This window comes from Haematobia irritans, chromosome 1 (assembly GCF_050003625.1).
Source record: "Haematobia irritans isolate KBUSLIRL chromosome 1, ASM5000362v1, whole genome shotgun sequence".
Lineage (NCBI taxonomy): Eukaryota > Metazoa > Arthropoda > Insecta > Diptera > Muscidae > Haematobia > Haematobia irritans.
The window spans coordinates 172741637-173005826 of NC_134397.1; the positions used below are offsets into that span (position 1 = coordinate 172741637).

The following is a 264190-nucleotide window of genomic DNA, read 5'->3' on the forward strand; positions in this document are numbered from 1 at the left end:
TTTGACAAAATATTCTATAGAAATAAAATTTTGACAAAATTTTCTATAAAAAAATGTAGGACAAAATTTTCTATAAAAATAAAATTTTGACAAAACTTTCTATAGAAATAAAATTTTGACAAAACTTTCTATAGAAAAATTTTGACAAAATTTTCTATAGAAATAAAATTTTGACAAAATTTTCTATAGAAATAAAATTTTGACAAAATTTTCTATAGAAATAAAATTTTGACAAAATTTCCTATAGAAATAAAATTTTGACAAAATTTTCTATAGAAATAAAATTTTGACAAAATATTCTATAGAAATAAAATTTTGAAAAAAGTTTCTATAGAAATAAAATTTTGACAAAATTTTCTATAGAAATAAAATTTTTACAAAATTTTCTATAAAAATAAAATTTTGACAAATTTTCTATAGAAATAAAATTTTGACAAAATTTTCTATAGAAATAAAATTTTGAAAAAAGTTTCTATAGAAATAAAATTTTGACAAAATTTTCTATAGAAATAAAATTTTGACAAAATTTTCTATAGAAATAAAATTGTGACAAAATTTTCTATAGAAATAAAATTTTGACAAAATTTTCTATAGAAATAAAAATTTTTCAAAATTTTTTTTATAGAAATAACATTTTGACAAAATTTTCTATAGAAATAACATTTGTTTAGGGAAATTCCTATTTTTGTATAGATTCATATTGTTTTGTTAACGGCTTTTACTGCAGTGTTAGTAGATTTGGCATCACCATTAACCGTTTCAGTGTATATTTACCAAACAGATGGCGCCAATATGAACGGTGTGCGAAGATAATCGTGTACACAATCTAACCAACTGGAAAATATTTTGGACATAGATGGCACTGAAGTAGAAATTTGCACTAGCACCATCTATGAGATGCGAGTTGTAAATGAAAACTCTGAAACGGTTAATGGCCAGTGATGCCTAAGCTAAGCTGCAGAAAATGTTGGGAATTATTACAAAATTGAATCTTAAGCTTGCTTACATACATTTTTAAGTAAATGAAACAGGGTAGCTGGCAAGGAGTGTTACCAATTTAAACGGTCGTATATTCTTTTGTGTGACAATATTATTTATGATTCATTTCAAATTATAAAAACCAAAGTAATCAACATTTAATTTAATCATTCCCATTGAAACGATAGAACATGCTACCGGGGTAGTTTTTAATCAATCAAAAAACGAAATATTAATAAGAAAGTATACTCTCTTAAAATTACAAATATCTAAAGAAAGAAAATATTAATAAATATTAATAATGTTTAAATTCAACGTTGATTTCGTTGAATTTAAACATTAATTCGCCGAACCATTTCAGGTGTTATTACAGTTTCTTCTGGGTGATAATCATGTCCGGATATTTATATCTCGTACAGACTAAGAATAATCAAAACATACACAGAAAAAAATATTGTCTTGAAGCCAAAGATTTAAATGCGAACTTGCATTATGCTTAAAATAAAAGACGCATTTCTCTAATATAAAGTTTTTGTTGACTTTTTGCATATTGACTACAAAGCTAAAAAGAATTCAAAAATAGGACACGTATTTCACCTAAAAACCTTTCTTACTTTAAGCATAGCACATTTTATACTTGAAGTCGAGTTTGAATTTGGCAATTTCAGTTGTCGTTAACAAGTTTTTAAAGAACTCTGATAGAACATGAAGAAAAACAGAAAAATCTAATAAATAAAAATTTGCTTCCTTGAACAAAGTATTAAAACACCAAATGTAGAAGAGAATTGTGTCTTAAATGTATCCTTATTGCAATACTCCAAAATCATAAGTCTAAAGACAAAATCTTTGGAACTGCACCCAGAGAAGGAATATGATCACCTCAAACATGTTTTAAGAGCAAAATGTTATTTTAGGGTGGTGATCATGTAACGTGGTTTTCGCAACCATGTTATTTTCTCGGAAATCATGTATCTGATTTCGGCAAGCAGGTTATATTTGACGAGAAAATAACATTTTAGTGACAAACATGTTACATGGTCACCATACAAAAATAACATTTTGCTCTTGAAACATGTTTGTGGTGATCATATTCCTTGTCTGCGTGTGGGCAAACATTTTTTCAGTGCAAAAACAGCTATTTTTGTACTTCAGTCCTTTCAAATCTGTAGCTATTTGATTGCGTGGATTTCGTTGGATAAAAGCTTTATTTATTATTATAGTTTTTTTCTGCGTGACCATCATATCCGGACATTTTGTTTGGTAGGGTGTGACTCATACATACTAGGAATAACCAAACATATAATAGGATAGTTGTAATAATTGCTTTATCCCCTTGGCTCTCACCAATTATTTGATTAAATTTCCCTTCTAAAATTAATTATTCCTTTTCAATAACAATTTTTGGTTGTTATATTTCCTTTTCATTCAAAGTTATTAAAAGGAACATTGTCACCCAAACATGCATTCACATGAATTTCATTAATTATTAAATGTATTAAAATACCGTCAAAAAACTTTGAAAAAAGTTTAAAACGAAGTTTTATTGGTCAGGGTGTATGAGTTCTGGAACACAGACAGTAAAACCAATATTAAATCGTAAGAATGTCATCAGTTGCGTTGAAAATTCCGGTGAAAGCAGTTCTATAGTTTCGAAAAACCAAATTAATTAAGTTCAAAGAAACCTATTTTTACATTTTGAGAAAATAAAACAATTTATATGGCTACTTGTGATAAATTTCTTACTTTCAACAATGATCTTACTATGCCAGCACTGGGTATAGGTACATGGATGGTATGTTACTTGGAATTTGTTTAGTATATAAAAATATATGTGTTTTTTTTGGTTTTAATATAACTGCAAGACGTTTGTTTGCTATATGATTGTATATGCCAATAAGGCATAGCATTGTAACTATTACGCGAGATGATCTTTATTTTTATGAATAAAAAACTAAAGAAATTTATGTATTATCAAATAGTTTTCTAAAATTTGTTTGTTTAGATTTTACAAAGAAGAAAATAAATATTTTTATTTTTGATATATATTTTTTTTGGTATAAATATGTCAATTATATAGAAAGTTTTCTATAGCAAGTTTTTTTTCGAAATTTTATTTCTATTGAAAATTTTTTTCGAAATTTTATTTCTATTGAAAATTTTTTTCGAAATTTTATTTCAATGGAAAATTTCGTCAAAATTTTATTTCTATAGAAAATTTTGTCAAAATTTTATTTCTATCGAAAATTTTATCAAATTTTTATTTCTATAGAAAATTTTGTCAAAATTTTATTTCTATTGAAAATTTTTTCGAAATTTTATTTCTATAGAAAAAATTTTCAAAATTTTACTTCTACAGAAAATTTTGTCAAAATTTTATTTCTATAGAAAATTTTGTCAAAATTTTATTTCTATAGAAAATTTTGTCAAAATTTTTTCGAAATTTTATTTCTATAGAAAATTTTGTCAACATTTTTTCGAAATTTTATTTCAATGGAAAATTTTGTCAAAATTTTTTTTCTATAGAAAATTTTATCAAATTTTTATTTCTATAGAAAATTTTGTCAAAATTTTATTTCTATTGAAAATTTTTTCGAAATTTTATTTCTATAGAAAAAATTTTCAAAATTTTACTTCTACAGAAAATTTTGTCAAAATTTTATTTCTATAGAAAATTTTGTCAAAATTTTATTTCTATAGAAAATTTTGTCAAAATTTTATTTCTATAGAAAATTTTGTTAAAATTTTTTCGAAATTTTATTTCTATAGAAAATTTTTTCAAAAATTTTTCGAAATTTTATTTCAATGGAAAATTTTGTCAACATTTTATTTCTATAGAAAATTTTATCAAATTTTTATTTCTATAGAAAATTTTGTCAAAATTTTATTTCTATTGAAAATTTTTTCGAAATTTTATTTTTATAGAAAAAATTGCCAAAATTTTACTTCTACAGAAAATTTTGTCAAAATTTTATTTCTAACGAAAATTTTGTCAAAATTTTATTTCCATAGAAAATTTTGTAAAAAATTTATTTCTATAGAAAATTTTGTCAAAATTTTATTTCTATAGAAAATTTTGTCAAAATTTTATTTCTATAGAAAATTTTGTCCAAATTTTATTTCTATAGAATTTTTTTTTTTTAATTTTATTTGTATAGAAAAAAATTCTATAGAAAAGTTTGTCAAAATTTTATTTCTTAGAAATTTTTTTCAAAATTTTATTTGTACAGAAAATTTTGTCAAAATTTTATTTTTATAGAAAATTTTTTTTGTATAGAAAATTTTGTCAAAATTTTTTCGAAATTTTATTTCAATGGAAAATTTTGTCAAAATTTTATTTCTATAGAAAATTTTATCAAATTTTTATTTCTATAGAAAATTTTGTCAAAATTTTATTTCTATTGAAAATTTTTTCGAAATTTTATTTTTATAGAAAAAATTGTCAAAATTTTACTTCTACAGAAAATTTTGTCAAAATTTTATTTCTATAGAAAATTTTGTCCAAATTTTATTTCTATAGAAAATTTTGTCCAAATTTTATTTCTATAGAAAATTTTTTTTTAAATTTTATTTGTATAGAAAAAAATTCTATAGAAAAGTTTGTCAAAATTTTATTTCTTAGAAAATTTTTTCAAAATTTTATTTGTACAGAAAATTTTGTCAAAATTTTATTTTTATAGAAAATTTTGTCAAAAGTTTATTGCTATAGAAAATTTTCTCAAAATTTTATTTGTATAGAAAATTTTTTCAAAATTTGATTTCTATAGAAAATGTTGTCAAAATTTTATTTCTATAGAAAATTTCGTCACAATTTTATTTCTATAGAAAATTTTGTCAAAATTATATTTCTATAGAAATTTTTTTTTTTAAATTTTATTTGTATAGAAAAAAATTCTATAGAAAAGTTTGTCAAAATTTTATTTCTTAGAAAATTTTTTCAAAATTTTATTTGTACAGACAATTTTGTCAAAATTTTATTTTTATAGAAAATTTTGTCAAAATTTTATTTCTATAGAAAAGTTTGTCAAAATTTTATTTCTATAGAAAATTTTTTCAAAATTTGATTTCTATAGAAAATGTTGTCAAAATTTTATTTCTATAGAAAATTTCGTCACAATTTTATTTCTATAGAAAATTTTGTCAAAATTATATTTCTATAGAACATTTTGTCAAAATTTTGTCAAAGTTGTAGTTTTTTTTCAATATTGGATTTCTATAGAAAATTTTGTCAACATTTTATTTCTATAGAAAATTTTGTCAAAATTGTATTTTTATAGAAGTTTTTTTTTAATTGTATTTCAATTGAAAATTTTGTCAAAATGTTATTTCTATAGAAAATTTTGTCAAATTTTTATTTCTATACAAAATTTTGTCAAATTTTTATTCCTGTAGAAAATTTGTCAAATTTTTATTTCTATAGAAAATTTTTTCGAAATTTTATTTCTGTAGAAAATTTTGTCAAAATTTTATTTCTATAGAAAATTTTGTTAAAATTTTATTTACATAGAAATCTTGTCAAATTTTTATTTCTATAGAAAATTTTGTCAAATTGTTATTTCTATAGAAAATTTTGTCAACTTTTTATTTCTATAGAAAATTTCGTCAAAATTTTATTTCTATAGAAAATTTTCTCAAAATTTTATTTATATAGAAAATTTTCTCAAAATTTTATTTCTATAGAAAATTTTGTCAAAATTATATTTCTATAGAACATTTTGTCAAAATTTTGTCAAAGTTGTAGTTTTTTTCAGTATTGTATTTCTATAGAAAATTTTGTCAACATTTTATTTCTATAGAAAATTTTGTCAAAATTGTATTTTTATAGAAGTTTTTTTTTTAATTGTATTTCTATTGAAAATTTTGTCAAAATGTTATTTCTATAGAAAATTTTGTCAAATTTTTATTTCTATACAAAATTTTGTCAAATTTTTATTTCTATAGAAAATTTTGCCAAATTTTTATTTTTATAGAAAATTTTGTCAAAATTTTATTTCTATGGAAAATTTTTTGAAAATTTTATTTCTATAGAATTTTTTTTCCAAATTTTATTTGTATAGAAAATTTGGTCGAATTTTTATGTCTATAAAAAAATTTTGTCAAAATTTTATTTCTATAGAAAATTTTGTGAAAATGTTATTTCTATAGAAAATTTGGTCAAAATTTTATTTCTTTGTGTTTTGTTATTGTTGTTTTTGTTTCCTTTAATCATTGTTGTTGTTTTTTGGTTTTAAGCTGAAATCAAAAACAACAACAAAAATTTTATTTCTACGGAAAATTTTGTCAAAATTTTATTTCTATAGTAAATTTTCTCAAAATTTTATTTCTATAGACAATTTTGTCAAATTTTTATTTCTATAGAAAATTTGGTGAAATTTTTATGTCTACAGAACATTTTTTCAAAGTTTTATTTGTATAGAAAATTTTGTTAAAATTTTATTTGAATAAAACATTTTGTCAAAATTTTATTTCTATACAAATTTTTTTCAAAATTTAATTTGTATAGAAAATTTTGTCAAAATTTTATTTCTATAGAAAAGTTTGTCAAAATTTTATTTCTATAGAAAAATTTGTCAAATTTTTATTTCTTTGGAATTTTGTCAAAATTTTATTTCTTTAGGAAATTTTGTCAAAATTGCAAGTAGAGGATGCTGATGAGGAATGTGGTAATTCCGAAACGTGCGTCCATTCCACCATCTTGCAGTCTATAGGGCTTTGCCCAAATAAATTTGACAAACATTCTTTTCCTCTGTTGGTTAAGCTACTCTTGTAGTTTAGTCAACACAATGGTTTTAAATCTGAGATCAAAACAACAAATAAAATTTTATTTCTATAGAAAATTTTGTCAAAAATTTTTTCTATTGAAATTTTTTTCGAAATTTTATTTCTATAGAAAATTTTGTCAAAATTTTATGTCTATAGAAAATTTTGTCAAAATTTTATTTCTATAGAAAATTTTGTCAAAATTTTATTTCTATAGAAAATTTTGTCAAAATTTTATTTCTATAGAAAATTTTTTCAAAATGTTATTTCTATAGAAAATTTTGTCAAAATTTTATTTCTATAGAAAATTTTGTCAAAATTTTATTTCTATAGAAAATTTTGTCATAATTTTATTTTTATAGAAAATTTTATTTCTATAGAATTTTTTTTTTAAATTTTATTTGTATAGAAAATTTTGTCAAAATTTTATTTGTATAGAAAATTTTGTCAAAATTTTATTTCTATAGAAAATTTTGTCAAAATTTTATTTCTATAGAAAATTTTGTCAAAATTTTATTTCTATAGAAAATTTTGTCAAAATTTTTGTCAAAATTTCATTTCTATAGAAAATTTTGTGAAAATTTTATTTCGATAGAAAATTTTGTCAAAATTTTATTTCTATAGAAAATTTTGTCAAAATTTTATTTCTATAGAAAATTTTGTCAAAATTTTTGTCAAAATTTCATTTCTATAGAAAATTTTGTCAAAATTTTATTTCTGTAGAAAGTTATGTCAAAATTTTATTTCTATAGAAAAATTTGTGAAAATTTTATTTCTATAAAAATTTTTGTCAAATTTTTATTTCTATAGAAAATTTTGTCAAAATTTTATTTCTATAGAAAATTTTATCAAATTTTTATATCTATAGAAAATTTTGTCAACATTTTATTTCTATAGAAAATTTTGTCAAAATTTTATTTCTATAGAAAATTATGTCAAAATTTTATCAAATTTTTATATCTATAGAAAATTTTGTCAACATTTTATTTCTATAGAAATTTTATTTGTATAGAAAATTTTGTCAAAATTCTATTTCTATAGAAAATTTTATCAAATTTTTATTTCTATAGAAAATTTTGTCAAAATTTTATTTCTATTGAAAATTTTGTCAAAATTTTATGTCTATAGAAAATTTTGTCAAAATTGTATTTCTAAAGAAAATTTTGTCAAAATTTTATTTCTAAAGAAAATTTTGTCAAAATTTTATTTCTATAGAATTTTTTTTTTCAAAATTTTTTTTGTATAGAGAATTGTGTCAAAATGTTATTTCTAAGGAAATTTTGTCAAAATTTTATTTCTATAGAAAATTTTGTCAAAATTGTATTTCTATAGATAATTTTGTCAAAATTGAATTTCTATAGAAAATGTTATATTTAGAAGTCAATTTTCGATCATAAATACAAGGCGACCGAACTCCCATTTTCATATCTCCAGCATTCGGAAGACGATCACCATTCTCTTGGTGGTTTGGTTCGAAATATTGATGTTATTGCATCTTGCAAGCTGATTTGAAAAAATTAAAAATTTTTTTAACTTTTAAATTATTACCGATTTTCTACAGCAGGGCCTTTTTTCAAAAAAACTTGTCAAAACGTATTGGGGATTTTTGTGAGTAATTTAAATTTAAATTAAGGCTTTTTGGGGGCAAGAGCCAGAAAAATAGTGGCAAAACGGACATCACTTTAACTAAAAGTACCTATTACGCATGGACACTTCTAGTTTTATTCGCTGAATCGACACGATTACATTCTTCTGTTGAACCAACAAGATTGTTCCAAAACAATTTGCAGACTGCTTAAGTTAACATTTTCCAGGTCCGCCAGTAATCAAAAGCTGTATGCTTTAGTCCGTGTTTTGATAATGTTCTCATATAGTCCGATTTCGCGAACTGAATCCTTGGGCATCAAAACGCCGCAAGTTTTATCCGATTGTCCTGAATTTGTAAATCTAGAAGTATATAGAACTATAAAGAGATATATCAAATTAGTTTTAACAGGTTGGCTGATAAATCCCCGGTCTGACACATAGATGGCGTCAAAATTTGACGTCTGTAAGTCAATTAGTTTGTGAGATAGAGCGTCTTTTGTGAAGCAACGTTTGTTATTATGAAAAAAATGGAAAAAAGGAATTTCGTGTTTTGATAAAATACTGTTTTCTGAAGGGAAAAAATACGGTAGAAGCAAAAACTTGGCTTGATAATGAGTTTCCGGACTCTGCCCCAGGGAAATCAACAATAATTGATTGGTATGCAAAATTCAAGCGTGGTGAAATGAGCACGTAGGACGGTGGACGCTCGAAAGAGGCGTCCATCGTCCTACGTGCTCATTTCACCACGCTTGACGAAAACATCAAAAAAATCCACAAAATGATTTTGGATGACCGTAAAATGAAGTTGATCGAGATAGCAGAGGCCTTAAAGATATCAAAGGAACGTGTTGGTCATATCATTCATCAATATTTGGATATGCGGAAGCTCTGTGCAAAATGGGTGCAGCGCGAGCTCACATTTGGCCAAAAACAACAACGTGTTGAGCACGTAGGACGGTGAACGCAGTGGACGCTCGAAAGAGGTGGTTACCGACGAAAACATCAAAAAAATCCACAAAATGATTTGAATGACTGTAAAATGAAGTTGATCGAGATAGCAGAGGCCTTAAAGATATCAAAGGAACGTGTTGGTCATATCATTCATCAATATTTGGATATGCGGAAGCTCTGTGCAAAATGGGTGCCGCGCGAGCTCACATTTGACCAAAAACAACAACGTGTTGATGATTCTGAGCAGTGTTTGCAGCTGTAACTCGTAATACACCCGAGTTTTTCCGTCGATATGTGACAATGGATGAAACATGGTTCCATCACTACACTCCTGAGTCCAATCGACAGTCGGCTGAGTGGACAGCGACCGGTGAACCGTCTCCGAACCGTCTCCGAACCGTGGAAAGACTCAAAAGTCCGCTGGCAAAGTAATGGCCTCTGTTTTTTGGGATGCGTATGGAATAATTTTAATCGATTATCTTGAGAAGGGAAAAACCATCAACAGTGACTATTATATGGCGTTATTGGAGCGTTTGAAGGTCGAAATCGCGGCAAAACGGCCCCATATGAAGAAGAAAAAAGTGTTGTTCCACCAAGACAACGCACCGTGCCACAAGTCATTGAGAACGATGGCAAAAATTCATGAATTGGGCTTCGAATTGCTTCCCCACCCACCGTATTCTCCAGATCTGGCCCCCAGCGACTTTTTCTTGTTGTCAGACCTCAAAAGGATGCTCGCAGGGGAAAAATTTGGCTGCAATGAAGAGGTGATTGCCGAAACTGAGGCCTATTTTGAGGCAAAACCGAAGGAGTACTACCAAAATGGTATCAAAAAATTGGAAGGTCAATATAATCGTTGTATCGCTCTTGAAGGGAACTATGTTGAATAATAAAAACGAATTTTGACAAAAAAAAATGTGTTTTTCTTTGTTAGACCGGGGACTTATTAGCCAACCTGTTATATCGTTAAGATCGGTCTCTCGACTTCTTGAGGGTATAGAGGCTGATCTTCCAAATTGTACATAACTAAAAGCAAAATTTCCCGATTTTACTTCTCGATGTCATTCGAGTAATGCGGGTAAAAATCTATAGAACTATATTTCAAATCATATAATAGGCTTTCCTTCGTCAGATTTCCTTGGACGCTTAGCTAAGATTCCTCCAAAACTCGTCCAAAAATACTTTCTGTAAATCCAGAATCTGATGTTGGCTCCATATGGATAAACTTTAAATTTAACTTCGAGAAGAGTACCATTTGAACTAATTTTCTTGGTGGAGTTTCTGCCATAAAATCCACCTGAAATTCTATGCGTGCATCTTCAAATAACCCGCTCCGACAAAGATTTTTCAAAGGAAGCTATTATATTTGATTCATTGTGGTGGGTATAAACATTTTGGCCCGGCCGAATTTTAGGCCGTGTATACTTGTAGTTTCTCTATTTTATTCTGTTCGCGTTGTAAGCCACTTCTTATAGTGAATAGTACAAGCACCTTTATCGTTATTAACCACACAGAAAAAAAAGTGTCTCGTAAATTTAAGAAGATTTTTACAATAATTTATTACTAGAATTTTCCAGAATTTTAGTTCATTTTTCGTATCTTCAACGAAAATTAACTACTCGAAAGGAAATTTTACAAATTCTAAGTAGTAATCGTTTAGTTCATGGCCTACAAAATACGATGGAAATTTCCTTAAAAAATTTATTAACTGGTAGTTAAAAATTCGTTTGTCATGCTATAAAACTACTTGTGAAATGTAAAGTATTTTCTAAATAATAAGTGCAAATTACCATAAGATTTTTTTGTACGAGAAAATATTTTTTTACGAAAAATGAACTTGAAAGTGGATAGCAATTTCTTACTGACAATTCCTATGGTTAATAATTGTTGGTAAAAAATTTCCCAATGAAATATTTTTAGTTCATATGTAATTAAATTTATAGACATTTTCGTCAAAAATGGGTAGATATCATTTCATGAAGTTTTTGCTAATTTTAAGTTAAACGTTTCATCGTTCTTATACTGATATGCATTTAAGAGTATTGTTTTTAGAGTAAATTGTGGACAGATGCGATGAACTAATGCATAGTACAGAGATCTTTCTCGTCAAAGTGGAATATGTTTAATGTAAAGATGATGTTACTTGAATTTTTTTGAGAGTGAGAGCATGCAATGCAATAATGAGAAATGGTAGCGAGTGATGGGGATGTTGTGTATATCTGAGCGTGGGGTTGTTTTTGTTCTTTCAGTGGTTTGTGTGTATGTTTATTATTGGCGAATGGTTTATTTGTCTGGATGAGGTGTTGTTTTCAATGAAGGCACATGTGTTTTTGTTGTTGTAGGAATGTTTTGGTTTTGCTTGGTTTTGTTTGGCATGCTTCAGTTGTATAGTTGGCGTTGGCGTGGGCTGTTGCATCTTTTTAGCAAGTATGTAACAAGGGAATATAAAGGTATGGAATATTTTGGTTTTTTTAGACATATATTGGTGTTTGTTTATTAAAACTTTGAAATGAAAGTTGTTAATATTTTAGCGATGAGATGTACGATGGCGAAGTGATGATCGGTAGCTTAGAAAAAAGTTATTAAGAATGTTCAATATTTAGGAAAAAATGCTGAAATGGAAAGTATATTGAAATTGTTTTATCTAATTTAATTTTTATTATTCAATGTAAAAAATAAATATTCAATTTCAGAGTAACTCCAGATGAATTTGGAAAATTGTTTGTTACACCTCAGCGTATAGTTTTATGATAAATAGGTAAGAGTTCTTTTTCAATGTGGTTTTCTTTTATAAAATAATATTCTTTATGTATATTATTATTTGCTAATTATTATTATTATTTTTTTTAACAAGTTTCATGTTTTTCTTTGTTGTAAAAAAATATTTAAGTTAAGAGCAACCCCAGATGGATTCGGGCAAATTTTTATATTTCTCCTCAGCGTATAACTTAATAGAGAAGTGGTAAGTTTTTTTTTTTTTTTAAATTGGCTTTCTTCTCACTAGAATATTTACGTTTTAATGACATTTTTATTGGTTTTTAATACCTTATTTTAGTATTACTTTAATCAAATATTTTTGGAAAATTTTTGTTACACCTCAGCACATAGTTTAATCATAAATTGGTAAGTATTCTTTTTAAAATGTGGTTTTCTTTTAAAAAGGATATTTTTTATTTATATCATTATTTGCTAATTATTATTATTATTATTTTTTTTTTTTTTTTAAACTAGTTTAATGTTTTTCTTTGTTGTAAAAAAAATATTTAATTTCAGAGCAACCCCAAGATGGATTCGGGCATATTTTTATATTCTTCCTCAGCGTATAATTTAATAGAGAAGTGGTAAGTTTTCTTTTAAAATTTGGCTTTCTTTTCACTAGAATATTTAAATTTTTATGACCTTTTAATTATCAAAATTACATGTTTTTAATACCTTATTTTAGTATTACAATAATCAAATATTTTTGGAAACAAATTTAATATTTTTATTGTAAAAAACAAATATTTAATTTCAGAATAACAATTTGGAAACATTTTTATGAATTGGTAAGCTTTATTAAACATTCTTTTAACCAGAATATTTAGTTTTTTTATGCATATTATTTCTTTAATTAGATTTTTTGGAAACCAATTTAATGTTTTCTATTTAATGTAAAAAATAAATATTTAATTTCAGAGTATCCCCAAATGAACTTTATCGAACTTTTTAACCTCAGCATACAATTTAATAGAGAATTGGTAAGTTTTATATTAAAACTTTGGCTTTCTTTTGACAAGAATATTTATTGTATTATGTCCTTCACATCGATAACAACAAAGTTTTATGAGTTAATATATTACTTAATTCATTATTTCTCTAATTGTTTCAGGTACAAACTTTATAAGGTACGTTTATCTAAGAAAAGTTGAATTCCTTACACCGTTTAATAAAATGCCCCCAAATATGGTAAGTTACAAGCTAATTCAAAGAGATTAAAAATTATATTTTATTACATGTTAATTTTTAACAATTTTCATTATTCCTTCCATTTTTTTCAGCAAGATATGTGAATATACTAACGATGAATAAAAAACTAAGGAAAAGTCAAAATTTCCAAATAGCGAGTTAAAATAAACTACTTTCTTCTTCCACGTGGTCATAATTTTTATTCACAAAAACATTGTATTAAGAACTCTCATCATAAGTTTTTATAATAAAGTACTTTTGCTTAAAGAAAGTTGAATTTTAATGTATGAAAATTTTCATAATAGTAAAACGGGTTGTTGTTCCTTTAATTATTTAATTTCTCTGTACTGTGGAATGATTCATTTAAAAATAGTTTAGTGGTCGACATTTTAAAGAGACTGTTAACCACATTTTATTATCGGGTTTCCCAAAAAATAAGCAGGTAAACCAAAATAATACTGACTTTTTAACTTGGAAGGGGTATATAAATCTTATGGTGTTGTAAAAATGAACTGAAATACAATGTTATAGATTAACTAAAATTTAAGAGAATTATAAACTAGACAAGTTGAAAAAAATCTTAAGGGCTAAATCATGGTCAATATTACTACAGTTTAGTTCATTTTGCAATGGAAAAGGGTTCACTGTTTTTTCAGTGCATATACGGCAACAATTTTAATCTATATAATAGTTTTCATCGTCTGCAATTAAGTTATTAAAATTTAAAACATCATCACTTATGAATAATAATATCGGCACGAATACAAATTAAGTACCAATAATAATAGGGAGTAATTTAATAATCGATGTAATGCATTTCGTCGTTTATTTTATTTATTTGTTTATTAATATTTATAGGCTCCCGATGAAGAAATTGAATTGGCTTTGAATACTGCTCTTGAGGCAGGATATCGTCATATTGACACAGCTCCTATTTATATGAATGAAAAGGCAATAGGACGAGTATTAAAAGAATGGTTAGATTCGGGACGTGTACAACGTGAAGAGCTATTCATCACTACCAAACTCCCACCACCAGGTAATTTATTCTTAATTGATAACTCGGTCATGTCAACAATACAAAAAACAAACAAAAAATCACGAGCATTTTTCCAATTAAAGTCTTAATTGAGTTTTACAAAATATTCAATTAAACATTTAATTTATTCAACAATTTGTTTTTGATTGAGACAAAAATTAATACTATCAATTAATTTTTTAATTGGACTAAATAATTTTTTAATACTACCGTTTCTGTGATTGAAGACATTTCAATTAAAAACTTCATTAATTTTTCATTTGATTGAATCAGAAAAAAATTTTGTGTGTATATAATTGCAGCAAATATTCCCGATTATGTTGAACCAACAATACGCAATTCATTGGCCGACTTGCAATTGGACTATGTCGATTTATATTTGATCCATGTTCCATTTGGTGTCCAACTGGAGAATGGTGATTTTAAACGTGAGGAGAATGGTTTAATTGCGATTGATCCGACTACAGATCATTTGGCTATTTGGAAGGTGAGTGACAAAAATAGACAAACAAGTTACATGTTCCCCATCCAAAAATATAATGATTAAAACATATTAGAGGTAATCATATTCCTTTTCTGGGTGCGGTTTTCAATACAACAGATATCATATGTTAAATATTGCTTTCATGTTTAGATTGGCAGAAGTACCAGTGTGAAATTGACACTTTGTGTCAGCTACCCTGTCATGGCGGACTGTAGAATATAATACATCCTATTGTACCCTAGAACTCTCCAAAACAAACAAAGTAATTACAATATTCCTTTTTTTAGAAAATGGAGCTAGTTTATGACTTAGGATTGGCCAAATCAATCGGAATTTCCAATTTTACGGCAAAGCAAATCAAGAGAATACTAAAGAACTGTAAAATTCGGCCAGCCAATTTACAGGTAAATAGACCCATCATGGTTATATATTTTTTTAAATAAATAAGATTAAAATGAAACGTTATACGCCTTCAATTTTAGATTGAACATCATGTCTATCTTCAACAACCCGATTTGGTGAATTTCTGTAAAGGAGAAGGCATTACTGTCACTGCTTATTCTCCCCTTGGTTCCAAGGGTATATCGGGTCTTAATAAAATGGCCGGTATTGAACGAGAATTACCAGATTTAATGGATATAGCCGAGGTGAAAGATATTGCAGAAGCCCATGGTAAAACACCAGCTCAAATTCTACTACGATGGATTATTGACTGCGGATTGTCGGCAATTCCGAAGAGTACCAATGCCGAGCGTATCAAAGAGAATTTTGATATTTTCGATTTTGAACTCAGCAATGAAGAGATTGATAAATTGAAAGCATTGGATGCTGATATCCGTGTATGCGATTTTAAATTTTTCCCAGGGTAAGAATGATTAAAATGAAAATTTTGAAACCTGATTTTATATACACGATTGTTTCTTTACAGAGTTGACAGACATCCAGAATTCCCATTTTAAGGAGAGCTTTGAAATGTTTAAGATTTTTCGGAATTACATATTTGCACTAAGCTTTTTTGATGTATGCAAACTGTTCACAAACTACTGGTAGAAGTAGTAGTAGAAAAAATGAAGTTATATCGCCTCTTAATGAGTAATTTTAAAACTACATGCTGTAGATGTTACATTTAGTTATAAATAAAAAATATTTGACCAGTTTCAAAGATATTGTCTTAAGAATTATGAGTTTGATGTTGATTCCGAGCTAAAGATGCGGAGAACTTAACCCTTTCACTACCGAAATAAACCTCATGTTATACACTTTTTTATTCTTACTTGTATTAACAGCACGTAAAAATGTAATTTTGAGCACTTACCTCAATTAGTTCCAGAGCTATACTCGTATAAGTTTGTTCTGAGAACTTGATTCTTGAATTGTGACCAAATGACCTTACGAAAATATGCGCTATTTGACCTATTAGTTCTATCGAAGTGCACTCAAAAAAAGTAAACTCTCTATTTCACTAAACCCAATTTAACTTTATTTTAGTTCATAGAATTATTAAGTTTGGAGAAAGTTTCCTTTACTCTAATGTTTTTTTGAGTACGATAGTTAAATTAACTAAAAAACAGGAAAAAAACAAGTAAGGAAAGTCTAAAGTCGGGCGGGACCGACTATATTATACCCTGCACCACTTTGTAGATCTAAATTTTCCATACCATATCACATCCGTTGGGTGCTATATATAAAGGTTTGTCCCAAATACATACATTTAAATATCACTCGATCTGGACAGAATTTGATAGACTTCTACAAAATCTATAGCTTCAAAATTTAAGTCGGCTAATGCACTAGGTTGGAACACAATGTTAGTAAAAAAAAGGGAAACATTTAAATCTGAAGCAACTTTAAGGAAACTTCGCAAAAGTTTATTTATGATTTATCACTCGATATATATGTATTAGAAGTTTAGGAAAACTAGAGCCATTTTTACAACTTTTCGACTAAGCAGTGGCGATTTTACAAGGAAAATGTTGGTATTTTGGCCATTTTTGTCGAAATCAGAAAAACATATATATGGGAGCTTTTTTTAAATCTCAACCGATTTCAACCAAATTTGGCACGCATAGCACCAATGCTAATTCTACTCCCTGTGCAAAATGTTAACTAAATCGGAGTTAAAAATTCGCCTCTGTGGTCATACGAGTGTAAATCGGGCGAAAGCTATATATGGGATATATATTTAAATCTGAACCGATTTCAACCAAATTTGGCACGCATAACAACAATGTTAATTCTACTCCCTGTGCAAAATTTCAACTAAATCGGAGCAAAAAATTGGCCTCTGTGGTCATATGAGTGTAAATCGGGCGAAAGCTATATATGGGAGCTATATCTAAATCTGAACCGATTTCAATCAAATTTTGCACACTTAACTGCACTGCTAATTGTACTCCTAGTGCAAAATTTCAAACAAATTGGGCCAAAACTCTGGCTTCTAGGACCATATTAGTCCATATCGGGCGAAAGATATATATGGGAGCTATATCTAAATCTGAATCGATTTCAACCAAATTTGGCACGCATAGCTACAATACTAAATCTACTCCCTGTGCAAAATTTTAACCAAATTGGGCCAAAACTCTGGCTTTTAGGGCCATATTAGTCCATATCGGGCGAAAGATATATATGGGAGCTATATCTAAATCTGAGCAAATCGGTATAAAACTCTGGCTGCTGGGTCCATATTAGTGCATATCGGGCGAAAGATATATATGGGAGCTATATCTAAATCTGAACCGATTTCTTCCAAAATCAATAGGGTTCTATTCTGACCCAAATTAGGAACATGTGCCAAATTTGAAGGCGATTGGACTTAAATTACGACCTAGACTTTGATCACAAAAATGTGTTCACAGACAGACGGACATGGTTATATCGACTCAGGGACCCACCCTGAGCATTATTGCCAAAGACACCATGTGTCTATCTCGTCTACTTCTGGGTGTTACAAACATCTGCACTAACTTATAATACCCTGTTCCACAGTGTGGCGCAGGGTATAAAAATCAATTGATACTATTAATTTTTGTTTCAATTAAAAAATTTGTTGAATCAATTAAATTTTTAATTGAATATCTTTTAAAACTCCATTAAGACTTTAATTGGAAAAATTTTCATGAAAATTGTGGGAATTTTCAATTATCAGGTAATATTCGGTAACGCTGTCCTTTTGTGAAAAAATTGTTTATGATTTGTTTTTTGTTTTGGGGAGTATTTAGAGACTCTTATTGGAGAGTCTTATTGGGGTGTCTTTGGAGACTTTTATTGGAGAGACCGTAGAAAGTCTTTGGAGACTCTTATTGGGGAGTCTTTCGAGACACTTATTAAGAAGTCTTTGGAGACTCTTATTGGGGAGTCTTTCGAGACACTTATTAAGAAGTCTTTGGAGACTCTTCGTGGGGTGTCTTTAGAGACTCCTATTGGAGAGTCTTAGGAGACTCTTATTGGGGAGTCTTAAAAGATTCTTAGTGGGGAGTCCTTACAGACACTTCTTGGGGAGTCTTTAGAGAGTCTTTGGAGACTCTTATTGGGGAGACACTTCTTAAGGAGTCTATATAGACACTTATTGGGGTGTCTTTAGAGACTCCTATTGGAGAGTCTTAGGAGAGTCTTATTGAGGAGTCTTAAAAGACTCTTAGTGGGGAGTCCTTACAGACACTTCTTGGGGAGTCTTTAGAGAGTCTTTGGAGACTCTTATTGGGGAGACACTTCTTAAGGAGTCTATATAGACACTTATTGGGGAGTCTTTGGAGACTCTGGAGAGGCATTAGAGACACTTCTTGGGGAGTCTTTGGAGACTCTTAGTGGGGGTCTTTAGGGACACTTCTTAAGATGTCTACAGAGACACTTCTCAAGGAGTCTTTAGAGACTCTTATTGGGGAGTCTTTGGAGACTCTTGTTGGGGAGCCTTTAAAGACTCTTCTTAAGGAGTCTTTAGAGACACTTCTTAAGGAGTCTTTAGAGGGACTTTGTGAGGAGTCTTTGGAGACTCTTATTGGGGAGTCTTTGGAGACACTTATTGGGGAGTCTTTGGAGACACTTCTTGGGGAGCCTTTAGAGTATCTTACTGGGGAGTATTTAGCGACTCTTATTGGAGAGTCTTATAGGGGAGACTGTTTAGACTCTTATTGGGGAGTCTTTAGAGACTCTTATTGGAGTGTCTTTAGAGATACTTGTTGGGGAGTCTTTGGAGACTCTTGTTGGGGTGTCTTTAAAGACCCACATTGGAGACTCTTATGGGGGAGTCTTTGTAGACTCTTAGTGGGGGTCTTTAAAGACACTTCTTAAGGTGTCTACAGCGACACTTCTTAAGGAGTCTTTAGAGACCCCTTTTGGGGAGCCTTTGTAGACTCTTAGTGGGGGTCTTTAGAGAATCTTATTGGGGAGTCTTTAGAGACATTTCTTGCGGAGGCTTTATAGACTCTTATTGGAGAGTCTTTAGAGGCACTTCGTGAGGAGTCTTTGGAACTCTTATTGGGGAGTCTAAGAGATACTTCTTGGGGAGTCTTTAGAGACTCTATTTGGGGAGTCTGTTTAAATAAAATGTAGAAATAAAATTTTGATTTTCTATAAAAATAAAATTTTTACAAAGTTTGCTATAAGTTTTTTCAAAGTATTTTGTTCCAAATGAGTACATTTTATTTAAATTGTGTCCGTCTAGAGCTTCATATAGTGCTAAAGATATTTTATTCCAATTTTCTTCCGAAATATGAAATTTTATTAAAGAACAGAAATATTATTTTAACGTTTTCTTTTTCAATTTAACAAAAATAAGCAACTTATTTGTATCATGTTACAATTACACTTAACTGCAGTACTAATTGTACTGCTAGTGCAAAATTTCAAACAAATTGGGCCAAAACTCTGGCTTCTAGGACCATATTAGTCCATATCGGGCGAAAGATATATATGGGAGCTATATCTAAATCTGAATCGATTTCAACCAAATTTGGCACGCATAGCTACAATGCTAAATCTACTCCCTGTGCAAAATTTTAACAAAATTGGGCCAAAACTCCTGCTTTTAGGACCATATTAGTCCATATCGGGCGAAAGATATATATATATATATATATATATATATATATATATATATATATATATATATATATATATATATATATATATATATATATATATATATATATATATATATATATATATATATATATATATATATATATATATATATATATATATATATATATATATATATATATATATATATATATATATATATATATATATATATATATATATATATATATATATATATATATATATATATATATATATATATATATATATATATATATATATATATATATATATATATATATATGGGACCTATATCTAAATCTGAACCGATTTCAATCAAATTTTGCACACTTGACTATACTACTAATTGTACTCCTAGTGCAAAATTTGAACCAAATTCGGCCAAAAATCTGGCTTCTGGGGCCATATAAGTCCATATCGGGGGAAAGAAATATATGGGAGCTATATCTAAATCTGAACCGATTTCAATCAAATTTTGCACACTTGACTATACACTGAAAAAACAGTGAACCCTTTTCCATTGCAAAATGAACTAAACTGTAGTAATATTGACCATGATTTAGCCCTTAAGATTTTTTTCAACTTGTCTAGTTTATAATTTTCTTAAATTTTAGTTCATCTATCACATTGTAGTTTAGTTCATTTTTACAACACCATAAGATTTATATACCCCTACCAAGTTAAAAAGTCAGTATTATTTTGGTTTACTTGCTTATTTTGTGAGAAACCCGATAATAAAAATTGGTTAACAGTCTCTTTAAAATTTCGACGACTAAACTATTTTTAAATCAATCATTCCACAGTACAGAGAAATTAAATAATTAAAGGAACAACAAACCGTTTTACTATTATGAAAATTTTCATACATTAAAATTAAACTTTCTTTAAGCAAAAGTACTTTATTATAAAAACTTTTGATGAAAGTTCTTAATACAATGTTTTTTGTGAATAAAAATTATGACCACGTGGAACAGAGAGTAGTTCATTTGAACTCGCTGTTTGGACATTTTGACTTATCCTTGTTTTATTCATCGTAGGTAATTTTTTCACATATTTTGCTGGGAAAAATGGAAACAATAATGAAAATTGTTAAAAATTAACACCATGTAATGAAATATAATTTTTAATTCTTCATTTTAGCTTGTAACTTACCATATTTGGGGGCATTTTTTCAAATGGTGTAAGGAATTCAACATTTCTTTGGAAAACGTATCTCATAAAATTTGTATCTGTAACAATTAGAGAAATAATGAAGTATTCTAAATAACTCATAAAACTGTGTTGTTATCGATGTGAAGAATATAATAAAATAAATATTCTAGTTGAAAGAAATCCAAAGTTTTAATATAATACTTACCAATTTTCTATTAAATTGTACGCTGAGGGGAAATATAAAAAGTTGTCCAAATTTATTTGGGTTACTCTGAAATTAAATATTTATTTTTTACATTAAATAAAAAAAATAAGTTTTCAAAAAATCTAATGAAAAAAATTATAATAAGCATAAAAAACCAAATATTCTTGATAACCCTAGATAGTCATCATTCGTCAAAATGACGACACGTGATTTCATTTTCGATTTAAAATGCATTTTAGTTTATTGGGAAATGGTAAATTTAAGTTATACTAATTCTTAAAACTAAATTGAATAAGAAAATAAAACTAAATTGAATAAGAAAATAAATTCAAGTTTGGTTCACATTTTCGCTCACGATGAAAATTATAGCGTCTTGAAATGAGCCGTAGTCAAAATGACGAAGGATGACGTTAATGTACAAAAAATAAGGATGACTGTCCAGGGTTAAAAGAAAGTCAAAGATTCCTTACCAATTCACTATTAAATTACAAGCAAAGGAGTACTAAAAATTTTTCCAAATTTTTAAGGGGTTATTCTGAAAATAAATATTTGTTTTTTACATTAAAAATATTACATTGGTTTAAAAAAAATGATTAAAGAAATACTAAAATAAGGTATTAAAAACCTGTAATTTTGATGATAAAAAGGTCATAAAAACGTAAATATTCTAGTCGAAAAAAGGCAATTTTTAAAAGAAAACTTACCAATTCTCTATTTTTTAAATTTGTTCGAATCCATCTGGAGTTGCTCTGAAATTAAATATTGTTTTTACAACAAAGAAAACCATTAAACTGATTTCCAAAAAAATTAATTAACAAATAATAATATACATAAAAAATATTCTTTTTAAAAGAAAGTCATATTAAACAAATACTTACCAATTTATGAATAAACTATACGCTGAGATATAACAAAAATTTTCCAAATTCATCTGGAATTGAATATTATTTTTTTACATAGAATAATAAAAATTTCAAAAATCCAAAATATTCCACGTCTTTATATTCCCTTGTTGCATACCAGCTAAAAAGATGCAACAGCCCACGCCAACGCCAACTATACAAATGAAGCATGCCAAACAAAACCAAGCAAAGCCAAAACATTCCTACAACAACAAACACACATGTGCCTTTATTGAAAACAACACCTCATCCAGCCAAATAAACCATCCGCGAACACACACACACAAACCACTAAATGGACAAAAATAAAAACAACCCCACACTCATGTATACACAACAAAACTCAAGTAACATCATCTTTACATTAATCACATTCCACTATGCCGATAAAGATCTCTGTACTATGCATTAGTTCATAGCATCTGCTGACAATTTACTCTAAGAATAATATTCGTAAAGGCACACCAGTTTATGAACGATGAAACGTTTAACTTAAAATTTGCAAAATTTTCATGAAATGTTATCTACCATTTTTGACGAAAATGTCTATAAATTTAATTACATGTGAACTAAAAATATTTCATTGGGTAATTTTTTACCAACAATTATTAACTATAGGAATTATCAGTAAGAAATTCCTATCCACTTTCAAGTTAATTTTTCGTAAAAAAATATTTTCTCATACAAAAAAATCTTATAGTAAATTGCACTTATTATTTAGAAAATACTTTACATTTCACAAGTAGTTTTATAGCATGACAAACGAATTTTTAGCTACCAGTTAAGAAATTTTTTAAGGAAATTTCCATCGTATTTTGTAGGCCATGAACTAAACGATTGCTACTTGGAATTTGTAAAATTTCCTTTCGAGTAGTTAATTTTCGTTGAAGATACGAAAAATTAACTAAAATTCTGGAAAATTCTTGTAATAAATTATTGTAAAAATCTTCTTAAATTTACGAGACACTTTTTTTTCTGTGTACGACTAAGTGTTATGTTTGTACAAAATTTCAAGCAAATCGGTATAAAACTCTGCCTGCTGGGTCCATATTAGTGCATATCGGGCGAAAGATATATGGGAGCTATATCTAAATCTGAACCGATTTCTTCCAAAATCAATAGGGTTCTATCTGACCCAAATTAGGAACATGTGCCAAATTTGAAGGCGATTGGATTTAAATTGCGACCTAGACTTTGATCACAAAAATGTGTTCACAGACAGACGGACGGACGGACAGACGGACATGGTTATATCGACTCAGGGACCCACCCTGAGCATTATTGCCAAAGACACCATGTTTCTATCTCGTCTCCTTCTAGGTGTTACAAAAATATGCACTAACTTATAATACCCTGTTCCACAGTGTGGCGCAGGGTATAAATACGGGAAACATTTAAATCTGTAGCAATTTTAAGGAAACTTCGCAAAAGTTTATTTATGATTTATCGCTCGATATATATGTATTAGAAGTTTAGGAAAATTAGAGTCATTTTTACAACTTTTCGACTAAGCAGTGGCGATTTAACAAGGAAAATGTTGGTATTTTGACCATTTTTGTCGAAATCAGAAAAACATATATATGGGAGCTATATCTAAATCTGAACCGATTTCAACCAAATTTGGCACGCATAGCTACAATGTTAATTCTACTCCCTGTGCAAAATTTCAACTAAATCGGAGCAAAAAATTGGCCTCTGTGGTCATATGAGTGTAAATCGGGCGAAAGCTATATATGGGAGCTATATCTAAATCTAAACCGATTTCAACCAAATTTGGCACACATGACTATATTACTAATTGTACTCCTAGTGTAAAATTTCAACCAAATTGGGCCAAAACTCTGGTTTCTGGGGCCATATAAGTCCATATCGGGCGAAAAATATATATGGAAGCTATATCTAAATCTGAACCGATTTCAATCAAATTTGGCACACATAACTACACTACCAATTGTACTCCTTGTGCAAAATTTCAAGCTAATCGGGATAAAACTCTGGCTTCTGTGTCCATATAAGTGCATATCGGGCGAAAAATATATATGAGAGGTATATCTAAATCTGAATCGATTTCAACCAAATTTGGCATGCATAGTTATAATGCTAAATCTACTCCCTGTGCAAAATTTCAACCAAATTCGGCCATAAATCTGGCTTCTGGGGCCATATAAGTCCATATCGAGCGAAAGATATATATGGAAGCTATATCTAAATCTGAACCGATTTCAATAAAATTTTGCACATTTGACTATACGACTAAGTATTATGTTTGTACAAAATTTCAAGCAAATCGGTATAAAACTCTGGCTGCTGGGTCCATATTGGACTTAAATTGCGACCTAGACTTTGATCACAAAAATGTGTTCACAGACAGACGGACGGACGGACGGACAGACGGACATGGTTATATCGACTCAGGGACCCACCCTGAGCTTTATAATATTAATTATTTTTAATAAATTTTCTTCAATTTGACAAAAAGTATTAACTTATTTGTAACATGTTGCAATTAGAAAACTATTTTAGTTACAATTTTCTAAAATAAACCTACATTTTCTTCCACGGTGGGTTCACTTTTTTTTGGGTGCGGACAGATATGGACCAATTTTTGCATGGTTGTTAGAGACCATATACTAAATCCGTGCCAAATTTCAACCGGATTGAATGAAATTTGCTCCTCCAAGAGGCTCCGGAGGACAAATTTGGGGATCGGTTTATATGGGGGCTATATATAATTATGGACAAATTTTTACATGGTTATTAGAGACTATATACTTACACCACGTATCACATTTCAAACGGATCGGACAAATTTTTGCATGATTGTTAGAGACCATATACTAACACCATGTACCAAATTTCAGCCAGATCGGATGAAATTTGCTTCTCTTAGAAGACCCGCAAGCCAAATCTGGGGGTCCGTTTATATGGGGGCTATACGTAAAAATGGACCGATGTGAACCAATTTTTGCTTGGTTGTTGGAGACCATATACTAACACCATGGACCAAACTTCAGCCGGATCGGATGAACTTTGCTTCTCTTAGAGGATCCGCAAGCTAAATCAGGGGATCGGTTTATATGGGGGCTATACGTAAAAGTGGACCGATATCGCCCATTTGCAATACCATCAGACCAACATCAATAACAACTACTTGTGCCAAGTTTCAAGTCGATAGCTTGTGTCGTTCGGAAGTTAGTGTGATTTCAACAGACAGAAGGACATGCTTAAAACGACTCAGAATATCACCACGACCCAGAATATATACACTTTGTGGGGTCTTAGAGCAATATTTCGATATGTTACAAACTGAATGACAAAGTTAATATTTTTTTCAGAATACATAAAAACTTAATCAATTTATTCTTAAATGATAGTTTAAATGAAAATGCTTCATAGCTTAATATATTTAAGTTTGCAGAATATTTTTTAAACAAGAAGTCGACATGACGTTTGGAGAATGATTTCAAGAAATATTTTTCGTTATCTTGTGGCAACTTGTTATTACATCATGTCCAATCTTTATGGTTAATTATTTTACTATAAAAATATTCAAATGAACCATTTATACGAAAAACTAATTTTCAAAAAAAAAAATCCCACAAAATTCCTAAATGTCACAATAAAATGTGGCGATTCCAAATTATCCCACAATGTCGAGGAATCAGCACAGTCTGGCAGTTCTGCGTACAATTTCTTCTCATCTTTAGAGAAATTGAGAGAATAAAAAGAGAAATGTAAAGACCGGTAAGTTTCAATCACTAAACATTAAAAAATAAAAACTATTCCTCAATCTGTGGGATGCCTTCAGTTTAATTCGAAATTCGGTTGATAGCGATTGTGTGGAGCACACACACCGGTAAAATCAAAATAAAGGTCTTGGAATTTCTTTTAAAGCGCATTTAGTTAATTTAAAATAAATATTTGTTTGAACCAAGAAACAAATAAAGAAAAACAAATCAAACAATGGTCTGTGATAAATATTTAACGTTCAATAATGGCTTAAAGATGCCAGCCCTTGGTATTGGTACTTGGCAAGTAAGTATTTTCACATTGAATTGCTACAATCATCTTGTTTGAAAAAAATACGTCTTTAAATTATGATGACCTATTTTTGGGCCAATCTAAAAATATTGTCATCAAATAAGACAAAGTGAAAATTCATCGAAAGTCTTAAGAAAAGTATTTAAAATATATGTTTTTACTGAGATATGAGATATTTAAAAAGGTTTCATTTTACAAACCGCTAAACCACGCTAATATATTTATTACTATACTATGGTATAGAGTATTGTGCTACCACAATTATGTAGGTAGGGATGTCGTCTGAGATGGATATAGGATTTTCAAAAATCTTAATGCATTGAAAAAAAAAACAGTGAAACCACCCGGAAAAATTTTGCTGAATTTTAGAAAAGTTTAATTCTTTTTAGAAAATTTTAAATAAACAGTATTACAAACACTGACATCACGCCGATATCACAAAAATTTGGAAAATATAATCGAACATTTCTAGCTCGAGATATGATTTGTTTAGTGAAAAAAGACCGAAAACTAAAAATAACAGATTATCTCAAAAACAAAATTTTAACCTTAATTTTCGAATTCAGCAGATCAAAATACATAAAAAAGTCACCTCTCATGTAAACTATTTTGAGAATTTTGTATGATTGGTTTTATGTTTATTGGAATTAAGAAAATGTTTTTACTATAAAACATCTGTTATAATTTGGATTTTTTTTTTTTGAGTGTAGTCTTACAATTTTTGCCCACAATAGTACAACTCACTTATTTTATACCCTCCATCATAGGGTGGGGGTATATTAACTTTGTCATTCCGTTTGTAACACATCGAAATATTGCTCTAAGACCCCATAAAGTATATATATTCTCGTGGTGAAATTCTGAGTCGATCTAAGCATGTCCGTCCGTCCGTCTGTTGACATCACGCTAACTTCCGAACGAAACAAGCTATCGACTTGAAACTTGGCACAAGTAGTTGTTATGGATGTAGGTCGGATGGTATTGAAAATGGGCCATATCGGTCCACTTTTACGTATAGCCCCCATATAAAGGGACCCTCAGATTTGGCTTGTGGAGCCTCTAAGAGAAGCATATTTCATCCGATCCGGCTGAAATTTGGTACATGGTGTTGGTATATGGTCTCTAACAATCATGCAAAAATTGGTCCACATCGGTCCATAATTATATATGACGCCCATATAAACCGATCCCCAGATTTGGGTTGCGGAGCCTCACAGAGAAGCAAATTTCATCCGATCCTCCTGAAATTTGGTACATGATATTGGTATATGGTCTCTAACAACCATGCAAAAATTGGTCCACATCGGTTCATAATTATATATAGCCCCCATATAAACCGATCCCCAGATTTGGCTTGCGAAGTCTCCAAGAGAAGCAAATTTCATCCAATCCGGTTGTAATTTGGAACATGGTGTTAGTATATGATCCTTAACAACCGTGCCAGAATTGGTCCATATCGGTCCATAATTATATATAGCCCCCATATAAAACATTCTCCAGATTTGACCTCCGGAGCCTCTTGGAGGAGCAAAATTCATCCGATCGGTTCAAATTAGGCACGTGGTGTTAGTATATGGTCGCTAACAACCATACCAAAATTGGTCCAATCACACAAAAATTGGTCCATATCGGTTCATAATCATGGTTGCCACTAGAGCCAAAAATAATTTACCAAAATTTTATTTCTATAGAAAATTTTGTCAAAATTTTATTTCTATAGAAAATTTTGTCAAAATTTTATTTCTAGAGAAAATTGTGTTAAAATTTTATTCGGTTCATAATAAAATTTTCATCATTGTCAAAATTTTATTTCTATAGAAAATTTTGTCAAAATTTTACTTCTATAGAAAATTTTGTTCAAATTTTATTCGGTTCATAATCATGATTGCCACTCGAGCCAAAAATAATCTACCAAGATTTTATTTCTATAGAAAATTTAGTCAAAAGTTTATTTCTATAGAAAATTTTGTTAAAATTTTATTTCTGTAGAAATTTTTGTCAAAATTGTCTTTCTATAGAAAATTTTGTCAAAAGTTTTATTTCTATAGAAAATTTTGTGAAAATTTTATTTCTATAGAAAATTTTGTTAAAATTTTATTTCTGTAGAAAATTTTGTCAAAATTTTATGTCTACTTTGTCAAACTGAATTATATACGTATTATATTTTTTGATTTAATATATACCACGTATGGACTTACATACAATTTAGAAGATGGTGTTAGGAGGTTTTAAGATACCTTGCCATCGGCAAGCGTTACCGCAACTTAAGTAATTCGATTGTGGATGGCAGTGTTTAGATGAAGTTTCTACGCAATCCATGATGGAGGGTACATAAGCTTCGGCCTGGCCGAACTTACGGCCGTATATACTTGTTAAATTTAAATTCTCAAAAATGTGTATATGTTATCTGAAGGGCTAACTTAATTTTATTTATTGTTTTTATTGATTTATTGTTTGTATCGATCATTTTTTCGATACGGAAATGAATTCTCTCCCAATGACATTTCTAATTTCAACAGATAATGATTTGCTTGAAAAGTTCATTCAACCAAATAACTGCATCATAAATGGAAATTCATTGAGAAATTCATCGATTCTTATCAGTACCTTCCTTTCAAACTGGTTGTTTCCCCCTCCATATTTCCCTGCTTACCTCAAGCTTGTTTTGTGAACAGAAAAGGTGTCATATCTATAGACTTTCTTCCAATAAGGGCTATTGAAATTAACACGAAAAGTTACTGGGTCAATCAGCCATAACGAAGTTCCAATAACCGGTTTAAATACCTATGAGATTTTATTTTCATTGACTACAGCATTGACTATAGCACTTTCGCAGACCATAAAGCTAATATAATTGTTTATTTTTTTCCTTAATTGGGTTTATTTGGGTAGAAAAAAATTACTGTGTTAAAATCACAGTGATCCTCAAAATATAAGTACTTCTGTTTATTAAACACAAAGAAACCTACCCATTACAAATAAAGAAAGAACGTATTAGAAATGTATTTACTCCTTTAATCAATTTAATTTATTTTTAACAATTTTACTCGTTCTTAATAAGGGTCAAACGCTCCAGGGGATGAGGAAATTTGTTCATATATTTTCTAGATTTTGTTGTATTATCTGGTAAAAAAATGTAAATTATTATGAATTGAATTTGGTACACGCAAAACAAAATAATTCTTTCCTCCCAAACGAAATTAAATTATAAATAGAAATAAAATTTAGACAAAATTGCCTAAAGAAGTAACAAAATTTTCTATATGAAAATTTTGACAGAATTTTCTATAGAATTAAAAATTTTGACAAAATTTCCGATAGAAGTAAAAATGTCGACAACATTTTCTATAGAAGTTAAATTAAAAAAAAAAAAATTCTTTATAAATAAATTTTGGTAGATTTGTAGAAATCTTTAAGTCTATTAAGAGATACTTCTATTTTCAATAGAAATAAAATTTGGAGAAAATTTTCTATAGAAACAAAAATTTTATGTAGAAACAAAATTTCGTGAAAATTTTCTATAGAAATACAATTTTGAGAAAATTTTTTATAGAAATAAAATTTTGGCAAAATTTTCTGTAGAAATAAAATTTAGACAAAATTTTCTATAGAAGTAAAAATTTTGACAAAATTTTCTAAGAAGTAAAAATTTTGATAAAATTTCCGTTTATATGTAAAAATGACATAAAATTTTGAAAAAAAATCTTTAAAAATAAAATTTGGTCAAAATTTTCTTTAAAAGTAAAATTTTGATAAAAATTTTTATGGATATAAAATTTTGAGAAAATTTTCTATAAAAGTATACATTTTGTCAAAATTTTATAGAAATACAATTTTGACAAAAATTTCTTTAGAGATAAAATTTTGATAAAATTGTCTATAGAAGTAAGAATTTTGACAAAATTTTCTACACAAGTAAAAATTTTGACAAAATTTCCAATGTAAAAATTTTGACAAAATTTTCGATAGAAGTTAAATTTTGCAAGAAAAAAATATCTTTAAAAATAAAATATGGTCAAAATTTTCTATAAATTAAATATCTTTAAAAACTTTAATTATCGTGTTAGATCATACTATCCAAATCCATTGTGAGTAAATTCTCCCTTATTGTAGAAGTAGAAAAATTCCTTTGTTGGTGCAAGCTATTTTGACAAAATTTCCGACAGAAGTAAAAATGTCGACAACATTTTCTATAGAAGTTAAATTTTGCAAAAAAAAAATTTATAAAAAAATTGGTAGATTTGTAGAATTCTTTAAGTCTATTACATTTTGCGAAATTAAATTAAGAGATATTTCTATTTTAAATAGAAATAAAATTTGGAGAAAATTTTCTATAGAAGCAAAAATTTTGTGTAGAAACAAAATTTTGAGAAAATTTTCTATAGAAATACAATTTTGAGAAAATTTCTATAGAAATAAAATTTTCTGTAGAAATAAAATTTAGACAACATTTTCTATAGAAGTAAAAAATTTCTCAAAAATTTTTAAGAAGTAAAAATTTTGATAAAAATGTAAAAATTTTGACAAAATTTCCGATAGAAGTTAAATTTTGAAAAAAATATAAATAAAATGTATTGTGTATATATTTTCTTTTCTATTTGTATACGCAGAAAAATTTTCCCGATGAAGTCTTTCAATGAAAAGACGAAATATTGAATAAATACAAATTAATCATCCAGACCTCGAGCTCGTTTTTATCAACAATTATCAATTGAAAAAAAATATCTTTAAAAATAAGATATGGTCACAATTTTCTATAAATTCAATATCTTTAAAAATTTAATTTTCGTGTTAGATCATACTATCCAAATCCATTGTGAGTAAGTTATCCCTTATTGTAGAAGTAGAAAATTTCCCTTGTTAGTGCAAGCTAAAATCGTTATAACATTTAAAATTCGACACATATGCATTTCAAGAAATATTTATATACGCAAAAAATTGTCGCTAATAGGAGAAATTACAAATACTGAAATAAACTTTTAAAATAAAATAGTAAAACATTTCTTTGGAAGAAACAAACAATCCAAACTAAAAAGAAAAATCTGATCAAAAACTTCAAAATAAAGATTTTTAAATTTGGTAGATTTTTTGTAAAATTTTCCTCAAATGTTGGTCGATTATTTTTGGCACGAGTGGCAACCGTGTTTGGAATAAGGACAAAGACAATCTAGAAGAAGTTTTGTGATAACAAAACACAACTACCAGAGGTCTCTGTAAACATAATATCATGAAATGCTCTCAAATGTACTGCCGTTTGCGTCGGAAAATATCAATAACATTTAAGATTTTAATAAATTTCTGAATTAAAAAGCACAAAACAAAACGATGATAAAAAATTAACATGGAAATTATATGTATGATAAACCGAATATTTGTTGCGGCTTTTTGACAATATTGCCTTGGAAAAAATTGACACATAAAGCAAATTTCTCTCATAGCCCCTTCCTACAGGATGTGAAAACTATTTAGTAAATATTGCACTGAAAAAAATATTGTCGTGAGGCCAAATATTTCTTGTCCTTAAAATACGTTTTGCTTAGCATATAAAACACATTTCTCTGATATAAAGTTTTGTTTCCTTGACCAATAGTCGAAAAACTTTTCAATGAAGTCGTTTGTATTTATACGACTTAAAAATTGGAATCTTTTCATGAAATAAACTTTTGTTGGACTAAGGTCAACTTGACTTTAGCAACTTTGAAATATTCTTTAAAATTAATGAAAGCATCTTTAAATTCGTTGACTTTTTCAATCTTGACTACAACCATCAAAACAGTCTCACAATATTTGTTAATACCGAATATATAAAGAAAATCATGATGAATGTTTGACTATCACGTGAACGCCGTTCACGATTATATAAGGCGTTTTTAAATTGATTTGAAATTTAAATAATTTTTTTGTCATCTTTACAGGCACCTGAAAATGAAGTTGAAGAAGCTTTAAATCTAGCTCTCGAAGCAGGATATCGTCATATCGATGCAGCACCTGTATACATGAATGAGAAGGCCATAGGGCGAGTTCTCAAGCAGTGGTTAGATTCTGGGCGTATTAAACGTGAAGATTTGTTCATAACGACAAAATTACCGCCACCAGGTAAATTTGATTAAATTAATTGGATTCATAAAGTATGTATGCAAAAATTTTCATGTGAAAAAACGTTAGCTATTCATGCCCGTCGTATTGTCTAAAATGTCGTTTCGGATGAAATATTTCATATTTAAAAGAAGACAGATTTTTCCAATTTTTACATCCTCATATCGCACGAACCACATAATATCCTAAACAAATCCACGTTCATGGGGTATTATTAAAAAACCTACACACAGAGCAGGAATATGATCACCCCAAACATGTTTCAAGATCATAATGCTGATGGGGAACATGCAGCAGGACATTCATCATGGACATCGACCATTTGACCTTTTGTCAAAATAATCTAAGCCGAATTTCGTCAAAAGATTTTTTTTGGAAATAGTATATTCCTCTCCAACTAAGAAGTACCTACATTTTATATAGAAATAACATTTTGACAAAATTTTCTAAATAAATTATTGAGAAAAATTTCTATAGAATTAAAATTTTGACAAACTAAATAAAATAAATATTTTTTTTAGAAATAAAATTTTGACAAAATTTTCTATAGAAATAAAATTTTGACAACATTTACTATAGAAATAAAATTTTTACAAAATCTCCTATAGAAATAAAATTTTGACAAAGTTTTCTGTAGAAATAAAATTTTGACAAAAATTTCTATAGAAATAAAATTTTGACAAAATTTTCTATAGAAATAAAATTTTGACAAAATTTTCTATAGAAATAAAATTTTGACAAAATTTTCTACAGAAATAAAATTTTGACAAAATTTGCTATAGAAATAAAATTTTGACAAAATTTGCTATAGAAATAAAATTTTGACAAAATTTTCTATAGAAATAAAATTTTGACAAAATTTGCTATAGAAATAAAATTTTGACAAAATTTTCTATAGAAATAAAATTTTGACAAAACTTTCTATAGAAATAAAATTTGACAAAATTTTCTATAGAAATAAAATTTTGACAAATTTTTTTATAGAAATAAAATTTTGACAAAATTTTCTATAGAAATAAAATTTTGACAAAATTTTCTATAGAAATAATATTTTGACAAAATTTTCTATAGAAATAAAATTTTGACAAAATTTGCTATAGAAATAATATTTTGACAAAATTTCTTATAGAAATAAAATGTTGACAAAATTTTCTATAGAAATAAAATTTTGACAAAATTTTCAATAGAAATAAAATTTTGACAAAATTTTCAATAGAAATAAAATTTTGACAAAATTTTCTATAGAAATAAAATTTTGACAAAATTTTCTATGGAAATAAAATTTTGACAAAATTTGCTATAGAAATAATATTTTGACAAAATTTCTTATAGAAATAAAATGTTGACAAAATTTTCTATAGAAATAAAATTTTGACAAAATTTTCTATAGAAATAAAATTTTAACTAAATTTTCTACCACCAAGTACCTACATTTTATATAGAAATAACATTTTGACAAAATTTTCTAAATAAATTATAATAAAAAATAAAAATTTCTATAGAATTAAAATTTTGACAAACTAAATAAAATAAATATTTTTTTTAGAAATAAAATTTTGACAAAATTTTCTATAGAAATAAAATTTTGACAACATTTACTATAGAAATAAAATTTTTACAAAATCTCCTATAGAAATAAAATTTTGACAAAGTTTTCTGTAGAAATAAAATTTTGACAAAAATTTCTATAGAAATAAAATTTTGACAAAATTTTCTATAGAAATAAAATTTTGACAAAATTTTCTATAGAAATAAAATTTTGACAAAATTTTCTATAGAAATAAAATTTTGACAAAATTTGCTATAGAAATAAAATTTTGACAAAATTTTCTATAGAAATAACATTTTGACAAAATTTGCTATAGAAATAAAATTTTGACAAAATTTTCTATAGAAATAAAATTTTGACAAAACTTTCTATAGAAATAAACTTTGACAAAATTTTCTATAGAAATAAAATTTTGACAAATTTTTTTATAGAAATAAAATGTTGACAAAATTTTCTATAGAAATAAAATTTTGACAAAATTTTCTATAGAAATAAAATTTTGACAAAATTTTCTATAGAAATAATATTTTGACAAAATTTTCTATAGAAATAAAATTTTGACAAAATTTGCTATAGAAATAATATTTTGACAAAATTTCTTATAGAAATAAAATGTTGACAAAATTTTCTATAGAAATAAAATTTTGACAAAATTTTCAATAGAAATAAAATTTTGACAAAATTTTCTATACAAATAAAATTTTGACAAAATTTTCTATAGAAATAAAATTATGACAAAATTTTCTATAGAAATAAAATTTTGACAAAATTTTCTATGGAAATAAAATTTTGACAAAATTTGCTATAGAAATAATATTTTGACAAAATTTCTTATAGAAATAAAATGTTGACAAAATTTTCTATAGAAATAAAATTTTGACGAAATTTTCTATAGAAATAAAATTTTAACTAAATTTTCTATAGAAATAAAATTTTGACAAAATTTTCGATAGAAATAAATTTTTAACAAAACTTTCTATAGAAATAAAATTTTAACTAAATTTTCTATAGAAAGAACATTTTGAAAAAAATTTTCTATAGAAATAAAATTTTTGACAACATTTTCTATAGAAATAAAATTTTGACAAAATGTTCTATAAAAATAAAATTTGGACAAAATTTTCTATAGAAATAAAATTTTGACAACATTTTCTATAAAAATAAAATTTTGACCAAATTTTCTATAAAAATAAAATTTTAACGAAATTTTCAATAGAAATAAAATTTTGACAAAATTTTCTATAGAAATAAAATTTTGACAAAATTTTCTATTGAAATAAAATTTTGACAAAATTTTCTATAGAAATAAAATTTTGAGAAAATTTTCTACAGGAAAAAAATCTTGACAAAATTTTCTATAGAAATGAAATTTTGACAACATTTTCTATAACTTTTGACAAAATTTTCTCCAGAAATGAAATTTTGACAAAATTTTCTATAGAAATAAAATTTTGACAAAATTTTCTTTAGAAATAATATGTTGACAAAATTTTTTATAGAAATAAAATTTTGACAACATTTTCTATAGAAATAAAATTTTGGCAAAACTTTCTATAGAAATAACATTTTGACAAAATGTTCTATAGAAATAAAATTTTGACAAAATGTTCTATAGAAATAAAATTTTGACAAAATGTTCTATAGAAATAAAATTTTAACAAAATTTTCTATAGAAATAAAATTTTGACAAAATTTTCTATAGAAATAAAATTTTGACAAAATTTTCTATAGAAATAAAATTTTGACAAAATGTTCCATAGAAATAAAATTTTGACAAAATTTTCTATTGCAATAAAATTTTGAAGAATGTTTTATAGAAATAAAATTTTGACAAAATTTACTATAGAAATATATCACAATGGACTGAATAGTCTAAGTGAGCCTGAATCTTAATCGGGCTGTCACTTTAACCTAACTATAGAAATTACAAAATTAAAATTTTGACAAAATTTTCTATAGAAATAAAATGTTGACAAAATTTTCTATAGAAATAAAATGTTGACAAAATTTTCTATAGAAATAAAATTTTGACAAAATTTTCTATAGAAATAAAATTTTGACAAAATTTTCTATGGAAATAAAATTTGTACAAAATTTTCTATAGAAATAAAATTTTGACAAAATTTTCTATAGAAATAAAATTTTGACAAAATTTACTATAGAAATACATCACAATGGACTGAATAGTCTAAGTGAGCCTGAATCTTAATCGGGCCTCCACTTTAACCTTTAACCTAACTATAGAAATAAAATTTTGACAAAATTTCCTATAGAAATAACATTTTGACAAAGTTTTCTATAGGAATAAAATTTTGACAAAGTTTTCTATAGAAATACATTTTTAACAAAATTTTCTATAGAAATAAAATTTTAACTAAATTTTCTATAGAAATAACATTTTGAAAAAAATTTTCTATAGAAATAAAATTTTGACAAAATTTTCTATAGAAATAAATTTAAAAAAAATATATATAAAAATAAAATTTGGACAAAATTTTCTATAGAAATAACATTTTGAAAAAAAATTTCTATAGAAATAAAATTTTGACAAAATTTTCTATAGAAATAAAATTTTGACCAAATTTTCTATTGAAATAAAATTTTGACCAAATTTTCTATTGAAATAAAATTTTGAAGAATGTTCTATAGAAATAAAATTTTGATAAAATTTTCTATAGAAATAAAATTTTGACAAAATTTTCTATAGAAATAAAATTTTGACAAAATGTTCTATAGAAATAAAATGTTGACAAAATTTTCTATAGAAATAAAATTTTGACAAAATTTCTTATAGAAATAAAATTTTGACAAAATTTTCTATAGAAATAAAATGTTGACAAAGTTTTCTATAGAAATAAAATTTTGACAAAATTTCCTATAGAAATAACCTTTTGACAAAGTTTTCTATAGAAATAAAATTTTGACAAAGTTTTCTATAGAAATAAATTTTTAACAAAATTTTCTATAGAAATAAAATTTTAACTAAATTTTCTATAGAAATAACATTTTGAAAAAAAAATTTCTATAGAAATAAAATTTTGACAAAGTTTTCTATAGAAATAAATTAAAAAAAATATATATAGAAATAAAATTTGGACAAAATTTTCTATAGAAATAACATTTTGAAAAAAAATTTCTATAGAAATAAAATTTTGACAAAATTTTCTATAGAAATAAAATTTTGACCAAATTTTCTATTGAAATAAAATTTTGAAGAATGTTCTATAGAAATAAAATTTTGATAAAATTTTCTATAGAAATAAAATTTTGACAAAATTTTCTATAGAAATAAACTTTTGACAAAATTTTTTATAGAAATAAAATGTTGACAAAATGTTCTATAGAAATAAAATTTTGACAAAATTTTCTATAGAAATAAAATTTTGACAAAATTTCTTATAGAAATAAAATTTTGACAAAATTTTCTATAGAAATAAAATTTTGACAAAATTTTCTATAGAAATAAAATTTTGACAAAATTTTCTATAGAAATAAAGTTTTGACAAAATTTTCTATAGAAATAAAATTTTGACAAAATTTACTATAGAAATAAAATTTTGACAAAATTTCTTATATAAATAAAATGTTGACAAAATTTTCTATAGAAATAAAATTTTGACAAAATTTTCTATTAAAAAAATCTGATAAAATTTTCTATAGAAATAAAATTTTGACAAAAGATTTTGAAAAAAAAAATAATCTATAGAAATAAAATGTTGTACAAATTTTCTGTATTAGTAACATTTTGACCAAATTTTCTATAGAAATAAAATATACACTTTTAGCCAAATTTCCTGTAGAATTAAAATGGTCTATAGAAATAACATTTTTGACACAATTTTCTATAGAAATAAAATTTTCAGAAAATTGTCTATAAAAATAACATTTTGTAAAAAGTTCTATAGAAATAAAATGTTGACAATATTTTCTATAAATTCAATATCTTAAAAATTTTTAATTTTCGTATTATTTCATACCATTGTAAGATCGTCCTTTTTGTAGAAATGGTAACCTTCTCTTGTTGGTGCAATCTAAAATCGTTAAAACATTTAAAACTCAACACTTTTACAATTCAAGGGATATTTATACACCCAAAAAATTGAACGCTAATAAGAGTGATAATTTGAAGAAAAAACCTTTTTTTCCACTAACCACAAAAATTTGATAAAACTTTTAAAATAAAATTGTTTAAAACCTAATAGATTGTGGTAAAAATTTCTTCAAATTTTGGTAGATATTGTTTTGGCACGAGTGGCAACCGTCAATGCCAACTCTGTCAGCTATATATCCTCTTTTTAACATAACCTGTATAATTTGCGGCGGACCACCAATATTTCTGTCAGGCCCATTTTCTTAATTATATACTGATAAAATATCGTTATATTACCAATAGAATCAAATCATCAATGTATATTATTTTCTTAATAAAAAATCATTTTATATTACAGCTAACATTCCAGAATGTGTAGAGCCGACTTTGAGGAATTCTTTAGCAGATTTGCAACTGGATTATGTCGACATGTTTTTAATACACGTTCCCTTCGGTGTTCATCTAGAAAATGGAGAATTTAAAAGGAACGAAAATGGTGAAATTGTTATCAATACTTCAACGGATCACATAGCAGTTTGGAAGGTAGCCTACCACATAGATGTATGAAATTTTCAAATAAAGACATTTGTTTTATTTTTTCCGTTTTTTTTTTTTGTAGAAAATGGAAGAAATTTGTGAAAAAGGCCTTACCAAATCCATTGGAGTATCTAACTTCAATCAGAGACAAGTTGAAAGACTTTTAAATAATTGTAAAATAAGACCGGCAAATTTACAGGTAATTGTGAAAGCATTTCCGCTCAAGTAACATATCCTCTTTACTGTACAAAAATCCGGAGAGTCTGGCCATTCGCCCTTTGCTATAAAAAAGAGGTCCCATGCCATTGAGCCAAACATAGAATCCGAGAACACTCATTAATAAGAGAGACGGCTACACAGAAAAAAAAAATCACGAAAATTTTTCCAATTAAAGTCTTAATTGAGTTTTAAAATGATATGACCAGCACGTTCCTTAGATAACTTTATGGCCTCTGCTATCTCGATCAACTTCATTTTACGGTCATTCAAAATCATTTTGTGGATTTTTTGATGTTTTCGTCGGTAACCACCTCTTTCGGGCGTCCACTGCGTTCACCGTCCTCCGTGCTCATTTCACCACGCTTGAATTTTGCATACCAATCAATTATTGTTGATTTCCCTGGGGGCAGAGTCTGGAAACTCATCAAGCCAAGTTTTTGCTTCCACCATATTTGTTCCCTTCAGAAAACAGTATTTTATCAAAACACGAAATTCCTTTTTTTCCATTTTTTCACAATAACAAAAGTTGCTTCACAAAAGACGCTCTATCTCACAAACTAATTGACTTACAGACATCAAATTTTGACACGAATCATTTGAAGGTTGGTACTATATAAAAATAATATGCATCTATGTCAGACCGGGGACTTATAAGCCAACCTGTTATCTTGGGAGTTTCCACCAAAATTAGGGGCTTTCACGTTGGAGGGGATTTTTAGGAGATAACATTTATTTGGGGGATTTTTAGGGGTAAAATATCTTACACCTTATGAAGTTAAACAATTCTCTATGAAAATCGAAAATATCTGCCATTCATGGTGGATGGAAAAAGATGCGGGAGATCAACCCAAGTTCATAACCATAGGCAAGAAACAAATTAAGAAATCGTATGGTTAACTTAACCCTTGGCGTTTCAACAAAAATCATTCATACAACAACAAAATCATTCATATAACGATATTTTCATTAATGTCATGAAACCTTTCCTAAAACAAAATATTGCAATATCGAAACATACGTAAGCTAACAGTATTGACATTTATATGAATTCTCTACCCAATACAGATCGAACATCATGTCTATTTGCAACAACGCCAATTGATTGACTTTTGTAAAAAAGAAGGAATTATTGTTACTGCTTATTCACCACTTGGTTCTAAGGGAATTTCAAATCTTAATAAATCGGCTGGTGTTGAGCGAGAATTACCCGATTTAATGGAGATTCCTGAGGTAAAAGAAATTGCCAAAGCCCATGGCAAAACTCCAGCACAAGTTTTGCTGCGTTGGATCATTGATAGTGGTTTGTCAGCTATACCGAAGAGTACCAATGCGGAACGCTTAAAACAAAATTTGAATATATTTGATTTTAAGCTATCCCCCGTGGAAATCGAACGTATGAATGCTTTGGATGCAAATATACGTGTATGTGATTTCAAATTTTTCCCAGGGTAAGAAAAAAATTTTCATTTTTATTTTATACCAAATACCATTATGATTTTTTCCTTCTTCCGCAGAGTTGAGAAGCACCCTGAATTTCCCTTTTAATTTGTTGTAGTTTGATCGAGTAGTAACATGTGTAATGTCTTTCATTCTTAATTAAGATAACTGGAATAAAAATATTATATATAATGTAAATGCCATTAAGATATAATTTAATAATTAATTGAATAAATCATCAATGTTTTCATATAGCACCGATTGTAATTTTTAAATCTAAATCTAGAGCCTCAATTTTGACCCAATTTATTAGAATTTTGAAATCTGGGGTTACTGCACGCAAAAAAATACTTTCCTATCAAACGAAATTTTAGACCAACGAACATCATTTGAAAATTTATTTTCGTGGTAAACAAGTTTGTTTTGAAGAATAGCATATTATTTGTTTTTGACAAACGTAATTTCTGGCTAATTTCATCTTCTCTATACACTGAAAAAAATATTGTCGTGAGGTCAAAGATTTCATGTCGCATTTCTCTAAAATAAAGTTATTTTCAAAAAGTCGATAAGCTTTTCAATGAAGTCGTATTGTCCTTATAACAGGTTGGCTGATAAGTCCCCGGTCTAACAAAGAAAAACACATTTTTTTGTCAAAATTCGTTTTTATTATTCAACATAGTTCTCTTCAAGAGCGATGCAACGATTATAACGACCTTCCAATTTTTTGATACCATTTTGGTAGTTTTCCTTCGGTTTTGCCTCAAAATAGGCCTCATTTTCAGCGATCACCTCTTCATTGCAGCCAAATTTTTCCCTGCGGGCATCCTTTTGAGGTCTGAGAACAAGAAAAATCGCTGGGGGCCAGATCTGGAGAATACGGTGGGTGGGGAAGCAATTCGAAGCCCAATTCATGAATTTTGCCATCGTTCTCAATGACTTGTGGAACGGTGCGTTATCTTGGTGGAACAATACTTTTTCTTCTTCATATGGGGCCGTTTTGTCGCGATTTCTACCTTCAAACGCTCCAATAACGCCGTACAATAGTCACTGTTGATGGGTTTTCCCTTCTCAAGATAATCGATAAAAATTATTCCATGCGCATCCCAAAAGACAGAGGCCATTACTTTGCCAGCGGACTTTTGAGTCTTTCCACGCTTCGGAGGCGGTTCACTGGTCGCAGTCCACTCAGCCGACTGTCGATTGGACTCAGGAGTGTAGTGATGGAGCCATTGTCACATATCGACGGAAAAGCTTGGGTGTATTACGAGTTAACAGCTGCAAACACCGCTCAGAATCATTAACACGTTATTGTTTTTGGTCAAATGTGAGCTCGCGCGGCACCCACTTTGCACAGAGCTTCCGCATATCCAAATATTGATGAATTATATGACCAACGCGTTCCTTTGATATCTTTAAGGCCCCTGCTATCTCGATAACTTCATTTTACGGTCATTCAAAATCATTTTGTGGATTTTTTGATGTTTTCGTCGGTAACCACCTCTCTCGGGCGTCCACTGCGTTCACCGTCCTCCGTGCTCATTTCACCACGCTTGAATTTTGCATACCAATCAATTATTGTTGATTTCCCTGGGGCAGAGTCCGGAAACTCATTATCAAGCCAAGTTTTTGCTTCCACCGTATTTTTTCCCTTCAGAAAACAGTATTTTATCAAAACACGAAATTCCTTTTTTCCATTTTTTTTTTTCACAATAACAAAAGACTCTCTATCTCACAAACTAATTGACTTACAGACGTCAAATTTTGACACGAATCATTTGAAGGTTGGTACTATATAAAAATAATATGCATTTAATACTAGCGACGCCATCTATGTGTCAGACCGGGGACTTATCAACCAACCTGTTAATTAAGTGATTTGACTTAAAAATGGGTATCTTAACATGAAAGAAAAAATTTATAGGCTAAGGTCAACTTGACTTTAATAATTCAGAAAAATTCTTTAAATTTAATGAAATTGTCTTTAAATTTATTGTCTTTTTGCATCTTGACTACAAAGCAAAAAAATCGTTCAAATATAGGACATGTTTTTCAAAACTTTATTTTAAAGAAGTTTTTTACTTCAAACATAGCATAATTTCTACTGGAAGTCGAGTCCTAATTTGGAAAATAAAGTTGCCGTTAACTCGTTTTTAAAGGACTTTGGTAGCATATGAAGAAAAAAAGCTGAGAAAGCGAAAAATTAAAATTTGCTTCCTAGAAGCAAGTGCACAAAACCTAAATTTAAAAGAGAATTGTGTCTTAAAAGTATCCTTACTTGTATTCTCCGCTTCTTTGGCTCGGAATCAATACCAAATTTTTTAAAGTAAAGACAAAATCTTTGGAACCGAGTATGCTTTTTTATCAGTGTATTCTCTCAAGTATACGATTTTCACAATTTATTTCTAAAGTGTACCTTTTGCCCGGACGGAGAGTCGAACCATGGACTTATACTAAATTGCGCTCACAAGCCATATATCCAAGCTAATCTATTTGTAGAACAGTGTCTAATGCACACCCCAAAAAAATTGGAATTTGTTCTAAAGGCACAAATTTAAAAGCACTTCCAAAAATGTCCTCCCAAAGATGTTCTTTATTTAAACTACGCAGGAAGTTGTTTTAATTCATTTTTTTATAACTCGCTTTTCTCATATTTTTAATGCGCAATTTTAACTTTTTTTGTTTCAAATTGATTAAAAACAGAGTAAGAATTAATAAAGTGGTGGAAATTTTGTCAAAAAATGCAAAATCTATTCTAGAAAAATTGCAAATTTTTGAAAATAATTGAGGTCAAATGTGTCAGAGGAGCGTTAGAATGCATTAAAAATCATAAAACATTATAAATTTTTTTTTTTTTGGCAAAATATCACAAAATTTCTTAATTCACATCCAAAACACTTAATTTGGATCACTCCTTAAAAAGTGATGAAAATTCAGTACAATGGCTGTTGAAATGATGGATATCTGGCCTATGACATGTTAAATTCGCCCATGTTAAATTCATCGCTTCTGCGCCAATTTTGCACACTTTTTTACTGGAACATTAGGTGCACTTAGAAAAACTTCGTTTAGAGAAAACAAACAAATTGCACACGTCTGATCATCAGTTTCATACAAACGATACAACTTTTGGATACGAGGGCTGCCTTTTATATTTCGGGATTAGAGAACAAAAACAAATATTGATCGTCGAAAATCGCTTTATTGTTATTCAAAATAATTCCCATTAAGATCTAATCACTTTTGCATGCGCTTGAAACAATGGTCGAAGCACTTTTGCCACTCTGAATGAGGTATCTTCAAAACATGTATTCTGAACACATCGACCGACCGCTTCCGCAGGTGTCGAAAAACGTTGACCATTTTATTTTTTACGTACGGGAATAAAAGGAAGTCATGAGATGCCAAGTCAAGACTATACGGTGTGTGACCGACCCATCAAATCGATGTTTTGAGTGCGCAAAATGCTGTTGTATGAGCCGACAAGTGAGAGCTCGCACGGCCATGCACTGAAAAAAATATTGTCGTGAGGTCAAAGATTTCATGTCTTTAAAATACGAATGCAAAATTTTGCTTAGCATAGAAGACGCATTTCTCTGATATAAACTTTTTTCCTTGTCCAAAAGTCGATAAACTTTTCAATGAAGTCGAATTGTCCTTATAATTAAGTGATTTTACTTAAAAATGGGTATCATAACATGAAAGAAAAAATGTTTGGGCTAAGGCAACTTGACTATAATAATTCAGAAAATTTCTTTAAATTTAATGAAATTGTCTTTAAATTTGTTGTCTTTTTGCATCTTGACTATAAAGCAAAAAAATCGTTCAAAAATAGGACATGCTTTTCAACAGTTTATTTTAAAGACGTTTTTTACTTGAAACATAGTATAATTTCTACTGGGAGTCGAGTCTGAATTTGGAAAATAAAGTTGTCGTTAACTCGTTTACTTTGATAGCATATGAAGAAATAAAGCTGAAAAAGCGAAAAATTAAAATTTGCTGCCTAGAAGCAAGTACACAAAACCAAAATTTAAAAGAGAATTGTGTCTTAAAAGTATCCTTACTTGTATTCTCCGCTTCTTTGGCTCGGAATCAATACCAACATTTTTAAAGCAAAGAAAAATCTTTGGAACTGGGCATGCTTTCTTTCAGTGTGGTGAAGAGTGATTCGCCGTTAGGTTAGGTTAGTTTAGGATAGGTTAGGTTATGTGGCAGTCCGATGTATCAGGCTCACTTAGACTATTCAGTCCATTGTGATACCACATTGGTGAACTTCTCTCTTATCACTGAGTGCTGCCCGATTCCATGTTAAGGTCAATGACAGGGGACCTCGTTTTTATAGCCGAGTCCGAACGGCGTTCCACATTGCAGTGAAACCACTTAGAGAGGCTTTGAAACCTTCAGAAATGTCACCAGCATTACTGAGGTGGGATAATCCACCGCTGAAAACTTTTTGGTGTTCGGTCGAAGCAGGAATCGAACCCACGACCTTGTGTATGCAAGGCGGGCGTGCTAACCATTGCACCACGGTGGCTCCTAGCGATTCGCCGTTGGTTTTCCCGATTTCTTGGGAAGACAACTGGCGAACAAATGGACGTCTAGCACTCAGAACTTACTGTTCTGTGTTGTTGTTTGCGCCATGTCCAATTTTTACGATTTAAAGATTGACAAAATTTTCTATAAAAATAAAATTTTAACAAAATTTTTTATAGAGATGAAATTTTGACAAAATTTTCTATAGAGATGAAATTTTGACTAAATTTTCTATAGAGATGAAATTTTGAGAAAATTTTCTATAAAAATAAAATTTAGACAAAATTTTCTGCAGAAATAAAATTTTGATAAAATTTTCTATAGAAATAAAATTTTGACAAAATTTTCTATAAAAATAAAATTAAAAAAAATTCTATAGAAATAAAATTTTGACTAAATTTTCTAAAGAAATAAAGTTTTGACAAAATTTTCTATAGAAATAAATTTTTTTTATTGTTGGTTTTTACTTCAATCATATTTGTTGTTTTGATCTCAGCTTTAAAACCATTGTGTTGACTAAATTTTTTTATTGTTGGTTTTTACTTCAATCATATTTGTTGTTTTGATCTCAGCTTTAAAACCATTGTGTTGACTAAACTACAAGAGTAGCTTAACCAACAGAAGAAAAGAATGTTTGTCAAATTTATTTGGACAAAGCCCTATAGACTGCAAGATGGTTGGATGGACGCACGTTTCGGAATTACCACATTCCTTATCAGCATCCTCTGCTGGTTAAGCTACTCTTGTAGTTTAGTCAACACAATGGTTTTAAAGCTGAGATCAAAACAACAAATAAAATTTTGACAAAGTTTTCTATAGAAATAAAATTTTCACAAAATTTTATATAGAAATAAAATTTTACCAAAATTTTCTGTAGAAATAAAATTTTAACAAAAGTTTCTATAAAACTAAAATTTTGACAAAATTTTCTATAAAAATAGAATTTTGACAAAATTTTCTATAAAAATGAAATTTTGACAAAATTTTCTATAGAAATAAAATATTGACAAAATTTCTATAGAAATAAAAGTTTGACCAAATTTTCTATAGAAATAACAAAATTTTCTATAGAAATAAAATTTTGACAAATTTTTCTATAGCAATAAAATTTTGACAAATTTGTCTATAGAAATAAAATTTTGATAAAATTTTCTATAGAAATAAAATTTTGACAAAATTTTCTATAGAAATAAAATTTTGCTAAACAAGACTTTTTGGTTTGGTAGTTTTTGGTAAAATGTTCTTCTAAATGTGGTAAATTATTTTTGACTCGAGTGGCAACCGTGTGCCCAATCCGAAAATATGAAAAGCAACCCTCGTAACAAAAACGCAGTTGCACCCATTTCAAAACGTTTTATTTATTTGCTTATGAAGACTCATAAATATGATAAACATCCAATTAGCAAAACGAAGTCGAATTCAGTATTAAATCAATTTTCTCGAAAATTGGTCTGAAAATTTTGCTTATTTTCCCTGTAGACTATAAATAAGTAAAATATTTTATATCAAAGTACTTTATTTATTTTATTTTATACAGACATTTACTAAAGGAAAAAATATACTAAATTTCTTTAAGGCAATATTGTGGTAGTTACAATTTTTAATTCCACTCGTGATCCTTGAGGTATCAAAAGTGGTTCGTTTAGAGCACTTTCATGTATACAACTATCGTGAGGAATAACGATAGAATCTGCATGGTCAATCGCATTTTTCGTCATATTATCGTCATTCGGCAAGGTAGATTGTGCTATCGATTTCAAATCATCGATCGGTTTTTCTACGTCATTGCTGATGATATCTTTCTCAATAATTTCCATTTCTTCTTCTGGCTTATTTTTCAGTCTTGTTTTCGATTCTTCTTTAGCCTTGAGTGTATTTTCTCCTTTCGACATTTCAGTCATTAAGCTTTTCGCCACACTTAATTCTTCTTTTAAGGGTTTGGAATTTTCATCGGATTTCCCAATATCTTCACATTTCTTGAGAGCTCCTTGAGTATCTTTGTGGCTGCTTAGTTTTTCATTTGATGGAGCGTCCACTGCCAATCGTACTGATTTTGTTGGACCATCCTTTTTCAAATTTTGATTATTACTTTGTATTTTCACAATAGCATCGACAACATCTTCCTGGCTGTTAATTTTAAAATGAGATATTATTATTATTAGTTAAGAACAATAGATTTTATTGTCTCTATACATAGAGATTCGTAGGTATACGGAGAATCCTTAAAAAGGGACGGTTTATGGAGACCTCGTTAACACTGGGAAAATATTTGACAACAATAAACCCCAAATTAAAAATTTTAACTATTAGTGCTTGCATTTCATGCCGCTGTTAGCGATTTTTTATAAAGAAAATCATTTCGAATATCCGTCTAGTAAAACGTTGATTTAGTGTAATCGTACTCTAAAAAAGATTTTAGACTTTTTTGCATTTTTTTCGAATAGATGATTTTTTAATATTTTGTCTTTTGGAAAAACATGGACTTTATAACATTACTTCGTTCCAAGATAATTTACCCCCTTAAATCAGTGCTGTATTCTTGTCAACAAAGTTATCCAAAACGTTGTTTTTTTTTTTAATAAGTACAAGTATGCTGTGAAACGTCTAAGAAGTGGACACAGACGGTCGCCTAGAAATCGTTCCACGAAAGTTGTCCACTTTTGAGAGGTGTTCATTTTTCAGAGTGTCTATGTTTGAGAGGTTTCAGTGTATACGGTTTATGTACCCTCTTTCGTACAGATCCCAACTTCTTAAAATTCTTCTTCTTAAAATGATTACCTTAATTAGAAGCTAGTTCATACATTATAATATTAACCTCTGACTAGGAAACGGTTGATTTGACAAGTCTAAAAACTATCTTCCATATTCCAGCGGACCTAATAACTGTTGGTATACATGTAACATGTTTGTTTCAGGGGTCGAACCTATGTCATAGAAGTGTTTCGAAGCACCACCATCGTATTTTTGGAGTATTTCTTTGGGATACAACGCTAAAAAATGACGGTCAAATATTTATGCAATATTGAGTGTATGTTGGTCTCACTAACGCCCAAGCTTGTCGCAATCTGAGGACTGGTCTGATGACGATCTTGCAAAACCAGTTGGTTTCCGGGACAACTGATTTTTGACGACCTTCTACCGTCTACTGAGACCGCATTGCATGAATACACAATTGTGGCATTTCTAGACATTGAAGCGGCATTCAATAACTTCCACCCGTGCTCGATATTAAATGGATTGACAATTCTGAATATTGATCAAGGAATACATAGGCTTTTAGACGAACTTCTAACGAAGAGACATATTGCAACCTCATTAGGACAAGCAAACATACAAAGGTATATGTGAACAGAGGCACTACCAAAGGAGGAATTCTATAACCTCTTCTATGGAATGTTGGTATAAACAACCTTCTAGTTTCTCTAGAAAAAGAAAAGATAAAAGCGTTTGCATACGCAGATGATGTGACTCTAGCAATCAGGAAAAATTCCCAACCACTGAGAGCCCTCCGGATGACTGAGAAGCGGACGAGAGAAAATGGTCTAGGGGTAAATCCTGCTAAGACAGAACCAGTCATGTACTGAAAAGAATGCAAAATTCTCACTGTTAAGTCCATCTCCTTAGGTGGTATTGAAATTCCCTTTGGTGAGTGTGCAAAATAACTTGGGAGTTATATTGGACAGGAAACTGAATTTTAAGCTGAATATTGAAGAAACGGTGCGAAAAGCCACGACACACTTGTACTCACGCAAAAAGTCAATAGGCAAAAAGTAAAAATTGTGCATTGGCTGTACACTGCTGTGGTTGGATCTATAATGCTGTATGGTATTGTGGTCTGGTAGCCGGCACTTTAGCATTCGACAAGCTTATATAAAGTTCGACGAATGGCGTGCATGTGTATGCCGGGCGCATTCAGTAAGACGGAGAAAGATTCCCTTAATGTCATGCTGCCCTTAGACATACTGACCAAACAGTCAGCTGCAATAACGGCTAGCGCGAGCTATCGAAGTGGTCGAAAAAACGCACGGTCACAGTTCGGTCCTCACGTGGGTTTCGGAGTATATTCTAAAGACTTGGTACTTAAAGTAGTAAAGTAGAGTATATTCTAAAGACTTGGTACTTAAAGTAGTGAACTATTAACAATAAAGGAGGATACAAATTGGCTGAGTAGTAATGTTCCAATATATGTTGACATTAATATATACTCTGTCAACCTGCAATAAACCCCTGTGTTCCTTAACTCGAAAATGGAAATCGACTGCCGCAAATCTCTCAACGAGATGGCTGCACAGTACAATATTCACCTAATATGGGTACCTTCCCACAGGAACATACCGGGGAACTGCGAAACGGATGAGCTACGGGGTATGTTATTACGCCTCCTGGCTACCTGTAAGCTCTTACTGCGTGAGAAGGCTGTTATGATAGCAAATGTTGCATGGGAGAATTGCAAGGGTTGTAACGACACCAAGAAAATATGGCCCCAGAATGGACTGAATATTCTAAGTGAGCCTAGAATAATAGGCTTCTATTATACCTAGGGTTGCCAGATTCAAATGGCCTACTGTCTGGATTTTTGGAAAAAGTTGGCTAAATTTACAGGAAAAGGCAAAATAGGTTTAATGCTGTTCTTATATATAATACATATCGCACCTATTAAACAAAAGGGTAGTAACTCTATTTTTTTATTTTTCAGTAGAGGCAATAAACTGTAGTAAAAAAGTATTAACTCTTAAGACAAGAAGAGACATAACGGCATTTTTAATGAAAGAATAGTAAAAAAATGGAAGAATTTTACAGTGTGTATCGTTTTTTTTTTTATGAAAAGTGAAAATTTCAAAATTTTGAGTTACTACGCTTTCTCTCTCTGGGTGTAATTGAGTGCTCAAAAATCTTCTTATTGAGAATGAAAAAGATAAATAACTAAACGTATAGTATTTTCTATTGAAATATTACTTCAAAAGTATATTTAGCTGGAAATATTATCGAATAGCATGTAACTGGACATGACATAGAAAATCTAGAAATTCCAGGCCATTCCAGTCCATCTGTGAATTTGGTATGGGGGAAAATATATATTAGTAACCTGAAGTGAAAACTCTCAAATTTGAACACTCTGAAAAGAGGACCCCTCTCAAAAGTGGACAATTTTTATAAGTCGTTTATCACATTATTACGATAAAATGAACTTTTCATATAAGGACACCCCCCAAAATGTGGTCAAAATTTAGGTGAAATGTGAAACCCATTTTTTTCTTTTTTAAAGCAAATAAGCATTAATAAGGCTATAGGGATTTCTCCATAATTAGTCATTAAGGTATATTAGACTCTTCCAAAAAAAAGCAGCGTATTTCTTATATGATTTCAAATTTAATCTTTAATTTTATTTCTCAATAAAACAAAATTAGAAAAAAACAAAACAACACTTTTTCAGTCATGCTTATTAAATATATTACCAAACAATCTCCAGGACGTTCTGCAAAAAAATTGATTTCTAGTAATTAACAAAAACATTCCACAAACCACTTGAACACATGTAAAAAAAGAGTAAACTGTTTCGTATCGTTTTAGCAATTGTGTTAGAACAAAAGCTTTAAAATGTAAAAAACAAGGAATTTTTATTTGCTTATTTCCTTAATACTATTAGTATTATTATTAATATATTGAAATTAACAAGCATTGTTTTGTTAACGAAAAAAATTGTAATTGTAAAAATATACCTATATGTAATAACAATACATTTCGTTTAATCAATTCTAATTTTCAATTTGCTTAATTAATTGATTATTTCGAGGTAGTGATGACACAAAAACTTTGGAATATATGTAATAACAAAAGAAGGAAACATATTTAGGGTAGGAGTAGAGTAACTAAATGGTTAAACAATTATATCATATATAAGAAACGGAAAATATATACTTCTATTGTTTTTTTTTTGTGGTTCATGCTAATATTGTTACATACAATATACAATGTACGTTGTAGGCGAATTAGTATTTGAATAGAAAAATGAGATAAAATCCAGTATACAGTACACACATAGAAAAATGTTTGCTAAAAACAGCAATCCATGTCTGCTGTTATATTTTTGGACATCAGGGTCTAGCGTACACCAAATTTTAATATTTTTAAGATCCAATTAATTTTTAATTGAAACTGCCTAAACCATAGAAATGACAATACCAATTACCCGCGTAATTGTTGAAATAAAATTTTGTCAAATTTGTCTATAGAAATAAAATTTTGACAAAATTTTCTATAGAAATAAAATTTTGACAAAATTTTCTATAGAAATAAAATTTTCACAAAATTTTCTATATAAGTAAAATTTTGACAAAATTTTCTATTGAAACAAAATGTTGACAAAATTTTCTATAGAAATAAAATTTTGACAATGTTTTCTATAGAAATAAAATTTTGACAAAATTTTCTATAGAAATAATATTTTGACAAAATTTTCTATAGAAATAAAATTTTTACAAAATTTTCTATAGAAATAAAATTTTGACAAAATTTTCTATAGAAATAAAATTTTGACAAAATTTTCTATATAAGTAAAATTTTGAGAAAATTTTCTAAAGAAATAAAATTTTGAGAAAATTTTCTATAGAAAAACAAAATTTTGAGAAAATTTTCTATAGAAATAAAATTTTGACAAAATTTCATTTCTATAGAAAAAAAAATTGACAAAATTTCATATTTATAGAAATTCAATTTTAACAAAATTTCATTCTATAGAAATACAACTTTGACAAAATTTTCTATAGAAGTAAAATTTTGACAAAATTTTCTATAGAAATAAAATTTTAATAAAATTTTCTATAGAAATAAAATTTTGACAAAATCTTTTTAGAAATAAAATTTTGAGAAAATTTTTTATAGAAATAAAATTTTGACAAATTTTTTGAGAAAATTTTTTATAGAAATAAAATTTTGACAAATTTTTTTATAGAAATAAAATTTTGACAAAATTTCTATAGAAATAAAATTTTGACAAAATTTTCTATAGAAATAAAATTTTGACAAAATTTTCTATAGAAATAAAATTTTGACAAAATTTTCTATAGAAATAAAATTTTGACAAAATTTTCTATAGAAATAAAATTTTGACAAAATTTCATTTCTATAGAAAAAAAAAATTGACAAAATTTCATATTTATAGAAATTCAATTTTAACAAAATTTCATATCTATAGAAATACAACTTTGACAAAAGTTTCTATAGAAGTAAAATTTTGACAAAATTTTCTATAGAAATAAAATTTTAATAAAATTTTCTATAGAAATAAAATTTTGACAAAATCTTTTTAGAAATAAAATTTTGAGAAAATTTTTTATAGAAATAAAATGTTGACAAATTTTTTGAGAAAATTTTTTATAGAAATAAATTTTGACAAATTTTTTTATAGAAATAAAATTTTGACAAAATTTCTATAGAAATAAAATTTGGAGAAAATTTTCTATAGAAATAAAATTTGGAGACAATTTTCTATAGAAATACAATTTTGACAAAATTTTCTATAGAAATAAAATTTTGACAAAATTTCACATCTATATAAATACAATTTTGACAAAATTTTCTATAGAAATGAAATTTTGAGAAAATTTTCTATAGAAATATAATTTGACAAAATTTTTTATAGAAATAAAATTTTGACAAAATTTTCTATAGAAATGAAATTTTGACAAAATTTTCTATAGAAATGAAATTTTGACAAAATTTTCTATAGAAATAAAATTTTGACAAAATTTTCTATAGAAGTAAAATTTTGACAAAATTTTCTAAAGAAATAAAATTTTAACAAAATTTTCTATAGAAATAAAATTTTGAGAAAATTTTCTATAGAAATAAAATTTTGACAAAATTTTCTATAGAAATAAAATTTTGAGAAATTTTTCTATAGAAAAAAATTTTTAACAAAATTATTTTTGGCACGAGTGGCAACCGTTTTTTTTAATTTGAAAAATTTGAAGCTTTTTTCAGCTTTAAAGGAATGTATATTTATTGATACAAATTTGCATCGGTCAATCCATTATAACAGAAAAAATGGCCGACATCATTCTCTCACCAATTTGAAATGTTTGGGTTTGGTATTTACCAAAAATACTAACTATTATCATAGCTACTATAAATACAGATTTTTAGCTTTTGTTTTTCAAGCTGTTGGACGGATTTAAAACAATAGTCATTTTTATAGCAAACTTGGTTTAATGACTAGATGTTCAGTTAAAGCAATGCAACTGCAAAATTTCCGAATACCGTGGAGACTGCTTTGTCGCACTCTCTCTGTATAAAAAGTCAAAAGTTTATATTGTATTTTAATTAAACGTATAACGAGCTATACACTTGTGGTGAATATATATATTTTCCCAAAAAGTACGATTAATATGCCAAGAAAAAATCAATCCGGAGCTCGAATAATTAGATTCTCATTGAGACCCTAAGATTATCGAAAATAACATGACACTATGCATATATATAATACATATTTTTTTCTACTCTTACTTATAGTGGATTTTATCTCTTAAGTAAAGTAATAAGAATTACCTATTGCTACTGTAATATGTTTTTTGTTTAATTAAATAAGTACTACAATTGTATTCGAGTATTTCTTTTTTTACAGAAAAAGTTAGAAAAGAACCAAAAATATAGTATTTAAGAAAATCGTTCGTTGGTGTAGTGAGTAGTAAATAGTGCAATTTATTAGTTTGTTAGAGTTGATTCAATATATAGTATAGAACAAGAAGGCATTATTGTGGAAGATTTTCTTTTTGTTATTTTTGCCGAAAAATTCCTATTTTTTTATTTTGTTATTATAATTATCTCTTTTGTTTTTTTTTTTTTTGGATTTAGTAAATGTAGTAGTCATAAAGGGAATGTCGACGTGCACTGAAAGGAAACAAAACATACTCAGAAAACAATAAAAGAGACTAAATAATAAAAACAATAAAAGCCAAACGAAATTATTAGAATAAGTGAACAATTAGAAACGACGAAATGGTACGCTTTTTAATATTAGTAAATATAACGTTAAACGAAAATGGAAGGCAGGGAATATTAAAATACTTTTCTGTTACATGGTATTAGTAGAGTATTTGTGGAGTTAAAAATATGCTGAAATACTTTTATGTTGTTAATTCACATAAAAAACGTTTTTTTTTTTCTTAAATATATCTCCCGCGTATTGTGTCAGCTTAATTGTGTATGTGAGTGTGTGGAGATTTTTATATTCTACTTAAATGTATGGTTTCGAATGGTTTTTTAAGATGCCAACATCTCTATGGAAGCAAACTCACGTGGTTCGAGTATCTTCATCAGAGCTACGTCTGAAAAGAATTGAGGTTTTATGATGATCAATACTAGTGTTAGGGAGTTTAATGTTTTGGGGTTCTGTAGATATTTTAATAAACTTTATGATAATATGCGAGTTTAGGGTATTTGTTTTTGTTACATGTTTTTGTAATAGAATTAATTTTACAATATTTTTTGTCATCATTATTATTATCCCTATGAAAAAATCCAATAACTTCTCGCGTAATTTAAGGCTGGTAAAAAAATGCAAACGAACTCCCAATATCGTGCAAATTTTGTTGAAATTACGTCGTTTAGATACCCATTAATATATCGGCCAATATGGGAGACATTTATTTCGAAAAAAAAACGAAACTATGTATGTGGTAAAAATAACACGAGATTTCAAATTCCAGGTCCACGGGACAAGCGTCGCTTAGATGCTCAAGATATTAAATCATAAAATGGGTATTAGAGCTTGACCGAAGCGCGTTGTTTTGCCGAAGTCGAAACCGATCTTCGGCAAAAACAATAATCAGCCGAAACCGAATATTTTCCTAAAATTTAAAGTTTGGAGAACAATAACATTTCAGTCCATGTGTTGATATTCCCATATGTTCCGATATTCGGAATCGCAAGAATTTTGTTTTCTTATAAAGGAAAAATTGAGATACTATCGGACTTAAATTCAATTTCTTCTTATCAAGGAGAACTATGTTGCCAAAATTTGAATTTGTACGTTTTAGGGTTAAGAAAATACCGCCAATCAAAAAAAAAATTGCCATTAGCGATTCCGAATATCGGAACTAGAGGTGTGCATGTGAGTAGGTTAGGCTAGGTTAGCCTAACCTACTAAAATTAGGTGGCAGCCCGATGTATCAGCTAGAGGTGTGCACGTGAGTAAAGTTTACTCACGCACACTCACGACTGAAAAATCATACTCACGCACGATATTTTTTGGTAGGACTCACGCTCACGCACGAAAACGTCGTGACTCACGAATAATTTTATGATTAATTTACCTTACCGAAGTGTCAATAAAATTGTAATTGAATTTAACTCTTAAGCGTTTTATGTTGGTGAGCAGGAATATGTTCGTGAGTGTAATTCGTTACTCACGCACACTCACGAAGATATTATTTTCGTGACTCACGCTCACGCACGACATTTTGGTTTGTTAATCACGCACACTCACGCTGTTGTCATGAGCGTGACTCACGAATCACGAAAATTTTCGTGAGTCACGACAATTTCGTGTCACGTGCACACCTCTAGTATCAGGCTCACTTAGACTATTCAGTCCATTGTGATTCCACATTGGTGAACGTGAGTAATAATTTGCTCAAGCTCACGCACATTCACGACGGAGAAATCTTATTCACGCACAATCACGCACGATATTTTTTGGTAGGACTCACGCTCAGGCACGTTCACGAAAAGAAAATTTGTACTCTCGCACGAAAATTTTTTAAATGTCGTGACTCACGAAAAATGTCTTGACTCACGAAAAACATCGTGACTCACGAATAATTCTATGAGTAATTTACCTATATATATATATATATATATATATATATATATATATATATATATATATATATATATATATATATATATATATATATATATATATATATATAAAATCGAGAGCGTTATAAAACTCTTAACACCTAGGATGTCACTAAAATTATAAATGAATTCAACTCGTAAGCATTTTATATTCGTAAGCGGGATTATTTTCGTGAGCGTGTTTTTCCGAAATTCGTTACTCACGCACACTCTCGACGATATTATTTTCGTGACTCACGCTCACACACGCCATTTGGTTGGTTAATCACGCACACTCACGCCGTTGTCGTCAGCGTGAGTCACGACAATTTCGAGTCACGTGCACACCTCTAATCGGAACATACCCTATTACAATGACAAAAAAGTTTTTTTTTGTACATTTTCTCCATGCAAACTCGATCTTATTTCGAAAAGAGACGACCTGCTACTCTCATCAATTGGCCGTGGCCACACTTGTTCGCGGAGCGCTTAAATATTTTTTTGACGCTGCTCTTAAATGTTGGATATGAGAACTCCTCAAATATTGAAATAAATGTTTTTTTACTCTTCTCAATTTTATCGGGCATAGAGTCATGTTTTTTTTTCATATGAAGGTTTTTGGGTTTTTCGTTTTATCTGTACTGGATGTTTTGACTGGAACAAATATTATTTGTTAATAATATTTCGATATTAAATATTTTTTTAAAAAGTTTTTTTTGTTTTTTAATTTTGGTTAATCGACAACTTGACTTCGTGGCTGATTAACGATTTTTGGCCGATTACAGAGCTAATTTTGCGATCGAGCTCTCGGTATACAGTGTTGTCATTATTGGGAATTTCTCCCTAAATTGTAGATTTTTTCCGTTAATGAGGACAAAAGATGTTACTTGGGGACTTGATGGGAAATTTACAGAAATTTGGGGATTTTTTGAAAATGAATTCAGTATTAACAAATCTTCTAAAAACAAGGGAATATAGTTTTTCCATAAAAAGTAGCCAAAAATTGAATGAGGATTTTTTTTTAAATCTCTTCACTAATACATCTTACAAATTCGGATCGATAAAAATATGTCATTATATAGATACTCAACAAGTAATATCAAGAGTTATACGGAGACTACCTTTAAAGATGGACCTATTGGAACTACTAGTAAGTGCTCACAAATGCACAAATCTATAGAAATTGGGGATTGTAACGTGAGCATCTGTCCCATACACCGTATTCGACTGAATTGGCCCGAGCGAATTTATTTTGCTTCAAAACTTCAAAAAACATCATTCGTTTGACAAAAACTTCAGTCGAATGAGAAGGTTATCGCAAGCCTCGATAAAATGTAGTTTTAAGGCGGACCTACATTGACTTAAAAGAAGGTCGTTTTAAAAAAAACAACATTTAGGTGCTGTTTCCTATCTCATAGCAAATCTTTCCTATGAAAATTAAGGTAAGTTAATAAGGGTCCCATCAAAAGTAGCCCCAAAACTTAAATGAAGTAGGAAGTACGACGTTGGTATTATGAAAATAAACCCCAACATTTCAAATGGAAATGAACGCCAAGATTGTATAAAAAAATCAACATTAAGGTTCTGTTTCCTATCTCATACGAAATCGTTTCTTCGGGCCGTATGAATGTGGGTCCCAACAAAATTAGGTCAAAAACTCTAAATGAAGTAGGACAATAAAAAATTATATGGAAAACAACGACACCAAATTTTTATGTTTTTCGGGAGTAACTTCAATTTATTTTTGAGGACCAAATTCAATTTATTTTAGGGGTCCAATGGCATTATGAAAGTATACCCCAAAATTTCAAATGAAAATGAACCCAAAGATTGTGTAGAAAAATCAACATTAAGGTTCTGTTTCCTATCTCATACGAAATATTTCCTTCGGGCCCTATAAATATGGATCCCATCAAAATAAGTCCCAAAATTTAAATGAAGTAGGACAATAAAAAATTATATGGAAAAGAACAACACTAAATTTGTATGTTTTTTGGGAGGCAACTTAAATTTATTTTTGGGATCCGATGGCATTATGAAAATAAACCCCAACATTTCAAATGGAAATGAACACCAAGATTGTGTAAAAAAATCAACATTAAGGTTCTGTTTCCTATCTCATACGAAATCGTTTCTTCGGGCCGTATGAATGTGGGTCCCAACAAAATTAGGCCAAAAACTCTAAATGAAGTAGGACAATAAAAAATTATATGGAAAACAACGACACCAAATTTTTATGTTTTTTCGGGAGTAACTTCTATTTATTTTTGAGGACCAAATTCAATTTATTTTAGGGGTCCAATGGCATTATGAAAGTATACCCCAAAATTTCAAATGAAAATGAACCCAAAGATTGTGTAGAAAAATCAACACTAAGGTTCTGATTCTTATCTCATACGAAATCTTTCCTTCGGGCCCTGCTAATATGTATTCCATAAAAATTAGCACCAAAACTTAAATGAAGTAGGACAATAAAAAATTATATGGAAAACGACACAAAATTTTTATGTTTTTTTTTTATTGGATAAACTTCATTTTATTTTTGGGGTCCGTTGGTATTATGAAAATAAAACCCAAAATTTCACATGAAAATGAACCCCAAGATTGTGTAGAAAAATCAACATTAAGTTTCTGATTCCTATCTCATACGAAATCTTTCCTTCGGTCCCTGTTAATATGGGTCCCATAAAAATTAGCCTCAAAACATAAATGAAGTAGGACAATAAAAAATTATATGGAAAACGACACAAAATTTTTGTTTTTTGGGATAAACTTCATTTTTTGGGGTCCGTTGGTATTATGAAAATAAACCCCAAAATTTCAAATGAAAATTAACCCCAAGATTGTCTAAAAAAATCAACATTAAGGTCCTGTTTTCTATCTTATACGAAATCTTTCCTACGGCCCTGTTAATATGGGTCCCATAAAAATTAGCCCCAAAACTTAAATGAAGTAGGACCATAAAAAATTATATGGAAAACAACGATACCACATTATTATGTATTTTGGGGAGCAACTTCAATTTATTTTTGGGGTCCGTTGGTATTATTAAAATAAACCCTAAAATTTCAAATGAAAATGAAACCCAATTACCTTCAAGTGGGTCCCATTTTTGCTTTCTGGGATTTGACAATAGTGACAATTAAACGCACTTTTGTTCTTCCGAATGGCATTGTATTTGTTAGATTTGTTTTCTTGTGTAGAAGGCCTTCGGACGGGGTGTAAAACATTTTCTTGTGAACAGAGTCCAAAGTGGGCTAAGATTCCCAAGAGTGTTTTTTTGTCTTAATACTACATATTTATTTCTTTGCATTGCATTTTCATGCTTCAGTTACATTTTGTTGGGAGAAAACCTCAAATTGATTCTAATTCGAGTGACTGGTATATGGTATTTCAATTTGTGCAGAGTTCTAAAATGCCTATTAAAATGACCATTTATTTAGTTTAGGGTCAAGATATTGGCTCCGATAAGCGAACCACTTTTACGGCCATTTTCATGTAGCTCCGTTAAATCGCAGTTAACAGGAAGTAAAATGGAAATAACTTCTCTCCGGTTAACTTTAACTGAAAAATGTTTAGCAGTTAAGTTCTTAATTGATATAGGCAAGATTACATATGTCCATGGTACGGTCTAAAAGTTCATTAGCTAACGTAACACTAACGGAGCTTCATGAAAATTGGGGTTAGTAGTCAAGTCCCTAACTGACTTATGGATGCATAGGAAAGAGGATATACGTAAACGTTGTTCGGTTGTAAAGTCCTTTAACGGATCTATACGAAGTTCGTTAACGGGTATATGTCTATCGGGTCTATATGAAAATTAAGGTCAATCAATATATGAACGGAATTTTTAAATAGTCGCTTTATTATAAGTAAGTGGATATTCCACAGGGCTTCTGTTTTAATGTTTACTAAATTATTTCGTTACTGAGTAAACATTTGTTGGGACCAAATAATCGAATGATGACAAAAAGAATTGTGTTATGAATTATATTTGATGAGTATACTTAATTAAAAAAAAATTAAAATTAAAATTAAATGTAAACCAACCTGATTTCGGAGTTAGAACGCATTGATACGGCAGCAACCTCAAATATACCTATGAAGAAGCACAACATCAATGGACCAAATATGGCACCTTGCCAACCTATCCAATACATGCCCCCGGCAATTGCTAGACCAGTCAAATAAGGATGACCGCCACTTAAATTTATATAAAAGCGTAAAAATTATAGCATTCATAGCTCAAACACTGTAAAAAGAAATTAAAACTCACCCTTTCATTTCAGCATATATGGCAGCCTCGAAATAGGGTGGGACAAAGAATTGCATTAGGAATAAAACAATTCCAGCATAAAGACGATCCTGGGCCAACCATAGTTCAAGTAAAGCTGGTAAAGAACACCAATAGGATCCTAAAAATGGTGCTGCCGACAATATGGCCGCCAATGCCGAAGGAAGAAAAACTATGCGTGCCCCAAACACTGTGTGTACCAACCAAGTAAACAAACCCGTAAATAATGAACATTTGAACATGGAAATTAGAACACCCGAAATAGAGTTTTCCAAAGCATCTGCTATTTTTGAACCAGATGAGGAAACGCCAATATATTTGGTAATCTGGAGAGGGGCATATTTAATTTGACTACTGGACAGCAAATAGAATAAGGCCGTGAAGAAAACAATCTTTGTTTGAAGGAATAAAATAGATAATCATAAGAAGATAATTTAAAAAAAAATTTCTTGTTACATCTACTACTCACCATATCCAAAATAAATTCAACGCAAGCTTGTCCTCCTGATAGTACCAATGACAATATTTCTCCAGTGAATGTCATTATCATAGAGAGATTAGTGCGTATTATATGCCACAGTGATTCGGCCACTTCCATTATAGTTTGTGTGTTGCTTTTGGCCCAGCCAATGATACCCTGTTTCGCCACTAAAACTAGCTCTTTAAAATGTCCTTTATTAAAAACACATTGCTTTTTGTTAGAAATGATGACATGCAGGGTTAAGAAGACATTTTGTACAAGTTTTTGATTTTTTTTTACAATTTGTATACACAGGGACTTTGTTTGAAAAACTAAAAAAAACTATAACCACCAGTAAACACACATTTTTTCTCTAAAGAAATGTTGAACTTTCCTGATTAATTCAATATTCTTGCTTTGGAAAATATACACTGATTATCTGGCTGTATTAAAAATGTTTTGTTTTATAGTCTTACTGGGTGTTAGTTTAAGATATATGTTTACTTAACTCACTTGAATATCACCATTACATTTTACCAAAATTTAAAAAAATTTTAAAAGTTTACAGAATAGCAACGAAAACTTCAAAGAATTTTGCTGCTGGTAGTGCTATAGGTCTGATTAAAATTTTATAAATAAAGAGCAATATAATGAATGATACCAAAAAAAGAGTGAAAGTGTAAATTTACCTAAGACATGAATACAATTAAATTTTTATCCTATCGAAATAGAAAAGCATTGTATAGGTGTACGTTATGGTGGTGCTCTCTAATTATGGGATCTATAAAACTTATGGATGTGAAACAAAAATATATTGTGTACATCATAAACTAGGTCTAGATTTTTTCAACCAAACCCAAAAAATAATAGCAAGTATGTAAATGAAAATGTGATTTTTTATCAAATCTCCTCGAAAATTATCACATTTCGTCCATCTGACAAATTTAGCAATCCGCATCAACAGATAAAAGAAAAGTTAATCACTTGTGACATCATAATGGTATTTATTTGAATATATTTTTATTGGTATAAGTGTGCAAGAATATGATGAAACGACTCCTTAATTTAAAATCTAAAATCTTTAGATTTTTACCCCATTTTTTCAAATGATTACGAGGTAAATCTGAAAATGTTACTTTCAGTTTCAAGCAATTTCCCTGATTAGTGCGACTTCTATACCCTCAAGAAGTGAAATCGGTCTATATGGAGGCCTTACCAAATGGACCGATAAAAGTTAAATCTGATGCAGGTTTTTGTGGGCCTAACATACCAGTATATTTACAACTCCAGGTAAGTCGGATAAACACTACGGTTCCTCGAAGCCCAAGGAGTTAAATCAGGAGATCGGTCATATGGGGGCTATGCCAAAAACATGGATCGATGTACACCATTTTCTGCATACCTATTTACGGTCCAAAACACCACTCGATTTCAAATTTCAGACAAATTGGATAAAAACTACGGTTTTCAGAATACCAAGAAGTAATATCGAGATATCTGTCTATATGGGGGCTTTACCAAAACATGGGCCGATACACACCATATTCGTCACACCTCTTATTGGTCCTAAAATACCTCTTGATTTCGAATTTCAGGCAAATCGAATAAAAACTATGGATTCTAAAAACCCAATAAGTAAAATCGGAAGATCGGTCTATATAGGGGGGGGGGGTGCTATACCAAAACATGGACCGATGCAAACCATTTTTTCCACACCTCTTTACGGTCCTAAAAAAACACTCTTTCAAATTTCAGACAAATTGGATAAAAAATCCAGAAGCTCAAGAAGTAATATCGGGATATCGGTCTATATAGGGGCTATACTAAAACATGGACCGATACACGCCATATTCGGCACACATATTTGTGGTCCTATAAAACCTTTAGATTTCTAATTTCAAGCAACTTGCCACAAACTATGATTTCTAGAAGCCCAAGAAGTTAAATTGCGAGATTGGTTTATATGGGGGCTATACCAAAACGTGGACCGATACACACCATATTCGGTACACCTCTTTATGGTCCTAAGATACCTACAGATTTTCAATTCCAGGCAAATCGAATAAAAACCACTGTTTCTATAAGCCCAAGACCCCAAATCGGGAGGTCATGAACCTGGACCGATATAGCCAATCTTCGAACTTGACAACGAATCTATGCCAAATTTCAGGACGATATCGCCATTATTGAATGCTGTAGCGCGATTACAACTGATAGAAAGACGGATGAACATGGTTATATCTTCTTAGAATTTCTCCCTTATCAAGAATATATATATACTTTATATCGGATATATAGTCGGAAATCGATATTTCGATGGGTTACAAACGGAATGCAAACTTATTACAACTCCCATCACCATTCTATGATGCTGGGTATAAAAACATTTAGTATATATGGGCGCATTGTACAAAGAAACAATTTCACGAAATTTTTTCCAATGAAAGTCTTAATTGAGTTTTAAAAATATTCAATTAAAAAATTAATTGGTTCAACATAATTTTTTTTAATTAAAACAAAAATCAATCAGAAAAATTAATAGTATCAATTAACTGGAACAATTAATTTTTTATTGATACTATCATTTCCGTGATTGAATACATTTCAATTAAAAAATTAATTGGATAAATTAAATTCGTGATTGAATTACAAAAAAATATCTGTGTGTATTACGAATTGTTTGAACTAATAAATAATTTAATTTATATGAAAAGACTTCAGACGGAGCACATCTAATACAAATTGGGAATTCTAGATGCTCATGAATACCGAATAATTTAGGGGCTATATTAAAAAAATATAAGAAAATCGAAATGTGACTCTTAAAGATAAACGGATTCCAAATATCTATCAACAAGGTATCCACATGTACAAAAAGTAAAATTAGGCAACATTAAAAAATGTTTCTCATTATTATCAAAAAAATACAATCTTCTATTAGTTTCTCAATATTTCGGTAAGTAAATATTTTTCCGGTTTGTTGTGGGCACTAGTGATTTTTTTGTTTTTCCTTGTTGATTCATTACGATCAAAAATGTTCAAATAAAATGTTGGTACTGCGGTACATAAAATACAACCCAATTTGGAACATATACAACACAAATTCAACTAAAATATCTCTCCTTGAGATATGCCCACAAATCCATTCTACTATCTCGATCTTAGATTCTATATGAATGATAATTTTGTGTTGAATTCGATGCTTGCATGATGTTGGGTAGTTGAAAATGTCAATTCGTATTTTGTGAATTGGTGTCGTCTATCTCCAGTCATGGTCACGGCTGCCACAGTTGGTAGAATTCTACCAATAATGGTCGATATTTTTACTGTTTGGTAGATTGGTAGAATTCTTGATATTCTTGTAGACTTTGCAAAATATTCACCTTCAAAAAATTTCTATAGAAATAAAATTTTGACAAAATTTTCTATAGAAATAAAATTTTGACAAAATTTTCTATAGAAATAAAATTTTGACAAAATTTTCTATAGAAATAAAATTTTGACAAAATTTTCTATAGAAATAAAATTTTGACAAAATTTTCTATAGAAATAAAATTTTGACAAAATTTTCTATAGAAATAAAATTTTGACAAAATTTTCTATAGAAATAAAATTTTGACAAAATTTTCTATAGAAATAAAATTTTGACAAAATTTTCTATAGAGATAACATTTTGACAAACTTTTCTATAGAAATAAAATTTTGACAAAATTTTCTAACAAATAACATTTTGAAAAAAATGTCTATACAAATAAAATTTTGACAAAATTTAGTATAGAAATAAGATTTTGACAAAATTTTTTATAAAAATAAAATTTTGACAAAATTTTCTGTACAAATAAAATTTTGAAAAAAATTTCTATAGAAATAAAATTTTGACAAAATTTTCTATAGAAATAAAATTTTGACAATATTCTCTATTATATTATGGATGTTTTTATTATATTCGACCTGTATATAGATTTTCCAATTGATAATTGTTGATAAAAAAGACCTCGAGCTCGTTTTTATCAACAATTATCAATTGAAAAATTCTCTATAGAAATAAAATTTTGTCAAAATTTTTATAGAAATAAAATTTTGTCAAAATTTTTATAGAAATAAAATTTTGTCAAAATTTTCTATAGAAATAAAAATTTTTATAGAAATAAAATTTTGAAAAAAATTTCTATAGAAATAAAATTTTGACAAAATTTTATATAGAAATAAAATTTTGACAAAATTCTCTATAGAAATAAAATTTTGTCAAAATTTTTATAGAAATAAAATTTTGTCAAAATTTTTATAGAAATAAAATTTTGTCAAAATTTTCTATAGAAATAAAAATTTTTATAGAAATAAAATTTTGTCAAAATTTTTATAGAAATAAAATTTTGTCAAAATTTTCTATAGAAATAAAATTTTGACAACATTTTCTATAGAAATAAAATTTTGACAAAATTTCTATAGAAATAAAATTTTGACAACATTTTCTATATCAATAAAACTTTGACAAAATATCTATAGAATAAAATTTTGACAAAATTTTTGTAGAAATAAAATTTTGACAAAAATTTCTACAGAAATAAAATTTTGACAAAATTTTCTATAGAAATAAAATGTTAACAAAATTTTCTATAGAAATACAATTTTGGCAAAATTTTCTACAGAAATAAAATTTTGACAAAATTTTCTATAGAAATAAAATTTTGACAAAATTTTCTATAGAAATAAAATGTTAACAAAATTTTCTATAGAAATAAAATTTTGACAAAATTTTCTACAGAAAAAAAATTGACAAAATTTTCTACAGATATAAAATTTTGACAAAATTTTCCACAGAAATAACATTTTAATAAAATTTTCTATAGAAATAAAATTTTCTACAGAAATAAAATTTTGACAAAATGTTCTATAGAAATAAAATGTTGGCAAAATGTTCTGTAGGAATAACATTTTGACAAAATTTTCTATAGAAATAAAAATTTAACAAAATATTCTATAGAAATAAAATTTTGACAAAATTTTCTATAGAAATAAAATTTTGACAAAATTTTCTATAGAAATAAAATTTTGATAAAATTTTCTACAGAAATAAAATTTTGACAAAATTTTCTTCAGAAATACAATTTTGACAAAATTTTCTACAGAAAAAAATTGACAAAATCTTCTACAGAAATAACACTTTGACAAAATTTTCCACAGTAATAAAATTTGAGAAAATTTTCTATAGAAATAAAACATTTCATTGAAATAAGATTTTGAGAACATTTTTCGATAGAATTTAACTTTGACAAAATTTTCAATAGAAATAAAAGTTTGACAAAATTTTCTATAGAAATAAAATTTTTAAAAAATTTTCTATGGAAATAAAATTTTGACAAAATTTTCTAGAGAACATTTTCTTGTTTGGTAGTTTTTTTTTTGTAGACTTTTCTCCAAATTTTTGTAAATTATTTTTGGCAAGAGTGACAACCGTGGCTAAGATAGGATTTCAAACTTCATTTAACAAAAATAAATAAATTTGGAGAAGTTAAGAAAGGTTACAGTTGTTCAAAAATATGTACAAATAATAAAGAAATTCGATATATTTTAATTTTTTCAAGTAAAAAGAATGAAATTTGTAAAATTTACATCCGGCTTCCGTTCTGAAAGAAAGGTCAGATTATGCTAAATATTGGTGGGAATCACTTTAGATTGAAGTAATCGAAAAAAAACGATCAGAACTGATCAACAGAAAGGGCTTCGTCTTCTATCAGGCAAAAACTGAGAGGGCTTTGCTGGGAAGCAGCCACTTTCGGACTAACATTTATTTCCGTCAATACAGAATTCCATTAATGAAAGTAGATCGGCTTTAAGAGAAATCTTCAAAGATCACCTAGTTTTTCACCGAGTAACCAGAAAAATTGCAAAAGTTTTTTTTAGGAATACGAAAAGACTTTTCCGAATACCCAATATAAGCTCCCCCTTTGTGAGTAATGCATGGGTAATGGTTATGGGTAAATAACAATGGCAATATACAAATAGCGTCAATGATTTAGGCTTTTTTTGTTCATATGTATAATAATTAGTAATTGTGTTCACAATGTGTTGAGTTTGTGTATGTGAGTGTATGTAACAAATAAAAAAATAATGAATTTACTTAATGAAATCAAAAGACAAACATTAAAACCAAAGCCCCAAAATTAAAATGAAAAATAAAAACATCGACTTACCAGGATTGTCAACAATTTCTCCAAATGTAGTTTTCAAAGCTTCCGTCGGTACACGCGGTCCATACGAATCTGATTTATTAAAATCTATCCAGTATTGTATTAAACGATCCCAAACATCTAATATTTGCTCTTTTAATTTAGTGGCGTGAACAGCGTCGGCATCTGCCAACCAATCATCAATATAGGTTTCAATTTTACGGCGACCATAATGATGAGCATTATCAAGAGCATCGTCTAATGTTGATTGTATATTGGCTGGTAGAATATCAATAAGTTCTGGCCTATCGGTAATGGTTTTGTTAATAAGATCTTTTCCCAAATAGGCCACTTCAATAGTCTCCGAATAGATGTTTACACAAAAGAACACACCAAGGAATACAATAAGCAAGATCATAAGAATTATCATTAGAATTGATGTAACCAAGTCCACTGATGATTTCAAGCCATTACGGACTATACCATTAATTTTATAATTCATTTCCAATAAACCAGGAAGGCATAAGGGTAACACAGCCGAGTGATGATCTATAGCCCATGACTAAAACAAAAAAATAGATTTTATTTTCATTTACAAAATTATCTACTTTAAAGAAAAAATACCTTAATACTGGTATAGATATCATTTAGTTTTGCCGTCACAAAATCTGTGAATCCTGTATATTTACCCAATTGATATAACAAATGCATAAACATGGGAATAACAGCCAATATAAACATCCAAACATTGCGATATAGAAATGTGGCCAAGCAAGCATAAAATAAATATTTAAAATACGTTCCACTTTGATGGGTATCTTCTCCATCTCCTTCGACGCCTTCTTTTTCATCGGCATGTTCATCATAAGCTTCCAAAGTTTCCATAGAATCCATTGTCTCACTGAATGACACATCTTCTATGTCTGAATGTAAGCTAGGTTTCTTACTTACGCAGCTCAAGGAATTGATAGCCTTTTCAAAATCGGTTTTATCCAAAAGTTTCTTTAGCTTATCGACCAATGAGCTGGACTCCTCGGTATTTTGCAAATGGTAAATAATGGAGGATCCAACATAAATCATTACGAGTAAAAATGCAGGTACTTGTAACGCGCCCAGAAAACTACAACCATAACTGACAATGGCTATCCACAAAGATTGACCGGCTATAACAAATCTATTACTATTCTCAGGTTTCCAAAAGAAGTAGACGGATGTTAAGTAAATTGCTATTATGGCCACCAACTGAAATAGGAAACATGATATGAATTTTTTCTCTTTTCTCCCTTTATACTGATTACTTACCATATATATATTTAAAAATCCAATCAGGGTAACAAATATTGAATGGGAAAATATTACCAAACGCCATACGGCACAGAGGAATCCTTTAGGAGCATATAAAACTAAGAGTTTTATACATGTTGCTATGCCCACTCCGGCTGTTATAACTTGCCAGTGTTCTTTCAGCCAATTCACGAAAAAGCTTCCACAACTCTCAGTGGCCTCTAAGGGAGCCAAACATAGCGATACGAAAACATTCGAGTCACGTTCTTCGAGTTTCTCAAACCATCTATTAAGCAATTGGGCAAGTTTTCTTTTGAACGGAAATAAAACGGCTCCCATGAGAAATGCCCATAATAATGGTCGAACAAATGGTCCCAATATAAAACATACGGCCACAAATGCTGCTATACCGGCAGCTATTAGAAAATTGTACATAGCCGCTTTAAAGCTTTCGTGATTTTGCGAACGAATTCGCATTATCCTATTGAGTACACTGTCGAAGGAACGATCCCTTCTAATGGAATCGGAGCGATGCATTGTTTAGTGAATTTAAATCAGCTAGGCCACGCTCTCACAAGAATTATCACAAATAGAGAGTATATACAGTTTTAGGAGTTCGAGTATTGGTGAATAACTGCAAATAATATTAAATTATTTATATCAAAAAAAATGGAAAATAAAATTTCAAAATAATGTGAGACATAAAAAATTGTCAATTAAATTTTTGTAGTGCCATTGGTAAAAAGTCAGGAAGATAAAAATAAAGCATTGTTATTAATCGTAATAACTAAATACTAAGCAACAATCGATCAGGGCAAAATAATGTACCTTGGGAATCGATTTAAACTTTGAATTAAAAAATTGATCCTTTTCTTTATCTCAAACCCATAAACAACAAGTGCAAAAGGCCAAAAGCATAGACATTCTTTACTTGATCGTAAATACTAAAATACTAGTGACAAACTGTCGACTTCCGACTTTTTGACTTTTATATTCACATTTTAAATATAGAACTTGAGGTTTATTTTATTTTTATCACTGGAGTGAAATTAATCCAATAGACCTAAAAAGATGTTAAAGCCTATACGATGGTTTAGGTCTTGATTAAAGTCGGATTTTCTCGCTTTAAAAAAAACTGGAACTTTTCCAATACTGGTGGACGGTGTTTTTTGAAACAAATAACTGACTTTCAAAATTACGTGTTTTTATGAAACCTGTTATTCATAAAAACACATACTTTTGAAAGTAAAATCTAAATTTATGGTAATGAAAAAATTAATTCCAGAATTTATAAAAATTGAACAATTTGATTTTTTTAATTCAATTGTACGTTGTACCTATTTGGAAGTGTTTCATTGCAATTTTACAATGAAAATAAAAAACCTAAACCAAAATGCGCCGTCTTTAGATGTTCGACACTTTAGGAATTTTTAGTATCGACCTTCCTCTCTAAAATGCTGCAGATTTTTTTTTCAAAATTTAATTTCTACAGAAAATTTTGTCAAAATTTTATTTCTCTGGAAAATTTTTTCAAAATTTTATTTCAATAGAAAATTTTGACTAAATTTTCTTTCTATAGAAAGTTGTGACAAAATTTTATTTCTATAGACAATTTTGTCAAAATTTTCTTTCTCTGGAAAATTTTGACAAAATTTCTTTCTCAGGAAAATTTTGTCAAAATTTTCTTTCTATAGATCAAAAACCTTTGTTGTTAGCACCTAACTTTTTTGTACATTTATTTACAAATTTTTTTATTTCTATAGTAAATTTTCTATAGAAAATTTTTTCAAAATTTTATTTCAATAGAAAATTTGGCTAAATTTTCTTTCTATAGAAAATTGTGACAAAATTTTATTTCTATAGAAAATTTTGTCAACATTTTGTTTCTCTGGAAAATTTTGACAAAATTTTCTTTCTATAGATCAAAAACATTTGTTGTTAGCACCTAACTTTTTTTGTATATTTATTTTCATAATTTATTATGATTGTAAATCTTGTAATAAATAAATAAATAATTTTCTTTCTATAGAAAATTTTTACAAAATTTTCTTTCTATAGAAAATTTTTTCAAAATATAATTTCTATAGAAAATTTTTTCAAAATTTAATTTCTATAGAAAATTTTGACAAAATTTTCTTTCTATAGAAAATTTTTTTAAATTTAATTTTTATAGAAAATTGTGCCAAAATTTTATTTCTATAGAAAATTTTGTCAAAATTTTATTTCTCTGGAAAATTGTGTCAAAATTTTCTTTCTATAGAAAATTTTTACAAAATTTGGTTTCTATAAGAAAATTTAGTCAAAATTTTATTTCTATCAGGCTATAAAATCTTGCATAGGTAAGCACTTGCACTTTTTAAAACTTCAAAAACTTTGGTTTAAGCCCATTTTTTCATGTATGTTACATTTTTCAGTTTTCTACCACTGAGGAGTGGTTTTCGATCAAGTGCGGTCATTTTTGATGCTGTTTTCGTTTTTTGTCCACTATTTGGAAAAGATGCAACATTACCAGTATCAAGGTAACGAGCAATGCTAGTTTTTCGTCAACTATCGTTGTGAGTTTCTGACAAGCGGGTTAGAAATGATAGTATTAAAATAAAATCGGCTTCGTTTTCGTCCGAATATTGCCCTTTTTGCCGAACATCATTTTAGGTTTGGGCCAAATGTATTCATTTCGATTGAGCTCGACTTCGATATAGCAGTGTTTATTGTCAATTAATGCGATTGGAAACTATTAAAGTCCTACTACACATTGACACAATTTAACGCCGAGAATATAGTGATCTCTTGCGACCAGTGTTATCTGGCGGAGTCCCATGATTTTGGCAAGGCAAGTGCAAATGTGGGGAGAGAAATACAGATGGGACTCAAGTCAACCATTAGTAGAATAAAATTTATAAATAGATGGCACTTGCTTCATCTACCAAAACTATTCTGATTTGCTATGGTAATCGGACCCCAAAACCAACGTTAATAAACGTGGTCACTGTTCACCACTGCGGTTACAGTGTTCTAGATAGAGAAAATCGATCATTCCTTTCCCGAGTATGCATGCCTATGCACAAGATAGTGATTTGCTTAGACCCCAATGACTGTGAAATTTTCTTAAGCTATGGGTTGCCTTTGAAAACTTCTCTACAGCTTATTCGTTACCAATATATGACGGCCAGTTTTTCGCTTTTTATACCCACCACCATAGAATGGTGACGGGGGTATAATAAGTTTGTCATTCCGTTTGTAACACATCGAAATATCGATTTCCGACTATATAAAGTATATATATTCTTGATCAGGGAGAAATTCTAAGACGATATAACTATGTTCGTCTGTCCGTATGTCTGTCTGTCTGCCTGTTGTAATCACGCTACAGTCTTCAATAATGAAGCAATCGTGCTGAAATTTTGTCTTTTGTCTGCAGGCAGGTCAAGTTCGAAGATGGGCTCTATCGGTCCAGGTTTTGATATAGTCCCCATATAAACCGACCTCCCGATTTGGGGTCATGGGCTTATAGAAATCATAGTTTTTATCCAATTTGCCTGAAATTTGAAATCTAGAGGTATTTTATGACCATAAAGAGGTGTGCCAAAAATGGTGAGTATCGGTCCATGTTTTGGTATAGCCTCCATATAGACCGATCTCCCGATTTTACTTCTTGGGCTTATAGAAACCGCAGTTCTTATTCAATTTACCTGAAATTGGAAATCTAGAGGTATTGTAGGACCACAAATACGTGTGCCAAAAATTGTGAGTATCGGTCCGTGGTTTGGTATGGTTCCCATATAAAACGACCTCCCGATTTGGGGTCTTGGGCTTATAGAAACCATAGTTTTTATCCAATTTGTCTGAAATTGGAGATCTAGAGGTATTTTATGACCATAAAGAGGTGTGCCAAAAATGGTGAGTATCGGTCCATGTTTTGGTATAGCCCCCATATAGACCGATTTCCCGATTTCACTTCTTGGGCTTTTAGAATTCGAAGTTTTTATCCTATTTGCCTGAAATTGGAAATCTAGAGGTATTTTCGGGTCATAAATAGGTGTGCCGAAAACGGTGAGAATCGGTCCATATTTTAGTATAGCCCTCATAAGAACGATCTCCCGATTTAACTCCTTGGGTTTCTAGAAACCGTAGTTTTTATCTGATTTGCCTGAAATTGTTAATATTCTTGTATTTTAGGATCACAAAAACGTATATCGGATTAAGTTTTTATCGGTCCATTTGGTAATGCCTCCATATAGACCGACTTCACTTCTTGAGGGTGTAGAAGGCGCACTGATCATGAAAATTGCTTGAAACTCAATGTAAAATTTCCAGATTTTTCTTCTACAGATTTAAGATTTCAAATCAAGACGTTATTTTATAATTTTCTTGCACACTTACAAGAGATGTTAATGATTCCTCTAAAACTCAAACAAAAATGTTTCTTATAAATCCAGTATCTGATATTGTCCTCATAGGTGAAATCTTTAAATTTATCTTCGGGAAGTGTCCTCAAGTCCTCCTGAAATTTCAAAGGAAACCCTAATATTTGGTTCATGGTGGTGGGTATTTAAGATTCGGCCCGGCCGAACTTAGTGCTGTATATACTTGTTTATTATATTGAATGATTCCCATAATGCTTTCCCAATCTGCTTTACACAGAATTAAATGAAGTTTATTCTCAAGAAAATGTCTCGACTATTTCAAATGACCAAAGTTTGATCTCCGTATTATGGCCATATCAATAATATGTGTATTTTGTGATATGGTCACAAATCAAACTCGAGTCTTTCAATCTTTCGTCATTTGAAATAGTCTACACATATTCTTGAGAATAAACTTAATTTAATTCTGTTGAGTTATCATAAGTAGATTCAACTATGTATTATTTTGCATACATAACTACAATTACCAACTGGTTTTTATCTAGAACGTCTCAATTTTTAAGAGGAAGAAAGGACTGAATTTACATTAAGCACTTTGTAGTAAACTTCGCTTTATAAACTTCGAAAGTGTATCTCAAATATTTTCAACATCACAGTTTAAGAAAATAAAATATCTTGGTTAACAGCTGTATGAATAAAAGTTAAATACAAATTGGTTTCTTGTGTCACGTATGATAGTTGCTGCCTCAGGAGCTAATATATATGACAAAATATTGCTAGAAAAATCAATGCTTCTGAACTTTACACCACACCCAAATTTTTCTAATAATAATGTGTTGTTGGAAACTCCATATCGGAACTCACCGCAATTTTTTAGCTCACGCCTTAAGAACATGAAGGGAACGTATCATATTTTTTTTGCCAACAGGTCATCCAATTGCTCATTAAAGAAAACCGATTTTAACTCTTTCTTCCAATGAAAATCTTTCTAATTTCTATAACCACTACCACACAAATAAGAATGATTCTTCAGAATGAATGTTTCGTCACACACAATTCTTTATATTTAGATACAAAATTTCTTTCTGTATTTTGGAATGTACACATGACGTCATTGAATGACGTCTCCTCCAGTTGATTTGGGGGTATATATTACTATTGGCACACAAACAAGAAATCCAGAAATGTATTCTGTGAAGATAATTTATTCCATATTTCCGATTTCTCAACAACCAATTATTGATATTTCGATTTGTTCACCAACAAACAATTATCAATGCAAAAAATTTAGAACAATACTAATTTGTTTGGAATTGCCATATGGACTGAGTTGAAGTTTGTTTACAAGAACGATGTTAGATATTTTTGTTTACTTCTACCACTTGACTTTCTCGCCGCAGTGTTGCCATCCACTCAGATAATAAACATTGGGCGTGTTTTCTTTTAGTACAGGTCACAACATTTGTAGGAGCTCTACACATAGACCAAGGAAGGCATAGACATCTCAACTGAATTCACAGTGCTGTAGTTTGTCTGCACACCGTAGAGGACTCTTTTTCATCTGCAATTGAGTTATTTTTTAATTTGGCTTTAATTTATTTTCTTTCCTTTGTTCTCTTGTTGAAACACCAAATATTGTAAAAGCTTATAAAATTCTATCCATCCAAATTGACTGATTTGTACGGTAATTCTCGTTATACTAAAAGAAATTGAGTCACTTGACTGCGCAAGCAATTGAGTGGAATGATTGCGCACTGCAAATAAACAAAACCATGGTGAATTGTCAAACTACGTCTTTATATTTAATTGGTCTAAGCTATACAGAACATCCAGCCGTTTTTCGATTCACAATAGTAATTTATTATGACTAATTTGGCGAACAAGATAAAAATATATCCCTGCCAGCATTTCAAAGTTCCATTTCATCCTCATCGCTACCACAGACTCGTAAGTGACACTGCAACAATCGCCATCGAGAAAAAAAAAAACTGGCTGATAGACGGTGCAACATGTAACTTGCCACTTGTAAATCAATATCATTCAATTATTAATGAACAAATTATGTTAAATGTGTTGTGATAGTGGTATAAATGTTATATTTATAAGAATTTATAAATGTGTAATCAAATTAATAACAGCTAAATAATCGTGTTTTACTTGACCACAATGATTCTTTTACATCTATCTTCAAATGCACTTTTTCTGATTGTTTGAGTGGGCACTTATTGGCGTCGTTCTAAGTTTATTAAAAAAATGCACTTAATAATTGCACTCATGATTTTTTGTGGTAACTTCTCAATAGTGACGGCGCTTTTACGATGAGTTTTGGATGTCGTATACGATTTTTTTCGACGTGGTAGGGATTCTCAGAAGCGCCGCCAAATTCAAAAAATGTTGGCAGGGATGTAGTAAATAATCATAAATATTCCCACAAGAACAATTTTTGCATTAAAATTGTGAAAGGTATATTATCGATCAAAAAATTATGTTAAATGTTGGCAACCCTATGGCTGAGTGAGCGCATTTTTATTTATCGGCTGGTCGCTTTTTTTGTATACTAAATATTTGCTTGCGCATCTAACTTTTTCTAATTTGATTGTTGAAAACATATAATTTGGAACGCTGGTCATCCGGGTTAATTGGAGTTTTAGTGGATTCTTGCTGCTTTTTGCTGTTAAGCTGTTGATATATATTGCCTTTCCCGTCTGCCGTTGCTGTTGTTGTTTTGGCTAACTGCACTAGGGTAATTGCCGTGTATTTGATACTGAACTGACTGCCGCCATATTATCTTTGCTGTTTTTACTTGTTATTCACTTGTAAGTTAACAACAATATGCCCGTGGCTAAAAAAGACCAGTGTGGCAAATGTCTTTCCAATTTAACCAAGACGTCTGGAGGGATTTTGTGCAAGGCATGCTTTGTTTGGTATCATGCTGCTTGTGTTAATGTTGCTGATGGTGATATTGCTGCATTGAGGGAACATAAATCTCTCTCATTTGTGTGCCCTGGTTGCCTGGAAAAACCTCCTGAAAGCGATTCCCAATCGGTGCGTTCTGAAATTTCGCTTGTAAATGCTAAGATGGATCTTATTATCCGCAAGACTGATGAGGAGCGTTTATCCACTAGGCAAATGATGACCGATTTGATGACTGAATTTAAACAAGAAATATCTTCCAGTTTTAAAGAGATCAAATCTGATGTTGAGAACTGTTTCAAACTTGTTGGAAATATTGAGACACAGACAAATAAGCGTATGTCTGCATTTGATGTTCATATTAATATTCTCCACAAAAGGCTTAATAGGCATGACATAATTGTCAGTGGTTTACCCAGTGGGATGGCTGACCTATTTGAAGTAGTCATTAGCCTTGGTGCTGTTTATGGTATTGCTGTAAATCGTCGTGAAATTGATGGAGTATATTATGTCAACAATGGAAAAGCTCTTATGGTCAAATTTACTTCTTTTGCGTTGCGAGATTCGATAGTTGAAGCTTATTACAAAACAATTAAGACAATGCCTCTCACTATCTCTAAAATTATACCTGGTTTGGCTGTGGATGGTTTGAATAGCAGAGTCTTTCTTAATGACCATTTTCCTCCTGCTGCTAATAAATTAAATGCGGTTTGCATGAAACTTCGGAGAGAGAAGAAAATCTCCAAATTTAGAATCAAGAATTCGGATATTCCTGTGGCTATTTTGAATCTTCCTGATGGCAAGGAGGTGAAGTATGATATCACTGGGTGTGAGAAGCTTCTTGCTGGAGATGATGTGTCATCTTGATTATGATGCATTGATAATTTTTTTATCTTTTTTCTTTTTTATCTTTTTCTCAATTAAATACCTACTTACATTTATATTTAGATGCTAATGTGATCTCATGTGCCTAGCCGATTTATATATTGTATGAATTATATATGGAGTTTTTGTTACATTTTTACCTAGTTATAGTTTTTTACATATCACTAAATTCTTGGTTTCCAAATCTAATACACTTTTATGTCTATGTCTACTCTTGACAATCTAGGCCCCATTGTTAGTGACAATAGCTTTATAAAGAATAGGTTGATGGTGTTTTCTGGTCAATTTGTGGTGGCTCATTGGAACTGTAGGAGTTTGGCTCCTAAAATGGACGAATTAAGGCAACTATTGAAAGAGAATATTTTTGATGTTTTTGCAGTCTCCGAATCATGGTTATCCGAGTCAATATCTGACAATGCAGTGTCTATTCCAGGTTACAGGATTGTTCGCAATGACCGTGGATCCAGGGGGGGTGGGGTATGTATTTATATATCAAGGAAACTTAATTTTAAGGTAGTTTACAGGTATACTGATGCTACGTCATGTGAGACCTTGTTTATTGAAATTCTTTTTAATGACACACGTTGTCTAGTAGGAGTTGTTTACTTACCTTGTGGTAATTTGGAGGCTTTTGAGAGCAACCACCGTGATATATTTTTGAATTATGCGAATGTGATTGTATGCGGGGATTTTAATTGCAACTTATTTGAGATTTCTAAGTCGGAACATTTAAGGTCAGTTGCTTTACGTTGTGGTTTATCTGTGCTACATAATTGTAGGCCTACACATTTTGATGTTAGGAGAAATTCTACATCTCTTCTTGACTACTATCTTGTGAGTTCATCCATGACAGTTGGTTGTTCCGACCAAGTTCAGTATCCTTCAATTTCTGACCATGCACTGGTATTTTTATCTTTTCATTTTAACATTGATCGGGTTGTGGAGTTTTTTGAATTTCCTGATTTTAATAGAGTTGATATGGATAGCTTAGCTACATATTTGGATAACTATGTATTTTCAAATTTTTTTGTTACAACTGACGTTAATGCCATGTGTGAAGAAATGTCTATATTGTTTAGAGATTTACTCACATATGTCCCTATGGTTAGGAGGAGAGTTGTATATAATACTGATTCGTGGATGAACTCACATGATGTTGTTTATGCTAGGTCTCTTAGAGACTTAGCATATTCTACATTCTGTGCCAGTCGGACCCCTCAGAATTGGGAGGTTTACCGAAGATTGCGAAATAGAGCTAAGGGCGTCATACGTAGCCAAAAGAGGAGGCATTTCGAAAGGGTCTTCAAGGGGTTGGATACAGCAGGAATGTGGAAGTTGCTGAAGGCCAGTGGTTGTGTTGCAGGTGACGATGGTGAATTTGAGGTTGACGTTGATGACTTGAATCAGTTTTTTGTTGGGGGCAGTGATGTTGTGGATTATGATCGCAGTGTCATTGATGACTTTGCTGACCGCGATCATGAATTTTCATTTCGCTGCATCACTGAATCTGAACTTCTTGAGGCTTTGTGTAAGGTTAAATCTAAATCTACAGGTGTAGATAATATTTCAATTCGCTTCATTAAGCTTATTTTTCCTTATATTTCTGGTATAATTTTGCACCTTTTTAATACGATTTTGACAACTTCAACCTTTCCTTCACCATGGAAGTTGGCTCGCGTTGTCCCGATTCCTAAAGTGCGTGTGGTTCGTGGGCCAGAGGATTATCGACCAATATCTATTTTACCAGCACTTTCTAAAGTAATGGAGCACATTCTTAAGTCACAGATATTGGAATGTGGTTCAGTGCAGATTTGTCGGGATCAGTATGCCTTCCGTAAGGGTTTTAGCACGTCTATGCTTCTTATTAGATTGACTGATGCGATCAGAGAGGAATTAAATGAAAATAGGCTATGCTCTCTTGTATCTATAGACCTTTCTAAAGCCTTTAATTCTATAGATTTTGTCACAATGGTTTCTAAGCTTCATGCGCAATTTAACTTTTCTAATGCGCTTTACAGACTATCAGTTATTCCGGACGACAGTGCTCGTGTCGAACATATCCCATATATTGTGCACATTATAATTTAAGTCCGACGGCATAATCGATACTGCTGCATGTTTATGGGATCGATAACACATTTACCGATTATTTAGTCATCGCCGACAAGTCGTATCGATCCGACACATTGTAAAATTCTTTACAAACACCGACATTCCGTCCGGAATAACTGATAGTCTGTAAAGCGCATAAATCTGCATGCAGACTTATTTTTTCTTATTTGTATGATCGCTTCCAATACGTTGCATTTAGGGGTCATGAGTCTTCTGTGCTTGGTTTAAACTCCGGAGTTCCACAGGGATCCGTGCTTGGGCCACTTTTATTTATCCTATATATTAACGACTTACATCAATGCGTTTTCTTGGATAGGTGCAAATCTTTTTTTTATGCTGATGATGTCTTTTTCCTTTTTAGTGGCAATCGCGGTGAAATTGGAATTTTGGAGCGGGAAATCAATGGGTGTCTCTCGGGGTTTAGCGGTTGGACTGTTAGTAACGGCCTTTCCGTTAACCCATCGAAGTCGAAGGTTATTTCGTTTGGATCATCTAATCACGATGACTATAATTTGAATGTATTTCTTGGCAATTATCGTATTGAGTTGGTTGAACGGTTGAGATGTTTGGGTTTGATTCTTGATTGTAAACTTACCTTTAGACCGCATATTGATTTGGTATGTTGTAGAGTTTGGAGTGCCTTGCGTAGGATTTACTCATCAAGAGTGATTCTACCTTTATTTGTCAGGAAATGTCTAGCTCACAGCCTTTTATTATCTCAAGTTATATACTGTTTAGAAGTTTATTCTGGCACTTGCCATGGTAATTTGTTGGTTTTGAATAGAATAGTTAATACTATTGCTCGTTTTGTCTTTAACGTTAATCGACGTGATCATATTTCTGATTATGTGAAGGAATTTTTGGGTTGCTCTTTTGAGAATTTTCTGAACATTCGTCTACTTCACATGTTTCATAAGATTATTAAAAGTGGTCAACCTTTAGCATTGTATGAGTGCTTTTCATTCAGTAGATCTACGAGAAATCCTCAATTACTCATTCCTCTTGTGAGGAATTCTGTTTACATGAGGTCTTTTGTTGTCAGGATTGCTCGGTGCTGGAATGTGTTGCCCTATTCTTTACGTATTTTCTCTCAATGTAATAATGTCTTTCGACTGAAACTTTATGAGTATTTTAATGCCTGATGTCTAAAAATCTTTCTTTTTTCGCTTGACTGACTATTTCATTGCTGTTCTTTAGTTTTTGTTGCTAACACGGGGTTATTTACTAGTTATTTGTAATTTTTTTGGACAACTTGAATTATTATTTCAGTGTATTAGATTTGGGAAACTGGTTGTGATGTGTATTTATTTAGTTGTAAGGATTTTAATTTTAAAGTTTTTTTCTGTAGCCTATGGTTATGATCTATTACTTTGTAATACACTATATGGGCCACTAGGCCTTTGTATTATATTGAATGAATAAATAAACAAAATAAATAAACAAATAAAATGTGATGTGATAGTCGTATAAATGTTATAATTATAAGAATTTATAAATGTTAAATAAAATTAATAAACATCTAAACAATCGTGTTTTACTTGACCACAATGATTCTTTTACAATATCTTAAAATTCACTTTTTCATATAGTTTGAAAGGGCTCTTATTGGCGTCGTTCTAAATTTATCTAAAGAGGAACCTAATAATTGCACTCATGCGATACTTTTTTTGTAGTAACTTGGCGTGGTACAACTTCTCAATAGTGGCGGTACTTTTGCGAGGAGTTTTGGATATCGTATACGACTTATTTCGACGTAATGGGTATTCTCAGAAGCGCCGTCAAATTCAAATAATTTTGACAGGGTATATTTTATTCAAACAATGTGAACGCTCCGTTTTGGTAATGAACACCCTACCTCATTTAAAATATCTATCACCTAAATGCTAAAATATGGCAACACTTAATGCAACTGTCATAAACTGTGCGCAGCGTTGTTGGCTTCACTTTTCAAAACATAAGAAACCGAAAATAAATAACAAAACAAAAACATGGGTAAGATTAAAAGTATATAATTTCAATAATGTTTTATTAATACTAAGTTGTTTTGTATTCAAGATGAAAAATTGCAACAAATTTTAAAAATTAAACCATTGCAAGATACTGTAATTGCATATCGTAATTCCACGGACGAATATCGAAAAATGTTGAAGAGGACGTGTAGAGCAGATTTGGAGAATCTTGTGAATATCGAAATGTCTGTCGAATCAGTGGAACCAGTAATGCCCAGCGATGATAAAATACCACCTTTACCGTCTGAAAGTTTAAGAAAACCAAAGGTAATTTTATAGTTCATATCTGTATCAAGGTTTATGCCTAAAATCTTTATGGTCATTTTAGGTATCATCGCTACTGAAAGAATGTAGGAAAGTCGAAGAAGGAATTCATTTGTTATAGCTATTTATTATTACTTAAGCATAATTTGATTAAGACATTTGTATATTACATTTAAGCAATCACATGTGGGTTTCAAAATCTGCAATTGAGAAAATACTGAAAACTATATCTCTTTCATTAATATTTTCTAAAGTTTTATATTACCTTGAATACTGGAATTATAGGAATTTTATGAAAAAGTTTCCCCTTAGTTCTAATAATTAGTAGGTAGCGGAAATCCAACTGAAATGGTTTTACATGTAGAATGAGTCAAACAATTTGGAAAACGAAGATCATTGCTTACATTCTCTATCACTTCATTAATACATATGTCATGGATATTTGACGAAGCAATAAACGTATTGCTCATTCCCAGTAACTTCTTTATTTGTAAATGTATTCCAAAGTCAAAGCAAAATAAAAATTTTTCTACGAAAATAAATATTTAAAAAGATTGGCACCGGCGTTGTGTATAGATAACTTACCCGATTCCACTATAGAAAAAAGGCGCCACAAGAGAGGTAGAAGCCAAAGCAACAGTATTGCCTCCATGTATAGTAAACGGAAAGAGTGACTCCAAACTATCCACAAATAACAAAGGCTTGTAGATAGGAAGAAAACACATTTTTGAAGTAACTTATTTTTTTGCTTTGAATAGGCCTTATTAACGAGCTTTATTTGCAAGGCGTCTGAGCCATAACTTTGTATTTCCAAATGTAAATCAGGCTCCTCGATGCCAGCATACAAATGTGTTACTGAATGGAACTCATAGATTGATATATTTGTTTTCGAATCCATAAATTTGTTTTCTTGTAATTGATTTGCGATTTGCAACAACGAATATCGGAACAAGGGGGACTAAAAATTTCAAATCAGCTGTTTTTCGAAGCCAGTAACAAATGTCAAACTATTGACTTGTATGCTTTGTCTTCAATGGGGCAAGATTTTGCTTTTGTTTTCTACTTCATTCAGTCTTGTGCGCGCTGTTGTTGTTTGCAGGAGTAACGAGTGAAGATGTGTTGTTTGTAAATGTTTTCTTAACTGTTTGGTAAATTGCATAATCGAATATAAATCCAAAGAAACAATAATTACTTTCAAAATAAATAACAATGAGTATCCCTAATTAAGGACTCCGCTATTTTCATAGAAAGTAAGTAGGTTTTACATATTTATAGCTATAGTACTAAATCTTCGATTTGAGCTCATTTTTTTCCAATAAATATGCTGTGTATAACTTTGTTTTTGTTATTCTTCTTTTTGTTGTCTTCTGAAAATGTAAATACGAAACTAGAGTTGCCATATTATTTTGTATTCAATTAAAGGAAGATGTCACTAAAGAAAAAGTAAATAATAGGTCTAAAAATATTTATACGTCGATACTAAGTTCGTTTCACTGGTAATTAGGGATGTCACCCGGGATAAATCCCGGGATTTTTTATTTTAAATCCCGGGATTTTTCGGGATCCCGAAAAACTAATTCCAATTTGTTAATTTGTGGCTTTTTAGCATTATTTGTTAAAAAATTGGAGTCTTCATTCATTGCAAACGGCCCTTAGATTTCATACCGGGCAAATTGAGTTAATAAAAATTTATGGTACACCCTGACTAAGAATTTATTATACCTTAAGTATACTGTAAAAAGCACAATTTCGTCAAAAATCGATGTAAACGATAAGGTGTTGAATTTGTGTCAACAGCAAAGTTCCGTTGATAATATGACCAAAACGCGATAGCGATATAAAATTATTTTTAATTTATTTTTTATTTTCTTAATGTTGTTGATTTGGACTACATGTTCGCCAAATATGATAGCAATTTGAAATTGCATTTTGATATACTCTTATGTTCTTTTGTTAATAAACTGTTACTTAACATATTACAGAATTCCGAAAATTTCGAAATCCCGAAAAAAATCCCGGAAATCCCGTGATTCTATATTTTGAAATTCCGAATGCCGGGATTTATAAAAATCGATCCCTAATGACAGCCCTACTGGTAATACTACGTTGAAGACTACGCAAGAAATCTCGCCATTTAGAACTAAAATCTCTTTATAAATCTTACGTGTTCAGACTGACAAAATATTGAGATTTCGTAGATTTATTTTTATTTTTTTATTGTTATTTTTTATTTATTTTTTTTATTATTTATTTAAAAGCTGTTTCTTGTTTACAAATTGAAAAAGTAAACAATTTAGCACCTGTCTTAAGCAGTTTTTTTTCAGCACATTAGAGGTGGTACAATTATCGATTTTCCACTATAAGTTTTTCCGGACGGAATGTCTGTGTTTGTATGGAATTTTATAGTGTGCACAGTCGATACGACAATTCGTCGATGACTAAATAATCGGTAAAATCGGATAAACTTATAGTCTGCAAGGCTCATAATGCGCCGTCCAGAAGTTTATTATTATATGGTGTCAATCAAATCCTAGGTGTTGGCCACAATGTAAGTTATGTCCGACGGCATAATCGATACTCCTGCTTGTTATTGTGATCGATAACACATTTATCGATTATTTGCTGTCATCGCCGACAATTCGTATCGATAAGATTGTTTAAAAACACAGACATTCCGTCGGGATAAACTTTTAGTCTGAATGGCGCATAAAAATCCATTCTTATTATGCTTTTATTTGGAATTTTTGGGGGTTTTAAGTAAAACTATGGTTCAATTAATTCTTGCTTCATGTTATAAGTTTATACGTACACCCATAGAAAAATTATTACCATACAGGCTCAAATCGATACGGTACGTTATTGATAGTTAGCCAGCCCCGTATGGTGCAATATCAATACCAAACGGTACAGGCGGTACGCAAAGCTTGAAAGTACCATACCGTATTAAGAAAGTACCAATATGGTATTAAACACAAAGCCTAAGCGGTATTAATATTTATACCGTAAATGTATAAACAGTGCGGTATTACCAAATAATACCAAAACGGTAATGGGTTTTAATACAAACACAGTATTAATTATGGCAATAAATATTTAGTTTAATAAAACACAAGTAAAAATCTTTGTTTCTTTAATTCATTTAATACATAACATACATGCAAAGTTTTTCTACCAATTCAGTTCCATGTCACACCTCAGGCACTGCATTCCACAAGTTGTTGTTGTTGTTGTTGTAACAGTTTATTGTGATCTCATCTTTTTCATGTTATACGCTTGGTACATCAGCTTGTTGGCAGATCAAGGAACTCTGCGACTAAGGTGGGGTGTGTCCAGAGTGATCTGGTGGTAAGTCGGGTTGGTTTGGCTGGGCAAGGGAAAAGATGACGCGTGTCGTGTGGCCCTTGGTTACAAATTGGACAAACGACAGCTACGCTGCTATCAATCACCGATAAGTAGGAATTGAGGCGGCTGCACTTGCCTGATCTTAATTGGGCCAAAACTACCCTAGTCTGCCGTGGGAGGTCTCTTTCCTCCGGTGCTATGGGAGGTGGTCGGACTCCAAGAACAGGATTAACCTTGTAGCTTCTCAGCGCTTCAGCTACAGTATCCTCATGAATCCTGTTCAAACCTGCCTGGTACGCTGCTTGATCTAGAGGCTCTCTTTCATAGTGCTGGATCTCGCGCTCTAGATTATGTATATCAACCCTTACGTTCCTGGGTGGTGGTTGTGTATCCATAAGATGGTGGTTTGGATGATACTGCTTTGACAACATGTAGTTGTGTCTTCGCACAGGGATGATCTTTGTCTCCACATATAGGTGATCCAGGGGTGTGCTGCGGAGACACCCAGTCGCAGTTCTAAGAGCAGCGTTCTGGCAGGTTTGTATGTTATTCCACTGCGTATCACTGGTCTGCAGTGTCCACATTCCACAAGTCGTCTGTTGTGGTATATGGATGGGTTTGGTATGTCACTTGCGCATCTAATCAAAGAACATTCGTATTAGTAAACATTAATATTGCTAACAATATTATACTTACTTATATTTCGCTATATTCACAGAATTAATTTTTTCTGTAGCCATGTTATTCCAAAATATAGTTCTTTACAACCCATATGAAAAAATAAACTACCAAGGTGACCAATTACAATTGGTCGCAACGGCTACATATCATATCTTACGGCGATGTGATTGTTAATACCATAATAATACCTGATATAAATGATTTGATACAATGTGGTATACAAATTAAAAGATAACGCGAATCAATTTGTTAATACCACACGGTAATGGCTACGTACCGCCATTTTTCTACCAGTGTACGATAATGCCCGTGTTCAACATTTCGAGACATATCCTAAATGTTGTTCAATAACACATTTATCGATATTTTGTTACTTTCTATAATTCATAGCAATCGTTATTTCGCACTTATAATGTTAGTTTCCGTTAGTGAAACATGAATATAGTTCCGGCCTTTCAATAAAAAATCAAATAATCGTGTGTACGCTCTTTAGTATCCTCAATGTTTTAGCACCGTTTAAGCATGTTCTAAATTTTCTGAGCGTTAACAACATTGTTTTAAATAGTACAAACATGATACAGAGTTGTATTTCCTCCGTCAATTTATTTGTATTTCCATAAACATAGCGAAAAATAAACAATAATTGATTTGATATCCATGCCAATAATTTAAAAAATTCTTTTATCAATCTACAAATTTATCTTGATCCCATGTTCTCATTACCATTAATAAACAGAATCTCTTGTTACCACCTAATTTCATGTATGTTGAACAACCCTGTTATTGCGAATATTCAAGATGGCGGCATCGGTACAATGACGAATATTTTGTGAATATTTGTCTTCATCGTTATAGGGCAGTCGGAATCGGTGTGTGTTCAATCAAACGTAGGATTTCAGATTTTCATTTAGAAAATTTCCCTATAAAAACCCCATTAAAAATTACAAAAATTGTATCAAAACACAGATTAAATAATGCGAAAACGTAAATCAAAGAAATTTTCTAAAAATTTCTCGTATAATAAGCTTTAATTTGTCATCGAAAAAAATACATGGTGCAGACATAGCAAGAAACCAAGCAAAAAAGGAAAAAAACTTACTGAGCAGAAAAGAATCAACATAAAGAGTAATTCAAAAAATATAGTGAACATCGAATCGGCTGTTGAGTAAATGAAGATTGTGTGCGAACGCGAGTGTGTTTATAGAAAAGGTGAAAAATAAGTGGTGCGACCAAAAAAAAAAAGTTTCTTGTTTAATTGTTTTAAACGAATTAAGGCAAATTACACACTGTTGGATATATGTATCCGGTCTTACAAGCCCATTTGCCAAAGAAAGTACGTATAGTAAACATTGAATGTTATAAAACAAATTTCATGTAATCTCATTTTGGAATCAAGAATTAACTATAAAAATTTACCTATTGGCCTTCGTTCATGATGTTCTAGTACCTAATCGGCATATATTTCGTTTTTTTTTTCTTTTACTTGGCTGGTTGATGTACGTATAGTAACAAATAAAAGTGTCGGAGTGTGGGGTAGTGTTTTTTTTGTATTCTTCGAATGAGATGAGTGTTCACTTTTTCCCCAGTACGCGGCGATTGAGTTATAATGTGTGTGTTTGGTTTTTTGGTAGTACATCGGATTGGTGGCGACGGGCAAGTACGTGAATGTTTAGAAAACCAAGCTACCGACATCAAAGTATGTCCCATCGTCATCTTTCCATGGGTGGACGACGACACTTGAATATGATGTGCCAAAATAACAACTCTGTTTTGGCCATTTAAGTGTTTGTGTGTGTGTATATGTGTAGTACTAGACGGCAACATAAAAGCAAAAAAATCTGGCATAAATTGTGTTTTGGTTTATTAGATTTTTGTGTAACTTATACACGCATTAAATAGTTTTGGATTTTCACGTACACATTTTCATCATCCCCACCCTCAAACCCCACATGCAATCAAACATGAAAAATTTCCTTAATCTTGTTTTTCCGTGTACCGTCGGGTTCGGTCAGTTTGTCGTTTCGCCGTGCCGCAAAAAGTGGTGAATTTTTGATTTGTTTTCCTTTTCGTCTCGTAAATATATTCCACCATCCATCCATCGACTATTGACGGCGATTTGTATTGCATTTTGTTTTGTCTTATCTACGCTTTCCACGCTTCTTCGTATTTGTGTGTGTATCCATTATTTTTAAACAATTTCTCTTTGATTTTCCCTTCGTCTTATCGCTCACTCGGTTCGCTGGTCGTTCGCCAAATTCTGTAGTTTATTGTTCACCATCACTAGACCACACCGTAATTGTGTGTACATTGGACGTGCTGTAGTATTTATTTTTACAAAAACATAAATATTTTGGTTAGCACATTTGCATAATCAAGAAAATACAAACTAACGAAAAATTTGCCCACCAGTCGTCATCAGACGCATTATTGAATGACGTTGCCGATTTGCATGCATTCTCTAATACCCTTGAGAGTGTACAACGATTTACAATGAAACGCCAAAAACGCGGTGGGTGATATCGGCGGCATCGTCGTCGTCGTCGGCAGTGATGTCAATGTGTGTATTTTTGTACTCTGTGTTTTGCGGGCATTCTTTTGATTCATAATATTTTTTGGGTCAATGGACCTTAAATGTTAACAAAAAGAGATTTAATTAATTTAAACGGAAGCAAAACAACGAATGACCGGTCATGTTTTGAAATTTGATATTGTTAAAATGTCTTGAAATGGGCTAGTGTCCCTAATTGTGTTAAGTGTTTCTTTGCCTCCCATTATTGATACAAAAATCTTGTGTATCTAACAGAAAAAAAGGAAGAAGACTGCAAAAAGGGTGCAATGAAAAATAAAAAAAAAAAAAAATAACTTTATCAGAAGAATTACTTGAGGGAAAAAATTATACGAAATAGATTTTACAAATAGAGTTTAAAATACGTTGTACCCACTTTATCCATCAATGTCCATATAATAATGACCAAAAAACTCTGATCTATGGAATAAGGCGGTACAGATAGAAAAACTAGGTTTTTCTTCTCTTCGCCTCCAATAAAATAATTACCGCAAGTATGCTCCGATTTTGAAAAAATCGCCTTGCCCATAGCCGTTCACGAATAGTGTCGACCATTAAAAAATACTTTAATAGAGATTATTCTTTCGGAGGTTAACTTTTTAATGGTGGCATGATTTCTGCGCTTAAATTTACTTTAGTACAAGTGGTTTGTTTGTCCAATTTTTGGCCAACGTGTAGGCTTTTCGATTCTAAACATAAAATGTAATACTTTTTTGTCGGAAAAAAATATTTTTGGAGTTACAGGCCCCTAAAGCTTTCATTGTCTTAAAAGTAATATATTTATAACATGGACCCGGAGAGGTTCTGGGTTTGCGTTAGCCCACTTTGGATTCTGTCCATAGGACAAAGTCTCAAACCCCGGCCGAAGGCCGTCCACCTTTCCACTTTGGTTTCGCCTTAGCTCACTTTAGACTCTGTTCATAGGAGAAAGTTTCAAATCCCGTCCGAAGGCCGGACCCTTTGGTTCGCGTTAGCCCACTTTGGACACGGCCGAAGGCCGTCCACCTATTCGCCAATTTTCAAAGGTCGATATCTCGAAAACTACGCTCTTCCGACAAAATTTTTACTAAATATTTTCTCTAAAATGTACTAAAGGGTGCAATCAAAAATACAAAAAAAATAAAAAATTTATCAGAAGAATTACTTCGAGAAAAAAAAAATAATTATACGAAATAGATTTTACAAATAGAGTTTAAAATACGTGGTACCCACTTTATCTATCAATGTCCATATAATAATGACCGAAAAAAATCTGATCTATGGAATAAGGCGGTACAGACAATAAAACAAGGTTTTCTTCTTCGCCTCCAAAAAAAATACTTGCGGTAAGCAAGTATGCTCCGATTTTGAAAAATTTGTCAAAAATTAAAAACAAACGCAATTTCATTCACTTGATGAAAAATTGCTGTTAGAATTAACAAAAAATAAAGGAAAAATAAAGATTTTCAGATGTCGATATCTCGAAAAGTAGGCTTTTCCGACAAAATTTTTACTTTACATTTTCGCTTTAAAGTCCCTTCTCAAAATTTTTGTTTGTTTTTATCAACTTTTGCCAAAGTAGATTAGTTCCGATTTCTGTTTTATACAAAGATACCCGTTGAACCAACATTCCTTATGAAAATATGTGAGTCCAAAAAATTTGGCTTGAGCGGCCAGAACAGATTTAGTTCACAGAATCTTTGTTAAAGGAAATGAAAAGTAAAAGCGACACATTTTTGAACTTACAGCCTGTTTCTGTATGTCGAACGAGCTCTATCGATCGACTGAAATGCACAGAAACAGGTGATTTTTGGTTATAAATTCAGCTGTTTGTCTCCATTTCAGTCGATCGATAGAGCTCGTTTGAGATACAGAAACATGCTGTTAGACAGAAATTAAAAGTATCTGCCAGGAATCGGACGATATTCTCTCCAATGTGCTTCAGTAGCTTCGTACAATACGAGTCGTAGCCGTAGCGTTCTTGTGGTGCTATGTTCAGATATAAAATAGGTCAGGAAGCTTTCCTTTGATACATACAGCTAGGATCATGGTTGTTGTTGTAGCCCTTTGGAGTTGGTATTTTCGAGTTTTTCGGGAAATAAGCATACTCCAAATGGGGGTTTGCAGTCCTTGGACAGAGTTGAAAACCCTGTGTCCGCCTCGGGCCGTAGACCCGACTGCAACGAGGGCGGCTAGGATCATGGTTGGAGGAGCTGATGTGATAATCCTTATGTTCATATTGTCTTCCCTCCGGCTTCATCGCAACCGAATGTCGTGGTACTATCAATATATTGCATATTTTGCTTGTAGAATTGGTGTGCTTCAGTAATTGGTCAGGAAGAATTGTTTTATTTATGCTGATATGTCTTCCCACAGGGTCATGGTATTCCCAATCTCACTAACACTGTATAATTTCCCTCCGCCTGCCCCTACATATATCTTTTCAGTAATCAACAAGTTTTCTTTGTCCAATTACTAGAGGACCGGTGTATGTCAAGGCTGGTTACGAACAGAGTCAATATATCCTGTTATGGGAATATAGAACAGTGCTTATGATGTCGGCACTCAACTCAAGGAAAGTGTATCAATAAAATGGAATTGCGTGGCACTCATTGATTTTTTGTATATTTTTCCTCTGGACATATAACTGTTGTCATGATGTCGATACGTAAAAAAAAACACCTTACGACGAACCTTATACCTCAAAGAAATTCGATCTTTATCATTAAAAAAGAATTGCGTGACGTGAATTGCTCATTGAATTTTTGCCCAATGAAATGCTGCAAAAGGCATAGCCTTAAACAAAGCAACTGCATCACTATATATAAAAATCTTGAAAAGAAATTAATCGATTTATGTGCAAAAGAATAATTCAGTAATTTCTATTTTTTTTTTAATTGCCAATATCTCAATCTATGGTTGATTATCTATGATGGGTGATAAAATAGTTCATTTCAAATTTATCTCTATAGCTTGGTACAAAAGCAATCTCTCCATATACTTTGAGGTTTGTTTCTGCAAATGTAGGTGCAAGTAATGTATTTTGTAACTATACATGTTTCCCATTGTTGTTGAATTTATTACAATACTTTAGTTTTACACCTTTTTTTTGGGAACATAGTCGTTGTTACTTTTACACCCGAATGACTAGTTAACAGAGATGTTTTCTTTGCCGAAAGCGAATTAAAGCATCTATAGCCAGAGAGTGTTTGTATATCCTGCTTGGAGGCAATTCGTTTGTTGTTGGGTGAAATGAAAAGGAAGATAAATAAACAATGACGATGTTCAAGCAAACCCCCCGACTTTACCTTGTTCATATACTACTAGTATTGTGGTTGTTGTGAAATTCATTCACACATTTAGTATGAAGCGATTCCGTATGAAATAACCATGGGAGTAGATAAATGTATTAGCCTGTTTATAGCTAGTGGGTCATTTTTACTTAAGATAATTTTGCGTATTTGAAGGTTAAAAAAATTTGTGTAAACAGAGAACTTAGGATAGTTTTAAACACATTTTGAGTCCTAAAGTAAACACGATTTACAAATTCGATCAGTGTGGACACATTGCTAATAGAAAAAATTATACTGTATCCGTGTTATTCGATACACTTGGCCCAGCCATGCTTCAACTTTGAGCACCGTCTTACAAATAAGTCTCGTCAAGATCTGCAAAATTGGCCTCCTATGGAGGTTTTGGAAATAAAAAGGTGTGAACTCTGCGTAGTGGATATGGATCCCACATGGCTCCTTGAAAACTGTTTTCATTGGTTTCAATTTTCAACACAGGCAAAACCCAAAATTGTTTAGTGATGCTAGAACTGCTCTATGTTACTCGAAAGATTATTGATTTTTTCAATTTCAGTTTTGATAAACTCCTCTTAGAAATAATGCTAAAAATTTCGAATAATGGAACAAACATCGATACAATTTAATAAGGAAACAATAAGATTCTTATGGAGAAATAAATCTTCCCAAGTTTGAAGAAAAGACCATTGTTCTTTCAAAAACCCAACAAGCAGTGTTACCTTTGTGCGGCTTTAGTCGCATTTTGCAACCTTTCTGACATCATGCGACTTTTTGTGCGACTGTTTTAAAATGTAAAATGTGCGACTTTAGTCGCGCGCATGTACAAAAGGGAAGTGCTTTAATTTGAATCAATTTTTATAAATGGGAATTCATCACCGCGCGCTTTACGTGGGAGCCTCCTTGGTCATGGATTCAACTCCAGTTTCGACCAAATAGCAAAATGTGTTTCAGCGGTGAATGCTGAGTGTTTCAAAGATTCTTTAAGCACATCAACGACGTAATATGAAACGTCGTTTGAACTCGGCTATAAAAAGGAGTCCACTTGTCATTGAGCTACCCATAGAAGCACTCATTAATGAGAGAGAAGAAAATCACGTATAGTATCGCAATAGACATCCATCCTACGATAACCTTAACTACACTGTATTCTGGTTTGTTCCACTAGACCCACTAAAATTTTGATAATTATCACAAATTTTTACTGAAAGTCGTTCGTTTACTCCAAAAAGCCAGCAAAAGAGAGCCAGGGAGAGATCAAATGTGACATTTGAGAAATAGCGAAGTTGCATGTTTTTGCTATAGATTTTTTTACAGAGTCAATTATAAGTGTAATATAAAAAATATATATCTTTATTATATTAATTCATTTAAAGGCTTCAAATTGGCTAATGGCAAATTGGTACTGGATGGCGTTCGCGTACATTTCTGCTAATTTTAGCAAAGAGAAAAAAATCCTTTTTACTCTCTTGAAAGTTTACGATTTACTGGATTTTTTATTACAATAAGTTGGTAAAACATCTTTTATGTTAAATGGACTGTTCCTTTATTGTTTTTGTGTTGTTTTACAGAACATTATGCGACTTTTTTGTACGACCTTTTTTTTTTGAATATGCGACTTTTTCAAAATTTCCAACGGTAACACTGCCAACAAGTCAAATTTGGAGTTTGGCTTCTCTCGTGAAATATAGCTTTTTGCCATCAATAAGGATACAGTTGCGCTTAATTTGATGAGAGTTGCGGAATGAATTGATTGGCTCAGAATTTCACGAAAGCAAATAAAATCTTTTACAATCTCTGGGGTTCAGAAAAATATGACAAAATTCGAATACATCCATCTTGCGCTTTGGGATATAATATCTCTCGAATCAGAATAAGGACAATTGTCTTCGGTGCTCAGGAAGAGTCGATGGACGACTTTGAATTCTATATCCTATGAGATGTATTAGGGTATTTAATTGTGATATTTCCTGATCAGGATAAGAAGATATGATTATCTCAGTCCTTGGATGAATTATGTGGTTTTAACTTAATTTTCTAGAGCAGACCGAAAACTCGCCTTTAATCAATTATAATATCAAATTACTGAATTTTTAGTACTAAAAAGTCTGTTAGGTCTAAAATATTACTAAAGACACGGACCGAATTATCTTTTATTGTTGGTTTCGATCGAACTCTTCCATATACTTTTTGAAACATTTTGATCGGCCCAGTCCTATTTTTTACCCGCCAAAGCACAACAAAATTTTTCCTAATATTAGTCACTTATAAATTCCAACTTTTCCTATTATTTACTACCAACGTCCAATTCTAACTATAACAATTCTAGATAATTATATTGCCTTTTGAAAATTTATACAAATAATCTTAAAATCTAAATCTACAGAACTCTTTTTTAAAATTTTGTTTTTTGTTTTATTTATTTTTTTGCCATCAAATATGAAAACGTGAATGAATCTTGGTTCTTGCAAGTTGAATTGCTCCTCTGTATCACCACCTGGCACTATGTGTACAACTACGTCACAATGCTGTCGCTTTCTTTTATTTATTTTCTGGAATTCTTTTGCTTTTTTGTACTTGAATCCCAAACAAACGGCATTCGTCGTACATACACATAAGCTGAAATTTTTATTTTGATGTAGAAGCATTTTGTTGTGGGGTTTCCCCCCTCCCCCCCCTTTTGTCGCCCACATCCCACCATTCGTTTTTCTATGTCATAGGTCTTTGCATTGTTTTTTATCCTCCATTCTTACTACTGAGTGGATTTATTTTTCTGTTTGTCGCACGAGAGATTTTCAAGAATTTTTGTTCCCAGTAAAATTGTATATTCTTATGGGTAACTATATAATTTTTGGAATCTTTGAAATAACCAAAAAGGTGACAATTTGGAATTTTAATACCCCATATAAACATTGGGGTTATCAAACAAGGATGAGGGTGGTGCTTTTAATATTTATTCTATAAAAAGATAAATTGGAGAGTTTTTATAGTATGTATATTATTTTTTAATTTGATGCATTTGCCTATACATATTTAGCAAGTTAAGATCTTGATTCTTGATATCGAAACGAAAACGTTTTAAAAATATGGAATTTGGCATACAAATTGGCAAATTTATTCTATTTGAATATGAGCAAAATATCTCAATGGCAAATATTGGAATTAAGACACAATTTGAAACCCCCACGCTCCTTAGTTTTACTTGAAATTGTTGATAAGCGTTTCATTTACCTTGAACTTTGCTTTTTGCGAATAGCTTTTACGAGATAATGACACAAGTTAACAAAGATTTCGATTTCGAAAAATTATAAAAAAATCGAAATAACATATTTTGGAAAAACAATTAAAAAAATCGATGCCTATTCTAAATAATATTAGTAACACTGAAAATAAAATTAAAAAAAAAACAAATTGGGTCAAAATCGACCAATCTACTTTTGCATAAGGCAGATCTTTTCTGTGGAATTGGTTGACAATTTTGTAAACGTGTGTAACTTAACATTGATTTTTTTCCTTCCACTAGTTTGTATTAATCCTATTAAACATTTAATCAATCTTATCACCTAAGAGTAGTATACTTTACTTGTAAAACTATATCGTTAACGCTAAAAATTGACGTGCATTTTTTAAGCTTCCATTACCTAAAAATTATCAGAACTTCAAGTGCCCAAGAAAAGAAAACTGATCAGCTTCTTTTATGCCATTGAGTTAGTTAGTTAGTGAATCGGTAGGCCAATGCTAAAACTATGAAATAACGTTTATCGAGGTTGGGTTATGTCCAGTTTATAGAGGTTATTCCAGCTTGCCTATCGATTAAGATGCTGATAATGCTTCTGAATATCGACCTCATCGGCAGGAGTTCTGCGAAGAAAAGTTACCGCTATAGCATTGATCGATGAATTCAAAATTATGTATTTTTATTTACCCTACGGGGAATGGATCAACCCCGGGATGGGTACGCGGGACTAGTACCTGGTGTGTATGGACCAGTCCCAGTTCTGTTCACAATGTATGGAAAGAACAGGCAATTTTTATAAATGGGAATTAATCGCCGTGCGCCTTACATGGATTCAATTCCAGTTTCGACCAAACAGCAAAATGTGTTTCAGCGGTGGGTGTTGAGTGTTTCAAAGCTACTCTAAGTACTTCACCACAATGCGCAACGCCCTTTGAACTCGGCTATAAAAAGGAGTTCACTTGTCATTGAGCTAATCAGAGAAGTACTCATTAATAAGACAGAAGTAAATCACGTATAGTATCATATTGGACACCTAACCTACACGGTGTTCTGGTTTGTACAGTCGTTGTTTTATTGCATACAATTTCAACAACTAGATACATTCTAGTACCAAATAATTTTTGATAATTATCACAAATTTTTACTGGATGTCATTAGTTTACTCCAATAGATTGTCAGAGAGAGAGAGAGAGAGAGAGAGAGAGAGAGAGAGAGAGAGAGATAAAATGTGACATTTGAGAAATAGAGAAGTTGCAATTTTTTTCTAGGAATTTTTTGTCAGTAAGAGTTTGTCATAAACAAATCATGCATGCAATTTATTTCACAGCAACAATTAGAAACGTAGTACAAAAATAAATATTTTTATTAATTTAATTGATTTAAAAGCTTTAAAATTGGCTGATGGTAAATTGGTACTGGATGGCGTTCGCGTACATTTCTGGTAATTTTAGAAAAGAGAAAAAATCCATTTACGTTTTACTGGTTTTTATGTTACAATAAGTTGGTAAAATATCTTTTTATGTTAAAGGGACCGTTCCTTTATTGTTTTTGTATTGTCTAATAGAACATTTTTATAATAAAAAGACCTCACAAATGCAAGCTACTTTTTTTTATCATTATGCGACTTTATTGTGCGACCTTTTTTGGAATATGCGACTTTTTCAAAATTTCCAACGGTAACACTGATTGTGAATTTGGGGGATTATCTAGCAATGAAATTGCCTTGGTGGTTGCGAAATAAGCATGGAAATTGAATATGGAAAACTGACTTAATAATCAATATTGTATTGTCAAAATATTTAGTTGTCAAAAGTATGCGCTAAAACCCAATATTGGCAAGCCACAAGTAGCTGGGCGATTCCAGTTCAATGAATGCTGCGTTTGTGTTTCTCAAACGCTTATATGTTATGTTGCTGGGATGTCACCCGAAAAGGACAATAGAATGCCGCAAATCTTTCAATGAGTTCAATATTCACATAATATTAGAGCCAGAATACATGAACATACAAGGAAACTGAAAACCAGATTAAAGAGCAAAACTACATAGAATTTTCACCAAAACTTTGTCGATTAACATTTTACTTGAAGTTTAATTTTTTTCCTACATAAAGAATTTATTAATTCATCCAATTTGTTAAATAAGATTCAAACATCATAACCATTTTAAATTCGATGAATTAAGTTTTAAATTTGGAATCAATTAATTGAATAAAATATTCTTTTTAATTTAATCAATTAAGTTTTTTAATTGGATCAATAAATTGTTAATTGATTTTTGCTTATTAATAACAGCTCTGTTCTTGAAGAAATTGAAATTGGATAAATTAATTTCATGATTGTAGACAAAAACATATTCTTCTGTGTATGGATGTCTTTTGGTATGCCTTCAGCAGCTTTAGGTTAGGTATAGTGACAGCCCAATATTTCAACCTCACTTAGACTATTTAGCCCATTGTGAAACCACAGTGGTTAACTTTTCTCTTATAACTGAATGCTGCCCGATTCTATAATCAATGACAAGGCAGAAGACTTCAGGCTCGAAATAGTTTGGCCATTAAATGTGGTTTTCCAATACAAATATACTGTATCAAAATAATATGTTCTGTTCTTCAAATTGTTACTAACTCCAATTCGGGAAGAATTGGAACAATATCTATAATTCCACATTGCAATTTCCCACAGTAGAGCGAACTTCCGATTTTATTTAATTTTTTGCACTATACAGTGAAAACCGGACAAGGAATTTGAAAATTGGCAAAACAAGAATCATTCACATTTTTGTATGTTTTGGCCAATAGGCTTAAAATAAGTTGTAGTATCACGTTTTTGTCTTTTCTTGTGTTTTTTTTTTTGTATTCTTCAGCTTCAATACTTGTTTGTTGTTTTACTACTACAACTTTTTCGTTTTCATCGTGTTGAGTTTTTTCTTTACATTCTCTTTTCTAACAACGCTGCTGCCGCGTTGTTATTTTTTGCTAGTAGATGGCGGATTGTGAATACATACGTATGTATGTATGTTGTTTGGTATGTGTGTTTGTATGTATGTATAATTGTAGTGCGAGGTGATTTGCGAAAAAGTGTTGCCAGTAGAATTATTGTATGAAAACAAAAAAAATAAAAAATAAAAAACACAAATACCAGAAGCCAGCCAGACGATTTTACGTCAGATGGTGAATGTCAGATATATCGGCGGCAGTAACGCGCATTCAACATTATGCCGTTAATGTGCACAGTGTTTTATAGGAATGTAATATGAGTACTCTCAACGATTAAAGTAGTTAGGTATTATTAGCTTCGTTCGCGAAATTTTCCAGAAAAAAATATGAAAGAATGTTGGAGCTGGTGAATCAAGACATTAGATTATAGATTACATAGATGACCCATTTCTCTCCCCGAAACTAATTGGCGTAAATCTACTTTAGGACAATTTTGGCTAAGCTATAGATTTATGGATATAGAGCACAACATGTAATGCATCATTTTTTGCCGGAGAGGCCTATTTTAGGAGTTAGGGCACGGTTGTCACAATTCGTTGGTAGAATTCTACCAAAAATGGCATATTTTTTATTGTTTGGTAGATTAGTAGAATTCTTGATGTTTTGATTTTGATAGATTTTGCAAAATATTCCCCTTCAACTAAGAGATACCTTACAAATTTTCAAAAGAAATAAAATTTTGATAAAAATTTCTGTAGAAATAAAAGTTTGAGAAAATTTTCTTTAGAAGTAAAATTTTGAGAAAATTTTGTATAGAAAAAAAATTGACAAACTTTTCTATAGAAAAAAAATTTTGAGAAAATTTTCTATACAAATAAAATTTAGACATTTTTTATAGAAATAACATTTTGAGATAATTTTCTATAGAAATAAAATTTTGACAAAATATTCTATAGAAATAAAATTTTGAGAATATTTTCTATAGAAATAAAATTTTGAGAAAATTTTCTATAGAAATAAAATTTTGACAACATTTTTTATAGAAATAAAATTTTGACAAAATTTTCAATAGAAATAAAATTTTCGCAAAATTTTCTATAGAAATATTATTTTGACAAATTTGTCTGTAGAAATAAAATTTAGACAAAATTTTCTATAGAAATAAAATTTTGACAAAATGTTCTATACAAATAAATCTTTGAGAGAATTTTTTATAAAAGTAAAATTTTGAAAAAAGTCTGTAGAAAAAAAATTTGGAAAGGTGTGAAAAACAAAATTTTAGAAATAAAATTTTGACAAAATTTTCTATAGAAATAAAATTTTGACAAAATTTTTTATAGAAATAAAATTTTGAGATAATTTTCTATAGAAATAAAATTTTGACAAAATATTCTATAGAAATAAAATTTTGAGAATATTTTCTATAGAAATAAAATTTTGAGAAAATTTTCTATAGAAATAAAATTTTGACAACATTTTTTATAGAAATAAAATTTTGACAAAATTTTCAATAGAAATAAAATTTTCACAAAATTTTCTATAGAAATATTATTTTGACAAAATTGTCTGTAGAAATAAAATTTAGACAAAATTTTCTATAGAAATAAAATTTTGACAAAATGTTCTATAGAAATAAATCTTTGAGAAAATTTTTTATAAAAGTAAAATTTTGAAAAAAGTCTGTAGAAATAAAATTTGGAAAGATTTGAAAAACAAAATTTTAGAAATAAAATTTTGACAAAATTTTCTATAGAAATAAAATTTTGACAAAATTTTTTATAGAAATAAAATTTTGACAAAATTTTCTATAGAAATAAAATTTTGAGAAAATTTTCTATAGAAATAAAATTTTGAGAAAATTTTCTATAGAAATAAAATTTTGACAAAATTTTCTATAGAAATAAAATTTTGACAAAATTTTCTATAGAAATAAAATTTTGACAAAATTTTCGATAGAAATAAAGTTTTGACAAAATTTTCTGTAGAAATAAAATTTTGACAACATTTACTATAGAAATAAAATTTTGACAACATTTTCTATAGAAATAAAATTTTGAGAAAATTTTCTTTGAAATAAAGTTTTGATAAAATTTTCTATAAAAGTAAAATTTGGAGAAAATTTTCTGTAGAAATAAATTTTTGACAAAATTTTCTATAGAAATAAAATTTTGAGAAAATTTTCTATGGAAATAAAGTTTTGAGAAAATGTAAAATTTGGAAAAAATTTTCTGTAGAAATAAAATTTGGAAAGTTTTGACAAAATTTTCTATAGAAATAGAATTTTGACGCAATTTTGACACTTTCTATAGAAATGAAATATTGAAAAAAAATTCTTTAGAAATAAAATTATGAAAAAAATTCTATAAAAGTAAAATTTGGAGAACATTTTCTTTAGAAATAAAATTTGGAGATAAATTTCTATAGAAAAAAATTGCAGTTTTGGTTGCTATTATTGCGCAAATATTAATATAATTTTGTTTAAATTTATTTATCTATTGGTAAACAATATTAATATAAAATTTTTTTAATTTATTTATCTATGGGTAAACATTTTCTGGTAATTTTTATTCGACAAAATAATGTAACAAATAATATAGTTTTTCCTGTCTTCCAAATGATTTTGAAAGTCTTCTCTATATTTTACAAAAGTCCTTATTTCAGAAAGGCGATAATCCTTATTACAAAAAATCGAAAAGAGAGGATATCCTGTGACTGCTATACATTTCGAAATTTGGAACAGTTTTGTTAACCACAAGGCTCTGTGCAGCCTGAATTATTTATTATAATAATAAAAAATAAAAAAAAAATTGAAAATTTTTTTATTTATACTAAGTTTATATCTAATGAAAAAAATATATGTTATTATTATAAAAATGACAAGCATTTCTGTACACTAAAGAAACCTGCCTTTAGGATGGAGTACAATCGGTTTAGAATTTCATTAATTTGTATTATATTTGAATATATAGAAAATGTATAAAGTGAGAAAAAATTAAACAACATTTGTTTTCATTTCAGGATTTGAACTAGTGACTCGGTGTGCAGACGGGTATGTTAACATGGAAATAGAATATAAATGTATTAACAACATTTTATTAGGATTAAGATTTAGCTCATGGTTAAAATAACATTTTTTTCTTTTAATGGTAAACTGATATCTGCCTTAGGGGAATTTCTTATTTCTTGAAATGCTAATATACCTTTCGAACCAATGTAACACTTACCAATAGACTGAAAATTGTAGAGCTTAAAAAAATGTCGCACACTTTCATATGTGTCACCCTGTGGAGTTAGAGGGCGATGGATAGAGACTTTGCTTTTTTTATTTTATTAAATACTGTAAAATTCATGCGGACAGAATAAACTCAATGTATACTCTTAAATCAGCTTTTATTACTGTCAATGTTTTTGTCGTCCGAAATTTCATTCTGAAGTTAGTCTTACGTCGTGCTATATTTGTATCTATGTATTATTTCATTTGTGGAATACTTATATATGTAGTGGTTTTGATTTTGTGATGCCAACATATAAAAGATTGGGGTGTGTGCATCAGAGATGGACATGTGTAATTTACGTAAACTTAATGGGTCGGCCGGTATAAAACCCCAAAAACATGGTTATTAGGAAATTGGAACAATGGACCGAAAAATGGTACAACAAAAATGATGCATTTAGACAGGCATATCAAAAAAAATGTCATTAAAGTTGGCCTCATCTTTGCCAATATGGTTAGATTTTTTTTTCTGAATAGGTTTTTAAATGAGGATATAAGTTATCTATTATATTTATACCCTGCGCCACACCGTGGAACAGGATATTATAAGTTAGTGCATATGTTTGGAACACCCAGAAGGAGACCAGATAGAAACATGGTGTCTTTGGCAATAATACTCAGGGTGGGTCCCTGAGTCGATCTAGCTGTGTCCGTCCGTCCGTCTGTCTGTGAACACATTTTTGTGATCAAAGTCTAAGTCGCAGTTTAAGTCCAATCGCCTTCAAATTTGGCACAAGTTCCTGTTTTCGGTCAGAGAAGAACCCTATTGATTTTGGAAGAAATCGGTTCAGATTTAGATATAGCTCCCATATATACCTTTCGCCCGATTAGCAATTATGTGGACACAGAAGCCAGAGTTTTACCCTGATTTGCTTGATTTGAATTTGACTGAAATCGATTCAGATATAGATATAGATATAGCTCCCATATATATCTTTGGCCCGATATGGAGTTATATGGCCCCAGAAGCCAGAGTTTTAGCCCAATTTGGTTGAAATTTTGCATCTGGAGTACAATTAGTAGTGAAGTCAAGTGTGCTGAATTTTATTGAAATCGGTTCAGATTTAGATATAGCTCCCATATATATCTTTCGCCCGATATGGACTTATATGGCCCCAGAAGCCAGAGTTTTAGGCCAATTTGGTTGAAATTTTGCACTAGGAGTACAATTAGTAGTGTAGTCAAGTGTGCTAAATTTTATTGAAATCGGTTCAGATTTAGATATAGCTCCTATAATATCTTTCGCCCCATTTTCCGTTATATGACCCCAGAGGTCAAAGTTGTAGTCCGATTTATGTGAAATTTTGCACGGGGAGTAGAATTAAAATACTAAGTATGTATGTCAAATTTGGTTGAAATCGGTTCAGATTTCTATATAGCTTCCATATATATGTTTTTCCGTTTTGGGCAAAAATGGCCAAAATACCCACATTATCCTTATAAAATCAGCACTGCTAAGTCGAAAAATTGTAAAAGTGACACAAATTTTCCTTTATTTCTAATACACATCTATCGACCGATAAATCATAAATACACTTTTGCGAGGTTGCCTCAAAATTGGTTCAAATTAAAATGTTTCCCATATTCTTTTTACTAACATAGTGTATCATCCCGGGGCATTAGCCGACTTAAATTTTAAGTCTATAGATTATAAATTTTGTTCAGATGGAGTCAGATTTAAATGTATGTGTCTGGGACAAAAACATTTATATATAGCACCCAACACATTTGACGGATTTGATATACTATCGAAAATGTGGATTTAGAAAGTAGTGCAGGGTATAATATAGTCGGCCCCGCCCGACTTTAGACTTTCCTTACTTGTTTTAAATTTACAAGAATTTTTCGGCTGGATTTTCCAACCTAATTTTTTCGAATAAAATTTTCAATTAGTTTTTTTAATTGGAATTGGATTATAATGTTAATTAGGGTAATTGATATTTTAATTAAAAATGTAAAAATTTTCAATCATTTTCTTAATTGACATGATCTTCAATAACATCTACTTTACCCAAAAAAAAATTGTTTACTGCTGAAAGTAGAACAATTTTTTTTTAGATTTTCCATCCCTGATGCAATAAATGATTATGTGTATACATTTTTTTAAATACGTTATACGTATCATTTCAAGTTTATTTCTTTTATTGCCAATTTATTATGTTTATTTTTCATTGTTTTTTTATTTACTTTATTCGTATTTATTGGACATTTCATATTTTGTTTTTATTTTAGTTTTCTTTGTTGTTGTTTTCTTCTTGGGATATTTGTATTATTAATTTCTGATGACTGTTGTGAATTGTATTTACTTTTCTTTCTCTTTTATTCCTCTCTAATACATTATCTCATTTTAACTCAACGCTAAAGAGTTGAAATACATTTCATACAAAACAGACCAACCAGTAAGCCTTTGACATTTAATGTTTGTTTTCTTTTTTAACTGGACAATAAATATTGCACAAATTTTTAATAGGTATCGTTACTATTTTAAGCTATTTTCATATATAGTGCAATCAATATATTGAGTAGAATGTGAATTCAATTAAAAATACTTTAATGTTTAATTTTTGTTGAACTTGTAGTATTTGGAGAATCATTATTTTTTAGTTACTCTCAAAGAATTATTAATACGAGCGTGATCCAATAAGTTCTGCTATAAAGAAAAATATAAAGGAAAAGTAGAGATTTACTTCTTTAAATAGCTCGAAAAATACATTTTTTCTAAAGCTCCCAAAGAAGGCCTTTTTCGTGGCCCATTTAACAAAGGTTTACGTTAGCTCGTGATCTTTTTATGTTTGAAACAAATTGGAGCATCCAGAGCTAGCAGTTCGTAAACCAATTTGAATGCAGCCTTGTTTGGATCGTTGTCATGGTGAAATACTACTCCTTGTGAATGCCAGAAATCAGAACATTCCGAAATATGGAAAGTCAATAAATACTTATTCATTTCATGTATGAAGGGTTCATAACATTCATATATTTATTTGCAAGAAAGTATAAAATTGTGAATTATATTCTATTGAGTGCTATCACACATTCAATTAACCATCAACATTGAAATGAAAAAGCAAAAACCGAAAACTTGAAATAGTTTTTATTTATTTAGTTTTATTTTATTTTACTTATTTTATATAGCTCGAAAAATACATTTTTTCTAAAGCTCCCAAAGAAGGCCTTTTTGTGGTCCATTTAACAAAGGTTTACGTTAGCTCGTGATCTTTATATGTTTGAAACAAATTGGAGCGTCCAGAGCTAGCAGTTCGTAAACCAATTTGAATGCAGCCTTGTTTGGATCGTTGTCATGGTGAAATACTACTTTTTTCTAATAAAATGCTGCCGATTATTATTTAACTAAAGATCAATTCCAATATTGCTGGATAGCACAAACCAGTGAACGTTATACCATTCTCCAGGTTTTTTATGGGGATCACACCTTGTGAATGCCAGAAATCAGAACATTCCGAAATATGGAAAGTCAATAAATACTTATTCATTTCATGTATGAAGGGTTCATAACATTCATATATTTATTTGCAAGAAAGTATAAAATTGTGAATTATATTCTATTGTGTGCTATCACACATTCAATTAACCATCAACATTGAAATGAAAAAGCAAAAACCGAAAACTTGAAATAGTTTTTATTTATTTAGTTTTATTTTATTTTACTTTGTTTTCCGTTTTGCTTAGTTGTTTTGTTTGTAAACACTTGGAGTTTTGGCAAAAGTTTCTCGTCTTATCACATTAGATATGAATACAGTAGTGTAAAAAAAAGTAAATTGACTGCACAAGCCCCCCATTTATACTAGACAACAAAATAGAGAAAAGAAAGAATAGCAGAGAATCGAAATGGGGAAGTGTTTATGTATGTTTAAATGTATGGAAGTATGTCTGTATATTTTCTGGCGAACTTGATTTCGTTATGACTTTAAACTACATTAAGAGAAAAAACGCTGAAATCATAACATAAGACGATTGCTCTCTTTTCAGCAGACAAATAATTCAACAAAAAAAAAAATTGTTTGTAGGTACAGCAGAAAAATCTACACGAAAAACATGGCTGCAATATGAGAAATCCCTTAGTTCTTGAGGCAGCACATTCCATATTCTAGAATATATACCTCCTCCTAACTCGTGGAGTAAATATTTGCACATTTCTTGTAGAACGTCCTTATATCCTTATAGGATGTCAAAAGGTTTCGATATACAATAAAACGAAAGTACAACCTAGGAAGCGTTCAACAAATGGAGAAATAGACTGCCTTCTAGAGTTCGACTGAAAAATCGGCCCGCCAATCGGCCAAAAATCGATAATCGGCCTTCGAAACTTTTTTTATGAATTTGTCTCAGTCAAAACACCCAGTATAAATAAAACGTAAAAACAAGTATATACAGCAGTAAGTTCGGCCGGACCGAATCTTAAGTACCCACCACCACTAATCAAATATAGTAGTTTCCTTTTAAAATTCTTCGTCGTAGCGACTAACTTGATAATATATAGAATTTCAGGGGATTTTATGACAAATATTATCCCAAGCACATCAGTTCAACCAGATCCAGAACCGAAGACACATTTAAAAAATTACCTGAAATTTTACATTCAGTTTCAAGCAATTTTCATGATCAGTGCGATCGGTATATCGGTATATAGGCGGTTCTAGAATCTAGACCCCAAATCGGAGGGCCGGTTTTTAAGGGGGCTATATCAAAACCTGTACCGGTGCACAATATATTCACCTCACCTATTTTTCAGGCAAATTGAATATAAACTATGGTTTCTAGAAGCCCAAGAAGTAAACTTGGGAAATCGGTCTATATGGGGGTTATACCAAACCATGGACCCATAAACATCATTTTCGGCCCACCTCTTTATGTGCCAAAAATACCTCTAGATTTTCAATTTCAGGCAAATTTGATAAAATCTACGGATTCTAGAATCTCAAGAAGTAATATCGGGAGATCGGTCTATATGGGGGCTATACGAAAACATGGGCCGATAATCACCATTTCCGGCACACTCTTTATGTTCCTAAAATACCTCTAGATTTCTAATTTCAGCAAATTGGATAACAACTAGAAACCCAAGACCCCAAATCGGGAGGTCGGTTTATATGGGGACTATATCAAAACTTGGACCGATATATAGCCCATCTTCGAACTTGACCTGCCTGCAGACAAAAGACGAGTTTGTGTTTTGAGTTTCAGCACGATAGCTTTATTTTGAAGACTGGAGCGTGATTACAACAGACAGACAGACAGACGGACATGGTTATATCGTCTTAGAATTTCTCCCTGATCAAGAATATATATACTTTATATAATCGGAAATCGATGTGTTACAAACGGAATGACAAACTTATTATACCCCCTTCACCATTCTATGGTGGTGGGTATAAAAATATAAAAAAAAACATTGTTAATAATATCAACCTACAGAATTTTGAATACTAAATAGTCTGGAAATATATCTCGAAGCATCGACAAAACTCTTCCAGATAATATATCAACATGATGGCGTAAAGAAAGATCAATAATAACTCCCAAGCATTTGTGGTAATCAACAAATCGGATACCATCATTGTCTAGGCAACATTTATCCCTTCGTTTTTAACGCATTAACAGTCTAAGACTTAGCAGAAAGATCAACACAAAAATCTGCCCAAACATGAATGAATGACATTTTCGAAAATTTCCCGTGAATATCTTCCACCAAAGAGTAAGAACACATCATCCGCAAACATAAATGTCCTACATATTCTTGATCCTATAGCCCGATTAAGGTAATTTACATATAGGATAAATAACTGAGGCCCTAAAATAGACCTTCTGAGGCACATCAGCAGAAAGAGATAATACACTAAGACTAGATAGGAGAAAATCATTTTGCATGATAATTTACGATTCTAGGTTTGGTCATGTTAAGTATAGTTGCCGTCCGTTATTTTAGATTCTCTTAGACTATCCTGTCCTTTGAAATACCACAAGCGCATTGAGAAGGGATCAACTTTCTAGCAAACGTAATCAAAGAGTAATGAAAATGTTCTTTTTTCGATATGGAAGTGGTGCAAAATGGGCTCAGAAGCGGCGGGCTTGTCATGGGGCAAAACCCGCTTCATTCATTTCGCATCAGTTCTTCAGATGTGATGCTATTTCAGTATTTTAGATTTCATTTTAAAATTTTGGAAATATTTCATTGCAAATTTCACAACGAATCGGTGCACTTTCCAAATATCTTTTTTCCATTATTTATCCTTACTGTGTTTCATACACAGTAAACTTCATAAATTTATTGCGAAAACCACGTAAAACAAAAAAAAAATCTCCTCAAAAGCAGGGCTGTGGAGTCGGAGTCTAATGATTTTGCTTGAATCGGAGTCGTAAAAATTTTGCTCGACTCGGAATCCGGCTAAACTAAACAAGTTTTTACGCAAATTAGTTTCTATTGCGTTTTTCATTCGATCAATGTACGGTATGGCTGTAAATGAAAAGCAACTTCCAATTATGAAGATCATTTCATGTTTCCAAGAATGTTAGACTAGCAGATGAGCTGAATCGATCCATTTTAATGCCCACCACCATAACAATTTATTTGAAATATTTCGAACAATCGATTTTGTTTTTTTTTTTTTTTTAAATTTTATTTTAAGACCATATACCTACATACATATGTCGAATATTGGCAGAAAATCAAACATTTATAGAAAATAGAATAGCAAATTTTGTCAAAATTTCATTCTTATAGAAAATTTTGTCAAAATTTTATCATCATTTTATATCTACAAAAATTTTTCTCAAAAATTTATGTTTATAGAAAATTTTATTTCTATAGAAAATGTGGTCAAAATTTTATTTCTATAAAAAATTTAGTCAAGATTTTATTTCTATAAAAAATTTAGTCAAAATTTTATTTCTATAGAAAATTTTGCAAAATTTTTTTACTATATAAAAATTTTTTCAAAATTTTATTTCTATAAAAATTTTCTCAAAATTTTATTTCTATAGCAAATTTTCTCAAAATAGTATTTCTTACTGATGCTCACTGAGACTCACAGCTAAGATGAAAACTTGTAAAAATGACTCGAATTTTCCTATACCTCGAATACATATTTATCGGCTGATGAATCAAAAATGCATTTTTGCGAAATCGCCTAAAAAATTATAAATATTTCCCATATTTATTCATATCCTGCGCCACACTGTGTCCAAGGCATTTGAGATGGTATCAATAATTTTGTTCCGCAATGTGTTGAAGGGTATAATACAATGAGCCCCGTCCGACTTTGAACTTTCTTTACTTGTCTATAAATACATATACTGAAGACTGTTGGTGTCTGCTCGTTTGTGATGGATATTTATATCATTAATTTATTTATTTAACATAGGATCAACACTGCCTTAAATTTGAAATATAGAGTTAAATTGGCATCAAATTTGAAATTAAGATATTTTTTGCATACATAAATAAATCGATAATTTAAATCGATCCATTTACGGTACCCCCACAATAGAATTACAAATTAGTGGTGTTGAAATGAGATTTAGTTATATTACCCGGAGTCGAGTCCGGAGTCGGAGTCGAGGCTGATGAAAAATGTTCGAGTCTGAGTCGAGCTAAATTGGCTCGACTCCACAGCCCTGCTCAAAAGAACTTCCTGTGAAGTGAAAATGAAGTGCATCTCTAGAATATCAGTTTTGGATCCATTTACGGTACCCCCACAATAGAACTACAAATTAGTGGTGTTAAAATGAGATTTACGGCCATTTTCATGTATCTCCGTTAGACTTTAACTCCCAGTTAACAGAAAGTAAAATCGAAATATCTTCTCTCCAGTTAACTTTAACTGAAAAATGTTTAGCAGTTAAGTTCCTAACTGGCATATGGAATATATTGACATGATGACAGACATGTCCATAGTACGGTTTAAAAGTTCGTTGGCTAACGTAGCACTAACGGAGCTTCCTGAAAATGGGGGTTAGTTATATTACCCGCAGTCGACTCCGGAGTCGAGGCTGATGAAAAATGTTGTAGTCGAAGTCGAGCTAATTTAGCTCGACTCCACAGTCCTGCTCAAAAGAACTTCTTGTGAAGTGAAAATGAAGTGCATCTCTAGAAGAGCAGTTTTGGATGTACTTGAAAAGAAATGACTTAGGAAGAACTTGCAAATTTTTGCTTGGTTTTTAAAGCCGAGTCCGAATGGCATTTATTATTACGGTGAAACCTCAGCAAGTTTTGAAATACTCAGTCATGTCACAAGCATTACTGAGAGGATAATGCTTGTGACCACAGCAGGCAAATTTTTTGGTATTCTACGGTCTAACTTGGTTTGAACCTACGGACATGTTAACCATTTCAACGTTTGAGGTTTTCTTGGCAAAATGGTACATGATCCCAGCGAAATGTGTATTGATTTTTAAAAGAATGTTTTTATTCGTTTAAAGTTCTTGTCAATCCTTATTAAACGCTTTTTGCCATGTCCATATTTTGCTTGTGTGTAATCCTAGTATTTAAGCCTATAAGTGATGGGGCCTTATCATTGAGATGAAAATAAAAAAATATTTGTTATCTGTACAAAGTCGAACATAAACGAATTGATTTTTCTAGTCTGAAGTGTCGCAAAACAAATTTTCCGTTTTTTTTTGGGGTAGGTTCGGGCCATGTTGGTGTGAATGACCCTATTATTTGTATTGTTAATTGATGTGCAAACAAACCATTGATTAATATTATTTCAATAAGATGACAAGTGGATAAACAGGTATAAAAACTTAATTTATTCAAACAATATGAGGCTCATTTTTATTTTTTATAATGATTGAAACACCCACCCACCCACCGTTGATAGGTTGTTGCTTTTGTTCTGTTTTTATTATTTTACTTATCAGCAGAATGAATTTTGTATAATGACTCAACTTCGTGGCATGTCTAAAGAGGCTAGAGTTAATAAAGTTTTTTTCTTTTTAATTTCCATGGGTATTTTGTATTGGCGATGTGGTTGGTTTGGGTATGAAAGCATGTGTCGCACTTTTCGTCGGTATATTCTCTAATTCAACCTTGCGGCGTTGATGCATTTATTGTGCGCTAAGATACGGCATTTGTATTTGGTTTTGTTTGCTATATGTATACATACATGTAGTATATGATATATGTATGACTGACTGACTGGCTGTGTGTTTTCTGTGTATATGAAGACTTTACAAAATTCATTCATGACAGCCGATGACTTTGTTGTTCGTTCGTATGTGGTTTCGTTTGTCTACTATGGTTTAAGATTTCTTGAACTTATACATGCAGTTTATTTACATAAATATTCGCGTGCAGTTTATTTTTCATAATGGTATTTCATTAATGTCTGGATATTGAAGTAATTCGAAACAAAAATCTCAGAAAATTAAAATAAACCTGATGAAATGTCATTGTTTTTAATTTAAAAAAAAAAATCAATTTATTTGAAGACCCATTGTAACATTAGATCAACCTTTAAATAAGTTGAAACTTGTAAATGTACTAAATAAATAATTAATAAAAAATATGTATTGTGTGAAGTTGTGAAATGGCAATCTGCTAAGAAAATAGTCCCCAAGTAGTATTAGCTATGCTTATATTACATTTACCAAAGCATGTTTTAGTGAAAAAGAAATAAAAATGTCACTTTGTTCGGCCTGGCCGAGATTCCTATGCCCTCCACCACGGCCAAAACTTAAACAACCCTCCGTACATTTTCTTAAAATCATAATTATTTTAAGAAAAGTAAGTTTTGAAGCATTTTTTTATTTATGTTAATTATATACATCTTTATTAATAAAAAACGCCAACATAAGTAATTCAAAATATAATAGAAAAGTTAAAATAAAAGTTAAAAAAAAACAAGTATATACGGCCAGGCCGAAGCTTATGTACCCTCCACCATGGATTGCGTATACACTTCTTCTAAACGTACCAAGAGGCCCCAAAACCAAATCTCGGGATCGGTTTATATGGGGGCTATATATGATTATGGACTAATATGGACCACTTTTGGCACTGTTGTTAAATATCGTATACTACCACCATGTACCAAATTTCAACCAGATCGGATGAATTTTGCTTCTCCAAAAGGCACCGGAGGCCAAATCTGGGGATCGGTTTATATGGGTGTTATATATAATTATGGACTGATATGAACCAATTCCTGCATGGTTGTTGGATACCATATACTAACATCGCGTACCAAATTTTAACCGAATCGGATGAATTTTACTCTTCCAAGGGGGCTCCGGAGGTAAAATCTGGTGGTCGGTTTATATGGGGGCTATATATAATTATGCACCGATGTGGACCAATTGGTGCATGGTTATTAGAGACCATATACCAAATTTCAGCCGGATCGGATGAAATTTGCTTCTCTTAGAGGCTCCGCAAGCCCAATCTGGGGGTCGGTTTATATGGGGGCTATATATAATTATGGACCGATGTGAACCAATTTTTGCATAGTTGTTAGAGACCATATACCAACACCATGTACCAAATTTCAGCCGGATCGGATGAAATTTGCTTCTCTTAGAGGCTCCGCAAGCCAAATCGGGGGATCGGTTTATATGGGGGCTATATATAATTATATACCGATATGGACCAATTTTTGCATGGTTGTTAGAGACCATATACTAACACCATGTACCAAATTTCAGCCGGATCGGATGAAAATTGTTTCTCTTAGAGGCTCTGCAAGCCAAATCGGGGGATCGGTTTATATGGGGGCTATATATAATTATGGACCGATGTGGACCAATTTTTGCATGGTTGTTAGAGACCATATACTAACACCATGTACCAAATTTCAGCCGGATCGGATGAAATTTGCTTCTCTTAGAGGCCTCGCAAGCCAAATTTGGGGGTCCGTTTATATGGGGGCTATACGTAAAAGTGGACCGATATGGCCCATTTGCAATACCATCCGACCTACATCAATAACAACTACTTGTGCCAAGTTTCAAGTCGATAGCTTGTTTCGTTCGGAAGTTAGCGTGATTTCAACAGACGGCCGGACGGACATGCTCAGATCGACTCAGAATTTCACCACGACCCAGAATATATATACTTTATGGGGTCTTAGAGCAATATTTCGATGTGTTACAAACGGAATGACAAAGTTAATATACCCCCCATCCTATGGTGGAGGGTATAAAAAAACATTTTAAGTCGTAAATACAAGCGGAATAAACTAGAGCATCCCCTAACATTGTGTTTGAAAATTTTACTACGCTACTGCGTTAGTTAACGGTACATTCCAAAAAAGTAGCACATGTTAAGCTGATGTGCTGAAAAGAAGAAAAACTTGGTAAAATTTTGCGAAAATTGTCATTGTTGTAAAGATTTCGTAGAGATAGGAGTAATGGGAGCCACCGTGGTGCAATGGTTAGCATGCCCGCCTTGCATACACAAGGTCGTGGGTTCGATTCCTGCTTCGACCGAACACCAAAAAGTTTTTCAGCTGTGAATTATCCCACCTCAGTAATGCTGGTGACATTTCTGAGGGTTTCAAAGCTTCTCTAAATGGTTTTACTGCAATGTGGAACGCCGTTCGCACTCGACTATAAAAAGGAGGTCCCTTGTCATTGAGCTTAACATGGAATCGGGCAGCACTCAGTGATAAGAGAGAAGTTCATCAATGTGGTATCACAATGGACTGAATAGTCTAAGTGAGCCTGGTACATCGAGCTGCCCCCTAACCTAACCTAACCTAGGAGTAATGGCGCGCAATAAGTACTCAAGCGAATTTAAAACTAGAATTCTTGATTGGAGAGCTGGTTTATCAAGACATCAACTTAGTGCAAAATATTCGATGAACAGAACAATAATTTCAAGGTTAATTAAAAAGTTTTTGCAGACTAGTCGCACATCTCCCACTCATTCTGGGGGAAGACCACGTGGAACTTCGCGACATGAGGACTCCTTAATTAAAAGGACAATCCAAAATGATCCCACAGCGTATTCTAGCCATATAAGAAACCGCTTAGATTTAAAAATTAGCGAAAGGACAATTCGCCGAAGGGCGGTAGAGGCCGGATTATTCAGTCGAAGACCAGCAAAAAAACCTTTTATATCCCCTAAACATAAAAAAGCCAGACTTGAATTCGCCAAAGTCCATCTCAACTGGAGTGTACAAAAATGGAGGACTGTGCTGTTTCCGACGAATCTAAGTTTAATTTAAAGGATTCTGACGGCGTATATGCAGACCAAATGGAAAACTGTGGAATATTACAAAGGCACAGTGAAACACGGAGGCGGCAACATAGTGGTCTGGGGTTGTTTCTCTGTACAAGGGATTGAACCAATTCATAAGATTGATGGATCGTTTCATATATCGTGATATATTAAAAGACATGATGTTGCCTTATGCTGAAGAAGAGATTACACCTAAATGGACCCGAAATATACATGAAAAGTGGTTAAGGAGTGGTTTCAGAACAATTTGATAGAAGTTCTCCCTTGGCCTGCACAATCCCCATATCTCAATCCAATCGAGAATTTGTGGGAGATCGTCAACTCAAAAATGAAGCGAGAAAATTACAAAACAAAATACGACTTATTTGAAGCTGTGAAAAAAGACTGAGAAGCAATATCTCCGGAAATAATTAATAACTTAATATCTTCGATGCCTAAAAGATGTGCGTGTGTCATCCAGAATAAATGATACGCTACCAAATATTGATTTCGATAGTTATATTTTGTGCCTTATAATGGGGGTGCTTTAGTTTTGTCCACTTAACAGGTTGGCTGATAAGTCCACGGTCTGACACATAGATGGCGTCGCTAGTATTAAATGCATATTATTATACCCTGCGCCACACTGTGGAACAGGGTATTATAAGTTAGTGCATATGTTTGCAACACTCAGAAGGAGACGAGGTAGACACATGATGTCTTTGGCAAAAATGCTCAGGGTGGGCTCCTGAGTCGATATAACCATGTCCGTCTGTTCGTGAACACATTTTTGTAATCAAAGTCTAGGTCGCAGTTTTAGTCCAATCGACTTCAAATTTGGTACAGGTATGTTTTGGCTCAGAATAGAACCCTATTGATTTTGGAAGAAATCGGTTCAGATTTAGATATAGCTGTCATATATATATTTCGCCCGATATGGACTTATATGGCCAAGAAGCCAGAGTTTTACCCTAATTTGCTTAAAATTTTGCACAAGAAGAACAATTAGTATTATAGTCAAGTGTGCCAAATTTGATTGAAATCGGCTTAGATTTAGATATAGCTCCCATATATATCTTTCGCCCGATATGGACTAATACGGTCCCAGAAGCCAGAGTTTTCCCCAATTTGGTTGAAATTTTGCTCTAGGATTACAATTAGTAGTGTAGTCAAGTGTGCCAAATTTTATTGAAATCGGTTCAGATTTAGATATAGCTCCCATATATTTCGTTCGTCCGATTTACACTCATATGACCACAGTGACCAATCTTTTACTCCGATTTAATTGAAATTGTGCACAGGGAGTAGAATTAGCATTGTAGCTATGCGTGCTAAATTTGGTTGAAATCGGTTCAGATTTAGATATATCTCCCATATATAGCTTTCGCCCGATTTACACTCATATGACCACAGAGGCCAATTTTTAACTTCGTTTTAGTTGAACTTTTGCACAGGGAGTAGAATTAGCATTGTAGCTATGCGTGCCAAATTTGGTTGAAATCGGTTATATATGTTTTTCTGATTTCGACAAAAATGGTCAAAATACCAACATTTTCCTTGTAAAATCGCAACTGCTTAGTCGAAAAGTTGTAAAAATGACTCTAATTTTCCTAAACTTCTAATACATATATATATCTTAATCTATATTTGAATCTGCTTTACTTTTTAAAAATATTTCTGTTATTTAAAAAGGAAATGTTCCTCCTTAATGAAACACATTTTTATAACGAAAACTATCAATTTTCTATATTTAAAAAGTCCTTAATATTTTTTGATATACATTTTTAAATAAGACGTTCTATTATTTGTTTTATTTTGTTTTATTAATAAAATTTCTTATCAATTTCTTTTCAGCTTGCTCCAAATACAGCCATCGGTCCAACACATCATATATCTTTCCAGAAATCTTTCAGTATCGCCACATTTCACTCCAAGAATAAATCATAAAAATGTTTTATTTAATATATATAAATGAGTAAACATCTCAAGAGAATTGAATTTTGAATTCAATATAAATATCTAAGTTAATTTGTAAAATATAAAGAAAAAAAAAATAACAACAACAACCAGAGGAAAAGGAACAAAGTTCTTGCAAGGAACTTTTATCCATTAGGTTTTCACAAGTGTATAAATTAAAGCTCTCTTTCCTTACATAAAGACTTTAAGGAAAAGAGTGACTGCAATTGAAAACAAACAAATAGTTTTTCTTGTTTTGTCGCTTGATATTTTGAGAAGAAGAAGAAGAAGAAGGAAAGACAACGAAGAAAATTTCAAGCAAATCTTGACACGTGTGCCACCTGTTGGAACGCTAGGACAAAACAACAAAAATCAAAACATATGACTTCCGGTTCCAAATATTATTAAGTTTAGCGAAACGCAAGCACAACTCTTGGAAAATTATTGAAATACTAATACCCAAGTAAAGGAAGGCCGACCAGAAGAAGAAGAGGAAAAAATTGTAATAAACAAAAATAGTTTAACTACATAATCATCAATATTATTAAAAATATTATAAACATATTTTACAATTAAAAGAAAGAAAAAATTTGTGTAAAATAATAACAATAACAACAACAACAGCAAAATGACTACCGATACCCGCCGACGAGTCAAATTGTATGCTTTAAATGCAGAACGTCAATGGGATGATCGTGGCACTGGTCATGTTTCATCAAACTATGTCGACAGACTGAAAGGTTGGTTACTATTTTGCTATCTCGAACCTAATATGTTGAGCACATTTTAAATATATTTTCCCAATTGAATGTATACTGATCCCATTGCAGGTATATCGTTGCTGGTTCGTGCTGAATCCGATGGTAGTTTACTTTTGGAAAGTAAAATACAACCCGATACCGCCTATCAAAAGCAACAGGACACTTTAATTGTTTGGTCTGAAGGCGATAATTTTGATTTAGCCCTAAGTTTTCAAGAGAAGGCCGGATGTGATGAAATATGGGAGAAAATATGTCAGGTAATTGTGGAATTTTATATACATAACATTGATTCGTACATGTTTTAATTTTTGAGATAAATGAGATCTGTGGAAGAAAAATCTTTTTTTGTGAATGGAATACAGCGAATTAGGGCTTTTCTGGGCGCTGAAGGAGCGGCGATTTAATAACATGTAGTCGATTTAAAAAATAAGGCTACAGTTAGCTTTAGGCCAACTCCTATACACCCAAAGAAAGAAAGAAAAAATGTATGCTGAAAAAGCGATTTGCTGAAATAGCAAATATGTCTGCCATTTTTTAAGCTCACTAAAACAAGTTTTTGAGGCTGAATCACACGTAAAAGTTAAACTAGGGACTATTGTAACACCATAAAAACAATATATTAAATAAATATATCTTGTGTTTACCAATAGTTTGAATACTTATCAAATTAAAGCATAACAGGAAATAAAAGAACAGAACCTTTAAGGATGTTAGTGTCCAGGAATATTTTTGCTTCTTGAAACTTTAACGTTTTACAATGCAACAGCAGACACCGCGACTGTTTTTTTCAGTCCTCACTGCAGTATAGCCCAACGGCCACTGTTGGTAGAATTATAATTATTGATGTTTTGATAGATTTTACAAAATATTCCTCCACAACTACGAGGTAAGAAAATTTTGTCAACAATTTAATTTCTAGAGAAAATTAAATTGTTGACAAAATTTTCTTAAAAAATAAATTGTTACAAAACTTTCTTTAGAAATAAAATTTGACAAAATTTTCTTTAGAAGTAAAATGTTGACAAAAATTTCTATAGAAATAAATTTTGACCAAATTTTTTATTAAATAAAATTTTGACAAAATTTTCTATAAAAATAAAATTTTGACAAAATTTTCTGTAGAAAAGAACTACAGAAATAACATTTTTAGTCAACTTTTCTATAAAAATAAAATTTTGTCTAATTTTCCATAGAGTCCATACCTCTTGAAATTATAATTTTTGTTTTAGGCCATACAAAGTCAAAGTCTCCCGTTTATTCCTTTTTGTTGAAGAAGTAACTTTCACTTGTTGGTACAAACTAAAAATATTTAAAATTCGACACATTTACACAATTCAAGGGATATTTATGCACTCAAATAAATTGTCGCTATTAGGAGTTATCAAAAAATAATAAATACTCTTCTAAAATAAAATAAAATATTTGTCTTGAAGAAACATTTTTGTCATAATAACCACAAAGATCAAACGCTGCAACTCCAACTCCAATTAAACAAATACTAGATCTTCCAACCATTGTGGATTATACTCGAAGAAAACCTCTCTCGTCAAGAAATTTGAAATACTAATTCCCAATATTGAATTGCCATCTGCTGGGAATAACTAATACTCAAATTTTCTACACCAAAAGTTCCGAAGATAACGGGCCTGCGATGACATCCTCAACCACAAAATGATCATAGCCTACGATAAATATCTCAATGAGATTACTGAGTTCTTCACGGTGAAGCGATCTTCCTCCTAACGATTGGACGCATTCGCACCAAGGTTGCCATTTTAGCTAAAAATAATCTAGCAAAATTTGGAGAAATTTTTACCAAAAACCATTTTTTTTTTGCAAAATTTTATGTTATAGAAAATTTTTGTCAAATTTTATTTCTTTAGAAAATTTTGTCAAAGTTTTATTTCTACAGAAAATTTTGTCAAAGTTTTATTTCTACAGAAAATTTTATCAAAATTTTATTTCTATAGAAAATTTTGTCAAATTTTTATTTCTATAGAAAATTTTGTCAAAATTTTATTTCTATAGAAAATTTTGTCAAAATTTTATTTCTATAGAAAATTTTGTCAAAATTTTATTTCTATAGAAAATTTTGTCAAAATTTTATTTCTATAGAAAATTTTTCAAAATTTTATTTCTATAGAAAATTTTTCAAAATTTTATTTCTATAGAAAATTTTGTCAAAATTTTGTTTCTATAGAAAATGTTGTCAAAATTTTATTTCTATAGAAAATTTTGTCAAGATTTCATTTCTATAAAAAATTTTGACAAACTTTTATTTTTATAGAACATTTTGTCAAAATTTTATTTCTATAGAAAATTTTGTCAAAATTTTATTTCTATAGAAAATTTTGTCAAAATTTTATTTCTATAGAAAATTTTTGTCAAAATTTTATTTCTGTAAAAAATTTTGTCAAAATTTTATTTCTGTAAAAAATTTTGTCAAAATTTTATTTCTGTAAAAAATTTTGTCAACATTTTATTTCTATAGAAAATTTTGTCAAAATTTTATTTCTATAGAAAATTTTGTCAAAATTTTATTTCTACAGAAAATTTTGTCAAAATTTTATTTCTATAGAAAATTTTGTCAAAATTTTATTTCTATAGAAAATTGTTGTCAAATTTTATTTCTATAGAAAATTTTGTGTTTTATTTCTACAGAAAATTTTGTCAAAATTTTATTTCTATAGAAAATTTTGTCAAAATTTTATTTCTATAGACAATTTTGTCAAAATTTTATTTCTATAGAAAATTTTGTCAAAATTTTATTTCTATAGAAAATTTTGTCAAAATTTTATTTCTATAGAAAATTTTTGTCAACATTTTATTTTTATAGAAAAAGTTGTATTTTGTATAGAAAATTTTGTCAAAAGTTGTATTTTGTATAGAAAATTTTGTCAAAAGTTTATATTGTATAGAAAATTTTGTCAAAAGTTTATTTTGTATAGAAAATTTGTGTATTCTTAGTTGGAGAGAAATATTTGGCAAAATCTACCAAAACATCAATAATTGTACCAATCTCCCAAACAGTAAAAAAGCTACCATTTTTGGTAGAATTCTACCAACTGTGGCAACCGTGATTCGAACTCCTCTAAGACAATTCCAGATCAGCAGGTAAACTGGCATTTAATCTTCTTAGTTGGTGATGTGGCGCCATAGCCATGGCGAACGTCAGTGAGTGATTTCTGAGCAAAATTTTATGCTTTTGAAATAAATAAAAATGAATGAATTGTATATAATAACCCAAAACGATGTTAGTAGTCTCGTGGACATTGCTATATTCAGAAATATTGAACATTTCATACAAAGCCAAAATGTTCAGATACTGTAGTTAACAAATTTATCAGATAAATGTAATTAAAAGTCGCTATATTCAGAAGTAAAGAGCAATTCAAACAATTTATATGATACCGTAGTTAACGAATCGATTATTTTTGGGAGAATCCAGTTGTCCAGGGAAAGTCATAGTGGCTATAGCTGATTCTAAGCAATATATCGTTAAAAACAACGTATTTTATTCAAAAAAGTCAAATTTTATTATTAAATTTTCCCTCATTTTATTGATTAATCCTAACAATTTCATAATTTCAGGTTCAAGGAAAAGATCCATCCGTTGAAATTACACAGGATATTGTTGAAGAATCCGAAGATGAACGTTTCGAGGATATGTCCGATACCGCACCGCCCATTGAATTGCCGCCCTGTGAATTGGCCCGCCTGGAAGATATCTCCGAAGTTATACAGAATTGTTTAACCACTCCATTGCGCAAAGAGAAACTATCCATGGCTTTGGAATCGGAGAATTATATTAAGAAGTTACTTAATATATTTCATGTATGCGAAGATCTGGATAATACCGAGGGCCTGCATCATCTTTTCGAAATATTTAAAAATATATTTCTATTAAATAAGAATGCATTGTTCGAAATTATGTTTGCGGAGGATACAATATTCGATGTGGTCGGTTGCCTCGAATACGATCCAAGCGCCACTCAGCCGAAGAAGCATCGTCAGTATTTAAAACAATGGGCTAAATTCCGTGAAGCTGTCCCCATTAAGAATCAAGATCTATTAGCTAAAATCCATCAGACATTTCGTGTGCAGTATATACAGGATATTATATTGCCCACGCCATCCGTATTCGTAGAGGATAATATGTTAAATACTTTATCTAGTTTTATATTTTTTAACAAAGTCGAAATTGTCACACTGATACAAGAGGATGAACGTTTTCTTGTTGATATGTTCACAATGCTTACCGATCCAAATACCAGCGATGCCAAGCGTCGTGACATTGTCTTGTTTTTGAAGGAATTCTGCAATTATGCCCAAAATCTACAGCCCCAAGGTAAAGACTCATTTTACAAAACACTGACGTGTTTGGGCATATTGCAAGCATTGGAAATAACACTTGTGATGAATGATCAGAAAACAAAGGCGGCTTCAATAGATATACTGACGGCGATTGTTGAATTTTCACCGTTGGTTGTACGTAATTATACCCTGCAACAAGTGAGTCGTACAGAAGGGGTAAGTGATAAGACCCCTCCCTTATTTTTCTATGTATATATAAATTTTACATATTTACTAATCTATGTTTTATTCTCGTTCTATGTTTCGTTCGCCAGGACCGTATGTTATTAAACATTGCCATTGAACAAATGTTAAATGATTCCGAACCCGAATTGGGAGTTGCTGTGCAATTGATGGGCATAATTAAGATATTATTGGAACCCGAAAATATGTTAACTGAAAAGGGAGATTTCTTAAACTTTTTCTATAAACACAGTATACAAACATTGATAGGTAAGTTGCGTGTCGTAAGAATATCCCATGCAATTTTATTTGGTATTAATTTGAATTTCTATATTTGTTTTTACAATTTTCTAGCACCTTTGTTGCTCAATACGATCGATGATCGTCCGCAAAACGAAGATTATCAAACAGCACAATTATTGGGAATAGTTTTAGATATTTTATCATTTTGTGTTGAACATCATACTTATCATATAAAGAATTTCATCATACAAAAAGATCTCCTCAAGAGAATTCTTGTACTCATGAAGAGTTCTCATACGTTCCTTGTTTTAGGCGCTTTAAGGCTTTTAAGAAAGATTGTAGCATTAAAAGATGAGTTTTATAATCGGTAAGCTCTAATAATAAACTTATTGCAGTTTTGGAATACAAATTTTATAAATTTCCTATATTTTTTTTTATAGACACATTGTTAAGGGAAATCTTTTTGCCCCAGTGGTGGATGCCTTCATACGCAACAACGGTCGTTATAATCTACTCGAATCGGCTATATTGGAACTGTTTGAATTTGTTAAATTGGAGGACATTAAGACATTGTGTGTCTATTTTGTTGAAACATTTAGCAAAATATTTGATGAAATCGAATATGTTCAAACATTTAAATATTTAAAGAATCGTTACGATCAATATCAGGAGCGAATAAAAGATCGCGACAAGATGGGTCTAGACACGTGAGTAAAATTGCTTGTACTATATACGATGTTTTATTTTTCCCCATTGTTATTTAAATTAATTTATTTTCTATTTTTTTTTTGACAGTGGCATTCCAATAATTCGTGGTGGACGTTTTCGTCGTGATCAAAGGCAAATGGAAGAGGAAGAAGAAATGTGGTTTAATGAAGAAGAAGATTTAGAGGAACTGGAAAATTATAATACCGTCATGAAGTGTGAGTAATTGAATATTTGTTTACTTTAAAATATAGATGTAGATTTGGAAAATTAATTGAAAATATAGATTTTAGAAAGGTAGTAGAGGTTTTTACCATCCGTGGCTTTGTGCAAATCAATAATTGCCAAGGTAGCTATTCGTTAAATCCTAACAATTTCGGTGTTTTTGTTCTCCAATGTGTTGGTGTGTCAAAAAAAAAGCCAGTAAGGCTTAACCCTTTGACTACCGACACCAAACTCCCCATTTAGTTGCGATTTAGTTCTACATACAAAAAAAAAGCAACAATATCATCAATTGCCAATTAAAATTTTAATTGATGTTAAAATATATTCAATTAAAAACTTACGCCCATTTTCATGAAGCTCCGTTAGTGCTCCGTTAACTAACGAACTTTTAAACCGTATGATGGGCATAGCTGCTATCTTGCATATATATTCCACATGACAGTTAGGAACTTAACTGCCGAAAATTTTTCAGTTAAAGTTAACCGGAGAGAAGATATTTGGAATTTACTTTCTTTTAACTGGCAGTTAAAGCCTAACGGTGCTACATGAAAATGGCCGTTAATTGGCTAAACACATTTTTTAATTGAAATAAAAATCAATGACAAAAAGTAATTGTATCAATTAATTATACCCTCCACCATAGGAGGGTATAATTAATATAGGGGGTATATTAACTTTGTCAATCCGTTTGTAACACAACGAAATATTGCTCTAAGAATCTATAAAGTATATATATTCTGGGTCAAGGTGAAATTCTGAGTCGATCTAAGCATGTCCGTCCGTCTGTTGAAATCACGCTAATTTCTGAACGAAACAAGCTATCGACTTGAAACTTGGCACAAGTAGTTGGTATTGATGTAGGTCGGATGGTATTGCAAATGGGCCATATCGTCCCCTTTTACGTTTAGCTCCCATATAAACGGACCTCCAGATCTGCCTTGCGGAGCCTCTAAGAAAAACATATTTCATCCGATCTGAGTGAAATTTGGTACGTGGTGTTGGTATATGGTCTCTAACAAGCATGCAAAAATTGGTCCACATCGGTCTATAATTGTATATAGCCCCCATATAAACCGATCCCCAGATTTGGCTTCCGGAGCTTCTAAAAAAAGTAAATGTCATCCTATCCGGATGAAATTTGGTACATGGTGTTAACATATGGTCTCTAACAACCGAGCAAAAATTGGTCCACATCGATCCATAATTATATATAGCCCCCATATAAACCGATCCCCAGATTTGACCTCCAAAGCTTCTTGGAGGGTCAAAATTCATCCGATCCGGTTGAAATTTGGTTCGTGGATTTAGAATATGGTCCCTAAAAACCGTGCAAAAATTTATCCATATCGGTCCATAATTATATATAGTCCCCATATAAACTGATCCCAAGATTTGACCTCCGGAGCCTCTTGGAGTAGTAAATTTTACCGGAGCCAGTTGAAATTTTGTACGTGGTCTAAGTATTTAGTCTTTAAAAACCATGCAAAAATTCGTCCATATCGGTCCAATTATATATAGCCCCCATATAAACCGATCCCCAGATTTGACCTCCGGAGCCCCTTGGAGGAACAAAATTCATCCGATTCGGTTGAAATTTTTACATTGTGCTAGTATATGGCGCTAACAACCATGCCAAAATTGGTTCACATCGGTCTATAGTTATATATAGTCCCCAGATATACCTATCCCCAATCAAACAAAAATTGGTCCATATCTGTTCGTAATTGTATATTGCCCCCTTATAAAGCGACCCATATTTCGTTGAAAAGCTCTTTGCAAAAACGTTCGTAGGAATCGCAATAAAAAACATAAACAAATATTCAGGAGTGTAAGAGGAAGGCGTAGCGTTGTTGTTGTTGTTGTAGCCCTTTGGAGTTGGTATTTTCGAGTTTTTCGGGAAATAAGCATACTCCAAATGGGGGTTTGCAGTCCTTGGACAGGGTTGAAAACCCTGTGTCCGCCCCGGGCCGTAGACCCGGCTGCAACGAGGGCGGAAAGCGTAGCGTTTGCTTATCCTGGTGCAACTCGATAATATCAGTACCACCATTATTTACATATTGTTGTCAGGCGTGCAATCAAAATACCAAAAAATTTAGTACTTTGCTTGTTTTAAGCGAAGTTATCTTTTCTTATTTGTGTAGAAGAAATAGCGATGAATTCTACAACTGCATGAACCGTCACCATGCCGAGGAGAAGGGGATTACTCTCTTCTTTTGAGTGAAGATTTTGCAAAAAATCAGATTATTTCAATAAAGAAGGGATTAACGGAAATTTTAATCCATGGATTTACTATATAAACTGGAAAAAAAATGAAATTGTGTTTACAGGTAATTTTAGTAATGGGGTTTTACAATGAACTGAATTCCAACCTGCCAGCTCAACATAACTTAATCAATGCATTTGAAAAAGTCAAATATCACTGCATTTTATTTTTATTGAATGCCACCCTTTTAATAATCGAATTTTGTTAATTTTCACAGCCGTTACAGAAAAAAATGGTTCACCATCTCAGCAGCAAATGCAGCAGAAATCACCGCCACAGAATTCACAACAACAGCTACAGCAACATGGAACAAGTAATAGTATGTTAAGTGGTAGCACATCCGCCAATAGTTTGAATATAACATCTGCGACGACGTCAAATCATTCACCTACAGGTGGAACAACAGGTGGTGGTGTGATTGGTGATAGCAATGCCGGCGGTATCCAAACTCAAACACCCTCCACAAGCAGCAATAGTGGTTCCAGCGCCAGTAGTAGTAATTGTAGTAGCAGTAGTAGTGAGCAACATTTGGGTGCAAATTTATTGCATCAACAACAACAACAGGATCCACAGTCTCACAGCTACCAGCAGCAACAATTGAATCTGAATAGTACTTTGGTTGCGGCTGCAGCCGCAGCGGCAGCAGTTGGTGTCACATCAGCAGCATCATCCCATTTGGATGCGCAACCAGCACAACAAAGTGATATTGTTGAATTGCAGCAACAACTGGCAGCAGTTGAACAACAACAAGAATTGGCGGCGTTAAGTTCAGGTGGGTCAAACAATGATACCGAAGCTACACAATCGAATTCAGCGACCGGTAGCAGTGTGACACAATCATCAACGGCAGGTCCATCATCAAGTGCTTTGACAGAATCTGCAGTGGCTGCAGCAGCGGCCGCCACACAATTACTATCATCGATGGCTTCTAGTGAAGCTGTTGCTGCCGTAGCTGCTGAAGTAGTAGCTGCTGTAGCAAATAAACTTAATAGCTGTAGTAATGCCGCTAATGTAATGGAAAATAAAGAGGCAGCGCCGTCATCTACACCAACAACAATAACCGGCGAAAACATTCTAAAGAAGGTGAGTGTGTTAAATGAATATTTTTATTATATTGGACTTGGAGTATATTTAATGACTTGTTAGAGTTTTAGAAAAAGCGAGAGGGATTGGATAGTATTTGGGAGCTAGTACCACAGCAGTAGGTCGCATATCGTTATTTCCAATTTTGCCTTAAAATAGCTATGGTGACAATATGACATAGCGCCTTTGAAATCATTAAGAAATGGTGCAAAACAAACATCATTTCCGATTCCTAAACTGAGGACCACCAGTCTACTATAGCATATGCAGCATTGTACGTCTAAATTTGTTAATACCATATGTATTATACCTCTAAGAGTTGCTGGGAATGTTCGTACATATAATTGTTATATTACAAAGAGCCATAGTAAGATTTCTCACTTTACCTCAGTCCTACTGTATCCTTACAATCGTTTTTCAATAAACTTCGTTCAATTTGAACGTTCTAGGAGGACGTTCCAAAAATAGTGCATTTAATAGTCCTTCAATAGCTACTCCCAAAGCATTGAAACCTTCAGTGGAGTTTGTAGTAGAGTTCGCGTACGAACTATTTAGTTCAATTGAACGGTTCACTGAAATGAACATGACCATGTCAGTTTAGCTAACTAAGCACATTTTATCAGTTTGTTCGCTCATTTATTTTCGCTTTCGTAATAATTGGACAATTTTCTGCCTTTACGCACATATCGATCTTTTTTGCACATAAGCTGTTCGGGATTCTTTTCGCATGTGTTTTTTGCGATGAATAAATCAACGCAAGGCTAATGTGTTTCATTTATGATGAACTGGAAATCAAACGGTCACTGACTGAAAATGAACTAACTGACCGAACTAGTTCGTTGATCGGAAAAGAGCTGAAGTGAGCCATCACTACACTGATCTATAATGCCCAACATTAGTTTTTAGTTTTTTTTTTTGGTCTTCAAGAATGTACAAAAATACCGTAATTCAAATACGGGAAATGGACCAATCCCAGAACTAGTTTTTAGTGGGTATGTAGCAGTAACAGTTCTGATGAAAAATGATGGAATGGCCGGTACGGTCATTTTAACATGGTTTTGCCATCGACGAAGTAAATGTATACTTTAGGACATGACTTGGACTCATTCTAAAGGAGTCGTCCTGGGACAGTTTATTAGGACCATTCCATAGAAAGATGCCCATGAATCAGCCTTGGACAAACTCAAGCATTAGGACATGTTTTATACAAAACATTTATACGAAAATTTAAATTCCAGACCTATGATGGGACTATTTGTGGCAATTTACACTAATTTCACGTACTGTAATTATTTTGAGACATCCAAACTGCAATCAAATACGCATGCAGGAGAATTTTTTCCAGTAAAACATTCTTTTTCACGTAGTTACCATTAGATTTACATCATATCCTCTTTGCAATACAGATCAGACTTATCGATTTTTATTTAAAAGTCGACATCAAAAGTCAATTGGAGTCGATTTTCAAAAATATCAAATGTCGATTAGTTGATTTTGAAAAGTGCCAAAAGTCAAGATTTATAAGATTTACGTCATATTAACTTCAAATTCAATCGGACTCGTCGATTTTTCTCAACATCAAAAGTCGAACTAGCGGATTTGTGCCCACTTAGACCATAGTTGGTGCATTGCGGTTCCTCAAACTTCTTTCCATCTTCCTCTTCATGTCTCTCACTCCGGCCGGAATGAGTCCATTCTATGATGTGTCCTTCGGATGCGCCTAGATCCTCCACCCCCATGCCTTGATGAAGGCGAGAATACTCCTTAGGCTGCATTCTTGCAAGTTGGTAATAGAAATAAGAGCCCAGTAACTTATTTCTTCTGAAAGATAGTGGTGGACACTGGCACAGGAAGTGAAATGAATCTTCCGTAGCCTCGGGGTCCAGACACCACCTACAAATATCATTCTCTAGACCGATCCTTACCCTGTGTTTTCCCAGAGTATTGTGTCCTATTATGATGCCTGTTATCGACCTCACATCCTCTCTTTGCAATGACATCAGGATTTCAGAGTTCCTTATATTATATTCGTCCCATATCATTTTCGTTTGTCCACAGCCTATAGAAGAAGCCCATCGTCTCTTCCATAAATCTTCATATTTGCTATTGATCTTGTAAATAAATAAAGAAAGCGGAGGAAAAACGTACGAAATGACGTTATCCGTGCCACCTTCGCCAGTACATCTGCCTCTTCATTCCCATAATGTCCAGGTACCAATAGTCTACTTCGAAATTTTTTTCGCAAAAAGTCGATTTTCAACACCAAAAGTCGATTGAAATCGATTTTCAAAAAATGGCAAATATCGATTAATCGAATTTGAAGTGTACCAAATGTCTATATCGATTTTTTTGTCATGAAATCAATTTTCGATTTCCCCTCTAGGTTAGATAAGGTATAGTGGCAGCACGATATTTAGACTATTCAGTCCATTCTGATACCACAGTGGTGAACACTCTTATCACCAATTGTATGTTAATTCCACTTAGAGAAGCTTTGAAACACTCAGAAATGTCAACAACGTTGCTAAGAGGACATCATCCACCGCTGAAAATCTTTTTGGTGTTTGGTCGAAACTGGATTAGAACCCACGACTATGCCTATGCAAGGCGGGAATGCTAACTATTGCACGGTGGCTTCATTTACCTCCTAATCACCCTTATTCCTGATCCTCCTAATCACCCTTATTCAATTGTTCGATTAATAAAGTCTAAAAAACTACTTCAAAAATAATTATTAAACTCGTCGCTGTTAAATTTAACGGCGACAAAATGCGACTATATTGGCGGCACCAGGAATATCGATTTTCGTCTATAGTAGAATATATCGACGAACGGAATACCAATTAGTGGCGACAGACGAAAAGCGACAAAAAGGTTGAATTTGTGCTTGATTAGATTCTTATTAATAGCTGCGTAGAATATTCACGATATAATTTTTCAGAAGTGTATGATTGTGAATGTTAAATGATCAATTTTCCCATTTTTTGTTATTTTTTTAGCTTGTTGATTACGGTAGTGATTCGGGTGATGAATATGAACCAGAAGACGATGATGAAGAAACGGAAACGCCACATCAAAAGAAACCACGTTTGGCATAGCAACTTTATCAGAAACAGCAACATCCACACCATCAAAATATCATCCATAGCCAACCACAACAGCAAACGCAATATCAACTACAACATTCTGTGCATCACCAGAATTACTCCCATAATCCTTCTTCTCAACACCATAATCACCATAATTCGTCGCAGCATCAGTTTCAACACCAGCATACGGTGGCTGTAGCAGCAGCTGCGGCCGCGGCAGCTGAAACTATTATAAAAACATTCGCAACCATGTCTTCGTCATCACCTGTTGTTGTAACGTCGTCGTCAGCATCATCTTCATCGTCTTTACTATCATCAACGTCTGGATATTCTGCTGCCGCTGGTGCCGTCACATCGTCGGTCGTATTGACGCCTTCATCCATTTACAATAACAATACTACAACAACAACTATTACTACTAATCCCAAGAACAAACAACAACAACCACAACATTTTTAAACTTTTTAAATATAAAAATAAAATAATATAATATAATATAATAATAATAATATATACATATATAAAGAAAATTTGATTTAAAACAACAAGAAAATAAGAAAACAAAAAAACACTGAAACAACAAAATAATTACCATTATTATTAAATATAGTTAAAAAAGGAATCACTTTTTAGCCACAGGCTACATTTGTAACAAGAAAACAAACGATGAGAAAAATACATCATCAAATAAATGATAATGATAAAGAAACAAAAAGAAGAGATGATAAACATTAATTATTAGTAATGTAAAATTTCAGTATAACAAACCAGAGGAAAACAATACAAAATGCAAAAAACAAAACAAACAAAAAAAAAATAAAAATTAATTAAAAACAAAAAAAAAACTCCAATTGTCTCGTCCCCATCTGTTATAGGAAAAATGGTGTCTATGTTATTACCCTCCATGATGGTGATGATGTTAGTTTTAATACAGTTCAAGTATACACTTAATATAGTTATTACAGTCCCTAATTTTCAATTTTGAAAAGGTCGACTTTTTCCTTATGTTTTTCTTAATTTTGCGACGCAGTATTAAAAAATAAAAAAAAATTCGCGAGTAAAACATTCCATCAATAAGAGTGCATGATTCTACAATTATCCAGATAAAAAATCTTTATGCCGTCAAGAGGATATCACCCCACCCTCCGGAACGACTTGTTTCACGACCCTTTTTCGAGAAATCTCGGTACAAAATGAATAGAGTAGACTTGATTGCTTATTCTGGAGTTGAGTGTCTGGTGGAAACATGCATGTCAAAGTAGTTTCTGTTACATAGTTTACAAAGATTCAACGTAACGACATTTTTTCTCATTGAGAGAACATTCCATTTGTCTCATAGAATACTTAACTACTCGAAAAATGACCAAAAATGGTAAAACTTTTACAAAGATTCTCAAATATATTCGAGTTGTATGCCTATCATCGCATATCCACTACCAGGTGAGCGTGAATCAATTCCACAATCTTGGATGGTCATTGAGTTTAACATAGAATCGGGCAGCACTCAGTGATAAGAGAGAAGTTCACCACTGTGGACTGAATAGACTAAGTGAGCCTGAAGTATCGGGCTGCCACCATACCAAGCCTAACCCCAACCTTGGTGTTCTACTCTTCATGTTCACCGGAATTATCGTGGGATTAATTCACTACCATAAGTCATGGTGAAAGTTTAATTATATCAGCAATTAATTTCAGCCGAAAAAATGTACTCAAAAAATCTGAAAGTTTTTTTTAAGATGTTTAAAAATGGTCTCTTGATTCCACTTTTTTTGATTTCCATTGTAGTGCATTTTTTGGTGATGCGTACAACCCAACTAATTACAGAAAAGTGCAAAAAAAACCGTGGAATTCAGGACACCAAATATTAACGTTCGTGGATTTGTCGTGAAAATGGAATCAAAGTGGATAGTGGGTGATATCCACATCTCTCAAAAAGTTAGTCGCATGTGAGAAAACCTTTTGGAAATTCAGAACGAAAAATGTAAACAGCTGATTTTTTTTTTGCAATGCATTTTATTGCAGACAGGAACCATAAAATTAACCTATTTTGCAGGAAAATTACAGCAGAATGTGGAAAAAACAACCCCTAAAAATATACTCCAGTCCTAACAATTTTTCGTTCAAAATTTAGATAGTTTTATAAAATTTTATTTCGTGGCATATCATCAGCCGATTTTGCTGAATAAAATGTGCAAAATATATATGAAAAAACACATTAAAGTTTCGAAATATGTAGTACACTTGGCCTACACAGAAAAAATGTTCATGTACATTTTTCAGGTCTGTGACGGTGTAAAGTGTAGTCCAGAACACTTCTTAAGTGTGACACCTCACGAAAGCAATACATGTGTGTACCAGAAACAGGAAAGATCAACATAAATGTGAAAGCTGAGATTTTTTTCCAATAAGCTTCCAAGTTTGTGGGTCGCTAGTGGGTCCGCGGGCTGGAACGATCTTTTTCCACGATCTTTACTTTGCCTTAAAAATGGTTATGCGAGTGTCTCGATTAGTTAGCAATATATGGGTCTTACAAAGTACAAAAATGCAAAATTATAAAAAAGTGGGGTCAATAATGTGAACATAGCAGGGTTTTTTTCTACTATTGATAAAAAGATCAACATTGATTTAGTGTTTCCATAGCGAAAATCTCAGGATTGTTTGATTTGGGGTATTCCAACTATGTCAGTCCAAGTTTAAGTCATCGAAATATCTGTATCAGAACTCATAAAGTATATAGTAGAGGTCTGCATCGAATAACTTTTCACTACATGTATGCAATTCGCTGCCGAATATAGTACATACACTATCTTTCTCTCAGAGCGCGAGTAGTAAAGTGAAGAGAACACTTGCTTGTCAAATACCACCAAGTACTTATCCGAAAAAATATGTGTTCCGAAAAAAAGGAACAATAAAAATGCAAGTACTTGAGAAAAAGTACAACATGGATTCTCTTCACTTCACGTGGTACCATAAGTATTTCTCAGTTATGTGCGAAGCAAAACTTTCCATTATTATTAATCATAGATATGTATGTATATCACATATTTCATATATTTATGTATGTCACACACTTACCTTAACGTTTGCCGTTCTTTATAACAAACCAAAACATATATTATGGAGATTAACTGTTTTTTTTTGTATTTCTGAAACTGCACGTGGTACATGGAGTACTCTATGAAGTTTTGTTCTCGCAACGTACTCGACGTGATCACTCTGAGTACACTTCAATAAGAGAGAAAGAGGAATATGTGTTTGTTGATAGTGAAGACATCAGAGTAGCAACAAGAAGTTACTCGTGGCTTTTGGTGTTCATCAAAATGTGTACCAAGTGTTTTGCGACTCTTTCAAATAGATGTACTCATGTAGCAAGTACACGTGTACTCTGCATTTACAAATGGAATTTTGCAGACCTCTAGTATATAGTATATCGTTAGCTTAATGTGTAAAGGTGCTAAGTCAACCTTTTACAAAAAATGGATTAAGATGCAGATCGACAGATAAATCAAAAATACATAGTTTACTAAAAATATATATATATATATATATATATATATATATATATATATATATATATATATATATATATATATATATATATATATATATATATATATATATATATATATATATATATATATATATATATATATATTATATATATATATATATATATATATATATATATATATATATATATATATATATATATATATATATATATATATATATATATATATATATATATATATATATGCCCATGTTCCCAAACCCACTTCCAGGTGAATGTGAATCACTTCCACGATTTTCGTGTACTACAATCCACTTTCACCGGAATTTTCGTGAAATCAATTCACTTGCAAAAGTATTGGTGAAAGTTGAATTATGTCCAAGATGGGTGTATTTTTCACGTTCGTGGATTTGACGTGAATAGTGGAAGTGGAATTGAAGTGGATATCGGAACATGGGTGATATTAAATATCTCTTTTTATCTCTGTTTGGTAATAATGTGTAAAAGTGCTAAGTCAGCACCTGTTAAAATACACGTGCTAAATCAAATTTTAGGTTGAGTAGGCTTTGCTAAAAAGTTTTAATAGCAATTTTTTGTGTTCGATTTTGCGGAAAGTTTACTGTTTGTATTGAAGCATTTATGGCAACTTCATTTACAGTTTTTCGAAAATAGATTTATTTCACAATTTATTAAGTTTTTTGTCTCTTCTGTAAAATTTCAAAAATTTGACTTAGCACATTTACACATTAAGGTAACGATATATCTTTGTGAAATTCTGAGTCGATCCGTACGAAACATGCTATCGGCTTGAAACGTAGCTCGCGCAGTTGTTATTGACGTAGATCGGATGGTATTGCGAAATAATCAAAAGAATAAATGAAAACAAACATGTTCGAAATCTGGAGGAACAAGAAACTACGCATCAATTGAGTTAATGTATCTGCTTATATATTGATCAGTTTTAATAAACTGCGAAAATTTCAACGCGAAAAGTGAACATAGTACTGACCTTTAGAACGCAAAAGCACCACAAATGGAAAAATATATAATAAATGAGTCAAAGCTATGTTGGGAGCCACTGTGGTGCAATGGTTAGCATGCCCGCCTTGCATACACAAGGTCGTGGGTTCGATTCCTGCTTCGACCGAACACCAAACAGTTTTTCAGCGGTGGATTATCCCACTTCAGTAATGCTGGTGACATTTATGAGTGTTTCAAAGCTTCTCTAAGTGGTTTCACTGCAATGTGGAACGCCGTTCGGACTCGGCTATAAAAAGTAGGGGCCTTGTACCAAGTGTTTTGCGACTCTTTCAAATAGATGTACTCATGTAGCAAGTACACGTGTACTCTGCATTTACAAATGGAATTTTGCAGACCTCTAGTATATAGTATATCGTTAGCTTAATGTGTAAAGGTGCTAAGTCAACCTTTTACAAAAAATGGATTAAGATGCAGATCGACAGATAAATCAAAAATACATAGTTTACTAAAAAAAAAAATATATATATATATATATATATATATATATATATATATATATATATATATATATATATATATATATATATATATATATATATATATATATATATATATATATATATATATATATATATATATATATATATATATATATATATATATATATATATATATATGCCCATGTTCCCAAACCCACTTCCAGGTGAATGTGAATCACTTCCACGATTTTCGTGTACTACAATCCACTTTCACCGGAATTTTCGTGAAATCAATTCACTTGCAAAAGTATTGGTGAAAGTTGAATTATGTCCAAGATGGGTGTATTTTCACGTTCGTGGATTTGACGTGAATAGTGGAAGTGGAATTGAAGTGGATATCGGAACATGGGTGATATTAAATATCTCTTTTTATCTCTGTTTGGTAATAATGTGTAAAAGTGCTAAGTCAGCACCTGTTAAAATACACGTGCTAAATCAAATTTTAGGTTGAGTAGGCTTTGCTAAAAAGTTTTAATAGCAATTTTTTGTGTTCGATTTTGCGGAAAGTTTACTGTTTGTATTGAAGCATTTATGGCAACTTCATTTACAGTTTTTCGAAAATAGATTTATTTCACAATTTATTAAGTTTTTTGTCTCTTCTGTAAAATTTCAAAAATTTGACTTAACACATTTACACATTAAGGTAACGATATATCTTTGTGAAATTCTGAGTCGATCCGTACGAAACATGCTATCGGCTTGAAACGTAGCTCGCGCAGTTGTTATTGACGTAGATCGGATGGTATTGCGAAATAATCAAAAGAATAAATGAAAACAAACATGTTCGAAATCTGGAGGAACAAGAAACTACGCATCAATTGAGTTAATGTATCTGCTTATATATTGATCAGTTTTAATAAACTGCGAAAATTTCAACGCGAAAAGTGAACATAGTACTGACCTTTAGAACGCAAAAGCACCACAAATGGAAAAATATATAATAAATGAGTCAAAGCTATGTTGGGAGCCACTGTGGTGCAATGGTTAGCATGCCCGCCTTGCATACACAAGGTCGTGGGTTCGATTCCTGCTTCGACCGAACACCAAACAGTTTTTCAGCGATGGATTATCCCACTTCAGTAATGCTGGTGACATTTATGAGTGTTTCAAAGCTTCTCTAAGTGGTTTCACTGCAATGTGGAACGCCGTTCGGACTCGGCTATAAAAAGTAGGGGCCTTGTCACTGAGCTTAACATGGAATCGGGCAGCACTCAGTGATAAGAGATAAGTTCACCACTGTGGTATCACCATGGACTGAATAGTCTAAGTGAGCCTGATACATCGGACTGTCACCTAACCTAAAGATATGTTATTTACAGAAAACAAGACTTCTAAAGTATAAAAAGCGAAATTTATTATTTCAAAAGTTTGTAGAAAGATACGATGAGCTCGAAAGTATCCGGATGATAATTTTTTTGATCACTTTCATCTGAGCCGACGATCTTGAAAATATTGGCATAACAAAGAATTTTGATAGACCAAGTAACATGAGGAACGCCCTAGGACTTGGTTTGGGCTGGTTAAGATCTCAATTAATCTACGCTTTACTAGTATGTAAATTTGTTGCTGTGCTATTTTTTTTTAGCAGAATCTATGGTGGACAGCTGGAAATTATTCAATTGGCTAATGGTGAGTGAATACAAATCAGCCTAAAATTCTCGATTTGAAATTACTGAGCGGGTATGAAGCGAAGGAATGCTGTGTTTATCATGTCCTGCAACATGCTCTCGTCATCATGAACATGATGCTGTGATCGGTATAGTCTTTGAAGCCCTCACAATTGATTTTTACTTCAGAGGTTATGAAATCGATAGGTCGTTCATCGGTGGGCATTGTAAGGTTGTTTGAACCCAATAATTTGACAGGTTTCCACGTAACGTCATTTATTAATGACAAACCTCATGTAACGTTAATGACAAACCATTCTGGTGCGGTTATCCTCGTTCACTGAACATGTAGTGTACTTACTTTGTCAGGGATATATGGTTGTTACCGGAGGCCACCGTGGTGCAATCCCACACACAAAAAAAAATTCTGATTCAATCACGAAATTAATTGATCCAATTAACTTTTAATTGAAATGTCTTCAATCACAGAAATGATAGTATCAATTAAAAAATTAATTGAAGGTCAATTAAAAAGTTAATTGATCCAATTGAAAAATTAATTGATACTATTATTTTTGTTTCAATTAAAAAAATTTGTTGAATCAATTAAATTTTTAATTGAATATTTTTTAAAACTCAATTAAAATTTTAATTGGAATAATTTTCGGGAAATTTTTTTGTGTGCAGTTTCGACCGAAAACCATCAGTGTTTCTGCGGTGGAGTAATCGCTTCGGAGTATTCGAAGTCAGCTGTTTTACTTCAACGGTTTTATTTTAATAAATTTTTAGTATTAAAATATTGAATTGAAATTGTATTAAATTGATGTAAAAGTTGAGTTAAACGCGAAAATGTTTAGTGCCGTGTTTATGGGAGTAGCTGAGGAGAGGCGTATCAACGTAACAAGATCTAAAGGATAGAAAGGAGAAAGCTACGCGATGCCATTAACCCACTTGAGTTGCCTGAAACGTTGTAACCACATGCTTGTACATGAAGAGGTTGTTACTTAGTTCATGGGATTTATAGGACTAAAGTGGCAGCCCGACTTGATTCGGACTCATTTAGACCATTCAGACCATTGTGATACAATATTATAGGGTAAATAATCCAGCCTTCAAATACCTGTTGGATGTATTAGAAGCCCACATTCCACCTCAACGCAAGCCTTTTGGATTATCTCCACTAGTAAGATTAGGTGCAACGCTTCTTTGTCGAAGGTGGCTACCAAAAAGAGCGTAGGAAAGATCGAGACATATCTGTGGTCCAGAGTAGCCTGAACAAAGTTCATAAAAAAGTTAAATATATTCAAAGAACACCTATGCACGAATTGGATATATTTCATCAAAACGGAAGAAGAAAACTAGTAAATTTCTTCAGCTTTTTAGGCCACGCGGGACACATGTTCGCATTATTATTATTTTCTACATAAATGAATTTTTAAAATATGTACAGATCTGTGACCATGAGATGAGCATTCGGTAGTTGGATGCATCCCATCATCAATTTTATTTTAAAGTTTTTGACCGGAAATTACAGAGGAATGATGAATTTTGGGGGAATTTTTCCCGAAAAATGTCATCGTTTTTTCCTTTTTATTGTCATTTGTAATACCAATTTTTCCCCTAGGGAAACATTTCCCATTTTCGAAGTTGGTTTAGAATAAGGAAAAAAGGAATAAAGAAAAATTCCCCAGGGAGATTTTGTTTGGAATAGGGGAATAGGGAAAAAATTCCCAGGGAGTTGTTATTGAGAATTGGGCTAGTACTGAATAGGATAGGGGAGATATTTTTTATACTATACTGAATCCTAAGTATAATTATTTACACAATATCCTGCCACGCAGACAGTTCGACTATGCTGACGCAGCTATGTGGGACCAAAAAAAGTTCTGAAAGTAGGCTCCAAGCATCTCACCGAAACTGGCGGAGGTATTTCACGTACCCGCAAACAATGAGGCCATGGTTGCGTGTTTTCGTCTATTCCGGCGTATGGAGGAGCCTCCCCTTCCTTCCACTGGTGAATGAATTTGACCCAACAGGTTACAGAGTGGAAGTCCGTTATTGTTATATGTTGAAGGTGAAGCTCTCAAGGAAATAAAATATTTACATTTGTGAATAGTGGCAGGTAATGTAGAAATAAATGGCTGCCAGAGCTAGGGTTAAGTTAATCCTCTAATGCCCAATCCCGCCTTTAGGCGGGCTTCATTTTTAGTAAGACACACCTTAAGACAACAAAAATAAGTAAAATAAAAAGAAAACTTAGATTTAACTGTTCAAGAGGGTTTGCAGCATATATTGGACTTTACCGTATGAATTTTTCTTCTTTAGTTTTCTTGCTTTGTGTCGTTAACATTGAAAATTTAATCAGCTGGCAAAAAAAATTGGAGCATTAGAGGTTTAATCACAGAGCTTTACTAACACCAACTAAACATGTCTAAATAAAAATTGAATTTAAGGATGATCATATCAGATTTCTCAAGCTGCTACAACAACAAATACATGTCATGTATTAGGATACAAATTGATCACTCTAAATTGTTGTGGTGCTCTTTTGTTTTTTTTTTGGGAGCCACCGTGGTGCAATGGTTAGCATGCTTGCCTTGCATACTCAAGGTCGTGGGTTCGATTACTGCTTCGACCGAACACCAAAAAGTTTTTCAGCGGTGGATTATCCCACCTCAGTAATGCTAGTGACATTTCTGAGGGTTTCAAAGCTTCTCTAAGTGCTTTCACTGCAATGTGGAACGCCGTTCGGACTCGGCTATTTGGTATTTGGGAATCATAGGAGAATCTGGGAGCCTGTGTGTTGGCAATGGGGGAGCCACTGTGGTTCAAAGAGTAGCATGTCTGCCTACCATACAAAGTCTCGTGTGTTAGGTTAGGTATAGTGGTAGCCCGATGTTTCAGGCTTTCTTAGACTATTCAGTCCATTGTGATACCATTGTGGTGAATTTCTCTCTAATTACTGAGTGCTGCCCGATTCTATTTTAAGTTCAATGATAAGAGACCTCATATTTATAGTCGAGTTGAAACACTCAGAAATGTCACCAGCATTACTCAGAGGGGATTGGACGTTTCTTAATCCAATGTGTAACATTCGACCCTTTTGGGTTTACTGCACCAGTAATTCTATTATCAGATTGACCGGAGTGAATTTATAAATTTAGTCGAATCAGCAGAAAATTTAAGCAAACTATTGATTTTTCAGCAGCATGTCTGCTGTTCCAAAATAGCAGGTTGTTTGCTGTTCTAGCAAAAAACTGCTAAAACAACTGTTTTACTCTGCTACAGTGAAAAAACAGTGAACCCACCAGGAAGAAAACTTTCCGTTAATTTTAGAAAATTTTGAATATTTGTAGAAAATTTTAACTAAACAATATTACAAACGTTGGCATCACGCCGATGTCATAAAAATAAGTAAATATTTTTCCACAAATTCAGGAAAATTTATTAGACATAACTAAGTTTTTTCACTTATTAAAGAGAATTTTGTAGTTTGAAGGAAAAACTTGGAGTTCAAAATTGCAAGATTGTCTTTAGTGGCATACGAAGTTCATGATGGACGCTTTTTGGTAAAATTTACAAAATTAAAGAAATTCTGAACTATTTTGTGGAAGACACGAATTTTGTTCATCTTTATGCTTCATTTGAGTATATTTTTTCCTCGGTTTTAGTTAATTTAATTAATGTGCACAAAATTATTAGAGTAAAGGAAACTTTCTCCAAACATAATAATTCCATGAACTAAAATAAAGTTAAATTGACTTTAGTGAAATAGAGAGTTCACTTTTTTTGAGTGTAAAAAGTAGCAGTCTGTATTTGCTATTAACAGTAGTCTTTTTTCTATTAGAGTAATACAAGTTTTGGGGTGATCGAGTTTGAGAAATAGCAGATAGATTTTGCTGTTTTAGCAAACAGCGCACCCAGAAAAAAGGGGCTCTAATGCCAACTGAACTTTATTTTAGTTCATGAAGATTAGTTGTTTTTAGTTAAATTTTGCACAATATGAGTAAATGTTCCTTAGTTGAATAATTTTTTGCTAACTTTAATGACATGAACTAAAAATAAGAAAAAAAGTTGTATACAAATATAGTGCACAATTTTACTAAAAAATAAAATAGTTCATATTTTCTTAAAATGGCAGAAGTTTGCTTAATTTGAGTTCATAAGTTAAGTTAATTTGAGTTCAAATGAGTAAATTTTACTAAAATTGTACCTGTCATGAACTTCGTATAGCGCTAAAGACATTTTAACAATTTTTAAATCCAATTTTTTCTTTCAACATATGAAATTTTCTTAAACAAGAGAAAAAAATTAATTATTTTTAATAAATTTTCTTCAATTTGACAAAAAGTATTAACTTATTTGTAACATGTTGCAATTAGAAAACAATTTTAGTTAAAATTTTCTAAAATAAACCTACATTTTCTTCCACGCTGGGTTCACGTTTTTTTGGGTGCGATTGCTATATCTTTTGTACACGACTTTTTATGGATGTTTTTCTTTGTGTGTACTAAGTAAACACTAGCTAAGTTTTAATTATATTTTCATATTGACAATAGTATTATGAGTTTTTTTATATAAAAAAAAAAAAAAAAAAAAAAAAAAAAAAAAAACTAAAGAAACTCCAATTTTTAGTGAAAATTTCGAATTCAACCGAAGATCTAAGGACACTTCAAAAAAAAAAAAATACGGAAAATAATTTATATCATCACTATCATGTTTATAATAATTTAAAAAAATATATACATACCAAAAAATGTGTTTTTTTTTCTCCGAAACGAAATTTCAGACTAGGTCCTGTTTGCCTTGAAATAATTTTTACGAGCAATTACAATTTTATGTCAAAAGAATTGTTTGTCTAAAATTGTTTTAGGAGGAAAGATTTTTGGTGGATATATTTGTGCAGAACTCTATTATTTTACAAACAAATCGTTATACATTTTTACACTTTATAAAAGAAAGAATGCGAAAAACCACAGGTTTCTTTGTTTTATGCTCTTATTTGGTCTAACATAAATTGTGTAATTAAAAACTAAAACAAAAATATATATTTTTAAGATAAATACTTATACATATGAATATGTACTATTCAATAAAAACAAAGCACACAGACACAACTAAATAAACGAAATCAGAAAAAATACAATAACAAAGCGAAATATTTAATTAAAAAAAATGAATAAATAACAAAAACAAAAAAAAAATACTACTATAAGTGTATTTTCTAATTTATAATTGCTAAAGAATAAAAACAAAAAATGATATGATTTCCATATATATATAATAAAATAAAAATTGATAGTCTGTAAACATTTAAACAGAATGGGATTTGCGTTTTTATTTAAAACATTTGTAAGTATCATCACTCCATACATAGATAACATATTTCCTCAAATCAAAATATTTATTGTCTTCAATTAAGAAATTAGTATATCCAATTACAATTGCTTCAATCACGAATATAATAATATTAATTATCAAAGACAATCTAAGAAATAGTTGATTCAATGAATTTCTTTGTGATTTTTTTTATAGATTTGATTAAAAAATAAAAACAAAAAATAATTTATGGTTTTGATTAAACATTTAATTGAATCAAATAATATTTTTATATTCAAATTCAATAGGATTTTTATCGCATTAATTGGCAGCACAAATATTCCCATCTGTTTTTTATAAATGAAATAATTTGAAAGCAATGCAACAGGATTTCATAGAAGAACGTCGACAAATTATATGTCTTCACGCAGAGAAGAAACATGATTGTCACAATCATATTCGAAGAGCAAAATAATATGATAGCAGCTATTTTTGCGACGACCATGTAACATTTTAACCTGCAACCATGTTGGCTGAGTGAACATGGTTCTAAGAAAAATACAATTGTCCTCATCTAAAATGTTATTATATTGATAAAAAGAATTTTGTTTCCATTAAAAGACAATGGTCACGATTTAAAATGTTTTGGTATTCATTCAAAATGTTTTTCTTCCAGTTAAAAGAACATGGTCACAACCTAAAATGTTTTGATCTTTATGAAAAAACTTTTTTCGTCGTCGAAAAAAGGACGCCACTTGAGAAAAGAAAACACAAAATTAACTTTATTTATTTGTTTTTATTTATTTATAAATAAAATTCATTGTTTATTTGTATTTATAATGCCGTTCAAGCAAACATCATATATTTTTACACACTCTATTTTATTTCAATTTCAACAATAAGTAATTATTCCATATTTACATCGTGCCCATCAAATGTACAAACGCAGGCATCATGTAACTGCAAATAAAAATAAATGATCCATATAGCAAAATGCAGAACAAAAAACAGGTACATTTTTCAATTACACTTTCCTTTTTTGTGTTCACATAAAACCACGTGCCACTTCCTAATAAATAAATTAACACAAAACACAGTAATTCCGTATTCTCCTTCCATTCGAAACAACACGACTGACGCGCAAAATGAAAATCGTGTGTACCTACTCAATGATTTTATAAAATTCTTTTCGCTGCAAAAAAAGTTAAAAAATTAAATTGTCACGAAAAAATATACATGGTCTTTATGGCCATGTAATGGTTCTAGACATGTCTATTCCTAACCTATAAAAATACTTTTTTCTCTGGAAAAAAGTAAAAAAATTGAATGGTCAGGTACATGATTTTCCCGACCATTTAATGGTCTCAAATTCTACCATTTAAATAATAGAACATGTTTGGGGCATTTGAGAACCATTTAAATGCTTATTGCTAATATATATATTTTTCTCCGCTCGAAGTTTATTTTTAAAAAGAAAAAATGCATGGTTTTCGCGACAATTACATACTCTAGATAAGCATTAAATGTGTGCGGCAACCATGTCCAAACATGTTTTTTCTCTGCGTGAATATACGGCCGTAAGTTCAGCCAGGCCGAATCTTATGTACCTTCCACCATGGATTGCGTAGAAACTTCTACGAAAGACTGTCACTGAATCAGATTAATTTTGGTCTTTCAAGAGTCTACGGAGGTCAAATCTGGTGATCGGTTTATATGGGGACTATCTATAATTATGGACCGATGTGGACCACTTTTTGCATGGTCATTAGAGATCATATACTAACACCATTTACCAAATTTCAGCCGGATCGGATGAAATTTGGTTCTCTTAGAGGCTCCGCAAGCCAAATAGTGGGATCGGTTTATATGGGGGATATATATAATTATTGACCGATGTGGACCAATTTTTGCGCAGTTGCTAGAGACCATATACTTACATCATGTACCAAATTTCAGCCGGGTCGGATGAAATTTGCTTCTCTTAGAGGCTCCGCAAGCCAAATCGGGGGATCGGATTATATGGGGGTTATATATAATTATGTATCGATGTGGACCAATTTTTGCATGGTTGTTATAAATTATATGCTGACACCATGTACCAAATTTCAGTCGGATCGGAAGAAATTTGCTTCTCTTAGAGGCTCCGCAAGCCAAATCTGGGATTGGTTTATATGGGGGCTATATATAATTATGGACAGATGTGAACCAATTTTTGCATGGTTGTTAGAAACCATATACTAACACCATGTACCAAATTTCAGCTGGATCGGATGAAATTAGCTTCTCTTAGAGGCCTCGCAAGCCAAATTTGGGGGTCCGTTTATATGGGGGCTATACGTAAAAGTGGACCGATATGGCCCATTTGCAATACCATCCGACCTACATCAATAACAACTACTTGTGCCAAGTTTCAAGTCGATAGCTTGTTTCGTTCGGAAGTTAGCGTGATTTCAACAGACGGACGGACATGCTCAGATCGACTCAGAATTTCACCACGACCCAAAATATATATACTTTATGGGATCTTAGAGCAATATTTCGATGTGTTACAAACGGAATGACAAAGTTAATATACCCCCCATCATAAGCGTAGTAAGGCCTTTGCGGGGAGGGCTTAGCCCCTCCAGAAAAAAATTAGCCCCCCTAGAATGTGAAAACCTATATATGATTTTCCATTATATATTGTTACTGTAGTATAGATAGGGGGCTACAGCCCCCCTGGTTAAAAATGTCTAGATACGGCAATGCCCCCCATCCTATGGTGGAGGGTATAAAAACACTTTATTTGAAAGAAACAATCATTAAGTTGGCCACCGTGGATTAATGGTTAGCATGCCCGCCTCTCATACAAAGGGTGGTGAGTTCGATTTCTGCTTCGACTGAACACCAAATATTTTTTTTACATATATTCCAAAAATATTCGGAAGATACCGAAACAATGTTCGACATTACATGCTACTACATTACATTTTACATTTTAAACACCCTTAGAAAAAAGTATGCTAAAAACAGCAGTCGATGTCTGCTGTTATATTTTTCATTTCAGGGTCTAACGAACAACAAAATATAAAATTTTTCGGTTATTTTTTCCCCAAAACCAAAAGTAGTTTTTGGTATATTTTTGCACTGTAATATATTTACAAGCTCCTAAGTGCGATCAGCAAACATTTTGTTCGCTTTTATGCCTCAATTTGATAAATAACATATTCAGATTTTTTGGCAAATACTATAGATATACATAAAATATTGTTTGAATTGTGTAACGATAGCCCCTAAGTTGAAAGATTGGTTTCAGCCAAACTGAAACCTGTTTTAGTGTAATCAAGCTTAAAAAATAGCAGACAACGTTTGTTATGTCAGCAAACAGTTTCCTTTCCTTTTTTCAGCAGATTTGTTGCTGTTATACCAGACTTTTCTGCTGTTTCTACTAATTTCTTTGGGTGAAGATATAGGTCAGAAAATAACATTGTTTGTGCTTTTGAATCAAAAATTATGTTTTGTATTGCAAAAATAAAAATTTTGTAACAAAATAATTTTTTTGTTGATTAAAGTTTGAAATTTTCGAAGAAATCCAAAAAATTCTAACAAAAGAAAAACGTTTTCAGGAACAAGTTTTCCAAACCTTTTTTTTTCTTTGCGTGTACAAAGCTTTTTTCTCATGTCTAGTTCATGTCATTAAAGTAAGCAAAAAATAAGTAAAATGAGAAAAATGTTTTCATATTTGCCAAAATTTAACTAAATTTAGTTAATTTTAATAAACTAAAGTAAAATTGGCTATACAGAATTTCGTTCACTTTTGTTCTGTAAGATGTTTTAAAACGCCCAGAATTAACAATTTTTTTGGTGTTTGTTCGAAACTAGGATTGAACCCAGGATCCTTGCAAGGCCGTTATGCTAAGCATTGCACTACGTTGGCGCCCTTCCTACCATTGTCTTATCTCACTTCATAGTCATTTGATTGCAATGAAAGTTAATTAATTAAGTTATTTTTTTTTTGCCAGTGTAGGTCAATCGTTCTTTAGTCAGATACACATCGTCCCACTTATTTAACATATACATTTTTAAAAATATTCATATTTCGAAGAAATTCTAACCACCACCACAATCATTACGTTTTATATCTGACCATATCGCATGACGGGGAACCATAGCAACCGCTAAGGACCTAGTACTTAATGCTTGACATTTTCACCTAGACAGAAAATTACACATAGTCTAAGCTAAGCTAAAATTACGCATAAAATAAAAACAGACAAACAGTGAAAATAAAATTTGTCGGCAGTAGTAAACCAAGAAAAATCTAAAATAAATGGCTGCAGACGATTCTTGGGTTTTTGATTCCTTGGTATGTTTTCTACATGGACCAGTATGGAATGCACCATTACAGACCTTCATAGAGGAAAAATCTTTAAGTGAGTTATTGTGTTAGTGAGCCTTTTGTATATTTATTCCGATTTCTCTTAATTTTTCTAGTTTTTGATCCCAATCTACAACCGGATGAACATAATCCTGATGTACAAAAAATCCATGATGATTATAAAAATCTCGTCGATTATATGCTGGGTAGTTTTATGGAGGAAATGCAAATAACACCGGAACAATTTGAGATGGCCTGTTTGGAGGGTCGTCAACAGAATAAAGATAATCCATTTCAATTTCATCAAGGATTATTTCATCAGGTTTGTATTGTCTTATATGACCAGCCTGTATAATTGTTGCATATATTAACGCACACATATATTCGTTAGATATGGGCTGCAAACGATATCAAGATTTTCATACGCATGATGACTCAACGTAATGTCGAACTTCAACTACAAGCTTTGGATTTAATAGAGAAAAATCAATTGGCATTGTTCCAGGATGGTGAAAGTTTTGATAGTGTCAATGACAGTATACCGTCACAAGGGTAAGTAATTTATTAATGTTGACAAGCTAAATAAATATACTTCGTACTATAAAATTTGGCGAGTCTTAAACACCACCCTGTATCGAAATAAGTTAAAATATTTTCAAATAAAAAAGTTCATTGAAGTTAAAAATGTCAAATTAAAAATGAAATCAGTTTAAAAAAAGGATTTAACGATTTTAATTCATTATTGTAATTATCCCAATTAACATTTTAATTTAATAAAAAAAATCCAAATAAAAATATAATTTAAACTTTTTTCGCAAACAATTTATATTCATTGGTTCATTAAATGTAGGCTCAAATCTAAAGAAAAACTATAATTACACAGAAAAAAATTTCACCAAAAATATTCCCCATTAAAAAGTTGATTGAAGTTCAAAACTAAAAACAAATTATAAAATTAATTGAAACAATTAACTTTTTAATCAAACCAGAAACATTAAATCAATTAAGTCAACGATTGAATTTTTTTTAATTAAAAAGATAATTGAAGCGATATACTTTTTAATCAAACTAAAAACACTAAGTTAAGATGGTTATTGAAAATAATTAGTTAATTCAAAATTAATTGAGTTTTGCCATCAATACCAAATAAATTTTTAATTTAATGAATTACAAAATTAATTGAAATGTGCTAATAAAGTCAAATAATTTTTTTATCAGATATTTTTTTGTAAGCCAAATTAAAATGGTGATTAGTATCATCATTATACCCACCACCATAGAATGGTGACGGGGGTATAATAAGTTTGTCATTCCGTTTGTAACACATCGAAATATCGATTTCCGACTATATAAAGTATATATATTCTTGATCAAATAAAAAAGTTCATTGAAGTTGAAAAATTTCAAATTAAAAATGAAATCAGTTAAAACAAAAGGATTTAACGATTTTAATTCAATATTTTAATTATCCCAATTAACATTTTAATTTAATAAAAAAAATCCAAATAAAAATATAATTTAAACTTTTTTTCGGAAATAATTTATATTCATTGGTTCATTAAATGTTGGCTCAAATCTAAAGAAAAACTATAGTTACGCAGAAAAAAATTTCACCAAAAATATTCCCTATTAAAAAGTTGATTGAAGTTCAAAACTAAAAACAAATTATAAAATTAATTGAAACAATTAACTTTTTAATCAAACCAGAAACATTAAATCAATTAAGTCAACGATTGAACATTTTTTAATTAAAAAGATAATTGAAGCGATACACTTTTTAAAAAAAAACTAAAAACACTAAGTTAAGAAGGTGATTGAAAATAGTTAGTTAATTCAAAATTAATTGAGTTTTGCAATCAATACCAAATAAATTTTTAATTTAATGAATTACAAAATTAATTGAAATGTCAATTAATTTTTTTATCAGATATTTTTTGTAAGCCCTAAACTAAACTAAAATTGTGTTTGGTATTATCATTTTGTGATTGAATCAGCAACAAAAATTGTGTACAATCGGAAAATTTATAAGAAAGTATACAGAAAAAAAATTCACCAAATTATTTCCAATTAAAATTTTAATTGAAGTTTCAAAAATATTCAATTAAAAATTTAACTAAATTTTTTTAATTATAGCAAAAATCAATCACAAAAATATTAACAATGACTTTTTTAATTGGGTCAATAAAGTTTTTAATTGGATCAGTCCGTCTGTTGAAATCACTTTAACTTTCGAACGAAACAAGCTATCGACTTCAAAATTGGCACAAGTATTTAGTTGTTATTGATGTAGGTCGGATGGTATATAGGTCATATTGGACCACTTTTACGTATAGCCCCCATACACTAATAGAAAATTTTCATTATGTTAACGAAATGTGTCGTTAAAAGTCAGCCAATGAAACAAATTCGTTAATACAATGAATTTTTTCGTTAATACAACGAATTTTTTTGTCAATCAACATAACGTTTCGTACTATTTATTCGTTCATTGAAAATGAAAATTTTTCGTTGGCTGACTTTTAACGAAATTTTCTTTGTGTTGCTTGGCTGATAAGTCCCCGGTCTAGCAAAGAAAAACACATGTTTTGGTCAAAATTCGTTTTTATTATTCAACATAGTTCCCTTCAAGAGCGATAGAACGATTATAACGACCTTCTAATTTTTTGATACCATTTTGGTAGTACTCCTTCGGGTTTGCCTCAAAATAGGCCTCAGTTTCGGCGATCACCTCTTCATTGCAGCCAAATTTTTTCCCTGCGAGCATCCTTTTGAGGTCTGACAACAAGAAAAAGTCGCTGGGGCCAGATCTGGAGAATACGGTCGGTGGGGAAGCAATTCGAAGCCCAATTCATGAATTTTTGCCATCGTTCTCAATGACTTGTGGCACGGTGCGTTGTCTTGGTGGAACAACACATTTTTCTTCTTCATATGGGGCCGTTTTGCCGCGATTTCGACCTTCAAATGCTCCAATAACGCCATATAATAGTCACTGTTGAAGGTTTTTCCCTTCTCAAGATAATCGATAAAAATTATTCCATGCGCATCCCAAAAAACAGAGGCATTACTTTGCCAGCGGACTTTTGAGTCTTTCAACGCTTCGGAGAGGGTTCACCGGTCGCTGTCCACTCAGCCGACTGTCGATTGGACTCAGAAGTGTAGTGATGGAGCCATGTTTCATCCATTGTCACATATCGACGGAAAAACTCAGGTGTATTACGAGTCAACAGCTGCAAACACCGCTCAGAATCATCAACACGTTGTTGGTTTTGGTCAAATGTGAGCTCGCGGGGTACCCATTTTGCACAGAGCTTCCGCATATCCAAATATTGATGAATGATATGACCAACATGTTCCTTTGATATCTTTAAGGCCTCTGCTACCTCGATCAACTTCATTTTACAGTCATTCAAAATCATTTTGTGGATTTTTTTATGTTTTCGTCGGTAACCACCTCTTTCGGGTGTCCACTGCATTCACCGTCCTCCGTGCTCATTTCACCACGCTTGAATTTTGCATACCAATCAATTATTGTTGATTTCCCTGGAGCAGAGTCCGGAAACTCATTATCAAGCCAAGTTTTTGCTTCCACCGTATTTTTTCCCTTCAGAAAACAGTATTTTATCCAAACACGAAATTCCTTTTTTTCCATTTTTTTTTTTCACAATAACAAAAGTTGCTTCACAAAAGACGCTCTATCTCACAAGCTAATTGACTTACAGACGTCAAATTTTGAATCATTTGGTTGGTGCTATATAAAAATAATATGCATTTAATACTAGCGACGCCATCTATGTGTCAGACCGGGGACTTATCAGCCAACCTGTTATAAACCAACCCCCAGATTTAGCTTGCGGAGCCTCTTGGAGAAGCAAATTCTATTCCACCTATCCGGTTGGAATTTGGTACGTGGTGTTAGTATATGGTCTCTAACAACCATGCACAAATTGGTCCATATCGGTCCATAATTATATTTAGCCCCCATATAAACCGATCCCCAGATTTGACCTCCGGAACCTCTTGGAGGAGCAAAATTCATCCGATTCGGTTGAAATTTGGTACATTGCGCCCGTATATGGCCGCTAACAACCATGCCAAAATTGGTCCATATCGGGCTATAGTTATATATGGCCGATCCGCAATCACACAAAAATTGGTCCATATCGGTTCATAATCATGGTTGCCACTCGAGCCAAAAATAATCTACCAAAATTTTATATGTATAGAAAATTTTGTCAAAATTTATATGTATAGAAAACTTTGTCAAAATTTTATTTCTTTAGAAAATTTTATCAAAATTTTATAGAAAATTTTGTCAAAATTTTATTTCTATAGAAAATTTTGTCAAATTTTTTTTTTATATAGAAAATGTTGTCAAAATTTATTTCTATAGAAAAATTTTTGTTTCAAAATTTATTTCTATAGAACATTTTGTGAAAATTTTATTTGTATAGAAAATTTTCTCAAAATTTTATTTCTATAGAAAATTTTCTCAAAATTTTATTTCTATAGAAAATTGTATCAAACTGAATTATATACGTATTTAATCGGACGTTTTTAGTTTAATATATACCACGTATGGACTAATTTAGAAGACAGTGTTAGGAAGTTTTAAGATACGTTGCCATCGGCAAGTGTTACCGCAACCCAAGTAATTCGGTTGTGGATGACAGAGGGTACAAAAGATTCGGCCTGACGGAACTTACGGCCATTTATACTTGTTTTTTAATTGACTTGGGAGATTGTACCATAATTTCTGTGATTGAAGACATTTCAATTAAAAATTAATTACTGGTCCAATGAATTTTTAATTTTGTGATTAAATCCCAAACAAAAATTTTTCTGAGAATAAACTCTTATAAAATTATATTGAATCAATTAAAAAATTTATTGAAATTTGCTAATGAGGTCAATTCATTTTTTAATCAAGCATTTTTTAAGCCCAATTAAAACTGTGATTGATACTATAATTTTCGTGATTTCAGAAAAAAATTATTTGAATCAATTAATTTGGTGATTGAATCAGAAAAAATTGTGTACAATCGGAAAATTCATAAGAAAGTATAAACGTTTATAAAACTACAAGAAAATTATTCCATTTTGATTACAAATAGAGTTTTTCAACCAAAATCAATTAAACCAATTAAAAAATTAATTGAAAGTGCCGAAGAAATCAATCAATTTTTAAACAAGTATATTTTAATTTTTAATTATTTCTGTGACTGATGCTATAAGTTTCGTGATGTAGCTGTTGTATGGTAGATTTGATTAAGTACACTAGTGGCCAGTTTCTCATTCGCCGATTAATTAATGAAAATATGAATCGGAGAATGAGAAACTGGCCACTAGTGTATTTAATTAAATCTCCAGTTTTAAAACTTCAAATTTTTTTTATATTCCAGCGAAAAGATAAATGATGTTGAAAGTGTTATTGCCAAATCGATGGGAAAGGAAATGGAGACACCGGAAGCGTCAGTGACACCAGAACCTGAAATGAGTGAACAGGATGTCAGCGAAAAATTCGAACGTTTGAATTTATTTTTTGAAAAAAATCAACAGGTATTAAAATTAAATACACTTATAGAAAAAAGTCTGCTAAAAACAGTAGTCGATGTCTGCTGTTATACATATTTTTAAACTTCAGGGTCTAACGAACAACAAATTATTAGGTTAAAAATTTTCGCCAAAACATATTTAAGAACCAAAAGTAGTTTTTGGTATATTTTTGCACTGTAATATTCAGATTTTTGGGCAAATACTATAGATATTCATACAGACATTCATATTGTTTTAATTGTGTTACAATAGTCCCTAAGCTGACATTTGTCAACCAAACTAAACCCTGTTTTAGTGTAATCGAGCTTAAAAAATAGCAGACAATTTTTGCTTTTTCCGCAAATAGTGACTGGTTTTCCCTTTTTCAAGCAGACTTTTTGCTGTTTTAGCAGACTTTTCTGATGTTTCCAAATTTCTTTGGGTGTAGTCAATATTATGAAATTTAATTAATTATACTCAAAGAATTTTTTAGTAGACACAGCAGACAAATCAGTTAGAACAGAAGAAAGTCTGCTTAGAAGGCAGGTCAGTCACAATTTTGCTGAAATAGCAAATATTGCCTGCTATTTCTGAGACTCGATTACACTGAAACGAGTTTTAGTCTGAATTTATTTTTTGAAAAAAAAAAAAATCAACAGGTATTAAAATTAGATTGTGAATATAGGAATTACTTACACCCAAAGAAATTTATTTGTAGACACAGCAGAAAAATCTGCCAGAACAGAAGAAAGTCTGCTGAAAACGCAGAGAACTTATGCTTTCATACAGCAGAACTTAATGGGATCCTTTAATCTTAATAAGTTCACTGTCACTATTAATACTGAATTCCTTTCCTTTGTGCATTTAAGTAATTTTTACTCATTTATAGGTTAACCCCGATGACATGATTACTCGTCAAGAATATTTACGTGAACAACGGGATAAAATTATAGAACTTAAAAAGAAGACCAGAGCCAAACAGCTTCAAGAAACGGTAGCAAAGTCGTTGACCACAACAGCGGCATCATCAAGTAGCAGTAATCGCCCAACATCAGCTCAAGTGGCTCAAAAACTTTTGGAAAATGTATCAAAACCAAATGCTACTTTGGAAAAGCCCGAAGAAGTTGAAATAGATTCAGCTCTACAATTGAGGAAATCATTAGCTAAACGTCTAAAGGCTGAAGTTGTAGAACACAACTAATAAAACAATAGATAAAATTGTGTATATTTTTTAAATATGGTTATAATGTAATTGCAAATTTATTAACGTGAGCTTGTTTTCATTGTTTAATTCTGCTTTAAATTAACAAATTATTATATGTATGTATAAATATCAACATTTAAATGCATCCAAGTAACATTTAAATGCACCTCCTATAGGATAATGTTATTTTTGGGCGGTGAACATGTAACATGTTTGTCGCAACCATGTTATTTTCTAGGGCATTATGTATCTGTTTTCAACAACCGTTTTATGTTTTATTTTACTTTTTGAATTTATTTTTAACTTTTGTAATTTATAATAATATTTTGTTAAATATTTTGGGTTTAAACGTATAAAAAAATATACGACAAAATTTTCTATAGAAATAAAATTTTAACAAAATTTTCTATAGAAATAAAATTTTGACAAAATTTTCCATAGAAATAAAATTTTGACAAAATTTTCTATAGAAATAAAATTTTGACAAAATTTTTAATAGAAATACAATTTTGACAAAATTTTCTATAGAAATAAAATTTTGACAAAATTTACTGTAGAAAAAAATTTTTGTCAACATTTTTTATAAAAATAAAATTGACAAAATTATCTATAGAAATAAAATGTTGACAAAATTTTCTAAAGAAATAAAATGTTGACAAAATTTTCTATAGAAATAAAATTTTGACAAAATTTTCTATAGAAATAAAATTTTGACAAAATTTTGTATAAAAATAAAATTTTGACAAAATTTACTGTAAAAAAAATTGTCAGAATTTTCTATAGAAATAAAATTTTGACAAAATTTTCTATAGAAATAAAATTTTGACAAAATTTTCTATAGAAATAAAAATTTGACTAAATTTTTTATACAATAAAATTTTGAGAAAATTTTCTATAGAAATAAAATGTTGACAACATTTTCTATAGAAATAAAATTTTTACAGAATTTTCTATAGAAATAAAATTTTGACAAAATTTTCTATAGAAATAAAATTTTTACAAAATTTTCTATAGAAATAACATTTTGACAAAATTTTCTATAGAAATAACATTTTGACAAAATTTTCTATAGAAATAAAATTTTGACAACATTTTCTATAGAAATAAGATTTTGTCCAAATTTTCTGTAGAAATAAAATTTTGACAAAATTTTCTATAGAAAAATTTTGACAAAATTTTCTATAGAAATAAAATTTTGACAAAATTTCTATAGAAATAAAATTTTGACAAAATTTTCTTTAGAAATAAAATTTTGACAAAGTTTATTGAAGAAATAAAATTTTGGCAAAATTTTCGATAGAAATAAAATTTTGAAAAAAATTTTCTATAGAAATACAATTTTGACAACATTTTCTTTAGAAATAAAATTTTTGACAAAATTTTTATAGAAATAAAATTTGAGGAAATTTGCTATAGCAATAAAATTTGAGAAAAGTTACTATAGCAATACAATTTTGAGAAAATTTTCTACAGCAACAAAAAATTTCCTATAGAAATAAAATTTGATAAAATTTATTATAGCAATACAATTTTAAGAAAATTTATTCTGGATTAAAATTTTGAAAACATTTTCTATAGAAATAAAATTTCGACAAAAAGTTTGAGAAATTTTTTAAAGAAATAAAATTTTGAATTTTTAAATTATTTTGTTTGGAAGTTTTTTGGTAAAATTTTGGTAGATTATTTTTGGCCCGAGTGGCAACAGTGCTTGCTTTCATCGCTTTCATCGATGCACCCCTTACAATCGCTATTTTTTTAAACTAATTTAACAATTGGAGCAAAAATTCCAAAATTTTTTGGAATTCATCCTGCAAAATACTTGTCGAAGTACTTTTGCCACTCTGACGAGGTATCTTTGACCTTTCAATTTATTTTGTATGTACGCGAATAAAAAATATATATTCGTCGTATGACTCATCAAAGCGATGTTTTGAGTGATCAAAATCCAGTTGTTTGAGCCGAAGTGTGAGAGTTCGCACAGTCGTGATGAACAGTGTTCCGTTTTCGGCAAATTCTGACTTCATGGAAGATAACTGGTACAGAAATGGTTCTGTACCACTAAGAATTGACTGCATTATTCTAGTGGTACGATAGCGGCATGTCTAGTTTTTGTCTGCCTGAAAGAACTTCGTGCGCGACCAACGAACAACTGCTTTTGGATGACCCTCACGAAATTCGTCTTGGAGTGAACTACGACTCGGTTGAATTCACCGTTCCATCAATAAATACTATCCTTTGTCGGAGCTTCATCGCCAAAAATGTAATTTTTAATTTAATTCCAATTTTTGGCCGAGATGAATCTTTTAAGTTGCTAAACAACATAAATAGCGCTCCTATGTCGAAACGTTCAGAGTATCAGAGAACTGCAACCGGTGGCTTTTTTTTCGTATTGTAATCTTACCCACAAAATGTCGGTGGCAGTGAGTAAGACACCAATGCGATCTTTTACATTGTTACAAATGCGAGAATAAAAACACCACTAGTATATAACAATGTTCGTATGCAGTGTCTTGCAATCTTAAACCAATCGACATCGTAACAACGCTCGGTAAACAAAAAACGAGTGTGGCACTTAAGTGTGATTGCACTCCCCAGCAAAAAAATTTGGAAGTTCTTCCAAAGGCACAACTTTAAAAGCACTTCCAGAAGATGCACTCCCAATGATGTTCTTTATTTTAATTACCCTGGAAGTTCTTTTAATTCAATTTTTTATAACTTGGTTTTTTCATACTTTTAATGGGTAATTTTAACTTTTTTTGTTTCAAATAAGTTAAAAACAGGGAAAGAATTCATAAAATGGTACAAATCATTTAAATTTTGTCGAAAAAAAAATGCTAAATCCAATCTGAAAAAATTGTGAATTTTTGAAAATATTTGAGGTCAAACGTTAGAATCCATTAAAAATTATAACAAATTATAAAAATTATTTATTTGACAAAATATCACAGAATATTTTAATTTACATCCAAAACATTGAATTCGGATCGCACCAAAAGAAGTGATGCAAATTCAGTGGAACGACTGTTGTAATGGATGACTACCGTCCTATGACAAGCCCATGTTAAATTCATCGTTTCTGCGTCAATGTTGCACCACTTCCGGATCCAAAAGGAACATTTTCATTACTTTTTTGGCGACGCTTTTTTTGCTGGGTCAACAACAACAATTACCAGCAGTTGGCATTACCTCAAGAGAATTGAGAGATTGCCAAATAAGAGAATTCCAAACTACAGAGATGGGTAACCCATGGACAATAGATGTTATATAGATAGGCCATGTGTCTCTTTAAAAAAAATGTGTCAGTTCCAAAAATTAATTTTCTGACATTTCGTTTTGATTTTTTCGTAAAGAGTTAGTCCCAAATATTAATTTTCGAGCATTTGCTTTTGTGTTGTTCGTAAAGAGCAATGCTGCTCAAAATTAAATTTCGTATTTTCGCGGTTTTGGTCACAATTTTTTGTTCAGATATGAACTTTTAATATATTAATTTATTTACAAATCCTCTGGTGCATCATAAACGTTCTAATTTTGTGTAAAATTGTTTTTCTCGTTTATTCTTAATCTTCGGAACTGTCAAACATAGTTTGACGCCCATGGCCCATCTATGTATTATAAGGTCTATGGGGTAAGCAATTTGTGTGATTGCTTTACTACGGTGTTTTCGAGAGACCAACACTCATACTAACAAACACCGACTGTCGTCGGTGGCATGTTTTAAAATTGCAAATATTGGTGTTTACTAAATACACTGGTCGGTTGCGGTAGATCGCAGCCGTTCTCTGCTGAGTATGGACATTTTTTATGTAGTAACTAAAGGGTGATTCTTTTGAGGTTAGGATTTTCATGCATTAGTATTTGACAGATCACGTGGGATTTCAGACATGGTGTCAAAGAGAAAGATGCTCAGTATGCTTTGACATTTCATCATGAATAGACTTACTAACGAGCCACAACGTCGAATTTTCAGTGAATGGGCCCTAGAAAAGTTGGCAGAAAATCCGCTTTTTTATCGACAAATTTTGTTCAGCGATGAGGCTCATTTCTGGTTGAATGGCTACGTAAATAAGCAAAATTGCCGCATTTGGAGTGAAGAGCAACCAGAAGCCGTTCAAGAACTGCCCATGCATCCCGAAAAATGCACTGTTTGGTGTGGTTTGTACGCTGGTGGAATCATTGGACCGTATTTTTTCAAAGATGCTGTTGGACGCAACGTTACGGTGAATGGCGATCGCTATCGTTCGATGCTAACAAACTTTTTGTTGCCAAAAATGGAAGAACTGAACTTGGTTGACATGTGGTTTCAACAAGATGGCGCTACATGCCACACAGCTCGCGATTCTATGGCCATTTTGAGGGAAAACTTCGGAGAACAATTCATCTCAAGAAATGGACCGGTAAGTTGGCCACCAAGATCATGCGATTTGACGCCTTTAGACTATTTTTTGTGGGGCTACGTCAAGTCTAAAGTCTACAGAAATAAGCCAGCAACTATTCCAGCTTCGGAAGACAACATTTCCGAAGAAATTCGGGCTATTCCGGCCGAAATGCTCGAAAAAGTTGCCCAAAATTGGACTTTCCGAATGGACCACCTAAGACGCAGCCGCGGTCAACATTTAAATGAAATTATCTTCAAAAAGTAAATGTCATGGACCAATCTAACGTTTCAAATAAAGAACCGATGAGATTTTGCAAATTTTATGCGTTTTTTTTTTTAAAAAAGTTATCAAGCTCTTAACAAATCACCCTTTATATTATGAATTTTTATTTTAATTATTAAAATGGACGAAACTTTATGGTAATAGCATTAATGCATTCTTTTTTAATATCTTATAATATTAAGAATATCCTTAAATCGCTACTTTGTATTGTTGTTACTTATAAAATTGCAAAAAAAAAAAAAAAAAATTAATTTAATAATTGCCTGCAAAAAAAAAAAAACAATAACAATTCTTGATGATAATGACTAGTTTTTCTAAAACACATACACATAAAATAAAATATATATTTGGCAAATCAAAAAAGCTGTTTTAAACAATAATTTTTAACAAATAATCAATTACATAAAAAATACTCCATAAATAAATGTTGTAAACAAATTTAATGTTTTGTTTGCTCTATGAAGCAAAATTTCTTTGTGCTGCAGCTATCCCTGTTTGTGTTGTACATTTTTTTAAAAGCTTTTAAACCGGTATACGATCACGTAAATATGACATAATGGCCTCTGTACCCCTTTCTAGTGTTTGATGGCGTGGTAGTTTAAATGGATTTCCAATTATCTCCAAAGTTCTGCAAAGAGTTTTTTCTAATAGTAGAAGTTTACCAACTTGTGATATAAATCGATAATACTTACGTTATATTTTTTAAATTTCCCAATATTGGTGGTACATGATCGATGTCATTGTTACGCAAATCTACTGTGGCCAAACGTTTTAAGGCTCCGAGACCCTCGTTGCTTGCATCAATAGATTTTATGTGATTGTCGCGAGCCAAAAGAATTTCGAGACCCTTTAATTCATATATACACTTTGGCAATTGTTCAAATCTAAAAAAAGAGATAAAAAGGACAAAATTTTTTGTTCGGTATTAAAGAAATATTGCTGCAAGATGCCAATGGCGACATTCTCTATGAGTCTACTGTAAGATTGAAAAGACTAGGACAAACGAAGTGAACAATGGTGAAATCTAACTTTTGGACAATGAACCACTCAAGATGAATAAATACCTCTATAAAACTACTAGACTAGACAATGGTCGGTAATATGGGTGATGGAGGAAAACCAATAAATGATACAATAAAACTTTTAATGAAAAGTCATTTCCCTATAAACGGGACAGGAAAACTATCCATCGGCCGTTTTCTCGTATGCTTGTTTCACGTCGATTACATGGTGATGACAGATTTCTTTTATGCCGAGTGATAGATTCCATTTGTCGATGAATTGAAGAAAAATCGGTCTCTCATGACGACAAAAAAGTGCTATTTCATCCATTCCATTGTATTCTCCTGATTTTATTTTTTTTTCGAAATTTAAAAAGCCACTCCCTGTACAGTCGAAACAGATCGTCGTCGCCTAGGAGTCCTGCTTGGCGACTAGTTAATAATCACTAAAATGACCGGTACAAAATGCTAATAGCTTGATAAAATGGGTAAATTGGCACAAAAAAAAACAAACACCATACTCGCTTGATATTAAAATCTTACATTTAGTGAAATACAATTATCACAATAACCTATAGTTCAACACAGTTTAAAAGTTGTTTCATTCCTCGAGAGATACGGATGCAACAGATTCCTAAGAATTTTTCCGAGACTGGGTCATGAGGACCTGTCTATGGGGGCAGTGTTGCCAGGGGAAAATTTCGGTTTAACTTTTAAGGACAAAAAAGTCCCCTTCTTTCCCCTACATTCCCAAAAAATTTCCCCAAAAATATTTTTCGTTAATTTGTATTACCAACACGGTTGACGCAGTTGGTAGAATTCTACCAAAAATAGTATATTTTTTTCTGTTTGGTAGATTGGTAGAATTCTTGATGTTTTGGTAGATCAAATTTCTATAGAAACAAAATTTTGGAAAAAGTTTATATAAAAATAAATTAAACAAAAAAAAAAGTCTCCAAAAATTTTTTTGAAAAATTTTTCTACAGAAATAAAATTTTGAGAAAACATTCTATAGAAATAACATTTTAAGAAAATTTTCTATAGAAATACAATTTTGAAAAAAATTCTATAGAAATAAAATTTTGCGAAAATTTTCTATAGAAATAACATTTTGAAAAAATTTCTATAGAAGTAAACTTTTGAAAAAATTTTCTATAGAAATAAAATTTTGCGAAAATTTTCTATAGAAATAAAATTTTGCGAAAATTTTCTATTGAAATAAAATTTTGCGAAAATTTTCTATAGAAATAAAATTTTGCGAAAATTTTCTATAGAAGTAAAATTTTGAAAAAATTTTCTATAGAAATAAAATTTAAAAAAAAATTTCTATAGAAATAAAATTTTGAAAAAAAAATTTCTATTGAAATACAATTTTGAAAAAAATTTCTATAGATATAAAATTTTGAAAAAAGATTCTATAGATATAAAATTTTGAAAAAAATTTCTATAGATATAAAATTTTGAAAAAATTTTCTATAGAAATAAAATTTTGAAAAAATTTTCTATAGAAACAAAATTTTGACAAAATTTTCTATAGAAACAAAATTTTGACAAAATTTTCTAGAGAAATAAAATTATTAAAAATTTTCTACGGAAATAAATTTTGAAAAAAATTTCTATAGAAATAAAATGTTGACAAAATTTCCCTTAGAAATAAAATGTTGAGAAAATTTTCTATAGAAATGAATTTTCGACAAAATTTTCTATAGAAACAAAATTTAGACAAAAATTTTCTACAGGAATAAAATTTTGACAAAATTATCTATGGGAATAAAATTTTGACAACATTTTCTATAGAAATGAAACTTCGACGAAATTTTCTATAGAAATGAAATTTCGACGAAATTTTCTATAGAAATGAAATTTCGACGAAATTTTCTATAGAAATGAAATTTCGACAGAATTTTCTATAGAAATGAAATTTCGACGAAATTTTTTATAGAAATGAAATTTTGACAGAATTTTCTAGAGAAATAACATTTTGACAAATTTTCTATAGATATAAAATTTTGAAAAAAATTTTCCTTAGCAATAAAATTTTGACAAAATTTTCTATAGAAACCAAATTTTGACAAAATTTTCTATAAAACGAAATGTTGGACAAAATTTTCTATAAAAATAAAAATTTTACAAAATCATCTACAATAAAATTTTGACAAATTGTTCCATAGAAAAATTTGATTGGTAGATTTATGGTAAGATTTTCTTCAAATTTTGATAAAGTGGTAACATTGTTAAAGATCAAGTCTTGCCGACTTCTAATTTCCTCCTCTAGAGCCACCAAAATGAAAAAATGATTAAAAATTGTGTTCAGTGAAAAAGTCCCTTCATTGTGCCCCTACGTCCCTACAATGCTCAAATATTAGAAAAAACCTACATGAAGGAAATTTTCCCTACTTCTGGCAACACTGCTATTGGGTCGTACTAAATTTAAACGAGTCCAAGGGGTTTCCTAAAGTATAAATTTATCCCGACAATGACAAATCAATGTTAAGGCCCCTTTCATATGTTTTTACCACAACCGTACATACCATGGACTAGTCCTGGACCCCTCCCGTGATTGATCCATTTCCCGTAGGACATCTATTGCTCCAAATATATTTAAATTAAAATTAAATGGGATGTATACAAAAAGGGATCGGTCTATAGTGGAGCAATATAAATATGTTCTGAAATTTGTACTTATCTGACAAATGTTGCATTTAAGCTCCCAAGCCAAGCGGAGAAATAGGCCGACAATGTCAGATCGAGCAAAAAAATATTTCAATATGTTGAAATAACCTCTTATGACGTTGATCAAATCGCAAAGGTTATAAAATATCGAAAATCGAAATACCCTGATAATAGCTCCGTTCGAGAACCCGATAATTTTTGATAATTATCACAAATTTTTACTGGATGTCGTTCGTTTACACCAAAAAGCCAGCAAAAGAGAGCCGGTGAGAGACTACATTTGGCAGTCATCAGATAGAGAAATCGCAAGTTTTTGCTAGAGATTTTTTTCCCAGTAAAATCTTGAAACCCATAGCGTACGTTTTCAGCTGGTTGTTGATAACAAACAAAGCACCAGTACAATGTACATGTTCCGCAACTATAACTACAACTAAAAAACAGGATATCTTTTTTGTTTTTAAAGTTGTAGAAGCTGAAAATTTGAATGTGCAAATAGCTGCTGGATGCCGTCCGAATATTTTTCATTAATTTTAAGCAAAGAGAGTAAAATGCAGCCTTACTCTCTTGCTAGTTTTTATTGGAAAAGTACGCGAACAGACCTAATGTGGACATACATCGATGAAACTTTGGGAAACATGAAATGAAATTGCGATTTATCAAAACTTAAATTTTTGGTCATGCTCAAATTGGACTAATTTTATTTACTATTTATTTTATTTATTTATTCAGTCATCAATACAAAGGAAGCCAATAAAGGCTTTTCATGATTTTGCAAATCTTAAAATCATCTAATTATGTACTCTTAATATCGTAAAGAACCATTTAACGTAGAAACTAATTTTTGGTGACCTTACAAATTATTAGTTCTCAGAACCTTAGGGGAAAAAAAAAAAAAAAAACAATATAAAAAAAATCAAAATACTGAATGTCAAATATTTAAATGGTGGCGACTATAAAATCAGCAAACAATTTCTGTAACCGTAAGAAGTCAACATTCGAAGTTTTGATTTTATTGCAATCCACAAAAATTGGATTATGTCTATATCAAGGTTACAGTTGTTTCATTACTTACCGATTATTTGAGATATTAAGTTCCCTTAGCGTTACCAAAACGCCAAATTCCTCAGGTAGATCTTGCAAACTGTTACAGGATAGATTAACCAAAGAGAGACGGGTAAATTGCGATATAAACGTAGGTACTTTAGTAATCAGGTTATTGGCAAAGACCAACTCAGAACAACATTGTTTCATTTCTTGCAAACTAAAAATGCAATAAAATCAATTTAATGCAAACACAATTTATCCAATTTCGCTTACCCTTCTGGCAAAGTTGTAAAACGATTTTTCGACAAATCAACAATATTAACATGCTCATCACGAGCAGATTCAAAAACTTCTTTGGGTACATCCGACAATTGCTGCATGGTTACGGTGAGACAACGAGTTTTATGGAGTTTATATCTAATTGAAGTATCAAAAATAAAACAAATACAGAATAAGCTTAATTGTTATTGAAATATTTTCTTTTAATTTTCTTACTTATCGGGGAAAATTGAATTGTCATCTTCGAAACTAAATCCCCTGCGTGGACTATTTAAGCCATCTGCTCCCATACTGCCACCTTCTGACAGAGATGATGATGAATTTGAAGTTTTAGTTGCTGCCTCTAAGCCCGCTTGACGATCACGTAATGTCTTCAATATACGTACTGTTCCACACTGCAATATGTCACGCCTAATAGATTTAATCGGATTACCCTCAACTTGAAGGCTTATTAAATGGGCCAACGAAGCCAATGAATAAGGTAAATTAGAGACGGAATTGTTAGAGATATCTAAACGTGTGAGGTTTTGTAGTAATGATATTTCATCGGGAATTTCTGTTATTTTGTTGTCACGTAAATCGAATATTTTTAAATGTGGCAATTTTGAGCATAATTTCTTGGGTATTTTCTGAAACGAAAAGAAAAAATAACAATAATAAATTTGCCACGAAACAAAGTGTTTTTTTTCTCCAAACAGTGTCGCCAGTATTTTTCTGACTCTTGTTCACAAATTGGGTACATTTCTCCAAAGTAATGTATACAAAAACAAACCTGGCCCAATTGACAATATATTACAGATTTATGCAGTGATAAAATAGCTACATAATAATAGGATTATTAAGAGAAAAATATGACAAAATCTCTAAGAATTTCATAACAATTAAGCTATAAATAATTATATAAAATTAAAAAAAAATAATCCTAATTAAATTAAAATTCCTCATAAAAATTGCCAATAAATTGTTGAAATAGGATCTGCGGTAGAAAATAAAAAAAAAAATGAGTTTGTGGCCTGTAATAAGATCTAAGATCTAGATTTTGAAACACAAAACAAGAAGATCGGTAATGGCCTTCAAAATGCTCGAGAAATGAAAAAGGGAGTTCGGTCACCATGTATTTATGCACGAATATTTACTTCTAATAATAAAGTAATAAAATTGGGTGGTAGATCAATATGAAAATGAACCATCTCCATCTCTTCTATATTTATGAGATATATGAGGGGGCAACATTCTAAAGAAATGATTTCACAATTTACAAAATTTTTTTTAGCCAATCTGAGTAAAATTATAAATTAACGAACGTTTTTAATTTTGACGATTCGCAGTGCTCGGTTTTTAATAATCTATATACGTGGGCAGTTTGGAAACTTCTTAGCCTAGCACAAAAAGCGTGGTATAAACAGAAAAAAGTTAAATGTTTTGGAAACTTCCATCTCTGTTATGAACACATGTTAAATTTTGTTTCGATCTGGCAACTCCTTCATATATAAACAGGTGTTCCAAAAAGACGCATCCGCAATTTTTGCTAGAATTGCTAGAAAAGCGTTGGACTAAAGGTATTGACGTTTCAGGAGATTATATTGAAAAATAAAAATATTTTTGAAAAACTAACTATTCTCTTTCATTGATAGGCTAAGAAGTTTCCGAACCCCCTCGTATTAAAATTCAAAGTATGTTTGTTTATTTGTTTGTATATTCCGGGTAAGCTCGAAAACGGCTACTTGAAACTTACAGAGATCGTAGGGGGCGCTCATGTGGTGAAAATAGGCTACCTCATTTTGTCAATAAAGGTTGGGGTTGGCATCTAGACAAAGATCCGCTAGTTTATTTTTCGATATTTGATCGCGGAGGGGGACCTTCCCTTTGTCCGACTTTTTAAAAGTACCGTGAATAAACTAAAATTCTCTGATTTACTTGAGATTTACAAAGAGCTTGCGGTGAGGTTATGAAATTAATATGGAGTACCTGGTGTGTTCATATTTTGGCGGGGAGGGGATACCACACCCTTGCCCGACTTTTTGGAAATTTAAACTCTTTTGTCGTACCACTTCATAAGTCGGGGAGCCCCTTTGATGTGGGTAATTATAGGGGGATAGCAAAATTGAGTGCTATTCCCAAGGGTTTTGAAACGATGGTTCATGGCATTTCTTCGATACTGGATCCATGCCAGCATGGTTTTCGTAAGGGCCTATCGACTACTACGAACTTGGTGGAATTTACTTCTCATGTTATTAATCAGTTCGTTGTTGGGAATCAGACTCATGTTATTTATACGGATTTTAGTAAGGCTTTTGTCCGGGTGAATCATAAGCTCTTTTTATATAAGCTGGCTTGGATTTCGTCGTATCTTGATTGCCGTACGCAGATTGTGTCTTTTGGTGATTCCTATTCAAGGTGCTTTGATGTCCCATCAGGTGTGCCTCAGGGTAGTCATTTGGGGCCTGTCTTATTTTTTTTTTGATTGATTGATTTATTTATTTTAAAGACCTGTACAACAAGAATAGTAGATTCTTATAATTAGAGTACAGGAAAGATTATCCGATGTTTGTATAATTACATAGAAAAAAACTTAAAAGTAGTTGGAAAAAAATAATACTAATAACATAATTTCGAAGTTAAAAAACGAAAGTTAAAGTGGCTAACAAAAAAAAGATGAAGCAAACAAAGTAAAGGAAACTTCAGAACTGATTGAATAAGAGCGTATAAGATATCAATGAAATTATAGATAATTTAAGTTAACCGACATAGGTACAATCATAAAAAAAAAAATAAATAAATAAATAAATATTACAGAAATGAAAATTTTAAAGAGATAGAGATTAACAATTAAACTATATGTTTACTATCATGATTATGAAAATATTAAAAATGGTAGAATACACAACATTCAATAAACAAATTAAAGATTCAAAGACGTTCAGGAGATAGCGAAGTGATTAAACAATTTCGCCTTAAATTTATTGGTGTCACTAACAGTTTGAATATTGATAGGTAGAGAGTTCCAAAGGCGAACGGTCGATATGAAGAATTGCCAGTCGGAAAAAGGCTGCGTTGCACTAATGGTATAATTTTCTTACCCCTACTAGAGCGAGTGAAACGATGTCTCTCAAATAAATACTCAGGTGCACCGGAGTAAACAATTTTGTGGAGAAAGAGAAGGCTCCTGATTGACATCAAACCATCAAAAGATACACCATATAATCTCCGTGCTTATTGTTAAACGGAATCCCGACTATTCAAACCGAAAATATAGCGCGTTACACTATTAAAAAGAACATTCAGTCTTCTTCGACTTGCAGAATCACAGCTAGCGAATAATTCCGTACCATACAGTAGTCCCGGTAAAATGTAAGTCTTAGCTAAAAGACATCTGATTCCCAGGGGAGTATAAGAATGCGTCGAACAGAGTGTTCGTAGTTTCGCATAGCTTTGCCCTATGGCGTAGCAAATATGATTCGACCATGTCAGAGTATCATTAAAAATAACCCCAAGATTCTTTGCCGACTTTACAAGCGATATACTGATGTTATTGATCCTTATATCAACATTATATCGGATCGGATCCGATCTTCTCTTACCTATGATCAGAAACTTCGATTTCAATGGGTTTAAGCAAAGACCGTTAGCACTCGCCCAGGTATGAATTCTCGACAGGTCATGGTTCAACCTGCGAACACAATTATCGAGCTCGGATAAGGGACGTGAGATATACACCTGTACGTCGTCGGCATATAAATGCACCTTGGTGTATGAGACATGACGAGGAAGGTCGTTAGAATAGATAGAGAAGAGCAGTGGGCCCAAAATTGACCCCTGTGGGACACCTCTGTTAACGAACAAAGAATTTGACAATAAACTATTTACACTAACAGATTGTGAACGATGACATAAATAAGACCAAACGAGACGTGTTGCGGACGACGAAAAAATTAAATATATTTATCAATTTAGCACACAATATGTTGTGATCGACCGAATCGAAGGCCTTAGAGTGATCGAGAAGGACCAGGCAAGTAACCTCATTCCTCTCCAAGTTGAGTATTATATCCTCAGATACGTCTGCCAAGGCGGTGATGCAACTATGTTTAGGCCGGAAACCGGATTGTCTGCCAAACAACATCGAACCGTTAGAAAGATAATCAGATAACTGCCTGTGGATTATCCTCTTGAAAGCCTTGGAAAGAAAACAAAAATGGAGATTGGGCGGTATTCACCGTCACTTTTCGGTATACGGATAACCTTACTATGTTTCCATGTAGAAGGAAAAGTGCTAGTCGTTATAATTCTGTTGAAAAGACTGGTTATATAGAGCAGTAGAAGTGGTAAAAAAAATCTTCAAAAACCGCGGATCAATACCATCGTGGCCAACAGAATTCGATTTCACAGATGAGATGCTAAAAATCACATCAGCGAAATCGACACAGGAAAACTGAAATCCATCGATATTACTTCCAAAGTCCGTGATATCAACGTCGAAGTTGTAGAAGTTGTCCACTCTTGGAATGACAATTCAATTCGTCAACATCGACGTTGTCATTACAACCAAAAGTTTTCCCAATACCAATAGACCGTATAATATTCCATGCCTTTTTAGACCCTAAAGCTGACGAGAATTTGTGATAAAAGTAATCCCTTTTGGCGCGTTTTATAGCAACGTTCGCATGCTTTCTCTTCTCGCGAAAGTCGTCTTTCAAAGCAGGGATCTTAAATCGCTTCCATCTGGAGTATGCCCTGTCGCGCTCCGATTTTGTTATTTATAAACGATTTACCTCAGTCCGTGGTTAACTCTAGGATTTTGATGTATGCTGATGACGTCAAATTATTCTCCTCGTTTGATAATTCTGATCAGGTGCATTTATTACAAGGTGATTTGGATAGCTTTGATGATTGGTGTAGGGTAAATCTGATGGATTTGAACTTGAGGAAATGCAAGTTTATGCGATTCTTTAGGTCTAGGCCTATTGATGTTCGGTATAGTATACGGGGCTCGTTATTGGAAGAGGTTGATTCTTTTGTTGATCTTGGCATTGTTATGGATCGTAGGATTAATTTTAATGGTCCTATTGATTCGATGGTGAGTAAGGCGTATGGGGTCCTACGGTTCATAAAGCGTTGGGAGAAGGAGTTTTCGGACCCTTATGTTACAAAGAGCCTTTTTACTGCCCTTGTTAGATCCATTATAGAGTATGGTTCTATCGTGTGGGATCCTCTGTATGAAGTTTACATTGATAGAATAGAATCGGTTCAGAAGCAGTTCTTGTTGTTCGCTTTGAGACATCTTCATTGGAACAGTGACTTTGTTCTTCCTTCATACACTTCTAGATTGAGGCTGATTAATTTGCCTACTCTTAGGAGCCGACTGACGATGTTGAGCTCCATGATGATGTATAGGTTAGTTAGTGGGGATATTCCATCTTTACAAAAATATGGCTAAATTTAACCTTCTCCGATCTACTCTACGTGGGAGGAGGTGATTAAATTAATACAGGGTATATTATTTTTCGATATCTGGTTTGGGGAAGGGGAATAGTGAAATAAACATTGTCGATTTAGTTGGAATTTATATAGAATTCAAATCTTTTCGAATTTGTTTTTAGCTCGAAGTATATGGGTGACCAAGTTAACGCAAAATGTTCCAAAAAGTATGCTTCGGAAAGCGCAGCGAAGAAATAAAAAGAGTTTCAACCTGATTTATTGTACTGAACCGATTTTGAAAAATTCTCCACCAAATCCTGATGTCCCCAAATCAAAAAATTTCATCCTATAAAAAATTCCCCAATTTAGGGGGAAATCCTCAATACTGGCAACACTGTCCCCCAAGATATTACTTACCTCAATGAAATTATTGGAAACATGCAACTCCTGCAAATCACAACCATCAAAATCGGGTAGCTCACGTATATCATTGTGCTGAGCATATAAGCATTGAAGCTTACGCAAACTGCCCATGTCTTCGGGCAATGCCACCAAATCATTATGCATTAAATCCAATTTTTGTAGACCTAACCCAGAAATTAAGAGAAAAGATATGCGTTTGATTAGTTCTTTTAGTTTTCATTCAATGATCTGCGTTTAAGGGAATGAAACTTACAACGTATATTCACCAAATCGGGTGGCAATTCTTTGATATGGTTATAAGCGAATAAAAGCGTTGTTAGACGCACCAAAAAACCAATACCACCAGGTAAAGAGTTTAGTTCGTTATTTGATACATCCTTTTTTTGTTGATTGGATATGGGAGGATATTTATGTTTTATAATTTATGGGAGTAAATATTTATTTTATATACATATACGATATAATTGTTATAAAGATGTATTATGAGGAAGCAATGGTTTGTTTGAGTTGCGGTCGAAAAAATTGAATTAATATTTTTTTTTCTTAAATTAAATTATATTATTTTTTAACAATATTAAAATTATCACATAATTAGAAAGAGGCAAATAATATTTTGTTAATGTCGGACAGATATTAAATTTTTGCGATTGATATAATTTCAATTAAAAATCAACCTATTGTAATATTTGCTTCAATTAATTTCTGTATTACATATAAAGAATGTTTTATTCTGTGTGCTACACAGAAAACCTCAATAAATCACAGACTTTTACTGTTAATTTAATTTTTAAAGAATTCAATCAATGGCTTTAAATATTCTGATTCAATCACGAAATTAATTGATCCAATTAATTTTTTAATTGAAATGTCTTCAATCACATAATTGATATTATCAATTAAAAAATTAATTGTAGGTCAATTAAAAAATTAATTGGTACAATTAAAAAATTAATTGATACTATTAATTTTTGTGATTGATTTTTGTTTCAATTAAAAAATTGTTGAATCAATTAAATGTTTAACTGAATATTTTTTAAAACTCAATAAAAATTTAGTTGGAAATATTTTCGTGAAATTTTTTTCTGTGTTTTATAGATTTAATCGATTCAATTAATTAATGACTTTTATTGTTGTTTTGGCTAAGAATGTAATTAAAAAAAAAATAACTTGAAATTTCTAGTTCGAATTCGAATATAAAAATAAATATTTTGTTTTTAGAATTTATAGTGAAAGAAATTAATATGTTAATAAAAATCTTAATTGAATTTGAAAAAATCTTCAAAACAAAAAATATATTATTTTTTTGTTTAAACAAAACCAACTAATAATGTTAAATGATTTTATTGAATCGATTAATTGTTCAATTATTATTGGAGATTGATGTTATATTTTCGTGACTCATGTAATTTCAATTAAACAATGAATTTAATATTTGCTTCAATTAAGTTTGTGATTGCATCAATTTCAATCACGAACTTAATTGTTGCAAATATGTTTTAATTGAAATCACCAATCACTGATAACAAATTAATTGATACAATTCAAAATTTAATTGATTAAATTACTTAACGCTATTGATTTTTATTTTGACTAAAGATTGAATTGGATAGAAGAATTTTTAATGGAATAGTTTTTCGAACTTAAATACACAGAAAAAATTGCACAAAAAATTTTCCAATTAAAGTTTTAATTGAGCCCTGAAAAATTTTAAATTAAAAATTTAATTGATTCAACAATTTTTTTAATTGAAACAAAAATCAGTCAGAAAAATTAATAGTATCAATTTTTTCAATTGGATCAATCAATTTTTTAATTGATACTATCTCTGTGATTGAAGACATTTCAATTAAAAAATAAATTGGATCAATTACCAATTTCGTGATTGAATCAGAATTTTTTTTTGTGTAACCAATTTTTATTAAAAAATAAAAATAAATTAAAATGCTTGGAATTTATATTGAATAGTTGTTCTTTGTATATGTTATCACAAACTACTTAAAATTATGATTTGTACAATATTATTTTTCAAATTTGTTACTTTGTTCGTTAGCATTTTCACTGATATCTTACCAAAACTTCCAACATATGCAAATCACTGATGTCTGGATTAAGTTCTTCAAATTGATTATGTGACAAATTCAGGTAACGCAAGTCGGGCAAAGTGAAGAATTCTCTAGGCAATTCTTTTAATCGATTTCGGCTTAAGTTGATCCTCAGAAGCTTTTCAAGTTTTCCAATTTCTTTAGGTAGTGAGGTTAAGGCATTGTCATGAAGCTGAAATGGATATCAGTTAAATTACTATTAGTACGAAGTTTTATCATGGCAGAATGAAAAAAAAATTCATGAAATAGACCTAGATCAATATAACATTGTGTTCAAGATGCAAAGAAAAAATAATAAAAAATAAATTTTAATGCCAATTGTATTAATTGAGCATAGGTTATCTTAATAAAAAGGCAAAGGCACTGTTTCTTTTTTTAATTAGTGTGAATATTTCTCCATATAACATACGCTCATAGAAAAAAGTCTGCCGAAATCAGCAGTGAATTCGTAAAATTTTTAGGTTAACAGGTTGGTTGATAAGTCCCCGGTCTTACACATAGATGGCGTCGCTAGTATTAAATGCGTGTTATTTTTATATAGTACCAACCTTCAAATGATTCGTGTCAAAATTTGACGTCTGTAAGTCAATTAGTTTGTGAGATAGAGCGTCTTTTGTGAAGCAACTTTTGTTATTGTGAAAAAAAATGGAAAAAAAAGGAATTTCGTGTATTGATAAAATACTGTTTTCTGAAGGGAAAAAATACGGTGGAAGCAAAAACTTGGCTTCATAATGAGTTTCCGGACTCTGCCCCAGGGAAATCAATAATAATTGATTGGTATGCAAAATTCAAGCGTGGTGAAATGAGCACGGAGGACGGTGAACGCAGTGGACGCCCGAAAGAGGTGGTTACCGACGAAAACATCAAAAAATCCACAAAATGATTTTGAATGACCGTAAAATGAATTTGATCGAGATAGCAGAGGCCTTAAAGATATCAAAGGAACGTGTTGGTCATATCATTCATCAATATTTGGATATGCGGAAGCTCTGTGCAAAATGGGTGCCGCGCGAGCTCACATTTGACCAAAAACAACAACGTGTTGATGATTCTGAGCGGTGTTTGCAGCTGTTAACTCGTAATACACCCGAGTTTTTCCGTCGATATGTGACAATGGATGAAACATGGCTTCATCACTACACTCCTGAGTCCAATCGACAGTCGGCTGAGTGGACAGCGACCGGTGAACCGTCTCCGAAGCGTGGAAAGACTCAAAAGTCCGCTGGCAAAGTAATGGCCTCTGTTTTTGGGATGCGCATGGAATAATTTTTATCGATTATCTTGAGAAGGGAAAAACCATCAACAGTGACTATTAAATGGCGTTATTGGAGCGTTTGAATGTCGAAATCGCGGCAAAACGGTCCCATATGAAGAAGAAAAAAGTGTCGTTCCACCAAGACAACGCACCGTGCCACTAGTCATTGAGAACGATGGCAAAAATTCATGAATTGGGCTTCGAATTGCTTCCCCACCCACCGTATTCTCCAGATCTGGCCCCAGCGACTTTTTCTTGTTCTCAGACCTCAAAAGGATGCTCGCAGGGAAAAAAATTTGGCTGCAATGAAAAGGTGATCGCCGAAACTGAGGCCTATTTTGAGGAAAAACCGAAGGAGTACTACCAAAATGGTATCAACAAATTGGAAGGTCGTTATAATCGTTGTATCGCTCTTGAAGGGAACTATGTTGAATAATAAAAACGAATTTTGACAAAAAAATGTGTTTTTCTTTGTTAGACCGGGGACTTATCAGCCAACCTGTTAAAATATCACCCGAAAGATTTTCAAGAATAAATAGGCAATCAGCAAACACTTTTTATGCACTTATACCTTAATTTATGGAATTTTCAGATGTTTGCCCATATAAGCTCATGATTATTATAATAGCTAAACTAAAATGGTTTTTATTATGCTAATTTTGGCCAGTTTTTTATTTCTTCCGAAAAAGTATAAAAAATGGGTTTTATTATAATCGAGTTTAAAAAATATCAGACAATATTCGCTATTTAAGCAAACCGCTTTGGCTTTTGTTTAGTAGATTTTTCTGCTGTGTCCCATAATATGTTCACTGTACCACGGATCAGCGAAACTATAATAAAATATGTTTTAATGTAATAGAGTTTAAGAACTACTACACAATGTTTGCTATTGTAGCAAAAAGAGACTGATTTTGGATCAATTATATGTACAAATTAGAGAAAAACGTCCTGGCTTACAACACAAAAAAATAATTTTTCATCAAGACAACGCACCAGCGCACAAGAGTGTTTTAACACTGGCTAAAATCAGCGTTGGACTAAGTGTATTGAAGCGTTGGACTAAGTGTATTGAAGTTTCAGGAGATTATATTGAAAAATAAAAATATTCTTGAAAAACTAACTTTTCTCTTTCAGTGATAGGCTAAGAAGTTTCCGAACCGCCCTCGTAATTCTCACCTTTATACGGTTTTTGAGAAATTTCAAAAAAAACTTTGAACTTGTTTCCTGTAAAATTCACTTTTTGGACTTAGCGTACTTTGGAATGGAAACATCGAAATGAAACTTCATACTCACGTACGAACAGCGTTTAAAGTCTCACTCACAAATCACGACAATTTTCTTGAATGTTACAACTCTTGTGATTCACGAGAGTTGTTTCTTGATTCTCGTGATTTACGAAAATTATAGTAATTCATAAAATTTCTCGTGACCCGAAAATTCTGGTGACTCACAACAATATTCGTGATCCAAGAAAATGTTCGTTACACGATAATTCGCATGACTCGCATGACTACCCATGAGTAAGGAACATTTCAATAACTCACGACGGAACCATTAGGAAACTAGCAAAATTAAAATATGGTTCGTCAGCGAACCATCAAGCTATGGACGCTATTGAAATCATTAGTGTGAGCATGAATTTAATCGTGGACGTAAAATTGTTCGTGGGTGTGACTTTTTTTATCGAGAACATGCATTTTATCGTGAGCCTGTATTTAATCGTGAGTGTGAATTTTATCGCGAGTGTGAATTTATTTTTATTGATTTTTTCGTTAGCGTAATTTCGAAGAAATTTTACTCACGTGTATTCATGACCAGAATTTCACTCACGCTCATGCACGACATAGGTTTTCTTTTCTTTCACTCGTGAATCATGTGTGTCACAAAAATTTCGTGTTACGCGCCCCCTCTAGTCGAGAAGTCAATGGTTTCAAATTTGAACGACAAATCACATGACTCGCTGCATCTACACATGTTAGTACCTCATGAAGGAACGATTATCATACTAACAAAATTAAAATATTGTTCATCAGCGAACCCTTAAACAATGGAAGCCACGAAAATCTTAATTGTTAGCATACATTTAATCGTGGACGTGAAAATGTTCGTGAGTGTGATTTTCTTATCGTGAACGTTAATTTTATCGTAAACATGAATTTGATCGTAAACGTGAATTTTATCGTGGGCCTGTATTTAATCGTGAGTTTGAATTTTATCACGAGTGTGAATTTAATCGTGAACGTGATTTTTTCGTTAGCGTAATGTCGAAGAAAGTTTACACACGCGTATTCATGTCCAGAATTTCACTCACGCTCATGCACGACATAGGTTTTATATTTCTTTCACTCGTGAATCATGTGTGTCACAAAAATTTCGTGTTACGCGCCCCCCTCTAGTCGATAAGTCAATGGTTCCAAATTTGAACGACAAACCACATGACTCGCTACATCTATCACGCAAAAAAAAATTTTCTTATTCAATCACGAAATTAATTGATCCAATTATTTTTTAATTGAAATGTCTTCAATCACAGAAATTATAGTATCAATTAAAAAATTAATTGAAGGTCAATTAAAGAATTAATTGATCCAATTAAAAAATTAATTGATACTATTAATTCAATTAAATTTTTAATTGAATATTTTTTCAAACCCAATTAAAATTTTAATCGGAAAATGTTTCGTGAAATTTTTTTCTGTGTACACATGAGTAAGGAACATTTTAGTAACTCACGACGGAACCATTATCATACTAGCAAAATTAAAATATTGTTCATCAGCGAACCCTTGAACAATGGAAGCCTTTAAATCTTAATTGTTAGCATGAATTTAATCGTGGACGTGAAAATGTTCGTGAGTGTGATTTTTTTATCGTTAACGTTAATATTATCGTAAACGTGAATTTTATCGTGAGTGTGAATTTAATCGTGAGTGTAAATTTAATCGTGAACGTGATTTTTTTCGTGAGCGAAGAAATTTTCTCACACATATTCACAAACAGAATTTGATTTTCACCCACGCACGACATATTTTTGTTTAGTCCCATTTATATTTCATTCACTCATATGATTCACGCGTGAATCACGTTTGTCACAAAAATTTCGTGTTACGCGGACACCTCTAGTCGAGAAGTCAAAGGTTCGAAATTTTGAATAATTTAAAAGGTCGAAAAGTCGATTTTTTTATCCTGATTACAATTCTATACTGTACAGGTCAATTGAAAACTATCATGCCTGACGCATAGATAGTCTTATTGGAATTGAAACTACGGACAAAGAAATTTGTTAGTAGAAACAGGGAAATCAGTTTTTCAGTTTTTCTGAATCAATATATCCAAAAGGGAAGAGCTGGAAATTCTGTGCAATATCCGTCTTTGCGATCGTATAGGAGGACTAAACTAAAGATTATAGAAGAGGAAGATTGGCTACTGAGCACATCAAACCATTTACCACATTAGTTTAATACTCGAACCAAACCCGTATACGACAAGTATTGACATAGCATTAAAATGCAAATAAAAAGAAATTAAGAGCACGAAATAAATTTCCATAAAGGGGAAAATGTAATTTTTTTTGTTGTTGCCTAAAATTTTACATTGTTTCATTAAGAAATTTACATTTTTCATTTAAAAAATAAAAACTAAAAACAACTAAAAGATTACAAACATGTATTAAACTAATCTGGTAAATGCAACATTTGGTATGACGCAAGCCAATCTCCCATCTTCCTCAAATCTATAATCTTCGGTCTATCTTTCACATATTCACAATCTATCTTTCACATACTCACAATGAATTTTTATTTTGGACCAACAATGAAATTTTAATTTGAACCAAAATTCGTACCAGCGGACATTTTTTCCAAATTAAATTAACATCAATTAAAAGTTAACATTTTTACAAAAATTTACTTTGATAGAAAATTTTCTCAAATTTTTTGTTTTTAAATGTTTACCAAAATTTTGTTTCTATAGGAAATTTTGTCACAATTTTATTTCTATAGGAAATGTCGTCAAAAGTTTATTTCGATAGAATATGTCGTCAAAAATTGATTTCTATAGAAAATTTTGACAAAATTTTATTTCTGTAGAAAATTTTGTCAAAATTTTATTTATTAAGAAAATTTTGCCAAAATCTTTAGGAAATTTTGTCAAAATGTTGTTTCTATAGAAAATTTTGTCACAATTTTATTTCTATAGAAAATGTCATCAAAAATTGATTTCTATGGAATATGTCGTCAAAAATTGATTTCTATAGAAAATTTTGACAAAAATTTATTTCTGTAGAATATTTTGTCAAAATGTTATTTATAAAGAAAATTTTGTCAAAATTTTATTTCTTTAGGAAATTTTGTCAAAATTTTGTTTCTATAGAAAATTTTGTCTCAATTTTATTTCTATAGAAAATGTCGTCAAAATTTTATTTCTATAGAATATGTTATGTCGTCAAAAATTGATTTCTATAGAAAATTTTAACAAAATTTTATTTCTTTAGAAAATTTGTCACACTTTTATTTCTATAGATAGTTATCGGAAAATTCTATTTCTATATAAAATTTTTACAAAATTTTCTTTGTATATAAAATTTTTACATAATTTTGTATCAAAATAAAATTTTTTTAAAGTTTATTTCGATACAAAATTTTGGCAAAATTTTATTTCTATAGAAAATTTTGAAAAAATTACCGATATGACAAAAATGGACCTAAATTAGCCAAATTCCATTTGATCCGACCATCGGATCGGACCAAAATGGCAACCCTGATGTCTATATTTTTCCATTTCGCACTGAGAGAGAATCCCAAACAATATCTGTTTTTATCATCGGATTACCGGAGGAATTAAACTATATATCTTTCAAAAATAAATCTGAATGTCAACATTTGTTTTTGATTTTGCATTTTTTCTTTTCTATCTCTTATCGTTTGGCCAATTTCGAAGGAGAATTATTTTTAATTTTTTTTTTTTTGGTTTTTGTATATAACTCATTTTCCAAATATTGGTGGCATAGAAAGTCATATATGAATATTCAAATATTGATTTATTTTCCTTTAAGGTTAAAGTGGCAGCCCGATTTATTTTCAGACTCAAACTATTCAGTCCATAAATTTTCCCTTACATTTAAATTATTGCAATAATTCGACTTACCGTTAATGTTGTTAAAGAACAAAGATTTTCAATTTTTGGAGATAGTTGTATGAGTTGATTTGAACTTAAATCTAAATTATTTAATGGCAATTGATTCCACCAAGCATCTTCTTCTTTGGCTACCAAAGATTCTAAGGTCACCTCGACATCCTTGTCCCCGGCATTAATATCGTAAACTTTATCAGGTACTGCAAAGAGAGAAACATGTTTCATTTTTTTTAGAAAAAAATTATTAATATAAATAAAAATAATATTTTTCATCAATCAAATAATTTATGCTTTTTGATTAAATATTTTATATGCACCATTTTTGTCTGTTGACTCCAAGGAAGGTAACTCAATTTCATCTTTACTATCATCACTTTCAATTTCACTAGTCGTCGAGGTGGTGGCAGCCATATGAATTTCCCGTATATGATAATAACGCCGTCGTGGATATGGACGACACATACAAAAAGATGTGAGTCCTTTGGGTTTATTTCTAATCGAAGCAATTTTGAAGGATTTTTTTTCTCAATATGGATATATATGAAAAATATTATAGAATTTGTAGATTGACTACTTTGAAAGATGAGCTGATACTACTGATATTTTCTTTAAGGTTTCATGGTTTTACTGCTAGAGACAAATTAAAATATTTCCCTATCTTACACATTGAGGCTGATGTGTTGTTAAGTCGTTTAACCAGGCATGAAATTTATTTTACTAAATATGGTGGTCGGTCGTTTAGCGTTATTTTGTCTCGATTACTGCAGTTTGTAAGTCATTATGTTTCTTACTTGGTCGCATTACAGTTTTGGTACTGTCAAAGTGTCTGTATATCTGTGCTATGGTAGGTATCGAATGACATTGACGTATGTTCGTCGAGTTCACTGTCAAGTTGTTTTACAATTTTACAAGTCTTGGTCACGGTAGCTGGAATTAGCGCTTTTCAAAAAAAAGTGCATATATTTCGATCTCAATATGGTTGTTCATCACCTCTTTGTTAATACCTCACCTGATGAATGTGTGATTTTACACATTGAGTTGATGTCACTTAACCACAAACATTTTGTATCGGAGGAGAAGTAATTGAGGAAATCCATGCATATTTTATAGTAGAATTGAAATTCAATACATGTAGGATTGAGTTTTAATTAGAAAAAACTTAGAATGTAGGAAATAAAACAAATTTCTTAAAATATAGCAAAGATGATTTCCAATTTTTTCCTTTCTAAATTGCAATTGTGAATGTCCGAAAATATCAAATCATGATATCGAATTTACATGCCATTGGTGTAAAAGAACATTATTTGGACCAATGTCTATAAGCATAAAGAATAATAGATATTATGTTGGTACTTTGATCTTAAGAGAATGGCATAATTAAGGAACGGCATAAGCCTTCAGGGCAAGCTTGGATCTATTATTTCTTAAAGTTTTATTATAACCAACATATCTATGGACATATCTATCGATATATACAGACATTAATTTGATCACTGGAAAGTAGGTATGTCTGTACATGTACTTGATGTTAACATATTTGTGGTATAACAAAAATAAAGTGGTAGATAGCTGATGGCTGCTTGATAGCTGATTGTGGTATTAGGCCATGTGAGTTATTATTTGAGTTTGTACCAGCAATGAAGCAAGTGAATACATGTGTTTTGAAATTGAAGTTTGTAGTATTTTTAGATAATTTACCAAATAAAATTATGAAATAGCATTGGGTCTAGGGATGCCAATCAGGATAGTATATTGAAAATTATGCTATTTGAAATTTTCAAGTGTCGAATCCACAATATAAATTTCGTTGATGCTCAGACAACATTCAAACTATATTGAGGCTAAAAAATATGTGATTAATCCGAACAGAAATTTGTTTTTATTCAATCTCGAAATTAATTGATATAATAAAAATTTTTAATTTAATTCTTTTTTAATCACGAAAATGGTTGAAATTAATTGATTTCTTCCCGAATTTTAAATTAATTTTTTAATTGGTTAAAGTAAAAATTTACTTAATTTTGGTCTTAAAACTAAATTTATTTTAAGACAATAAATTTTTTATTGTGTTTTTTTATTTAATGAATCGTATACTTATTATAGTCGAATAAAATTTTCAATTTTTTTCTATATTTTGGAAATATTTTTCTATTTAATTAAAATTATACCAATTAAGGTATAATTATTATAATTATAATTATATAATAAAGTAATTTTTTAATTGGTTAAATTAAAAATTTTATTAATTTTGGTGGAAAAACTAAATTAATTTTTTATGGATTCTACACCCTCACAAAAAATCGCTTCTGTAACATATACTCCCAAACATATTTTGCTTCAAGCATATACATTTTTGGGTATTGCCCAAACATTTATATGTTTGATCTCTTCCAATATATAATATGTTTGAAAGCATATTGGTCTAAACAATATATGTTTGGGTAGTCTAAGTTCCAAACATTTTGTATATTTGCATCCAAATTCAATAATGTTGTCTTCCAAAAAACAATATGTTATTATGTGAACATATAATATGTTTGGAAGCATTTTGACCCAAAAATATTATATGCTTAAAAAAAATTCTCCCAAACAATATTGTGCTCAAAATTTTATTTATTTATTTATATATTTACAATCATAATGAATTATGAAAATAAACAGGTAATATAGGTGTTAACAACATAGGTTTTCGACCTGAATGCTCAAAATTTTGTTTCTGCCTAATTGTATATTCCCTCACATCTTTCTCACTTCCACGAGATTTTTTAGTTCTTAGCACATTTTTCTGTAATACAAACATTGTAAAAGAAATTATTCAATTCTATGATTTTTTTATTTTAATTTTACCTGTTGCCGGACGGGGATTCGAACAGCGGACCACACAGTTTGTAAGGATCAAAGAAGTAGCTGATCAATTGCCCAAGGGAAAATAAAATGTTAATTTTGTAATAACAAGCAACCACCACCAACTTAATTCAATATCGCTCCCTGTTAAATAGCGCTCCAAGCTACTAAACACATATATGTTTATAGGCTATTTCTAAATTAATATATGTTTGCATCCAAGCTTATTATATTTACAAACATTTTATGTCCCAAACATAATATGTTCTAACATATTAACATATATGTCCCAAACATGTTATGCTAGTTTATGAACATTATATGCTTGCACTCAAAAATATTGTGTTTAAAAATTTGTGTTCCAAACATATAATGTTTATAGCCAAACATATGAAAAACAGTCTTTTTCATCCGTGTATCCATTGGCCAGCATTGGATTCTATCCATTGGCCAGCAGCTGCCACTTCAGTGTACGTGTTGTTTTGTCCATGGAAAGAAGCTGATGCTGTGTATTTGGTGGGACAAGCTTGGTTTGGTGTCTGCTACAACCGAGAGGAATGGTCACAGTACACAGAAAACATGTCTGACCAAAATTAATCCAATTAATGTTTTATTGGAATGCCTTCAATAACGAAAATTACAGTATCAATTACAGTTTTTATTGGACACAACAAAATACTTGATTAAAAAATTAATTTATTTCATTAGAAAATTTCAATTAATTTTTTAACTGATGCAATTAATTCTGCCGAACTCAATTAATTTTTTAATTAAAAACGTAACTATTTTCAATCACTTCCTTAACTGACTTATCCCCATTTTCATGAAGCTCCGTTAGTGCTCCGTTAACTAACGAACTTTTAAACCGTATTATGGACATAGCTGCCTATATATTCAGTTCCAGTTAGGAACTTAACTGCCGAAAAATTTTCAGTTATTGTTAACCGGAGAGAAGATATTTGCAATTTAGTTTCTGTTAACTGCACGCTCACAAAAAATCGCTTCTGTAACATATACTCCCAAACATATTTTGCTTCAAGCATATATATTTTTGGGTATTGCCCAAACATTTATATGTTTGATCTCTTCCAATATATAATATGTTTGAAAGCATATTGGTCTAAACAATATATGTTTGGGTAGTCTAAGTTCCAAACATTTTGTATTTTTGCATCCAAATTCAATAATGTTGTCTTCCAAAACACAATATGTTATTATGTGAACATATAATGTTTGGAAGCATTTTGCACCCAAAAATATTATATGCTTAAAAAAAATTCTCCCAAACAATATTGTGCTCAAAATTTTATTTATTTATTTATATATTTACAATCATAATTGTAATTTACATAAATTGGCCGCTATGTGGCTTCAAATTACATAATGAAAATAAAATAAATAAATAAATAAATTATGAAAATAAACAGGTAATATAGGTGCTAACAACATAGGTTTTCGACCTGAATGCTCAAAATTTTGTTTCTGCCTAATTGTATATTCCCCCACAAAAATTTTAAAAATTTGTGTTCCAAACATATAATGTTTATAGCCAAACATATGAAAAACAGTCTTTCAACCGTGTGGGAGTTAAAGCCTAACGGAGCTACATGAAAATGGCCGCTAATCGTCTGAGTTGGACTAAAAAGTTAATCGTATCAATTATTTTTTTATTAAAAGTTTTCAATCATTGGCTTAATAATTCTGATTTGATTCAAAGGTTAATTGGATCAATAATTTTTTTAGTTGAAAAAGTGTTTTGGAAATATTTTGGTGATACTGTTTCTTAGTATTGGAATAAATTGATGTGTTAGAGCCGAGCATTTTGTGATAAACGGCCATAATATTTGGTAAGGAAACATCAGGTGAAGTTGCAGCCCGCCAATGCTTGATAACTTGTTGCCAATAGTCGTTTTTCGTTCTTATAAGGAAGTCATAAATTGGGTCGATTTGCGGACTGGATCAAAAAACGACTCGTTTTTCGCCGTAGTATCCGCATGTTGCCATAGTATTGACTAGTGATGGACAATACTTCGAATGATCAGTCTGCTACAATTATTTTGGAATACATTCGCAAACATTTAGCATTTGAAAAAAATCATGCATTTTTAATTTGCGCTCTCAAAATATCTTATGCGTAAAGAAAAAAAAAGAAACAACAAAATAAAAATGAAGTTCCTGTGTGCAAACATAAAATGATCACTCATTTTTTGCATTAAAAAAAAAACAAGTTTAGCTTTATTATACCATTTACGGTTTAGACACATAGCCTGAAAGCATCGCATTATGTAGAGATTATTGATATATAAGGAGTTACAACAAATGCGACAATAATTAACTGTTTTTCCGAAGGTGAAGGTTAGATGTGTGAACGTATATCCATATGGGAAACTATTATACAGTCATTTGAGAATTATGAATGTGAGTGTCATTTCTTCGTCCTTTACAAATAAGACTGTCATAGCTACACCCAAAGAAATTTGTTTAGTAGAAACAGCAGAGAAGTCTGATAAAACAGCACAAAAGGGAAGGCAGTTACAGTTTGCTGAAATGGCAAACATTGTCTGTTATATTTTAAGCTCGATTATACCAAAACATTTTTTATTTGGCTGAAACAAATAAAAATGTCAACTTAGCACAATTAATGAATACGAGGGCAGTTCGGAAACTTCTTAGCCTAGCACAAAAAGTGCGGTATAAACAGAAAAAAGTTAAGTGTTTTGGAATCTTCCATCTCTGTTATGAACACATGTTAAATTTTGTTTCGATCTGGCAACTCCTTCATATAGAAACAGGTGTTCAAAAAAGACGCATTCGCAATTTTTTTTACAATGGAAAAACTAGAAATGCTTGCTGTCATTAAATATTTACATAAAAAGGTTTATCGGGACAAGAAACCCTAATGATATGGTGAATGTGTTAGGTGAAAGTGATCCTTTATATGCAACAGTAAAAAATTGGGTTGCTGAATTTAAATGTGGTCGTACAAGCATAGAAGATGAACCACGTAGTGGACGTCCAAAAAACAGCAACAACAACAGAAATTGTAGCTAAAGAGCACAATATGGCATTAAATGAGGCTAAACTGCAGTTTATGGGCCCTCACCAAATTGCTTGAAATTAATATATGTTATGTTTGATGTACTGATTCTAACAAGGTAAAATTTTTGTCCCGGAAATGCCCGGGTCTTGAGATATAGCCCTCCAAAGGGCCAATAAAAACTTCATATATCTCCTTTGTTTGTTGTCCAATCTAAACAAACTTGGTATCATATGAAAGCTTATTTAATGCACTTTTATACGCAATAAATATATATAGTTTTTACACATATATATAGTTTGGGAGATATAAATAAAAACAAAAAAATGTTACCCTAATTATTTGTTATTTTCGTTATATCCCAATAAGTCTTCGATTATAAACTATGGCACATATTTTGAAAGCCTATACTCTGGCCTTTCGATTGATGTATAACATGTCTTTATAGGTCCACTTTTCGCAAAGTTATTGAGCTTTTGTTCTGAGTAGGAACAAAAAATATTGATTATTACTGAAACATTTCCCCCACCCTTGTGTCTGCATTAGCTCACTTTGGACTCTGTCCATAGGAGAAAGTATTAAACCCCGGCCGAAGGCCGTCAACTTTCCCCCCTTGGGACTGCGTGTGCCCACTTTGGACTTTGACCATAGGAGAAAGTCTTAAACCCCGGCCGAAGGCCGGCTACTTTCCCCCTTGGGATTGCGTTAGCCCACTTTGGACTCTGTCCATAGGAGAAAGACTTAAACCCCGGCCGAAGGCCGGCTACTTTCCCCTTTGGGATTGCGTTAGCCCACTTTGGACTCTATCCATAGGAGAAAGACTTAAACCCCGGCCGAAGGCCGGCTACTTTCCCCCTTGGGATTGCGTTCAATTTGTTTTATCATAGTTCAAAATTTGTGGTATATTTTATATCAAACTTGCAATTCAGATATAAGAGTTATTAAAAAATGTTGTGATAATTTAGCTCATAAAATAACAAGTTTATAAGTTGAGAACATATAGAAACGTAATTTATAAATGTGTTATTTTCGTATTTGCAATTAAAATGTAATAACTTCGCTTAAAATGGACCTATTTTGTTATGTTATATATCAATCGAAAGGCCAGAATCTATACTCTCAAGCTATGTAGGGGTATAATCGAAGAGTTTTTGAGATATAACAAAAATAACAAAAAATTAAGGTAAAAATTTTCTATTTTTATTTATATCCCCCAAACTAAATTAAATATTTAAAAAATATATTTCGTATAAAAGTACATTAAACAAGCATTCAAATTTGTTCAGATTGGACCAAAAACAAAGGAGATATATCAAGTTTTTATTGACCCTTTGGAGGGCTATATCTCAAGACCCGGGCATTTCCGGGACAAAAATTTTACCTTGTTAGAGTCAGCATACTATGTTACATAACATACATTAATTTCAAGCAAATCGCTGAGGAGCCCATAAACTGCAGTTGCTCCTTAAATGATAATTTAATTTAATTCAGTTTTATTTAATTGAATTTAATTTAATATGAAAAAGTAGAAAAGTCGATTTTTAATTGTAATAAAAATCGAATTTTTTTAAATTTGGAAAAATCGGAAATTTAAAGTTGACTAGTGGAAAGTCCCTTTTTTAAAACTGTGAAGAAATCGATGTTTTAAAATTTTGCAAAATCGAAAATATGACTTTTTCAACAGTCAATTTTTCCAATCTTGAAAAAATCGAAAGGTATATTTCTACTGTAGTGTTATATTTATTTTAAAATTACTGCTTATTATTTTCTTGTCTTTTGGAGCGCATCGACGTATGGATTTTCTACTATATAAAGTATATATGTCCGTCTGTTTTAATTAAGCTACGATTTTCAATAATGAAGCTATCGTTTATCATTTGTCTGCAAAAAAGTTATGTTCGAAGATGGGTTATAACGGTCCACACACAGAAAAAGTGAAAGAAAATGTAGTTTAATTTTAGACAATTTTAACTAACATGTTTTACTAATGGCGACATGGTGCAAATAAGTTAGCAATTTTTGTCAAATTGAAGTTTGAAAATTTATAATAAATAATATTTGTTTTTTCTTATATTAAATATATTTTTTTTTCTTATTTTAACCCTTTCACTACCGAAATAAACCTAATATTCAAAGCTTTAATTTTTCTTCTGTGTTTACTAGTACTAACAGCATGTAAAACGAAAATTGTCAATTTGAGATCCTATCTCAATAACTTCAAGAGCTATATGAGCTTGTTCTGAAAATTTGATTCTTGTGACCAAATGGCCCTACGAAAAGAAGCGCTATTTGGTCTATAATATCTTTCAAAGTGTGAGAAAAAACACAAAAAAATCCGAAAAAGTATCAGCTATAGTTTTTGTATAAATGTCCATTTACTAGAGACATACAGTAGAAAAATTGTCTCAAATTTTTATATTTTTCGTTTATTGTTAAAGAAGTTTATAAAAATGTATTTTAGTGCTCATCAATATGGAAATAGTTATAGCTTATTTAGGTCAAAGCCTCTACTTTAAAATAACATCGAGAAATAAATCGAAACTAAGTGGGAAAATAGAATTTGGTGTCTTTTTCGAATGTCCTTCTAAGTGGACATTGGTAGTGAAAGGGTTAAAGAAAAATATTGGAGTTAAAAATGTGTTTAGCGCTATAAGAAGTTCAAGGCAGACACAACGTAGGCATTTGAAATTTGGTACGTGGTGTTAATATATGGTCTCAAGCACCCATGCAAAAATTGGTCGAAATCGGTCCATAATTATATACATGCCCCATATAAACCGATCCCCAGATTTGACCTGAGGAACCCCTTGGAAGAGCAAAATGCATATGATTCGGTTGAAATTATGGTACCCAAAAACCATTCATATCAGTCCATAATCATATATAGCCCCCATATAAACCGATCCCGAGATTTGATTTTGGAGCCTTTTGGAGGAGCAAATTTCATCCGAGTCAGTTGAAATTTGGTACATTGTGCTAGTATATGGCCGTTAACAACCATGTCTAACTAGGTCCATATCGGTCTTTAGTTATATATAGCCCTCAGATAAATCAATCACACAAAAATTGGTCCATATCAAGTTTATAATTTATTTATTTATATTTAAGTCTATGGATTACAATCCTTACAGACTAGCAGAATTAGAAGTAAATTAAATCTAAAGTCGAGTTAAACTTCTTAATTCTATATAGCCCCCATATAAGCGACTCCCATATTTCAATTCTGGCTCTACGTACCGTGCAAAAGTCCACATCGATTCGTAATTATTTGTAGACTTACCTATACATAACTTTTTTGTCTAATATATACCACGTATGAACTAACTCACAATTTAGAAAACAAGTAATTCGATTGTGGATGACAGAAGTTTCTACGTAATCCATGGTGGAGGGTAGATAAGATTCGCCCTGGCCGAACATACGGTCGTATATACTTGTTTCGCGTCATTAAAATTTTCTCACATATGGCAAAATTGAAAAGTTAAATCGGTAAAAAAATTTCATTGACTTTTTTCTGAGAGTATGTTTTCTCATAGTCCTATATAGAGCGATTTCTCGATTTTTGAAAATACTTTTTTTGGACAGCAACTTTTATTCGATTATGCATTAACATTTGAATGAATTCTTCGGCCAAAAATTTTAAAATACTCATTTTTGATAATGAATGTATTCTCATACAAACCAATCGAACTTTCAAAAATAATGAAACCCAAACTCATTCGAACTCGAGTGACTGCCTTTCTTTCGAATGGGTTTTCCTTCTATATACAGGGACAGGGCATTAATGGTTTTGGTGTCCATAGAGAGATACGCGAAATTTGTTATTCATCGGTCCATGTTTTAATATGGCTTCCATATAGATTGATCTCCGGTTGTGACTTCTTGAGGGCATGGAAGATGCAATTTTTATCTTGTTTTAAATTTATTTTAGATAAAATAAGAGATATGAAAAAAAAAGGTTGTATTGAAATGCGTTGCATGGTGGTGGTTATTTAAGATTTGGCCTGGCCGAACTTTAAACCTTATGTATTTTTATACCCTGCGCCACACTGTGGAACAGGGTATTATAAGTTAGTGCATGTTTGTAACACCTAGAAGGAGACGAGATAGACATATAAAATTATCTGATAAGAAAATTTTATTTTTTATTTTATTAAACTTCTGAAGTTGAAAAAATGTACAGAATGAAAATTTATTTTTTAGTTGTCACAATTCTTATTTGAAAACCTACTCGATTTTTAACCAAGTAGTATGTGGGTTCCCCACAGTATTCCCCCTCCAATGAAGTTGAAAGTGGTTAACCTATTTGGACTGACTCACAACTATTTGGGATATATGCAGGCTTGACTCGATCGATTGAAATTGTTTTTTCTTTACCGTTTATACTGACTGTAACGTGTTTGGGAGTTTTGCTCAAAATTAAGAATGGACCTTTGTAAGGAGGCTGTAGCGCTTTTTTCACACCATCTTCACGAATAAAGACATGTTTACATGAGTTTAGATCTTTGTGGATGAAAATTGTATTAGACGATTTGAATTTAATGTCTTTGGGTTGTAGTTCTTGCATGTCTGTTTTTAATTGTAATATGAATTCATTCGTTGGCCTCGTGTCCAACGTTGGTACTAACAAATCTCCTGGGATTCTCACAGTTTCTCCGTAAACAAGATCTGAGGGCGTACAGTCGTCTTCACTTCCTAAACAAGTACGTAATCCAAGTAAAATCGTCGGTAACACATTCATCCAATTGGTTGTATTATGACACATTATTGCGGCTTTTAAAATTCTGTGGAATCGTTCTACCATTCCATTAGCGCAAGGGTGATATGGGGTGGTACGAATTCTTTCGCAACCTAGTAGATTCATTAGTTCCTTAAAGATACGAGATTCGAATTGTCGTCCTTGGTCCGTAGTAATACGTTCTGGTATTCCAAATCTAGCAATCCAGCCTGCGTAGAAAGTTCTGGCAACGGTTTCTGCTCGTACGTCTGGCATTGGCAACGCTTCTGGCCATCTTGAAAAACGATCTATACATGTAAGTATATATGACATTCCACATGATGAAGGCAATGGACCAACGATGTCAATATGAATATGAGCGAAACGAGAAGTGGTTTTAGGGAAAATACCTGGTTGACTTCGTGTATGCCGATGTATTTTGGAACGTTGACATGCCAAACATTGTTGAACCCACGATTTTATTTGTTTTTTCATATTCAGCCATACGAATCGTTTCTTTATCATAGCAATTGTCGATTTAACTCCTGCGTGTGACAAGTTGTGAATGGAATCGAAAATTGCACGGCGTAGGTCCTTTGGGACATATGGTCTGGCGTTGTCGCAAGAAAAATCACAGTAAATATTCTTTTTATCTGAAGGAATTGGAACCGGTTTCAGCACTAAGGAGGTTGACTGGCTATCCTTGAGGAGTTGTTGTAACTCTGAGTCAGTTCCTTGACTTTCAGATAATTTTTCTAAGTCTATAGGCGATGGAAGGTTGATTGTAGCTACTCTCGATAGTGTGTCCGCTACTATGTTTTCTTTTCCTTTTATGTGCCTTATATCAGAAGTGAATTGGGCTAGAAAATCCAATTGACGGACCTGTCGAGGGGAGGCATTGTCTGAGGATTTCGTGAAGGCGAAAGTGAGTGGTTTGTGGTCGGTAAATATTATGAATTCACGGCCTTCTAGCATGTAGCGATAATATTTTACAACGGTGTACGCGGCCAGCAATTCTCTATCGTATGTTGAATACTTTTTTTGAGTTTTGGTTAACTTACGTGAAAAAAAGCTTAATGGCTTCCAGCCATTTGATGTAAGTTGTTGTAATACGCCACCTATAGCTGTTTCAGAAGCGTCTACCATTACGCAAATTTTGGAGTTTTCTGAGGGAAATGTAAGTGTTGTGCAATTCGATAAATCTTGTTTGCATTTTTCGAATGCTGATTTTAATAAATCTGACCATTTGATGGGTGTTCTATCATTCTTTTTGTTTCCTTTTTGGAGTTCTATTAAAGGAATTTGTGTTTCTGCTGCATTTGGGATAAATCTTCTATAAAAGTTTACCATAGCGAGAAATCTTCTAAGATCCTTGACATTTTGTGGTAGTGGATAATCACGAATTGCCTTTATTTTGTCGGACAGTGGTCGGATGCCTTTAGCAGAAACTAGATGTCCCAGAAACTCGATTTGTTGTGACCCGAAAATGCATTTATCGACATTGATAACGACGCCGAAGTCATTTAGTCGTTGAAATAAAATCTCTATATGTTTTAGGTGTTCTTGTTTGCTGTTTGATGCTACGAGTATATCATCCAAATATGCAAAACAAAAATCCAGTCCTTCTAAGACTTGGTGCATAAACCGCTGAAAAGTCTGAGCAGCATTTCTGAGGCCAAACGTCATGAACATGAACTCAAACAACCCGAATGGTGTTATTATTGCTGTTTTTGGAATATCCTCTGGTGCCACTGGTATTTGATTGTACGCCCGAACTAGGTCTATTTTGGAAAATATTGTTTTTCCGTTTAGACCATGACCAAAGTCGTGTATGTGCGGTACTGGGTATCGGTCAGGAACTGTTTGTGTGTTGAGGCGTCTGTAGTCCCCACATGGTCTCCAGTCTCCATTTTTCTTGGGAACCATATGTAGTGGACTAGACCAACAACTTTTTGAAGGACGACAAAGTCCTTGTTCCATCATAAACTTGAACTCTTTTTTTGCGATGTCAAGTTTATCTGGTGGTAGGCGGCGGGGTTTACTTGCAACTGGGCAACCTTTAGTTTCAATAACATGTTGAACTGAGTGTTTGACGTTCTTTGTAGAAGTTGGGTTTGTTAGATCAGGGAATTTTGACATGATTTCGTGATATGGCGATGAGTTTATAAGCGTCCTAACTTCGGAATACGAGGATAAATTTAGCAACTTACCAATAATTTCAAATTGTTGTTCCTTATTAGTCAATTTTTTTCTTTTTAGATCAATGGTCAGACCAAAATATTTTAAAAAATCTGCGCCGATAATGGGATGACTAACGTCGGCAACAATGAATTTCCACGTAAAATTCTTTTTGAGACCGAACGTAGGACTCAAAACAATATCTCCATACGTTGTAATTGCCGTTCCATTTGCTGCGAAAAGTTTGAATTTTGATGATTTGGGATTTTTTAAAAATGACGTTGGTACTACTGAAATGTTGGCTCCAGTATCAATTAAAAACTTTTGTTTCAGTGTTTTATCAAAAACAAAAAGGCGGCTTGTTGAAGGTCGCCGATTACTAGCGCCGCTTAGTGACCGGCTTCTGCGTTTCCCGTATTATTTTGAAAACTGCAAGGCTGTTTGCATTTACGAGCATTAATACCGAATCTTTGGTGATAATAGCAGTATCGTGATGATTCTCTACCCTCTACTCGTGATGTGTTTTTACTCGTTGAAATTTGATTGGATTTCAGCTCTCTTACCATCGTAGTTAATTCCGATATTTGTCTTTTCAGAGTTTCTATCTGACTAGATGTTTGTCTAGTAACGATTGACTCGGAAAAGCTAGGGGTTTCGGCGATTCTGTCGGCTAGTTTTGAGAGTTCTTCGAGTGAAGCCGGTGATGCTATGAGTGTAGCCTGTAAGTGTGATGGGAGCCGATTTAACCAAAGTGTTTTTAAAAATTCGTCCGATACGTCATTTTTAGCAAGGTTACGCATTTCACGTAGCATTTGGGAGGGTTTTTTGTCGCCAAATTCTGTACTCGTTAAAAGTTCTTGGATTCTTTGTTCTTCTGATATGGCAAAATAATCAATCAGACGTTTTTTAATCTGTTGGTATCCATTTTCCGGTTGATTTAAAACAATGTCACTAATTATTGTTAAGATCTCTTGGTCCATTTCAGCGATAGCGTTGAACATTTTGGCTGATTCAGTTGTGATGCCATGTTGTGTAAATTGGGCCTCGGCGAGAACAAACCAAAGAGGAGCATTAAGTTTCCAAAATTTTGGTAGTTTTACAGCGCTCATTGTTGGGGTTGTTGTGAGGAATTGAACGTTGGGTACTGATCCGTTTGGTACCGTTGGTCCAGATGATGATCTTGTTGTTCTTCGTGACATTTGAAAACGTTCGGGGTCACCAGTTATAAAATTATCTGATAAGAAAATTTTATTTTTTATTTTATTAAACTTCTGAAGTTGAAAAAATGTACAGAATGAAAATTTATTTTTTAGTTGTCACAATTCTTATTTGAAAACCTACTCGATTTTTAACCAAGTAGTATGTGGGTTCCCCACAGACACATGGTGTCTTTGGCAATAAAGACTCCCCAATAAGTATCTCTAAAGACTCCCCAATAAGAGTCTCTAAAGACCCCCCTAAGAGTCTCCAAAGGTTCCCCAATAAGAGTCTCTAAAGACTCCTTGAGAAGTGTCTTTGTAGACATCTTAAGAAGACCCCCACTAAGAGTCTCCAAAGACTCCTTAAGAAGTGTCTCTAATGCCTCTCCAATAAGAGTCTCCAAAGACTCCCCAATAAGTGTCTATATATTTAGACTCCTTAAAAATTGTCTTCCTAATAAGAGTTTCCAAAGACTCTCTAAAGACTCCCCAAGAAGTGTCTGTAAGGACTCCCCACTAAGAGTCTTCTTAGACTCCCCAATAAGAGTCTCCTTAGACTCCCCAATAAGAGTCTTTTAAGACTCCCCAATAAGATTCTTCAAAGACTCCTCACGAAGTGCCTCTAAAGACTCTCCAATAAGAGTCTCTAAAGACTCCCCAATAAGAGTCTCTAAAGACTCCCCAATAAGAGTCTACAAAGGCACCCCAAAAGGGGTCTCCCCCATAAGAGTCTCTAATGAATCTCCAATGTGAGTCTTTAAAGACACCCCAAGAAGAGTCTCCTAAGACTCCCCAACAAGTATCTCTAAAGACACTCCAATAAGAGTCTCTAAAGACTCCCCAATAAGATTCTCCAAAGACTAAGAAGTCTTATTGGGGAATACGAGTCTCCAAAGACTCCCCTATAAGACTCTCCAATAAGAGTCGCTAAATGCTCCCCAGTAAGAGTCTCTAAAGGCTCCCCAACAAGAGTCTCTAAAGGCTCCCCAAGAAGTGTCTCCAAAGACTCCTCACGAAGTACCTCTAAAGACTCCTTAAGAAGTGCCTCTAAAGACTCCCCAATAAGAGTCTCTAAAGACCACCCTAAGAGTCTCCAAAGACTCCCCAATAAGAGTCTCCAAAGACTCCTCACGAAGTACCTCTAAAGACTCCTTAAGAAGTGTCTCTAAAGACTCCATAAAAAGTGTCTCTGTAGACATCTTAAGACCCCCACTAAGAGTCTCCAAAGACTCCCCAAGAAGTGTCTCTAATGCCTCTCCAATAAGAGTCTCCAAAGACTCCCCAATAAGTGTCTATATAGACTCCTTAAAAAGTGTCTTCCCAATAAGAGCCTCCAAAGACTCTCTAAAGACTCCCCAAGAAGTGTCTGTAAGGACTCCCCACTAAGAGTCTCCTAAGACTCCCCAATAAGAGTCTTTTAAGACTCCCCAATAAGAGTCTCCTAAGACTCTCCAATAGGAGTCTCTAAAGACACCCCACGAAGAGTCTCAAAGACTACCCAATTAGTGTCTCTAAAGACTCCCCAATAAGAGTCTCCAAAGACTTCTTAATAAGTGTCTCGAAAGACTCCCCAATAAGAGTATCCAAAGACTTTCTACGGACTCTCCAATAAAAGTCTCCAAAGACTCCCCAATAAGACTCCCCAATAAGACTCTCCAATAAGAGTCGCTAAATACTCCCCAAAACAAAAAACAAATCATAAACAATTTCTTTCACAAAAGGACAGCGTTACCGAATATTACCTGATAATTGAAAATTCCCACAATTTTCATGAAAATTTTTCCAATTAAAGTCTTAATTGAGTTTTAAAAGATATTCAATTAAAAAATTTAATTGATTCAACAAATTTTTTAATTGAAACAAAAATTAATAGAATCAATTAATTTTTATACCCTGCGCCACACTGTGGAACAGTGCAGATGTTTGTAACACCCAGAAGTAGACGAGATAGACACATGGTGTCTTTGGCAATAATGCTCAGGGTGGGTCCCTGAGTCGATATAACCATGTCCGTCTGTCTGTGAACACATTTTTGTGATCAAAGTCTAGGTCGCAATTTAAGTCCAATCGCCTTCAAATTTGGCACATGTTCCCAATTTGGGTCAGGATAGAACCCTATTGATTTTGGAAGAAATCGGTTCAGATTTAGATATAGCTCCCATATATATATTTCGCCCGATATGCACTAATATGGACCCAGCAGCCAGAGTTTTATACCGATTTGCTCAGATTTAGATATAGCTCCCATATATATCTTTCGCCCGATATGGACTAATATGGCCCTAAAAGCCAGAGTTTTGACCCAAATTTGGTTAAAATTTTGCACAGGGAGTAGATTTAGCATTGTAGCTATGCGTGCCAAATTTGGTTGAAATCGATTTAGATTTAGATATAGCTCCCATATATATCTTTCGCCCGATATGGACTAATATGGTCCTAGAAGCCAGAGTTTTGGCCCAATTTGTTTGAAATTTTGCACTAGGAGTACAATTAGTAGTGCAGTTAAGTGTGCAAAATTTTATTGAAATCGGTCCAGATTTAGATATAGCTCCCATATATAGCTTTCGCCCGATTTACACTCATATGACCACAGAGGCCAATTTTTAACTCCGATTTAGTTAACATTTTGCACAGGGAGTAGAATTAGCATTGTTGCTATGCGTGCCAAATTTGGTTGAAATCGGTTCAGATTTAGATATAGCTCCCATATATATGTTTTTCTGATTTCGACAAAAATGGCCAAAATACCAAAATTTTCCTTGTAAAATCGCCACTGCTTAGTCGAAAAGTTGTAAAAATGGCTCTAGTTTTCCTAAACTTCTAATACATATATATCGAGTGATAAATCATAAATAAACGTTTGCGAAGTTTCCTTAAAATTGCTTCAGATTCAAATGTTTCCCATTTTTTTTTTACTAACATTGTGTTCCAACCTAGTGCATTAGCCGACTTAAATTTTGAAGCTATAGATTTTGTAGAAGTCTATCAAATTCTTCCAGATCGAGTGATATTTAAATGTATGTATTTGGGACAAACCTTTATATATAGCACCCAACGGATGTGATATGGTATCGAAAATTTAGATCTACAAAGTGGTGCAGGGTATAATATAGTCGGTCCCGCCCGACTTTAGACTTTCCTTACTTGTTATTGCATGGATTTATTATTGTATTCGTATTTTACATTACTTTTTTCCATTAAGTTTTTTTTAATGTTAATCCTATTTTTTGTTGATTTTTTATAGAAATGGAATCCATGTATGGGTTTGCGATTTGGATTCGGAAAAAAATAAACTAAACTAAAAATCATTATTTCCAAATTAGGAAAAAAATCGAAATTCTGAGTCTAATTACAATACCAGTTCTACTTTATACTCACCAGTGGCCAGCCCCCTTCCTGATAAATTTAAAGCACCCGATTTCCGGGCCAATTTTAATAATTTATCAGAAACAACACTATTGTCCTCGGACTTTTCTCGTTTATGGAACACTGGGTTAAGGTTCTTCAATGTTGGACGTTGGGAATGACGACGCATGGTGTTAATTGATGATGTCTCCGGGCTATAGCAAGGTCAATTGTTTTATTATTTTATTGGGTTAGGGGAAACAAATGGAGGGGATAAGGGCATAACACTGAATTAAATTTATCTTTTAGATTATTTCTATTATTTTCCTTTTTTTTAAGTATTTTTCACTTTCTCACTTTAAGCACAGAAGATTTAGAGCAATTATAGTTGATGTCATTGGTTGTTGTAGTCGATTTTTTCTATATATACCCTTGCCCCTGTTATTTGCCGAAAAAAATCACGAATAATTTATACATTCCAAAGGTAATTTAAATTTCAGACCAGCAAAAACATGCCGTCGTTATGGTGTTGATGAACTAAAAAAAACAAAAACATCAGCAAAATTGAAAAATCAATTTAGTAAAAATAAAAACAAAAATTTGCCTTCATAATTTCACTGTTATCATCCCACATCCCCCTTAAATCAGGGGGTCACAAACTAGGGTATAAAATTAAAAACACACACACACATATGAGTTTAGTTGTCGAAGACATACCCCATGCCGAACGGAAGGAAACAAACACAACAATTCAATATTGGACCGCGGAACACGACGATTGACCGACACTACGTTGTTGTTACTCCGATGCTTGACCGTTAATTACAATGAATAAAGTGCTTTTGTTATTTGTTGTTATCTTCTATTTCGTAAATTACAATCATTTTTATTGTTGCTTTATATTGACGTTTGTTGTTATCGATAAGTTTTAATAGAAATATTTTCTGAGCGTTGCCAGATTTTAATATTTTTCAATGCAAAATAAGCAGGTATTATCAATTCTCCAGCAGCAACGATTTGGGCAATGTTCTTTTAGAATTTGGTAAATCAATGGTATTTACACACAAAGAAAAAATAGTCAAACACGATACTAGTAAAACATACAAAACTGAACTAGTAAAGCATAAAATTTACCTAACTTATTAGTATGAAATAAGACTTTAGAGCCAATACAGAGAACTGACAGACCCTGCCATCATTTCAAAGATCTATTTTATCCCCATCGCTACCATAGACTCTTAATGTGCCGTCCAGACTATAAATTTATCCGGACGTAATGTCTGTGTTTGTAAAGAATCTTAAGGGCACCTTATAGGGTCGGATAAACCTTGCGACACAACACGTTGCAGCGACAAATCCGTTAGTATAAGGTCATGTTCGCGTGTTGCTGGGACGTGGTGGCATAAGATCAAAACAACTTTGATTTTTTCTGGTTGGGAGGCACAAATCTTTTCATGTAAAGTGATGTTCGCCAAACATTAGCAAAAACATATTTATTTTCATAATAAAAACAAACATTTCTTTAATCAAATTAATGGTGGATCTCTAATTTATAGCAAAGAAAATTCAAGAAAAGTTTCAACGGAAAAGCGGAAAAAACTTCTTTTATATACAGCGCCATCTTTGATGCAAGTCCAGAACGCACGAACCGAATTCCACGGTTATGCATTCGTTGGGAAGGCCTCGGGCTCTGTGAGGTTTATAGCAAAGAAAATGCAAGAAAAGTTTCAACGAAAAGCGGGAAAATCTTTTTTTACATACAAAAATTTATAATTTGAGTTCATTGCAGTTGCTTTTGTTATAAAATAATTTTATTTTTTCACATGAAAAATGTCCGAAGAACGTAGAATGTAATCATGTGGTGAAAATAGGGTAGGTTAGGTTAGGTGGTAGCCCGATATATCAGGCTCACTTAGACTATTCAGTCCATTGTGATACCTCATTGGTGAACTTCTCTCTTATCACTGAGTGCTGCCCGATTCCATGTTAAGCTCAATGATAAGGGACCTCCTTTTTATAGCCGAGTCCGAACGTCGTTCCACATTACAGTGAAACCACCTAGGGAAGCTTTGAAACCCTCAGAAATGTCACCAGCTTTACTGAGGTGGGATAATCCACCGCTGAAAAACTTTTTGGTGTTCGGTCGAAGCAGGAATCGAACCCACGACCTTGTGTATGCAAGGCGGGCATGCTAACCATTGCACCACGGTGGCTCCCGTGAAAATAGGGTACCTGATCTTTTGATATCTGGTGGGGGAGGGGGACATCCACCTAGCCCGACTTTTTCAAAATTGGCCCAAAATTCTCCGATTTGGGTGAAATTTCCAAGGAAGATTAGGGGTGATGTCTAGACAAAGACCCGCTACTTTATTTTTCGATATTTGGTCGCGGAGGTGGACCAACCCCTTATACGATTTTTGGTTAAACTACAGTAAAAAACCAAAAAATGCTCTGATTTACTTGAGGTCTACAGAGAACATGCCGTGAGGTGCTGCATTTATTATGGGGAACCTGATTTTTAATATTTAGACGGGACCTCCCCCTTGCCGACTTTTTGAAAATTGGAACAAAATTATTCGATTTGCTTGAAATTTTCAGGGAAGGTTCAAAGGGGGCGTTTGTTTTTCAATATTTGATCGAGGAGGGGGCCTGAAATTTTCTCCTCAAGTACATACCGCAAAACAATTGAACTTTTCCAATTTACTTGAAACTTACAGAGGATGTGGGGTAGGTTATATTATTATAATAGATATCTGATTTTGTGATAGTCGGAAGGGAAGTGGGGCCACCCCATGTCCTTTTGATTAAAAATTGGACTTATAATTTGCATGGGATTTTCTGGGACGTCTGCACAATATACGCTATATCATTTTTCGATATTGGACGGGTAGGGAGACCTCCTCTAAAACTGAACAAGTAAGGAAAGTCTAAAGTCGGGCGGGGCCGACTATATTATACCCTGCACCACTTTGTAGATCTACATTTTCGATACCATGTGTTGGGGGCTATATATAAAGGTTTGTCCCAAATACATACATTTCAATATCACTCGATCTGGACAGAATTTGATAGACTTCTACAAAATCTATAGACTCAAAATTTAAGTCGGCTAATGCACTGGGGTGGAACATAATGTTAGTAAAAAATATGGGAAATATTTAACTGTTAAGCAATTTTAAGGAAACTTCGCAAAAGTTTATTTATGATTTATCGCTCGATATATATGTATTAGAAGTTTGGAAAATTAGAATCATTTTTACAACTTTTCGACTAATCAGTGGCGATTTTACAAGGAAAATGTTGGTATTGTGACCATTTTTGTCGAAATCGGAAAAACGTATATATGGGAACTATATCTAAATCTAAACCGATTTCAACCGAATTTGGCACTCATAGCTATAATGCTAATTCTACTCCCTGTGCAAAATTTCAACTAAATCGGAGTTAAAAATTGGCCTCTGTGGTCATATGAGTGTAAATAGGGCGAAAGCTATATATGGAAGATATATCTAAATCTGAACCGATTTCAATAAAATTTGGCACGCATAGCTACAATGCTAATTCTACTCCCTGTGCAAAATTTCAACTAAATCGGAGCAACAAATTGGCCTCTGTGGTCATATGAGTGTAAATCGGGCGAAAGCTAAAGGGTGATTCTTTTGAGGTTAGGATTTTCATGCATTAGTATTTGACAGATCACGTGGGATTTCAGACATGGTGTCAAAGAGAAAGATGCTCAGTATGCTTTGACATTTCATCATGAATAGACTTACGATCTGCCACAACGTCGAATTTTCAGTGAATGGGCCCTAGAAAAGTTGGCAGAAAATCCGCTTTTTTATCGACAAATTTTGTTCAGCGATGAGGCTCATTTCTGGTTGAATGGCTACGTAAATAAGCAAAATTGCCGCATTTGGAGTGAAGAGCAACCAGAAGCCGTTCAAGAACTGCCCATGCATCCCGAAAAATGCACTGTTTGGTGTGGTTTGTACGCTGGTGGAATCATTGGACCGTATTTTTTCAAAGATGCTGTTGGACGCAACGTTACGGTGAATGGCGATCGCTATCGTTCGATGCTAACAAACTTTTTGTTGCCAAAAATGGAAGAACTGAACTTGGTTGACATGTGGTTTCAACTCGGTTCAGATTTAGATATAGCTCCCATATATATGTTTTTCTGATTTCGACAAAAATGGCCAAAATACCAAAATTTTCCTTGTAAAATCGCCACTGCTTAGTCGAAAAGTTGTAAAAATGGCTCTAGTTTTCCTAAACTTCTAATACATATATATCGAGTGATAAATCATAAATAAACGTTTGCGAAGTTTCCTTAAAATTGCTTCAGATTCAAATGTTTCCCATTTTTTTTTTACTAACATTGTGTTCCAACCTAGTGCATTAGCCGACTTAAATTTTGAAGCTATAGATTTTGTAGAAGTCTATCAAATTCTTCCAGATCGAGTGATATTTAAATGTATGTATTTGGGACAAACCTTTATATATAGCACCCAACGGATGTGATATGGTATCGAAAATTTAGATCTACAAAGTGGTGCAGGGTATAATATAGTCGGTCCCGCCCGACTTTAGACTTTCCTTACTTGTTATTGCATGGATTTATTATTGTATTCGTATTTTACATTACTTTTTTCCATTAAGTTTTTTTTAATGTTAATCCTATTTTTTGTTGATTTTTTATAGAAATGGAATCCATGTATGGGTTTGCGATTTGGATTCGGAAAAAAATAAACTAAACTAAAAATCATTATTTCCAAATTAGGAAAAAAATCGAAATTCTGAGTCTAATTACAATACCAGTTCTACTTTATACTCACCAGTGGCCAGCCCCCTTCCTGATAAATTTAAAGCACCCGATTTCCGGGCCAATTTTAATAATTTATCAGAAACAACACTATTGTCCTCGGACTTTTCTCGTTTATGGAACACTGGGTTAAGGTTCTTCAATGTTGGACGTTGGGAATGACGACGCATGGTGTTAATTGATGATGTCTCCGGGCTATAGCAAGGTCAATTGTTTTATTATTTTATTGGGTTAGGGGAAACAAATGGAGGGGATAAGGGCATAACACTGAATTAAATTTATCTTTTAGATTATTTCTATTATTTTCCTTTTTTTTAAGTATTTTTCACTTTCTCACTTTAAGCACAGAAGATTTAGAGCAATTATAGTTGATGTCATTGGTTGTTGTAGTCGATTTTTTCTATATATACCCTTGCCCCTGTTATTTGCCGAAAAAAATCACGAATAATTTATACATTCCAAAGGTAATTTAAATTTCAGACCAGCAAAAACATGCCGTCGTTATGGTGTTGATGAACTAAAAAAAACAAAAACATCAGCAAAATTGAAAAATCAATTTAGTAAAAATAAAAACAAAAATTTGCCTTCATAATTTCACTGTTATCATCCCACATCCCCCTTAAATCAGGGGGTCACAAACTAGGGTATAAAATTAAAAACACACACACATATGAGTTTAGTTGTCGAAGACATACCCCATGCCGAACGGAAGGAAACAAACACAACAATTCAATATTGGACCGCGGAACACGACGATTGACCGACACTACGTTGTTGTTACTCCGATGCTTGACCGTTAATTACAATGAATAAAGTGCTTTTGTTATTTGTTGTTATCTTCTATTTCGTAAATTACAATCATTTTTATTGTTGCTTTATATTGACGTTTGTTGTTATCGATAAGTTTTAATAGAAATATTTTCTGAGCGTTGCCAGATTTTAATATTTTTCAATGCAAAATAAGCAGGTATTATCAATTCTCCAGCAGCAACGATTTGGGCAATGTTCTTTTAGAATTTGGTAAATCAATGGTATTTACACACAAAGAAAAAATAGTCAAACACGATACTAGTAAAACATACAAAACTGAACTAGTAAAGCATAAAATTTACCTAACTTATTAGTATGAAATAAGACTTTAGAGCCAATACAGAGAACTGACAGACCCTGCCATCATTTCAAAGATCTATTTTATCCCCATCGCTACCATAGACTCTTAATGTGCCGTCCAGACTATAAATTTATCCGGACGTAATGTCTGTGTTTGTAAAGAATCTTAAGGGCACCTTATAGGGTCGGATAAACCTTGCGACACAACACGTTGCAGCGACAAATCCGTTAGTATAAGGTCATGTTCGCGTGTTGCTGGGACGTGGTGGCATAAGATCAAAACAACTTTGATTTTTTCTGGTTGGGAGGCACAAATCTTTTCATGTAAAGTGATGTTCGCCAAACATTAGCAAAAACATATTTATTTTCATAATAAAAACAAACATTTCTTTAATCAAATTAATGGTGGATCTCTAATTTATAGCAAAGAAAATTCAAGAAAAGTTTCAACGGAAAAGCGGAAAAAACTTCTTTTATATACAGCGCCATCTTTGATGCAAGTCCAGAACGCACGAACCGAATTCCACGGTTATGCATTCGTTGGGAAGGCCTCGGGCTCTGTGAGGTTTATAGCAAAGAAAATGCAAGAAAAGTTTCAACGAAAAGCGGGAAAATCTTTTTTTACATACAAAAATTTATAATTTGAGTTCATTGCAGTTGCTTTTGTTATAAAATAATTTTATTTTTTCACATGAAAAATGTCCGAAGAACGTAGAATGTAATCATGTGGTGAAAATAGGGTAGGTTAGGTTAGGTGGTAGCCCGATATATCAGGCTCACTTAGACTATTCAGTCCATTGTGATACCTCATTGGTGAACTTCTCTCTTATCACTGAGTGCTGCCCGATTCCATGTTAAGCTCAATGATAAGGGACCTCCTTTTTATAGCCGAGTCCGAACGTCGTTCCACATTACAGTGAAACCACCTAGGGAAGCTTTGAAACCCTCAGAAATGTCACCAGCTTTACTGAGGTGGGATAATCCACCGCTGAAAAACTTTTTGGTGTTCGGTCGAAGCAGGAATCGAACCCACGACCTTGTGTATGCAAGGCGGGCATGCTAACCATTGCACCACGGTGGCTCCCGTGAAAATAGGGTACCTGATCTTTTGATATCTGGTGGGGGAGGGGGACATCCACCTAGCCCGACTTTTTCAAAATTGGCCCAAAATTCTCCGATTTGGGTGAAATTTCCAAGGAAGATTAGGGGTGATGTCTAGACAAAGACCCGCTACTTTATTTTTCGATATTTGGTCGCGGAGGTGGACCAACCCCTTATACGATTTTTGGTTAAACTACAGTAAAAAACCAAAAAATGCTCTGATTTACTTGAGGTCTACAGAGAACATGCCGTGAGGTGCTGCATTTATTATGGGGAACCTGATTTTTAATATTTAGACGGGACCTCCCCCTTGCCGACTTTTTGAAAATTGGAACAAAATTATTCGATTTGCTTGAAATTTTCAGGGAAGGTTCAAAGGGGGCGTTTGTTTTTCAATATTTGATCGAGGAGGGGGCCTGAAATTTTCTCCTCAAGTACATACCGCAAAACAATTGAACTTTTCCAATTTACTTGAAACTTACAGAGGATGTGGGGTAGGTTATATTATTATAATAGATATCTGATTTTGTGATAGTCGGAAGGGAAGTGGGGCCACCCCATGTCCTTTTGATTAAAAATTGGACTTATAATTTGCATGGGATTTTCTGGGACGTCTGCACAATATACGCTATATCATTTTTCGATATTGGACGGGTAGGGAGACCTCCTCTAAAACTGAACAAGTAAGGAAAGTCTAAAGTCGGGCGGGGCCGACTATATTATACCCTGCACCACTTTGTAGATCTACATTTTCGATACCATGTGTTGGGGGCTATATATAAAGGTTTGTCCCAAATACATACATTTCAATATCACTCGATCTGGACAGAATTTGATAGACTTCTACAAAATCTATAGACTCAAAATTTAAGTCGGCTAATGCACTGGGGTGGAACATAATGTTAGTAAAAAATATGGGAAATATTTAACTGTTAAGCAATTTTAAGGAAACTTCGCAAAAGTTTATTTATGATTTATCGCTCGATATATATGTATTAGAAGTTTGGAAAATTAGAATCATTTTTACAACTTTTCGACTAATCAGTGGCGATTTTACAAGGAAAATGTTGGTATTGTGACCATTTTTGTCGAAATCGGAAAAACGTATATATGGGAACTATATCTAAATCTAAACCGATTTCAACCGAATTTGGCACTCATAGCTATAATGCTAATTCTACTCCCTGTGCAAAATTTCAACTAAATCGGAGTTAAAAATTGGCCTCTGTGGTCATATGAGTGTAAATAGGGCGAAAGCTATATATGGAAGATATATCTAAATCTGAACCGATTTCAATAAAATTTGGCACGCATAGCTACAATGCTAATTCTACTCCCTGTGCAAAATTTCAACTAAATCGGAGCAACAAATTGGCCTCTGTGGTCATATGAGTGTAAATCGGGCGAAAGCTAAAGGGTGATTCTTTTGAGGTTAGGATTTTCATGCATTAGTATTTGACAGATCACGTGGGATTTCAGACATGGTGTCAAAGAGAAAGATGCTCAGTATGCTTTGACATTTCATCATGAATAGACTTACGATCTGCCACAACGTCGAATTTTCAGTGAATGGGCCCTAGAAAAGTTGGCAGAAAATCCGCTTTTTTATCGACAAATTTTGTTCAGCGATGAGGCTCATTTCTGGTTGAATGGCTACGTAAATAAGCAAAATTGCCGCATTTGGAGTGAAGAGCAACCAGAAGCCGTTCAAGAACTGCCCATGCATCCCGAAAAATGCACTGTTTGGTGTGGTTTGTACGCTGGTGGAATCATTGGACCGTATTTTTTCAAAGATGCTGTTGGACGCAACGTTACGGTGAATGGCGATCGCTATCGTTCGATGCTAACAAACTTTTTGTTGCCAAAAATGGAAGAACTGAACTTGGTTGACATGTGGTTTCAACAAGATGGCGCTACATGCCACACAGCTCGCGATTCTATGGCCATTTTGAGGGAAATCTTCGGAGAACAATTCATCTCAAGAAATGGACCGGTAAGTTGGCCACCAAGATCATGCGATTTGACGCCTTTAGACTATTTTTTGTGGGGCTACGTCAAGTCTAAAGTCTACAGAAATAAGCCAGCAACTATTCCAGCTTTGGAAGACAACATTTCCGAAGAAATTCGGGCTATTCCGGCCGAAATGCTCGAAAAAGTTGCCCAAAATTGGACTTTCCGAATGGACCACCTAAGACGCAGCCGCGGTCAACATTTAAATGAAATTATCTTCAAAAAGTAAATGTCATGGACCAATCTAACGTTTCAAATAAAGAACCGATGAGATTTTGCAAATTTTATGCGTTTTTTTTTTTAAAAAAGTTATCAAGCTCTTAACAAATCACCCTTTATATATGGGAGCTATATCTAAATCTGAACCGATTTCTTTCAAAATCAATAGGGATCTATTCTGAGCCAAAACACATACTTGTGCCACTGTTCGACAGTGTGGCGCAGGGTATAAAAAAAATAGAATTCTCAAGTTTACTTGGAATTTATCGTAGGGGGGAAGGTTATGAAATCAATATGGTGTACTTGATTTTTGGGTATTTGGACGGGAACCTTCTCCTTGCCCCACACTATGAAACTTGAAGGAAAGTTTACAGATTTTCTTGGAATTTGCAGAAAAAGTTACGTTCCTTTAAAAAAATAGAGCAAAATCTAACCTTCTCCGATTTACTTGAAATTGGGAGAAGATGATTAAATTTATACAAGGTACATGATTTTTCGATGTCTGGTTGGGGAAGGGGAATAGTGAAGTTGGGTAGTTTGTGAAATGAATATAGGGTACGTGAGTTTACGATATAGAAAGTAGAGGATTGTCGATAAGTGGGAACTCGGTACATAATTTTAAGATTTTTCCACAGGCTTCTGCCAGACTTTTTTAAGTAAAAAAACTTAAATTTACATGAAGTTGACAGGCAACGTTCCGGTATATGTTTTTGGGGAAGGCATGTTCTCTGTGTCCAACACTTTAACAAATGTTAATATGGTCAATTTCTTGGCGCTGTAGATTGTTATTACTTAAAATATTTAAAGAATCCCGAAAATTTCGAGATCCAAAAAAAAATCGCGGGATCCCGGGACTCTACATTTTTAAATCCCGAATCCGGGGATTTAGGTGGCAGCCCGATGTATCAGGCTCACTTAGACTATTCAGTCCATTGTGATACCACATTGGTGAACTTCTCTCTTATCATTGAGTGCTGCCCGATTCCATGTTAAGCTCAATGACAAGGGACCTCCTTTTTATAGCCGAGTCCGAACGGCGTTCCACATTGAAACCACTTAGAGAAGCTTTGAAACCCTCAGAAATGTCACCAGCATTACTGAGGTGGGATAATCCACCGCTGAAAAACTTTTTTTGGTGTTCGGTCGAAGCAGGAATCGAACCCACGACCTTCTGTATGCAAGGCGGGCATGCTAACCATTGTACCACGGTGGCTCCGGGGATTTAAAAAATCGATACCGAATGACACTACTAATATAAACGAAAAAGCAAGTAGTCCGATTTTTTTGGAAATGTTCGGCACACGTGTGTGGAAAACATGGAGTGATTAGTCAGTACTTCAGTTTTTGTGCCAGACTTCCCCTGACCCTATTCTTTAAAAGAGTTCAAATTTTTTCGAATTTGTTTTCAGATATGGTTGGTACGGCGAAGCGGGCCGAGTTACGCTAGTACTTTATAAATATAACTGCTGAACACTTTGTGTTGCTAGTGCGTTGATGGCTTTAACGGTAATTGTCTATTGATGACAATAACAGGCCATTGGATAGTGTGTTGGCTTACAAATTGTAAGGTCCACAGTTCGATTCTCCGTCCAGGCGAAATGTAAAATTAAAAAAATATGTATATAATCGAATAATTTCTTCTACATTGTTTTATATTACAGATAAAAGCCGCTAAGAACTAAAAAAACTCGTGGAAGTGAGAAAGATGGGAGGGAAGATGAAATTAGCCAAAAATTTTTGTTTGTTAGTCTCTATGAAATTGTTTTTTACATCCTATAAAAAAATCAATTTTTATCACAAAAAGTATATAATTTTCTCCCAAACAAACTTCCTTATAGCGAAAAGCAAATGGAGAACGATATTTCTTGGCCTAAAATTTCGTTTGAGAGGAAAGAAATATTTTTTGCGTGTGGGTACGCTATCGACAGCAATATATTTTTATGAGTGTATGTATACTTTTTGATGCTAATGTACTATTGTATTCTCTTGTTTTTATTGTTCTCGATCATCCACATATGATCTCTCATATTTCCATGGATATTAGGTCTTGGTGGATATGTGTTTTAATTGCTTGCTTGTATCTCAATCTAAACAAATCGATTTGATGTCGGGCGACATTTGATTGATATTAATTTTCATATATGTATTTTTTTGTTTAAATTATTAAATCACGTTTATGGTGAAAAGAATCACGTGTATGATTCAATTGAAAAGGTTTCACATGGAAAATTGTTAATTTTTCCTAAACAACAAAATGACTAATATTCATTTAGAAAATTGATAACACGTATTTGTATCACGTTTCGCAATAACGAAAGACTGAAACGTGTTCGTTTTGAGTTATTGGATATAAAAATCTTGGTTTTTGGAATTTTTAATCTCGACATAGCATTTTATTTTTTTTTATACCCTCCATCATAGGATGAGGGTATATTCACTTTGTCATTCCGTTTGTAACACATCGAAATATTGCTCTAAGACCCCATAAAGTATATATATTCTGGGTCGTGGTGAAATTCTGAGTCGATCTAAGCATGTCCGTCCGTCCGTCCGTCCGTCCGTCTGTTGAAATCACGCTAACTTCCGAACGAAACAAGCTATCGACTTGAAACTTGGCACAAGTAGTTGTTATCGATGTAGGTCGGATGGTATTGAAAATGGGCCATATCGGTCCACTTTTACGTATAGCCCCCATATAAAGGGACCCTCAGATTTGGCTTGTGGAGCCTCTAACAGAAGCATATTTCATCCGATCCGGCTGAAATTTGGTATATGGCGTTGGTATATGGTCTCTAACAACCATGCAAAAATTGGTTGTTAGAGACCATAATTATATATAGCCCCCATAAAAACCGATCTCCAGATTTGGCTTGTGGAGCCTAAAAGAGAAGAAAATTTCATCCGATCCGGCTGAAATTTGGTACATGGTGTTGGTATATGGTCTCTAACAACCATGCAAAAATTGGTTCACATCGGTCCATAATTATATATAGCCCCCATATAAACCGACCCCAGATTTGGCTTGCGGAGCCTCAGAGAGAAGAAAATTTCTATAGAAAATTTTGTCAAAATTTTATTTCTATAGAAAATTTTGTCAAAATTTTATTTCTAGAGAAAATTTTGTTAAAATTTATTCGGTTCATAATAAAATTTTCATCATTGTCAAAATTTTATTTCTATAGAAAATTTTGTCAAAATTTTATTTCTATAGAAAATTTTGTTCAAATTTTATTCGGTTCATAATCATGGTTGCCACTCGAGCCAAAAATAATCTAACAAGATTTTATTTCTATAGAAAATTTTGTCAAAAGTTTATTTCTATAGAAAATTTTGTCAAAATTTTTATTTCTGTAGAAAATTTTGTTAAAATTTTATTTCTGTAGAAATTTTTGTCAAAATTTTCTTTCTATAGAAAATTTTGTCAACATTTTTATTTCTGTAGAAAATTTTGTGAAAATTTTATTTCTATAGAAAATTTTGTTAAAATTTTATTTCTGTAGAAAATTTTGTCAAAATTTTATGTCTACTTTGTCAAACTGAATTATATACGTATTGGATCGATCTTTTTTGATTTAATATAACCACGTATGGACTTACATACAATTTAGAAGATGGTGTTAGGAGGTTTTAAGATACCTTGCCATCGGCAAACGTTACCGCAACTTAAGTAATTCGATTGTGGATGACAGTGATTACATAAGCGTCGGCCTGTCCGAACTTACGGCCGTATATACTTGTTTTTTTTTTTCAAATTGATATTTAATGTTTACTAAAATAGACCCTTTGTGATGGCCAAAGTCGAGTTTTGATATTGGCCAGAATCGTCGAAAAGATTTTTTTTAGTAAAAATGTATTCGCAAAAGCTCGATGCTCGTTAGAAAATTCATGTGAGATTTTTATAACGACGAGTTTTTCGAAATTCGAACCAGACAGTTAAACAATTCTATTTATAGAACATATTGTAGAGCACACACAAGCCGGAGAAAATAATATAATTTTACATATTGCATATTACATATTAAAACAGAGGGCGTAGTTCTGGATATACGCACTGGTAACATGGACGGCAAGTCAAAATCCGACTGAAATTGAACATTGTGTGAAAATTGGCCACAATATTTGGAAAGGCGCGATAAGTTATAAGTTTTGCTGCAAGAAAACGCTCCGTCACATGCTGCAAAACCTGTAAGAACTCTTTTGGAAACACTCAAATGGGATGTCCTACACCACCCGCCCTATAGACCAGACGATACCGCATGACCTGCACTTTCGTTCTTATGACGAAGCCAAAACTTGTATTGATTCGCAAATTGAGTCAAAAATCGAATTGTTTTTTCGTCGTGGTATCCGTATGTTGGCAAATGGGAATTTTTGTAGTTAGTATAAAATTGATTTTTTATTCGAAAGAAATATTTTATATTAAATTTATAGAAAATTTTGTCAAAATTTTATTTCTATAGAAAATGTTGATCAACATTTTATTTTTGTACATAATTGTGGTCAAAATTTATTTCTGTAGAAAATTGTTTATCAAAATTTCATTTCTCTAGGAAATATTGATAAAAATTTTATTTCTATAGAAAATTTTGGTTAAAGTTTTTTTTCTATAGAAAATTTTGTTCAAAATTTTATTACTATTTTATTTTTATTATTATTTTATTACTATTGGTCTAATTTAAATATTTTATATTAAATTTATAGAAAATTTTGTCAAAATTTTATTTCTATAGAAAACTTTGTCAAAATGTTATTTCTATAGAAAATGTTGATCAACATTTTATTTCTGTAGAAAATTGTTTATCAAAATTTCATTTCTATAGGAAATATTGATAAAAATTTTATTTCTATAAAAAATTTTGGTTAAAGTTTTTTTCTATAGAAAATTTTGTGCAAAATTTTATTACTATTTTAGTTTTATTATTATTTTATTACTATTGATCTAATTTAAATATTTTATATTAAATTTATAGAAAATTTTGTCAAAATGTTATTTCTATAGAAAATTTTGTCAAAATTTTATTTCTATAGAAAATGTTGATCAACATTTTATTTCTGTACATAATTTTGGTCAAAATTTTATTGCTGTAGAAAATTGTTTATCAAAATTTTATTTCTATAGGAAATATTGATAAAAATTTTATTTCTATAGAAAATGTTGGTTAAAGTTTTTTTCTATAGAAAATTTTGTTCCAAATTTTATTACTATTTTATTTTTATTGTTATTTTATTACTTTTAAGCTAATTTTTGTAGTTAGTATAGAAATGTTTTTTTATTCGAAAGAAATATTTTATATTAAATTTATAGAAAATTTTGTCAAATAGAAAATAGAAAATTGTGGTTAAAATTTTATTTCTATAGAAAATTTGGTCAAAATGTTATTTCTATAGAAAATTTTGGTCAAAACTTTATTACTACTTTAATTTTATTATAATTTTATTACTACTGATCCAATTTTTGTAGTTAGTATAAAAATGTTTTTTATTCGAAAGAAATATTTTATAGAAAATTTTGTAAAAATCTTCTTTCTGTAGAAAACTTTGTCAAAATTTTAGTTCTATAGAAAATTGTGGTCAAAATGTTATTTCTATAGAAAATTTTTCCAAAATTTTATATCTGTAGGGAAACTTTGTCAACATTTTATTTCTATAGAAAATTGTGGTCAAAATTTTATTTCTATAGAAAATTTTGCCAAAATTTTATATCTGTAGAAAACTTTGTCAACATTTTATTTCTATAGAAAATTGTGGTCAAAATTTTATTTCTGTAGAAAACTTTGTCAACATTTTATTTCTATAGAAAATTGTGGTCAAAATTTTATTTCTATAGAAAATGTTGTCAAAATTTTAGTTCTATAGAAAATTGTGGTCAAAAATTTATTTCTATAGAAAATTGTGGTCAAAATTTTAGTTCTATAGAAATTTTTGACACCACGGTGTCATCTATTGTAAGTGTGTAAGAAAATTATGAAATAACGCCTTGATTGGAAATCTAAAATCTGTAGATTTTCACCCCCATTATTTAAATGATTACGAGAAGTAAAATCTGGAAATTTTGTATTCAGTTTCAAGCAATTTTCATAAGTGAAATCGGTCTATATAGAGGCCTACCAAATGGACCGATAAAAACTAAATCCGATACACATGTATTTGAGTCTAAAATAGCAGTATAACATATTTACAATTTCAGGAAAATCGAATAAAAACTACAGTTTCTAGAAACCCGAGGAGTTAAATCGGGAGATCGGTCTTATGGGGTTATACTAAAACATGGACCGATACTCACCGTTTTCGGCACACCTCTGTATGATCCTAAAATACTTCTAGATTTCAAATTTAGGATTTTCAATTTTAGGAAAATTGGACAACAACTACGGTTTCTATAAGCCCAAGAAATAAAATCGGGAGATCGGACTATATGGGGGATATACCAAAACAAGGTCCACTACACGCCACGTATTTGTGGTCCTACAATACTTCTAGATTTCCAATTTCAGGCAAATTGGATAAAAACTACGTTTTCTATAAGCCCAAGAAGTAAAATCGGGAGATCGGTATATAGGGGACTATACTAAAACATGGACCGACACTCACCATTTGTGGCACACCTCTTTGTGGTCCTAAAATACCTCTAGATTTCCAATTTCAGGCAAATTGGATTAAAACTACGGATTCTCTAACCCCAAGAAGTAAAATCGGGAGATAGGTTTATATGGGGGCTATACCAAAACATGGACCGATACTCACCATTTTTGGTACACCTTTTTATGGTCCTAAAATACTTCCAGATTTCAAATTTCAGGCAAATTGGATAAAAAGTACAGTTTCTATAAGACCCAATACCCCAAAGCGGGAGGTCGGTTTATATGGGGACTATATCAAAACCTGGACCGATATAGCCCATCTTCGAACTTAACCTGCCTGCAGACAAAAGACGAGTCTGTGCAAAATTTTAGCACGATTGCTTCATTATTGAAGACTGTAGCGTGATTACAACAGACAGACGGACAGACAGACGGACATGGCTATATCGTCTTAGAATTTCTCCTTGATCAAGAATATGTTTTCTTTATATAGTCGGAAATCGATATTTCGATGTGTTACAAACGGAATGACAAACTTATTATACCCCCGTCGCCATTCTATGGTGGTGTGTATAATAAGAAGGTCGTACAAAATGTAACAACTAAGAAATTCCCCTTTGTTATAAAATATTTTCCTTAATATCAAATTCATTAGAATTTATAACCAAAAAAAAAAACGTTGCAACGATTTTCTCAAATATTTATTATTTGTTTTAAAAGAAAATTTGTTAGTGTTAAAAGAAAACTTAGTTTATCGAAAATTTCTTTCCTCAGAAAAGAATTGAATCAACTAAAGTGTTTATTTATTTTTTAATCAGTTTGTGTGTGTCCAACAATTTGGTCTATGAATAGATCTGCTTGACTGTAAGCCTTGCTTGTATCCTTGTTGGCAATAGCGCAGGCATTGAAACAGTCAATGTTTACAGCAAAATTTCGAAAAAAAATTCCAAGCCAGTTTTTTTAGAGAGAAAAAAAAATTGTCAACTATGCGTTGCCTAAAAGAATTATTATTTTTTGCATGTAGACTTTTTTATGATAAACTTTACGCAAATCTGGAAACCATTTCTGATTTGTCTTTGCTTGTTTTAATCAGAGTAATTACTTTCACTTCAGCCACTATTCTGCAGTAAATGCCTTTAAGCCTTTTTCCCAAGGACAAGGGAGACCTCAAACCAATTTCTTACACAAGTTCAGCTCACCACCCACCTATGTAACAAGCGAGGCAACTGACAACCATTAATATTGGGAAAATGCACCGGTTGTGAATTTGTCTGATATCTCTTCTATGGCACTCAGGCCATAACTCAGGTCATCTTAAACTTTAACTTAGCACTTCCATTTTTCGAGTAATTTCCATTTCGATTTCACTAGGTGGCCAAGGGTATTAGAATTTGTTTGCCCGCATTTAATTCTTGGTAGGAATGATAGTGGGTACAAATGACCATATTTCAAGGACGAGCCAACGGGAGAAAGACAAACAAAGGGGAAAACAACTTATCTAAAATAAAAATATTTGTAAATGAAAACCTATTTTCGTTCTTTGGAAAAAAGTAAACGTCCAAACGCATAGCCTAGTGTAGGAAACCATCAAACCCAAGGGTCTATGAAAAGCAAAATATTGCGTTTTTATACACTCGAATCAATTTGTTCGCAATTTGATCAACTGAAGCATTGGGTTGTAACACAAAGATTTATTTGAACAGAAATAATAATAATAATTCCACATACGCTAAAGCTTAAGACCTTCGATGTCATAGCTTTATCCTCATTTATGCTTATAATTTATTTATAAGTATAAATATGAAATAAATAATTCCAAAAATAAATTAATCAGTGATATATAAAGGGTGATTCTTTTAAGGTTAGGATTTTCATGCATTAGTATTTGACAGATCACGTGGGATTTCAGACATGGTGTCAAAGAGAAAGATGCTCAGTATGCTTTGACATTTCATCATGAATAGACGAACGATCTGCCACAACGTCGAATTTTCAGTGAATGGGCCCTAGAAAAGTTGGCAGAAAATCCGCTTTTTTATCGACAAATTTTGTTCAGCGATGAGGCTCATTTCTGGTTGAATGGCTACGTAAATAAGCAAAATTGCCGCATTTGGAGTGAAGAGCAACCAGAAGCCGTTCAAGAACTGCCCATGCATCCCGAAAAATGCACTGTTTGGTGTGGTTTGTACGCTGGTGGAATCATTGGACCGTATTTTTTCAAAGATGCTGTTGGACGCAACGTTACGGTGAATGGCGATCGCTATCGTTCGATGCTAACAAACTTTTTGTTGCCAAAAATGGAAGAACTGAACTTGGTTGACATGTGGTTTCAACAAGATGGCGCTACATGCCACACAGCTCGCGATTCTATGGCCATTTTGAGGGAAAACTTCGGAGAACAATTCATCTCAAGAAATGGACCGGTAAGTTGGCCACCAAGATCATGCGATTTGACGCCTTTAGACTATTTTTTGTGGGGCTACGTCAAGTCTAAAGTCTACAGAAATAAGCCAGCAACTATTCCAGCTTTGGAAGACAACATTTCCGAAGAAATTCGGGCTATTCCGGCCGAAATGCTCGAAAAAGTTGCCCAAAATTGGACTTTCCGAATGGACCACCTAAGACGCAGCCGCGGTCAACATTTAAATGAAATTATCTTCAAAAAGTAAATGTCATGGACCAATCTAACGTTTCAAATAAAGAACCGATGAGATTTTGCAAATTTTATGCGTTTTTTTTAAAAAAAAAGTTATCAAGCTCTTAACAAATCACCCTTTACTTATTCAGCTTTGCCACAATGAATTTTTATTTTGGACCAACATTTTTCCAAAATTGGACCAAAATTCGTACCAGCTGACCATTTTGTCAAATTAAATTAGTATTATTTAAAATTTAAAACTTTCCAAAATTTTACTTCGATAGAAAATTTTATCTCATTTCTATTTCTATAGAAAATTTTGTCAAAATTTTCTTTATTGTTGTTTTTGATTTCAGCTTAAAACCATGCATTGACTAAACTACAAGTGTAGCTTAACCAACAGAGGAAAAGAATGTTTGTCAAATTTATTTGGCAAGGCCCTATAGACTGCAAGATGGTTGGATGGACGCACGTTTCGGAATTACCACATTCCTCATCATCATCTTCCAATTGCAGCAAAACTATCAACCAATTATCAGAATAAATTTAGGCAGTTCACTAAACCCAAAGTGAACCACACTCGTACACGGCTTGGCCTGGTTGAGTCCTATATATATGTATACTCTATAGTCCTCTATCTATGGAATGCAAACCTGTTGTCGTAATATGCACTTTCCGCCATCCAGATTGATGGTTGGAAGATGAAAAATTCTCCAAAAGGATGGGTAGGAGTAGTGCCTCAAGTGTCTTGGTTACTGATGAGAGAAGGGATATCGGTCTGTACGATTCATCTTAACCCAATATTTGGCAGATTTTTAAGACATTTTCAGCATGGCCAATTTACCATGATCCACATCAATTTGCCTTAGAAAATCTTCAGGTAATTCCATAGTTTGACCCTCATCTCTTTCATCACTTACTGGCTTTTAGTATAATCCTGATAGGTACGTAGAGGTGAGTTTCTTATAGAATTTTCGATTGGCTCTTCAATTTGTAGACTATTATCGCTCGAGTCGGGTCAAATACTCAACTCGCAGTACTCCCAGGTGTTTCAGCATTATCAAAGAAATTCGTTCGACATGGATGCTGTATATGACATTGGTAACTTTGGCTGGGGTAGTGATGTGGCTCTGGCACGGACACCACGAATGGCTCTCCTTTTCGATGTACCACCCTCGGGATGCTCGAGAATCTGTAGGTTAAAAATTCTCGGTTGACAGTGACTAATCCGAAGAGATGGGGTCAAAGGCGACTGAGATCCCACCATCACTTGTGGCGGACACTCACTGTGGACCACACCCTATACCTGTGACTGTGTCTACGTTATATTGCTCCAGATGCTCTCTAGTTGCAGATCCCTGATTCTAGGATCAACAGGGTTAGCATGACGGCGTTCATCCAGCACGTCTGCGAGTGGATCCGCATCTGCTTGGAAGTTGGGTTTCCTAGTGAAATTACGGGTTACTGGGACAAGACATTTATCAGGAAATCTCTGGCGAATTGCTGCAAACGCCCATAATCCTCGTGGGATTATGGGCGTGCAAATGGTCATTTCCTAAAAGAGAATGCCAAAGATCTTGGAGGCAATTGAAATTTCCTAGCTCCAATCGGCTATTTCCACATACATCCACTAATAGTGAGGACTATAACCTGGAGCAGGACTACACACCGGCGGTATATATGGTACATATTGTATATCTCTATCTCAACAGCCCCAGACTTGACTGCTACCCCATACATTGCTTGTAGGGCACAAGTGTGATAGGCCTATACTGCACGGAATGGTGAGAGTAGTTTCTCACTCCAGGTACCGGTTAAACCGACTGAACAGTATCAGGGTTCGGGGTTTTCCTCTATCCCGGCCCGGACCAGAAGCAAATGGAGGAGGATCCCTGGAATGAGCCTCCTATAACATAAGAAGACGGACGAAACAACATGAACTCTGATGTGGCAGCACTGGTCGATAAGTTGGACCCATCGGGTCAATCCGGTGCTGAGAACCCGCCGCCTTGAAAAATTCTCAACGGCAACGTAAGGAATTCTCAATGACGGGCAACTCGTTTTTGGCCGACTCAAAAGGTGGTCTTCGGGCACAACAAATAAATGCAAACTAAAATTTACTTTTATTTACATATTAAAAAAAACCGTATGTTCGGCCAGGCCGAATCTGGACCCTCCTCCATGGATTGCGTAGTAACTTCTACTAAAGATTGTCATTCTCACCCCCATTTTCTGGAAGCTCCGTTAGTGCTACGTTAGCTAACGAACTTTTAAACCGTACTATGGACATGCTTGTCATCTTGCCTATATATTCCATACGCCAGTTAGGAACTTAACTGCTAAAAATTTTTCTGTTAAAGTTAACCGGAGAGAAGATATTTCGATTTTACACGCAGAGAAGAAACATGATTGTCACAATCATATTCGAAGAGCAAAATAATATGATAGCAGCTATTTTTGCGGCGACCATGTAACATTTTAACCTGCAACCATTTTGGCTCAGTGAACATGGTTCTAAGAAAAATACTCTCATCTAAAATGCTATTATATTGATAAAAAGAATTTTGTTTCCATTAAAAGACAATGGTCACGATCTAAAATGTTATGTTATTCGTCAAAAATGTTTTTCTTCTAGTTAAAAGAACATGGTCACAACCTAAAATGTTTTGATTTTTATGAAAAAACTTTTTTCGTCGTCGAAAAAAGGACGCCACTTGAGAAAAGAAAACACAAAATCAACTTTATTTATTTGTTTTTATATATTTATAAACTAATTCATTGTTTATTTGCACACAAACATCACATATTTTTAGACACTCTAGTTTGGTTCAATTTCAACAATAAGTAATCATTCCATATTTACTTCGTGCCCATCAAATGTACAAACGCAGACATCATGTAACTGCAAATAAAAATAAATTATACCATATATCAAAATGCAGAACAAAAACCTGGTACATTTTTTTCAATTACACTTTCCTTTTTTGTATTCACATAAAACCACGTGCCATTTCTGAATAAATAAATTAACACAAAACACAATAATTCCGTATTCTCCGTCCATTCCAAGAAACAATCAACACACGACTGACGCGCAAAATGAAAATCGTGTGTACCTGCTCAATGTTTTTATAAAATTATTGTCGCTGCAAAAAAATTAAAAAATTAAATGGTCACGAAAACAATGTACATGGTCTTTATGGCCATGTAATGGTTGTAGACATGTCTATACGTAAACTATAAAAATACTTTTTCTCTGCAAAAAAGTAAAAAAAATTGAATGGTCAGGTACATGATTTTCCTGACCATATAATGGTCTCAAATTCTATCATTTAAATAATAGAACATGTTTGCGGCATTTGAGAACCATTTAAAAGCTTATTGCCAACATATATTTTTCTCCGCTCGAAAATTATTTTTACAAAGACAAAATACATGGTTTTCGGGACAATTACATACTCTAAATAAGCATTAAATGGATGCGGCAACCATGTCCAAATATGTTTTTTCTGTGCGTGTACTTTCTGTTAACTGGGAGTTAAAGTCTAACTGAGATACATGAAAATGGCCGTCAATCGAATTACTTGGGTTGTGGTAATACCGATGGCAAGGTATCTTAAAATTTCTTAACATCGTCTTCTAAATTATAAGTTAGTCTATACGTGGTATATATTAGACAAAAAAGGTAGATTAAATAATTATATAATTGAGCTCTTGACCGGTATATATAGGGAAGTCTACAAATAACTACGAACCGATATGAACTTTTGCGCGGTAATTAGAGAGCAAGAATTTATATATAGGGGCTATATTTATATTATTAACCAATATGGACCAATTTTTGCATGGTTGTTAGATACCATATATTCACACCCCGTACCAAATTTCAACCGATTGGATGAATTTTGCTCCTCCAAGAGGCCTCGCAAGCCAAATCTGAGGGTCGGCTTATTTGGGGGCTATACGTAAAAGTGGTCTGATATCGCCCATTTGCAATACCATCCGACCTACATCCATAACAACTACTTATGCCAAGTTTCAAGTCGATAGTTTGTTTCGTTCGGAAGTTAGTGTGACGGACGGATGTGACTAGATCGGCTCAGAATTTCACCATGACCCAGAATATATATATACTTTATGGGGTCTTAGAGCAATATTTCGATGTGTTACAAACGGAATGACAAAGTTAATATACCCCACATCCTATGGTGGAGGGTATAAAACAACATAAGGTCCTTTAAATTGGTAACATATCGTGTCGGAAGGCATATCCATTACCGCCCCACTTAATATGATGGATGTTTCTGTTTGGTAGATTGGTAGAAATTTTGATGCTTTGGTAGATTTTGCAAAATTTTCCTCTCCAACTAAGAGGTACCTCACCAATTTTCTATAGAAATACAATTTTGACAATATTTTCTATAGAAATACAATTTTGACAAAATTTTTATAGAAATAAAATTTTGACAAAATTTTTATAGAAATAAAATTTTGACAAAATTTTCTATAGAAATAAAATTTTAACAAAATTATCAGAGAGGAAATATCTACCCATTTTGGAAAAACTTCCTACGGTTAAGTATTGGAACCACGATTGCCACAGTTGTTTGAATTTTAGCACTAAATATATTCTGTGAATCTAAACATATAATTTTGAGTGTATTTGCCATTGTAAGTCGCATTTGGTTAGTTGGCCGATGAGTAGGTTTCTATGATGTGCCGATATGCCCTGCATTTAGGTTTGTCTCCCTCATATTTAGTTCTTGAGTTTATAATTTTGCTTTGGTGAGTTTTTATGAAAAACAAAATAACAACTGATGGATATACGACGACACCGCAACGACACTAAAGACGATGGACGCTTCGACAAAATCTATGTAGTGATGGCAACGTTGCACAATGGGCGAACAATAAAAAAATAGTTTACAAGAGTAATAATTTTTGAAATTTTTAAAAAATTCGTAATGTAAATTTAGTGTTTTTTTGTTAAATCTCAAAAAATCTTACTAATAAATACCCTTAACCATGGATTTCGTACAAAGCTCTACTAGAGACTCTCAATCACAATCGAATTCCTTGGGTTGTGGTAACAATTGCCGATGTCAAAGTATATTTTCGTTTCTTATAATTGAGTCCATGTTAGATAAAAATGGCAGATATTAGCCTCTTTGGCTCTTGGTTGGGTAAAATTTCAACCGGATCAGATGAAATTTGCTGCTCCAAGAAGTTTTTGTGGTCAAATCTTGGAATCGGTTTATATGGGGGCTGTATATTATTATGGACCGATATATATCAATTTTTACATGTCAGTAAGATGGTACATGCTACCATCTAATATGGAATTTCAATTCAATTGAATGAAATTTTCTCTTTCAAAAGGCTCCGGAAGTCAAATCTAGGGATCGGTTTAAATGAAGGATACATATATTTATGGATCGATAAGAACTAATTTTGTAGGAGGGTGTATACTAACATTACATACCAAATTTCAACTGGATCGAAAAAAATTCGATTTCATTCCGTTTGTAACACATCGAAATATAAATTTCCGACTACATGGAATATATATATACAGTCGAAGCTCTGTTTAACGAATATCCCATTTAGCGAAAATCCAATTTAACGAACGTCCAAATTCTTACCATTGAGTATGCTAAATAACGAACGGTTGACCGAAATTTACGTTCGATTTAACGAAAATGCATTTAATCTTAAGTAAATAAGCAACAAAAACTCTATTGACGATTGTGAGAATATCTTAAGTCCTTAGAAAATGTCCACAAAGTACGGCATTTCCAAAATATTTAGATTTCATCAAAAGTTTGGAAACTCCTGGTCGAAACGTGTGGAAAGGACCCATCACTTTAACACGGCTTTGTCATTGACCGGGGTAAATTTAGACTGCAGGACACGGCTTGTACTCATTCCAGAGTACATGACCTGGTAGAACTTAGTAGGACTAGACAGTAGTAGGACTAGACTAGACATGAACCAGTCTGGGACAAACACTTAGGAACCGGTATTATTTTAATCATCCCAATTGCACCAGAAAGAAAAGCTTTTGGAATATGTTGGCCCATACGTAAATGTCTACATCCAATAAAATTTTTAAATCAAGAGAGTATAGAAACCAATAAATTGTATGAAAACGAAAACTGGAGCACTGGTACTAGTCCTGTGATAGGTCCTTTAGTGGCAATATGCACCAAATTTTCGTAGGATCGCCAGTTGTACAGGTGACGAATTTTTCTCTTATTAATGAGTGCTACCCGATTCTATATTTAGCTCAATGATATGGATCCTCCTTCTTATATCTGAAGATAAACTATGAAATACACAGGAATGTCAATATCATTAGTGAAAAACCGCTGAAAAACTTTTTTGGTGCTCGGTCGAAACGGTAATCTACCGTTGAGAGTAAATTTATGCCGACAGGAGTAGCAGAGTAATGGTGTGTGTAAGAAGTTTTAGGAAGATGTTACTATGAACACTATCTATGCATGGTCCATCTTGAGACCGGAAACAAATTAGGCAATTCGTCTAAGAAGTTGGAGCACACAAATATTGACGTGGTTGTATGTAAGCCCTATATATATATATATATATATATATATATATATATATATATATATATATATATATATATATATATATATATATATATATATATATATATATATATATATATATATATATATATATATATATATATATATATATATATATATATATATATATATATATATATATATATATATATATATATATATATATATATATATATATATATATATATATATATATATATATATATATATATATATATATATATATATATATATATATATATATATATATATATATATATATATATATATATATATATATATATATATATATATATATATATATATATATATATATATATATATATATATATAGGTTATAACCTACATATATAAAGTTCATCAGTTTTTAAGGATTATTTAAGTAACTTTTGTGTAAGTGCCTCTGGTATAAAAACTACGATTTTCAATAAAAGTTTACATTTTATATTCCTGTTCGATTTAACGAATGTTTCTAAATAACGAAAGGGCCTGACAATATATCGTTCGTTAAACCGAGCTTCGACTGTATATACTTGATCACGTAGAAATTCTAAGACTATATAAACATGTCCGTCTGTCTGTTGTAATCACGCTACTGTCTTCAATAATAAAGGTAATGTTCTGAAATTTTGCATAAACTCAGACAGCTCAAGTTTGAAGATAGGCTCTATCGGTCCAGATTTGGTTATAGCCCCCATACTAACCGACTCCCCGATATGGGGTCTTGAGCGTGTAGACATACCAATTTTTATCCCATTTGCCGGAAATTCAAAATCTAGAGGTATTTTGGGTCCATAAATATGGGTGCCGAATATGATGTGACTTTGTCCACATGTTGATATAGCCCGATCTCCTGATAGGACTTCTCGGGCTTCTAGACACCGCATTTTGTATCCGATTTGCCTGAAATTCAAAATCTGGAAGTATTTTGGGTCCATAAATTAGTGTGCTGAATATGGTGTGCATCGTTCCAGGGTTTGGTATAGCCCCCATATAGTCCGATAGAGTCTAGATATCGGAATTTGTATCCGATTTGCCTGAATTTCAAAATCTATATATGTATAATATGGGTCCATAAATGAGTGTGCTGAATCGGTCCATGGTTTGGTATAGCCCCCATATAGTTCATTCTCCTGATTTGTTTTCTTGAGCGTCTAGCTATCCGAATTTTAATCCCAAAATCTAGAGTTATTTTGGGTTCATAAACAAGTGTGCGAAGTTGGTGTGTATCGGTCCTTGAGTGAGTGTGCTGAATAGGTCCATGTGTATCGGTCCATTGTTTTGGTATAGCCCCCATATAGTCCATTCTTCTGATTTGTTTTCTTGAGCGTCTAGCTATCCGAATTTTAATCCCAAAATCTAGAGTTATTTTGGGTTCATAAACAGGTGTGCGGAAGTTGGTGTGTATCGGTCCATGTTTCGGTATAGCCCCCTTATAGACCATTGACTTCTTGGGCACATAGAAATGGTAATTTTTATCCGATTTGCCTGAAATTGGAAATCTGGAAATCTCTGCATCGATCCATGTTTTGGTATTTCCCTCATATAGATCGATCTCACGATTTGACCTCTTGAGCGTTTAGATGTCCTAGTTTTTATCTAATTTGCCTGAAATTCAAAATCTAGAGGAATTTGGGGTCCACACACATAAGTAAGCCGAATATGATGTGTATTGATTCAAAATTCAAAATTTAGAGGTATTTTAGGTCCATTAATAGGTGTAGCGAATATGGTGCGCATCCGTCCATGTTTTGGTATAGGCCCCATGCGCTAAGTATCCCGACTTTCATCAAATCCACCTGAAATTCTCCCATATATATTTTCAAGTAGCCCGACAAAGAGTGGGTATTTCAGATTCGGCATTTTTACTTGCTTTCATTTGCCTGAATGAACCATATGTTAGAATTGGGCAGCAGTCATTGATAAGCGGGAAAGACCTCCCACTGTGAAAATCCAGCAGTGAATGTGACGAGTGGTCGTCACTCATTCTAATATCTCAGACTTAACTTTGTAGGTGAGATATTGTATTTCAGTTGTTGTACGGATTTCAAGCGTAAAACAGTAACGATTTTAAGAGAACGGCTTACAAATATCCATGTGAATAGCCCGAAGTTTGCTTAAAAACGGAATACTTTAAACGATTGTCAGAAAAAGTTAACTAAGTTGAATTTATTGTAATTTTATGACACTATGGCTGATGGTATATTAAAAGGATTCGTTCGTGATTTTTTTGCGGTTAGTGCAAATTTGTTATATAAATTATAGAATCTTAAATATAAAAAATAAAGAAATTTATAACAACACATCCTTTTGATGAAGTTGTTACACTAAATCGTAGTACTTTAAAATAAAAACAAAAAATAAAAACGAAAATAAAACAGATCTATTCATAAGTATGGAATTTTCGAACAGCAAGAGATCTCATCATTATAATTTTAAGCATATGCTGAGCTGTTTACTTAAAAACATATAAATCCTTGGTGCATTAAGGACCTTATTGATTTGGTATTTGTCGACTTCACAAAGTTTATTGAAACTCTTGACTATCCGGCAATTTTAAAATTTAGTTTTTAACGAAAAAAAAAACCTTAGTAAATAACATCCCAGCAAAAAAAATTGAAGTTTTTCTAAAGGCACAACTTCAAAAGGACTTTTTTATAATTAATTTATTTTTAATATTTTTAAGTAATAATTTTAATTTTTTTTCAATGAGTTAAAGAAGTAAAAATTAGGAAAATGTTTTAAATTAATATTTAATTTTTTTTTCTAAATGAATGTAAGATCCATTCTAGCAAAATTGCGATTTTTTTTAAGTATTTGAAGTGAAATATTCTAACTATGGTTAGAATGTACCAAAAATCCTAAAAACTTATAGAAATTTTGTATTTGGTAAAATATCATAGAATTTGGCAATTCACATTAAAAACATTGAATTTGGTTCACACCTTAAAAACTGATGGAAATTCAGTGCAACAGCTGGTGAAATGGTGGGCATCCGTCCTATCACAAATCCGTGTTAAGTACATCGTTTATGCGTCAATTTGGTACCACTTCCTGATTCAAACAGAACATTTTCACTACTTTTTTGGCGATGCTCACTTTGCTGGTTTCCTTAGTTTGTGAGATGTGAGCTTAAAATTGTGGATAAAAGGATATAAATCCTTGTGCTGGAAAAAGCAGGTCCGGCTCCAAAGATTTTGTCTTTACACTAATGATTTTGGTATTGATTCCTAGCGAAAGGAGCGGAGAATCCAAGTAGGGATACTTTTAAGAAACAATTCTCTTTTAAATTTGGATTTATCGTACTTGATACTAGGAAAAAATTAGAATCTATTCGTTTTTTTCTGTTTTTTTATTCATGTGCTATCAAAGTCAATTAAATTTCCAAGTTCAGACTCGGCTTCAAGTTGAAATTATGCTATGCTTCAAGTAAATATCGTCTTTAAAATGAAGACATTTTCATTAATTTTGAAGAATTTTCAAGAATTACCAAAGCCAAGTTGACCTTAGTCAAAGAAAAATGTCATTCATGTAAAGATATCCATTTTTAGGGGACTTTTGGACAAGGATAAAAAGTTTATATCAGAGAATTGCGACTTCTAGCTAAGAAGAAAAAAAAAAACGCTCGTATTTTAAGGTCATGAAATCTATGGCCTCACGACAACAATGCAAGAAAAAAATTGATTTTGGTTCCTCTATGTCGAAAGGCATATTTTGTTGTCGTGCTAACATTTGAATGAATTCTCAGGCCAAACATTTGAAAATACTCATTTTTGATAATCACAATGTACACAAAAAAAAAATAATTCTTTCCTCCCAAACGAAATTGTAGACAAACAAAGATCTTTCTCATTTGCTTTTCGCTGAAAGGAAGTTTATTGGGAAGAAAAGTATATAATTATTGTGATAAATGTTTATTCTTCTCCAGTATGTAAAAAAACAGTTTCATAAAGACTAACTCAAAAAAAAAAAAAAACAAGTATATACGGCCATAAGTTCGGCCAGGCCGAATCTTATGTACCCTCCACCACACTCAAAAAAAAGTGAACTCTCTATTTCACTAAAGCCAATTTAACTTTATTTTAGTTCATGGAATTATTATGTTTGGAGAAAGTTTCCTTTACTCTAATAATTTTTTGTGTACGTTAGTTAAATTATCTAAAACCGAGGAAAAAAATATGAAGCATAAAGATTAACTAAATGAAGCATAAAGATTAACTAAATTCGTGTCTTCCACAAAATAGTTCAGAATTTCTTTAAATTTGTAAATTTTACCAAAACTGCGTCCATCATGAACTTCGTATGTCGCTAAAGACATTCTTGCAATTTTGAACTCCAAGTTTTTCCTTCAAACTACAAAATTTTCTTTAACAAGTGAAAAAATTTAGTTATGTCTAATAAATTTTCTTGAATGCGTGATGCCAACGTTTGTAATACTATTTAGTTAAAATTTTCTACAAATATTCAAAATTTTCTACAATTAACCGAAAGTTTTCTTCCTGGTGGGTTCACTGTTTTTTCAGTGCATGGATTGCATAGAAAATTGTACTAAAGGCTGTCATCTACAATCGAATTCCTTGGGTTGCGGTAACACTTGCCGATGGCAAGGTATCTTAAAACTTCTTAACCTTGCCATTTCTATAGAAATAAAATTTTGACAAAATTTTCTATAGAAATAAAATCTTGACAAAATTTTCAATAGAAATAAAATCTTGACAACATTTTGTATAGTAATAAAATTTGGACAAAATTTTCTATAGTAATAAAAATTTGACAAAATTTTCTATAGAAATAAAATTTAGACAAAATTTTCTATAGAAATAAAATTTTGACAAAATTTTCAATAGACATAAAATCTTGACAACATTTTGTATAGTAATAAAATTTTGACTAAATTTTCTATAGAAATAAAATTTTGGTACATTGTTTTTGTGGATCGCCTATATATAACCATATACCGATATGTACCCATTTTGGCCTGGTTGTTAGCAGCCATATACTAACGCAATGTACCAAATTTCACCACGTACCAAATTTCAACTGGATCGGATGAATTTTGCTCTTCCAAGAGCTCCGGAGGTCAAATTTGGTATCGGTTTAAATGGGGGTTATATAATTAAGACCGGTATGGACCAATTTTTGCATGGTTGTTAGAGACCATATACTAACACCACGTACCAAATTTCAACCGGATCGGATGAGTTTTGCTCTTCCAAGGGGCTCCGGAGGTCAAATCAGGGGATCGGTTTATATGGGGGGATATATATAATTATGGGCCGATTTGGACCAATTTTTGCGAAATTGTTAGAGACCATATACCAACACCATGTACCAAATTTCAGCCGGATCGGATGAAATTTGCTTCTCTTAGATGCTCCGCAAGCCAAATCTGGAGACCGGTTTATATGGGGGCTATGTATAATTATGGACCGATATGGACCAATTTTTGCACGGTTGTTATACTAACACCATGTACCAAATTGCAACCGGATCGGATGAATTTTACTCCTCCAAGAGGCTCCGCAAGCCAAATCTGAGCGTCGGTTTATATGGGGGCTATACGTAAAAGTGGTCCGATATGGCCCATTTGCAATACCATCCGACCTAGGTTAGGTTATGTGGCAGCCCGATGTATCAGGCTCACTTAGACTATTCAGTCCATTGTGATACCACAGTGGTGAACTTATCTCTTATCACTGAGTGCTGCCCGATTCCATGTTAAGCTCAATGATAAGGGACCTCCTTTTTATAGCCGAGTCCGAACGGCGTTCCACATTGCAGTGAAACCACTTTGAGAAGCTTACAAACCCTCAGAAATGTCACCAGCATTACTGAGGTGGGATAATCCACTGCTGAAAAACTTTTTGGTGTTCGGTCGTAGCAGGAATCGAACCCACGACCTTGTGTATGTAAGGCGGGCATGCTGACCATTGCACCACGGTGGCGTGATTTCAACAGACAGAGGACGGGCGGACGGACATGCTTAGATCGACTCAAAATTTCACCACGACCCAGAATATATACTTTATGGGGTCTTAGAGCAATATTTCGATGTGTTACAAACGAATGACAAAGTTAAAATAATGAAGGGTATAAAACAATCTGTTCTGACTAATTGCATTTTCCCATCTGTCTCACTTTCACGAGGTTCCTTAGTTCTTAGCACCTTTTTCTATAATACAAACAATGTAGAAGAAATTATTCGATTTTATAAATTTTTTAATTTTACCTTTCGCCTGGATGGAGAATCTAACCGCGAACCATGCATTTTGTAAACCAACGCACTATCCACTGGCACGATCCTTCAGGGCCGAGCCGATTAAATAAACTTTATTTAACAGAAACATAACAGGTTGGCTGATTAGTCCCCGGTCTAACAAAGAAAAACACATTTTTTTTTGTCAAAATTCGTTTTTATTATGCAACATAGTTCCCTTCAAGAGCGATACAACGACCTTCCAATTTTTTGATACCATATTGGTAGTACTCCTTCGGTTTTGCCACAAAATATTTTCCCTGCGAGCATTCTTTTGAGGTCTGAGAACAAGAAAAAGTCGCTGGGGGCCAGATCTGGAGAATACGGTGGGTGAGGAAGCAATTCGAAGCCCAATTCATGAATTTTTGCCATCGTTCTCAATGACTTGTGGCACGGTGCGTTGTCTTGGTGGAACAAAACTTTTTTCTTTTTCATATGGGGCCGTTTTGCCGCGATTTCGACCTTCAAACGCTCTAATAACGCCATATAATAGTCACTGTTGATGGTTTTTCCCTTCTCAAGATAATCGATAAAAATGAATCCATGCGCATCCCAAAAAACAGAGGCCATTACTTTGCCAGTGGACTTTTGAGTCTTTCCACGCTTCGGAGACGGTTCACCGGTCGCTGTCCACTCAGCCTACTGTCGATTGGACTCAGGAGTGTAGTGATGGAGCCATGTTTCATCCATTGTCACATATCGACGGAAAAACTCGGATGTAGTACGAGTTAACAGCTGCAAACACCGCTCAAAATCATCAACACGTTGTTGTTTTTGGTCAAATGTTAGCTCGCACGGCACCCATTTTGCACAGAGCTTCCGCATATCCAAATATTGATGAATGATATGACCAACACGTTCCTTTGATATCTTTAAGGCCTCTGCTATCTCGATCAACTTCATTTTACGGTCATTCAAAATCATTTTGTGGATTTTTTTGATGTTTTCGTCGGTAACCACCTCTTTCGGGCGTCCACTGCGTTCACCGTCCACCGTGCTCATTTCACCACGCTTGAATTTTGCATACCAATCTATTATTGTTGATTTCCCTGGGGCAGAGTCCGGAAACTCATTATCAAGTCAAGTTTTTGCTTCCGCCGTATTTTTTCCCTTCAGAAAACAGTATTTTATCAAAACACGAAATTCCTTTTTTCCATTTTTTTCACAATAACAAAAGTTGCTTCACAAAAGACGCTCTATCTCACAAACTAATTGACTTACAGACGTCAAATTTTGACACGAATCATTTGGAGGTTGGTACTATATAAAAATAATATGCATTTAATACTAGCGACGCCATCTACGTGTCAGACCGGGGACTTATCAGCCAAACTGTTACATTGGGTGAGTACCGTGGAGCAATAGTTAGTACGTTCGCCTTGCATACCAAGGGTCGATCCCTGCTTCGACCGAACACCAAAAAGTTTTATTTTTACATATATTCCAGATATGTTCGGAAGATTCCGAAAAGATGTTCAACATTACATACTAATATATTAAATTTTTACAATGAAACTGTAAGATGTGTCCTATTAAAGATTTAAAGCCAGAAAAGAATAATGCTTGATATAAACGAAATGGACTGTGTTTTTGGTCCAAAAATAATTTTTATTGAAAAAATAAAAATATTGTAACAATCGATTTTTTTGGTGATAAAAATTTAAAATTTTCAAAGAAATTCAAATAACTCTAACAAAAGAAAAACGGTAAACGTTTTGCAAACGTTCTTTTCTGGCAAATGTCCTGTGGTCTAAAATTTCGTTTGGGAGGAAATGGTGTTTTTGTTGCGTTTTCTAGTCTTTAAAAAAAGAAATGAGATTAAAATACGTTTCTATGTGTGTAAAATAGTATTTTAACATAGATATATTACCGTACTTGCACTATTGTTTTCTTTTCCCATACATACAGCTGCCAATGACTTCATATCTGTCTAAAAGATATGATATTTAAGGGCTCACACGTGGTATATATCAAGTTTGGATAGCGATATTGTGGTTGGTTTTTGTTGGCTTTGGCTAGATCGAGTTGACAATCTCAATCTCTGATGATATATTTTTTTAAATAGATTTTATAGAATTCTCGTTTTTTGTCCGATTTACAAGAACATTATATTCACAATACCAAATTTTTTGTTATTATATCCGAAATATTGTATTATCATGGGTCTAAAATAACATTTGTATTGTTTATCATTTAAAAGCATACATATTCAAAGATTTAATTGGTTGCAGATTTATGTTCAATGAAATTTGATTTGATAAAGCACTCAAGGTTGAATGTCGAACAATTGAAGTCATTGCTAATCTCTATACAAACTATGTTTTCTGTTCTGTGGCCTATTGGCAATGTGCGATTTAAATGAAGCTAATAAATATGGCAGAAGACTTGAAACAGGCTTTAGGTTTACCCAGATGAAGTATTAGTGCATATGTGCTATGGACTCTGTAAATAAAAGGCTCAGGGTCAAACCGAAAGAAGTGAAATAGAGATTTGGTTTAGATCTTAACTGTTATAGCTAGGGTTTCCATATGGATAATTTTAAAAAGAGAACTTTCGCTTTAAAAAAGAGAACATTTTAACTAAAAAAGAGTTTACAATAAAATTTTTTTTTATTAAATAATTAATAATTTTATTGATGTTAAAATTAAAATAATAATAGTTTCTAATGATAGAAACAACGAAATAAATATATGATAAAACAATAAAAAACAAAAAGAATCATATTTTCTTAAAAAATAAACAGAATAAATTCAAAAATACGCTGTCAAAAATAAAACAAATATGTTCCTATGATCTCGCCCACAATTGACGACGATAACGTATTGGCGTATTTACGTCGTACGTTCAATTACATCTATTTCTAATTTTTACGCAGTACGTCGAAACGTCGCAATTGTGTTTCGGCCTTTAATTTGTCAACAGACTTAACCCAGTAAACAATTTGTGGCGAACAATTGTGGCGAATTCCTACTAAATAAATAAAATTCCATCAATCTAGGAGTTTTTTTTTAATAGAGTACATAAAGAGCACTGTTGGACATAAAAATACGGCACCGAAAAAAAAGAGAGTGAACAAAAAGATACGAACACAAAAAGAGAACATGTTCTCTTTAAAAGAGATGTAATGGACAGCCTAGGTATAGCTGAATAATTTAAAGTCGACCTGCTAAACATTGAGGGTATGTTAGGTTAGGAGCCACCGTGGTGCAATGGTTAGCATGCCCGCCTTGCATACACAAGGTCGTGGGTTCGATTCCTGCTTCGACCGAACACCAAAAAGTTTTTCAGCGGTGGATTATCCCACCTCAGTAATGCTGGTGACATTTCTGAGGGTTTCAAAGCTTCTCTAAGTGGTTTCACTGGAATGTGGAACGCCGTTCGGACTCGGCTATAAAAAGGAGGTCCCTTGTCATTGAGCTTAACATGGAATCGGGCCGCACTGAATAGTCTAAGTGAGCCTGGTACATCGGGCTGCCACCTAACCTAACCTAGATTAGGTATAGGCCTCCCCATTACTTCAGGCTCACTTGTGGCGTTTTCTTTTCTTGTAAAATAGGCGCACATTTTTGCATTTTGCCAGACTTTTGATAGGTCCTTTGTAAAAAAAAAAACAAATAAGTAAAGTAGAAAGTCGGGCGGGGCCGACTATATCATATCCTAAACCACCTTACTGAATTAGTAATCATAAGCATTTGTGGGGTAGGTTAGGTTAGGTTAGGTGGCAGCCCGATGTATCAGGCTCACTTAGACTATTCAGTCCATTGTGATACCACATTGGTGAACTTCTCTCTTATCACTGAGTGCTGCCCGATTCAATGTTAAGCTCAATGACAAGGGACCTCCTTTTATAGCCGAGTCCGAACGGCGTTCCACATTGCAGTGAAACCACTTAGAGAAGCTTTGAAATCCTCAGAAATGTCACCAGCATTACTGAGGTGGGATAATCCACCGCTGAAAAACTTTTTGGTGTTCGGTCGAAGCAGGAATCGAACCCACGACCTTGTGTATGCAAGGCGGGCATGCTAACCATTGCACCACGGTGGGGTAACATTGATATAGGTCTGGGAGATAAACCGCAGTTGCATATTTAAGAAAATTAAAGGGTACATGTTTATGGGTGATTTGTCTCAATCTGACTATAGCTCATAATCAGTATTGCCAGGGAAAATGTTCGGTTTACCCTACAAGGATAAAAAAGTTCCCTATTTTCCCATACATTCCCAAACAATTTTCCCTACAATATTTTTCGTTAAATTTAAAAAAATTTTACAAAACAAAAATGGTTCTAAGTAATTTATTATCTTAAAACATGAAAATGCAACGTATATAACCTAGAAAATAAATTTGTATTACCACCACGGTTGCCACAGTTGGTAGAATTCTACCAAAAATAGTATTTTTTTGTTAAATCTCTATAGAAATAAAATTTTGGAAAAAGTTTCTATAAACAATTTTTTTTAAGAAATTTTTCTATAGAAATAAAATGTTTATAATAAGTTCTATAGAAATAAAATTTTGAGAAAAAATTCCATATAAATAAAATTTTGAGAAAATTTTTTATAGAAATAATATTTTGAAAAAAATTTCTATTGAAATACAATTTTGATAAAATTTTCTATAGAAATAAAATGCTAACAAAATTTTCTACAGGAATAAAGTTTTGAGAAAAAGTTTTATAGAAATATTTATTTGGTAGATTTATGGTAATTTGTGGAAATCTTCAAATTTTGTTAGATTTTTTTTTGGCACGAGTGGTAACTGTTGTTACACACATTGTTAAAGATCAAGCCTTGCCGGCTTCTAATTTCCTGCTCTAGAGCCACCAAAATGGAAAAATTATTACAAATTGTGTTGAGTGAAAATGTGCCTACATTGTGATCCTACGTCCTACAAGACGCTAAATATTAGAAAAAACCTACATATAGGGAATTTCCCCTACTTCTAGCAAAACTGGCTGTAGTTGATATTGCACCTACGGAGTTAGTATGCCACTAATATTGAGCCCATTATTAAAAAAGAGAAAATCGGTCAATTAGTGTTGGTAATAAATACAAATTTGTAAAAATCGAGCAATATTCTTATGGAAGAGCTACAAGTATGTATATATACGATCGGCTAGTACATCAAAATTTGAAATTTGAGTAACAATGGTTAATAAATAATAGTATTATGGCCAAATTTGGCAAAAATCGAGCGATGCATATATATGGAAGCTATATTGAAATCTGAACCAATTTGCATAATATTTTGCGGGTTTGATTAATACCACAAAAGGTTACCTTGTGCAAAATTTGAGTAAGATCAGTTAAGAAATGAGGCCTCTATGGTCAAACATAAGGTCATTAGGGGCAAATTTTTCAAAATCGGGCAATACATATATGGGAGCTATATCTACATCTGAACCGATTTCGATGAATTTTTACACATTCCGTAAGTACTATAGAGGACTGGATCTAGCCATCTTTGAGTAAGATCGGTTAATAAATAAGGGTTCTATGGCCAAATTTGGGAAATACATATACATATATGGGAGCTATATCACAATCTGAACCGATTTCGATGAAATTTTGCATATATAGTTAGTTCTATAGAAGATTACATTTGGCCAACTTTGAGTACTATCGGTTGATAATTAAGGGTTTCATAGCCAAATTTAGAAAAATCGGGCGGTACATATATATGGGAGCTATAGCTAAAACTGAACCGATTTCCATGATTTCTTGCACATATAGTTAGTGTTATAGAAGATTACATTTAGCCAACTTTGAGTAAGATCGGTTCATAAATAAGGGTTTTGTGGCCAAATTTGGGAAAATCGGGCGATACATATATATGAAAGCTATATCTAAATCTGAACCGATTTGGATGAAATTTTGCAGACTTGAAGGGTGATGAAAAAAGATTGTTTTTTGCCAAATTTGGTGACGATCAGTTTGTAAAAAAGCGCAACGTAACCCCAATTGTCGAAATCGATCGATACATATATATGGGAGCTATATGTAAATTTGATCAGATTTCTTCCAAATTTAATAGCGTTCGTCCTTGTGCCCAAAAAACTCCCAAATTTCATCTAGATCGACTCAGGAGGTGATTTTGAGTCGATCGGTATATATTTTATGGGGTCTAAAATCAATATTTCTGCACGCTCAGAAAAAATCGCTTCTCTAACATATGTTCCAAACATATTTTGCAGGAAGCACATATATTATTGGATACTGCCGAAACATTAATATGTTCGTTTTATGAGAACATATTATATGTTTAGAAGCATTTTGAGCCCAAAAATATTATATGCTTGGAAGAATTTTCCCCAAAGAAGATTGTGCTCATTCCTTCACATAATTTTCACGTCCACGAAATTTTTTAGTTCTTGGCACCTTTTTCTGTAATACAAATAATGTTGAAGAAATTATTCAATTTTATAATTTTTTAAATTTAACCTTTCGCCTGGACTGAGAATCGAACCGGGAACCATGCAATTTGTAAGCCAACACACTACCACTGGGCTACGTAGCTGTTATAGTTACCAATAGACAATTATCGTTATAAGTTACATTTATATAGCATAGTTTGCAGCGCCCACGAGCCGATGCAAACAAAACATTATTCAACAGAAACATATATTTGTTGACCATGTGGAGCAGTGGTTAGCATGTCCGCCTTGCATGCAAAGGGTTCTGGGTTCAATCCCTACTCCGACCGAACACCAATTTTTTTTTTAATTTTTGTATTTATATTTTTATATTATTAAATTAAATTTTTACAATGAAACTTCGAAATGTGTATTATTAAAGATTTACAGTCAGAAAAGAACAGTGCTTGATATAAACGAAATGGACTTAGTTTTTGGATAAAATATTATTTTTTTATTGCAAAAATAACAATTTGGTAACAAAAAACTGTTTTTGGTATATAAGCTTGAAATTTTGGAAGGAATTCAAAAACTCTAACAAAAGAAGAACGTGGAGTCGAGTATAAACATACATAAATAATTTTATAATATACACATAAATTTAGTAAGGCGTGAACAGTTTTTTAATAGCATTTAACACAATTTTAAATGCATTTAAAACTTATCGTGTTTTGTACCTAATTTCATTTTTAACCTTAAGGCAGGTATTAAGCTGGCATTATCGTTCTAAAATGACCCTGTTTTGCCTTTTACTTTTCTTTAATAATTCATTTTAAAGAAAATAAACTTTTTCATTTTTTTTTTAGCAAAACTCGAACTTAATGCTCGCTTCCGAATGTCTATTCTCTTTACATGAGTATTCAAATTAAATAATATTTAGACTTAAGGATATCAAATTTTTGGCCTTATTATAAAACAGTTTTCTGAAACAACATACAAGCAGTTTCACAGAAATTGCTCTCTTTTGATTATCTCGCTGTGTTATATTGATATCTTTCGTCAACCCTCCCGGTTTCCATCTCTATTTCTTTCACTATCTCTTTCTGTCGCTCTCTGAATAATATATCAACATATATATGTTTACTCGAAATTTGTAAATTTATATATGTTTACATTCACACATATTATTTTTATGAAACATTCATGCCCCAAACATAATATATTCTAACATATTAACATATGTGTCCCAAACCATTAGTGTTAGTTTAGGAACATTACATGTTTGCACTTAAATATATTGTGTTTAAAAATTGTGCCCGAAACACATTTTGTTTACATCGGAACATATGAAAAACGTATTTTTCTAACAGTGTGGTAGGTACATTTTTTGGCAGATCAAACTTATTATACCCTAACCACTATGTGGTTTAGGGTATAAAAACAGCCAGCAGATTCGAAAAGGTTTCGAATTCTATTGTGTCAGTGGCAAATTGAGGGTATTTTCAGCACTGCCAACAAACGAGATTGTTGCGATTACCCAAAAAGCCGAGTTGCATATACTGTTGATGGTGACTTGAATTAATGAAAATTTAATAATTTCAATGTTTTTATCACTGTTTTGTACCAAAGAAATATATTGTTCAGAAATAGGCTCAGATTTAGATATAGCTCCCATATATCTCTCACTCGATGTTTATTTATATGGGCCCAGAAGACAGAGTTTTACCTTGATTTACTTAAGATTTTGCACAAGAAGTTCAATTGATTTTTCAATACTTCTAATACATATATATCAACCGATTAATCATAAATACACTTTTGCGAAATTGCATAAAAATGGCTTTAGATTTAAATATTTCCCATATTTTTACTAAAATTTTAAGAAAATTTTAAATTTTAAATTTTGCAATGTTTGATCAAATTTATGTGGATATTATGAAAAAAAAATTAGTTCTTCAAATGAAATGTTTTATTACTTTATTTTAGAAGTTTATTGATTATTTTTGGACACTCTTAATAGCGACAATTTATGTGAGTGGATAAATATCCTTTGAATTGTAAATGTGCCGAAGTTTTAAACATTTTTAATTTGCACCAACAAGAGAAAGCTACACACAAAAAAATTTCACGAACATTTTTCCAATTAAAATTTTAATTGAGTTTTAAAAATATTCAATTAAAAATTTAATTGATTCAACAAATTTTTTTAATTGAAACAAAAATCAATCACAAAAATAATAGTATCAATTAATTTTTTAATTGGATCAATTAGCTTTTTAATTGACCTTCTATTAATATCAAGCGATTAATCATAAATACACTTTTGCGAAATTGCATAAAAATGGCTTTAGATTTAAATATTTCCCATATTTTTACTAAAATTTTAAGAAAATTTTAAATTTTAAATTTTGCAATGTTTGATCAAATTTATGTGGATATTATGAAAAAAATAGTTCTTCAAATGAAATGTTTTATTACTTTATTTTAGAAGTTTATTGATTATTTTTGGACACTCTTAATAGCGACAATTTATGTGAGTGGATAAATATCCTTTGAATTGTAAATGTGCCGAAGTTTTGAACATTTTTAATTTGCACCAACAAGAGAAAGCTACACACAAAAAAATTTCACGAACATTTTTCCAATTAAAATTTTAATTGAGTTTTAAAAATATCCAATTAAAAATTTAATTGATTCCACAATTTTTTTTAATTGAAACAAAAATCAATCACAAAAATAATAGTATCAATTAATTTGTTAATTGGATCAATTAGCTTTTTAATTGACCTTCTATTAATTTTTTAATTGATACTATCATTTCTGTGATTGAAGACATTTCAATTAAAAATTAATTGGATCAATTAATTTCGTGATTGAATCAAAAAAAAAATTTTTTTTTTTGAGTGTACTACTTCTACAAAAGGTAGACTTTTAATGATATTGGCTTTATAGAACATTTAGTCAAAATTTTATTTTTATAAAAAAAAAACAATCTAAAATTTTGTTTCTATAGAGTATTTTTTTCCTACAGAAAATGTTGTCGAAATTTATTTCTATAGAAATTTTTTTCAAAATTTTATTTCAATAATTTTTTTTTCAACATTTTTATAGAGAATTTTGTAAAAATGTTATTTCTATAGAAAATTTTGTAAACATTTTATTTCTATAGAAAATTTTGTAACAATGTTATTTCTATAGAAAATTTTGTCAAAATTTTATTTCCATAGAAAATTTTGTTAAAATTTCATTTCTATATAAAATGTTGTCAAAATGTATTTCTATATATTTTTTCAAATTTTATTTCTATAGAATTTTTGTCAAAATTTTAATTCTATAGAAAATTTTGTCCACATTTTATTTCTATAGAAAATTTTGTCCACAAACAGTAAAAAATCTACCATTCTTGGTAGAATTCTACCAACGGAGGCAACTGTGATTGTGCTCCGCCCCAGGGCATTAATTAGCCTCTTTAATTTTTAACTCTAGAGATTTTATAGAATTCTAAAAATTTTGTCCACATTTTATTTCTACACGGACGAAAAAGACTGTTTTTCATATGTTTGGAACTCTAATTTTTTAACACAATATTTGTAACTGCAAGCATATAATGTTCATAAACTAGCATAACATGTTTGGGACATATATATTAATATGTTAGAACATATTATGTTTGGAACTCTAATTTTTTAACACAATATTTGTAAGTGCAAGCATATAATGTTCATAAACTAGCATAACATGTTTGGGACATCTATGTTAATATGTTACAACATATTATGTTTGGGACATGAAATGTTTGTAAATATAATATGCTTAGATGCAAACATATATTAATTTAGAAATAGCCTATAAACATATATGTGTTTAGAAAGAGAGACCTAGAGAGTATGCTGCATGTAAAATAATGGAAGTAACCAATTAACGCTTTAAAAATATATCCACGCTAAGAAAATTTCATTAAAATTTTTTTCTACCAGTGTATGCCCTAAGGTGGAACATAATATGTTCGAACAATACAAACAATATTTTGTTTGGACCAATCCTGAAAATATGCTTGAAGCAAAATGTGTTTTTCTACCAGTGTATGTCCTAAGGTGGAACATAATATTTTTGAACAATACAAACAATATTTTGTTTGGACCAATCCTGAAAATGTGCTTGAAGCAAAATGTGTTTGGGCTATATGTTACAGAAGCTATTTTTTTGAGGGGGAGGTATATTTTCAAAATCTAACAAAACATTAACAATTCTATCAATCTACCAAACATTAAAAAAATCCACCATTTTTGGTAAAATTTTACCAACGGTGGCAACTGTGATTGTGCTCCGCTCCAGGGCATTAATTAGCCTCTTTAATTTTTAACTCTAGAGATTTTGTAGAATTCTAAAAATTTTGTCTAAATCGATTCAGATTTAAATATATGTATGCAGGGACATAAATCTTTATATATACCAACATATTTGAAGGATTTGATATGGCATCGAAAACGTAGATATCCAAAGTGGTGCAGGGTATAATATTTTCGTCCCCGTCCGACTTTAGACTTTCCTTTTTTTATATAATACCAATACAGCCAGATACCAGGATTGTACTTTTTAAACTTCTTGAAGTTGAATTATTTTGTTAAAAATTTTGTGAAGTTTGTTGGTATCCGTTCATATTATGACGGGTCTCTATGTAGTTTTTTGTCATAATTTAATTTGTTGACAATATGAGCCAATTGGTCTAAATTTCTTTTAGGCCTCTAAAATAATAAGGATTGTCGGTATGCAATTGGCGTCAAATGTGAAATTTAGAACTCTTTTGCACACGGCTCCGGAGTCGGAGGCGAGGCTGATGAAAAATGCTGGAGTCGGGGTCGAGCAAAATTAGCTCGACTTTACAGCCCTGGTGTATGCTAACCATTGCATCACGGTGGCTCCAAAAAGAGAGGGAAAATCTGTCTATTTAAACATTGTATTAATTGATTTCTTCAGGGTTCGTATGATTTCTTCAGGAGATTCGTAATGTTGAGGACAGGGATACGAAATTCGAACAAAAAATGTTCGACTAATCAATTGACTTCTTTAAAAAAAAAATGAAAAAGCCAACAGTTTGTATTTTTTTTTTTCAAATTCTACTAATTTACTTTTTTATGTGTGAAAATTGATTCAAATTGACTTTGAACGAAAAAATGGAATCCATTAAGGTGATTATGAATATGTAAAATTATCCGAAAAACCACAGCTCAAAAATAAAAAAAAAAACGATTATCCAACTTTAGAAAATGTCGACTTTTACAAATTACCAAAAGGTCGAAAACTTGATGTCTAATTTTCCAAATTTTAAAAAAGTTAAACACATATATGTAATGATAACATATCTTTAAAAACAAATAGAAAGCTTAGGTATAATAATTCCTATGCGTGCTATAAACTCGAGTTTATTTCCTATTAAAGATAATCTAGAACAATATCCAATTTTGTTTGTTTAAAATTTCGTTGGAAATTGATTTTGTAGATACATTAAAATTATTTTTTTTTATTTTCTTGCCGAAATCTTAGACTTAGAGTGTACCTCCAATTACCCGCACATGTTTTAGTATTTGGGCACTAGCTAATGGGAAATTTTGCAAATCTGCCAAACACCTTAATCAGTAGAATCTTCTCAAATTTGGTTAAATTTGATAGTGTTTCCAAAACTCGACAAATATAAATTTAAAGGAAAATTACATTATTCAATCAAATAATTAAGACTATTGAGAGAGCATGTGTATAAATCACGAATGTTTCTTTTCACACGCAAAGAAAAAATGGGTATGGCAAACTTTGTTCTTTTATTACAGATTTTTGAATTTTTTCCTCCATATAAGTCTTATCCTATATTTAAGGCCTTTTTATCTTCAATCCCAAAATGTAATACTTCTGTTAATTTAACAGGTTGGCTGATAAGCCCCGGTCTAACAAAGAAAAACACATTTTTCTGTCAAAATTCGTTTTTATTATTCAGCATAGTTCCCCTCAAGAGCGATACAACGATTATAACGACCTTCCAACTTTTTAATACCATTTTGGTAGTACTCCTTCGGTTTTGCCTCAAAATAGGCCTCAGTTTCGGCGATCACCTCTTCATTGCAGCCAAATTTTTTCCCTGCGAGCATCCTTTTGAGGTCTGAGAACAAGAAAAAGTCGCTGGGGGCCAGATCTGGAGAATACGGTGGGTGGGGAAGCAATTCGAAGACCAATTCATGAATTTTTGCCATCTTTCTCAATGACTTGTGGCACGGTGCGTTGTCTTGGTGGAACAACACATTTTTCTTCTTCATATGGGGCCGTTTTGCCGCGATTTCGACCTTCAAACGCTCCAATAACGCCATATAATAGTCACTGTTGATGGTTTTCCCCTTCTCAAGGTAATCGATAAAAATGATTCCATGCGCATCCCAAAAAACAGAGACCATTACTTTGCCAGTGGACTTTTGAGTCTTTCCACGCTTCGGAGTCGGTTCACCGATCGCTGTCCACTCAGCCGACTGTCGATTGGACTCAGGAGTGTAGTGATGGAGCCATGTTTCATTCATTGTCACAAATCGACGGAAAAACTCGGGTGTATTACGAGTTAACAGCTTCAAACGCCGCTCAGAATCGTCAACACGTTGTTGTTTTTGGTCAAATGTGAGCTCGCGCGGCACCCATTTTGCACAGAGCTTCCGCATATCCAAATATTGATGAATGATATGACCAACACGTTCCTTTGATATCTTTAAGGCCTCTGCTATCTCGATCAACTTCATTTTACGGTCATTCAAAATCATTTTGTGGATTTTTTTGTTGTTTTCGTCGGTAACCACCTCTTTCGGGCGTCCACTGCTTTCACCATCCTCAGTGCTCATTTCACCACGCTTGAATTTTGCATACCAATCAATTATTGTAGATTTCCCTGGGGCAGAGTCCGGAAACTCATTATAAATCCAAGTTTTTGCTTCCACCGTATTTTTGCCCTTCAGAAAACAGTATTTTATCAAAACACGAAATTCCTTTTTTTCATTTTTTTACAATAACAAAAGTTGCTTTACAAAAGACGCTCTATCTCACAAACTAATTGACTTACAGACGTCAAATTTTGACACGAATCATTTGAAGGTTGGTGCCATATAAAAATAATATGAATTTAATACTAGCGACGCCATCTATGTGTCAGACTGGGGACTTAACCGCCAACCTGCTAATTACCAACTGATATGAAGTTTTGAGCGGTAGTTAGAGAGCCGAATTCAAATATGGGGATCGCTTTATAAGGAGCTATATACAATTACGAACCGATGTGGACCAACTTTTGTGCGATTGGGGATAGGTTTATCTGGGGGCTATACATAACTATAGACCGATTTGGGCCAATTTTGGCATGGTTTTTTGCTCCTCCAAGAGGCTTCGGAGATCAAATCTGGGGATCGGTTTATATGCGGGCTATATATAATTGGACCGATATGGACGGATATTTGCATCGTTTTTAAAGACTAAATACTTAGACTACGTGCCAAATTTCAACCAGATCGGATGAAATTTACAATTCCAAGAGACTCCCGTGGTCAAATCTGGGGATCGGTTTATATGGGGGCTATATATAATTATAGACCGTATGGATAAATTTATTTGTGGTTGTTAGAGACCATGTACTAACACCACGTACCAAATTTCAACCATATCGGATGAAATTTACTACTCCAAGAGGCTCCTCTGGTCAAATCTGGGGATCGGTTTATATGGGGGCTATATATAATTATAGACCGATATGGATAAATTTCTTTGTGGTTGTTAGAGACCATATACTAACATCACGTACCAAATTTCAACCGGACCGGATGAAATTTGTTCTCTAAGTGAAATTGGTGGAGGGTATAAAAAAGAATAAAATTTAATTAAAAAACTTTTTTAACTTTGTTTCATTAAATTTAGGATTATAATTTTTGAAACCGAAAATCGACATTAAATTCGTGTGTCATTATTCTTTCAGTGAAGTTACAGCCCGCAATATTTGAAATTTATATATTTCGAGATGTAAAACAAAAATTCATGTATAAAGTTCGGTTACCTTTAAACCAATCTCCGAATATTTTGTCTTCAAAATGTTTTCGATGTTCAAATTCTCAATTCGATCTTTAATTTCTATGGTGCTTGCTTTTGAATTCATATCGATTTGTAGAGTATATATAAGTTTCGGCGTTTGTCAAACTAAGCACCACAGTTCCTTGTTGTTTTATTTACAATGGATAGATCTAAGAGTTCATAGACCGACCTTAACCTTTAATGAGGCGGAACTTTGAGTATCCACAACAAGTAAAATTAACCTTGAAAGTATTTCTCCAATGGGAGTGTATGAGTGGTGTTTGTTGCTGGGAAATAGACCATTGTATTTGTTAGTGTAGAAATTGGGGTAGTTCACAAAAAATCCATAAAATGTCTTCATGCATATGAAAGTAGGCTATAGGCTAATTCAAAGCATCCCAGTAAAACAAGAGCTTCCAAAAAAAGTAGTTTGGATCCCCAATTTGTGATCCGGAAGTAGTGCAAACTTGAATCATCTCCAATGAATTTTACATGAGCCTGTCATAGGACGGAAGTACTTCATTTTTGGTTATTTTGCATTGCTTTAGAAGTTGTGCCTTGGAAGTTCATTTGAATGAAGAAATTTAAAAAAAGTAAAAGAACAATTTTACTTTTTATATTTATCAGAATTTTTTTTGCACTTTTTATTTTCTTATTAACTAATTTTTACAAATTTAAAAACTTCTTCGCTTCCATCGGGGGTTGAACCTGGGTCTGTTGGCCCCATAACACGACGCTTTAGCCATAAACGCCATTGAACACTATGCATCAAAACGCCTACACGGATGAAAAAGACTGTTTTTCATATGTTTGGCTATAAACATTATATGTTTGGAACACAAATTTTTAAACACAATATTTTTGAGTGCAAGCATATAATGTTCATAAACTAGCATAACATGTTTGGGGCATATATGTTAATATGTTAGAACATATTATGTTTGGGACATAAAATTTTTGTAAATATAATATGCTTGGATGCAAACATATATTAATTTAGAAATAATCTATAAACATATATGTGTTTAGTAGCTTGGAGCGCTATTTAACAGGGAGCGATATTGAATTAAGTTGGTGGTTGTTGCTTGTTATTACAAAATTTACATTTTATTTTTCCTTGGGCAATTGATCAGCTACTTCTTTGATCCTTACAAACTGTGTGGTCCGCTGTTCGAATCCCCGCCCGCAAAAGGTAAAATTAAAATAAAAAAATATTGAATAATTTGAATAATTTCTTCTACAATGTTGAATAATTTCTTCTACAATGTTTGTATTACAGAAAAAGGTGCTAAGAACTAAAAAATGTCGTGGAAGTGAGAAAGATGTGGGGGAATATACAATTAGGCAGAAACAAAATTTTGAGCATTCAGGTCGAAAACCTATGTTGTTAGCACCTATATTACCTGTTTATTTTCATAATTCATTATGATTGTAAATATATAAATAAATAAATAAAATTTTGAGCACAATATTGTTTGGGAGAATTTTTTTAAGCATATAATATTTTTGGGTGCAAAATGCTTCCAAACATATTATATGTTCACAAAATAACATATTGTTTTTTGGAAGACAACATTATTGAATTTGGATGCAAAAATACAAAATGTTTGGAACTTAGACTACCCAAACATATATTGTTTAGACCAATATGCTTTCAAACATATTATATATTGGAAGAGATCAAACATATAAATGTTTAGGCAATAGCCAAAAATGTATATGCTTGAAGCAAAATATGTTTGGGAGTATATGTTACAGAAGCGATTTTTTATGAGGGTGTATACAAATGTTTGTGATATGAACCTAATATGACACCACGACATGACATTCTAACTACTTCCTGAGATGTTCTTCAAATTAATATGAAAGAAAAAATAAAGAACGCTGGATCAAATGTCAACAGCGACAATTTTTTTTATCAAATAGTTTTATATTTTTTTTGTTATACATAGTTATTATTTTGCTATTTTCGCCATATATTCATGAATAAATATATGTATTCCGTTAAAAATCAACAAAAATGAAAAATTGTCGTCAATTGCAAGCCATCTCAAAAGAACTTCCATGGAAGTGAAAAAGTCAAACGGCACAGGTTCAAATCGCAGCGTAGATGAAATTTAATTTTTTTATTTGTAGTATTTTTTAATTTTTGTTTGTATTTTTTAACTTTTTTTATTGATTTTATATTTGTATACCCTTCACCACACCCTCATAAAAAATCGCTTCTGTAACATATACTCCCAAACATATTTTGCTTCAAGCATATACATTTTTGGGTATTGCCCAAACATTTATATGTTTGATCTCTTCCAATATATAATATGTTTGAAAGCATATTGGTCTAAACAATATATGTTTGGGTAGTCTAAGTTCCAAACATTTTGTATTTTTGCATCCAAATTCAATAATGTTGTCTTCCAAAAAATAATATGTTATTTTGTGAACATATACTATGTTTGGAAGCATTTTGCACCCAAAAATATTATATGCTTAAAAAAATTCTCCCAAACAATATTCAATTAGTATAAAATTCAGGAAAAATATTCAGTTAGGCTTTCGCTTTTCCAAATCCGAATTGCCGGGCCTCACGCTTGGCATCTGCCATCAGATTTTGTACAGCCACCTTCTCGCCGCAGAAAGCCAGTTTGCCTTGAACTGCTGCTCGTCCTTAGCAGTTTTTTGGTCTCCTTTAGGTTCCGCTTGACAATAGCCCAGTAGTTCTCAATTGGGCGGAGCTCTGGCGTGTTGGGAGGGTTCTTGTCCTTGGGAACCACCTGCACGTTGTTGACGGCGTACCACTCCATGGCCTTTTTACCGTAATGGCATGATGACAAATCCGACCAAAACAGTACGGAACAACCGTGTTTCTTCAGGAAAGGCAGCAGACGTTTATTCAAACACTCTTTCACGCAAATTGCTTGGTTGACAGTCCCGGAAGCTATAAAAATGCTGCTTTTCAAGCCACAGGTACCTTTCTCCTTCCTTTTCAAGCCACAGGTACAGATGGCTTGCCAAACCAGATATTTCTTTGCGAACTTTGACAGTTTTATGTGCTTGAAAATATCTGCTACCTTTCCCCTTCCTTTTGCCGTATAAAACTCCTTGTAGTCGGCTTTGACGTAGGTTTCGTCGTCCATTACCACGCAGTCAAACTTCGTCAGCATCGTCGTGTACAGCCTCCGGGATCGCGCTTTGGCCGTCGTATTTTGTTTATCATCGCGATTTGGAGTCACTACCTTCTTGTAAGTCGATAGTCCGGCTCGTTTTTTGGCTCGATGCACGGTTGTAGACGAAACAACCAGCTTATTTGCGGCATCTCGGAGAGAGAGGTTAGGGTTTCGCTTGAAACTACCGGCAACTCTCTTTGTCGTCTCAGCGGCTTCCGGTTTTCGATTTCCCCCCGATCCAGACTTCCTGGCTGTCGACAAACGTTCCCCAAACACTTTAATTACATTTGTAACGGTTGATTTGGCAACTTTTAGCGATTTTGCCAGCTTTGCGTGCGAGTAGCTCGGATTTTCGCGATGCGCGAGCAAAATTTTGATACGTTGCTCTTCTTGCGTGGACGGCATTTTGACAACTGAAGAGTGAATTCCAAAATCAAAATAGGAGCAACATTCTACACACACACCTTCAAAATGAGGGGTGTTCAGGTTTTTTAAATGCAAAATTGAAAGAAATACGTCAAGTTTATATTGACCAAATTTTGACCGTATCACCCTTTAGAACCAAATCTCAAATTTTATAAATTAATTTTTAATTTCACTTTTTGCCCGGACGATGATTCGAAACACCGACTATTCGTTTTACCAACGCACTATCCACCGGGCCATATTGTTATAGTAATAGATTTTTAAACTTTTCAAAAAAAGGAAAAGAACACTTTTCGATTTCTCGGATTTATAAAATGTGTGTTTGAAAAGTCTACCTATGATTGCTTTTATTGAAAATTCGACGGGTTCGCGTTTTGTACTTCGTTAGTGGACTCGAAAAATAAAAATGTTAAATAAAGATACGACTTTGGGGTTTTAATTCAAATAAATTACAAACATAATTATACGTAAGACACTTTGCTGAAAAAAAAACAAATGTTTAGAAATTGGAATTAATTATTTGGGGCCTTAAACAAAGATATGCTTAGGGTGAAACATAATATGTTTGCACAGTACAAACAATTTTATTTATTAATTTGGTATTTACGGAATGCTAGTACAAAAATATTTTATATCTTATAATTGACAGTACACACAAAGAAAATTTCATTAAAAGTCAGCCAACGAAAAATTTTCATTGATATAACGAAACATTTTCATTAATACAATGAAAATATTCGTTAATAGTACGAAACGTTACGTTGATTGGCAGAAAATTCGTTATATTAACGAAAAAATTCGTTCTATTAACGAATTTGTTTCATTGGCTGACTTTTAACGACACATTTCGTTAATATAACGAAACTTTTTCTATTAGTGTACTAGTTTAATTTTGATAAATTAAAGCCTTGGATTTAATATTTTTATTTTCATTATAATTACGGTTTATTTTCAATAGGCAAAGTGGTTGCACTTGTGTTGAATTGCACTGTATTTGAGTACATCGAATTTTAAGTTACAAAAGGGGAATCCTCCCTAATACACACACATATTTGAATGTGCGTCAAATATGTATGTATTATTAAGGTATCACGTGCCAAATTATAGCATTTGTAGATGGACATAAAAGTTACACATACAAAAAAAAGTACACGTAAGTTAATTGAAAAAAAAAAAATACTGATATTTGTTTCGCTACAAAAAGTTCCACGCTTGTTTGTGAATGTCAACAGATGTTTGTTCTTGTCTTCTATACTATTCCTGTATATTAGGGTTTACCTTATCCAAGAGAAAAAAATATGAGGCTCATATTCAAAACTCCTCTAAGTGGTTTCACTGCAATGTGGAACGCCGTTCGGACTCGGCTATAAAAAGGAAGTCGCTTGTCATTGAGCTTAACATAGATTAGGGCAGCACTCAGTGATAAGAGAGAAGTTCACCACTGTGGTATCACAATGGACTGAATACTCGAAGTGAGCATGAATTATCGGACTGCTACTATACATAACCTACCTAAGCCCTGATCCACAGATCATGGACATTCCAACAGAACTCAGCACACATCAATTTAATGACTTAGAAAACACGTTCCTCACTTCATTTCTACCGCACAATGGCATCCAAAATCTCTGGATCTCAAGGCCATTTGGGGGAGTATAGTACAAAAATAGCAAAGTGTCGATCATTTTCGGCGCTTCGTGGGGAATGGGCCGTTTGAAGGCCATAATTCGTGCCATAGGTAATCAATTCGAACAATTCTAAACTGATTCTAAAAATGTATTATATTTTACATATTTTTTGCATTTGAAAAAAATAGAAAACTTTACATTCACGAATATGGTCATTGTCACGAATATGGTCAAATCTCACAAAACATTATTATGCTTGCCTAAATCAGATATATCATTTCCAAGAAAATAAGATGGTTGCGACAAAATATGTTATATGTTCTCCGTCCAAAAACAATATTGTCCATGTTTGAGGTGATTATATTTCTGTTCTGCGTGGTGTTGCACTACATATCAGATACACTGTACGGACCATAAAGTTACCACCGATTGAAGATGCGTGATTTAGCTGAGAAATCTGTCAGCGTGATGAGCACGGCGTTTGCTTATGCCACACCCTCAAAAAAAATCGCCTCTCTAACATATGTTCCAAACATATTTTGCAGGAAGCACATATATTATTGGATACTGCCGAAACATTAATATGTTTGTTTTATGTGAACATATTCTATTTTTGGAAGCATTTTGAGCCAAAAATATTATATGCTTGGAAGAATTTTCCCCAAAGAAGATTGTGCTCATTCCCTAACATAATTTTCACTTCCACGAAATTTTTTAGTTCTTGGCACCTTTTTCTGTAATACAAATAATGTTGAAGAAATTATTCAATTTTATAATTTTTTTAAATTTTACCTTTCGCCTGCACGGAGAATCGAACCGAGGACCACACAGTTTGTAAGCCAACACACTACCACTGAGCTACGTAGCTGTTATAGTCACCAGAAGACAATTATCGTTATAAGTTACATTTATATAGCATAGTTTGCAGCGCCCACGAGCCCATGCAAACATAACATTATTTAACAGAATCATACATGTGTTGGCAACGTGGAGCAGTGGTTAGCATGTCTGCCGTACATGCAAAGGGTCGTGGGTTCAATCCCTGCTCCGACCAAACACCAATTGTTTTTTTTTTTTTAATTTACACATTTATATTTATACTATATTAAATTTTTATAATGAAACTTCGAAATGTGGGTTATTAAAGATTTACAGTCAGAAACAGTGCTTGATATAAACGAAATGGACTGAGCTTTTGGATAAAATATTATTTTTTTATTGCAAAAATAACAATTTTGTAATAAAAAACTGGTTTTGGTATAAAAGTTTGATATTTTGGAAGGAATTCAAAAACTCTAACGAAGGAAGAACGTGGGGTCGAGTATAAACATACATAAATAATTTTATAATATACACAAATTAAATAATATTTAATAATATTTAGACTTAAATTAAATAATATTTAGAGTTAAGCGTATAAAATTTTTGGCCTTATCATAAAGCAGTTTCCGAAACAACATATAAGCGGTTTCACAGAAATTGCTCTCTTTCGATTCTCTCGCTGTGTTAATTTGACATCTTTCGTCAACCCTCCCGGTTTTTATCTCTGTTTCTTTCTCTATACTCTCTCTCTCCATCTCTCTCTCTCTCTGTCGCTCTCTGAATAAAATATCACAACATATATATGTTTACTCGAAATTTGTAAATTTATATATGTTTACATTCACACATATAATTTTTATGAAACATGCATGCCCCAAACATAATATATTCTAACATATTAACATATGTGTTCCCAACATTTAGTGTTAGTTTGAGAAAATTACATGTTTGCACTTAAATATATTGTGTTTAAAAATTGTGCCCGAAACACATTTTGTTTATATCGAAACATATGAAAAACATATTTTTCTAACAGTGCAGGCAATAAGCTCTATTATTATTAAATTATTTTTGGGTAGAGTTCCATAGTTTCAAGAGTAATACCACACAGAAACAATGTGTTTCTGATTCAATCATGAAATTAATGGATCCAATTATGTTGTCTTCAATCACGGAAATGGTAGTATCAATCACAGTTTTAATTGGACATTACAAAATACAATTAATTGATTTCATTAGCAAATTTTTGTTAGATTCAATTAAAAACATAATTGATGTTGATAGCAAAACTCAATTATTTTTTAATTAAAAATGTAACTATTTCAGTAACGTAGTATGATTAAATAATTTATTGTTTCAAATAAATTTTTAATTAAACAATCAAAATATTTTCTATACTTTTTATAGTCTGCGCCATACTATGAAACAGCGTATTATAAGTTAGTGCATATGTTTGTAACACGCAGAAGGAGATGAGATAGATACATAGTTTCTTTGGCAATTATGCTCAGGGCGGGTCTCTGAGTCGATCTAGCCATGTCCATCTGTCTGTGAACACATTTTTGTGATCAAAGTCTACGTCGCAGTTTTAGTTCAATCAATTTTAAAATTGGTACAAGCATGTATTTGGTTCAGAATAGAACCCTATTGATTTTGGACGAAATCGGTTCAGATTTAGATATAGCTCTCATATATATCTTTCACCCGATATGCACTTATGTGACCACAGTGGCCATACTTTTACCTCGAGTAAAATTTTGCACAGAGAGTAGAATTACGATTCCAACTGTGTTTGCCAAGTTTGATTTATATCGGTTTAGATTTAGATATAGCTCCCATATATAGCTTTCGCCCAATTTACACTCATATGGCCCCATAGGCCAAAGTTTTACTCCGAGTTAAAAACAAGAAAAAATAAAAGTTTTCAATCATTGACTTACTTGACTTTTGAGAAAATTTTCTAAAGAAATAAAATTTTGACAAAATTTTCTAAAGAAATTAATTTTATACAAATTTTTTATAGAAATAAATTTTTAACAAAATTTTCCATAGAAATAAAATAGAAATAAAATTTTCCCAACATTTTCTGTAGAATCAAAATTTTGACAAATTTTCTATAGAAATAAAATTTTGACAAAATTTTCTATAGAAATACAATTTTGACAACATTTTTAGAAATAACATTTTGACAAAATTTTCTAAAGAAATAAAATTTTGGGAAAAATTTTCTATAGAAATAAAATTTTGACAAAATTTTCTATAGAAATAAAATTTTAACAAAATTTTCTATAGAAATAAAATTTTCTGTAGAAATAATGTTTTGACAAATTTTCTATAGAAATAAATTAACAAAATTTTCCATAGATATAAAATTGTGACTAAATTTTCTATAGAAATAAAATTTTCCCAAAATTTTCTGTACAAATAAAATTTTGACAAATTTTCTATAGAAATAAAATTTTGACAAAATTTTCTATAGAAATAAAATTTTGACAAAATTTTCTATAGAAATATAATTTTTAAAAAATTGTTTAAAGAAATAAAATTTTGTCAAAATTTTCTGTAGAAATAACATTTTGACAACATTTTCTATAGAAATAAAATTTTATACAAATTTTTTATAGAAATAAATTTTTAACAAAATTTTCTATAGAAATGAAATGTTGATAAAATTTTCTATAGAAATAACATGTTCACAAAATTTTCTGTAGAAATAAAATTTCGACAATTTTTTCTATAGAAATAAAATTTTGCAAAAATTTTCTATAGAAAAAAAAAATTTGACAATATTTTTAGAAATAAAATTTTGACAAAATTTTCTAAAGAAATAAAATATTGACAATAATTTCTGTATATATGAAATGTTGACAATATTTTCTGTAGAAATAATATTTTGACAAAATTTTCTATAGAAATAACATTTTGACAAAATTTTCTATAGAAAAAAAATTTTGACAAAATCTTAGGTGCGCTACACCATGGATTGCATAGAAAATTCTACTAAAGACTGTCATCCACAATCGAGTTACTTGGGTTGCGGTAACACTTGCCGATGGCAAGGTATCTTAAAACTTCTTAACACCGTCTTCTCAATTGTAAGTTAGTCCATACGGGGTATATATCAAACAAAAAAGCCGATTAAATACGTAAATAATTCAGTTTGACAAAATTTTTATAGAAATAAATTTTTAACAAAATTTTCTATAGAAATAAAATTTTGACAAAATTTTCTATAGAAATAAAAGTTTGACAAAATGGCTTTAATTGTATCAACTAATTTTTAATTACAAAATTTTCAGCTTCAATAATTTTTTTATTTGGAAATATTTTTTTGGTGCAGAACGCTTCTGCCTCACTTTATGAAAGCTAACGAATAAAACAAAAATAAACTAAAAAGTAACTGCGCACCCTAATATCCAATAATGTACATGGGGGGTAAAATAAAATGTTTCCCATCTCCTGGTGCCTTGCGGCAAATTACAAATTTCCCTATGTGTTCTCACTTCCCCCCTTAGGGTAATTGACTACTCTAGTTCCCCGACAGCCAGACGACTAGGCGACAATGCCTCAAACAAATTTGAATTGTTTGGGTCAATGAATAGAAATGGCATGAGGTGGGTGACTAGTTGCTGGATGGTGCTCAGTTTTTTTTAGTTTTCATTTTCTAGGGTGGTGCTCAGTTTTTTGTTTTTCATTTGCTGGCTACTAGCCAGCGATAATACGGTCTAAGGAGGGCTTACATGGGTATTAGTTCGATTTTACAAAAGCATGGGATCTATACTAATCCACGGAAGAATGTCAATACCAATAAACACAAATATTGTCGCCGAAAGACCTAAACAGTAGAAGAACGCCGCCAAGGAAACTCAGCCACAATCTTTGAGTTTAAGAAATACGCAACGAAACAGAAGAAAAATTTAAAACACAGACTACGAAGGAAGGAATTTTTATTTCATAGCGTTTTCAACACTTGGACGTAAGCAAGCGGGGGTCATGGCCAAAAGCCGTTTGGCATTTGGGGTTGGCAAACAAAACAAAAAAAGGAAAAACTAAAGGCAGCAGGAATTCATAACTGAAGGCGAAATACAAAACACCATAGTTTTACCAGAAATATACAACGGCTAGCATGTCTCCATGAGCCCGGCCAGTATAAGAGAGAATTAAAGAAAAATATGGATTTTCTGGTTGTTTCCATGATAGTGGTTATTGCAACTGTGGTCTTGAAAATGCGAAGCACCTATGTCCTATTTCAAGAAAAACCACGAATAAAGGTTTTGGTGTTTTTGTGTTTCAATTAACATTTTCTACGACAGGATTTATCGAGTTTTGTTTTTCTCTTCTTTCTTTTAGGTAAAATATGATCCCAAAGATCATGACCCAGAGTCACGTGTTATAGATGGCTCCGGCCGTTGTTATCCCCAATGTGATTCAAGTGTGTGGCTAAGATCCTGTATTAAGGAAATCATTGAACCTCTGGAAGGTCATGTCATAGGGACCATACCCACCTGGTTAAATGGTAGCCTATTGCGTAATGGCCCTGGAAATTGGAAAGTCGGTGATATGACTTTTCAGCATTTATTCGATTGTTCGGCTTTGTTGCATCGTTTTGCCATCCACAATGGTCATGTCACATATCAGAATCGTTTTATACAAACTGAAACTCTAAAGAAGAATAATACTGCACAACGTATTGTGGTCACTGAATTTGGAACGGCTGCTGTGCCTGATCCCTGTCATTCTATATTTGATAGGTATGGATATATGTCGAAATTTTATATGGTATGAATTTCTATATCTATTTGTATTTTACTTTTAGAGTTTCGGCTATATTTCATCCAGAAAATGGTTCAGACAACACCATGATCTCCATATATCCTTTTGGCGATGAATTTTACACCTTCACAGAAGCACCTTTAATACACAGGTAAGTAATTAATTTTTAGCCCCCATATAAACCGATCCCCAATTTTGTTTGCGGATCCTCTACACTGAAAAAAATATTGTCGTGAGGTCAAAGATTTCATGTCTTTAAAATACGAATGCAAATTTTGCTTAGCATAGAAGACGCATTTCTCTGATATAAACTTTTTTCCTTGTCCAAAAGTCGATAAACTTTTCAATGAAGTCGTATTGTCCTTATAATTAAGTAATTTGACTTGAAAATGGGTATCATAACATGAAAGAAAGAAATTTTTGGGTTAAGGTCAAGTTGACTTTAATAATACAGAAAAATTCTTTAAAATTAATGAAATTGTCTTTAAATTTGTTGTCTTTTTGCATGTAGACTATAAACCAAAAATTCGTTCAAATATCGGATATGTTTTCAACACTTTATTTTAAAGACGTTTTTTACTTGAAACATAGCATAATTTCTACTGGAAGTCGAGACTGAATTTCGAAAATGAAGTTATCGTTAACTCGTTTTTAAAGGGCTTTGATAGCATATGAAGAAAAAAAGCTGAAAAAACGAGAAATTAAAATTTGCTTCCTAGAAGCAAGTACACAAAACCCCAATATAAAAGAGAATTGTGTCTTAAAAGTGTCCTTAGGATAGGGTAGGTTAGGTGGCAGCCCGATGTATCAGGCTCACTTAGACTATTCAGTCCATTGTGATACCACATTGGTGAACTTCTCTCTTATCAATGAGTGCTGGCCGATTCCATGTTAAGCTCAATGACAAGGGACCTCCTTTTTATAGCCGAGTCCGAACGGCGTTCCACATTGCAGTGAAACCACTTAGAGAAGCTTTGAAACCCACAGAAATGTCACCAACATTACTGAGGTGGGATAATCCACCGCTGAAAAAATTTTTGGTGTTCGGTCGAAGCAGGAATCGGCCATGCTACACCCAGAGAAGGAATATGATCACCTCAAACATGTTTTAAGAGCAAAATTTTATTTTTGGGTGGTGACCATGTTACATGGTTTTCGCAACCATGCTATTTTCTCGGAAATCATGTATCTGATTTCGGCAAGCAGGTTATATTTGACGAGAAAATAACATTATAGTGACAAACATGTTACATGGTCACCATACAAAAATAACATTTTGCTCTTGAAACATGTTTGAGGTGATCATATTCCTTCTCTGCGTGTAACCATTGCACCACGGTAGCTTATTTGTATTCTCCGCTTCTTTGGCTCGGAATCAATACTAAAATTTTTGGTGTAAAGACAAAATCTTTGGAATCGGGCATGCTTTTTTTCAGTGTAGGAGGAGCAAATTTCATCCGATCCGTTTGAAATTTGGTATGTGATGTTAGTATTTAGTCTCTAACATTCATGCTCAAATTGATCCATAATTATATACAGCGCCCATATAAACCGATCCCCAGATTTGACCTCCGGAGCCTCTTGGAGGAGCAACATTCGTCCGATTTCTGTTAAAATTTTGTAAGATATGTTAGTATATGGTCTCTAACAACCATGCAAAAACTGGTCCACATCGGTCCATAATTATATATAGCCCCCATATAAACCCATCCCCAGACTTGACCTCGAGAGCTTGGTGGCGCAAGAGGCGCAAATTTTATCCGATTCGGCTGTAATTTGATACTTTGTGTTAGTATATGGTCGCTAACAACCATGCCATAAGGGGTCCATATTGGTCCATAGTATTAACAGGTTGGCTGATAGGTCCTCGGTCCAACAAAGAAAAACACAATTTTTTGTCAAAATTCGATTTTATTATTCAACATAGTTTCCTTCAAGAGCGATACAACGATTATAACGACTTTCAAATTTTTTGATACCATTTTGGTAGTACTCCATCGGTTTTGCCTCAAAATAGGCCTCAGTTTCGGCGATCACCTCTTCATTGCAGGGGGTCATCATCGCTGGGGGTCAGATCTGGAGAATACGGTGGGTGGGGAAGCAATTCGAAGCCCAATTCATGAAGATTTGCCATCGTTATCAATGACTTGTGGCACGGTGCGTTGTCTTGGTGGAACAACACTTTTTTCTTCTTCATATGGGGCCGTTTTGCCGCGATCAAACGCTCCAATAACGCCATATAATAGTCACTGTTGATGGTTTTTCCCTTCTCAAGATAATCGATAAAAATTATTCCATGCACATCCCAAAAAACAGAGGCCATTACTTTGCCAGCGGACTTTTGAGTCTTTCCACGCTTCGGAGACGGTTCACCGGTCGCTGTCCACTCAGCCGACTGTCGATTGGACTCAGGAGTGTAGTGATGGAGCCATGTTTCATCCATTGTCACATATCGACGGAAAAATTCGGGTGTATTACGAGTTAACAGCTGCAAACACCGCTCAGAATCATCAACACGTTGTTGTTTTTGGTCAAATGTGAGCTCGCGCGGCACCCATTTTGCACAGAGCTTCCGTATATCCAAATATTGATGAATGATATGACCAACACGTTCCTTTGATATCTTTAAGGCCTCTGCTATCTCGATCAACGGTCATTAAAAATCATTTTGTGGATTTTTTTGATGTTTTCGTCGGTAACCACCTCTTTCGGGCGCCCACTGCGTTCACTGTCCTCCGTGCTCATTTCATCACGCTTGTATTTTGCATACCAATAAATTATTGTTGATTTCCCTGGGGCAGAGTCCGGAAACTCATTATCAAGCCAAGTTTTTGCTTCCACCGTATTTTTTCCCTTCAGAAAACAGTATTTTATTAAAACACGAAATTCCTTTTATATAGGTTTTTAATTCGTATTTATACCCCAATTTAGAATACGATGTTAAGGAGTTGTGAGGTACCTTGCCATCGGCGAGTATTACCATAACCCAAGTAATTCGATTGTGGATGACAGTCTTTATTATAAGTTTCTACGTAATCCATGGTGAAGGGTACATAAGATTCGTCCTGGTCGAACTTACGGCCTATACGGCCGTACTTCACACAATTTTTTTTTTCAGTTTCAATCACAAAATTAGTTGATCCAATTAATTTTTTTTAATTGAAATGTCTTCAATCACGAAAATTATAGTATCAATCATAGTTTTAATTGAGCATAAAAAAAATGATTGATTAAAAATTTAATTGATTTCATTAGCAAATTTCAATTAATTTTTTAATTGATTCAATTAAAAATTTAATTAATGTTGATTGCAAAAGTCAATCAATTCAATTTAGAATTAAAAAAAATCCCATAATTTTTTAACTGTCTTTCCCCCATTTTCACGAAGCTTCGTTAGTGTTCCGTTAACTAACGAACTTTTAAACCGTATTATGGACATAGCTGTCATCTTGTCTATATATTCCATATGCCAGTTAGGAACTTAACTGCAAAAAATTTTTCAATTAAAGTTAACCGGAGAGAAGATATTTGCAATTTACTTTCCGTTAACAGAAAGTTAAAGCCAAACGGAGCTACATGAAAATGACCGTTAATCTTCCGAGTGTGATTAAAAAGTTAATTCTACCAATTAATTTTTTAATTGAAAATTTAAAAAATTTCAATCATAGACTTAATTGACTTAAGTTTCTAGTTTGATTAGAAGGTTAATAGTAGCAATTAATTTTTTAATTGGAAAAGTTTTCAAATTCAGTCAACTTTTTAATTGGGAATATTTTGGTGATATTTTTTGTAAATAAATACAAACATTTCTAATTATTTTATCTTTTGTCGTTTTTACATGTTTTTATACCCTATAAGTATAATAAGTTTGATCGGCCAAAAAATGTGCCTACCAGAAATATTGATTTTAGACCCCATAAAATATATACCGATCGACTCAGAATCACCTCCTGACTCGATCTAGCGCTTGGTGTCCGTCCGTCCGATTTTGATGAAATTTGGTACAGGGAGTTTTTTGGGCACAAGGACGAACGCTATTGAATTTGGAAGAAATCGGATCAAATTTAGATATAGCTCCCATATATATGTATCGCCCGATTTCGACAAATGGGGTCACGTTGCGCGTTTTTGCAAACGCATCGTCACCAAATTTGGCAAAAGGTAATCTTTTCCATCGCCCTTCAAGTCTGCAAAATTTCATCCAAATCGGTTCAGATTTAGAAATAGCTCCCATATATATGTATCGCCCGATTTTCCCAAATTTGGCCACAAAACCCTTATTTATCAACCGATCTGACCCAAATTTGGCTAAATGTAGTCTTCTATAGCACTTACTATATGTGCAAAAAATCATCGAAATCGGTTCAGATTTAGATATAGCTCCCATATATATGTATCGCCCGATTTTCCCAAATTTGGCCATAAAACCCTTATTTATCAACCGATCTTACTAAAAGTTTGCTAGATTCAGTCCTCTATAGTACTAACTATATGTGAAAAATTTCATCGAAATCGGTTCAGATGTAGATATAGCTCCCATATATGTATCACCCGATTTTGAAAAATTCGCCCCTAATAACCTTATGTTTGACCATACAGGCCTCATTTCTTAACTGATCTTACTCAAATCTTGCACAAGGTAACCTTTTGTGGTATTAATCAAACCTGCAAAATATTATGCAATTTGGTTCAAATTTAGATATTGCTTCCATATATATGCATCGCTCTATTTTCCCAAATTTGGCCATAATACTCTTATTTATTAACCAATGTTACTCAAATTTCAAATTTTGATGTACTAGCCGATCGTATTTATACGTACTTGTAGCTCTTACATAAGAATATTGCTCGATTTTTACAAATTTTGATTTATTACCTACACTAATTTAACGATTTTCTCTTTTTTTTATTAATGGGCTCAATATTAGTGGCATACTAACTCCGTAGGTGCAATATCAACACAGCCAGTGTTGCTAGAAGTAGGGGAAATTCCCTATATGTAGGGTTTTTCTAATATTTAGCGTCTTGTAGGGACGTAGGACCACAATGTAGGACATTTTCACTCAACGTAATTTGTAATAATTTTTACAGTTTGGTGGATCTAGAGGAGGAAATTAGAAGGCGGCAAGTCTTGATCTTTAATAATGTGTGGTAAACTTTATTCCTGTAGAAAATTTTGTCAACATTTTATTTCTATAGAACGTTTTGTCAAAATTGTATTTCTATAGAATTTTTTTTTTTCAAAATATTATTTCTATAAAAAATTTTCTCAAAATTTTATTTCTGTGGAATTTTTTCTCAAAATTTCTATAGAACGTTTTGTCAAAATTGTATTTCTATAGAATTTTTTTTTTAAATATTATTTCTATAAAAAATTTTCCTAAAATTTTATTTCTGTGGAATTTTTTCTAAAAATTTTATTTCTATAGAATTTATTGTCAAAATTTTATTTCTATAGAAAAATTTCTCACAAAAATTTGTTTATAGAAACTTTTTCCAAAAATTTATTTTTATAGAGATTTAACAAAAAAGGTTACTAATTTGGGTAGAATGCTACCAACTGTGGCATCCGTGGTGGTAATCCAAATTTATATTCTAAGTTATATACGTTGCATATTCATGTTTTAAGATAATAAAGTACTTAGAACCATTTTTGTTTTGTAAAATTTTTTAAATTTAACGAAAAATATAGTAGGGAAAATTGTTTGGGAATGTGTGGGAAAGTAGGGAACTCTTTTTGTCCTTGTAGGGTAAACCGAACATTTTCCCTGGCAACATTGACTATGAGCTATAGTCAGATTGACACAAAGCACCATTAGCGTAGCTTGACAATTTTCCTAGGGGGGGCTATAGCCCCCCTAGCTAAAAATTTATATTTCATTTATTTATATTTCAATTAATGTTTTATTTCATAAAAATGAATAAAAAAATTAAACATCAAAATAACTCGAAAATTAATTTATAATAAAGCAACTAAAAGTAGTTCCCCACATTTCCCAGCAAAAAATTTGGTAGTTCTTTCAAAGGCACAACTTTAAAAGCACTTCCAGAAGATGTACTCCCAATGATGTTCTTTATTTTAACTACTCAGGAAGTTCTTTAAATTCAATTTTTTATAATTTGGTTTTTCATACTTTTAATAGGAAATTTTAACTTATTTGTTTCAAATACCTTAAAAACGAAGTAGGAATTCATAAAATGGTACAAATAATTTAAATTTTGTCGAAAAAAAATTCTAAATCCAATCTGAAAAACTTGTGAATTTTTAAAAATATTTGAGGTCAAACGTTCCGACAAGCATTAGAATCAATTAAAAATTATAAAAATTATTTATTTGACAAAATATAACAGAATTTTTTAATATACATTCAAAACATTGAATTCGGATCACACCTAAAGAAGTGATGCAAATTCAGTGCAACGGCTGTTGGAATGGAGGACTTCCGTCCTATGACAATCCCATGTTAAATTCATCGCTTCTTCGCCAATTTTGCACCACTTCCGGATCCAAAAAGATCATTTTCATTACTTTTTTGGCGACGCTTTTTTGGCTGGGCTTGTTTATTTTTTATAAAAATGGAAAATCGTAAATAGGATTTCAAATTCTGGGGGGGGGCTAAAATTTTTCTGGGGGGTCTAAGCCCCCTCCCCAGAGGCCTTCCTACGCTTATGCAAAGCACCCATAGACATGTACCCCTTAATTTTCTTAAATATGTAACTGCGGTTTATCTCCCAGACCAATATGTTACCCCATAAATGCTTATGATTACTAATTCTGTAATGGTGGTTTAGGGTATGATATAGTCGGCCCCGCCCGACTTTCTACTTTACTTACTTGTTTTTATTATTCTTGGTACACCATTTCTCGCCCACAGAATTAATCCCCGAACATTGGCAACGGAGGAACGAATTTGCGTGACCGACTACACTGGGGTAGTCAATCACACTTCGCATCCACATGTCATGCCAAATGGAAGTGTCTACAATTTGGGTATGGCTTCGACCAAATCCGGACCAGTTTATCAAGTTATATGCTTTCCCCATGGAGAGGCAATGTTTGAGAATGCCTATGTGACAGCTCAAATACCATGTCGATGGAAATTAAATCCAGGATATATGCACACATTTGGTATAACCGATAACTATTTTGTCATAGTGGAACAACCTCTCTCAGTATCTCTGCCCGAGGTGATTAAGGCTCAAATTTTCAATCAAAATCTATCGGCTTGTCTGAAATGGTTCGATGATAAACCGACCTACTTTTATGTGGTCGATCGGAAAACAGGTCAAGTGGCTCATAAATTTCAATCGAATACCTTCTTCTATTTGCACATTATCAATCAGTATGAACATCAGGATCATGTGGTTATTGATATTTGTTGTTATAAAAATCCTGAGATGATTAATAGCATGTATTTGGAATCAATAGCCAATATGCAATCGAATCCCAACTATGCTGAAAATTTTCGAGGAAGACCTCTGCGATTTGTATTGCCATTGAAAAATGCCACTATAAGCAGAACTAAAATTCCCAATGATAGCCATATGGGTAGACGGCAACGCCTTATGAAATCAATAACCCTCTCAGCTATAAGTGCCCGTTTGCAACAACCCAAATTGAAGAGATCCCATTCGGAATATGAGCATGTAACATTTATAGAATCGTCATTGAATACCCCCACCAGGGATTATTTCAATTTTACTGGAAAAAATGATCAATACAAAGCATTTGTCAATTTAGTCAATTTGCCAAATACAAAAGCTGAGGCCTATCAATTGGATGGTGGTCCAACGTTTGTTCATCCAGAATTGCTGTGTGATATAGGCTGTGAGACACCACGTATAAACTACGAGCAATATTTAGGTAAACTTTTCAGATTTCTATTTAATTGAAGACTTTGCTGAATAAATCTCTGGCGCTTTTTCAGGAAAATATTATCAATATTTCTATGCTATTAGTTCGGATGTAGATGCTGAGAATCCTGGCACCGTAAGTAATGAGAGTGATTATCTTAAATTTTATTTTTTTATAATATACTCACCAATAATACTTTATACCCTTTATGCCATATTGTATATACTGCATTCAGGTATTATAGACGAATTGTCTGTTTTAGCCTAAAACTTTATGTCATATTGCATCATTTTCTATAGAAATACAATTTTGAAAAAATTTTCTATAGAAATAAAATTTTGACAAAATTTTGTAAAGAAATACAATTTTGACAAAATTTTCTATAGAAATAAAATTTTGACAAAATTTTCTATGGAAATAAAATTTTGACAAAATTTTCTATAGAACTAAAATTTTGAAAAAATTTTCTATCGATATAAAATTTTGACAAATTTTTCTCTGGAAATAAAAATTTGATAAAATTTTCTAAAGAAATAACATTTTCTAATGAAATAACCTTCTGTTGTTTTTTTTTTATTTCAGCTTAAAACCATGCATTGACTAAACTACAAGTGTAGCTTAATCAACAGAGGGAAAGAATGTTCGTCAAATTTATTTGGGCAAAGCCATATAGACTGCAAGATGGTTGGATGGACGCACGTTTCGGAATTACCACATTCCTCATCAGCATCCTCTACTTGCAGCAAAACTATCAACCAATTATCAGGATAAATTCAGGCAGTTAACCATCTTGCAGTCTATAGGGTTTTGCCCAAATATATTTGACAAACATTCTTTTCCTCTGTTGGTTAAGCTACACTGTTAGTTTAGTCTATACATGGTTTTAAGCTGAAATAAAAAAAAACAACAACAATGATTAAAGAAAAAACCAACAATAACAAAACAAAACGAATGAAAAAAAAAAGAGAAAGCACGCTCAAAATAAACCCAGCCAACTGCTATCATGTAAAACCTTTTTTCGGAAGGTTCAAGTGTGGTTTACTTTTGGGTTTAGTTAACTGCCTGAATTTATTCTGATAATTGGGCTTTGCCCAAATAAATTTGACAAATATTCTTTTTCTCTGTTGGTTAAGCTACACTTGTAGTTTAGTCAATGCATGGTTTTAAGCTGAAATCAAAAACAACAACAATGAAATACATTTTTGACAAAATGTTCTATAGAAATAAAATGTTGACAACGTTTTCTATAGAAATAAATTTTTGACAAAATTTTCTATAGAAATAAAATGTTGACAACGTTTTTTACAGAAATAAAATGTTTACAACGTTTTCTTTAGAAATAAAATTTTGACAAAATTTTCTAAAGAAATAAAATTTTGAAAACAATTTCTATAGACATACAATTTTGAAAAAAAAAATCTATAGATATAAAAATTTGACAAAATTTTCTGTAGAAATAAAATTTTCAGAATATTTTCTATAGACAAAATATTTTATAGAAATCAAATATTCAGAAAATTTTCTATGCGAATAGAAGTTTGAGAAAAATTTCTATAGAAATAAAATTTTGACAAAATTTTCTATAGAAATAAAATTTTTACAAAATTTTCTATAGAAATAAAATTTTTACAAAATTTTCTATAGAAATAAAATTTTGAAAAAAGTTTTTAAAGAAATAAAATTTTGGCAAAATTTTCTATAGAAATAAAACTTTGAAAAAAATTCTATAGATATTACATTTTGAAAAAAAAAATCTATAGAAATAAAAATTTGGCAAAATTTTCTGTAGAGATAAAATTTTCAGAAAATTTTCTATAGATATAAAATTTTGACAAAATTTTCTATAGATATAAAATTTTGACAAAATTTTCTATAGATATACAATTTTGACAAAATATTTTATAGGAATAAAATTTTGAAAAAATTTTCTATGCAAATAAAATTTTGAGAAAAGTTTCTGTAGAAATAAAATTTTGACAAAATTTTCTATAGAAATAAACTTCTGACAAAATTTTCTATAGAAATAAAATTTTGACAAAATTTTCTATAGAAATAAAATGTTCCCAAGGTTTTCTACAGAAATAAAAATTGGACAAAATTTTTCTATAGAAGTAAAATTTTGAAAAAATTTTCTATAGAAGTAAAATTTTGAAAAAAATTTCTATAGAAGTAAAATTTTGAAAAAATTTCTATAGAAATAAAAATGTGACAAAATTTTATGTAGAAATAAAATTTTCAGAAAATTTTCTACAGATGTAAAATTTTGACAAAATTTTCTATAGAAATAAAATTTTGACAAGATTTTCTATAGAAATAAAATGTTGACAACGTTTTCTACAGAAATAAAAATTTTACAAAATTTTGTATAGAAATAAATTTTTTACATAATTTTTCTATAACAATAAATTTTTAATAAAATTTTCTATAGAAATAAATTTTTGACAAAATAAAATTTTTTTTATAGAAATAAACTTTTGACAAAATTTTCTATAGAAATAAACTTTTGACAAAATTTTCGATAGAAATAAAATTTTGACAAAATTTTCTATAGAAATAAAATGTTGACAAAATTTTCTATAGAAATACATTTTTTACATAATTTTTTATAACAATAAATTTTTAATAAAATTTTCTATAGAGATAAATTTTTGACAAAATTTTCTATAGAAATAAAATGTTGACAACGTTTTCTACAGAAATAAAAATTGGACAAAATTTTCCATAGATGTAAAATTTTGAAAAAATTTTCTATAGAAGTAAAATTTTGAAAAAATTTCTATAGAAATAAAAATTTGACAAAATTTTATGTTGAAATAAAATTTTCAGAAAATTTTCTATAGATGTAAAATTTTGTCAAAATTTTCTATAGAAATAAAATGTTGACAACGTTTTCTACAGAAATAAAAATTTTACAAAATTTTGTATAGAAATTAAATTTTTAAAAAAAGATTCTATAGAAATAAAAATTTGACAAAATTTTATGTAGAAATTAAAAATTCAGAAAATTTTCTATAGATGTAAAATTTTGACAAAATTTTCTATAGAAATAAAATTTTCAGAAAATTGGCAACGTTTTCTACAGAAATAAAAATTGGACAAAATTTTCTATAGATGTAAAATTTTGAAAAATATTTCTATAGGAGTAAAATTTTGAAAAAATTTCTATAGAAATAAAAATTTGACAAAATTTTATGTAGAAATAAAATTTTCAAAAAATTTTCTATAGATGTAAAATTTTGACAAATTTTTTTATAGAAATAAAATGTTGACAACATTTTCTATAGAAATAAAATGTTGACAACGTTTTCTACAGAAATAAAAATTTTACAAAATTTTGTATAGAAATTAAATTTTGAAAAAAAAATTCTATAGAAATAAAAATTTGACAAAATTTTATGTAGAAATAAAAATTTCAGAAAATTTTCTATAGATGTAAATTTTTGACAAAATTTCTATAGAAATAAAATTTTCAGAAAATTTTCTATAGAAATAAAATATTGAGAAAAAACTTTCTATAGAAATAAAATGTTTACAATATTTTCTATAGAAATAACATTTTTACAATTATTTCTATAGAAATAAAATTTTGACAAAATTTTCTATAGAAATAACATTTTGTATTCTGCATAACCAAAAATCATATTTTGGCTCCCGATCGGCATAGTGCAACCTGTGGTTAATAAGAATTCGCGTTGTTGAAAGGACCTTCAACTGTGTTTTAATACTCATACTCGCATATTCACACTTTTGTTACGTAAAAATGTAGGGAGCCACCGTGGTGCAATGGTTAGCATGCCCGCCTTGCATACACAAGGGTTCGATTCCTGCTTCGACCGAACACCAAAAAGTTTTTCAGCGGTGGATTATCCCACCTCAGTAATGCTGGTGACATTTCTGAGGGTTTCAAAACTTCTCTAAGTGGTTTCACTGCAATGTGGAACGCCGTTCGGACTCGGCTATAAAAAGGAGGTCCCTTGTCATTGAGCTTAACATGGAATCGGGCAGCACTCAGTGATAAGAGAGAAGTTCACCAATGTGGTATCACAATGGACTGAATAGTCTAAGTGAGCCTGTACCAGGCTGCCACATAACCTAACCTAACCTAACCTACGTAAAAATGTATTAAGACAATTGATGCAATATGACATTAATGGAATCATTTTACTCAATGCTCTCAACATACAATGAGAACCAATTTTTTTTTAAATAAATATTCTTCTTAAATTTGCAGTTAATTAAAGTCGATGTTCATAACAAAACCTGCCTAAAGTGGTGCGAGGAAAATTGCTACCCGAGTGAACCAATTTTTGTTCCTTCTCCTAATGCAGTCGAAGAAGATGATGGCGTTATACTAGCCTCCATGATCTGGGGAGGTTTGAATGAAAATAAAGTTGGTCTACTGGTCTTATGTGCTAAAACTATGAATGAATTGGGTCGATGTGTGTTTCATACAAATGGACCTGTACCCAAATGTTTACATGGATGGTATGCTAAAGATATTGTGTAAACGTGCAAATAGAAGGAGAGGAGAGAGAGAAACAGGGGATTTATCAGTTTGACTTTTTTTTAATTTTTTCAGAATTCTTTTTTGATGCTTGATTAAATTTTCTTAATCTTAATATTTTTTCTAAATAAAATTAAAGCTAAATTTGTGTCAAATTTATTAAAAACTTTTTTCCACTTACTTGAAATATGGGCAGGATTAGATTCAATATGGTATCGGAATGATCCGGGTTGAGTAAGAGTATTGCACATTAAAGAAGATGGAAAATTAGAAATTGACGGCGCTAGGTCCCAACTTGTCCCTTAAACTACTAACAATAAGACGGAAACCGATTAACATAGAGAAATCGGAAAAATTTTCATTTCTTGATGTTAGATTTTAACATTTTTTGTGAATTTTGCTTTAAAATATGGCAACATTTGTAAGTCTAGCAGCTAACCTATGACGTACGCCAAATTCCCATTTCATATTTTCTGTAGTTTTTGGACTGGGACGTTACCCAGAGAAAACATATGGGTGATTTTAAAACTTAAAACTGTAAGAACGCTGCCCTCAGAACTGCGACATGATGTTTCCGCAGTACACCCCTGAATCATCTTTATGTGGAGACCAATATCACCCTTATGCGTAGACATACAGAAAAAAAAATATTTTCTGATTCAATCACGAAATTAATTGATCCAATTAATTTGTTAATTGAAATGTCTTCAATCACTAACATTATATTATCAATCACAGTTTTAATTGGTTACACAAAAATTCTTGATTAAAAAAATATTTGATTTCATTGGCAAATTTCAATTAAATTTTTAATTGATTTCATTACAAATTTAATTGATGTTGATTGCAAAACTCATTAATTAACAACGTAACTATTTTCGATAACTTTTTAACTGATTTAGTGTTTTAAGTTTGATTGTTTCATATAAATTTTTAATTAAACATTACAAAAAACCATGTTTTTTAACTTACTTAGTCTCCCGAGTTTGATTAAAACGTTAATTGTGTCAATTCTTTTTTTAATTAATAGTTCAATATTTTCGATCATTTACTTAATGTTTCTAAAGGGTGATTCTTTTGAGGTTAGGATTTTCATGCATTAGTATTTGACAGATCACGTGGGATTTCAGACATGGTGTCAAAGAGAAAGATGCTCAGTATGCTTTGACATTTCATCATGAATAGACTTACTAACGAGCAACGCTTGCAAATCATTGAATTTTATTACCAAAATCAGTGGCAGAAAATCCGCTTTTTTATCGACAAATTTTGTTCAGCGATGAGGCTCATTTCTGGTTGAATGGCTACGTAAATAAGCAAAATTGCCGCATTTGGAGTGAAGAGCAACCAGAAGCCGTTCAAGAACTGCCCATGCATCCCGAAAAATGCACTGTTTGGTGTGGTTTGTACGCTGGTGGAATCATTGGACCGTATTTTTTCAAAGATGCTGTTGGACGCAACGTTACGGTGAATGGCGATCGCTATCGTTCGATGCTAACAAACTTTTTGTTGCCAAAAATGGAAGAACTGAACTTGGTTGACATGTGGTTTCAACAAGATGGCGCTACATGCCACACAGCTCGCGATTCTATGGCCATTTTGAGGGAAAACTTCGGAGAACAATTCATCTCAAGAAATGGACCGGTAAGTTGGCCACCAAGATCATGCGATTTGACGCCTTTAGACTATTTTTTGTGGGGCTACGTCAAGTCTAAAGTCTACAGAATTAAGCCAGCAACTATTCTAGCTTTGGAAGACAACATTTCCGAAGAAATTCGGGTTATTCCGGCCGAAATGCTCGAAAAAGTTGCCCAAAATTGGTCTTTCCGAATGGACCACCTAAGATGCAGCCGTGGTCAACATTTAAATGAAATTATCTTCAAAAGTAAATGTCATGGACCAAACTAACGTTTCAAATAAAGAACCGATGAGATTTTGCAAATTTTATGCGTTTTTTTTTTTAAAAAAAGTTATCAAGCTCTTAACAAATCACCCTCTAGTTTGATTAAAAAGTTAATTATATTAATTAATTTTTTAATTGAAAAAGTTTTCAGCTTCACTCAACTTTTTGATTGGAAATATTTTGGTGATATTTTTTCTTTAATTGGAACTATTTTGGTGAAAATTTTTTTTGTGTCATTTCTTAACTGACTTAGTGTTTTAGTTTCATGAAAGAATTTATAGTTTTAATTAATTTTTTAATTGAAAATTGGCAATCATTTTATTTAACTAACGTAGTCTTTCGAGTTTGACTAAAACTTTAATTATTTCAATTGATTTTTTAATTGAAAAAGTTTTCAGCTTCTATCAACTTTTTAATTGTAAATACTTTGGTGACATTTTTTATGCACAATTACCTATATGTTGTCAAAGTAGTAATCTACTAAAATTTGAAGACAATTTTCCCAATATTGATCAAATTAAAAAAACTTATTTTGAACATTTAACAAATTTGCGGATAGTATGATAAAAATGTTTTTTTTTAGTAAGATATGTTTTATTTTTTATTAAACTAAATTTTATTTTTATAGAAAATTTTCTCAAAATTTTATTTCTATAGAAAATTTTGTCAAAATTTTATTTCAATAGAAAATTTTGTCAAAATTTTATTTCTATAGAAAATTTTGCCAAAATTTTATTTCTATAGAAAATTTTGCCAAAATTTTATTTCTATAGAAAATTTTGTCAAAATTTTATTTCTATAGAAAATTTTGACAAACTTTTATTTCTATAGAAAATTTTGACAAAATTTTATTTCTATAGAAGTTTTTTGAAAAATTTTATTTCAATAGAAAATTTTGTCAAAATTTTATTTCTGTAGAAAATTTTTGCAGAATTTTATTTCTATAGAAAATTTTTGCATAATTTTATTTCTATAGAAAATTTTGTCAAATTTTTATTTCTATAGAAAATTTAGTCAAAATTGTATTTCTATAGAAAATTTTGTCAAAATTTTATTTCTATAGAAAATTTTGTCAAAATTTTATTTCTATAGAAAATTTTGTCAAAATTTTATTTCTATAGAATATTTTGTCAAAATTTTATTTCTATAGAAAATTTGTCAAAATTTTATTTCTATAGAAAATTTTGTCAAAATTTTATTTCAATAGAAAATTTTGTCAAAATTTTATTTCTAAAGGGTGATTCTTTTGAGGTTAGGATTTTCATGCATTAGTATTTGACAGATCACGTGGGATTTCAGACATGGTGTCAAAGAGAAAGATGCTCAGTATGCTTTGACATTTCATCATGAATAGACTTACGATCTGCCACAACGTCGAATTTTCAGTGAATGGGCCCTAGAAAAGTTGGCAGAAAATCCGCTTTTTTATCGACAAATTTTGTTCAGCGATGAGGCTCATTTCTGGTTGAATGGCTACGTAAATAAGCAAAATTGCCGCATTTGGAGTGAAGAGCAACCAGAAGCCGTTCAAGAACTGCCCATGCATCCCGAAAAATGCACTGTTTGGTGTGGTTTGTACGCTGGTGGAATCATTGGACCGTATTTTTTCAAAGATGCTGTTGGACGCAACGTTACGGTGAATGGCGATCGCTATCGTTCGATGCTAACAAACTTTTTGTTGCCAAAAATGGAAGAACTGAACTTGGTTGACATGTGGTTTCAACAAGATGGCGCTACATGCCACACAGCTCGCGATTCTATGGCCATTTTGAGGGAAAACTTCGGAGAACAATTCATCTCAAGAAATGGACCGGTAAGTTGGCCACCAAGATCATGCGATTTGACGCCTTTAGACTATTTTTTGTGGGGCTACGTCAAGTCTAAAGTCTACAGAAATAAGCCAGCAACTATTCCAGCTTTGGAAGACAACATTTCCGAAGAAATTCGGGCTATTCCGGCCGAAATGCTCGAAAAAGTTGCCCAAAATTGGACTTTCCGAATGGACCACCTAAGACGCAGCCGCGGTCAACATTTAAATGAAATTATCTTCAAAAAGTAAATGTCATGGACCAATCTAACGTTTCAAATAAAGAACCGATGAGATTTTGCAAACTTTATGCGTTTTTTTAAAAAAAAAAGTTATCAAGCTCTTAACAAATCACCCTTTATAAAAAACCTTCCCAAAATTTGATTTCTATCGAAAATTTTCTCAAAAATGTATTTCTATAGAAAATTTTCTCAAAATTTTATTTCTATAGAAAATTTTGTCAAAATTTTATTTCTATAGAAAATCTTGTCAAAATTTTATTTTTATAGAAAATTTTGTCAAAAATTTATTTCTATAGAAAAATTTGTCAAAATGTATTTCTAGAGAAAGTTATGCAAAAATTTTATTTCTATCGAAAATTTTCTCAAAATTTTATTTCTATAGAAAATTTTTGCAAAATTTTATTTCTATAGAAA

At 31.7% G+C, this 264190-nt stretch overlaps 9 protein-coding genes across 23 annotated transcripts; 6 read left to right on the plus strand and 3 right to left on the minus strand.

The window, feature by feature from the left end:
* Window positions 1-2578: 2578 nt before the first annotated feature.
* LOC142222144 (aldo-keto reductase family 1 member A1-like) lies at window positions 2579-15867 on the plus strand. Its single transcript, XM_075292112.1, has 6 exons — window positions 2579-2770; window positions 14077-14257; window positions 14560-14744; window positions 15029-15145; window positions 15224-15606; window positions 15670-15867. The coding sequence occupies exons 1-6, from the start codon at window positions 2696-2698 to the stop codon at window positions 15698-15700; spliced, it is 972 nt and encodes a 323-aa protein (XP_075148227.1). The 5' UTR covers window positions 2579-2695; the 3' UTR covers window positions 15701-15867.
* Window positions 15868-25875: 10008 nt separating this feature from the next.
* Window positions 25876-40287, plus strand: LOC142222145 (aldo-keto reductase family 1 member A1-like). The gene is made up of 6 exons (XM_075292113.1): window positions 25876-26096; window positions 32018-32198; window positions 38196-38380; window positions 38457-38573; window positions 39659-40041; window positions 40108-40287. Exons 1-6 carry the CDS (start codon window positions 26025-26027, stop codon window positions 40136-40138), a joined length of 969 nt encoding a protein of 322 aa, XP_075148228.1. The 5' UTR covers window positions 25876-26024; the 3' UTR covers window positions 40139-40287.
* Window positions 40288-46058: 5771 nt separating this feature from the next.
* LOC142222146 (transmembrane protein 245) lies at window positions 46059-73326 on the minus strand. 7 transcript variants are annotated; one of them, XM_075292116.1, is made up of 9 exons: window positions 72836-73322; window positions 67626-68241; window positions 66948-67565; window positions 66348-66885; window positions 60163-60353; window positions 59676-60085; window positions 59450-59602; window positions 53857-53886; window positions 46059-46687 (listed from the first exon to the last, which is right to left on the minus strand). In XM_075292116.1, exons 2-9 carry the CDS (start codon window positions 68142-68144, stop codon window positions 46132-46134), a joined length of 3015 nt encoding a protein of 1004 aa, XP_075148231.1. In that variant the 5' UTR covers window positions 68145-68241; window positions 72836-73322; the 3' UTR covers window positions 46059-46131. The 7 variants fall into 7 exon arrangements, with proteins under 7 accessions (XP_075148231.1, XP_075148229.1, XP_075148232.1 ...); XM_075292114.1 differs by having other exon boundaries at window positions 60163-60365; XM_075292117.1 differs by having other exon boundaries at window positions 60163-60341; window positions 72836-73321.
* A 6421-nt stretch (window positions 73327-79747) lies between these two features.
* On the plus strand, window positions 79748-80378 carry Kmn2 (kinetochore Mis12-Ndc80 network component 2). The gene is made up of 3 exons (XM_075292128.1): window positions 79748-79873; window positions 79937-80157; window positions 80219-80378. The coding sequence occupies exons 1-3, from the start codon at window positions 79870-79872 to the stop codon at window positions 80273-80275; spliced, it is 282 nt and encodes a 93-aa protein (XP_075148243.1). The 5' UTR covers window positions 79748-79869; the 3' UTR covers window positions 80276-80378.
* On the minus strand, window positions 80262-81188 carry PIG-H (Phosphatidylinositol glycan anchor biosynthesis class H). The gene is made up of 4 exons (XM_075292127.1): window positions 80740-81188; window positions 80559-80683; window positions 80420-80497; window positions 80262-80354 (listed from the first exon to the last, which is right to left on the minus strand). Exons 1-4 carry the CDS (start codon window positions 81050-81052, stop codon window positions 80286-80288), a joined length of 585 nt encoding a protein of 194 aa, XP_075148242.1. The 5' UTR covers window positions 81053-81188; the 3' UTR covers window positions 80262-80285.
* Window positions 81189-81265: 77 nt separating this feature from the next.
* On the plus strand, window positions 81266-126816 carry flfl (serine/threonine-protein phosphatase 4 regulatory subunit 3 flfl). Of its 4 annotated transcripts, none has more exons than XM_075292123.1 (11): window positions 81266-81404; window positions 99220-99250; window positions 113505-114346; window positions 114437-114624; window positions 117959-118897; window positions 118996-119173; window positions 119258-119513; window positions 119587-119853; window positions 119942-120069; window positions 122557-123422; window positions 126422-126816. In XM_075292123.1, exons 3-11 carry the CDS (start codon window positions 114235-114237, stop codon window positions 126518-126520), a joined length of 3033 nt encoding a protein of 1010 aa, XP_075148238.1. In that variant the 5' UTR covers window positions 81266-81404; window positions 99220-99250; window positions 113505-114234; the 3' UTR covers window positions 126521-126816. The 4 variants fall into 4 exon arrangements, with proteins under 4 accessions (XP_075148238.1, XP_075148237.1, XP_075148240.1 ...); XM_075292122.1 differs by lacking the exon at window positions 81266-81404 and adding an exon at window positions 85016-85510; XM_075292125.1 differs by lacking the exon at window positions 81266-81404 and adding an exon at window positions 85016-85510 and having other exon boundaries at window positions 117959-118879.
* A 15823-nt stretch (window positions 126817-142639) lies between these two features.
* LOC142222150 (uncharacterized) lies at window positions 142640-149715 on the plus strand. Its single transcript, XM_075292129.1, has 5 exons — window positions 142640-142880; window positions 142942-143147; window positions 143217-143377; window positions 148225-148381; window positions 149247-149715. The coding sequence occupies exons 1-5, from the start codon at window positions 142778-142780 to the stop codon at window positions 149556-149558; spliced, it is 939 nt and encodes a 312-aa protein (XP_075148244.1). The 5' UTR covers window positions 142640-142777; the 3' UTR covers window positions 149559-149715.
* A 4834-nt stretch (window positions 149716-154549) lies between these two features.
* Window positions 154550-196541, minus strand: f-cup (leucine rich repeat containing flyers-cup). 5 transcript variants are annotated; one of them, XM_075292131.1, is made up of 12 exons: window positions 196385-196541; window positions 195703-196206; window positions 190901-191404; window positions 173560-173747; window positions 167128-167331; window positions 165311-165434; window positions 165052-165221; window positions 159433-159845; window positions 159211-159354; window positions 158966-159154; window positions 154912-155103; window positions 154550-154847 (listed from the first exon to the last, which is right to left on the minus strand). In XM_075292131.1, the coding sequence occupies exons 3-12, from the start codon at window positions 191055-191057 to the stop codon at window positions 154742-154744; spliced, it is 1887 nt and encodes a 628-aa protein (XP_075148246.1). In that variant the 5' UTR covers window positions 191058-191404; window positions 195703-196206; window positions 196385-196541; the 3' UTR covers window positions 154550-154741. The 5 variants fall into 5 exon arrangements, with proteins under 5 accessions (XP_075148246.1, XP_075148248.1, XP_075148247.1 ...); XM_075292133.1 differs by having other exon boundaries at window positions 196358-196485; XM_075292132.1 differs by lacking the exons at window positions 195703-196206; window positions 196385-196541 and adding an exon at window positions 191585-191741.
* Window positions 196542-217978: 21437 nt separating this feature from the next.
* On the plus strand, window positions 217979-259990 carry ninaB (neither inactivation nor afterpotential B). 2 transcript variants are annotated; one of them, XM_075292138.1, is made up of 6 exons: window positions 217979-218191; window positions 247043-247443; window positions 247509-247616; window positions 254341-255329; window positions 255394-255455; window positions 259552-259990. In XM_075292138.1, exons 1-6 carry the CDS (start codon window positions 218147-218149, stop codon window positions 259825-259827), a joined length of 1881 nt encoding a protein of 626 aa, XP_075148253.1. In that variant the 5' UTR covers window positions 217979-218146; the 3' UTR covers window positions 259828-259990. The 2 variants fall into 2 exon arrangements, with proteins under 2 accessions (XP_075148253.1, XP_075148252.1); XM_075292137.1 differs by lacking the exon at window positions 217979-218191 and adding an exon at window positions 246443-246963.
* Window positions 259991-264190: the final 4200 nt, after the last annotated feature.

Bases quoted from the DNA above. Each gene is read 5' to 3' on its own strand.
- LOC142222144 (XM_075292112.1), top strand. From the start codon at position 2,696: ATGGCTACTTGTGATAAATTTCTTACTTTCAACAATGATCTTACTATG. The intron at 14,258-14,559 runs GTAATTTATTCT...ATATAATTGCAG, and splicing joins TACCAAACTCCCACCACCAG to CAAATATTCCCGATTATGTT. The intron at 15,146-15,223 runs GTAAATAGACCC...CTTCAATTTTAG, and splicing joins TTCGGCCAGCCAATTTACAG to ATTGAACATCATGTCTATCT.
- LOC142222145 (XM_075292113.1), top strand. From the start codon at position 26,025: ATGGTCTGTGATAAATATTTAACGTTCAATAATGGCTTAAAGATGCCA. The intron at 26,097-32,017 runs GTAAGTATTTTC...TCATCTTTACAG, and splicing joins TTGGTATTGGTACTTGGCAA to GCACCTGAAAATGAAGTTGA. The intron at 38,381-38,456 runs GTAGCCTACCAC...TTTTTTTTGTAG, and splicing joins ATCACATAGCAGTTTGGAAG to AAAATGGAAGAAATTTGTGA.
- LOC142222146 (XM_075292114.1), bottom strand. From the start codon at position 68,144: ATGCATCGCTCCGATTCCATTAGAAGGGATCGTTCCTTCGACAGTGTA. The intron at 67,566-67,625 runs GTAAGTAATCAG...TTCCTATTTCAG, and splicing joins GATTTTTAAATATATATATG to TTGGTGGCCATAATAGCAAT. The intron at 46,688-53,856 runs GTGAGTTTGCTT...TAAAATTAACAG, and splicing joins GATGAAGATACTCGAACCAC to CCAGGAAGATGTTGTCGATG.
- Kmn2 (XM_075292128.1), top strand. The intron at 80,158-80,218 runs GTAATTTTATAG...TGGTCATTTTAG, and splicing joins AAAGTTTAAGAAAACCAAAG to GTATCATCGCTACTGAAAGA.
- PIG-H (XM_075292127.1), bottom strand. From the start codon at position 81,052: ATGGATTCGAAAACAAATATATCAATCTATGAGTTCCATTCAGTAACA. The intron at 80,684-80,739 runs GTAAGTTATCTA...TTATTTTCGTAG, and splicing joins TTTTTCTATAGTGGAATCGG to AAAAATTTTTATTTTGCTTT. The intron at 80,498-80,558 runs GTAAGCAATGAT...AAACCATTTCAG, and splicing joins TTAATGAAGTGATAGAGAAT to TTGGATTTCCGCTACCTACT.
- flfl (XM_075292123.1), top strand. From the start codon at position 114,235: ATGACTACCGATACCCGCCGACGAGTCAAATTGTATGCTTTAAATGCA. The intron at 119,854-119,941 runs GTGAGTAAAATT...TTTTTTTGACAG, and splicing joins GACAAGATGGGTCTAGACAC to TGGCATTCCAATAATTCGTG. The intron at 123,423-126,421 runs GTGAGTGTGTTA...TTATTTTTTTAG, and splicing joins GCGAAAACATTCTAAAGAAG to CTTGTTGATTACGGTAGTGA.
- LOC142222150 (XM_075292129.1), top strand. From the start codon at position 142,778: ATGGCTGCAGACGATTCTTGGGTTTTTGATTCCTTGGTATGTTTTCTA. The intron at 142,881-142,941 runs GTGAGTTATTGT...TAATTTTTCTAG, and splicing joins CATAGAGGAAAAATCTTTAA to TTTTTGATCCCAATCTACAA. The intron at 143,148-143,216 runs GTTTGTATTGTC...TATATTCGTTAG, and splicing joins ATCAAGGATTATTTCATCAG to ATATGGGCTGCAAACGATAT.
- f-cup (XM_075292131.1), bottom strand. From the start codon at position 191,057: ATGCGTCGTCATTCCCAACGTCCAACATTGAAGAACCTTAACCCAGTG. The intron at 167,332-173,559 runs GTAAGTCGAATT...TATCCATTTCAG, and splicing joins GTTCTTTAACAACATTAACG to CTTCATGACAATGCCTTAAC. The intron at 159,355-159,432 runs GTAAGAAAATTA...TACTTCAATTAG, and splicing joins AATTCAATTTTCCCCGATAA to ATATAAACTCCATAAAACTC.
- ninaB (XM_075292137.1), top strand. From the start codon at position 246,865: ATGGATTTTCTGGTTGTTTCCATGATAGTGGTTATTGCAACTGTGGTC. The intron at 247,617-254,340 runs GTAAGTAATTAA...TCTCGCCCACAG, and splicing joins GAAGCACCTTTAATACACAG to AATTAATCCCCGAACATTGG. The intron at 255,330-255,393 runs GTAAACTTTTCA...GCGCTTTTTCAG, and splicing joins AAACTACGAGCAATATTTAG to GAAAATATTATCAATATTTC.